Genomic DNA, 276,277 nt, shown 5'->3' on the forward strand with positions numbered 1-276,277 from the left:
ATAGGGAGACCCTGTCTCTACAAAAAATAATTTAAAATAAATTAGCTGGGCGTTGTGGCACACACCTGTAGTCCCAGCTACATGGGAGGCTGAGGTAGAAGGATTCCCTGAGCCCAGAAGGTTGAGGTTGCAGTGAGCCATGATGGCAGCACTATACTGTAGCCTGGGTGTCAGAGCACGACTCCGTTTCAGGGAAGAAAAAAAAAAGTGGGATGATATTTTTGACACTTTTCTTCTTGTTTTCTTAATTTCATACTTCTGGAAATTCCATTAAATTAGCTGGTACCACTCTAACTCATTGTGTTTCATGGCTGCATAGTAATATTGCATAATATAAATATACCATTCATTCATCAAAGTTAGCAGATATTGACTGTTAGGTGCCAGGCACTGCTCTAAGCGTTGAAGAAAAACACACAAAAACTTTTGCATTCTTAGAGTTTATTTTCCAATGGAGGGGGTGGAGGGAGGTAAGAATTTAGGAAATAAATTAATTACATATATAGCATAGGGTTTCACCAGTGAGTGCAGCTTGAATCGTTGGCGGCTTTCTTAGTAGTATAAATACAGTACTAAAGATGAAATTACTCTAAATGGTGTTACTTAAATTACTGTAATAGGTATTACTATTAGTCACTTTGCAGGTGAAAGTGGAAACACCATCGTAAAATGAAAAATAGGAAACAGCTGGTTAATGTGGCTCTGGAATTTTTCTAGGACATAAACTGATGAGCTAGAAAAGTAAATGTGTCAGTCCTTGGTAGCAAAGTTTGTACGTTTATAAATTTTATCCAAATCCTCTTAATCTAGTGATTAATAGACACTCTTCACAAAAGGATGAGTGAGGTATATGTGTATGTGTTGAAAGGTTCCGAAGGATGCAACTGAGAGTACTTTTTTTGTGTCATGGATCCTTTTGGCAGTCTGGTGAAACCTATAGACCCCGTCTGAGCATAACGTTTTAAAATGCATACGTGGCCGGGTGTGGTGGCTTACACCTGTAATCCCAGCACTTTGGGAGGCCAAGGTGGGTGGATCACCTGAGGTCAGGAGTTTGAGACCAGCCTGGCCAATTAGCTGGGCGTGATGGTGCGTGCCTGTAATCCCAGCTCCTTGGAAGGCTGAGGCAGGAAAATGCCTTGAACCTGGAGGTTGCCATGAGCCGAGATTGCACCACTGCACTGCGGACTGGGCCACAGAGCAAGACTCTGTCTCAAAAAAAAAAAAAAGAAAAGAAAAAAAAAAGCATACATAGGCCAGGTGTGGTGGCTCACTGCTAGCCTCCTAGCACTTTGGGAGGCAGAAGCAGGGAGATCACTTGAGCTCAGCAGTTCAAGACCAGCTAGGCAACATAGTGAGACCCCATCTCTATCTACAGTTTCCTGCAGAGATCAAAGTAAAGTTCAGTGTAGGTGGTGGTTGTTGGGGAAGACACTCAGGAAGAGGACATGGGCTGAGTGTTCAGAAATGGTCAGGATTTGGATGGGGAGGGCATTCTACTCCCAGTTAAGTCCTGATAATGCAAAGGCCTCAGCAGGCCTTTTACAGATTGGAGAAATGACTGTCAGTGGTTTTAAGGACCAGTTTAGGTGGGATGATGCTGGACACAGAAAATTGGTTTGAATGATAATGAGTTTGGGATTTCGGCTTAAAGTAAGTCCCCAGAGCCCAGGCCACTGCTGCTGAGCCCCAGCCTGGGAACTGGAGGAAGCAGTCCCAGTTGCTGACCTCTTGTGGTCCCTGGCTTCGGGTGTGCAGTGCATCCTTAGTTATGACTCCTTGATTAATATTTTTAGCTTCTGGCTGGGCATAGTGGCTCATGCCGATAATCCTAGCACTTTGGGAGGCTGAGGCAGGAGGATCACTTGAGCTCAGGAGTTTGAGACCAGCCTGGGCAATATAACGAGACCTCATCTTACTAAAAATCAAAAGCATTACCTGGGCATGGTGGTACACACCTGTAGTCTCAGCTGCTTCAGAAGTTGAGGTGGGAAGAACTGGTTGAGCCCAGAAGGTTGAGGCTACAGTGAGCTGTAATTGCACTACTGCACTCTAGCCTGGGTGGCCCCCATCTCACACACACACAAAAAGAGCGAGACCCCGTCTCAAAAAAAAAAAAAAAAAGGGGAGTTCCTCATTTGCCATGAGTGGACACCTGCTTCTTTACTGCTTCAAAGTGAACACAGCTATTCCTTGTAAAGGGTTGGTTTTACTGTAAGGAAATCTAGAACACCTGTGTGTGAATGCCCCCTGATTTTCAAAGAAATGAGTGGTTGCATCAAAATCAAGCTTATATTTGTGGAAAATCACATGTTGCCAAATTCTCTCATCAAGAACCCTTTATTAACTGACTAATTGTGGGCCATGGTGGCAGGCACTTAACAAAGACCATGGCAGCAGACCTCCCTCAACTGGAACCCTCAGTTAAGCGGGATTTTGTTTTTATTTTGGAACTCCACCTTCAGAAGGGCAAAAATCACAAGATGTGGTAGCAAGGGTTTATTCTAGAAATTAGCTTCCAAGCAGTCGTCAGCCCAGTCTGTATGTCTTCCGCATCTATAATTATAGTAGCAGAAGAGAATGGTGAGCCTGGGGCACTGCAAGATCCTAAATCAAAGATTAAGGCATATTAACTCTACCCTCGCTGGAAAGTGGTCAGTTGTATTTTAAAAAGCTTTACAATAGACTTTCTAATAATGAGAGTTGAAGCAAAGTTTCCACCTAACCCTGTAATTAAATTCACCAGAAGACCCCATTTCCCATTATCCAGACGACCAAGGCTTTGCCGAACACCACCGTCCCTGCCCTCTAGGAGAGGTCATCCAAGGCCAGCAATGAAACAGTCAATCAATTTGCAAATGGACGGGAGGACACTGACAGGATGTGTTCACTGGGGGTAGGTGTCTACTGGGGGAGAGAGGCCAGGCAAGTCTGTCCTTGTTTTCAGTCTAGCAGGAGTGAAGGGGAGGCCAGAGTAACTCCTGAGTGGTCAATCTAGAAAGGCCTTTTGGAAGGGCTGGAATTTTAGGCATTTTTCTTAAGTAAGAGGAGAGTGACGTCCTGTTGGAATTGTGGGGTAGGGGATATTCTGGGCACTTCTAAAGGGGTGGAGAAACCTGAACGTCCTGGGATGGGAACCCTAAGGGCGTAGATTTGTAAAAATTGCTGCAGTCACTTGCCATGAGGACTGGGTATCTGGGCTAGAGACAGGTGGGCGACATCAGAAAGCTGTGAGTGGATATCCTGGAAGACCACTGAGAGGAGGAGCCAGGAATGGCACCAGACATTTCTGAAGGTGGGGGGCCCAGAGGTCGAAGCAAAGCGGGGCCTGTTTCTGTACCAAAGCAAGAGCTTCTGTATATCCATCAAAACATAATCAGGCCAGGCGTGGTGGCTCATGCCTGTAATTCCAGCACTTTGGGGGGCTGAGGCGGGTGGATCGCTTGAGGTCAAGAGTTCAAGACCAGCCTGACCAACATGGTGAAACCCCATCTCTACTAAAAACACAAAGAAGCCAGACGTGGTAGTGGGTGCCTGTAATCCTAGCTACTTGGGAGGCTGAGGCAGGAGAATCTCTTGAACCTGGGAGGCGGAGTTTGCGGTGAGCCGAGATTGCACCACTGCACTCCAGCCAGGGCAACAAAAGCAAATAAAACAAAACAAAAAAAACTCCATCTCAAAAAAATAAATAAATAAAACCATAATCAGAGCAAAGACATTCTAACAAAACTGTGAACTCGGAGAAATTAGTGATGCCTGCTTCCCGTCAACTTTCAGGTGTCCAGGCCTTCTCTTTATTAAAACAGAAAAAAAAATCTGATACCAGTTGTGTGTTCTTTCTTTGATGTAGTGCAGTTTGCCCAGGCTTGCCTTAAGTTGGTGCTATTTTTGTGTATTTAATTCTGTTTCCGCATGTGACCCATTGTCTGATGCTTCAGAATGCAGTCTGCTGCCTCCTTTTTGATAGCAACTCTGAGAACACCGTCTCTGCTCTCGGCAGGGCACTGGGTACACCTGTGGCATCGCTGGTGCCATGGCATGAGGCAGGCTTCCCACTTCACTTCTCAAGGACCCATTTTATTAACTCTCCTTCCCCCAGGAGCTCCGTATTTTGAAATCTTTTGTTTCCCAGACAATTAGGGAGTAATTAAACCTTTTTTCCCACATGATAACAAGTATGATCGTTCACACTTGATATAGTCCAGTTCTAAAGCAAAATTAGTCTAGTGGTCTGGGTTGCGGATGACCAAAGCACACATATGTTCCATCCATTAGGTTGCTTAGCCCTGTGGTTAGGGAAGGCGGGGTTATTGTTAGGTGATTTTGAAATCTCCAAGGTCATCAGTTTCCCAACCCCATGTGCTGCTTTGGATAACCTGGGTGGTGTTTGCCCACTACTGCTTTGCATTGGTGACCTTGATTGACCATGCTAGGTGGCACTTTTCAGCAGGGTGAGGAAAGGAGATGCACAGTTGAGCAGCCGTCATTTCCTCCGGGTCCGATCACACCTACCCTATCCCAGCCAGATACAATCTATCCCTTTTTAAAAAGACTTTCGGAGAATGAAATTTTACAGTCTTTTTTGTATAATGCCCCCAAAAGGAAATCTTGATTTTCACTTAAGATTTGATTTGAAGTAAGTCATGATTTAGAACAGCAGATAAAATGCATTAGGGTAAAGTATTATGTAAAGGTAAGGTGAAGAGATACTGGTTTCTACTTCAGGAGGTAGCTTATATTTGTTTGCTTTAATTAATTAATTCATTCATTCATTTTTGAGATGGAGTCTCGCTCTGTTACCCAGGCTGGAGTGCAGTGGCACAATCTTGGCTCACTGCAACCTCCGCCTCCCGGGTTTAAGTGATTCTCCTGCCTTAGCCTCCCAAGTAGCTGGGATTACAGGTGCCCTCCACCACGCCCGGCTAATTTTTGTATTTTTAGTAGAGATGGGGTTTCACCATGTTGGCCAGTCAGGCTGCTCTCCAACTCCTGACCTCAGGTGATCTGCTGCTCCAGACTCCCAAAGTGCTGGGATTACAGGCGTGAGCCACCGTGCCTGGCCTAATTTTTGAATTTTAATTTTTTGATGGAGGTAACGGTGACTATAATTCTGTTACAAGAATGTAGAAAGTCACGCCTGTAATCCCAGCACTTTGGGAGGCTGAGGTGGGCAGATCACAAGGTCAGGAGATTGAGACCATCCTGGCTAACACAGTGAAACCCCAAATATAAAAAAATTAGCTGGGCGTGGTGGCGGGTGCCTGTAGTCCCAGCTACTCGGGAGGCTGAGGCAGGAGAATGGTGTGAACCCGGGAGGCGGAGCTTGCAGTGAGCCAAGATTGCGCCACTGCACTCCAGCCTGGGCAAGAGAGTGAGACTCCGTCAAAAAAAAAAAAAAAAGAATGTGGAAAGTAAAATGTGAAAGTTCCCCTCCTTGTCTATGCCCCTTATTGACTTTGATATAGATTCTTTATAGTTTGGTATATATTCTTCCAGACCCTTTTCTGTGTATATACTTACACAAATATATTTTTTCTGACATAAATGGAATCATGCAGAACATATTGTTCAACAACTTGATTTTAAAGGGATGATTTACTTCACTATTTTTTCAGGCTTAATTTTATGGCTATATCAGAACTGATTTGGTTATTTTATAGCTGGCTGAAGCTGTAATTTGTGAAATCATTGGGGAGTAGTGAGCCTCCTTCCATAACTATATAACAATAAATTTTGCTATATCAGGAGAGCAAGTCATAATAAAAATATTACCCTTAAATCTTAATGTATTTAGTGAGAATAATTGACTTGTTTATTCTGCATATTTTCTTCAAAAAACACATAAATTCATCAAATTAAGCACGTTCGTATTTTATTGACTATTTTGCTATAATTTTGAAATTATGTTAAATTAAAATGAAGCCTGTTTGAAACCTGTTAAGATGACAACCATAAATACTTAGTTTTGTGTCTAATTCAGTTAAGCGTTCTTGTTTGTTCATGGACCAGAAAAAAAGTTTTCCTGTGTTTTCAATTCCCAAGTGACTCCTCCAGATAGAATGAACTGGACCCGAGTAGTCTTTAAGGTTGCTGGCTACGGGCTCAGCATTTAAGACTTTAACCCAAAGGAAGAGAACTTTTTTTCTCAAGCCCTGCAGCAACAGTTATTGCTGTAAAAAGATTATCATTTCAAAGTGTTGGGTTACTTCTCACGTTCATGGGAATGACTTTCTTTAAAACCTCTGGGAGCAAGAGCAGTTTCTTGGATGGCTCATCTTTAGACCTGATTTTTAAAATAGTTGCTCTTTTTTTTGTTTTTTTTTTTGTTCAGACATTTATTGAGCACTTCTTAAGGGCCAGGCATGGTGTGAGGCACTGGGATGTAACAGTGATTATGACAAAGTCCCTCAAGGAGCTCACAGTCTAATGGTAAACTACAGAGTAAACTGAGGCACAGAGTGGTAAATGACTTACCCAATGAGGTAGAAATAGCTAGGTATGTGAAAATGTGGGAGCAGAGCTGGAGAGAGGGCAAGGTACAACTTGTCCTAAGTAAAACCCCTTGGACTGACTCAACAGCAAGGCTGCATACACAAACATTACAAAATCTACTTGCAAAAACCTGAAAGGAGTTTCCAATTATCACCATGACTGAATTCATGTTTCACAATGAATTCAGCTATTTCCTGATGACATTTCTATCCTTGCCCCCAAAGCCACTGGGCATGCCACCGATCTGCTGGGAGACAGCAATTAGGTAGACAGCTTAAAACCAAGAAGTATCTGACTCCAATTTTAGCACTGAAAACCATATTAAAATACTTTAATTAAATCCACAAACATAAATGTGTAGCACATTTATGATACTTCTACATGTAGAAGTTTGGAAAAAGTCTCTTCTAACCCTCATCCAGAGGATTCTAATAAGTTATAGATACCAAAGAGATTAGAGAATTTGTCTGTCACTTTCCATATATACATTATTTTGGCTGTACGAGAGTGAAAAGTGTCACTCAGACATATTTCGTAAGTAATCTCAACATTATACAGATATATACAAAGACATCACATTTAAATTCGTGTGTACATCTATGCAATGTACAACAGTAACTGCAAACATGAACCAGTGTAAGGCAATTTCTTTTGTGACATATGACATACTCCTTGAAGGGAAGGGTAGAGTCCACAAAGAACTGTCCTTTTCAGCCTGACTGTCTGTCTTCATGACACTCTGTGATGAAGCTACTTCAGGAGGCAAGATGTCTATTTCACTGACAAAAAGCAGTGAATAATTATAAAAGGAGTTGTTTTCAAATGTGGAAACCACAATTACTCAGTAATCTAAGTGGTGAACTCCTCAAAGACACTACTGGCCATGATGCCGCTACTGAGAACGAGAGCACTTCATGGATAATTTATTGCTCTGAGAATCAAATTTGATGCGTAATTCTCCAGGAAGATATTCCCAAAAAACTCAGTGATACATAAATTCTCAAATGCCATCAGTTGCTTACTTCAAGCAATTCTTCACTTTGCTGAGGATTTTCTTCTTCCTCAGGGCCTTCTGGATGAGTGCTCTCAGATGAAGAGGTCCTGACACCTTCAGACCTTTTGTTACTGGTCTGACCCTGCTCCACTTCTCACAAATAGACATCGATAGGTCCGTTGGTGCTCCTTATGTGCACTGTGATAGAGTCTTCTCTGGGAGCTGGAACATCCAATCTGGTTTCTGCTGGAGCTTTAACTGCAATGACGATCTGTTCATGGAAGGCCTGAATGCTATGAATGTCTTGATAGGTCACATATGCTAGTCTTTCATTTTCTTTGTCATCTGTTAACTCAAACAGCTGCTGAGCACAATCCTTAATTAACTCATCCAAAGCATCTTCCATTGCTGGTAAGTCAGCAAGTTCCTCCTGTAGCTTCTTTTGTTGGGGAACTGCTCCAAAATTGCTAAGATCAGATCCTATCCATCTAATATGGTTCTTGGATTTCTTTTCAACGAGGTCGATTCCATCTAAGACATCGGTGATGTCATACACTCTCCGCTTTCGGACTCCCAGTTTCGTTGCAACCTTGTTTAAGTCAAGAATACCCCCGGGAGCAGATTTCTCATGGACACATATTGTACATTATCTTCTAAATTAATCCTTATTTTTGATGGCAGCAGGCCCTCCACGTTGATGGGGTCTCCTCCGTCGGGTGCAGGAGGAGACTGGGTAATCTCCTCGCCGGCCGCTGCTGACTCATGCTGCCCGGCCGGGCGTCCTGCTCCCCTCGCACCCCACGAGCTCTCCCGCCCTCTCGCGCTCAGCTCGAGCACCGCCCCCCACGCGCCGATTTCCAAGGGCCCAGCACCTAAGGGGTCCGCGGCCTCCTCCGAGGCGTCGCCCGGCTAGGCCGTCCCTCCCGCCAGTAAACGCGGCACGGCCTCACGTGCCCGGGAGCTCCCGACGCAGACGGAAAAGGAGCAGGGAGACCCGCGGATCTCAAGTCGCCCGGCCCGCCATCTTCCCGCATGCGCAGTCAAAATAGTTGCTCTTCTGGAGAGATGGCTGTGGGATTCATGTGTCATAGTTATCCCTTCTTAAACATCAGTGTTTGACTTTCTATCCCTTGTCCTGAGACCTCTGAGGGTAGCCCCTGTTTTAGCAGAATCTACTTCTAATACTTTCCTAAGAAGGCTTTCCCAAGAAGTTCATTCAACAAATAACCGAGTGCCTTCTACAAGCACTCATTGTTCTGTTATCTCCGGTGCCACAGAATTCACAGTTAAAATCATGACTAACATTTTAAGTCGTCACCTGATATGTATTTTTAATCTTTAATAAATAGAAGCATTAATTAAATACACTGTGACATTCGGGAACTCTTTTTTATTCCTAAGGTACATCTTTTTTCTTGCCATTACTTAACCTCTTTTCTTCCTGTTTTGTTCTCAGCTCTCCTTTACAGCCATGAGTTACTAGTGCCCGGTGCCACCACGAAGAGGGGGTATCTGTAGGAGTAAGATGATGAATAGCAGTGGTAAGGGGAGAGCGAGGAGAAGGGAGGGGGCTCTGAGGAGGCTAAAGGGCAAACTTTTATTCTTGAAAATACACAAATATCCCAAGTCCTGGGTGTGTGGAACGTCCTTATTACTGCTGGGGATGTTGCTTGTCTGTGGGAATTGGGAATTTCACACCTAGCTCTGAATTTCTAGGAAGCCCGAACAAAAGAGAAATAGAAATAGAGAAATCACATACTTCCCACCAGAGAGGAGACACCATCCATACCAGAGGAGACTCGTATGGGGGGTGGTGAGGATAAGGCCGATCCATCTTCCCCACCTCATACTCTGCCTCCTGCAGTGTGGCCTCCCTGAGGGCGCCCTGGCAAGGGAGGGTGTGGGACCCTCATCAGTATGGCTCTTACAAATTCCCAGAAGCTGCTGTAGCAGCTCAAAGAGGGGCAGGCTCTTCCAGGTCTGTTCCTTGCCAGATGCCCTCTCCCAGCCTGGGGTTAACCCTAAGCAGGCATTGATCTGCACTTTGCTCAGAGTCACTGGTGACCTCCCGGGTAGCCAAGAGCTTCCCCCTTCTCCGTGAGCCCTCTGAGACTGCAGGTCCCAGACGGTTGTAAATTCTGCCTGGTGGAAATTGCCAAGGCTCCAAAGCAGGCACCTGCTGCCCTCAGGAGCCTCTGTGCAGGGCCATTCTTCTCCCTGCAAGCAGCACTTCTCGGAGACCTTTCTGGTTTTCCTCTTCAGCTTTGTTTGGCAGTGGTTTGGTGTTGGTTTGGAGATGGTGGTGTGTTGGGAATTATGCTTCACATAGATGGACATGTTTGTTAGCGGGAGGAATGATGGTGCAGATATTCATTCCGGGCTTACCCCAAACTAGGTAACCCTTTATGACATTGTTTAGAGATGATTTGCTGAACAGTTTCATAATGCCTTCTGATGTTTCAGTACAAAAAATAGCTTGCTGAACAATGTTACAATCTGTCTTCTGATATTTCATTACAAAGAAGCAAGAGCACATTCTGAGCACCCTGCCCAGTGCTTTCACCTTCTCTCTGTTGGAGCAGGTGATTGGTTCCAGCTCTGCGTTTTGGCACCTCTGTGGCTGGGCATCCCTCTGAACTGTGCACTTCTAGAAGGGAGCAACAAGATAGAGAACTAATATGCCTCTAGGCCTGAGTTCATTTTGGAAAAATCTTTGTAGATTTCTTGCCCAATCCTCTTATTTTAAAGGTGAATTGTCCTAGAGGGAAGAAAAAGACCATGGTGACCTGGGTGGGTAAAGGGTGGAAGTAGTACTGGAAAACGCCCCTAACAGGAGATGAGAAAGAGACTCTGGTGCACGTCATCTTTGTTTTAATTAAAACGTTATGCAATACAAACATTCGCCTTCCCACTCTTCCCCCTACCACAGAGGAGCTGTAATTTCCCATATTTGGAATTTGGGGAGAGCTGGGCCTCATTTGAAGATAAGGCCAGATTCAGTCTCTGATTTGGGGGGAAGTAAGTAATTGAGAGAGCCTTGAGGACTGTGGTATTTATGGTGAATATATCAGAACTATGTGTGTCTCCTTGTCATCATTTATTCAACACCTCTGATGTCCTAGAGCTGGTGCTATGCCCATCAGTATCTGACTCTTGTTTTCTTCTGCATATTTTCCCTTTTGCAAATGTATAGGCATTCAGCTTTAATCAGGTAGGCTTTTTACTCTGTGATCTGCAACGGGGATGACTGAAGTCATGTGGAGGATTTTAAGTAACTAATCTCTTAAGACATTCAGAGCATAATCTTCCCTAGCCCGTGATCATCCTGCCTGCATCCGAGAGATTTGTGAGGCTCTGCAAAGGAGGCTGGATGTGGACTTTGGCATCCTTTGGAGAGACTGGGTGTCTTCCTTGCTGGTGACAGGTTTTTGTTTGCTTTTGGCATGGGAACAGGACCTGCTGTTCATTTACCATGTCAAGAGAGTTCAAGATGCCCCATGAATGTGACCAGTGTGTTACTAAATCTCCGTACTGGTACAGAGAACAATGGCAGGCCAAACACACATGAAGACCCTGTCTAGGCTCATTGATGTTTATGCAGTTTGTGTCCAGGGCTGGTTCTCAGGGAGAAAAATAGATAAGATCTGCAAAATAGATAAGAGAGGACTGCTGGTCAGTGGTGTTCCCTGACATTTTTCCCTGAATGATACCAGGTTAATCAAAAGATAAGGATCTAAAATATTTTTGTGCTCTGCTTATAATTTGAATGTGACTTCATATGTGTGTCATCTGTTGGACTAAATTGGATTGCAGTTGCTCTTCAAATTGTCATTCCTTTATTTTCTATTTCTACCTACCTCCTGATGTTAGCTCAGGTTCCTGCTACCAAGGTGTCTTGCAAAAAAATTTGGTGACTATTACTCTAAGTGAAGCCTTTGATACTTTCTCTTAATACAATGGTTAAACCTCTAACAACGTAGACTAATGAGGAAGATTAGTTTGAATTAGTAAAATGTCTGAATTACCAAATATTTTTCAAGAACTTCACTGTTATTACTTTTAAGTAAATACTGTAACTCAAACTAGGCTAATAGAATGCCTAATAAAGATCCTTAGGGGATCCTGCTTTAGGAGAGAAATAAGAATGATTTGCAATTAGTGCACCAATTGTTTATGTAAATGGAATTTCTGAAATACTAGACTGAGCTTGAAAACCGTTTGTTCCCTTAAGTATTTTAAATAGTCCCTACGGAACCCCTGTGCATGCTGGTAGTTGTTTATATGCTGTATAGAGACCTGTTTCATGAAGACATAACTCAACCTTATATCATCAGTATCAGAAATTCCAAGTTAGTGATGGCCAGGATCCTCACCTTCCAAGATTAGATTAGATCTCTCTGCCAAACGCTTCCATAGCACATGCAATTGTCTGTTGTAACACTAATCAATACATTTAACAAATATATGATGTATTCTGCTATATGCTTTGCCAGTGTGTGAAATGGAGGAGACATAACCCTCATCTTTGTGTAGTTTATAGGCTAGCAAAGAAGTCAGGCAGTAAACAAATAAATGCATTTATAATTAATTACAATCCTGAAGTTAGATTGTACTTTTGTAAGTAATGGTTTAATCAACTAGATTTTAAGTTCCATTAAGATAGGGGTTACTTCTGTGTTGTTTGTCATGGTGTCCCAAATCCTTCCTTAGCCTACTGCCTGGCATAGAGTAAATATTAAGTTGAGCTTTATTGCCATTTTGATAGGTCAGAAGCAGTCGAATGTCAATAATGTCACATAGTTCAACCTAATAGTTGCTCAGTCAATATGTATTGAATGTTGAATGCATGTTGTAATCAGTGATCCTATGGTAGGCTGCATTTCACACAGTTTTCTCTAGCCAAAGAAATGCTAGCTATGGTTTTGAAAAGGAATTCTAAAACTTCAAACAGCTAAAACTGGTGATATAGACTGTGGGACTGGAGATCTGTGAGACTGGAGTGCCTTTTGTCCAGTATATTTTCTATGCAGTTCTTGGTACATTTCCCAGCCTCAGGTGGGAGCATGTGTATTTGGGTCTGGAGTGCTTGTCAGTAGCCCAAAGAACCTGGGAAGAGTATGCTGGAAAGCTAAGATGGAAGGCAGGGATAGGAGCTGTTTGGCCTGAAGAAGAAAGTGGCAGGAAAGATATTGGCATAGCCAAAGAAGCCTTCCCTTTAAGTCCTAGTGTAGGGAGACTTACTTTTCCAGACCAGAGCTCATGAGATCATGCACTCATTCCACAGATTTGTGTGAGTCTGTGATGCGCTCAGTTATGGCTAGGCATGGGCGTTCCTTATTGTGAGCTTCCTTTTTGTGCCTGGAACTTCTGTCTGAAGGGTTGTGGGCTGGACTGTAGACCACTGGTCCTCAGAGGCAAGGGTTGAACTGAGGAGAAAGCCCCAGCTGGATCCTGCTGGGAGAAGCCCAGCACTCTGGCCTGGGGCCTGCTCCCTATCTGTGGAACTGGGAGTAGGGCCCAGGCTAGGGCTTAGATCAGAGCTTCCCAAACCTTCTGTGTTAAGAACGTTTTTGCATCTGTTTGGATTTCATGGCTGTTTTTCCATTTTCCGTGCACACATGTCCAATTATACCACCCTATTATAATGCACACTCTTTTCTCACACCCACAGGATAATTTGTAGTTCCACAGCTATTTGTTGAGCATCCTCATCTGCCAGCACAGGATGGGGGTGGCAAGTGAGGGGAAACACAGATATGTGGTATTGGTCCCTGCCTGTGGTAGACGTGATTGGTTACCTACAGTGGCTCTTCTTTTCTCTTCCTGCTGGCAGGACCCAGTTGGGTTGGATGCCACACCTCTCCCACACGCCACTCAAGGAAAGGTGACCCTGCCTCCAGCTCTAGGGTATGTGCTGATTGAGCTGAGCCCATCCTGGAGGCCCGTAGTTTAGACATGGTTTTGGCCACTGAGGTATGAGAAGTCTGCTGGGAGATGCTGGGAAAGATGTTTTTCCTTGTAAAAGGAAATGCAGAAGGGACAGCTTCTTTCACTAGATTCTCGGACGTGAAGCAGCCATCTTGTTGCAATGAGGAAAGCAGGTTTGTTGAGGCCAGCAGACGGGAAGAGATGGGAAAAACCCTGAGGGCCAAGCCCCTGAAGACTGAACCGTCCAATCTCCATACATTTTGTCCTCACTGTTGAAGCCAGTTGAGTGGGAATTTTCTACTACTTATAGTCGAAGGCAACCTATATTAGACACTCCCTCAAAGGAGCATGAAATAGGATTTCTTCTTGTACCATTCAGATTATCATCAAAAAGCACATTATTCAGAGACAGAGCTTAGCTTTGTGGTAAGGCAGAAAGGAGAGGGGAAAGCAAGTTGGTAGGAAAGAGTTGAGTGAGGAGATTGTATTTTAAATGGGTCCTGAGGGAGGATTAGGATTTGTGTGGGAGGAGCAGAAGGGCGTTCTGGGGAAAGGAATGGTGGCATGAGCAAACCTGTGAAGACAGGTATGGATGTGGCACTGCCGAAAAACAGGGAGATTATGTCCTGACTAATTCCGTGGACAGATTCTAGAGCACCTCAAATTGTGAGTTTATATGGTGACACGTGACTTATGCAGCGGGAAAAGTACTGCAGGCTCATGAATGGGGGAGAAAGGAATGAAAGTGGGCCTTGGGAAGAAGGATAAGGATTAAGTAGCTGGGTACCAGGTTCTTTGGAAGGGGAAAAAAGTAAAAGGCCAGTGACAAGCTCAAGCTACTGAAATAACTCACATTTGAGTTGATAGCAGTGCGGGGAGGGAGTGAAGCTGTCAAAGGAAGATTGTAATAAATTAACTGGCAAAGAAGGGTAAGATGGATATCTAGGAGAGGAAGATGGAAGAGGAAGATTTTAGGAAGATGCTGTTTGCTTTTTGCCACTATGGCTTTGAGGTAATGAGGAAAGATCTAAGTAATGAGGCGTTGAATTCATTTGAAAATAGGGCTAGACTTTGGGAATGAGAGGCCAAGGGTTAAGAGGATGTGGTAGAGGCAACTCACTAGGCATGCACATACTCCAGATTTTCCAGCCTCCCTCACAGTTCAGTTGGGGCCATGTGACTAGTGTTAGTCAATGAAGTGGGAGAGGAAGGAACCAGGGAAGAGCCATGTATTCCTCCATTGATTCCTCCCATGCCACAGCAGCCTTGGGCTAGGGCCAGAAAGTGTGGCTGCCAAGACGGGGAGGGCTGTCCTTCCAGGACCAGACTTTGACGGTTGTTGCTCAGCTGGGAAATGCTGGTAGAAGCGAGATCTGAAGCTGTAATGGGTGGCAGTGCTGACAGCTATTTGTGTTGGGTCTGGGTGGTATGTGGTCTTCAGGGTACAGTTGTCCACCTTCTCCTGACTTGATTTGCTCAGGGGTCTGCATTCAATGGGCTGGAGCTTGCTGGCCAACTCATTCTACCTCTAGGACTCTCAGTGTTTCTGGGGGCAGGTTTACATCTTGGCTGTCCAGGGAAGGGGATCCTTGTTCATGAGCTGTGCTAGTGAGAAGGCTGCTCTCTCCACAGGCACCAGAATGCCAAGTGCCTTGCAGAGGAGAATGTTTGGGTGGCTGATGTCCAGTGGTGACCAGGTGGAGCGTCTCAATTATCTGGCTAAACATGGAGCTTCAGGAAGAAGTTCCAGATCTCCAGACTTGAATAAGAATAAGGTGCAAATCCCATCTTTCAAATCTTTCCCACTCTCAGAAGAGTCAAAATGTGCCTTTTCTGCAAGCAGTCCGGAGCTAGGCACTTTGCATACGCTTTGTTACGATGTTGCATCAATCTCGCCTGGCTGAATCACGGTGTTTTCCTAAGGGTAAAGGGCCCCGTGAGTGCTGGGAGGCCTTTGGCATCTGGTTTTCGTCAGGCAGCAGGTAAAAGTGCAGATGGCGGGTCTGATCGTGCTTTAAAAAAAGCAGAGTTAGAAACGTGGGAAAGGCATTTGAGAGGCACCTCTTACTCTGTGTGTGATCTCCCGTGCATCCTGTTTCTTCTCTAACCAAACACCTCAACTCCTAATACCCAGAGGAAAACCCTTCAGACTTGGGAGACAGCCGGCATTGCTGGCACTGGCCTCTCTGGAGCTTTTCTCGATAAGTTTGAAAATTTAAAGACAGTGGTGGCACTGTTTCTCTGTTGAATGGAGAGTTGACATTCTTATTTTTCCTTCCTCTTCTGCAAAACTGGGGTGTCATCAGATCAGTGTTTGCTGCTGCTGTTGCGTTCTTGGGTAGCCACTCTTTTTTTTTTTTTTTTTTTTTTTTTCAGAGGGAGTCTTGCTCTGTCGCCCAGGCTGGAGTGCAGTGGCCCAATCTCAGCTTATCGCAACCTCTGCCTCCCGGGTTCAAGCGATTCTCCTGCCTCAGCCTCCCGAGTAACTAGGATTACAGGCGTGTGCCATCACACCCGGCTAATTTTTGTATTTGTAGTAGAGAGACGGGGTTTCATCATGTTGGCCAGGCTGGTCTTGAACTCCTGACCTCAGGTGATCCTCCCGCCTTGGCCTCCCAAAGTGCTTGGATTACAGGCTTGAGCCACCGTGCCCAGTCAGCCACTCTTATTTTACACACTGCTTCTGGCTGATAGGCCTACAAGGTCTAAGCTTAATCCCAGGAAAAGTGCTACCCGAATGGTCTGTCAGTCAGCCTTTTGTTTGTTTGTCTCGTTCCGGTCATCCTTGCCTCTGTCCACCCAGACAACATTCAATCAACATTTGTTATGGAGCCAGCAGTATGATTTTGCAAGTTACTTTTCTAAACTCTCATTTCCTCATCTGTAAAATAATAGGAGATACTCATTAGGGTGATTCTAAGAGTTAAATGGAAACATCTGAGGAAAGCACTTAGCATCGGTCTGGCACATAGTAAGTGCTCAGTAAATGATGGTTGTCATTATTGTTGAGCAGAGCCAGGGGTTGCCACCCCAGTCAGCTGATTGGCTGTAGACATGGTGTGACCATATGGAGCTGGGATTTGGGCCACACTCAGCACATAGTTGTGATCCATAAATGCACAACCTTTGGACCCCATTGTCACCTCCCTTGGAATATCTTGGTGTTCTTGTTTCAGTCTGATAAGGCCATTGTAGCTGGGTTCTAGGTATCTCTGAGCATGGAGCACTCACGCCAGCCTCAGACATCGCTGTCAAGGGCATCAGCAGCAGTGAGGTGATTCCTCAGCCGGTCATTTGGGCATCGCTGCCTGGGTCTCTCCTGAGCTTCAGCTCATCTTTTTTGTCACCTGCCATACCTTTGCCTCTAAGTGTCCCCCAGTTTTTATTGCTGCCCTCTCCATCCGCACCAGTGCCTCTCTCTGCCAGTTCCACTGTTCTCTCGCCTGCTCTTTAGGATTTCCTTTGTTTTGCCTCCTTGCCTGGTGCTTTCAGCGAGCAGCGCTGACGTCATCTCAGGAACCGTGCTGCGTCTGAGGGAAGAACCTGCAATAACTTTAAATAACTTTAAACCTGCAAATGCTTCTTTGCAGGTTTAAAAGGATGACTATAAACTATGACGTCATGCCTAGATTCATTCTTGACCCAACCAACAAGCTCTTGACATTCTCTGAGTCCAGGTTGACTGTGATGAAAGGCAGCTAGTGTTCCCAAATGGCCCAGGGATCAGGTCTTCATCGCTCCACTCAGAGGGAAGCATCCTCTCTCTGCTTTTTAAATAGACTTTTGACTGGGGCTCCAGCAGCGCGGGGCGCGCAGACCTGGAGTTGCATGGAGGCCAGAGCCACGACACCCGCCTGGGGAACGGAGCAGCCCCAGGAGCTGATCCCCGTCCACCTGCCCCACGGAGCCCTCGCCGCCCGCTTGCCACTGCCTGCATGGCCCTCCTGTCCCCGGCCCCCCAGCCCTCCTTTCCCCAGCTCCCCCACCCTCCTGTCCCCGGCACCCCAGCTTCCCAGCCCCCGAAACCGCCCCCCCACCTCGACCCGGCCCATGCCGCAAGTCGCCCGCTGCGCGGACCCGGCCTCCGCCCGCCTCCTGCGTCCTGGGGGAGGCGGCTGCCGGGGGTGGTGGGGGAGGGGGAGGGGGAAGAGGCCGCCCTCCGCCCGGGTGCGGGGAGGGGGCGCAGGGGTGTCCGGCCAGGCCCCCCGCCTCCCCGCCTCCCCGCAGCAGCTGCCCCGCGCCCGGGCCGCCTAATACTTTTACATTTTAACTTTTATACTACAGTGAAAAGTGATTTACACACCACCACTGCAATATTACAGTGTTATGAATGTGACTATATACTTACCTTTCCCTGTGAACTTTTTTTTTTGGGACAGAGTCTCGCTCTGTCGCCCAGGCTGGAGGGCAGTGTCCATGATCTCGGCTCACTGCAAGCTCTGCCTCCCGGGTTCAAGTCATTCTCCTGCCTCCGCCTCCCGAGTAGCTGGGACTACAGGCACCCGCCACCACGCCTGGCTAATTTTTTGTATTTTTAGTAGAGACGGGGTTTCACCGTGTTAGCCAGCATGATCCCCCTCTTCTGACCTTGTGATCCACCCGCCTTGGCCTCCCAAAGTGCTGGGATTACAGGCGTGAGCCACTGCGCCCGGCCTACCTGTGAACTTAATATCTTAATGTTTTAATGTTGCTAATCAGAATCCTTTTATTTCAACTTGAAAAACTGCCTTATAAGGCAGGTGCAGTGGTGATGAACTCCCTTAGAATTTTTTTGGTGGGAGTCTGGGAAAGACCTTATCATCTCTTTTTCATTTCTGAAGGACAGCTTTACAAGTTGTGGCCTTCCTGATTGGCAGTTTTTTTCTTCCAATACATTGAATATAGCATCCTATTCTCTCCTGGCTTATAAGGTTTCTGCTGAGAAATCCACTGATAGCCTTATTGAAGTTTCCTTGTATGTGATGAATTCCTTTCTTCTTGCTGCTTTTGAAAGTCTCTGTCTTTGACTTTTGATATTTTAATTATAATACATCTTGGTATTATGGTCTTTGGGCTGGCCTTTTTTGGGGCCTCTGAACTTCATGTGTCTGGAAGCCCACTTGCCTCTAAGAATTTGGAAAGTTTTTACCCATTATGTCTTCAAATATACTTTCAGGCCTTTTCTATCTTTTTTACTTCTAGGAAGTCCATAATATGTTTGACCCACTTCATGGTGGTGTCCTATAAATCCCAAAGGTTTTTACTTTATAAACTTTTTTTTCTTTCTGGTCTTCTGACGGGATATTTCAAATGTCCTGTCTTTAATTTCACAGATTCTTTCTTCTGTTTGATCAAGTCTGCAATTGAAATTCTCTATTGCATTTTCATTTCATTCATTTATTTATTTTTATATATTTTTGAGACAGAGTCTGTGTCACCCAGGCTTGAATGCAGTGGTGCCATCTTGGCTCACTCCAACTTCCACCTCCCGGTTCAAGCGATTCTCCTGCCTCAGCCTCCCTAGTAGCTAGGATTACAGGCATATGCCACCATGCCTGGCTAATTTTTGTATTTTTAATACAGATGGGGTTTTGGCATGTTGGCCAGGCTGGTCTTGAACTCTTGACCTCAAGTGATCCGCCTGCCTCGGCCTCCCAAAGTGCTGGGATTACAGGCATCCGCCACGGCACCCAGCTTGCATTTTCATTTTATTCATTGTATTCTTCAGTTCTAGAATTTCTGTTTGGTTCTTATTATTTCTGTATCTTTATTGAACTTTTAGTTTTGTTCATCTACTATTTTCTTGATATTATTGAGTTGATATATACATTCTAGTAAATTTCACTGAGCTATCTTAATTATTTTGAATTGTCAGGCAATTTGTAGATCTCTATTTTTGGGGGGTTGATTACTGGAGATTTATGAGTTTATTTTGGTAGTGTCATATTTGCTGATTCTTCATGATCTACAGACTTTCATTAATGTCTATGAAGAAGCAAATACCTCTTCTTCTTTTTTTTTTTTTTTGAGACAGAGTCTTGCTCTGTCACCCAGCTGGAGTGCAGTGGCGTGATCTCAGCTCACTGTAACCTCCACCTCCCAGGTTCAAATGATTCTCCTGCCTCAGCCTCCCAAGCAGCTGGGATCACAGGCATGTGCCACCACGCCTGGCTAATTTTTTTGTATTTTTTGTAGAGACAGAGTTTCACCATGTTGTCCAGGCTGGTCTCAAACTCCTGGCCTCAAGTGGTTTGCCCGCCTTGGCCTCCCAAAGTGCTGGGATTACAGGTGTGAGCCACCATGCCCAATCTCTTTCTGTCTTTATAGATTGGTTTCAGCAGGTACAAACCTTTTCCTGCTGGATCCCTTGACTGGATCACAGTCAAGTGGGCCTGGAGCCATATCACATGGCTGCTGCCTGGTCTGCAGCTGAATCTCTGATTGGCAGGCCGCTATCAAGGCATAGGTTGGTGATGCAGTTTCTGCTGGATCCTCAGGAGAACTGGACTGCCTCTGATACCCTGATTGAACAGGACTGGAGCCAGGTCATGGGGCCACTTCTAGTTCTACAGTCAAGTCTTCAGATATCAGGCCTATTACCAAGGGCATGGACTGGTATAGCTCCCTGTGGGTCCCAGATTGAGCTCCTGCTGGCTTACTAGGTAGGTCCATGGGAAGACAGGACTGCCTCCAGACCACAGTAGAGCAGGGCTAGAGCCAAGTCACAGGACAGCTTTGGTGACCACATTTGGGTTCAAGATTGGTGGTCCTCTTATTAGGAGAATGGATGGTATGTCTTTCACCAGGTCCCAGGATGGGCTGGACTGTGCCCAGACTGTGGCAAAGCAAGACTGGAATGGAGTCACAGGGCTACTTTAGTGTCCATAGCTGAGACTGAGATCAGCAGGCCTGTTACCAAGGGCATGTAAAGGCATCACTGAATTCCTGGGCAGGCACGACTGACTGTGGTAGAGTGGGGCTGAAGCCAGGTCAGGGCTGCTTTAGTTTCTGCAGTCAGGACCATGGTTAGAAGGCCTGTTACTGGGGGCATAAATGGTCATGGTTCCTCCTAGGTGCTTAGTGGATGGGGCTAGTTGCAAGACCATGATCTAGTGGAGCTGGACCCAAGTCCATAGGAGGACAAAGCTGCTTTCAGTCTGCAACTGGGAACCTGTCACTGGTGTGTGGACCTGCCTTCTCAAAGCAGCTCTCCTTGGTTTTGGGCTTTGCTAGAGTTTTGCCACCTCCTGCCTGGATATTAAAACTCTTGCAAAGGCAGTTTTGTCCATGAATGGCTGCCAGATCATTGTTTGTGTGGGGAGAGGTGAGTGGAGGGCCTCCTGTTCTGCCATCTTGCTGATGTCACCCTAAGATGATTATTTGAATTCTTTGTCAGGCAATTTGTAGATCTTCATGTCTTTGGAGTCAGCCACTGGAGTTTCATTTTGTTTCTTTGGTGGTGTCATATTTTCTCATGCTTCCTGTTCTTTGAAGACTTAGATTGCTTTCTTCATGTTTGAAGAAGGAGTCATCTTTTCCACTCTTTACTAACTTCAGGAGAGAAAGACCATCAATTAGCTAAGCTATAGATTCTGGGGGTCTCTCAGTCCTTTTCTGTGGGTGGTCCTTCCCTTTTAAGGGGGATGTCTTAGGATTTTGTCCCTTGTCTTCATTTCACAAATGAATAAAACAACCAGACCAGACATAAGTAAGGAAATACAGCACTTGAACAACACCTGAAAAAACAACTAGACCTAACAGACATACACAGGATATTCTACCCAACAACATAATACACATACTTCTCAAGTATACATGGGACATTTTCAGGATAGACCACATAACACATCACAAATTAATTCTCAATAGGGGCTGGGTGCAGTGGCTCACATCTGTAATCCCAGAGTAATTTGGGAGGCTGAGGCGGGTGGATTGCTTGAAGCCAGGAGCTTGACATCAGCCTGGCCAACACGGTGAAACCCCATCTCTACTAAAAATACAAAAATTAGCTGGGCATGGTGGTGCGTGCCTGTGATCCCAGCTTCTTGGGAGGCTGAAGCGTGAGAATTGCTTAGGAGCCCAGGAGGTTGAAGCTGCAGTGAGCAGAGATTGTACCACTGTACTCCAGCCTGTACTTCATGACAAAGAAAATGTACCATTGTACCACTGACAGAACGAGACCCTGTCCCAAAAAAGGAAAAAAGCTCAGTAGATTTAAAACGATAGACATCATACAAAGTGTCTTCTCTGACCACAACAGGATAAAGTTAGAAATCAATAACAGAAGATTTTAAAAAGTTCACAAATTAGTAGAATTTAAACAACACACTCTCAAACAACCAATGGATCAAAGAAATCACAAAGAAATTATAAAATTCTTAAAGACAAATGAAAATGAAAGCACACTATATCCAAACTTATGGGCTGTGGCCAGTTGTGGTGGCTCACACCTGTAATCCCAGCACTTTGGGAGACTGAGGGAGGTGGATAGCTAGAGGTCAGGAGTTCAAGATCAGCCAGGCCAACATGGTGAAACCCTGTCTCTACCAAAAACACAAAAATTAGCTGGGAGTGGTGGTATGTGCCTGTAGTCCCAGCTACCCAGGAGGCTGAGGCATGAGAATTTCTTGAACCCAGGAGGCAGAGGTTGCACCACTGAGCTAACACCACTGCACTCCAGCCTGGGTGACAGAATGAGACTCTGTCTCAAAAAACAAAGAAACAACAAAAAAACACAACTTATGAGTTGTGGTGAAAGGAGTGCTAAGGAGGAAATTTATAGCTATAAACACATTAAAAAAAGAAACACCTCAATTCAACAACATAAGTTTACACATTAAGAAACTAGAAAAAGAAGAATAAAACTAAACCCAAAGTTAGCAGAAGGAAGGAAACAATAGAGATCAGGGCAGAGATAAATGGAAAAGAGAATAGAAAAACAATAAAAAACAAAACCAAAAGTTGGTTCTTCAAAAAGATTAATAAAACTGACAAGACTAAGGAAAAGGGAAACAATCTAAATTACTTAAAACAGAAATGTATTTGAGAATATCTTTATATATTTCTGTCTGTCTGTCTGTCTGTCTATCTGCCTGTCTATGTTTTAGAAACAAGTGTCTGTCTATGTCTTAGAGACAAGGTCTAGCTCCATTGCCCTGGCAACAATCAGATGCAACCACAATCAGTGGCACAATCGGCTCACTGCAGCCTTGAATTCCTGGGCTCGCCACTATGCCAGCTCTTTTTTTTTTTTTTTTTAAGAGACAGGATCTTGCCATGTTATCCAGGCTGATCTTGAACTCCTGGCCTCAAGGAATTTTCCCACCTCGGCCTCCCAAATTGTTGGATTACAGGCATGACCCACCATTCCCAGCCTAGAAAGGATTATAAAAGATTACTATAAATAATTGTGTGCTCATAAATTGGATAACCCAGATGAAATAGATGAATTCCTAGACACACAAAACCTACCAAGACTCAATTATAAAGAAACAGAAAGTCAGAATAGACCTAACCTAGTAAGGGAATTGAGTCAGTAATAAGACAATCTCATGACAAAGAAAAGTCCTGGACCTGATAGCTTTACTGGTGAGTTCTGCCAAACGTTTAAAGAAGAACTAACACTGATTCTTTTCAAGCATTTCCAAAGAGTGGAAGAGGAGTGAATACCTCTTAACTCTTTCTATGAGGCCAGCATTACCCTGATACCAAAGCCAAAAACACTGTAAGAAAATAAAACAACAGATCAATATGCCTCTGATCATTGATGCAAAAACTCTAAAAATGCTAGTATACTGGGTGGGGCACGGTGGCTCATGCCTGTAATCCCAGCACTTTGGGAGGCTGAGGTGGGTGGATCACCTGAGGTCAGGAGTTCAAGACCAGCCTGACCAACATAGAGAAACTCTGTCTCTACTAAAAATACAAAATTAGCCATGTGTGGTGGTGCATGCCTGTAACCTCAGCTACTCGGGAGGCTGAGACAAGAGAATCGCTTGAACCCGGGAGGTGGAGGTTGTGGTGAGCCGAGATCATGCCATTGTACTTCAGCCTAGGCAACAAGAGCAAAACTTTGTCTAAAAAAAAACTATCATACTGAATTCAGCATCATATTAAAAGGATTATACACCATGACCAAGTGGGATTTATTCCTGGAATGCAACGATGTTTCAATATATAAAAATTGATCCATATAAATTCAGATAATTAATTTTAACTGATGTATAGTTTTACATTATATGCACATACCACGATTCACTTTTCCATTTTCCTAGTAATGAGCTTTAAGATTATTTCCAATTTTTAGCTATTACCAATAATGTTTCAACAAACACCTTTGGACATCTCTTCTGCAAATGTGTGTGTATTCTCTTGGAGAAGGTTTACCTTGTGGAACTTCTAGTGTGTATGTGTATGTGTGTGGGTATATATATATACACATATGTATATATTTTCAACTTTACTATATATTTCCAAAAAACTCTTCAAAGTGGCAGATTTAAACTCCCCTTCACCGTATATAAATTCACGGTTCCTAAAGCCCTTGGCATAGTTTTGTGTTTTTATAGAAAAGGGCATAAAGTCTTATTGCTGTTGAATTGTACCTTGCTCTTTTCAATTGTCTTTTCACAATAATTCACTATTTATCATCTGTTGTGAATATTGTGTAGTAGTTCTTAATCATTTTTTCTACTATATTATTTATTTTATATCATTAATTTGTAGAAATCCTCTTTATATAATGGATATTATACTTTTCAATTATATATTTTGTAAATATTTTACCCAATTTTCTGGCTTGCATTTAACCTTTATTTAGGATGCCTAGGATTTTTCATTTTAATACAGTCTAATTTATTTTTCTTTTCTTTTCTTCTTCATGCATTCTGGCATTTGATTAATAAGCCATTTGTTGCCCAACGTCATTAGTTCTCTGTATATACTTTTAAATATCTTAAACATGTAATATTCATAAGTAATTTCACAAGTAGTTTAAGATTTGAGTCTTTAACCTAAATAGATACAGGATTTTGTGATATGCTGTAATATACAGATTTTTATTTCTATATGGATAAAAATTTATATGTTTTTTCTGACATCATTTATTGAATAGTATAATTTTTCTACTGACTTTTAGTATCATATCTTTTATTACAAGTCCAATGTATTCAGCATATCTATGGATCTATTTCTTGGTGCTTCCATTTTTTCCCATTGTTTAACGGTGTATCACTGAGCCAAAGCAAACCATTTTAATTATTATAATTAAAACACATTTAAATATTGATAGGCTATTATTGTTCAAAATAACTTTGGTTCTTTCTTTCCATTGATTATTTTAATATGACTTTTCCAATCAAGTTCTAAAAAAATACTGGTGGTATATTTATTGAAATAACTTTAATGAAATTAAATGAAAGATCATGTATTTGTTTTCTGAATTAATTCTTAGATACATTAATGTTTTATGTTACCATGAATGTGATATTATAATATAATATTTTTAATTGGTTGCTACTGTTTATAAGAATTTCATTTTCTGTTTACTTTGCCTTCATATCTGAAAACCTTGCTGATTTGATTAGTGCATCCACAAATTTTCTTGGATTTTCTATGGGTAATTACAAATCTCCACACAATGAGGTTGCAGTGAGCCAAGATCACACCACTGTACTCCAGCCTGGGCGACAGAGTGAGACACCATCTCACAAAAACACATAAACAAACAAACAGAAACTCCACACAATGACAACGTATGTGCTTTCTTTTTTTCTTCCTCTTTCTATAATATTTCTTTGTCCTATCTTAACTGAACTGGCCAGAAACCCCAGGACAATGATAAATACGAGCAGTGTCAACAGACATCTCATTCCCTTTCCTAGCTTTTATAAAAATAACGATTATGCTTCAACATTACATATGGTGGTGTCGATGGTTTTGTTATAGATAAGCTTATCAGGTTAAGAAATTTGTCTGCGTTTCCTAGTTTGGTATAAAGATTTTAATATAAATGAATGTTGTATTTTATCATCTTATTTTTTTCCTACATCTGCTAAGGTAATCCTGTGTTTTCCCCTTTTCAATCTCCTAATGTGGTGAATGACATTAAAATACCTTCTATTGTTAAAATATTCTTGCAACGCTGTATAGAACCAATGCCTTTATTCTGTATTGCTGATGGATTTTTGAAAAATATGTAGGTGGACTTAGTTTTCTAAGGGGAATAGAATTTCTAATATATTTAAAATATTTTGCATGTATGTTCTGAAGGACATTGGTGTGTCATTTCTATACCATCTGGCTACTAGAGGAGCCGACTGAAAGTCACACTGCCGGAGGAGGGGAGAGGTGCTCTTCCGTTTCTGGTGTCTGTAGCCATCTCCAGTGGTAGCTGCAGTGATAATAATGCTGCAGTGCCGACAGTTCTGGAAGGAGCAACAACAGTGATTTCAGCAGCAGCAGTATTGCGGGATCCCCACGATGGAGCAAGGGAAATAATTCTGGAAGCAATGACAATATCAGCTGTGGCTATAGCAGCTGAGATGTGAGTTCTCACGGTGGCAGCTTCAAGGACAGTAGTGATGGTCCAATGGCGCCCAGACCTAGAAATGCACATTTCCTCAGCACCGGCTCCAGATGCTGAGCTTGGACAGCTGACGCCTTGGATCATCTGCCACTGATCTCTGGTCAACATTTTTATCACCCAACACAAAAGAAGCAGAGATTTATCAAGTTACTTAAACAACCTGACCCTTTCATCTTTTGCTACACATACTCTTGTAATTGATCTCTCCATGAATTGTTTTCTGTTTAAAATATCTAGAATGTTTTCTGCTTCCTGACTTGATTCTAATATTGTATAGGTACTAGAAATGGTTCTAGAAATAGATCTTTATAGATGAGAATCTGGAAGTGGTTTGCTGACCTGTTTCAGTCTGAATGAATTCCTGACCTTGTTGTCGGGAGGAGACAGAAACCTGATCATCTGTAGTGTACGGTGGTATCATGATTACTTAAATCATCAAATGTGGTTATTGGGAATGATGTGTTTTTTAAAGTGGTACATGAGAGGTAAAATTGCTATTGTAGTTGACTGTTGCAGTTATAATTTTGTCAACATGGTCTGTAAGAGTGCAATGGAGTCGGCCCGGTGTGGTGGCTCACGCCTGTAATCCCAATACTTTGGGAGGCCAAGATGGGCCGATCACGAGGTCAGGAGATCGAGACCATCTTGGCTAACACAGTGAGACCCCATCTCTACTAAAAATACAAAAAATTAGCCATGTGTGGCGGCACACGCCTGTAGTCCCAGCTACTCGGGAGGCTGAGGCAGGAGAATGGCGTGAACCCGGGAGGCAGAGCTTGCAGTGAGCCGAGATCGCGCCACTGCACTCCAGCCTGGGCGACAGAGCAAGACTCCATCTCAAAAAAAAAAAAAAAAAAAAAGAGTGCAATGGAAAGCTGGTAGAAAATGGACATTGTTTAAAGACCAAAACAACCACACTACTTTGCTAATCCCTATCAGCTAAAGCCTAGAGAATATATGAGGCATAGATTTACATGGTGTTTGACTAAGGCATGCAGAATATAATCTTGACATAGGCTAAGTTTATCAACATAGATACCTAGAGATTCTGAAGTTAAAGTCTTAGCCCAAGAAGTTAGAAGTGGTGCTCAAGTTTGTTTGTCTGACAGAAACTGTGAATCCACACTGGCCTGCTTATTTTGAGGTTGTGTTGCCAGAGCTTTCCTAGCATAATAAAGAGAGGTGCATACAAAGGAATAGGAATAGTAGGAGGTGGGGGTAAAAATATCAGGTGTGATCCACATGCCAAGCCGACCCGCGCTGTGTCCCACAGGAAGCCCAGAAGATGTTTCTGTAAGAAATTAAGGATTCGTTTGTTGGGGAGGGCTGCTGGCATGCTTGAAAAGTACTGTGACGGCTGAATTTTGTGGGCTTGGGGAGATTGCAGATTCTCTGATTTCAAGGGGAATGATGTGATCCTAGAGTTGCAAAGAACAAGTGACAGTGGAGGCGCTTATGCTTTGTGACTGCACTAGAGACAAGGAAGACACAACTAGAATAATGGGGAGCAGGAATGGAGCGGCCAACAGAATATCTGACTGTTAGGGATCTTTGATGAAGGCTGATTCTCAGGGAGTGAACTACATCAGTGACCAACTATTTGTCTTTATATAACTGGGTAATGTGGATGGATTCTAATAAAGGGACTACTTACAGCACAGCAGGAAAGTCACAAAGAAACCAGACAGAAGAGTGTAAGTAGTAAGGGGCCAAGCAGTCACCTGACTAGAGACAGTGCCAGCTTGCCAAGAAGGCACCAGACAGAAGCTGTGATCTTCAGCAAAGGGACACAGTCTGCCTGTGCTGACCCTGCAGGGGCAGAGGTGGGGGATAAACACACTCTTCTCTCACCTATCTTCTGCCACCCCCTCCATTAGCTGAACCCCAATAAAAGCATGAGGGTAAGGGAGATCTCTGAAGTATCCAATTCAGGTGAGCCTCCTAAGGAACAAAGCAGAATGCAGAAAAATTAAGAGTGGGTCTAGGGAATAAAATAGAGATATGCACCAGAGTATGATGATGTGTCTGGGAAAGAATATACAAATACTTTTAAAATTACTAGACAATAAACCTGAGATGACACTAATACAGGTAAATCTCATTTAATGGTAATATATTCCAAGAAATGCATCATTAGGTGATTTTGTGGCTGTGCAGACACCAAAGAGTGTACTTTATACAAACCTAGACAGCGTAGCCTACTACATACCTAGGCTATATCGTACAGCCTATTGCTCCTGGGCTACACACCTGTGCAGCATGTCACTGTGCTGAATACAGTAGGCCAATGGTCCGCAACACCCAAGCCATGGACCAGCACCGGTTCGTGTCCTGTTAGGAACTGGGCACAAAGCAGGAGATGAGTGGCTGGCCAGCCGAGCATTACTGCCTGAGCTCCGCCTCCTGTCAGATCAGCAGCAGCATTAGACCTTCACAGGAGCACAAACCCTATTGTGAACTGCCCATACAAGGGATCTAGGTTATGTTCTCCTTATGAGAATCTAACTAGGCTGGGTGCTGTGGCTCACGCCTGTAATCCCAACACTCTGGGAGGTCGAGGCAGGTGGATCACAAGGTCAAGACAATCCTGGCCAACATGGAAACCCCGTCTCTACTAAAAATACAAAAATTAGCTGGGTGTGGTGGCGCATGCCTGTAGTCCCAGCTACTCGGGGGACTGAGACAGGAGAATCACTTGAACCCGGGAGGCAGAGGTTGCAGTGAGCCGAGATTGTGCCACTGCACTCCAGCCTGGCAACAGTGGGAGACTCAGTCTAAAAAAGAAAAAAAAAAGAAAAAAAAGAATCTAACTAATGCCTGATGATCTGAGGTGGAAGAGTTTCAGCCCAAAGCCATCCCCACTCCGTGGAAAAATTATCTTTCACAAAACCAGTCCCTGGTGTCAAAACTTTGGGGCCCACTGCTGTAGGCAGTTATATCACAGTAGTAATATCTAAACATGGAAAAGATACAGTAAAAACACAGTACATTGGGAGACCGAGGGGGGCGGATCACCTGAGGTCAGAAGTTCGAGACCAGCCTGACCAACATGGAGAAACTCCGTCTGTACTAAAAATACAAAATTAGCTGGGTGTGCTGGCGTGGGGCTGTAATCCCTGCTACTCGTGAGGCTGAGGCAGGAGAATCACTTGAACCCCGGAGGCAGAGGTTGCAGTGAGCCAAGATCGTATCATTGAACTCCAGCCTGGGCAACAAAATAAAACTCCTTCTCAAAAAAAACAAAGAAAAAAATATATATATATATTACAAAATTTAAAGAGAGTGGTACACCAGTAAAGGACATTTAGCATGAACAGAGGTTGCAGGACTGGCAGATGCTCTGATGAGTCAGTGAGTACTTGGTGAGTGAATGCGAAGGCCTAGGATATTACTGTACATAACTATAGACTTTATATGCACTGTACACTTAGGCTACACTAAATGTATTTAAATTTTTTCTTTCTTTAACAAGTTCATCTTAGCTTATCATAACTTTATAAACTTTTAATTTTTTTAATTTTTTGATTCTTTGATAATAACACATCTTAAAACAAAAACACATTGAACAGCTGTACAGAAATACTTTATATCCTTATTTGATAAGCTTCATTTATTTTGATTTTTTATGTTTTAAACATTTTTGTTAAAAACTAAGATACAAACACACACACTAGCTTAGCCCTGTAAGGGTCAGGATAATCAATATCACTGTCTTCCATCTCGAAATCTTGTCCAAGTGAAAGGTCTTCAGGGTCTTCAGTGGCAATAACATACATGCAGCTGTCATTCTCTATGATAACAAGGCTTTCTTCTGGAAGAACTCGTGGAAGACCTTCCTGAAGCTGTTTTATAGTTAATTTTTCTTAATGAGTAGCAGTACTACACTCTAAAATATGAATAAAATCTATAGTATTATACATACTGTTGATCCTTGAACAGTGCAAGGGTTAGGGGACCAGCTCCTATGCAGTTGAAAATCCATATATAATTCTGGGCTATCCCCAAACTTAACTTAATATACGATATATATCATATATAATATATATGATATATATCGTATATATTACATATGATATATATCGTATATAATATATACGATATATATCATATATAATATGTATGATATATATTATACACAATATGTATGATATATATTATACACAATATGTATGATATATATTATACACAGTATGTATGATATATATTATACACAATATGTATGATATATATTATACACAATATGTATGATATATATTATATACAATAAGTATGATGTATATTATATACAATATGTATGATATATATTATATACAATATATGATATATATTATATACTATATGATATAGATTTTATACAATATATATGATAGAGATTATATACAATATATATGATAGAGATTATATACAATATATATGATACAGATTATATACAATATATATGATACAGATTATAAACAATATATATGATACAGATTATATACAATATATATGATACATTAGATACAATATATATGCTAGATTATATACAATATATGATATAGATTATACACAATATATATGATATAGATTACATACAATATAAATGATATAGATTATATACTATATATGATATATACGGTATATCGTATATATGATATAGATGATATATCGTATATATGATATAGATGATATATCGTATATATGATATAGATGATATATCATACCTGATATAGACGATAAATCATACATGATATAGATGATATATATCATATATGATATAGATGATATATATCATATATGATATATCATATATTATATAATAAATGAAAAATATTATCTATAATAAAAGACATATATTACATAATAAATGATATATATTATGTAAAATATATGATATGTATTATATATTATATCTGATATATATTATATATTATATATTATATCTTTAATCTGATATATATTATATATTATATCTGATATCTGATATATTATATATTATATTATATATAATTATATTATATTATATTATATATAAAATTTATGATATATATAATATATTATATATAATTTATGATATATATTATATATTATATATAATTTATGATATATATTATATATTATATATAATTTATGATATATATTATATATTATATTTCATATATATTATGGTATATTATATATAATTATATTATATATTATATTATATATAATATACCATAATATATCATATATTATATAATATATAATATAATATAATATAATCATATATAATATATAATATATTTTATTATAAAATATATTATATTATGATATACTATATATTACATATTACATTATACAATATTTTATATAATATATAATATATATTATATATTATACTTTATTATATTACATATATAATTATACATTATTATATTTCATATATAATTATATATATTATATTATATATAATATTCTGTATAATAATATATATTATACATAATATTATATATTATGTTATATATAATATTATGTATAATATATATTATACAGAATATTATATATTATATTAAATATAATATTATATCTTATATTAAATAAAATATTATATATTATATTAAATAAAATATTATATATTATATTAAATATAATATTGTATATTATATTAAATAAAATATTATATATTATATTAAATATAATATTGTATATTATATTAAATATAATATTATATATAAGGGATGCAGGATGTAAAAGGAAATTATATATATGTTATATATTATATATATTATATTATATATAATTATATATATATATTTGGGGGTGCCCTATTTCCTATCTCATAACTTATTTTAAGAAGCACAGCATAATAATGTGTGGACTTGGGATTCAGTTTTTGAAACGAAACACTGAGCCTTCGATGACCTTCCTGTACATCTGAAAGCACACCTGTCTGCATGGCAGCAGTTGGACCTCACAGTGTGGATTGTGCCTTCACCCTGGAATGTTTATGCCCTATCACCATGGTGATGGGATTAGGGATCTGCTGCCCTTGGTCCTAAGTGCCACTATCTGTGCTGAGTTTTTCAAAGGTCAGAGCAGATTGAACCTTTGTGGTTTCATTTTCCCTGATTTTGATTTTTCTTATGGGGAACCTGTGTGGCTGCATTCAAGGTATGTTCATACTGGCCTGTCAAATGCGATCTTTTCAAATTACTAGTTAATGCTTTCAAAATATGTTATTTAAAAAATTAGCCTCTGTATTTTCCATATGCAGTTATAAATATGTTTCATGATTATGTTTTATTCCTCAATTTATATATTTGATTATTGTACCAAGCAGAGTATCTTTGAAATTTTTCTTCATTTAAAAAATATGTATCTTGACTCAGGCCTGTAATCCCAGCACTTTGGGAGGCCAAGGCAAGAGGATCACAAGGTGAGGAGATGAAGACCATCCTGGCCAATACAGTGAAACCCTGTCTCTACTACAAATACAAAAAATTAGCCAGGCATGGTGGCAGCTGTTGTAGTCCCAGTGTGAATTGGGATTCAGTTTATTCCCAAATTCCCAAATTATATATATATATATATATATATATATATATATATATATATATATATAAAATATATCTATAATATATTAAATATATTATATATATAATATATATTATATTATATATAATTTTATGTATATATATATTTGTGGGTTCCCTATTTCCCATCTCATAACTTATTTTAAGAAGCCAGCATAATAATGTGTAGGCTTGGGATTCAGTTTTTGAAACAAAACACTGAGCCTTTGATGACCTTCCTGTACTTGTAAAAGCCCACCTGTCTGCATGGCAGCAGTTGGACCTCACAGTGTGGATTGTGCCTTCACCCTGGAATGTTTATGCCCTATCACCATGGTGATGGGATTAGGGATCTCCTGCCCTTGGTCCTAAGTGCCACTATCTGTGCTGAGTTTTTCAAAGGTCAGAGCAGATTGAACCATTGTGGTTTCATTTTCCCTGATTTTGATTTTTCTTATGGGGAACCTGTGTGGCTGCATTCAAGGTATGTTCATACTGGCCTGTCAAATGCGATCTTTTCAAATTACTAGTTAATGCTTTCAAAATATGTTATTTAAAAAATTAGCCTCTGTATTTTCCATATGCAGTTATAAATATGTTTCATGATTATGTTTTATTCCTCAATTTATATATTTGATTATTGTACCAAGCAGAGTATCTTTGAAATTTTTCTTCATTTAAAAAATATGTATCTTGACTCAGGCCTGTAATCCCAGCACTTTGGGAGGCCAAGGCAAGAGGATCACAAGGTGAGGAGATCAAGACCATCCTGGCCAATACAGTGAAACCCTGTCTCTACTACAAATACAAAAATTTAGCCAGGCATGGTGGCAGCTGGTGTAGTCCCAGTGTGAATTGGGATTCAGTTTATTCCCAAATTCCCAAATTATATATATATATACATATAAAATACATATATAATATATTAAATATATTATATATATAATATATATTATATTATATATAATTATATATATATATATTTGTGGGTGCCCTATTTCCCGTCTCATAACTTATTTTAAGAAGCCAGCATAATAATGTGTGGGCTTGGGATTCAGTTTTTGAAACAAAACACTGAGCCTTTGATGACCTTCCTGTACTTGTAAAAGCCCACCTGTCTGCATGGCAGCAGTTGGACCTCACAGTGTGGATTGTGCCTTCACCCTGGAATGTTTATGCCCTATCGCCATGGTGATGGGATTAGGGATCTCCTGCCCTTGGTCCTAAGTGCCACTATCTGTGCTGAGTTTTTCAAAGGTCAGAGCAGATTGAACCATTGTGGTTTCATTTTCCCTGATTTTGATTTTTCTTATGGGGAACCTGTGTGGCTGCATTCAAGGTATGTTCATACTGGCCTGTCAAATGCGATCTTTTCAAATTACTAGTTAATGCTTTCAAAATATGTTATTTAAAAAATTAGCCTCTGTATTTTCCATATGCAGTTATAAATATGTTTCATGATTATGTTTTATTCCTCAATTTATATATTTGATTATTGTACCAAGCAGAGTATCTTTGAAATTTTTCTTCATTTAAAAAATATGTATCTTGACTCAGGCCTGTAATCCCAGCACTTTGGGAGGCCAAGGCAAGAGGATCACAAGGTGAGGAGATCAAGACCATCCTGGCCAATACAGTGAAACCCTGTCTCTACTACAAATACAAAAATTTAGCCAGGCATGGTGGCAGCTGGTGTAGTCCCAGTGTGAATTGGGATTCAGTTTATTCAGTTTATTCCCAAATTCCCAAATTATATATATATATATAATTTCCTTTTACATCCTGCATCCTTCAACGTTACATCCCCCACCCCACAGATTAAGTTATTCCCCAGGGGAGAATATGGCAAAGTCTATTTTAATGCAGTTTTTAACCCAATTAAGAACCTATGAAATCATTACTTTCCAAAACTTTGGAACAAAGCCACAGTAGTATGGATCCGTTGGAGGCTTTTCACACAATAAAATGTACCTCTCTTTGTTTTTAACATGTTTTTCCCTTCCTCTCTTCTTTTTTTGTGAAATGTGTATTTACTTTAATATATTTGTAGTAAGTCACTTCCATGCACATATTAATTTTTTAAAGTAATAAGTATGTGTATTGTCTACGTGTGAAAGAAAACACACATTTATTTTTATGCTTTGGAAGTTATCCAGAATCATGGAATTGTCAATCACAGTCAATCACCCAACCTACTCACCTTTCCAGTGTAATCTTAGTCAAATTTTTTTTTTGTTATCCAATGAGATGCAGTATTTCAACTCAGAAAGATAAATAGAGTGAATTTATAGAGACTATTAACTAAGAACATACAGTTTTATTTATACTCAGAAGCAAGTAGATTATGTACATATATATGAAGATAAAAATTAAAAGGATAATTGTGTAAATTTGCATGTAGAGGGCTTTGAAAACCTGTTTACTTGTTAATGCTGTTTTGATGTATTGTGTCTTTGTTCTCCCGACCCATCGTCCAGAGCTCTCTGCAGGAGCTAAGTGCTCATCAGTTCCATGACTTGGAAACTGTCTAAGTTTAGAGGCACTTGTATTTGTTAGTAAATAAGGCAAGATGATATTGTTTCACAGGTTTTAGTGCCGAAGACTGAATAGATAAGCTGCTCCACCCAGTACACTGGTGTTCATTTCATGGTCATCTCATCTGTTAACCATGGATATAAAACATTTATCTTCAATGATGGGGTTTTACCATGTTGGTCAGGCTGGTCTCGAACTCCTGACCTCAAATGATCCACCCACCTCCACCTTCCAAACTGCTGGGATTACAGGTGTGAGCCACTATGCCTGACTGATTATTTTCATAACCAAGAAAAGAAATAAATACAATTAATGCTGGTGCATGGTATTAAATCTAGTTTTTAAAAAATTCACACATAAACAAGGCAGAACCCTATACCCTCCATGATAAATGCAGTAGCAGTGTATGTGGGTCTGTGGAGGTTGAAAGGGACTTGGTAGATGTCAAGAAGCTAGTGGCAGTCCTGCTGGGCTTTTAAAGGGTCTGAAGAAGTGACAGGATGCTGTGGTTGAATCCTAGCATGTATTTTAGCATTTGTTCATTTGGAGTTGATTATTTCACGTTGCTTTCATTTGCCATTACCTGGAAAGCCAAGGGCTCTACTCTCATTTCCTTGCTGCTCTTTCTTTGCCTTCCTTGGTCCGTGAAGAAGATGGTCCAGGAGAAGCTCATTCCATGCTTGTTAACCAGGCACGCCCCTAAGTTCCAGTCCCTGAGTCATTCATGAGTAGCACTGCCAATGAACTGACAGCCATGCTGTGTCCCTCCACATCCCCTAGGTGACTCGAAGAAGCCTTCCAAAAAGCATGTGAAAAGGAAGCCCTACTCTACTACCAAGGTAAAGTAGCCTGTCTTTGCCTAAGATGTAAATGTTGTTTTCTTGGATCCTTTATTTTTCAGTTGATATCAGCTATGGGAAAATTCTCCACTACATTATAGGTGTTAGATAATATTTCCTTGGGGATGGAGGAGGTGTATTTTACCAACTGACACCTGATTCCAGAGGACGTGCAAAATTGGCAGTGTCAGATAGTACACTGGGTGTTAAGGGATGTTTTCTTCAGGAACAAGCTTTCCACTTTAGATAAGAATTCTGCAATTGCTACTCAAAAATTACCTAGACAGAAACATTCTTCAAGAAAAGCTCCTGTGCTTTCCTAAGGGAACTCTACTCTAGAGTTGGGGCTTTTGACTTGAACCTTATTTCCAGTCTTGGTTACCCAGAGTTTCCAAGTGAACAAAAGACCTGTGTGAGCCATCCATAGCATAGCCTGATTCTCAGAGTGTTTTCCTTCTCTAATTACAGGTGACTTCAGGGAGCACATTCAATGGTACGTATTCTGGAATCACTCACTGGTTGTTAGAAAAGGATTCTACAGGAAATCTGGAGCTTAACTGCTGGCTTTTGTCTGGAGAGCCTCCATGATCCAAGACATCTGGTGGGAATGAGGATGTAGGGTATAGTAAAAGAAACTGGTTTTCCTGGTGACATACTCTTTTTATCTATGTATAGTTTCTGGGAACATGTTCACATTAGGTTGTGTGTGGGTATGTGTGTATTAGGGCGGGGGTGGGGTGAGGTGGTCTGTGTGCAAGTCTGCATGATTTGCTTGTGAATGTGTGTCTATGTGTGTTTCCCCTAGGAAAAAAATGTTGTGTTTACCCAGCACAACTCTCAGTGCCATTTTTCTTAATTTAACAAATCAGACCACATACTTTACTTACATTAGTTCACACCTCATCATCATCATGCCCATATGTTGTGAGCTTGTTTATTGAGCCCACATGCCAGATGGAGAAACTCAGCCACATAAATAAATGTGCCCTGGTTCACTTGCTGCATAGTGAAGAGTCAAAATGTTTACTCATACGGTGCTAATGTTGAAGGCCTGAACTACAACCTCTATTTATCAGCCAGTGAAGAGATCACTATTCCCCATGCAAGGGAGTTCCAGCACCCTCTATGCCTGGAATTACCCACACCTGCAGAGATCCCAAACGCCATCCCTCACATAAGACAGCCTCATGATCTCATAATCCAGGTAGCTATGTAGACATCTTCCTGCAGGTGTCACATAGTCCTTAGTGTGAAACCAACATAGAAAGCCCATGTTTCTGATCAAATCACAGGTTCTGAAACACTAAGGGAGGCACTAAGTAGGACAACGTGGTGCCTGCGTGTCATAGCTGGGTCTCCTCAAGACATGGATCAAGTCCAGTAAGAATTGGGGAGATGCTTTAGAGTCTTGATGGAGTTATCACCACAAGCCCTCTGAGCTACACACTTTAGGGATCATGACCATTAAGTACTCAAATTACCATTTGGTTGCTATCCGGGTATCCGTCGTCCTTGTGGCAACCCTCTTGTGAAGCTGGTGTGGACAGCCTCAGTGCTGGAGCTGTGCCTGCCTTCTGAGTGGACCCTTTCTGTGTTAGCAGGTGGGTACAAGCGTGGGGGTCAGCACACTCAGTGGATTTACACACACAGCGTTGAAGAGTAAGGCTGGGCTTCATTATTTATACATTTTCAATAAATGATGATCTTCATAACATAAAATCAATGATGTAGTACACTAGAATACTGTCCCTAGTATTGAATCTTGTCTCTCAGCAAAGGGTTGCTTAAAGTCACGTGACAGATTCCATTCAACTGATGACACATGCTGTAGCAGCAGTTAAAGCAGTCATTTGAAAAGGCTTTTACTATAAACTTACGTGTGAGCCTGAAGTGGGGGATAAAAGAGGCGATTAGCTCCCCTGTGCCATGTTTCTATTATGTGCGTGGTGGAGGAAAATTACACAGGAAGGTGATGGAGAGAACAGAGCAAAGGATTGGACAGGTCCATTGAACCCATAAGACTATGGTGAGGTTAGTGAATGAGATTGGTCATTTTAGGTCAAATTTTACCCAGAGCTGGTGCAGCCACTGCCCATTCTTAGCCAGACCTTATTGCAGGCAGCTCTGATCAATAGTCAAGGAGGCAGTGGGGCTTGCAGACTTAATTCATTAAATCACCAAAGCACCAGCCCAAACGGCCACTTTTCCAGTTAATTGACAGTAGCTTGCATATTCAGGTTTGATCAGTGGAAGGGAAGTTACTCTTTGCAGACCCATCTTTTGACAATCATTTTGTGGTGTCGGAAGGTCTGAGCAGCCTCGGGAGGCAAGCAGTCCCTGGTCCCTCAGTGTAGTCACTGGAGGAGACAGTCACTGAGAGGCAGCTGGCAGGGTGAAGGGAAAGGGGAGGCAGGCCACAGAGATGACAGCCTTTAAGCTGTCATACTGGGAGGTCAAGGATCTGAAAGAGGAAGGAGAATTCTTTATCATTAAGGACCTGTCCTTATCTCAGGCATTTCCTCCAGAGCATCACCTTTGTCCACCCACACACCTTGGGCTAGGAGGACTGGAGAAAGACAGTGAGGGGTCTCTTGGGTCTCTGGCACAGGGCGTGATGAAGAGGTGGCAGTTTTTCAGGAATCTCTCTCTCTAGGGAACCAAATACATTTCCCATCTCAGGTCCTTCACTCAGCGGGGTTGAGGTTCTGCTCGTCACTTATCATCTCTGAATGTCAGCACCCTCAAGTGTAAAATCTCAGCCACAGCCCCTCCTCTGCACCCCCTGCAGGGCTGATGTTCTCCATAAACCATAAGGCGTCATGCCCACGGAAAAGCCGAACAGGAAAGCATGCTCCACTGCCCCGGAGTCATGCAAGTTCCCCCTCCATATTCCGCCACTGCTAAGTGTCCAGCTTATTCCTCCTGGCATGTAGTAAACACTTAGAGAACATTACTGAAGTACCAGTCCTCTCTAAGGTTTTCCTGTATTTAGTGATTTTTTAGCCCTGCACTGTGATACTAAGAAGTAGGGCTTAAATAGGGCCTAAAAAGTATTGCTAAAATTACATTATGACAGTGCAGAGAACTGAGGGCAGAGGGAGGACATGAGCTTGCCAGGTCCACATGGCTTAGTGGAATTTGAATCCGGGCCCCCACTCTGCACCAGCCCTGCACTCACAGTCATCCGGCTGTGTTCTCCTCTCCAGGAAGGCACTGCCCACGCAGTCTGTCTGATAGAGGTGTTGAGTGCTCACTGAACTCCGTGATCTTCCTGAAACCCAACTTTGATTCAGTGGGCTCTGCTTGGAAGCCTGTAAAGAAAAGGATCATAAGTTTAAACTTAGAACAGATTATCACTATTTTCCCTCTGGTCTTCTGTCAGCAAGATGTCAACAGCCCTATCTATTGTCAATGCATTAACCAGCATCTTCTCTGATAGAGAATACAAGAAGATATGCTGTGCACACCAACCAGTGTAGGAGACCTCATGGCTCCCGGGTAAAGAAGAAGAGGTACCCACAAGAAGGTACTGTGGAAGTTCATTAATTAAGTTGATTCAAGAATTGCAGTTGCGGGGAGTATTCAGTGTCCCATATGTAAGAGGAAACTATGAAGAGACTAAGCCATATTTTTTAATGTGTCAGGATTCTAATTTGCCTGGTCAGTAAATATTGCTACCACCACAAAAGTAAATATCTACTTAAAAGTCAATTTTGGTTCATGTTTAATGATAGACAATGTTTCAAGCTAATGTCTAGAACTTACCTGGTTGTTAAACATAAGCATAGATCTCCCTGAAAGAGTGGTGCTATATTATTATTTTTCAATTAATATATTTCTTTAGAGAGTTTTAAATTGACATAAAAACTGAGCATATGGCCGGGCGTGGTGGCTCACACTTATAATCCCAGCACTTTAGGAGGCCAAGGCAGGCGGATCATCTGAGGTCAGGAGTTGGAGACCAGCCTGGCCAACATGGTGAAACCCCATCTCTACTAAAAATCCAAAAAAATTAGCCGGGTGTGGTGGCAGGCGCCTGTAATCCCAGCTACTCAGGAGGCTGAGGCAGGAGAATCGCTTGAACCCAGGAGGCAGAGGTTGCAGTGAGCCAAGATCATGCCATTGCACTCCAGCCTGGGTGACAAGAGTGAAACTCCATCTCAAAATAAATAAATAAATAAATAAATAAAAATTGAGTATATAATACACGAAGTTCCCATATTATTCTGTCTCCTCACCCTCACTTCCTAATTTCACCTATTAGTAACATCTTACATTACTGTGGTACATTTGCTAGAATAATGAGAAAATATTGACACATTATTATCTGAAGTCTACATTTGCATAATGTTCATTCTTTCTGTTATACATATATATGAATTTTGAAATATTTAAAACATTATGTTCACCCTTATGGTCTCATAAAGAAAATGTTCACTTCCCTAAAAATCCTCTCTTCTCATTAATCTCTGTCCTCTTTCTCCAGAAACCTTGGCAACTATTAATATTTTTACTATCGCTTCAGCTTTGCCTTTTCCAGAATGTCATATAGTTGGAATCATATATTATGTAGTTTTTTCAGATGAATTTATTGCACTAAATTGATGTACGCTTTAGCTGCTTTCATGTCTTTTTTATGCCTTAATGGCAAAAAATGGCACATTAAATCACCAAATAATATTGCATTCAATGAATTTTTGTCTTTTTATTCACCTGTTGAAGAATTCGGTAGATTTCATGAGAGAAACCATCTGGGCCTGGTGCTTTCTTTTTCGGAATGCTCTTAATGTGAATTCAACTTATTTAATAGACATAAGTTTATTCAAATTAGGATCCTAGCATGACCTTGGGAAGATTGCCTTTCAAGGAATTGATACATTTCACTGAGGTTATCAAACTGCGGTCATAGAACTGTTCATGATATTCCTTTTAATGCCTAACAGTTCAGTAGAGATGGCTCCTCTTTTATTTCTGAAATTGGTCATTTGTGTTATCTTCTTTTTCTTGGTTAGCCTGCATATCAATTCATTCATTGTAATGAGCATATCAAAGAACCAGCTTTTGGTTTTATTGATTTTCTGATGATTTCAGTGTTTTAATTTTATTGATTTCTGTGATGTTGTTTATTACTTTTACTTGCTTTCCATTGCATTCCTCTATTTTCTATAGTTCCCTAATTGAAACATGATATTACTGATTTTAGGTCTTGTGATTTTTAGTATATTGCATCCAATGCTATAGATTTCCCTCTAAGGACTGCTTTTGCTACATCCAGAAATCTTGCCAAGTCACATTTTCTTTTAATGTAGTTAAAAGTATTTTTAATTTTCTATTGAGACTTCTTCTTTAACCCATGAGTTATTTAAAAGTGCATTGCTAATTTGCAAATATTTGGGGATTTTGTGGCTCTTTTACAGTTGTTGAATTTTTGTTGTCAGGTATGTGTTGCAAAAGCAGTCGTCTACCTCATCTTGCCACCACCCAAGATGGCCCAGGATGTGGGCTCTCCCTGAGTGAATCTTTGGCAATCTGCCAACCTGATGTGTTCGGCCTCCTTCTTTAGTCTGAGCTTGCCTTCTGCTTAGAAAGGGCCATTCTCAGTTCTGGCAGGGAGTTTTCCCAACATTGAGAAGGTGGCATTCTTACTCCCCACTGCAGCCTGCACCTCTGACCGGTGGTCAGCAGACAGGACAGAGGTCCTCATCAGACAGAGTTCAGCAGGGTCTCTGACCAAAGTGCATCTTCAGAGTCTGCACCTACCCACTGTGACCACGGGCAGGCTCTGAGTCCTAAAGCAGGAGGAACTGTGCGACCATCCTGATTGGAAATTTGTGAGGATCACCGTGTTACTCAAGTAAGGTCTTTGGAAAGTGTCGTATTACTACTGTTTGTGAACTGCTTGTTGGTGGCCTGGCTGAGCCACACACTTTATGAAAACCAGGACCCCTCAGCTGGTGTGGGTGTCTATGCAGCCTGAGACCCTCATGTGAACAGCCTCGTGGCAGCTGTCTTTGCCCCTTGCCACCATCAGTGCCTCCTTGTTCCTGGGCACTGCTTTCTCTGATGGTGCTCCATTGTTTTCCTGCACCTCAGTGTCTACAGCTGGATGTCTCTTCCGCAATCTAGGCGAGGGGGCATCAACGGCAGTTCTGCTGTGGCACTGCCCTCCTTCTTAGCTTGTCTTGCTCTGTCTTAGGCTCCCTCAAAGATCCCACCCTTCAGGTTCTTCCACAAGTTTCTTATTGAAATCCGAGCAGAAAACTATGACCAATATGACCAATCCTATACCCACTGAAGACATGAATGAAGAATTAAAACAATTCTCCATGGACTCTACCATATAGATCCCTAGAAGTAATTTCTAAAAAAAAAAAAAAAAAAATCAAGGAAGATGTAATAGTTTTCCATAAATTAGAATACCCTACATGTACAATTAAATGAAATGGCTAGTATAGTCTTGAAACCAAAACCAGATAAGGTAAATTAAATTCTGTGATATTTTAAAATACTGTAAATTCTGACTAATGTGAGTTAATCTCAATATATGAAATAGTAGATTAACATTGAAAATGCAATAAATAAAATTAGCTACCTCAAGAGTTTAATGGAAAAAAATGTGATTATTGCAATAGATTCAGGAAATTCATGAATAACATTCACCCTATATTTGTAGGACAGCTATCTAACTTTAAGTGACCTGTGACAACCATTTGAATTAATGCTGCTTTCACAGCATATCTCTTGGCTTGTTAAAAACCCGACAAGAATTTCCGTAACATTAATTTATTTTTAACACCTATATTGGGTGTGAACCCACCATAAAGTTTGCCCACTGAAAAGGTCTACAATTTGATGCTTTATTAAATTGATACTGTGTGCACCCATCACCACGATCTAATTTAAATATGTTTCCCTCACCCAAATTCTCTCTTGCGCACTGGCAGTTAATCCCCACTCCCATCTCCAGCCCTAAGCAATACTGCTGTGACATTCCATCTCCATAAATTTCCCATTTGCTTAATAGAAATGGACATATATATATATTTGGAATCTGACTTCCTTCATTTAGCATACTATGTTTGAAGTTAATTGACGTGTTAGCACGTGCTGGTCATGTGTTTTCCTTCATAGTCTGCTGTGTTTACTCATACAGATAGTGTTTATTCATTTATCAGTTAATGGACATTTAATTGTTTTGTTATTTTCTTTGATGAGTAATGTAGCTTTGAGCATTCATATACAGTCATGTAATGCATAATGACATTTTGGTCAAAAAAATTTTTTTTTTTCTGAGACCCAGGCTGGAGTGCAGTGGCACAATCTCGGCTCACTGGAACCTCCACCTCCCAGGTTTAAGCAATTCTCATGCCTCAACCTCCCGAGTAGCTGGGACAACTGGCACACGCCACCATGCCTGGATAATTTTTGTATTTTCAGTAGAGACAGGATTTTGCTGTGTTGGTCAGGCTAGTCTCAAACTCCCAGCCTCAGGTGATCCACCTATCTCTGCCTCCCAAAGTGCTGGGATTATAGGCATGAGCCACCACACCCAGCCTAATTTTTTTAAGAAACAAGGGAACTATTTTCTAAATTACTTTTGCCAATTTATATTTCTACCATGATGCATAGCACTAATTTCACCGTACAATGTATGGTAGGCCCCAATATGTAAGAAATGATGAAAATAACACATAAAGATTGGTATAAAACAAATAAGATTATCATTGTTGCTATCATCTTTGTCAAATTCTGAAAACAATCTGAGTATATTTTTATATAAATATGCTTGGCAACATAGCTGAAAAACGCATTATCAGTTACATTTATCAGTAACAAAGACATAAATTTGAAGGGGGAACAACACTTGTACTAACAACGCAATGTCAGAATTAACATAAAAATTCTGCTGGTCACTTTGGAATATTTAATTGCCTGGGGCAGTGTTTAGTAGACAAATGAGCATCTATGGAGCACTCAAAGTAGGGGAATCAACAGAACTTGGGTTTGAAAAGTTATCTGGGTTTAGAGCGTGAAACTTTGTTAGAGGACACGCACCTTGCATGAGCGAGGTGCCCTGGTGTGTGTGGACGTACCATTATGCTTGGAGGTACAGCATAATGGTGGCTTCCTCCAGAAAGGGACATTTGGGGTGGATTCATTCCATCTAGACAACACAGCCTGATGTGGCATGGACATGAATGGAGGTGAAATGGTCAGTAGTTGAGAGGATCAGTCCTGACAAGGGCCGAGGTGAAAAACCTGGGAACCCCTTCAGGTACAAAGTCTTCAGTTGAAAAAGGAGGTGGTCACAGGAAATACTGAGACAGGACAGCAAAGCATGGGAGACAGAGTTCTTGGCCCTGCAGGGTGAGTAGTGTGGATTCTCAAGTTTTCTCCTCTCTCCATTAATTTCTTTCCCAATGCAGATGACTTCCATCATACAGTCTTCAGCAACCTTGAAAGATTGGACAAGCTTCAGCCCACTCTTGAAGGTAAAGGAAGGCAGCTAACAAGACTGGCATCTGGGCTTGGCTGTGCGTGTTTTCTATCGTGGGGAAATATATATAACACAATATTTATCATTTGAACCTTTTAACCAAAGTGTGCACTCCATGGCATTCAATATATTCACAGGGTTGCATAACCAACACCACTATCTACACCCACAATTTTGATGATTTCTTACGAAACCTTGTCCACAATAAGCAATATAGCACCTTCCCCCTATTTCCAGCCCATGGTGATTCCTATCCCACTTTCTCTTGTATGAATTTGACTATTCTAGGCACTTCATGTAATTACAATTATACAATATATTCCTTTTGTGTCTGGCTTATTTCACTAAGCATAATGTTCTCAATGTCCACCCATGTTGTATCATCTTTCAAAATGATGTTCGTTTTTTACAGATGGATGATGTAGCATTGCATGCAGACCACCTTGCTTTTATTACATTCATTTGTTCACTGATGGTTGGATTATTTCCACCTTTTGGCTCCTGTGAAAAGTGATGCTACAAACATTAGTATACAAACATCTGTTTGATTTCCGTTCTCTATTCTTTGGGGTGCCTAAGAGTAGAGTTCCTGGGTCCAACAGGGGTTCTATATTTAACCTTCTGAGCCACTGCAGACTGTTTTTCACAGTGGCTGCAACTTTATCCATTTCTACCATCAATGTATCAGGGTTACAATTTCTTTACGTCCTTCTTCACACTTATTTTCCTTTAAATCATCCTAGTAGGTGTATATTGGTGGCTGCTTGTGTTTTTCATTTGCATTTCCCTAATGACTAATGATCCTGAGCAGCTTTTCCTGTGCTACTATCTGTGGCTGTATCTTCTTTAGGGAAATATATGTTGAAGTCTTTTGCCCATTTTTAAAGAGTTGTCTGATTTTTATTTAGTTAGTTTGTTGTTGTAGATTTTTGAATATATCTTAAATATATTTAAAATATATTCTAAATTTTAGTCTCTTACAAGAGAAATGATTTGCAAATATTTCCACCTTTGTGTAGAACTTTAGATTCACAAACTTCGTTAATTTGTATGAAATCCTCAGCAGTTGACCCCAAACAGATAAGACTGAAGCAGTATTTTAGGAATAGTTGAAAGTATGATCACCACAAAACATAAGCGTAATCAAATCCTGCAAGCTACATGTAAGGCACAATGACAAATAAGGCAGCAAAGGGCCATCTGGTGATTAGTTCACCACACTTGTTGCAACTGTTTGCGCTGCAGAGTTAAAACACACCAGCATTCAACCCGTGTCTCCTCTCTTGAAGTAAACTGTCGTATGTTGGCTGGCCTGAACAAGCGTAGATATTCTCCATCCTCAATTAATATGCATGCATGACAAAGAAAAGGAGGCCTGGATGAAAAAATATTGTGTGATTAATAATTATGCTTTAATTAATTTTAAAGGATATAATTTCAGTACTTCTAATTCTCCCATCAGCAGTTATAACAAAGGATTAGTGAATAAATACCATAGACTGTTTTGCCTAGAATTGAATCCAATCTATCTATTAAACTTTGCTTGTATTCAAGTGCAAAATGCTAAAACACATAACTGCAGTGACAGCCACTGTGGATCCTCAGAGGTAAAAGTAGTCTTGGGACATAAATCCTGCAAGCTAATATTGTTTTTACAGGTTTAGAAAACCATTTAGCTGGGTTTCAAACCTCACAGTGTGAGCAGTGGGACTCTCATCAAACTATAGCATGTGCTTCAGTACCATTTGTAGACTGACTCATTCCCATTTTCTTCAGTTGCCATCAGCAAAATGCCAGGGACTCTATTTCTTGCTCCTTAGCTCCTCGTTCTTGCCTGTCTTTCCACGAGGGAAGATTTTCTAGCAGGAGCTCAAGCTGTGCTTTTAATGAAACACATCCACACACACTGTCCTGTTGTCCACATTAAGCAGAGCTCCCTGAATAACTCATGAACAAAAGCATCTATGACTAACTGTTGCTCTGTGTCCTCCTAGCCTCTGAGGAGTCTCTAGTTCACAAGGACAGAGGAGATGGAGAGAGGCCAGTCAACGCGAGGGTAAGGTTGCCTTGCTTTCTCTGAAATAGAAATGTTCCTTTCTTGGTGTCTTTCTTTTTCAACTGACTTTACATGTGAAAAAATGACAATGTCCATGACAGGTATTAAATGCAGTTTTCTGAGGGGGAGGAAGAAGTGACTCTTAGCAACTGATATGTAATCCAAAATGGCATTTAGCTATGACGGCTTCAGGTTGTGGACTGTATCCTTGGGGTCCTTGTCCTTGGAAGCAATGTCTTCTCCTTGGATTCAGGATTTTGCACTTGCCAACCTACGTGGACCTGAGAGATCCACCATCCAGAAGCTGATGTCTTTTCCAGTGTGTATCCTACCCTTGTTTTGGAGGCCTTGAAGTTGACTACACTTTCTGATCAAGTTTTCAGTATTCATTGAGAGAAACAGAGCCTTGTGCAAACAATCCACAACATGAGATACCCCTGAAAAAGCTTTGTTTCTGTATTGCAGGTGGTGCAGGTGGCCCCTCTGAGGCTTGAATCTAGTAAGTATTCTGGAATCACTTGCCAAGAAAACAATCTGGATGCCAAGAAAGGTGTGGCATCCTTGCCTGGTTTCAATGTGAAGAGCCTCCCTGATCCTGGGATTGTGATAGGAATAAGTATAGGGGAAGTGTTTTTTTAAAACCTGAATTCCCCAGGGAAAAATTATGGCCAAATTTTGAGGAAGCAGCTGTGCTCCCTTTTGGGTGGTGCTGAGTTGGGTGCTTGAGGATTGGTGGTGTCTTGTGTGAGGCTGCATCGTGTGGTGTGAATGTGTGTGTTTCTGTACAGGTGAGGCTGTGTGTTTTCTCAGGAGAGATTTCCCACTTATACAACCCAATCACCAGTGTCCACTTCTAACAATAAAATCCACCCCCGCTCTACTCTCTCTGTACAGTGACTCCTCCACCCTCACCAGAGCCATCCCCGGGTCTGCCTTATTATCCCCACTGCTCAGGTGGAGAACCTGAAGGGCCAAGGGAGTGGCCCCAGCTCCCGAGTTCCTGAATGAAACAGTGAAAACACGAACCCAGGAGTGTGGACCAGTGCTGACGCTGACATGCACTTAGTCATGGGGTGTTCACCACCACACACGGAGTCCAGCATTCATGTATAAGCCCTAAAGCAACGAGCCCAAAAGGCCCCAGACACTGCCCATCATCATAAAGTGGCCTCCGTGGTCACACAACCCAGGGCAGTTATAGCCTCATCTCCCCACGGACCGACATAGTCATCAGTGTGTCAAAAGCACAAAGATCCCCAGGTGTTTGGCTCAGCTCACAGATCCCTTTTTTTATTTAACTTTTCAGTTCAGGGGTACATGTGCAGGATGTGCAGGTTTGCTACATATATAAATGTGTGTTATGAGAGTTTTTTGTACAGATTATTGCATCACCCATATATTGAGCCTAATATCAGTTATTTTTCCTGATCCACCCCCTCCTCCCACCTCCCACCCTCCAGTAGGCCCCACGCTCACAAATTCTAAGAGGAGTGGGGGACCACAAAGGCCAGTGTGGCCCACTTCAGTTGTGAAGTTAATTTGCTCAGCAACTGGCCAAAGTCTATAAGGATGGGTGATGTATTTTAGTAGATTTAGTAATACTATCTTCCCAAGCCCTAAAATGCTCAAATCCTGCCAGCCAAAAATGGTGAGGAGGGACAGATAGGAACTCTGTGTGGCACTTGGTTATTAGCCTGGCTTCCATCCCTTAGTGGCAACTCTCTTGTATATGTGGGTTAAAGACCCTCAGCCTCAAGCCAAGCCTCCTCCATGAGGAGCCATCTCACTATTGACCGGCTAGTGCCGGGTATGGCCACCAGCCCAACTGAAACAAAATGTTGCTTTAAAACAAGTGTAAATCTCATACATACAACAGGCAAATGCAGAAGCAGTGTGGTCTCGCAAGTTGTAAAGAGGACAGTCGCAATTTTGCTGGACTTCAACCTGGGTAGAAGACATGAGGGAACCTGTCACTAAATCACGGCAGAGTTCAAGGCCACTTGTAGACTATTTCATGTTACAGAAGGTGGCCTTTAGCTACTAAGCAAAGGCCTCTGTTTCTCATTTCTTTCCTGTTCATCTTCTTGGTCATCCTTCTTCCGCAAGGGAAACGAGCCCAAGCAAAAGGCAGTTTCAATATTAATTTGACCGAGGTTTTGTGCAGTTTATTATCATCCAGGTAATCAGGTGCAACCCAGTCTGCCTAGCCGCCCCCCTATCTCTGCTCTGTGTTTTCATTTAATAAACATTTTGGTCTACTTACTATGTGCTAGATTTTCTCGAGACCAAGTAAATGAGATAGAATCTTTATGCTGGCAGCTAAGTTAGATTTCACATAACTGACAAAAATTAAAATTTCTGATTTCTTGTAAAAATATTTTGTATGTGTGAATGCATACTGAATGTAAAGTGGATAAAAAACTCACACTTGCACTCATGGAAGGCTTTTCATGAATTTGTCAATTTTTATTTTTTATATTTCCCCACTTCACCAGATAATGCATACCTGAACCTGGAAACTGATTCCCACTGCAGAAAGTGTTCTGAGCCACATCCCTTAGCTTCACTAGTGCAGGTCCACCTGGGAGGATGTCCCAGCATCAGCTTGACCCATGCTGTGATCAGCCACCTCCATGCATCACACCAAGCAAGCCCCTGGGTGATTCACAGTCTCCACCACCAGGGCACTGACCTTAACTCTGTGTTTTTCTAGCTCCCCATGAGGACACCGTACACGACATCACTAACGAGGACGCCACACACGACATCGCTAACGAGGATACTGTACACGACATCGCTAACGAGGCCGCCGACAAGGGCATCGCCAACGAGGATGCCGCCCACGGCATCGCCAACGAGTACGCCGCCCACGGCATCGCCAGCGAGGACGCCGCCCACGGCATCGCCAGCGAGGACGCCGCCCAGGGCATCGCCAGCGAGGACGCCGCCCAGGGCATCGCCAACGAGGACACCATCCAGGGCATCGCCAAGGAGTACGCCGTCCACGGCATCGCCAACGAGGACGCCGCCCAGGGCATCGCCAACGAGGACGCCGCCCAGGGCATCGCCAACGAGGACGCCGCCCAGGGCATCGCCAAGGAGGACGCCGCCCAGGGCATCGCCAACGAGGGCGCCGCCCAGGGCATCGCCAAAGAGGACGCCGCCCAGGGCATCGCTAACGAGGCCGCCGACAAGGGCATCGCCAACGAGGATGCCGCCCACGGCATCGCCAACGAGGACGCCGCCCACGGCATCGCCAGCGAGGACGCCGCCCACGGCATCGCCAGCGAGGACGCCGCCCACGGCATCGCCAGCGAGGACGCCGCCCAGGGCATCGCCAACGAGGACGCCATCCAGGGCATCGCCAAGGAGTACGCCGTCCACGGCATCGCCAACGAGGACGCCGCCCAGGGCATCGCCAACGAGGACGCCGCCCAGGGCATCGCCAACGAGGACGCCGCCCAGGGCATCGCCAAGGAGGACGCCGCCCAGGGCATCGCCAAGGAGGACGCCGCCCAGGGCATCGCCAACGAGGGCGCCGCCCAGGGCATCGCCAAAGAGGACGCCGCCCACGGCATCGCCAACGAGGACGCCGCCCAGGGCATCGCCAACGAGGACGCCGCCCACGGAATCGCCAGTGAGGACGCCGCCCACGGCATCGCCAGCGAGGACGCCGTCCAGGGCATCGACAAGGAGGATGCCGCCCAGGGCATCGCCAACGAGGACGCCGCCCAGGGCATCGCCAACGAGGACGCCGCCCAGGGCATCGCCAAAGAGGACGCCGCCCACGGCATCGCCAACGAGCTGTATACGACATCGCTAACGAGGACACCCTACAAGCCGTCGCTAACAAGTACACTGTACACAACATCGCTAATGAGGGCACTGTACAAGACATCACCAATGAGGGCGCTTTATACGACATTGCTAATGGCACCGACAAGGCACGCTAACGTGGACGCTGTACACGACATTGCTAATGAGGACAGCGTATAAGACATCGCTAGTAACTATCGCAAGAACAAAAAACCAAACACCGCATATTCTCACTCATAGATGGGAATTGAACAATGAGATCACATGGACACAGGAAGGGGAATATCACACTCTGGGGACTGTTGTGGGGTTGGGGGGGGAGGGATAGCATCGGGAGATATACCTAATGCTAGATGATGAGTTAGTGGGTGCAGCGCACCAGCACGGCACATGTATACATATGTAACTAACCTGCACAATGTGCACATGTACCCTAAAACTTAAAGTATATATATAAAAAAAAAGACATCGCTAGTGAGCACGCTGTATACGACATCGCTAATGAGGACACCATACAAGGCATCGCTAACGATGACGCTGTACACAACATCACTAATGATGACACCGTATAAGACATCGCTAATTATGACGCTGTATACGACATCGCTAATGACACCGTACAAGGCACGCTAACGAGGATGCTGTACACGACATCACTAATGAGGACAGTGTACAAGCCATCACTAATGAGGACACTGTATATGGCATCGCTAACGAGGACACTGTACAAGCCATTGCTAACGAGGACGCTGTACACAACATCGCTAATGAGGACACCATATAAGACATCACCAATGAGGATGCTGTATATGACATCGCTAATGGCACCCACAAGGCATGCTAACGAGGACGCTGTAGACGACATTGCTTATAAGGACACCGTACAAGACATCGCTAACGAGGACGCTGTATACGACATCGCTAATGAGGACGTTGTATATGACATCGCTAATGAGGATGCTTTACAAGACATAGCTAATGAGGTTGCTGTATATGACATCGCTAATGAGGACATTGTATATGACATCGCTAATGAGGACGCTCTATACGACATCACTAATGAGGACGCTGTATACAACATCGCTAATGAGGACGCTGTATATGGCATCGCTAATGAGGATGCTGTATACGAATTCGCTAATAAGGACGCTGTATATGACATTGCTAATGAGGACACTGTACAAGACATCTGTAAAAAAGAAGATGCTGCCAATGTAAGACACTTTTCTTTGTCTTGAACAGAAATGTTACTTTCCTGGCTTCTTTCCAATCAGATGTAGACATGAACATCTGCCAGTGTGCATTATCGATGTCATCTGCAGTTTAATCAAATGTAGACATGAACATCTGCCAATGTGGACTATTTATGACATCTGCAATTCCCTTGGTGTGGTGCTATTGATTGGCAGCCTCTCACCAACCCATGCCAGGCACACTGGGGTGTGGTAGATGGCAGCATCCACGATCCACTGCAATGCAGAGGTGTTTCCCTCCACAGCAGTTTTCCCCCATGGATTAAGAGTTGTGAAACTGCCAATCTAGATACACTTTAAAGATAAATTCTGTGGGAAAAGGTCTTGTCTTTTCCACAGGTGTCTTCCGTGCCAGTTTTGGGGGACTTCGACCTTTGACTCAATCACTATACCCCTTCCTATTTTCTCTCTCAAGTTGTCGAGAGACTATCAGATCTGTGTGACGTGTATGGCATCATTTCACCCTCCTAATGTTTTCTTTTCTATAATTGCAGGAGCCATTGACACTGGAGAATGATACGTACCCTGAAATAACTCACTTCCTGAGGAAAAAGCGCCATCTCTAGGGTACAGAAACCTGATTCTGGGCTCCTTTTGGGAAGGAGGATTTGGGGTCTGGTGAGAGCAAATGATTTTGCAAGTATAAAACCATGTCCAGAGAGGCTGTAGGGATATCTGTGAGCCCAGAGGAAACACCAGGGGATCCTGTGCGAAGCACCATGGCTTCAGCTAGGGTGGGAGGAGTGGGTGGGCCTCTCTCTAATGACTTATCCTGGTGTTTGTGTTTCTAAAGATTTGATTGTGGAGAGCATATCTGATGATGGGGATTTGTAGGTAGGTAACTGCTTTCCACGTAAGATCCAATTGGAGAGAGTTCCCAGGGGCCTTCGGGGTATCCATGCTGCTTGGGAGGTTAAGGGAGGGGGCATGAAATCAAAACGAAACAGGAAATATGTGTCATATCGGATTTGGTCTTTTCCGGGTTTATTGGCATAATAGTTAGAACTGTCTCTCTGGGCTATGAGGGTGCTGTGTTATTTAAAGGTGGTCTTTCCCAGAACACCTGGCCTTTTCTTTTCTGCCTCTGCCAAACATCACAGCCTTTGGGTTGGATTAGTCAGCACCCCTTGGGATTGTGCAGAAGAGGTTTGGGGTTGCATTGAGTGTCACCTGTGGTGAACAGAATCTGAGGGACACAACTCTCTCACAGGCACTTCCTCCAACCTGGAGACAGAGTTCTCCTGGTGTGTGCCCAGGGGTGGAGGAGAAATTGACAGTCTGCCTCTGAACTTTCAGGACTTTAAAAAGCACTCATGTTTCCATCCTCACTGTTGACTCCTGGCTTAAAGGGATCTCCCGGGGTGAGTGAGGAGGCGGGATCGGACCCTGGCAGTCTGACGGCAGCACCTGTGTTCCTCTGCACTGGGCCGTGGATGACATTACATACCTTGGTGAGAATCAGGAATTGAGGCTAACCACATCTGAAATTGAGATGGGCCTTGAGTCATATAAATAGTTTGGAAAAGATGCATTTTACTACGCTATTGAAAGAAACCATTTATTTCTCACTCCAGCAGGATAAATGGTTTTCAGTATCCATTTAACTGCTCATTGACTCTTACTGTAGATGAGGAGGTGGCCAGCAGCCCCTGCCCTCCCCCAGTTGGTAGGCCCAAGGTAACCAGCAATTGACTGGATATAATGGAAGAGTGGTGCATTCGGGGGTATCTGTATTAATGGGACCCACATGATATGGATGAGAGCTATTAGGGTGAGAAAAAGCCTGGGAGCACAATGAAATATTTAAATATTAAACAAAACATTGTTGAAATCTCCATTGTACTTTAGTAGTTGAAGTCATTCTTGTGGTCATCACTGCCTTTCCCAAGCATAACAAGCTACTTAATATCACATGGACCCGTGCCATGAGGAATGATGATCAGTTTGTAAAATGCCAATAAAACAATTGCCTATATAAGCCACAATGTTTCATCCATATATTTCAATTTCCATGTGTAAGTATAGTTCAAATTTCAGAAATTTATTATTATCTAATAGAATATGCATGGTATATCAATGAGCAATTATCATACTGTTTCTATTAACAATTATTTGTATGATGAAAAAAGCAGACTCCCATTCTTGGATTTTTCTCAGTTTGCACACATTAGCATGACAGCCCCATTTCCACCTGACATGTGCCAGCAAGAGGCCAGGAACAGAGGCTTTTCTTATTAACTAAGATTTCTAAATGTATTACGTATTCACATTTAGAAACTCTAAATATCATAAAAGGTTAGCAAGGAAGTTTCCCTTCCACTCTGAACTTCCAAACACCAAGTCAACATTTTTGTTTGCATATCATCCCTGCAATCTATGTGCAAATAGAAGCATGCACCTGGAATGCAGGCTGATGTGTGATCATGTTTACACAAAGTCCTCTGCACCTCTGCATATATCACTGGGCAATGCACCTTAGTTATCATTCCACATTTCAAATGTAAATCCATTGTATTGTTTCAGAGCTATAAAGTACTGCACCCCATGACTATTCCCAAAATTACTTAAGCACCCCGCTATGGGTATCCATTTGTTCTGTTTCCAGTCTTGCTCTTATAACCAATGCTGTAGTGAACAGCACTGTGTTGAGAAGCGGTGAACGTGGGCATCTTTGTCTTGTTCCCTTCCTCAGGCGGAATGCTTTCAACTCTCCCCCATTCAGGAAAATGTTGGCTGTGGGTTTGTCATAGATAGCTTTTATTACCTTAAGGTATGTCCGTTCTACGCTGATTTTGATGAACGGTTTTAATCATAAAGAAATGCTGGATTTTGTCAAAGGCTTTTTCTGCATCTATTCAGATTATCATGTGATTTTTGTTTTTAGTTTTATTGATGTGATGTATCACATTTATTGACTTGCGTATGTTAAACCATCCCTGCATCCCTAGTATGAAACCCACTTGAATCATGGTGGATTATCTTTTTGATATGCTGTTGGATTCAGTTAGCTTGGTTGTAGCATTTCTTATTATTCCATCTGTGGAATGTATTGGTTGAAATAATGAAAACATGTTCTATCCTCACTGCTTAGCACTTTGTGTTTCTTTAATAGCCTTCCCAACAGGGCAACATAAAAGCAGGAGCCCTGCTAGTCTCCCCTTAACCCGGAATCCCCCCTTCTCCACAGCTCGCTCATTGGACAGGATAGACTGGGCGCCCAGGCTTCAAGGTAAGGACGTGCTCTGTCACCTAGAGGTGCAGTGCTTGGGAAGGCCAACCTTGGAGGGTTGCCTGCCAGCTTTACAGTGACAGAGGTGTTGAGAGGGACTGACCACCAGTGCATAAGGCTGTGCTTTGTTGGTGACATAAAGGATTGTTTCACAGATTGTTGGGGAGGGACAATCCCAAGGCCTCCCCTGGCCCTGGTGCTGGCTCTGCACAAAGGCAATAAGAGAGGGATGCTGGTAAGGGCTGACCTGTTGCTGTGCTGGGGAGGAAGGTGCTGGGCTGAAATTCAGGAGGCTGAGGATGCAGCAGTCCCATAGGAGGTACATGACCTTCAGGATACATTTTCTTCATTGATGATCAATGGAAATGAGAAATCACTGACTATTTTTTCTATCATTGGAATCTACTCTCCACTGCTCATGCTGTTCCTGTCTTTTGGGGAAGATGGAGGATCAATCAGTGTGCACTGCACTGAGTGGAAGGAAGGAGAACTGTGACAAAAATTAAGGAAGGATGAGAGACGGGAGGGCCCTTCATCCAGCTGCTTGCAGAGTCCTCCTGAGGAGGAAAGCCCCGTGGCTCCCTGGAGAAGGAGCATTGAGGGCTGCGTGACTCCCACAGTGAAGTGTGTGGTATGTCTGAGGACACCCAGGCTGGTGGTCCATGAGGAGCCAGTGGCAGAGTGAGAAGAAGAAAGGCCAGGAGGGTGGCTGGAGGCCAGGCTCTGAGTCATTCTCCATGTGATGGAAACAGCCGGAGCCCAGTGGGCTTGGAGGTACAGGATGCGGTGGCTGATGACAGAACAATGTGGAGAGAGGCGTCATTTGTCAAATCCTTACTTTGTTCTGGGCATTGTGCTAAAAATTCTGATGGCTCATCCCATTTAGGGGCTGAAAGTTGCAGAGGTTTAGGAAGCTCACCCACGATACTGGAGCCCCCATCTCCTGCCCTAGTGCTGTCCACCTTCTCACCCAGCCACCACCTGTTTCGGGGGAACACACAGAAGTGGTAACCTCTTATGGAGAGGCAAGTAAATTCTGCTGTTTTTGTTATTCACAGAAAAACACTGGCTCGTGTGGGTTGGGAAGGTGAAATACCAGAAGTATTTCATCTGGTTATTTCTACCCATGCGACTCCTATAGTATTGAAATGCATAGGTTAGCATTTTTGGCCAATTTACTCAGCATTCTGGGTTAAAGGCTTTTATTTATTTTATTTATTTATTTATTTATTTATTTTTGAGATGGAGTTTCACTCTTGTTGCCCAAGCTGGAGTGCAATGGTGCGATCCTGGTTCATTGCAACCTCCGCCTCCCAGGTTCAAACTATTCTCCTGTCTCAGCCTCCCAAGTAGCTGAGATTATAGGCACATGCCACCACACTGGGCTAATTTTTTTGTATTTTTAGTAGAAATGAGATTTCACCATGTTGGTCAGGCTGGTTTCGAACTCCTGACCTCAGGTGATCTGCCCCCCTCGGCCTCTTAAAGTGCTGGGATTACAGGCGTGAGCCACCACGCCTGCCCTAAAGTCTTTTAAAATTCACTTGTATAAGTTGACTTAGTTTTCTTTAACCTTGTAGAAAAATACAAAAATGGCAATCTCTTTTATCACACAAATAATGTCTTTTTAATGGAGTGATTTTTTTCTAATTGAGGTATTATGTACTTTTCATTTACTAATTATTGTTTACATTTGAAGTGTTTTATGAATTAATATTTAATTGCATAGATGAAGATTACTAGTTATAGGCATTTTACTAACCAATACTCATTAAGCATAGCGTGGATTCCTATGACATCAAGGAGCTATTTTATTTGGTAAAACGAAAAAGCACAAGAATGAACGAACGCAAGAACTGAAACAGTGGAGACACCTAGAATGACTTGTCTAAGATCTAAATCATTTTGTTGTCTTCCCAGCGTACTTATTATCCTGATCATTGTCATCAGCATTGTTTGGGTCCTTTTAGCACAGATTTCTCAAAATGGGTAACTCCATAACAGTTGGAAGCTTACGAATTCATATAATTTGTAAGAGGTCAATTTGGGAGTACCTATCTATTTTAAAATTCCAATAACCTGGGAATTTCATCCCATGTCTAGAGTCTTTTATGTAAAATATTTCCACAATTAGGAGAAATATGTGCATGGGGATTTTCTATGTAGCGGTGTTTTGATAGAATAGAAAATTGGGATAAACCAAATTTCCATCACGAAGGAAATAGTAATATGCTGAATAATAATACAGCGAATATTATGCAGGCTTTAAACATCAAAAAAGAGTTCAACTTCTGACTTCCGATGATGGTGTTGAAGCAGGTCACTGCTGGTTTACATTTGATTTTCATGTGGGAACTCTGGAAGTCCGCCTTAGTGATTTTACATGTGGCTAAATTGAGCTAATGACAAGCTGTTTGCAGTATGGCAAAATGGAACTTTAAAACAGTATCTTGTCAACAACCAAGAGGACCTGTTTCACATAAAGCCCACGCATTCATCTGCCTGTCCATCATTCTGTCTGTCCACACGGGCATCATTCGTTAGTGGAACTGAGTGCCCGCTGTCGAGCTGACAAGCCCATAACCTCCCTGTTCCTAGTCACACATTAATTCTTCAACAAGTCCCTTTTGATAGATTGTGATTAAGCTTAGCTACTATTTCCAATTGCTTCCCCAAACGTACTTCTCACTGTTCTCCCATCACACCCTTCAGCCCATCCATGCGGGGTTCCTTTGCTTTTCCCACCTTACACCAAACTCCCTATTTTTACTCCCACTTTTACCTCCTCTCCAAGACACAACAAACAAAACTAGCATTTTAAAACTTAGTTGTAATCTTTCTTCCTTCATGAAAATTTCTCCAACAGCCACTCCCACGGTCCTGTGTGTTCCGGATATTTTAAAATAATGGCTATAAGGTTGAGCACTTCAGGATACGCTGTTTTGCTGTGTGCAGATGGAGGCAGTGGCTGGAGTGAATGAACGGCAACACTTGCTGGCAACCGGCAGAAGCTGAGAGACAGGGAACAGGCTCTCCTCCAGAGCCTCCAGGAGCCAGGCCTTTGGACAACTTGAATGTGGGCTTCTGGGAGACCATGCGTTTCTGTTATAAGCAGCCCAGTCTCTGGCAGTTTTTACGGCTGCCCCGGAACACTCATCTATACCTGTCTGACAAGGTCAAGCTCCAAGGAAGGGACTCTCTACATATCTACATTGTTTGCAGATTTTACAATAATCATTTATTCTTGCATGGCTGATCATTGTTAACCAATACAAATAAAATAATAAAGAAATGACCCACATTTTATGTTGGGAGTTTGATCTGCCATTTATCAAGTATGGAATCTTGAACAAGGGGTTAAACATCTGAATGTCTCCATCACTTCATCTCTAAAGTGGGGGTGCTCACACCCACTGGGCTCCCCCGCCCAGGTTGGTGCCGGACTCTCCCTGGGCCCCCCTGTTCTCTCACCAGCCACATCCATTCTCCCCCCAGAGGCGCTAGTGACTGTGCGTGGCTTTCCATTCCCACCACGTTTGTCTCTAACCCCAGTGGCAGATCAGTGTAAGAACACAGCTGAGTGCTCCTCGCCTCCTTGCCCCTTCAAGGGCCCCTCACCACCCACCAGATCAGGTGCAAACTTCCAAGCCTTACTGGATCCCCTTCCACATTCTGAGCTCCGCCTGCCTTCCCATCGCTATCCTTCCCCACCTGCCTCCCTGGTAGAGAAAAGCGGAGTGTGTGATGCTGTCTGAATGCTGAGCACGGCCTTTTGCAGCCAGTCCACTGTGTACGCTGCCCCTATCGGAGACCTCCACCTTAACCCTTTCCAGCCTGGAGGCTCCTCCCAGGGCCCCACAACAGAAGTGACTTCCCTTGCCTTTGAATTTCTATAGCACAATCCCTACTGCCCCCCGTTAAAACTGCAAAGTCCTTTTGTGGAAAATAACTTTATTCATGACTGTGTTTATCACACTATCTTATGGAGAAGAGATGATCAATAAATATTTGCTGAATAAATGAATAGCAGTTACAAAACACTTGATTCATATGGAATTAATGTTGGTTCTCAAAGTGAAAAATTACAAACAGCACTGATATTCAGCCAGTATACAAGTCTGGTCACAGCAGTTGTATAATACTGAAATACCCCCTGCCACTGACCTTTGGCCCCCAGATGCCTCCCACTGCCACTGCTCTCCCCACTGGGAACCCCTGAAGTTCCCACAGGCTCATAACTAAAGGGCTAATGTCTTGCACAGCAGCGAGCACCCAGGACCGAGCAGCCACATGGCCGGGTCTGCTGGTGAAAGCATCCATTCTGACTGATCAGGACCTGAGGGGCCTCATGGTTACATATTTTGATAATATCCCTAATTATAAATAAGGCTCAGTTATATAGTTTGAAAACAGTGCTTCTCCTCATTGCAAAATCTCTTAGAAGACTCCGTAGATCCAGGAACGGAAATGGAAAATGACAGCGTGTCAATCTCTGAAGGTTTTGGGCATTTCCATTAGCACTCCATCTTCATGTAAACCAGAAGATATGCAGTTTCCTGCCTAGAGAGAAGAGAAGACACATCAGCACAGCGGCATGAAACCTTCATCAGAAAACAATGCTTCATTAATCCGTGACAGGACAAGCGTCAGCAAACTTCCAGGCGGCTGGATTAGGCCTTCATCTATCCATCACCTTGGAGAGGAACAAAATAGGTGGCCTGGGAAGATAAGCACTATGTTTCTATTAGTTAATATCTAAAGCGGAGGTTAACAAGCTATGGACACACAAGCCAAACCCAGCCCTCTTGGGGTTTTTTAAATCTACTTTCAACTTTTATTTTAGATTCAGCGGGCACATGTGCAGGTTTGTCACATGGATATGAGCATACTCCCCAACAGTTGGCCTTTCACCCCTCCCCTCCCTCCCCATCCAGCAGTTCCCAGTTGTTGCCATCTTTAAGTCAATGAGTCCCCATGTTTAGCTCCCATTTATAAGAGAGAACATGCATTATGTTTTGTTTGGTTTTTGCTGGTTTTTTTTTTTTTTTTTAATGGAGTCTTGCCCTGTAGCCCAGGCTAGAGTGCAGTGGCACAACCTTGGCTCACTGCAACCTCCGCCTCCCAGGTTCAAACGATTCTCCCTCCTCAGCCTCCCGAGTGGCTGGGACTACAGGCGCCCACCACCACGCCCGGCTAACTTTTTGTATTTTTAGTAGAGACAGGGTTTCACCGTGTTAGCCAGGATGGTCTCAATCTCCTGACCTCATGATCTGCCCACCTTAGTCTCCCAAAGTGCAGGGATTACAGGCGTGAGCCACCGTGCCCAGCCTTTTGTTTATTTTTTGATGAGACGGTTCTTGCTCTGTCACCAGGCTGGAGTGCACTGGCACAATAATAGCTCACCACAGCCTCGTGCTCCTGGGCTCAACTGACCCTCCTGCCTCAGTTTTAGCTTCCTGAGTAGCTAGGACTACGGGTGTGTACCACCATGCCTAGCTATAATAATTTTTATTTTTTTGTAGAGATGGAGTCTTGCTTTGTTGCCCAGGCTGGTCTTGAACTCCTGGCTTGAAGTGATCCTCCTGCCTCGGCCTCCCAAAGTGCCGGGATTAAAGGTGGGAGATCGCACCCAGTCTCCAACCCTCTTTTTGCAAGTAAATGTAACTGGACCCCAGCCATGCTCATCTGCCCATGTACTGTCTACGGCTGCTTTTGCTCTACAGGGCAGAGTTAAGTGGTTGCAACAGACACTGCACAGACCACAAAGTCTGAAGTACTTTCTCTCCAGCCCTTTACAGAGAAAGTCTGCCAACCTCTAATCTCAATAACAGGGAAATCAATGACAACCACAAAGTGACAAAGATTGGGTGTCTAAGATGGATGTTCAGAATAAACAAGAGAGAAAGATGAGAAGTAGAAGGAGGATTTCAAACGCAAGCTTCACCTAATCCGTTATTTTTCAAATGACCAGGCCTATCTCTGTAGCCGAAAATCACCTCAAATAGGATCTCTGATATACAGTCTCCAAAAGCTCAGCTAAGAAACTTACAAAGTCTCTCTGCCTTAACTTCATCCACCTTTTTTCTCTCCAGCTTCTCCTCGGTAGTTAATGATTATAAAAATATTTATTGGCTCATGCCTGTAATCCCAGCACTTTGAGAGGCCGAGGCGGGCAGATCACGGTCAGGAGATCGAGACCATCCTGGCTAACACGGTGAAATCCCGTCTCTACTAAAAATACAAAAAATTAGCCAGGCGTGGTGGCGGGCGCCTGTAATCCCAGCTACTCAGGAGGCTGAGGCAGGAGAATGGCGTGAACCCACAAGGCGGAGCTTGCAATGAGGTGAGATCCCACTACTGCACTCCAGCCTGGGCGACAGAGCAAGACTCCATCTCAAAACAAACAAACAAACAAACAAAAAAACAGTGTGATGGCCAGGCGCAGTGCTCATGCCTATAATCCAAGCACTTTGGGAGGCTGAAATGGATGGATGGCTTGAGCCCAGTAGTTTGAGACAAGCCTGGCAACATAGCGAGACCTCATCTCTACAAACATCTTTAAAATATGCCAGGCATGGTGGTGCATGCCTGTAGTCCCAGCTATTCAGGAGGCTGAGGTGGGAGGATCACCTGTGCCCGGGAGTTCAAGGCTGCAGTGAGCTATGATCACACCACAGTGCTCCAGCCTGGGCAACAAAGCAAGACTCCATCTCTAAAAATAAAATAAAATTTAAAAAAAAGATCTTCGCTGTAAAAGAGGTACGCTCAAATGCAATAAAAGCATATAAGAAGGCCGGGTGTGGTGGCTCATGCCTGTAATCCCAGCACTTTGGGAGGCCGAGACGGGCGGATCACGAGGTCAGGAGATTGAGACTATCCTGGCTAACGCGGTGAAACCCCATCTCCTCTAAAAGTACAAAAAAATTAGCTGGGCTAGGTGGCAGGCGCCTGTAGTCCCAGCTACTGAGGAGGCTGAGGCAGGAGAATGGCATAAACCAGGGAGGCAGAGCTTGCAGTGAGCCTAGATCACACCACTGCACTCCAGCCTGGGTGACAGAGCGAGACTCCGTCTCAAAAAAAAAAAAAAGAAAAGAAAAAGAAAAGAAAAGTTCTTCTGACATTTGTGTATGAAATCAGCCTTCACTACATGGATAGGACCAGCACGCTTCTGCGGCACGACTCTGCAATCTTACTACATTTTTTTTTACTTTGTATTTTATTTATTCCTTTTGAGACAGAGTCTCACTCTGTCACCCAGGCTGAAGTGCAGCCGAGATCTCGGCTCACTGCAACCTCCACCTCTTGGGTTCAAGCAATTCTCTTGTCTCAGCCTCCCAAGTAGCTGGGACTACAGGCACACGTCAAAACGCCCGGCTAATTTTTGTATTTTTAGTAGAGATGGAGTTTTGCCATATTGGTCAGGCTGGTCTCGAACTCCTGACCTCAGGTGATCGACCTGTCTTAGCCTCCCAAAGTGCTAGGATTACAGGTGTACATTTATTTATTTATTTGAGATGGAATCTTGCTCTGTATTTATTAATTTATTTATTTGAGATGGAGTCTTGCTCCATCGCCCAGGCTAGAGTGCAGCGGTGCAATCTCGGCTCATTGCAACCTCTGCCTTCCAGGTTCAAGCGATTCTCCTGCCTCAGTGTCCCAAGTAGCTGGGATTACAGGTGCCTGCCACCACAGCTGGCTAATTTTTGTATTTTTAGTAGAGACAGTGTTTCACCATCTTGGCCAGGCTGGTCTCGGGCTCCTGACCTCATGAACCACCTGCCTCAGCCTCCCAAAGTGTTGGGATTACAGGCCTAAGGCACCATGCTCGGCCATATTTATTTATTTAATTATTTAGAGACAAAGTCTTGCTCTGTCACCCAGGCTGGAGTGCAGTGGCGCCATCTCAGCTCACTGCAGCCTCCGCCTCCGAGGTTTAAGCAATTCTCATGCCTCAGCCTCCTGAGTAACTGGGACTACAGATACTTGCCACCACGCAGGGATTTTTTTTTCTATTTTTTTGTAGAGACACAGTTTCACCATGTTGGCCAGGCTGGTCTCGAACTCCTGACCTTAGGTGATCTGACAGCCTCGTCCTCTCAAAGCACTGGGATTACAGGCATGAGCCCCTTGCCCGGCCTCTCACTACATTTAAGTGACGCCATGGCTCATGCCTGTAATCCTAGCACTTTGGGAGGCCAAGGCAGGTGGATCACCTGAGGTCAGGAGTTCGACACGAGCCTGGCCAACATGGGGAAACCCCGTCTCTAGTAAAAATACAAAAATTAGTCAGGTGTGGTGGTACAAGCCTGTAGGCCCAGCTACTTGGAAGACTGAGGCAGGAGAATCACTTTAAGCGGGAGGCAGAGGTTGCAGTGAGCCAATATCATGCCACTGCACTCCAGCTTGGGTGACAGAGTGAGATACTGTCTCAAAAAAAAAGAAAAAAAGAGAGAAAAACATATGATGCCGGGGCATCTCGGCCTCAATACCTGGGTGAGCACAGTCATGTCCAGGCCAGGGCTGCTGGTCGAGGTCCGGCCCCATCTCTTCCAGCAGAAAGGGAGTAAGCTTGCAGGGCGGCTGGGGGACAAGATCCCAGGATCTCAGCCTCTGCTCATGGATCAGCTCTGAGACCCCGAGTGAGCTGGGGGTGCTCTGTGCGCATTGGTTTCCCCAGCTGTCAAGTAAAGGGATTGGATGAGGAAGTCTTGTCAAGGTGGAATGATCTCAGATTTGGGGCAGCAGTGAATGATCCCGCTCCCTGGGCCATGCCAGTGGCCCGGCCTCGGCTGAACACAGCCCCAACACTCTGGAATGGGGATGAGGGGGCAGTCAGCTCTTGCTCCTAGTAAGAGAGATGCAACAGGGCTCTGTGGCTGAGCTGGGTGCCTTGCCTCACACCTGTAATCCCAACCTTTGAGAGGCCGAGGCAGGAGGATTGCTCGAGGCCGGGAATTTTGAGAATAGCCTGGACAACATAGCCAGACCCCATGTCTACAAAATAATAAGAAAACACACAGCTATAGTCCAAGCTACTTGGCAGGCTGAGGCAGGAGGGTCCCTTGAGTCCAGGAATTGGAGGCTGCATTGAGCTATAATCGCACCACTGCACTCCAGCTTGGGTGACAAAGTGAGACCCTGTCTCTAAAAGAAAAAAAATTGGCCTGTGAGCATGGGCTTGATTTTCAAACAGGACCCGGAGGGTAGGGTAAACGTGTGGGTAAATCTAAATGAATGTTATTGGTATAAAATTACAGTAGTATAGAAAATGATATCTTGTGGGGTTTAAAATAAATAAAACATACTGAAATATGTATTGGTACAGTTATATATCTGGGATTTGCACTGAAATAATGTGGGGTAGAGGGAAGCAGGAAAGAGTATACATGAAATGAGCTTGGCCATAAGATTGTTGTTGAAATTGAATGGATACTCGGGGCTTCATTACACAATTCTCTTTACTCTTACATAGCTCTACACTCTCAACATAAATAAGAATAAAAACACAAAAAACACACAGATACATCTATGCACACACACATATTTAAAATACACAAAAATATTAGCATATAAGTCACTGGGGGTAAATTTAGTTCCTGTTCCAAGGTTCTTGTACTGACTAGGAAGAGGATAGAAGTACTAACTCATAGGCTGGGCGCGGTGGCTCACGCCTGTAATCCCAACACTTTAGGATGCCGAGGTAGGCAGATCTCTTAAGGTCCGGAGTTCAAGACCAGCCTGGCCAACATGGTGAAACCCTGTCTCTACTGAAAAAGAATACAAAAATTGGCCGGGCATAGTGGTGCACACCTGTGGTCCCAGCTACTCAGGTGACTGAGGCAGGAGAATTGCTTGAACCCAAGAAGTGGAGGTTGCAGTGAACCAAGATTGCTCCACTGCACTCCAGCCTGGGCAGCAGAGGAAGACTCTCTCTATCTCAACCACAACAAAAAGTACTAGCTCATGTTAGACTTTGATAAGGGAAGGATGCATGTTGTAAGCTCTAAAATAATCCAGTCATCTTTTAAAATAACTCTAAGACTGCACAGTTATGAAACTAATAGAGAAGGAGGAAATTAAATAATAAAAATAATAAATCCAAAACAAGATGTGAGAGGAGATAAGAAGAAATAGAATAGGCATGGAAAACAAATTGGTGGTGGGTTTCAACCCAAATAAATCATTAGTTACATTTAAAAGGACAATAAAAATTAAAATAATTGAAAATAAAGTAAAACCCAACTAATGCCTTTTATATAAGGGTACAGAGAGGTGGAAGATCATGAAAAATATGTCATGCATGTACTAACCAAGAAAGCTGTATAACTTTTTTTTTTTTTTTTTTTTTTTTTTTGGAGATAGAGCCTCACTCTGTCTCCCAGGCTGGAGTGCAGTGATGTGATCTTGGCTTACAGCAATCTCTCCCTTCTAGGCTCAAGCGATTCTCCCACCTCAGCATCCCAAGTAGCTGGGACTACAAGTGTGCCAACTTAGAATTATATTAGCCACACCCAGCTAATTTTTGTATTTTTTGTAGAGGCAGGGTCTCGCCATGTTGCCCAGGTTGGTCTTGAACTCCTGGGCTTCAGTGATCCACCCACCTCGACCTCCAGCAAAGTGCCAAGATTACAGCCATGAGCCACCATGCCCAGCATAACTATTTTTAATGAAGTAGACTTTAAGAAGAAAAGTATTATTAGAGGTAAGAGACACATCACAGAAAAGAAGAATTTACTAGGAGCCAGGCGCAATGGCTCGTGCCTGTAATTCCAGCACTTTGTGAGGCCAAGGCGGCGGATCACCTGAGGTTGGGAGTTCAAGACCAGCCTGACCAACATGGAGAAGCCCTGTCTCTACTAAAAATACAAAAATTAGCCAAGCATGGTGGCACATGCCTGTAATCCCAGCTACTCAGGAGGCTGAGGGAGGAGAATTGCTTGGACCCAGGAAGTGGAGGTTGCGGTGAGCTGAGATTGTGCCATTGCATTCCAGCCTGGGCAACAAGAGCAAAACTCTGTCTCAAAAAAAAAAAAAAAAAAAGAAGTTACTAGCTAGTTTCGGTAATTCTTAACAACCAGGAAACTGGATGTGAAAGTTTTTCAGAGAAACTAAACCAATAGATTATACATAGAGAGAGATTTATTTAGGAATTGGCTCACATGATTGTGGGGACTAGCAAGTTTTAAAATCTGTAGGGCAAGCCAGCAGGCTATAAATTCAGGTAAGAGTTGATCTCGAAGTCTGGAACCTAAAATCTGTAGAGCAGTCAGCAGGCCAGAAACTCAGGCAGGGTTTGTGTGTTACAGTCTTGAAGCAGAATTCCTGCTTCTCTGGGAAACCTCAGTTTTTGTTCTTAAGGCCTTCAACTGATTGGAGGTGGCCCACCCATATTATGGTGGGTAATCTGTTTTACTTAAAGTCAATTGACTGTCAGTGTTAATCACATCTATGAAATAACCTCCCAGCAAGATATTGACAAGTATTTGACCAAACAACAGGACACCATAGCTTAGCCAAGTTGACACATAAATTAACCATCAGGAGCAAGTAGAATATCCAAAAAACAACATACTAGGGGTATTATATCTTATATAGCTATTATAATTATATAAAACATATAATTATAGAATGACGATATTAAGATAACCATTAGAACAAAAATATAAACTTTTCTTTCTTTCTTTTTTTTTTTTTTGAGACCAAGTCTTGCTCTGTCACCCAGGCTGGAGTGCAGTGGTGCAATCTTGGCTTACTGAAACCTTTGCCTCCTGGGTTCAAGTGATTCTCCTGTCTCAGCCTCCCAAGTATCTGGGATTACAGGCACCTGCTACCATGCCCAGCTAATTTTTGTATTTTTAGTAGAGACATGGTTTCACCATGTTGCCCAGGCTGGTCTCCAACTCCTGACCTCAAGTGAGCCACCCCCCTCGGCCTCCCAAAGTGCTGGGATTACAGGTGTGAGCCACCACACCCAGCCAAAAATCACCTTTTTTACAAGGATCAAAACAGTCATTATGCTGGAGATGACAGACCTCACTGTCACCATGCTCCTTTTGTATGTCTACTAGGCACGGTGCTGGGTCCACACTCACAGAAACCTTAGGAACTCGCACCCAGGGGCTCCGGCTGTAGCAGAATCCCAAGAATAAAACCTGGTGCTGAAAGAGTAGGAGATGAGGCCAGGTGCCATGACTCACTCCTGTAATGCCAGCACTTTGGGTGGCCAAGGCGGGTGAATCAAGAGATAGAGACCATCCTGGCCAACACGGTGAAACCCCGTCTCTACTAAAAATACAGAAATTAGCGGGGCGTGGTGGCTGGCACCTGTAGTCCCAGCTACTCAGGAGGCTGAGGCAGGAGAATCATTTGAACCGAGGAAGCAGAGGTTGCAGTAAGCTGAGATCGCGCCACTGCACTCCAGCCTGGTGACAGAGTGAGACACCGTCACAAAAAAAAAAAAAAAAAGCAGGACACTGAACTCTGGGAGGGCCTCCTGGTGAGAGGTGAGCACAGAGGGGAGAGATGGAGGCAGGAGCATGGGCTTCTGGTGGCCCCAGCAGACCCTGTGGCAGCGTGGCCAGGGTCCTCTGCAGGGAGGAATCTTGGCCAGGATGACGCTGTAGCAGGCCTCTTCCTGAGGCCTCCAGCCAGCCCGGCCAGGGTCCCAGCGTCCAGTGACCCCTGTTTCACAGCAGCAGCTGGGGCCAGCCCCAGGCTCTCTTCCACTCCCAGCTTCTTAAAACTGGAAGTGGAGAGAGTTGTTTGATAAAACACTGGGGCAAACCACATCCTCTCTTCACCAAGGGAGAGTTGGAGGGGATGCCGGCAGAGGGAGCTTTAGAGTAGAGACCCCTACCCAACCAGTGACCGTCACGCACACAGCAGGGCATGCTATGGAGACCCCCAGACAGTCACTCGGGGAGACCCAGCAGGTCCAGACTCTTCAGAGATCTGTGGCAGCAGGTCCCCACTCCCAAAAGCCACGTGCCCACGGGTGGTCTCTGGTGCCTGAGACCCCAGTCTCATTTGCATCTTTGCAACTTCGAGTTTAAGTGGGTGTCGCATCTCTGTATGTCCTCCCGAGCAGAGGAGGGGCACAGCCTGGGGTGGCAGCTGGCGTCAAACCCTCAAATCCCCTGAGAGCCACTGGGGAGACTAAGCAGTCCCCAGCCCCTACTTGTCCCTGAGCTGCCATTCTCAGCCCTGTGGGAGGAGACAGAAAGCCCTGAAGAGAAACCAAAGGACCAGGTCAGGAGGGGCTGGGGGGGGGTGGCATGAGCAATCAGGGCAGGGAAGGATGCACAGATGGGGGAATGGAGGGAAGAAGGAATGAATGAAAAGGTGAATGAATGAACAAAGAGAGAGAACGGCCACTCCTCCCTTGCTTTAGTTTACAAAGTACTGGGATCCTCCCAACAGCCTGCAAGACAGAATTTCTGGGAAGCAGACCAGGTGGCTGGCAGGGAGGGGAGGCTTGCCCTGGCTTTTGTGGGCCCAATGGGAGGCAGGGGGCAAGAAGGGGCATCCTGTGTGTGTCCTCCCTGCAGCGGCAGCAGCACCTTCCTGGAAGAGGGTCAGGAAACACCCGCTGTGGCCCCTCTCCACCACGCCCTCATCCAGGACACCAAGTATCAGTCACTCAGCTCACGAGACCCAGGCCCTGACTCAGGGAGAGAGGATGTGAGGGGTGGGGCACCGGGCTCCTCAGGACTGAGAGACCTGAGATGTGGCCCCGGGCTGGGTGTAGGGGCAGACTGGCTATGGCAGCATTGTGTGTACCCCAGCAGGCCAGTACCCACGCAGGGAGCCTCCAAACCCCTTCACCCATGACCCTGGGAGAAGACCGCAGCCTTGGAGAATTGGCCTCACTGAAGGGGCCTGCGCCGGCCAGCAGGGTCAGGCGGGGCCAGACAGGTTCCCACCTGGGATATGCAAATGGGCCTCCTGAATCCTGGAGCCAGGTATGGACTCACACACCACCATTGTCCCCAAGTCCCCATCTGCCCCACGGGCACACCCTGCCGCCTGTTCTGTGCAAGGGCCCTGAGGCTGTCTCCTTGCGCTCAAGCCCTGCAGGTGCTGAAGCCCACACACACGGCTCCTGCTTCCTGGGCCAGTGCACGTGCACACACACACACGTGCACACACACACACACCCCCACAAATATACCCACACACAATCACACACATTCACACATACCCACCCCCCCATACTCACACTCACACATTTACACACACCCACACACCCACACTCACACACTCACAGTCACACACACCCTCACACAGCGAAACACAATCACACACATTCACACCCACCCACACCCCCACACACTCACACTCACATATACTCACACACACCCACACACACATACACAAACACAATCACACACATTCACACACACCCACACTCACACATACACACACCCAAACACGATCACACACATTCACACACACCCACACCCCACAAACACACTCACACATATACCCACACACACTCACACATAATCTCTCACACACACACATGCTCACACACACACGCCTTCTCCAGGAGGGGCTGGCTGCCAAAGGCCACCCAGCTTCCTCCCACGTCTCACTCACCGTACAATATTTGAGAAGACCTTGGAGTCAGCAGCAACAGCGGCGTGGGCAAAGGCCGGGGGTCAAATGGGGCCTGGTGTCGAGAGAGGACCACAGCCAGCACAATGACAGCCAGCGCCAGCCCCAGCCCCAGCCCCAGCAGGACCAGGTCACCCATGGCTCCGTAGTCCTGGGCCATGGCTCTGCGGCCCAGAAGGAGAGGGGAGGCCGGTGGGCAGATGGAGGGACAGATGGGTGGGCAGATGAATGGACAAGAAGATGCATAGATAGACTCACAGGTAATTGGACAGATGGACAAACAGGTGGGGGCTGAAGACAGACACGAAGATGGATCGACAGACAGGCCAGATAGCTAGACAAAGAGGACAGTAAGAGAAAGATGGTCAGATAGACAATGGGACAGAGATGGGCTTACAGATGGGCGGACAGACAGACAGGTCTGAACAGCGGGCTGCCAGATGGACAGATGGGTGAATGGACAGATGGCTGGCAGCTGTGGCGAGCTGCTGCCCTCACCAAGTGCACACTACGGAGTGGCCAAACTCATGCCTCAACTTCTAGTTTTCAGCTCCTGCTTGTTCCTGGCAGGAGGCCAGGCAGCAAAGCGTCTGAGGGGAGTTTTCTTTGCCTAGAGAAGTCAGCTGCTGTGTTAACTCCCTCACTGCTGGTAGGTCCAAAGGCCCCACCTACTGCCCGCCAGAGCCCATGGTCACACTGTCGCAATGTGCAGGAGAACTTGGTGCGTGCTGCACTGCGGTTGCCAGGTAGGGGCAGGGCTCCCTGGAACCTCCACACCATTCCCCAGGTTCTCAGCAGCTCTGGGAAAGCAGAGCTGGGGCCGCTTAACTCTGCCCTGGATCCGGCAAGGCTGCCCACCTCCCAGAGTGGAGCCCTGCTCCCCAGCTCCCATCTCTATCCCCTAACCCTCTCCGCATGGCCCAGCCTAGTCAGCATCAAGGTGGAGCTGAACAGAGGCAGAAGGAGGAGGACCCAAGGTGGTGTCACTCAGGACCCGGGTTCAAGTCCTTATGTTTCTGCAGCCTGGCCTGGGTCCCCCAACCCCCCCAGGGTGACCAAGGGCTTCCCAGTCTGCACAGAGGACAGGGGGTCTTGACAGCATCAAATGCTGGTGACTATGAGACACTTACATGGGAAATGCAGACAGACCATGCCTCTAGCCCTTGGCACCAGGCACCATCCATCCCTGGGACTTGCTGTCCTGGAAATGCAGCATGGACCTCCAGGGAGGGGGGCTGTGCCATGTGGGGGCCCCACCCCACCTGCAGCTCTTTCCCACCCTGGCTGCAGGTCTGCTTCTCTGAATCCAAATCCGCTACTACTGTGCTGGCAGCGCAGCCTCTCTGGGGACACTGGCCTGGCTCTGTTCTCCCCAGGCCTCAGGGTGCCTAAATGGGAGGCAACCAGGGGAGTGAGGACCCACTGAGGGGCTCCGTTGACCAGGCTCAGCAGGGGTGCAGGTGATGTGGGGTGGAATCCTTCCCACATGGCCCCCACAGTCCTCCCCGCTTCCTCCCCAACTGAACACTGCCTGCTCCAGATGTGTACACCTGGAGTCTGGGCCCCTCCATCTGGGCAGCAGAGAAACTGAGGCACAGAGACAGACTGTGTCCTTACAGGGCACACAGCCTGCCAGGCCCCTATGTCCGGCCAGAGCCCCTGGTCAGCCTGGGCTGCAGTGATTGTTTAGAGGTAGGCTGTTCCCACGGCTGCCTCTCACGGTAGGGGGGCCTGCGGACGCCTCCTCCCGCCCCCACCCGACTCCCAAGCCTCAGTGACATTGCTCAACCAGGAACTGAAGTGCATTCCTGGGCTCAGGCCAGCCCACCCACCCACCCGCTGCAGTCCTGGAAGCCCAGAGGCCTGGGCAGCAGGAACAGTGGAGACAGCAGTGTGGGGGACGTCCCCCCTCCTCTCCCCACCATCCTCGTCAGGCAGAGGCCAGGGTGCAGGGACCACCGGAGCAAAGGCCCAGGGAAATGAATGGGTGTCATTCTGGTCCTGACCCGAGGCACAGCCAGGAAGGTCCCTGTGGGGAAAAGAAAGAGATATCAGACTGTTACTGTGTCTATGTAGAAAGAAGTAGACGTAAGAGGCTCCATTTTGTTGTGTAGTAAGAAAAATTCTTTTGCCTTGAGATGCCGTTAATCTGTAACCCTAGCCCCAACCCTGTGCTCACAGAAACATGTACTGTGTCGACTCAAGGTTTAATGGATTCAGGGCTGTGCAGGATGTGCTTTGTTAAACAAATGCTTGAAGGCAGCATGCTTGTTAAGAGTCATCACCACTCCCTAATCTCAAGTAAGCAGGGACACAAAACACTGCAGAAGGCCGCAGGGACCTCTGCCTAGGAAAGCCAGGTATCGTCCAAGGTTTCTCCCCAGGTGACAGTCTGAAATATGGCCTCGTGGGAAGGGAAAGACCTGACCGTCCCCCAGCCCGACACCTGTAAAGGGTCTGTGCTGAGGAGGATTAGTAAAAGAGGAAGGCCTCTTTGCAGTTGAGATAAGAGGAAGGCATCTCTCTCCTGATCGTCCCTGGGCAAAGGAATGTCTCAGTGTTGATTGTATATTCCATCTGCTGAGATAGGAGAAAACTGCCTTAGGGCTGGAGATGGGACATGCTGGTGGCAATACTGCTCTTTAATGCATTGAGATGTTTATGTATATGCACATCAAAGCATAGCACCTTTTTCTTAACCTTGTTTATGACACAGAGACATTTGTTCACGTGTTTTCCTGCTGACCCTCTCCCCACTATTACCCTATTGTCCTGCCACATCCCCCTCTCTGAGATGGTAGAGATAATGATCAATAAATACTAGGGAACTCAGAGACTGGTGCCAGCGTGGGGCCTCCGTATGCTGAGCGCAGGTCCCCTGGGCCCACTTTTCTTTCTCTATACTTTGTCTCTGTGTCTCTTTCTTTTCTCAGTCTCTTGTCCCAGCTGATGGGAAACACCCACAGGTGTGGAGGGGCAGGCCACCCCTTCAGGTCCCTGAATGTCCTTCCTCAGGAAATGATGGGGGAAGGGGTGATGAGAATGAAGGAGACGATTTAAGTCCCTCACCCCCCGAGGTAGTCCTGGGCTGAGCCCCATGGGACCTAGAGAACCAGGGTGTACCCCACCAGCGTGTCGGGTCCAGGAAGCCTCGTGGCCAGCTCCCACTTCTCTTCCTGCTGTGCAACCCAGAGCAAGGCCTGCCCCTCCAGCTTCAGTCTTCTCCCCTGCAAATGGGGCCACGGCCTTTCCTCTCAGGCCAATATAAGGATTGAGGCCGGGTGCAGTGGCTACCCCTGTAATCCTAGCACTTTGGGAGACTGAGATGGGGGGACTGCTTGAAGTCAGGAGTTAAGACCAGCCTGGTCAACATAGTGAGACCCCATCTCTATTGGTTTAAATTTTTTTTAAAAAAATTAAATAAATAAAATAAGGATTGAAGAGTGACTTGTACACCAGTTGAGCCCACCTCCATCTCACCCTTGCAGAGCCCCAGAGACACAGCCCTCCAGAGCTCAGACCCAGTGGGACTTGACTCCACAGGCATAAAACCCTGTTTGTCTATGGGCCCTTTGGAATCACCAGGTTTTCGGGGCTCCTGAAGGATAGCCCCGACCTGGCCTCACCTGGCCCCTGGCCCCAGTGCCCCTGGTGATATCCAGGTGCTGGGCTGTGATCACCGCCTCCCACCAGCCCACCTCCACCAGCCCTTCCCAGAACCCTGCTCCAGGTGTTGGGCTGTGATCACCGCCTCCCACCAGCCCACCTCCACCAGCCCTTCCCAGAACCCTGCTCCAGGTGTTGGAACTGTGCACAGAGGAGGGAGCAGGCCCCGAGGGAGGCCTGGAGGGGCTGCCAATGGTGAAGGCTGCTGTGTCGAGCTGTTTCCTTCCGGACCCACTCCCTCTGGGCTGCGTCCCCGGCTGGTCCAAGCCCTGATCCCTGGGATCTGGGGACATCTTCCCGTTTGCTGTTCCCTGAGAACCAGGCCTCCCTCTGGAGAGGATCACAAGCTTGGGTTTCACTCTGGGCTTGCTCTTGGGAACCCCCCAGGGGCATGGCTCTGACCGAGATGTTTTCCTCCAGCCTGTTGCCCAGTCCCCATTCCTCGGACCCTCAGCTTCACCTCCAGTGTCATCGGCAGGGTGAGCTGGACGCCTACGGGTCTGAGAAGGCGCCCGGGTTCCCAGCATCGGCTGGCCACCCTCTGCCTAAGAAAGCGCCAGGGTCGTGACACCCCCTGGTGGCTGATCCTAGGTAGTGTCACTGCCCAGCCCCAGTAAGGGAGGGCCTGGCCCCAAAGTCTGAGGGATCAGGGTGGGAAGGGGCAGGGTTTGGTGTGAACCTTCCCCTGGCCCCCAGCCATGTGCCTTGCTCTCCCCATGCTGAAGATGCTGAGGCTAGTTCCAGTGTCCGCATTGTGAAGATCTCCGAATCCCACCTCTCTGTTCCTCCCCAGCCAGATGGCTCCATTTCACACACAATACACTGAGGCCCAGAGAGTGGGGAGACAGGCCAGGGAGGCCACCTGGAGCCTGGCACAGTGGCCTCATTTATTATGCTGCTCTGCTGCTCACAGGGGAAGCCCGTCCCCCAAAGTCCTCTTCCTCATCCTGGTGAGTATCTTGTCCCTGGATTGCTTGTCAGCCTTGTCTGCCTGGAGCAATCAGTAGCCAGCAGGTTCCCCGCCTTTCCTGGAGTCCGAGGCAGCTGCCCAGCCACCAGCCGTGCGGACGATGGCTTGCACCACAGCGATGAAGGTGGACGCGATCTGGGTGTGATGGTGCCGGGTCTCCAGGGCTGCAGTCACTGCCTGGGGGTGGGAGGAGAGGGGAAGCCTGAGCAGGGCTCCAGATGCCACCTGAACCACACCTGTGTGGTCACAGGCCTCAGCCCAGGTGGTGCCATTTCAGGCCAGGTCATCAGGAAGAGCAGGTTGGGGCCTGCTGGGTCTCACTGGAGCAGGGGGCTTGGCTCTCATGTCACAGGGGCTCCAGATGGCCCAGGCACTAGAGAGAGGACACCAACCATTGTCCACTCTGTGATGATCCAGGCCTCCAGCCCAGGATGCCCTGGGACCCCACACCGTGACTCAGTTTCTCCAACCCCTGGCCCACCTGGTCAATGTTTCTCTCCACTGTCGTGACGTTGGGCAGAAGCTTGTTGTGCAGCCGGGGCTCCTCCACGGCCCTCTTCACGTCATAGCCGAACCAGAGGTTGTAGATGATGGCCTGGGGCATGGGAGTGTGATCAGGGTGGCTTGGGGGCTGTGCAGAGTGGGCAGGGCCAGGGAGAAAAGGGGTGACACATACCAGTGCAGTGTCTGTGGTGATCTGCGTGCCCCCAGCAGCTCCCACCACCATCCGGACCTGGCCGTCCTGGCCCACCATGATCGTCAGGCACATGGACAAGAGCGGCTGCTTCCCTGCGGCCGATGGGAGAAGACAGGGATGCCCGTCAGCTGCCTGCCCAGGACACCCGCCCCTCTCCACCCCAGTCCCCCACCCCCCGGACCTCCACCCCATACCTGGCTGGATGAAATTGGCAGGTGAGGGGGGTGCCCCAAACTCATTGGTGAATGCTGGGAGAGCTGAAGTCGTCCATTCATTATTGAACAGGATCCCACTGACCGGGGAGCAGACCTTGGAGCCAAAGCTACCGCCCAGCCAGGTCAGACAGCACCCGACCTTGCCTGGCCCAGCCTGGTCCCTATCCACCCACTGAGGCTCAAACATACTCACTGAGAGGCCCAGGATAAGCTACCAAGGTTGGGCCTCAGTTTCCCACCAGGAAAAGAGGTGATGGAGCCACCTTACTGGATAAGTGGGCAGTCCCTGGGCCACCCGCCCCTGGCCCTTTCCCACCCAGGCGGCCCAGCAGCCCCTACTAGAGGTTGATGGTGCTGGTGGCGGACACAGCACTGCCGTCCTCTGCGACGACAGACAGGTGAGCAGTGCCCCCGTCATCCGGCGTGTAGAACTCGGGCTTGTAGTAGGAGATCGGGTGAGTGGTGTGGTCAGAGATCTGGGACCGGAGCTGGGCAGCGAAGAACTCAGAGGTCATGTTGCGGACCACCTGCTGAGACCCCAGAGCTGGCCTGAGGAGGTGGGGAGGGAGGGTGGGGAGGGGGCACAGGTCTCAGAAGGCCCTTGACTGTGACTCTGACCGCAACCCTCTGGCACCCACAACCTTCCGTGGCTCCCCAGGACCCAAGGGCAGGCCCAAGACCTTGCATGACCAGTCTGACTCCCTGTCTCTGTCGCGTTCCAGCAACTCTGAATGTCTGTCTGCCTGGTCCTCAGCCTCCAGACCCTTGCCGCATTCAATCACTCATTCCTTCATGCAAAAAATATTTCTAGAATTTGCACTGCATGCCTGGCACTGGGGAATCAACAGGGAACAGACACTTAAGTCCTGCCCTCATGCCAAGAAAAACAAACACACCCAGGGAAAGTGCTGAAACCACAGGCCAGGTAAGGGGAATCAAGAGGCATGAGGTATGGGCAGAGTGGTCAGGGAGGGCTTCTCAGAGGAGGCAACGTGTGAAAAGAGCCTGGAATGTGGCCTAAATGGTCAGTGCAAAGGCCCTGAGGCAGGTGGTATAGGCTGGTGAGCGATAGGCAGAGAGTGAATGGAGTAGGGTGGGGAGAAGAGGATGAAGATGCAGGCTGGGGCCCATCCCACAGGACCTCCTAGGTCCCATAACAACTGGCTTTTTCTCTGTGCCATGCAGGCTTAGGGCAGAGGAATGAGGAGGCTGGGGAGTGTTTTCACAGGGTCCCTCTGGCAGCTATGACGGGGATAAGGATAAAGCCCAAAGGGGAGGCTGTGGGTATCAACCAGGCAAGAGATGATGGCCTGGGTGGGAGAAAGAGAAGAATCAAGGATGGTGCCGACTAGCGAGGCCGGCAGAAGGGGCCGGTTTGGGGATGGTCAGGAGCTTGATTTTGGATACTTCATCAGACCCAAAGAGCATGGGTGCACGTATAAAAAAAATAAATAAATAAGCATGGGTTCACGGGCAAGGGCGGGCTGAGAGATGAACATGGAGGTATTGACATTGAGTGGCTGCTGGATGCCATGAGCCTGGCCAAGGTCCCCAAGGCAGTGGCGAGGAGGAGATGAGGAGGTCAAAGAGGAGACAGAGAGGATGGACCCGAAGGCCGAAGAAAATGCCTCAAGAGAGTTTCAACACCGGGCGCGGTGGCTCACGCCTGTAATCCCAGCACTTTGGGAGGCCGAGGCCTGTAATCCCAGCACTTTGGGAGGGCGGATCATGACGTCAGGAGATCGAGACCATCCTGGCTAACACAGTGAAACCCCGTCTCTACTAAAAATACAAAAAATTAGCTGGGCGCGGTGGTGGGCACCTGTAGTCCCAGCTACTTGGGGGGCTGAGGCAGGAGAATGGCGTGAACCTGGGAGGCGGAGCTTGCAGTGAGCGGAGATCCTGCCACTGCACTCCAGCCTGGGGGACAGCCTGGGGGACAGAGCGAGACTCCGTCTCAAAAATAAAATAAAATAAAATAAAATAAAGTTTCAGCAACACCCCACGGATTAGTTGACCAATCCCAGGGAAAGGTGTTCTGTCTGAATCTGCCCTCAAGGAAACAGAAAGGCAAATCCACGATGTGGGACATTTTCCAAGACTACTGCCCTGGGCTTTAAAAATCAACAAAACAGGCCAGGCACGGTGGTTCATGCCTGTAATCCCAGCACTTTGGGAGGCCGAGGCAGGCGGATCACGAGGTCAGGAGATCGCGATCACGGTGAAACCCCGTCTCTACTAAAAATACAAAAAATTAGCTGGGCGCAGTGTCGGGCGCCTGTAGTCCCAGCTACTCGGGAGGCTGAGGCAGGAGAATGGCGTGAACCCAGGAGGCGGAGCTTGCAGTGAGCCGAGATAGCGCCACTGCACTCCAGCCTGGGCAACAGAGCGAGACTCCGTCTCAAAGAAAAAACACACCTGTAATCCCAGCGCTTTGGGAGGCTGAGGTGGGAAGACAGTTTGATCCCAGGAGTTTGAGACCAGTCTGGGCAAGACCCTGTCTCTAAAAAAAATACAAAAATTATCCAGGTTTGGTGGCACGTGCCTCTGGTCCCAGCTGCTCAGGGGGCTGAAGTGGGAGGATTGCTTGAGCCCTGGAGGTTGAGGCTGCAGTGAGCCAAGATCACACCACTGCACTCCAACCTGGATGACAGAGACTCTGTGTACAAACAAAAACACAACAAAAACAAAACAGCCAAGGGAGCCTACTGTAGGTAAAGAGAAGGGACAGCAGGTTGTGTCACCCCGACATCCTGCTGTGCTATGTTCAAGTCTCACTTTTGAGACACACCCTGAGGTGCGACATCAGTAACCTACTGTGGAATCCCTCAGAAAAACACGAATCCCAATAGATGTGGGTGGAGACGGAGAGAGTTAGGAAATCCGGCAGAAATGTCCACACTGCAGAATCCAGGAAAAGGGAACATTGATGCTTGGGCAGTTTTGGGTTTTTTTTACATTTTTGTAGGTGCGAAAATTTGCAAAATGAAAACTCGAGGAGAGTGTGGTGAGCTGTGTGAGATGCTGCTGAGTGGGGCCTGATGGGGAAACTGAGGCTGGACATGGCGATCTGGTGGCATGGGGATAGAGCAGGGGAGGGGATACCCTGAAGGGAGAGAGGACATAGCCCAGCCATGTTTGCTCTAAGAGGAGCAAAGGACAGAAGGAGGCAGCAGATAGAAGTTTCTAGAGCAACAACAGCTGCCTTTCTTTCGGGAATAATCCGTGATAAAGAAATAAATCATCAGAGGCAGACAGGAGCATTGTAGGAACAGCACCCCGAGCCAGTGAGTAGATGAAGGAGCTGGCCTTAGCCAAAAAGGAGGGCAGAGGGACACGCTGCAGTGGCTCTGTCCCCTCAGAGAGACAAGACACCAGGTCACTGGCTGCAGCGGGAGTCAGAGGTGCAGAATGCTCACAGGGAAAGAGAAGACACCACCCGGGCAGCTGACGCCCCTCCTGGGAGGTCACTGGTCAGTGTGGGGGGGTCTGCAGATCCGCCCAGGAATGCCAAGGACCCAAGTAGGTAAGGAGGGATGTGAGGATCCTCAGTGGGAAGGGATATGACAGGGTCTTATAGGGACCCAGCATGGAGCTGGGGCAACTACTGGGTGAGTGGGTCAGGTGGTGCAGGGCTGAGGGTGGCATCTGGGAAGCATTAGTTTGGAGTGACAGGGAGTGGGTGGCCGAGGTCTCTGTTCACCTGGCCCTCTCCCTTTCACCCATCCATCTCACCATGCCCGAGGGCTGCAATGCCCCCATGCATTCCTCATCTCAGCACTGAGCACTCAAGAACCACAGCATGTGCAAAGGACCTGAGGTAGGAGGGTGGCCACTAATTCCCCGCACTGTCAGTTCTGTGGGGCAGAAGCCAAGACTGGGGGTCACCCACGAGTCCATCCGAGCACACAGTAGGCCCGCAATCGAATTCTGTGGCAGGAATGGATTCATAAAGCATATGTGAGGCTGTAGCCACCCTGGGGAGCCCACCTGATGCCTCTACGGCAGGCCCCACACCCACAGTGAGCCAGCCCCTGCCCCTTACCTCAGTCACATCCACAAACTTGGGGTCCCCAAGCAGGGTCCTCTTGGCGTAGGCAAACCGGAAAGCCTCTACGATGCGGTGGTACGTCAGGCCCTTCTGCTCGGGGGTCTCCACGCTCTCCCGGGAGAAGTTGTACCCTGGTTGATCAGAGCCAGGTGCATGTTGCTGAGCCCCAGAGGCTCTGAGGGGCTCAGAGGGTTAACACCTGCCTGAGCCACTTTGCCCACCTCAAGGAGCGTTTAATAACCAATAGCAGCAGCTGCTTCAGAAGGCTGTGGTGAGAGTGAAGTAAGGTGAGGGCTCCCGAGCCTGGACCTCACGTCACGCATCAGCTCTGGCCATTCAATGACCAAGTGGCAGGGTCACCCACTGGACCGGGGTACCCTCTGGACCGGCCCTGCAGCCCTGAGCTCCTGCACCTCTCTCCCTCCTGATGACTCCTGTTCCTCCTCCAACCCTTGAGCATTGCCCGCTTCAGCCCTGTTGCTCTGCACTGCCTCCTTCAGGACATGGTGAGCTGTGACGCAGGGACACACCTCAGGAGCTCAGTGATGGAAAGACGTGGCATGGGGGGCGAGCAGAGATGCAGGAGGGGTGGGGCGTGGGGAGAGAGAGGCAGTGTCATGGGTCCTACCACACGGCTGTGGTGCGACCACTCACCTTTGAGGATGTTGAGGATGAGGGCCAGCACGGGCCCGCTGAGCCGCGCACTGGGCATGTACAGCACCGCGTCTCCCAGGCTGATGTTCAGCGGGTGCTCGATCAGCTCAGCACGGTAGTTGTTCAGGTCCTCAGCTGTCACAATGCCCCCTGCAATGGGACAGCAGCTCGAATGGGTGCTGGGATGGGGCTGCACCACTGCGTGGAGGATGGAACTGCACCAGTGGTGTTGGGGGCAGGCATGGCTGCACCATGGTGGTGGGGAAAAGCCTGTACCTACCAGGGAGGACAGAGTGCACTACTGGAGGGGTGGGACTGTGCCCTGGGAGGGGGCCACAGGCAACCTCACCTCCTTGGGAACCTCACCAGCTCCGGCACTCCTGTCTCCCTGACACTGCTCACCACCCGACAGCTGGGCTGGGGCCACCTGCCCTCTGCCTGCTTGGCTTACTGGCTTCCTGTCTGCCTTCTCTCATCTGTGGCCAGAGAGTGTTTTCTTTTTTCTTTTTTTTTTTTAGAGATACGATCTTGCTCTGTTACCCAGGCTGGAGTGCAGTGGCTTAATCACAGCCTTGAACCCCTGGGCTCAAGTGATCCTCCAGCAGACCCTCCCCAGTAGCTGAGACTAAAGGCACAACTACACCCAGCAAATTTTAATTTTTTTGTTGTGTTTTGCTATATTTCTTTCTTTCTTTTTTTTTTTTTTTTTGTGAGACGGAGTCTCGCTCTATCGCCCAGGCTGGAGTGCAGTGGCGCGATATCGGCTCACTGCAAGCTCCGCCTCCCAGGTTCACGCCATTCTCCTGCCTCAGCCTCCCAAGTAGCTGGGACTGCAGGCACCCGCCACCACATGTGGCTAATTTTTCTGTATTTTTAGTAGAGACAGGTTTCACTGTGTTAGCCAGGATGGTCTCGATCTCCTGACCCCGTGATCCACACGCCTCGGCCTCTCAAAGTGCTGAGATTACAGGCGTGAGGCACCATGCCCGGCCGGGTTTTGCTATATTTCTTTTCACTATGCTTTGAATTTTTTGTTTTCTTGTTCCCCACCCCCACCCCCACTATATTTATGTAGATTCTCAATATTTTTTTTGTAGACTCACTATGTTGCCCAGGCTTGTCTTGGACCCCCTGACCTCAACTTCTACCTCAGCCTCCCAAAGTGTTGGGATTACAGGCATGAGACACCAAGCTTGGCCTCAGAGGGCCTTTTCTCTCTTTTTTTTTTTGAGATGGAGTCTCACTCTGTGGAGTGCAGTGGTGCAATCTCGGCTCACTGCAACCTCAGCCCCACAGGTTCTAGCGATTCTCCTGCCACAGCCTCCCAAGTAGCTGGGATTACAGGCACAACCCACCATGCCTGACTAATTTTGCATTTTTAGTAGAGACAGGGTTTCACCATGTTGGCCAGGCTGGTCTTGAACTCCTGACCTCAGGTGATCCACCCGCCTCGGCCTCCCAAAGTGCTGGGATTACAGACGTGAGCCACCGCACCTGGCTCAGAGGGCCTTTTCTAACTGGAGAATTCCTGCCGGTGTCCCTGCTGCTTGGCCTCTTCTCCTCACGATGAATGGATAGAGGGAGGGAGGGAGGCTCTTAATTCTCCTGGAGTCAGCTCCAGACAGGGTATTGGCATGCCAATTTCCAGCCTCAGTGGTAAAGGTCGACACGCTAATCACCCTCCTCCATGAAACAGTGACAAAAATTACCTGAAGAAAGCCACAGCCAAGCTCCAGGCCCCTGCCCCACAAATCCCCTTCCCCATGCCTCTCTCAAGGCGACCCTCATCCCTTGTAACCCTCTTGGTGAATCAAAGCGCCCTCTACTGGGCCTTAGCCCAGCTGTTCCTCTGCTAGGAATCCCTTCCTCTCTCTGCCTAACGAAGTTATCTGCAGCCCAGCCGCCACCTCCTCCAAGAAGTCCTCCTGGATCTTCAGGCTGTATTCTAGTGCTTCCCTAGCCCTGGCTCTTGCCTACACCTGCATTTACCCCAACAGGGACTTGCTCTCCTGGACTGTGTGGCCTCTCTTGGTTTTGATATAAGCAGGAGCTGTGGACCCACATGGCCAGTCACTGACCCTCCTCCACCAGGAACTTCCTGCAGGCTCAGGCAAGACAGGAGGACCCCATGGCTCTGGGCTACAGCTCAGGGTTTCCACTGCAGAGTTCCTCACCCAGGTCCTTGAGGTTACCCACTCACCAGCCGCCTGGATGTCCTTCACAATCTGGGCCATGAGGCTGCCGTTGTAGAAGGCCTGGGCACCCTCGATGGCCAGCATCTCATAGGTGTCAGCCAGCCGCGGCAGGGTCAGTCTCTCCCCCTCCCGAAGCACCTTTCTATCCCGGCAGAACACCTCACCGGGGCAGAGGGGGCTCATGTGAGGCAGCAGGTGGGGTGGACTCAGCTAGACCACCCCCCACACCTGCCCACACAGGAGACCAGCACAAAGCAGGGGCAGCACCTGTCACAGGTGGGTGGCCCTGTCACTCAGCGCTCATCCTCCTAGTGTCCCTTCCGGGAGCCTCCTAGTGTCCCTTGCCACTCAGGACACGTGGCCAGCCACAGTGGCCACTGGGACCCCATGCTCAGAATGTGTCCCCACACGTGGTGGGAAGGGTCTGTATCTCCTCATCCCATTATCAGCACAGGGTCCTGAAGGCAGAGGGCCGCTCCACTGCTGCTACGGCCTGCAAGGTCCTTGGGCTGTGCCTGCCCTGCCTGTGTCAGGGGGCCGCACCCACAGACATACCACAAGACAGGCTGCTGCTCGATGACAGTCCGCTTGTTTTCCAGGACTGCCGCCAAGCCCTTGCCCACAGGGAAGCCCTGGCGGGCCAGCTGGATGCTGGGCTGGAAGAGGCGAGCCCAGGGCAGCCGCCCATGCCGCTGGTGTGCCAGCTCATAGCCTCGGATCTCCCCAGGCACCGCCACCGACAGCCCTCCTGGGGAGAGAGAGCCACAGTTAGTGACCCTGAGTGGGGGACATCGGGATCTCTAGCAGGCAGCATCCCAGGCACAGTCCCTGACTCATTTTACAGATGGGGCAATGAGGCTTAGGAGGAAAGATTTTTTTTTCTTTTTTGAGTTGGGGTCTTGCCATCTTGCCCAGCCTGATCTCGAACTCCTGGATTCAAGCAATCCTCCCACCTCAGCCTCCTGAGTCGCTGAGATTACAGGCGTGAACAGCACACCTAGCAGAAGGGGATTTTTAATTTTTAAATTTATTTTTTAATTTTAATTTTTTTTTTTTAGGAGGGGATGTTTAATTTTTTTTTTTAGGAGGGGCTCAGCAGGTAGGAGTGTACATGGACCAGGGATGTCTGAGGAGGGCACAGCAGGGGAAGCAGTAGCATGCGGCTGGGTTTTGCTGTCCCAGGATGAGGTGTCTGTCTGTACAGGTGCCTGCATGTCTAAAATCCTGTGCCAGGCCAGACCCCCTCCCATCTCGCTGACCACAAGGCCTTATCCTGTAAGACTCATGGGCTCCACCAGAATGTGCCAAAACAAGAGCAGATCCCACCCTGACCCAGGTCAAGCACAGGCCACCTTCAAGACACAGCCAGCCCCAAGAAAGGGCTCCCTTCCTCTTTTCTACTGCCCCAGAGAGGCAAGACTGAGCCTTAACCTCCATCCTGTCCCCTCTCCCAGCCTCAGTTTCTCCAACCAACTATAAGGGTTTTTGTTTGTTTGTCTGTTTTGAGACAGGGTCTCACTCTGTTGTCCCAGCTGGAGTGCAGTGGTGCAATCATGGCTCACTGCAGCCTTGGCTTCCCAGGCTCAAGCGATCCTCCCACTTCAGCCTCTGAAGTACCTAAGACTACAGACATACCCCACTGCACGTGGCTTTTTTTTTTTTTTTTTTTTTGAGATGGAGTTTCACTCTTGTTGCCCAGGCTGGAGTGCAATGGCACAATCTTGGCTCACTCCAACCTCCACCTCCCGAGTTCAAGTAATTCTCCTGCCTCAGCCTCCCAAGTACCTGGGATTACAGGCATGTACCACCACGCCTTGCTAATTTTTGTATTTTTAGTAGAGACGGGGTTTCACCAGGTTGGTCAGGCTGGTCTTGAACTCCTAACATCAGGTGATCCATCCTCCTCAGCTTCTCAGAGTTCTGGGATTACAGGCGTGAGCCACCACTCCCAGCCTAATTTTTTATTTTTATTTTTTGTAGAGACAGGGGTCTTGCTACATTGCCAAGACTGGTCTCAAACTCTGGCCTCAAGCAATCCTCCCACCTCAGCCTCCCAACATGCTGGGATTACAGGTGCACTCAGCCTATAAGGGGTTTTGCCTTCCAGTTCTGACTTTTGAGGAGGTCATTGGAAACAGACCCCTGGGCCTGCTTCCCCCCTGAGCCCCACTGCCCATATGGACACTACAGACACTGACCCTTTGCCCAGAAAGGTACAACTATGGCCTCTGCCCCCAGGGACTCTCCTGCTCTTGCGAGAGATGATGGGGCCATTTGCCTTGGCTTGGCGGCTGTGGCTCTAGAACTGCCTCTCCCACCCTGAAGCCTGGCACAAGTTTCCAAGAGCTGGTGGTTTCAATTCCTAGAAGCTGCACATATATCCCGGAAGGTCTGACACCCAGCATATGATTCCTTCCACCTTGTAGTTAGACAGAAGTTCTTTTTTGTTTTGTTTTGTTTTTCTTTGTTTGTTTTTGAGATGGAGTCTTGCTCTGTCTCCCAGACTGCAGTGCAGTGGCATGATCTCAGCTCACTATAACCTCCGCCTCCCAGGTTCAAGCGATTCTCCTGCCTCAGCCTCCCGAGTAGCTGGGATTACAGGCACAGGCCAGCACGCCAGGCTAATTTTTGTATTTTTAGTACAGATGGGGTTTTGCCATGTTGGCCAGGCTGTTTTCAAACTCCTGACCTCAGGTCATCCACCCACCTCAGCCTTCCAAGGTGCTGGGATGACAGGCGTGAGCCACCGTGCCCAGCCAAGACAGGAGAAGTTCTAATCTTTGATAGCAGACCAGGGTGACGATGCTTAGCAACAGTATTTTGTATATTTCAAAGTAACGAAGAGAGGACTATGGTGCTAACACCCGGAAATGAAAAATATTCAAGGTGACGGAGACTCCAAATACCCTGCCTTGATCATTATACACTCTATGCATGGAACAAGCACTCACATGTACCCATAAATATAGAAAATATCATGTATCAATATCAGAAAAAAATCTCCTCCTGACCTCAGCCCAATCAGGCTCTCATGCCACCACACTTGCCAAGTTCTCTGGTGACCCCCACACTGCCAGACCCAGTGCCCCCTCTCAGCTTTACTGGGCTCATCACTCTCCCTGAGAGCCGCCCCTGCATCCCAGCACCTGGCTCCACCCGAGTCTCCCCCGCCTGCCATCCTAGCTCCTACTCTCCCCTCTGTCTTTGCTCTCTCTCCTGGTGGTCTGCTTGACATCTGAGCTTCAGCCTCCATTTATGCACTGACAACTCTCAAATTGACCTGCTGGCCTGGACTGCTCCTCCGATCACCAGACCTGAGGATCTACCTGCCTGCTCGAAGAAAGCATCTCAAACTTCAACGTGCCCAAAACCGAGCTCCTGAGTGTCTGCTCAACCTGCTTCCTGAGAACCCTGCCTGTCTCCATTAGGGTCACCCCATCCTTCCAGGTACAGACAAAAGATCAGGGGTCCCCGGGGACTCCCTACACAAGCGTCACACCCAACCCATCCTCAAATCCACAGGCTCCACTTCCAAGTGTGTCTGTGCAGCGTCAGCCACTTCCCAGCACCCTCTCCACGAATTACTGCAGTGACCTCCGGACAGGTCCCCACATGCTCCCTGCCCCTTACACAGCAATCCAAGGGGTCCATAGACCAGATCCATCCCCTTCCAGTCACACACTCCACGAGCCCCCACTTCCCTCAGACAGGAAGCAGAGGCTTCACCATAACCTAAGAGATCCCGCACAACCTGGGCCATTCCCCTTGGATCACTTGCTGCAGCCTCCCCAGCTCCCCACAGGGCTCTGTCCCTGCCATCACACCTGGATAGCAGACCAGGAGATAACTCCCCTGACCCCATCTCTGCCTCTGGGTCTTTGCTCAGATGTCCCCTTCCCTGACTAGGTCACCCTCCATAGAGTCCCAGATTTTGAGGCCCTCCAGGTCTGTTTTTCTACAGCCCGTAACACACCCGCACTTGCCTAGTTTCTCCTCCCACCTGGAGTGTCACAGATTTCATCTGCCGTCTTTGTTTTTCACCCCAGCTTCAGGAACAACAGCTGATTCTTTAAGACAATGCTCAATACATTCTAGTCAAATAAATGGTTTTAAGCGTCCACAAGGTGCCAAGCCTATGGTTCCCGCATTCTCTTACCCTCAGCAACTTCATGTCTACAGATGCTGAGTTTCTCAATGAGTATTAAAAACAAATGAAAGATTGGTCGGGCACAGTGGCTCACGCCTGTAATTCCAGCACTTTGGGAGGCTGAGGCAGGGGGATCACGAGGTCAGGAGATCGAGGGACCAGCCTGGGCAACATAGTGAAAACCCGTCTCTACTAAAAAATACAAAAAATTAGCCGGGCGCGGTGGCGGGCGCCTGTAGTCCCAGCTACTCGGGAGGCTGAGGCAGGAGAATGGCGCGAACTCAGGAGGCAGAGCTTGCAGTGAGCCGAGATCGCACCACTGCACTCCAACCTGGGCGACAGAGTGAGACTCTGTCTCAAAAAAAAAAAAAGAAAAAAAAAATCAAAGATTGAGTATGTTGCAGAAGACTCCAAAGGGCACCACCCAGGACCCCCACCTGAAGTCTAAGACCTGCTATGGTGAGTGTGTCCTGCCCCTCCATCCTCCAACTTTTTTTTTTTTTTTTTTTTTTTGAGACGGAGCTTCGTTCTTGTTGCCCAGGCTGGAGTGCAGTGGCATGATCTCGGCTCACTGCAATCTCTACCTCGTGGGTTCAAGCGATTCTCCTGCCTTAGCCTCCTGAGTAGCTGGGATATTACAGGCCTGTGCCACCACGCCCGACTAATTATTGTACTTTTAGTAGAGAAAGGGTTTCACTATGTTGGCCAGGCTGGTCTTGGACTCCTGACCTAGGTGATCCATCTGCCTCAGCCTCCCAAAGTGCTGGGATTACAGGCGTGAGCCTGTGAAAAAAAGGCCCAGCCTTTTTTTTTTTTTTTTTTGACAGGGTCTCACTTTGTTGCCCAAGCTAGAGTGTAGTGGTATAATCATGGCTGACTGCAGCCTCAACCTCCTGGGCTCAAGTGATCCTCCCACCTTAGCCTCCCGAGTAACTGGGACCATAAGCACACACCGCCATACCTGCTAATTTTTTTTTCCATTTTTTGTAGAGATGGAGTCTTGCTATGTTGTCCAGGCAGGTCTCCTGGGCTCATGCGCTCCTCCTGACTTGGCCTCCTAAAGTGCTAGGATTAGAGGCGTGAGTTGTTGAGACCCTCCCATCCTCCAACTTTTATCTCACAATCTATTGTGCCTCCTTTGGGGACAGACAGTGGCTTCCTGGATGGACAGTGGCTTCCCCTCAGGTACCTGGGGAATTTGGGGGCCTCCTCCCCACTTAAGACCAGATTAGAAAAGAGAGACTCCACCTCACATTCTAGAGCGCCATCCCCACAAATGAACAAATGAGTGAATGGGATGCCTGTTGAAAAGGCAGGATATAGACAGCCTGGGTTCAATTTTAGCTTCACCACCTCCCAGCTGTGTGACCTCAGCTGATTTGCATGACCTGTCTGAGCCTCAGCATCCCCACCCTGTAAAATGGGAATCCACACAGCATCCCCTAGCCCAAAGGAGCAGGGAGGGTTGTGAGAGGCTCGTGGGTGAAAAGCACAGAGCAGAGCATGGGCCCCAGTGAGCCCTGATCCATGAGGTCTGCTAGCATAATAATTATTCTTTCCATGTGCTGCACAGAGTGGCCCCGGAGGCCTTAGCAGAAATAACAGAAGCTCCCGGCCCTTTACCGTGGTGATGATGGTCCTGACCACTCATTGTGGGAGGGTGCTATGGGGCCAGGAAGGGATGGGGGGTGACAGAACTGCCCCTGAACCCTGACGGGAGCAGGCTTCTGTGGGCAAGGCCCCTTCCCGGTGGCTCAGCCAGCTCTGCACCCATGCCCCAAGTCTGCAGCATGGCTTACCCTTCTGGGACTGCTCCGAGCTGTTGAACATGCTGGCAAAGGCCAGCCTGGGGGCCACCTCGCGGGCATTGATGACCTCAGCTTTTCCTAGAAGAAGCAGGTAGGCAGGCCCACCCACCAAAACCCTTTATGCCACGTGAGCCTGGGGGCCACCCAGCTGTGCCTCGGCCCAACCCACACCCCCTGCCCCTCTCCCTCTCCTCTTCTGAGGCACTCATGAGTGGTGCTGTTGTAGATGGTGAGGAAGAGGCCAACCCCGATGCCCATGCTGTGGGCATTCATGAGCCCCACACACAACAGGGCTGCAATGGCTGCATCCACTGCAGAGCCACCGTCCCGCAGTGTGTCCCTGCCATGTGGCACATAAAGGCATGAGAACCTGCAGGCTTCCACCCTGGCCCCGCATACACACCCTGCTGCCCACCTGCCCAAAGGAGGATGGAAGAGAAGTCCATTCGAGTTTTGGGGTTTTTGTTTTTAGTTTCTTTCTCTTTTTTTTGAGATGGAGTCTTGCTCTATTGCCAGGCTGGAGTGCAGTGGCACGATCTCAGCTCACTGCAACCTCTGCCTCCCGGGTTCAAGCCATTCTCCTGCCTCAGCCTCCTGAGTAGCTGGGACTACAGGTGCATGCCACCACGCCCAGCTAATTTTTGTATTTTTAGTAGAGATGGGGTTTCACCATGTTGGCCAGGATGGTCTCTATCTCTTGACTTCATGATCCGCCTGCCTTGGCCTCTTTTTTTTTTTTTTTTTTTTTTTGGAGACAAAGTCTCTCTTTGTTGCTCAGGCTGGAGTGCAGTGGTGTGATCTTGGATCACTGCAGCCTCAGTCTCCTGGGCTCAATTGACCCTCCCATCTCAGCCTCCCAAGTAGCTGGGACTATGGGCACATGCCACCATGCCCAGCCAATTTTGTTTGTTTGTGTATTTTGTAGAGATGGGGTTTCATCATGTTGCCCAGGCTGGTCAAGAACTCCTGTGCTCAAGTAATCCACCCACCTTGGCCTCCCAAAGTGCTGGTATTACAGGCATGAGCCACTGTGCCCAGCCTTTGTTTTATGAGACAGGGTCTCACTTTGTCACCCAGGATGAAGTGCAGTGGCACAGTCTTGGCTCAATGCAGCTTTGACCTCCTGGGCTCAAGCAATCCTCCCACTTCAGTCTCCTGAGTAGCTGGGACTACAGGTAAGAACCACCACACCGGGCAATTTTTTGTCTTTTTTGTAGAGATAGGGTCTTTCTATGTTGCCCAGGCTGGTCTCAAACTCATGGTCTAAAGCAATCCTATCGCCTCAACCTCCCAAAGTGCTGGGATTACAGTTTCTTCTTTTTCTTTTCTTTTTTCTTTTTTTTTTTTTCTGAGACAGAGTTTCACTCAGTTGCCCAGGCTGGAGTGCAGTGGCATGATCTTAGCTCACTGCAACCTCTGCCTCCTGGGTTCAAGCGATTCTCCTGCCTCAGCCTCCTGAGTAGCTGGGATTACAGGCGCACACCACCATGCCCGGCTAACTTTTTATATTTTTAGTAGGGACAGAGTGCACCATGTTGGCCAGGCTGATCTCGAACTCCTGACCTCAGTGGTCTGCCCGCCTCAACCCCCCAAAGTGCTGGGATTACAGGTGTGGACCACCTTGCCCAGACAGTTTCCTCTTTATTAAGCAAACAAATGTACATGACTTTTATAATTGGGACAAAAAGGGAAATTGCTATACTTTATTAATAACATTTTTTTTTTCCCTGCTAGAGATGGTGGCTTACACCTGTAATCTCAGCACTTTGGGAGGCCAAGGTGGAGGATCACTTGAGGCCAGGAGTTCAAGACCAGCCTGGGCAATAGAGTGAGACCATCTCTACAAAACAGTCTTTTTTAATTAGTCAGGTATGATGCACGCCTGTAGTCCTAGCTACTCAGGGGGCTGAGGTGAGAGGATCGCTTAAGCCCAAGAGTTCAAGGCTGCAGTGAGCTATGATCATGCCACTGCACTCCAGCCTGGGTGACAGAACAAGACCCTGTCTCAAAATATGAAAAACATAATATTTTTTCTGTTTAAGTCTTTAGGAGGGAACTTATCTTTATATATAACATGAGATAAGAGTCTAAAATAGAATAACACAGTAGAAGCCAGGCACCATGGCTCACACCTGTAATCCCAGCACTTTAGGAAGCTGAGGCGGGAGGATCACTTAAACCCAAGAGTTTGAGGCTGCAGTGGGCTATGATCGCTCCCCTATACTCCAGCCTGGGTGACAGAGTAAGACTCCACCTTAAAAAAAGAATAAGCCCTTCATGTCCCTGTTTGGGCAACAGCGTTCCTTGGGGGGAGGGGGGAGGGGGGAGGGATGGCATTGGGAGATATACCTAATGCTAAATGACGAGTTGGTGGGTGCAGCACACCAACATGGCACATGTGTACATATGTAACAAACCTGCACATTGTGCACATGTACCCTAAAACTTAAAGTATAATAATAAAATAAAATAAAAAAAAGAAAGAAAGAAATTGTCTCCTAACCAAAAAAAAAAAAAAAAAAAAGAAAAGAAAAGAAAAGAATAAGCCGGGCGTGGTGGCTCATACCTGTAATCCCAACACTTTGGGAGGCCCAGGTGGGTGGATTACCTGAGGTCAGGAGTTCGAGACCAGCCTGACCAACATGGTGAAACCCCATCTCTACTAAAAACACCATAATTAGGCCAGGCGCAGTGGCTCACACCTGTAATCCCAGCACTTTGAGAGGCAGAGGTGGGAGGATCACAAGGTCAGGAGTTCAAGACCAGCCTGGCCAACATAGCAAAACCCTGTCTCTACTAAAAATACAAAAATTAGCTGGGCATGGTGGCACATGCCTGTAGTCTCAGCTACTGTGGAGGCTGAGGCAGGAGAATCACTTGAACCTGGGAGGTGGAGGCTGCAGTAAGCCAAGATTGCACCACTGCCCTCCAGCCTGGGTAACAGAGCGATACTCTGTCTCAGAAAACACACACACACACACACACACACACACACACACACACATATACACACACACAAATTTGTTGGGCGTGGTGGCGCACTCCTATAATCCCAGCTACTTGGGAGGCTTAGGCATGAGAATCGCTTGAACTTGGGAGGCGGAGGTTGCAGTTAACTGAGATTGCACCACTGCACTCCAGCCTGGCAACAGAGCAAAACTCCATCTCTAAATAGATATAGATAGATAGATAGATAGATAGATAGATAGATAGATAGATAGATGATAGATAGATAGATAGATAGATAGGAAGAAATAAGTAAAAATAACAACCAAACAACAAAACAGTGGAGTTTATCCAAAGAAACAGAGACTCTTAGAACTGAGAAAAGGGGCCCTGTTTGGCTCTAGAGACCCACACCCTGCTCTCGGAGTCACCGTCCCCTTCCCAAAGGCTACTGAGAGAGTCCAAGCGAAGCTTGCATGTGGGGAAACTGAGTCTCAGAGGGGTGAAGGTATTGCTCAGGTCCACTTGCCCAGTTTTCAGGGCCCATGTCCCATGCCCTGCCCCGCTCACCTCCCAATCTCCAAGCACTGCTTGGCATCCGCGGCCATGGCAGCCCTGGTGTACACATGGTTGTCAGGTTCCTTGGAGGCCGAGGGCAGCCAGAGACAGAGGCCGACAATGACCAGCACCAGGACCACGGCCAGCAGGCCCAGCACCACTAACTTCTTCTTCATGGCTCTGCTGCACCCACGGGGTAAGGAGCAGGGTCAGGCCCAGCCTCAGACATGCCCTGGCCCCTCCCCAACAGGGCACAGTCTAAAGTCGGGCCTCAGAAACACAAGGCCGGAGTCTCCTTCCCGCTTCCCAGAATACGTGCAGGCTGTCCGGCCCCCAGACCTTTGCGCAGGCCATGCCCTCTGCCAGAAGCTCTGGGCCTCATCTCTGCCCTCCCAAATCCTCCCTGCTTATCTTCAGAGCCCATCCTGGTAAGAACCCCATCTCCAGCAGCGGCCCTTCCTGGGAGCCCCCAGATTTCCACACCCCTCTTTCTGCAGGGCCTGGCCTACCTCCTCACAGTGGCTGAGCCTCCACTGCTTAGGGAGAAGCTCCAGCAGGGATGGGCCTGGCCTGGTTTCTCCTGCGTCCCCCACCCCAGCCTAGAGCCTGGCACTGTCCAGGAGTCCTCTGAAGACCCTCCACCCCACCTGGAGCATGGGGTTTAGCTTCCATAGTGCCCACAATCAGAGCGCCCCACAGATTCACTGCCACGGGGCCAGGACTTACCGTCCAGCAGCAGACGGGGGCCCCAAGCCTTGCCTGGGGTGTTGGCCACGAAAGACAGGAGGATTTGGTGGAAACAGCTGAGGAAATAACCGGGGTCTCCCTCACACTCTGCTGAAGCCTGTAGCCACAGAATCTTCTTCAGAGACTCTCTGATCAGGCAGCCTTCTCGTTCTCCTGAAGGTCAAGGGAGGTTACCTGAAGCACGCACAGCCCAGACCTTTCTGGGGGACTCCGTGTTACCTCCCTCTGCCTCTAGCTGGTTTCTCTGTCTCCAGTTGAACTCTGGAGGCAAAGAGGCTGTCAGTAACACATTTGTTTCCATGAATTCTCTCAGCATGTCTCCCAGGCACAGGGTTTTGCACGGAGCAGGGCAGGTAGGGGACAGGGCATTCCTGCACAAGCCCAGGATGTGCATGCGGTAAGCATGGCAAAGGGGGCTCAGGAGGCACCGCCAGCCTGCCCTGCTCTGACGCTGGACTTGCCACTCACCTGCTGTGGGGCCTCAGGCAAATCACTGAACTGTCCAGCCTGGATGACGGCAGCACCTCACTTGCCTTGCTGCTGGGAGTGTTGTGAATAGAGTAGGTTAGACTGTGGGCAGGGCTTGGTGAATGGTAGCTGTGATTATCATCATGGCTGCACTGGGGACACCCCCAGGAGGCCTGAGTGGCACAGGTCTCTTGCTCACTGTATGTCCCCTGTGGACTCCCTTCCAGGCTGTGCAGTGAGTGGCAGCAGTGACCCTTGGGAAGTCTCATGGCTACGGCAGCAGGTGACAGGTGTGACAACAGGGAAGAGGGATGTGGTGACAGAGGTTGGGGTTCCCCTCTCCCACAGTCAGTTTCCCACAAAGGGCGGTGTCTGCCAGCAAGCCCCTCCAATGAGCCCCAAGCTTGGTTTCCCTCCACTCCACGCTGTCCCAGTGCAGAGCATCTGACCTCAGAGGCAGACACACTGTCCCAGAGGTGGTCTACGAATGGAGTCCCCGTGCCCTCCCCACACACAGGGAACATCCAAATGCCATCGTGGAAGGGTGGCCACCTCCCCAGGCTTGGTGGGCCTGGGGCCGATAGTGTGATACATTTGACCCCCTCCCAGCCCTGGATGCAGACACCAAGAGCAGAGAGACCTGGCAGTAGCCATGCAGCAGCGCACCACCCCACATCCCCAGCACAATCCAAAGCAGCCCCTCATCCCCACCGTGACCACCACAGCCTGAATCCAGGCGCCACCTGTTTCTGACCTGAACTCCCTCACAGCCCCTGCCTGCACTCCCTCCCTCCAACATCACCTGCCCTTCAGTCTTCCAGAAAGCAGCTAGAGGGCTCTGTCTGTCCAACTGCAGAACAGGCCCTGCCTCCTCCCTGCCCTGTTGGACAGCTCACACCCTTCACCAGGCCTGACAGCGCTCTTGCCACTCCAACACCCCGGGTCCCAGCCGGGAGTCCGGGTCAGGGTTAAGGGTTCCTGGTAGAGACACCGATTCCTGGAGGTCCAAAGAGCCTCAGGAGCTGGGCCAGCAATATGCAGCATCTATTATGGACACAGAACATTCCCATCACATGGCCGGGTGCAGTGGCTCACGCCTTTAATCCCAGCACTTTGGGAGGCAGAGGCAGGTGGATCACCTGAGGTGAAGAGTTCGAGACCAGTCTGGCCAACATGGTGAAACCCCCATCTCCACTAAAAATACAAAAAATTAGCCAGGCATGGTGGCAGGTGCCTGTAATCCCAGCTACTCAGGAGCTGAGGCAGGAGAATTGCTTGAACCCGGGAGGTGGAGGTTGCAGTGAGGCAAGATTGCACCACTGCACTCCAGCCTGGGCCACAAGAGTGAAACTCCGTCACACACACACACACACACACACACAAAAAAAAAAAAAAAGAAAAAAAAGGTCTCCTGCTGGAACACAGACTAGTTAGAGAAAGGAAAAATAAACAAATGATAGTATGTGTATTAATAAAAGAACTAGCAACACCCACTGCTTAGTTGTGATAATAAAAACTGGACATTAATATAGGCAGAAAAACAGAACAGCCTTGATATGGTTAACCCTTTGACACTGGCAAACACTGTGACCAGTGCTGCCCACACTGGAAGCTCCTGCATCCCTCTTCCTCATGTTTCCTTCAGCATTAAGGAGCAACAAGGGAGACAGCCAGTTCATAGTTCCTTACGCATGGAGCCAAAGGACCTTCAATGTACAAGGTCTGAGCAAGGACCCGCAGCCACATGTGCTTCCTGCTTCAGCAGTGCCCCGTGGGTCTCAGAGCTACCCAAAGGCCTATCCTTCCGAGAGGTTTCTCCTCTCTCCCAACTGATGTCATACGTCTCATCTTCCTTGTCATTCAGATCATCAACCACAAACGTCCTTGCCTTATATTTTCATATCCCTTTTCACCAGTTACAGGGTTAGTTAACTTACGAAATTCTTAACATCTGCATTAGATCTTTTTAAAGTTTCACCCTCAACCACCTATTATTTAGAAGTGAACACAGAAATTTAGTTTCCTTGTGCTATCTGTTGACCCCTAAAATATGCTGGGAGTTTTGGGATTTTTTTTAAAGTCAAATGCATGGCATAAAGCAAAATTACACTACTAAAGAACTGAGTCAGGCCAGACGCTGGCAACGTGAAGACAGCTTCTCCTTACCCACTAGGTTCATCTTTGCACTGTTAACTCCCAAAGTATTGCTTCTCGGTGCTGGGTGTGTGGCATTCATATTCCCCGGCATCCCGGGCCTGAAGATCTGTGATGTGCAATAGGGTTGGGTTCCCCTGGACTCTTTCTATGAAGATCTTCCCTCCGCGGACGCGCTGGGTGTAGATGGCATAGGGGAAGGAAGAGTCCATGGTGCTGACGATCTGCACCTCTCGCTCTGGCGACGAAGGCAGGTAAATGGACCACTGGAAATTCTGTTCAGAAGGTCCCTGGTAGCCACTCACATTGCACCAGATAGTGATGTGGGAGCCCTCCGTGCGGTACAAGGGTCCTTCCTGAACGGTGACCTGCCGCTGTGCTGACACCACACCTACGAGGGAGAGAAACACACGCAACATGCTCACTTACTTCTCAGACCAAAATGCAAAGTAGGCAGCAATCTCCAAAGGGTTTGTTATTTGTGTGACATGATAATAATATAAACAGCTTACTGGCCCTTTCAAAGGCACTCTGTGATTTATAAATATTAATTAAAACACTCTGTGGTAAAGCACTGTCCCTAATTTGCATATATGGGAATTTGATCATGCCAAGATGTGCTTTTGTTACTTATTCAACAGCTGACCCTTGGGAATTTCATTTAGCCCCTCTGTTTGTCATGTATACGGCAGTTTTATATCTATTTATTAATGCTGTGTATAAAGTTTTTAATAAAATAAGCAGGAAAAGTTGAATCCTTGGCACAAATTCAGATGAAAACAAATAAAAGCAACCATCTAGGAATCTGGCTGAAATTAAATGCTTCTTCCTTGGTCCGAGTGCTGGTGGGAGGGAGTCCTGGGAGCACCTTTTTACTGGTGCTGCACCCTTCATTTTCCCATGTAGCTGCTCCCCAACACCACCCCAAGGAGCATTCCTTAGTTTCTCTTCCCTCCATAAATGGAGGCAGAGCTGAGCTCCTGCAGGCTGCTATCGTTTTAAGCTGAGCACACCCAAATACAAATGTGAAGGGCTGAAACAGATCCCTGATGCCCAGATTCCCACAAACTGACAAAGGGGGGAACTAACAGTGCCCAGCTAAACCTGTGACAAGGACAGTCAGGCTACCCTTGAGTTTCCCACTCAAGACTCCCCCGCTGACCTCCTGCCTTCTGGCTCAGATACTGTTCTCCAAGGTCACTTCTGCCTGCCTTCTCCATGTTCTTCTTAAAGTGGCATGGTGAGTTTAATTTCTCATTTCGTGCCAACTCAACATTGATTGTGCCTGAGCCACTCAGAAGGTGGGAGGGGGCACACCCCTGCCTCTTCATTTCGGCAGTGGTCACGTACTGCAGGTTGTGAAAAGCGCAGGTGAGTTATAGGCGCAGCTTTGCCACCAATTAGAGCTGGTTGTGTCATCTCAGACAACTTGCTTTTCTTCTCCAGACCTTGATCTTCTCATCTATCACATGATTTCTAAGAACGCTTTAGAGAGCACTAGCATGGGTTCCGATGCTGGCTTTGTCACTTATTAACTGTGATCTTGGATAAGCTGCTTAACCTCTCTAAGCCTCAGTTTTCTCATCGGTAAGATGGGGATAATAATGCCTGTCTCATAGGGTTATTGAGAAGATTTAGTAACATCTGTAAAGACCCTAGCACAGAGCCTAGCCCACAATCAGTCCTCAATAAAGAGCTGCTGGCTAAGACATATTTCTGCTGGAACATTCTGTGGCTCTGGATCCATAGAGGACAGGATTTGGCCAATGACTGCTTAAGGACATTTCAACGGCCCCTTGACAATGACACCATCACTGGGCTGCCCACCTCATCCCACAGCTGCAGCCCATTCTTGTGATAGCTTCCCTTTTCCCCCACAAATGGGAATGGCGGCTGCCCTGGCTATGCCTATCTGAAGTGGATCCAGCTGGTGAACAGCCGGGACAGCTCAAATACTAGTGGAGTGCAGCTCTCTGCCCAGCCCAGCAGGTGACTGTGCCTCAGTGTAAGCTAATCTAATCTGCAAGATGACAGACCTCAAAACGGCCCATACAATGAAATGCCCATGGCTTGCAAAACTTTAATTCATGCAGAACCTTTCCTCACAAACAAAATCTTACACAGCACCCCATCTTGGCTTCAGCAGAACCAGGAAAAATAAAAAATTGGCAGGGGAAGGAAATAAACAGAACAAGTGGTATCTGAATTTATTTGATATATTCTGGTTGATGGCATTAATTATGACATTTAAAGTCACCATGAGGACAACTCATTAGTAATATCAGTATGTTAAAATATGGTGCATAACATTTTTAATATATGTACAGTCATGCACTGAATAACATTTCAGTCAATGAGGAAACACATGTGCAACAGTGATCCTGTAAGATTATAATGGAGCATATATAGAGATCTAATATATGGCACTTAATGTTGGCATGGCAGATCAAGTAGGGGAAATGACTGATATTTAGTAACAGTGCTGGGACATTTGATTTTCCATAATAAAATATATAAATGAAAATATATATCCCATCTAGGTTTGTTGAAATACACCCTATGATGTTCACACAAGAATGAAATTGCCTAATGATGCATTTCTTAAAACATGTCCCCATCATTAAGTGACCCATGACTGTATACACACACACATATGGTGACACTTAAATCAAATGATTGCAGTATTCCTGAAACACAGAACATTTTGCAAACAATTTACCTACATTCATAACATTAGGCATCCTTAGAATTGCAGTGTTCTATGACAGAGCAACTACAACCAACCCCCATCCATCTCCTGCAAAGAAGGCTGGAGGCAGGTCAGGGTACACCAGCATCTTCAAGAACTGCTTCTCAATCCTGGACCTACACTGGAATCACCTGGGGAGCTTTAAAAAAAATAACAGTGCCTGGACCCCACCTGACATAACTGGTCTTAGGATTAATTAGGGTTTTTTTTGAAGCTCCACAGATGATTCAAATCAGGTGTAGCAAAGCACTGTTACTTTAAAGTGTCTCTACCTACATGGTGCCAGCCAAGTGCTCAAATGAAATATCTTAAGGCTCTCACTGGCTTTAAGTTTCTCTCTTTGGTAGAGACCCAATCACTGGTTCAAGGAAGTTTCATTCTCCTCCAGTCTTCCCCAGTGCAAAAGAAAACAGCTGAGACCCATCAGATACTGGCTTTTGTGATGCAATAATGAGTTTAACCAGAATGCATCCGATTTACAGACCTTACAAAGGCACTAGGCCAGCGGATCATGCACGTCCTCCCCACCCAAAGGTAAACAGTGTTAAGTGGCCTGAATGAGCCAGGACAGCAGGGTCAAATCAACTTGTCTAGGCTGGAAGCAGGTTATAAACAATCCGGACAAATAAATAACTACTGGATTGCACTTTAACCACACACATTCAGCTGCACCTGTTTATTAAATACCTCCTTAATTTCCCTCTGCCCCACAAAGGGCTTCTGACCCCTGAAAATAATGCTTCTCAACATAAAAAGAATTGTTTTCTTCTTGGCAGTTTAATTCCCCTTCCACACATCCCACCCCACCATTTCCCTATAATGGTAATACCCCGCTGTGCAGACCTCTGCTGCCTCCAGAGAGACACAGGCGCCCAACCCTGACCAGGGCATCCTCTGACCCACAGCCCCTCTATCTCCCCTCTCAGCCTACAATAGAAAGTTCCTCCCAGGCAAGGATCATTTTTTTTAAATAACTTTTTTAACTTTAGACATTCTGTACTCTTTGGATTACTCTGCAATAAGCAAATATGACTTCTGTAACATAAAAAGAAAGATCAAAATGTTATATATAACTGCATGAAAAGAACTAGAAAGAAAATACTAGGTGACAGGATGGCAAGTGATTTTTATTTTTTTCTTAATATTTTACTCCTTCCCCCAGTCCTCTGCAATGAGTATGTACCAGTTTTATAACTAGAAAAAAATTTTAGCCAAAAAGAAAAATAATGCATGTTTGCTATATAAAATTCACTACTGTAGTATATATATATACATACATACATATTTGGTCTTTGTCCCCAGTTCCTGGCACTGAGCTCCTAAACCCCTTGGAACTTCCTAAGCAATGGGAGTACCTTTTGTTATTTATAAGAAGCCCCTTTTGGCCATCCCAGAGTTTATGCTAACGAGGTGACTGAAGGTGAGCACGGAGGCAGTTTCAAGGAAGGAGCTGGCCACGCTTAGAATTGTGGAGTTTTCAGCCCCGCCCTTAGACCTCCAAGGACAAGAGGGGGACCGCAGATTGATCCAATCAGCATTGGTCAGTGATTTGATCAGTCATACCCACGTAATGAAATCCCATATGAAAACCCTAAATAATGGAGTTAGGAGAGCTTCTGGGTGCTGGAAGCGGCGTGCACCAGGAGAGGGCATGGGCAGTGAGCACTACTCCCCTCTCAGACCTTGCCCTATGCACTAAATAGGACTGACCTATGTGACCAATAGGAAATGCACAAATGGTGGAATGTGACTTCCAGGGCTAGGTCATAAAAAGACAAGCACGATGTTATGAGGACATCAAAGCAGCCATATGGGGAGGACCCCATGAGGCCTCCTGCCAGCAGCTAGCACTAACTTGGCTAGCATGTGACTGGAAGTAGATTCTCCAGCCTCAGTCAACTCAGTCAAGCCTTCAGATAATGTCAACCCCAGGCATCTTTTTGTTGTTGTTGAGACAGGGTCTCACTCTGTCACCCAGGCTGGAGTGCAGTGGTGCAATCATAGCTCACTGCAGCCTTGACCTCTGAGGCTCAAGTGACCCTCCCACATCAGCCTCCTGAGTATCTGGGACCACCAGCACACACCACCATGCCTGGCTAACTTTTTTATTTCTTATAGAGATGGGATGATATGGTTGGGGTCTGTGTACCCACCTAAATCTCACGTTCAATTATAATCCCCAATGTTAGAGGTGGGGCCTGGTGGGAGGTGACTGGATCACAGGAATGGATCTTTCATGAATGATTTAGCATCACCCTTTTGGTGCTGTGCTTGTTAGAGTTCTCCCAGTATCTAATTGTTTAAAAGTGTGTGGCACCTCCCCCCTCTCTCTCTTGCTCCTGCTTTGGCCATGTAAGGCGTGCCTGCTTCCCCTTCACCTTCCACCATGATTGAAAGTTTCCTGTGCTTGCCCCAGAAGCTGAGCAGATGCCAGCATTATGCTCCCTGAACAGCCTGTGGAACTGCGAGACAATTAAACCTCTTTTCTTTATAAATTCTCCAGTCTCATGTATTTATAGCAATGTGAGAACTGACTAATACATAGGGTCTCACTGTGTTTCCCAGGCTGGTCTCAAACTCCTGGGCTCAAGTAATCCTCCTGGCTTTGCTTCCCAGAGTGTAGAGATTACAGGCATGAGCCACTGAACCTGCCCCTTTCCCCCCAACAACATCTTGATTGCAACCTCCTAAGAGACTCCGAGTCAGAAGTATCCAGTTAAGATGTTACTGACTTTCTGAACTACAGAAACTGTGAGATAATAAACATCTATTGTTCCTTTAAGCCTTAAGTTTGGGGCTTTTTTTTTTTACACCAATATATAACTAATGTAGACACCTGCAGTCCCTAAGATTGAATGCAAAATTGTGTTACATACACATGAGTGTGTTCTTCTGGGAAAAGAGTCCATAAACTTCAAAAGATTCTCAAAGGAATCCAAGACCCAAAAAGATTAAGAAACATTGCATCAGACAATAAATTGTCAATGAGCAAGGTCCTGTCCTTTTAGATTGGGTTTTGAAATCACCCATCCCACAAATATATGATACCACTTAACTAGTTTTTCAAGATATTCCTTGTTCAAAGATGCTCCCACTTTTTCTTTGTGCTCAAGTCCTAGATAAACTTGGCTAGGGGCAGGAGGTATGATTCAGGAGTTAGTGAGCCGGGAGGGCTCACTGTGCCTGGGAAAGCCAGCTTCTCATGAATTTTTGGAATATGCCTTGGCTCAGAAACCTACCTCTCTAGGCACAGGATCCAACTTATACGTTCAAGATGCGTGACTGAGCATGTGAAAGTGTCAGAGGGATCGACCTCACCATTTTACATCTACTTTTCCAGTTGTGGCCCCTACAATCATCAAGGCTCATTCGGCACCATGCTCCTCCAAATTCTGCATGCGACTCAGCCACACTAATATCTTTCTTCATCTATAAGATGAAAGTAATACAACGCACCATGTAGCAAACTCACAGGAGACCCTAGAGATCAAATAACACTGTGAAAGCCACCAAATGAATATTTTAAAATTTTATCTCATTTCTGCCAAGGTGAGATATCAATCTAAAAACAGGATAAATCTTTGTAAGTACAAGAACATTAAAAAGAACATTAAGTTTGGGTTAAAAATGCAAAACTGCATATGCAGGAAAATTACGTTAAAAAAAAAAAAATCCTACACCTACAAAAACAACCAAACAAAACATTGATGATACTGGGCTGATTCACTGAATGGTGAGAATATGAGTGATTTTCTCCTCTCCTATTTTTCTCAATACCTTTTCTCTATTATCTCCTTTTTTAAATAAACAAGTATATATTGTTCTAAACCGAAGATAAATGATCATGAGCAGCACTTTCCCAGGCACTGTCCTAGTTGCTCTGCATACATCATCGCATTTAATCCTCACAACAGTGAATGGGGTCGATTTCATTACAGCCACATTTACCAGACAAGGAAATGGTTTTCAAGGTTAAGTAACCTTCTCATGACACAGAATGTGACTAAGAGTTTTCTTATTCCATGGCTCACACTAAATGTGCTCTGTGAATATCAGTGAGAAGTAATAAAGCACTGACTGGATTTTCTTGGTCACCGGGTCCTAAAAGAAATGTTGGGGAATCTATGCAGTCCCAAGTTAAAAATGGGAACTGAACTGAGCTGCCACAGCATGCTGAATAGGTGGAGTCCAGGCCAACTAAGTGCTTCATGGAACTTAAAGGCTCCAGAGGGAAAGCAATCGGGAAGGCACTTCCACAGGCACATCGGTGACAACTTCTGGGGATTCTTACCTGTCAGCCTTCAGCCAAGGAAGGACAGGAAGTGGCATGGGCTAAAAGATCCTTTGTTTGACCTCTTTCCAGATCAGGTGACAGGAAAACACAACACTTGAACCTTTCCAATAAGGACAGCCAGCACTTACTGAGCCCCAGCCAGGTAACTGACACTGTTCCAAGTACTCTGCTTGTATAACCAGCTTTAACCTTGCAACAGCCCTCTGAGGTAAATACTCCTAGTGACCTCACTTTACGGATGCAGAACCTGAGGCAAGGAGTTAGGGAGTAAATGAAGCTGGCTAAAGGCACTTGCACTGGCCAGGCACAGTGGCTCATGCCTGTAATCCCAGCACTTCCAGATGGATCACTTGAGGTTAGGGGTTCGAGACCAGCCTGGCCAACATGGTGAATCCCCAGCTCTACTAAAAATACAAAAATTAGCCGGGTGTGATGGCACAAGCCTGTAATCCCAGCACTTTGGGAGGCCAAGGCAGATGGGTCACTTGAGGTTAGGGGTTCGAGACCAGCCTGGCCAACATGGTGAATCCCCAGCTCTACTAAAAATACAAAAATTAGCCGGGTGTGATGGCACACGCCTGTAATCCCAGCTACTCAGGAGGCTGAGGCAGGAGAATTGCTTGAACCTGGGAGATGGAGGTTGCAGCAAGCCGAGATCGCACCACTGCACTCCAGCCCACTCGGTCAATGTCACTGCCATCAAGGGACAGTCTAACCAAGGTCCAGATGGCACAAGTGGAGCCATAAAACCAGGACAGCTTGAGGTTCAGCTTCCTAAGCCCACAGGTGCAAGGACCTTATCTGGATCCATACTTTCATCAAAAATGTCCCTTGAGGCCAGGCACAGTGGCTCATGCCTATAATCCCAGCACTTTGGGAGGGCGAGGCAGGTGGATCACCTGAGGTCAGGAGTTCGAGACCAGCCTGGCCAATATGGTGAAACCCTGTCCCTACTGAAAATACAAAAATTTAGCCCAGCATGGTGATGTGCGCCTGTAATCCCAGCTACTCCGGAGGCTGAGGCAGGAGAATCGCTTGAACCCAGCAGGTGGAGGTTGCAGTGAGCCGAGATCATGTCATTGCACTGTGGGCTGGGCAACAGAGCAACACTCTATGTAAAAAAAAAAAAAAAGGTCCCTTCAGGATTCCTCGAGCCTGGGAGGCCGAGGCTGCCATGAACAATGATTGTGCCACTGCACTCCAGCCTGGGTGACAGAGCGAGATCTTGTCTCAAAAAAAAAAAAAAAAAAAAAAATGGCTCTTGAAACAGCCATCAACTCCCATGTGATAAATGCACTGCCACAATCCAGCAGCAAACCTAAAGTTCGGAGTGAATTCCTAAGTCTTCGCCTTCACTGACTTCCCACAGCATGGGCAGTAGCTGTGAGACCTTGGGCTGGTTACTTAACCTCTCTGCACCTCAGTTTCCTCATCTGTAAAGTGGTATAATCGTCACAGTGTTATGGAAGGATTTAATGAGTTGCTACATTTAAAACTTAATTCCTGGCACACAATAAGTGCTCAATAAATGTTTAGCCGCTAGTTGCAGTAGTAGCAATAGTAGTGATATTAACTCTAGCTGTGGAACTAATTTCTCCCACACACCGTGGCAGGTTGTATTCTCCAGACACAGCAGTAACAATATCTCCTTCCCACACGCTCTTTTGCAATGTGACCATGCCACACACTCCCATCAAGAGGTGGAGTTTAGAATAATTCCCTCCTCTGTGGATCTGGGCAGGAAGTCACTGTGTGACTTCCAGTCCTAGGTCATGACAAGTGATGTAGCTTCCATTTCACTCAGGGTGCCCTGAACCACCACATAAGAAAGCCAACGGTCCTGAGGCCATGCTGTGAGGGGGCCCAAGGCACATGGAGAGGCCCAGGGCAGGTGCTCCAGTCCAGAGCTGGCTCCAGCCAGGTCCCCCTGCCACCATGTGAGTGAATGAGCCAATCACCACCCAGCTCCACCTGCCACCATGTGAGTGAACAAGCCTCCCCTGTGAGCTGCCCCCAGCCTTGGAACTTCCAGCCATGCCTGCCGTGCCTGTAAATTCTCAACCCCCAGATTCTGTGAGCATAACAAAATTGTTGTTTTAAGCCACTGAGGTTGGGAAACATTTGTTACATAGAAAGGTAACAAGAACATATGCTATGGCTTCAATCAACATTTTTTTCAGTACCTATTATGATGGACACTAGGACAGAAACTGTGAGGGAGAGATTAATAAGACATAGTTGACAAGTTGTCCTAAGCTGACAATCCTAAAATAAATACACATAACTAATCATTTTAATGGTATACGATAGCAGTGAGGTGCAAAGTGCAAGGTTAAGCCCTTTCAGAAAGTGAAAGCATTCAAAAAGCCTTCAAAAAAGTAGTGTCATCTGAATTGGATCCCAAAGCGCAAGGGAAATATATACCACATGAAAACACCGCAGTGCATTCCAGGATTAGCAAGAAGTTTGCGGAGGTCGTTTTGTCACATGACTGGAGGGCACATCAGTGCCAGGCGGAAAAGGGCACCGAAAGGCACATTAATAAAGTCAAACACCTCCTCTGGGACAGGGGAAGTTGAGAAAGAGCCTAACAGAGGTAAGGAAGAAGACGGATCAGATTTACACTTTCGAATTATCACTCTGGTGGCAGGTGAAGGACAGAGCAGAGGGCAGGACTGGAAGCAGACAGACCAAATTCACAGTCAAATGCGACAAGATGAGGGCCTGGCCTGGTTTTAAATCCAAGGACAAAAATATCATTCATTCACTCTTTCATTCTTTCTCTTATCTGAATCCCCAGTGGTACCTAAAATAGAGCTGGTCTAAAGATGATGATTAATGAATGTTAAATTATTGATACTACTTCTAAGAAGATGTAACTGCCAGCTACAGAACCAGCCAAAAGGACTGCAAACCCAGTAATTCATTTCATCCCAACCTGACTGATCTCTCTGATGTCTGCACTGCTGTGTCACTAGACTGCCCGATTGTCCTAGGTTGAGACATTTACCTACTGAGCCCCAGGGATGGGTGGCTGCTTCTAAGCTGCTGCCTAATTCCCTCATTACTAAATGTTGACGCTGCTTCCTTAGAGGACTGCTAAACCATAACTCAAAAATGTTTTAAACATGCTACTATTTACTTAGATTAGAATATTTACTTAAATGTTTTAAAAAATACAGTATTTTAAGTCTTTTATCTCTTCTGACTACTACCACTAACCCTGCTTCCCCTCATTTTTCCAGAGATTAGCACTACTGTGATTTAAGGATAGAGCTCTCCAGACTTAAAAAAAAACCAAAAAACTGCTTTTATATCCAGATATATGTAACCACTGAAAAATATACATTATTTTTCAGCATTTTTTACATAAACATTATCATCCCTTTCATTGAGTTATGTTCCTCAGTTTTCCTCCTCAAAGTTTTTGAGATCAAATATAGTTCCCATTTTTCTTCTTTATATAGCTGCACAGTATTCCATCATAGGATTACACCACATTTTATTTATTCCAATATTAATGAATATTTAGGTTATTTATACTTTTTTTTCTATAACCAACAAGCCCATGCCTTCTACTGCTTATCCTTTCCCCACCTGAATTTGTACAATCCCCAGCTTCTCTTATCCATGACCACTGAAACCCCAGGGAAGACCTTATCACTTTCAGGATGTCCATGGCTCTTTCACCCTATGCCATGCTTGGAACCAGGAAAGCCCAAAAGACCCCACTTCCTGCCCTTCTATTCTGCTCCTCCTCTCCTATCGCTCATTTCTTTGCCTCTATCCTCCACTCCTCCCAGCAAAGGTAGGGATAGCACCTGAGTCCTGCCACCCTCTCACCTGCATTCCCCCTCACTCTCATGCGAAGGACAGCACAGAAGCAGCATCAAAAAAGAAAGGCAGCGAGGGAGCCCTGCAGCCTGCCCTAGGCCAGCCATGCCCACAGCCACAGGAATAGACACTGTTTTCAGCCCCACCTAGATTCAAGGCAGCATCTAATAGAAATGCTTATAAGTAAATATAAGTGCCAGTATTTGCCTTCTATTTTCTAGAGGGGAAAAAAATTAAAAGGCAAGATCAGATTACTTGCCTGGAAATGTTCTCCCTGTAATTACTCTGACCGCTCTTTCTTTCCCTCCGGTTTTGGAGATAATGGAAATAGGCTGAGTGTTGGGCATTTTTTTTTTTAAAGAGGGCAGCTTCATGGCAACACTCCCTCTGAGAAGTCCAGAGGCTCAGTGAACCGCAGCTTAGAGTGAGTTCCAGTAAAAGGACCATCACTTGAACCAGTAAGTGCCTCATTCCTTCTCACAGCATACATTTCACAGCAATTACTGTTGCTATTATTTTACGCTTCATTTCTGGACCTAGGATACCTCAGTTTCTCCAGACTCTCAGTCTGGTCCCCAGGTTTTCAGTCTGGGAGAAAGGTGTCTGCTGGATTTCAAACAGTCCCTCTACTGGCCGCCACCACCACCCTCTCCTAAAGAGGACTGGAATAACTCTTCCACAGCTCCCGCCACACTCAGCACTGCCTGCACCTCCTCCTGGAGCTGGCAGGGCCCCAGCTGTGCACCCCTCAATGCTCTCACAGCTTCAGGAAGAGGACTGCTAAGCCCAGGGCCCTGCTGACAACATGCCGGGAGCGCATCTGCAGGCAGGGTCAGAATGTCAGCTACCAGGCAGCAGAGAGATGCGGGGCGCCAACAGCAAAAGCACTTGGGGGGCTTTTTCAAGTGGCATCAGAACTAGACCTGGATACAAAGGGGTGGCCCTGGCTTCAGGAAGCCCATGATAAGTCAGTCTGCTGTGTCCTTCAACACAGTGTCCCCACCTTCTGTCTCCCAACACTAGGCCATGGAGACACAAAACTAGAAAATGGGGCTGCCTAGCTACGAATGCCCAGGCTGTGAATTGGGGTCTCCAAAGGAACCTCAGTGCCGTGTCCTACTCAGAGCAGCTCCTTCAGCTCTTCACCCTGGAAAGCACTCCGGTACAAAACAGGAATATTCCTCTTCTCCTGACTCTGCCCAAGGCACTGCTGTGACCCTCTCAGCAGTGGAAGCACTAGCCAATGTGCCATCCTCCTGGACGATAGCTGGATAATCGCAATAAGCAGAGCCCCAACAACTAGCTCTAGTGTGTGGGGAGAAGTGGGGAGGATGGAGAAAGGATACAAAAAGACACTGTGGGATTTCAGGGCAACCCATGAGTGAGGATCACAGCAGAGCTATGCCTTGCAAGGACCAGAACTGGAAAACCTTTGTGACTTAGACCGCCCTCCTCAGGACAGCTCCCGCCACTCTTCAGGGACAAAGTTCCTTTACTCAGCCATAGTTTCTGTGCTCCAAATACTCAGCTTACACATGCCTGTTGCTGCTGCACTCACCACTGTGGTTCTCAGTGCAAATTCCCCAGAAAGCAGTCTGACTGGCTGGGAGACCTTTTTTCTTTTAACCAGGCCCCCAAAGTTGTAGATTTTGGGGTCATTTACAATATGCATTTCCCCAACACACTCAGATCTAGGTGGACTTGACCAGATGGGCATCTGTATTCCATTACCCAGCATATAACCACTTTGGGCAACAGGGAATGTGAAGGGCCCCAAACCGTTCCCCACCAAGAGTGTGGGTGGCAGGCACCCTGAAATATGTCTAGCACACTCATAAAGCATGAACATCTACACACAACTAAAAATAAATAGTGAGAGCCCTGACACTGCTTCTGGGGGTTTTCCCAAGCACCTGTTACGAATGGTAACAATGGATGGCCGCTCCTTCTCCCTCAGCTTTGACTTTCATTGCTGGTGGCTCAGGCTCCTGTGCTTGGCTGTCATCGGTGGGTAGCCCTGGATTGGACATTTTCCCTATTCAATTCAAGGACCATGTTCTTGAGCATAACTATGACCAGGCAGTAGGCAGTGGGCCCTGCTCTTTCTTTCCAGGGAGGCACAGATAAGCCAGCATCACAGATGCAAAAAACAGAACCGTGGAGGTAGAGACTAATTCTTCAGCAGCCCAGAGAAGAGAACTGGGAAACAGGGCCCTCGCAGATACACAAGACCAAGCTGGAGAGTTCAGGGACTTCCAAAAGAAGGTACAAGAATGAGCACTATACCATAGTGGGGTGGGTCACAAAAGCAGGAAAAGGTCCCCAAACAAAGAATCCATCAGTCAGTTACAGCACTCTCCACATGTGGTGAAACAGTATGCAACCATTTAAAAACTGCAGAGAACAATATTTATGAACACCTAAAAATGCTGAAAGCACACTACTAAGTAAAAGGGGAGAAAGGCTATAAAAGGATTTGAAAGTATTTTCGTAAAGATAAACACCCACACACACCCACACACCTCTATATATGTGTGGAAAAAGGACTGGGCTAGTATATTTAAAAAACGCTAAAGGGAGGTCGGGTAATAAGGGATTGTTTTTTCCTTGCACTTTGTGTTTTCTAAGTATTCTATAGTCTGAATGAATTAGATTCATAATTAGGACCAACAGTCATAAGCAATTTCTCAGACCACCTGCCTCATAAAACCCAAAAAAAGAAGTCAGAGAGGGGTGAATATTTTGGTACAGATGAATTCAGGTTGTGTAAGTGGAGAGGAGGGAGGTGGCCAAGGAGCCTGAAGTGGGGGAGGGGGGCTGATGGTGAAATAGGGAATGGGTGGAGAGAGAAAATGATTGCAAAATTGGCTGGAGCCAGCCTGGTCAGGTCAACTTTGCAGGTGTGTGAAGTGTCAAATGGTTAATCAGTTGCCCTCTGTTTGAGCTGCTTAATGCACAAGGGCCTGGTTGAACAGGTTTGACCTCATTTACTTTTTCTTAAAGCTGTTTAGCCACTTTCCTAAAAACTCCTATTTTCTGAGTTATTAAACTTTCCATTCCATGTTGATCCCTTCCGAGCCCTCTAACGCATCTCTTCTCTTGCTTCTTCCAACTGGATGCCTTCATGAGGCATTAACAGGTACTGTGAGCCCTGATGAAAATCATCCTTTCAGGGTACAAGGAAGGCACCTGAATGACAGATGGTTGGAGGAATCTTGAGAAAGCAGTTTAGGCATTAACATGCAGGCTGTCGCTGACTTACACAGAGCCAAGGACGTGACATACAGCATGGGGCCATTTCTAAATCCCCACTGAGGACAAGGGTCCTGGAGGGAATGGGATTTGGAACAAGATTTGGGCTTTGAACATTCGCTACAGGCTCTGACAAAGCAGTGATGGTTCAAAAGCCTCTGCCCCCTGGTGGCAAGCCCTGCCCAGATGCTGTTAAGGGGCTCTCCAGGCACGCCCTCCTAATTAGGGGCAAAATCAGAGAAGCCTCTTTGGAAGAAGACAAAAGGCACAATGAGATGCGGTCTCCTGAAGTAGAGGCTTTCTCTCTGGTTATCACCTGAAACAGGAAATAAGGACTGAGTACCTGCTCAATTCCAGGCACTAGCCAAATCTGCAGCAAACTAGCATTTCCAAAGGTGTCTTCTTACTTTAATCTCACAGCCACCCTGTGAGGGAAGTGTACATTCCCCATTTCGCTGATGAGATGAGCAAACTGAGGCTCGGAGAAATTGTCAGTGGGATACAGAGTTGGCATCCAAACCCACAATCTCTGACTCTAAGCTTCTGTTTCATTCATTCCACAAATATATATGGTGTCTCCTCTTTGCTGGACACTGTACTGGGCTGATGAGCTACAAGACCCAATCTTTACAGTCTAGGAGGCAGAGATAGATAAGTAAACAGAGGCGGCAAAGCGTGGCACTGTGAAAGATGCACTGAGGACACCGAGCTAGGTGTTCCACAGGCGTCAGGAAAGGCTTCACACAAGAGAGGTTGCTTGTGCCCAGTTCTAATTAGGATGAGTAGGTATTTCTGCTAGATCGTGGTGGGGTGGGGAGGACATCACATAGGACCTCAGCAGAGAGCAGCTCGAATCTATGCAGAGCTGCACGAGGAGCCGGAGGTCCAGAGTACTGCAGCAGTTTGACATTGATGGGTGGTAGGGTCCATGAAAGTAGAGGAAGACCAAGAGGAAGCAGCAGACAGGGGCCAGGCCAGGGCAGGGATAGGGTGCTCTACTAAAGAGCATGGGCTTTGAACTATGAGCAGTGGAGAGCCACTGGGGGTGTAAATAAGGAAACAGATATTCCAAATCCTGCCTTGGGAAGATTGTTCTGGCAGGAGTGATGGGAAAGGGGCCCTGGCAGAAGATTCCTTCATGCTCCTGCGGTGATCCAGGTGAGAGCTGCTGAGGACCCCAACCAAATCAGATCACTGGACCTCCACTGGGAGTGAAAGGGGGTGGTCTGGCCAGAGAGATAGTAAAGAGATGTAGTTAACAGGCAAGAGAATGTGGGGATATCCAGGGAGCTGTCCACAATTCGCAGGTCTTAGGCAACTGCTTGGGAGAAGTTGATGAGGTCATCACTGGACAGAGAATCTATTCCCTGGGCCCAACCAACTCTCTAGACCATCCTGCCATGTGCCTCTGAGAAGTGAGCTTCCCCAGCCAAGCCCACAGGAGGACATATGGAGCAAAGGTCAACAGTCACTCAGCTGATGGATGGCAAGCATTCAGATGGGAGGTGCCTCCACAGGCCATGATAACCCATGGATCCATTTGAGAAAGATGCCAAAAAACAGTTAATTCAAGGCCACTTTAAAATACCTGGCATTCAATCCTCCTCAATGTCTCCATCAACTGTAGACCCTATAACTACCAAATGAGCTCCACTCGCCACAAAGGTCAAGACACAGAAACGGTCAGAGAGCAGAGCCTATTCCTGAAAAGCAAAAGACTCCAAACTGCCACAACTCAACCAGTGAAGGGCTGGGGAAGACTGACAGGTTCACTAAGAAATGAGAGGAAGGACAAACAAGGTGTTCAAATTAGAAAATGATTCCATTAATGAGGGCTCTGATGATATAGTTGTGGAGGTTATCAGTTTGCCAGAGCTGCAGATTTAAAATACTTACATGGTCATCGAAACCAAAAAATGCTGACCATCCCCCAAAACCTCCCACCCCACCTAGTGCTGATAACAGGAGTTATCAGTTGCCTTTTGTGTACAGCTAGATGAGATATGGATCTGTGGGGGGAAGAAGGGGTGGGCGTGCTAGCATCTCTCAGCTAGACTGTCATCGGATGGTGACATTCCCCAGGACTCAAGCAGCATCTGAGAAGCCACTTTCAGTATGACTATGGAACAGCTAACCACACAACACAGCATACTGAATGAGGAGCCTCGCAGGCTGAGAAGAAAGCAAACCCGGAAGGCAACAAATGGATACGTGCATGCTGAAGGACTCGTGTTTAATTCTTCCCGGTAATCCTTTGTCAGGCATATATTTTTGTCTCCTCAAACTTAAGAAAGAAATCCATGCTCTGGAGGGGAGAAAGAGAGGCTGTACTCATTAACTCAGAGCTGACCTCGTCTGGCAGGATTAACTCGCCATACCTGTCCAGCCCACAGAACCTGGCCTGGAGCATGGAGGGAGAACCACAGCCAACTCCAGAAAAATAAAAGGCTGCAGCGAGAAACAAGTGGGGCCACAGAGAGAAAGGGGTTTTGAAAAAGTTCTAAATCCCCATGGCTAGGGACAGTGACATCAGTGTGTTTACCAAGTATTTGATTTACTTGCTCAGGCAAAATTCCAGAAGAGACACTGGGACCTGTGTGGAGAGTTTCTTCACTGCAGCTATCCTGCCAAGCTCATTGTAAAGTGACGAATTTTGTGGACACTTACAGAGAAAAAATAGCTTCAAATGCTATAGACCAATGCTGCACGCTGCAGAGACACAGTCTTTGGGTTCTGTGAGCTGTATTTGGGCATTACGCAGAGTTCAGCTGCCATCTGTCCCTTTGAAGGCCAGCTAAGAAGTTGGTCCCAGCCTGGGCATGGTACCACTGTCCTACATTCCAGCCATTTGGGATATCCTGGGTTCAAGCATTCCCTCCCATTGCTGGATCAAGCACTTCCCACCTCCTGCTCTGGGAAATCAGATCTCAGTAGGTCATCAACCATCCCAGAAAGTCCAGCAGAGTTGGTTTTGGTTTGGGGGTGTTTTTTGAGTTGGGTGGAAGAAGAGACCTTACATAATCTTTTAACTTTTTCTCTAAGGCTGAATTCCCTATAAGCAAAATTTTAAAATTTTTTTTAAAGAAGAAAAACACCCAGACAATCCTTAAAATCCCCTTTCAGCTCCAAGACTGTGTAATTCTGTGATACCAGTATTGAAAGCCCCTGCATTTCCCTAACTATATATTCCCCTATGCCAGGGAAAGGTGCATGTAAGTGAGAGAACAAAAAATTTCACAATCGTGGGGACCTCTTCTTTCGGCTTTGGAGCCCCCTTCCCTCTGTCTCTGTACGGGGCAGCTTTTTCCTTCTGTCTTCTCCCTTCCTTCTTGTCTACTAAACTCTCTGCGCCTTAGAACCAAAAATAAAAATTCAAAATCATGATCTTAGGGGTGAAAGAACACTGAGAAACCATAGAAAGCAAAAACGAAAAGCCAACATAGAAAAAGTCTGACTTGAATTAGAAGCAGCACTTAAAATTACAGGTTCAGAAAAAGCTTGAACAGAATCCAGGGCTGAGGTCAGCCCTGAGTCTGCAGGCTCTGCCCTCTCACAAAGGTGAGTAGATGGGTCTGGAGAGGGCTGTTCATGCTATGGAAGGGCCTCTATGCCATCGAGGCTAAAACCAAAGCAGGAGCAAATCAGCCCTGCTAGTGTGTACAGTCGGCATCAAAGAGGCAACAACGGTAGAGAATATTTTCTGAAAGACACACATGAAACCAGTAACGGCGATGGTCTCTGGAAGAATTAGGTCAGAAGCAGACTTAATTTGCACTGTGTACATTCTTTGGTATCCTTTTTAATTGAACGCATGTGAATGCATTACCTATTCAAAAATAAATGTGTAAAAACACATGCCACGACAAAGCAAAATGAGGAGACAGTATAAAAAAGACAAGGATAATTTTAAATTTCTCCTAATAAAACGCTGTTTAAAAATCTAAGAGGAAAAAAGGGTAGGCTCCAGCTAGTGGAGAGAACAACTGAAAAACAAGAGCCACGTGTTCCCATGGTCCTGGCCAACCCCACTTCTTTCCCATCCTCACTCGTTCACATCTGCCTTGGAGCACCCACAGCAAGCCTGGCTTCATGCCCAGAACATCACCTGGCTTTCCTCCTCTCTCCCTGCCCACATCTCCTCAGTCACTCGCTGCCTCCTCTCTTGCTTCTCTCCCAGTTCTCAGTTTGCCCATCAAATCTCAGGTGGTACTCTCCATTCTCTGCTATGAGGGAGTTCATTTGTTCATGCAATTTCCCCACCGGAGACAAAATGTATTTCCCAAAGTTGGCTTGCAATGACATCTCCCATGCCTGCTCTGCTTACCCATGACTTTGACACTCCTTCCATCGAGAGGGCAGAACCTGTGTTTCCTCTCTCTGAATCTAGGTGGGCTACAGCTCTGGTAGAAGTGACACTCTGTGACCTTAAGGCTAGGTCACAAAAAGGGAATGCAGCTTCTGCCAGCAATCCTGGGACACACACTTGGAGCCCGAGCTGCTGTGTAAGCCATCTGCCTGCTCTGAGCCCACCACACTATAAGGAAGCCCAAGCTAGCCCACAGGAGAGACGAGGTGAAGAGAATGAGATGCCAGTCTCCACTGCTCCAGCTCTCTAGTGTCCCAGCCCCAGCCACTATCTGACTGCAACCCCATGAAAGACTGAGCCAGAACCACGAGCCCAGCCCTTCCTGATGTTGACATACAGACTTCATGAAAGAGAATAAACTAATTTTTGCTTTAAGCCACTATGATTTGGGATGATTTGTTATGCAGCACTGGATAACTGCAACACCTGCTTCTAAACAGTAGAATCCCAAACGTCTAGGCCCCATCTCTAACTTACTTCATGTTCCTGTTCTCACTGATTTTTTGCCACTGAGCTTGACCAAGCCCTTGAGTCACCAATTCCAGATATTTGTTTAAACAAATTCACTGTGACTGTCTACACTATCCATTCCTCCAAAACAATCCCTGTTATAGTTGGCCTTCCCCAGTTCTCTTCCTGGCATAGAGTAGTCTGTGCCCTTCTCTCATTTCTTAATATGACCCTCACCCATGGAGTGTTCCTAGATTCTGCTCATTCATAATGCTTCTTCACCCACCCTAACCTCTCCCTCCTGTAGCCACAGATCATCCACTTTTCCAGGCCTCTGCACTGGAGGCTGCATCAGCCACCTCCCAGTACGTCATCCTTTCCAATGCCCTACAACACGGGGCAGAAAGGACTCTTTTTTGCTGCACATCCAGGCTGTTTAAGAAAAGGCTTAAGGCAGCTTAAGCACAAAGAATGTCATCTTCAAACATTGTAACGGCATCTTCTTTTTGGGGCACTGAAGTATTCCCATGATTCCAAGAATCAAATGAACAGCATCTGGTTATGGGGTCTCTGGTCTCTGCCAAGGCAAACTCATAAAGCATTTCAGAGCCCTTCATCTGGAAAGGCCTTTTCTCCACCCCACGCCCAGCCAATGCCCACTCATACTTTAAGGCCTAGCTCATCCGTCATCTCTGCTAGGGAACCTTCCTCAGTGCCTTATGCAGGCAACCATTCCTGCCTTGTGTTGTGTTGTGTTGTGTTGTGCCTTAAGTCAAATCCTTAACTCATCTTTGTGTGTCCCCTTGCATTTCAGACAGTAGGTGCCCAATAAATGTTTGTGGGATGAATCAACTGGTTATTCTCCTGGAACACCCTTTCCCAGTACACCTCCACTCGCCAGAACAACTGTCTTCCTCACAGGTGCCAGCCATCACCCCGACCACACCCTCTCAAAAGGCCTTTGCCAGTCATCAAACAAAGCCTCTTGTCTCCTGAGAGCCGCTCCACAATCACCTTCCCAAGAAGAATTCCCCATACCGAGTCCACCATTCCTTCCCTGATCAAAGTTGCTTTCACAGGCATCTTTTCAGCTATCCACTCTTCACGGCTTGGTTTTCATGCACTCTGAGTTGGCCCTATCTCCCCTTTTTGGCCTCAAGCACGTCAAGAGGAAGGCTGGTGACAGCCTTTCCCGAGCTCAGGACAGTTTTCATGCAAACTGGTTCTTCCAGGTTCTTATGCCTGGAAGAACTGCTGCTCTCCAATAGCATGAAGTAGACAATGATGTTCTTAGCATCCAGTCTTAAAACTAGAAAAAGTATTGGCACTGCTGGATCCCCAGCTCCTAGAATGGTGTGTGGCACCTAAACAGAGCTCAAAAAATATTAGTTGAATGGAGGAAAGAATGAACAGTCATCTGGCCCAGACTTGGAGAAGCTGTGATCTGTCTAGCCCTTCTACACCAGGAGCGAGGCCTGAAAAGCTGCATGACTCACCCAAGGTCACAAGCAAGCCAGTGAAGAGGGGCTGGAACCCTGTCTTTTGCCTCAAAGCACAGGGCCCTCCTTCTGTCCCACCCAGCTTTCTCACCACCCACCCCACCCCTTCCACACTCCAAAGACAGCATCTCCGTGAGAAGTGTTGGGCAGTGTCCAGGAGTGTTTTTCTTCCTGGCTTTAAAACAAATTGTGACAAATGGCTCCACAGATCTACCGGGCCATGGAGCTGAGCAGATGGGACTGCAATTCACGCTATTAACTCAAATTCTACTTGACTTTCTTTCAAATCAGGGCATTTTATCTAGAAATTATAAAAAATTGTTGGGGGAGTGCCTTTGTAAGGAAGTTTGCCAGCACATTCATTTACAAATCGACTTGCTCCTGGCCACCCTCACTGATCACGGACTTTTACTCACGCTCCCTTACTCTCTCCCATCAAAGAGTCCAGCGCATGGAGAGAGTGATGGAATCTTGAGGCCCACCGGTCTAACCACCCACCTAAGCTTGACTCCCCTGTGCCTGTGGACATCCTGCGTGCAGATGCACATTCCCACTAATGGCAGCCAGGGGAAAGCACTATTCGAAAGTTCTTCTTTACTTTGAACTCAAATTGGGCTCAGGGGTCCTGGATACAGGACAACCCCAATCTCTTATTTATTCAATGGACAACAGGTGAGCACATACTAGGCCTGGACACTGATGTAGGTAGGCACTAAAGCTTCAGAGAGATGCAAATGAACAATCTTTACCCTGAAGGAGCTCATGTTCTATGGGTTCATTTCCTTTCCCTGTGTCTTACAAACAGGTTCCAGTTTGTTTCCGTCCTTCAGAGTGTACTGCCTAGAACTGCATGCTATACTCCACAAGTGGCCTGACCAGCTTGTGGACAAGGATGAAGCAAGCAGACCACCTTCTTTCAGTGCAGACAAGATGGCTGTTTAGAGGCCACATCACGTGGCAGACACCTGCCAACTAAAACCCTCCATCCTTCCCACAGCCTCCCCCTCCTACACTTTGCAGCTGGATTCAAAACCTTGCATTCACCCTTGTTCCATCAACAGGGCCAGGCCATCAGTCTATCTCATCCGGACTGTTTTTTATCTTACTTGCCAACCTACACACTTGCTGTTCCTTCTTGCCTTAAAGTCATACAGATGACTTTAGGTGATTCAGATGAGTGTGACCTCTACTTTCACCAAACACAATAGTCAATTCAGAAAGGTCAAGGACAGAACCCTCCAGCATGCTAACGCAGCCAAAGAAGTCCGAAAACAATACTTGGCCACACTGTTTTCCTGCTTACGGATGTGGACTGCTCTTGTCCTGCCTGTAAATATATCGGATCGCTCTCCTTCTTGCTGGCATCCACAGTAACTATACTCAATAAACACACCAACTTTGATGCCAAATCCTAGGCCATCCCACACATCTTAAAAATAAAACAAAAATATGCTATTCCAGCTACCCTCACTCTTTTTGTGGTTTCCTGCAGTCCAACTAGCTACAAATCTCAAAGCCAAAGATTGTAGCTCCCTCTCTTTTGTTCTTTCATCAAGCCAGGGAGTCCTGCTCCTCTCTCTCTAGTCTCTCCTGTGTCAGTGCCACTTGTCAACTGCCTAATCCAGCCACGCTGCTCTTCAATATTAAAGGTCTTCAGCATATTTTAAAGTTAGTCTCCTACTGCCACTCTTTTCCCTACTCTTGCCAGTCCACTCAGTAAACTACTGCCATACAGGTCTCCCACAGCAGTTTCTCACCAGATAAACAATGGCCGGAGATTCCACTTTGCCAATCACATCAAGTCCAAACTCCGTGTCTTGGTATCCAAGGCTTCTAAAGTCTGGCCCCACTCCACCTACTCACTCTGACACCCACCACTCCCTCCAAACATCCCCGGTACGTCTTACTGGATTTTGCCATTTCCTCCAAGTTGACCAGGAGTCATTCACACCTAAAGGCTATGCTTACATCGTTTTCCATCTCTTGTGTTGGTGAGCTAAAAACAAGATGGAAAAGAAAAAAGAAGAGGAAGAGAGAAAAAGAGAAAAGGAAGAAATGGGGAAAACAGCAATAGGACCAGCTAACTCCTACAGCAGAGTCTTGCCAGGCCCTCCCCTAATTGCTTTATATGTGTTACAATGTTTAACCCTCACAACTACAACAGGAGTTGGGTACCATTCCATCCCCACCTGCAGATGAGTGTGGCACCCCAAGATTAAGTATCTGCCCAGGGTCACGTGAAAAGTCTGCATGCATGCTGAACCATTCCAGCTGCACCACTGCCCAGGAAAAAAGTCACAGGTAGGAAGACAAGCATAGAATTAAGAACAAAGCAACTAACTGTACCAGGTGCTACAGAAGGGTGGTCAGCCTGGAAAATCAGGAGGTGCATTCCTTGGGAGATTGCCGCAATCAGAGTCTGGGAGTATGCAGGAGACTGGCAGGCAGCCCAGGGACAGGTGAGGCACAGGCACTCATTCCCTTCCATGTGAGAAGTCAGGGCACGTGCAAAGCCAAGGCCAGAGGACAAAGGTGAGCTCGCCAATAGGGCCAATACTGGGTCTGGCTGGAAGGGGAGGGTGGACAGAGATGGGTACTAAGAAGTGAAGATGGACAGGCAGGACCAGGTCTTAAAGGGTTTGTGTCTTGCTAAAGATGGACCCTTAATTCCGTGACACATCTATTCAACCACTCCTCATTATCTACCTAAATTCTACTGTGCCTTTGCAAAGCCCAGCTCAAGTCCTTTTTCCTCTCAGGCCTGTCCTCCCTACTCCTGAGCAAACCACGGGTGTGGAGACAGGTCCCAACCACCTGCAGATGACAGAAGGAAGCTGCATCTAGGATCGGTCTACACAGAGGCAAGAAGGGATCCTCCTCCTCTGCCTTCTCCTTTCATGCTGTTCTTACTTTCTCTCAAAAAGAAAGAAAATACAGTGTCATTGCTTCTTCCCTAAGCTTGTTAAGTCAAAGCAAGTCAAAGCATCAGAGCTTCATTACTTGGCTTTTTCTAGCTATAAGCGTCTGGAAAATATCAGGAGTCACTGGCCTCTAGGAATCCATTAAGTTAAAGGAGCTCCATGATCTACTATCATAAGATGACAAAGAAAATATGCACTTTCTTTGGGAGGTCAAGTTGGGCGAATCACTTGAGGTCAGGAGTTCAAGACCAATCTGGCCAACATGGTGAAACCCCGTCTCTACTGAAAACACAAAAATTAGCTGGGCTTGGTGGCAGGCACCTGTAATCCCAGCTACTCAGGAGACTGAGGCAGGAGAATCGATTGAACCCTTACCCAGGAGACAGAGGTTGCAATGAGCCGAGATGGCACCACGGCACTCCAGCCTGAGCAACAGCGTGACTCCATCTCAAAAAAAAAAAAAAGAAAGAAAGAAAGGAAGGAAGGAAGAAAGAAGAAAATATGCATTTTCTCAGGATTAAATAACAAAAAATGCCAAGTTTCTTAGCTCCAGTCAAGAAAATGACATCATGTGACAACAGCAGCCATTGCAAGTTTATCAGAAGATGAACAATTACAGATTTTTCATTTCTGAATAAGGAACCATTTACACAGACACATGTATAACAAATGTCTGTGCACATCCAGGACTTGTCAAATCTTAACATTTTGCCACACCTGGTTTAGTTTTTTTATTTTTCCTTTCAAGAAAGAAAGCATTACAGGCTGTGCTTCAATCCCTATTTCACCCCCTTTCAAGCCCCACTATTCCACCCATCCCAGAAATGACAACATCCCGAATTTGGTATTTACCACTCTTGCACATTTATTTTTATGCTTTTACTACCTATGTATGTAGCCATAAACAATATACAGAGTTTTTGGATGCTATAAAACTGTTTAAAATGGCATCACACTGTATGCACCCTTTTGCATCTGTTTTAATTGACAAAACATTTTTGAGGGTAATCCTTGTTGACATATGTCACTCCAGGGCATTCCTTTCAACTGCTTTATACCATGGTCCACTGTCTGGATAATCATTATCTATAGCACAATGTATTCATTTTCCTACTGATAAATTTTTAAGTGGTTTCCAACTTTTCATTGCAATAAATATTCTTGTAAATCTTCGTCCAAGGTTATCTTCAACCACACTAGGCATTGCCCAAATTGCTCTGCAACATCAGTGCACCAATTTACATTGCCAAGATCAGTGTTTAAGTGTTTCTATTCTTTGATGTCTTTGTCAACCTTGGTACTATTTGACTACTACACTTTTCACCAATCAGATATAAGGATGAAATGGTGCCTTCTTGGTATTCTGAAAATTAATTTTAAATGGGAAAATAAATTACTAATAAGTGCAGCTTAATCAACAAGAGTTTTCATTAACATGTGGGAATACACCAGGTGTTCCTTGGATTTTCTTGAAAATTCTACAGGGAGGGTACGGGAGTGACGGTACAGATAAGATTGGACATGAGCTGATAATTGTTGGAACTAGGTGATGAGTGTATGAGGGTTAATTATTCTGCTCTCTCCACTTTGGTACATATTTGAAATTTTTCACAATAGAAATTAAAAGAAGAACGGGGCGTGGTGGCTCACGCCTGTAATTCCAGCACTTTGGAAGGCCATGGCAGAGGATCACTTGAGGTCAGGAATTAAAGACCAGCTGGTCAACATGGGGAAACCCCACCTCTACTAAAAATACAAAAATTAGCTGGGTATGGTGGTGTGTAATCCCAGCTATTGAGGAGGCTGAGGCACGAGAATCGCTTGGACCCAGGAGGCAGAGGTTGCAGTGAGCCAAGATCGTGCCACTGCACTCTAGCCTGGGCAACAGGGCAAGCCTCTGTCTCAAAAAAAAAAAAAAAAAAAAAAAGAAGAAGAAGAAGAAAGAAAACAAAGAAGAAAGAAAGAAAGAAAAAGAAAGAAAGAAAGAAAATTAAAAGAAGGAAATGCCATAAAGCATCTGGAGCAAAGAACATCCAAAGAAGAGCACTGATCACTGCAGCAGACAGCCATTCAGAATGGGCAGAGAGCAGAGCTGGCAGGAAGAGAGGACAAAAGGAAGACCAGGAAGGGAAGCCAGGAAAAGAGATTTTGCATTGTGTTATTATTTCAATCAGAAGACTTAGGAACATTATTTAATTATCAAATTTGTGTGTCTGATGATCCTTTACAACACTGCAGCATCAAATAAAGTGTTATCAGATTTCTTTCTTTTTTTTTTTTTTGAGACTGGGTCTGATTCTGTAGCCCAGGCTGGAGTGCAGGGGTATAATAATAGCTCACTGCAGCTTCAAACTCCTGAGTTTGTTTGTTTGTTTGTCTGTTTGTTTGTTTGTTTGGAGAGACAGCGTCTCGAACTCCTGGGCTCCAGTGATCCTCCCACCTCAGCCTCCCAAAGTGCTGGGATTACAAGCATGAGCCACTGTGCCCCAGCCCAACATCTGATTTCAAAAGTACTATTGATATTATAATCACCATTAAAAATCACTGAAGTTTTTGTCACCCAAAGTTTTACGTTGAAATATAGAACATTTCATTTTTTTCCCACACACCTCACATCTGCTTTTGATTTTTAACATGTGCATGAATTACCTCTTATTAGAAAAAAAAACACAAAATTTTTTGGTAAAAGAATTTTCCTTAAGTGGGTATTTTTTCCCTAAGTCTGAAATGACTTAGTAAGGATAAGAGGTCAAACCATATGCTTTGTAGTGAAACTGCAACTATGATGAATAACATTAGAATTCTGGATGCCTTCCAGCAGCTGGAACAGGGCAGACCTGAGGCGGGAGTCCTCATGCTTAGGGGAAGGGGCTCAGGCACTGGGAGTCGGTCAGGGCTCCCAGGATGTAAAAGATACACATGAAAGAAACAAACAGTGGGACTCGGGCCAGTGCAAAATTTGGCCTGGAACTGAGCTAAAAACTGTCATACTGGTGGGAAGAAGCAGATTGGTTCAACAGGGTAACCAAATGTGAAAAAGAAAAGCCTCACAAGAATTAAAATTGATGGTTGGAACTGGGCGCTCCGAGGCTGTGGGCCGGTGTCCTGCCCCGAAGGGTTTGGCTGCCAGCAGGTGCAGCGCTGCCCTGGGATACCAGCTCCTGGGATGCGCTGTAGTATCATCAATCACCGGTGCTGCTCGCTGGGCCTTGGAAGCACACAGTAGTAGCAGATGTCAGCAGGGGGCCACCAGGGCCACCTGCCAGTGAGCCCACTGCTTAGCTGAGTCATGGTCAAGTTTCTCTGCAGATTGTTGCCTGAAAATATTTCACCACCTGGAACCTCCCTGTCCCACCCATCTTCACTTGCAATACTCACTCCCCTCACCTCTGCCCCTAAAGCAATTATTCATTAACCACAGGGATCCACCATCCAGGAACAAAAGAGGCTTGAAAGCTCTATCTGTGCCTGCACTTCTTGGTCCAAAAGGCGCAGGGGGATGGGGGAGAGGCACCGGGGTCATGGTGCAGGCTCGGCTGTTGAGCCTCATTCCCCAAACACAATGTGACAGGTATCAATAGTTCTGGAGTTGATCATTTCACAGAAAGGAAACTGCTGTCAACCTGCCCAAGGCCACACAGCTAGTCCTGGATAAATTGACTTAAAGAACCCAGGTCTCTGATTCCCAAATCAGTGCTCTTACCCCTCCCACGCCACCTCTCTCTTCTAAAGATCCACCCAATGGAACTGCCCCAGGGCTGGTATCCCAGCTACTTCTCCATTCATGCCGCAGGTCAATGATTCAGGGCGGACACTCCTCAAGTGACCTTCAGAGGCCCTGACTCACTCCTCCGACAGTCCTTTGTGTCTGGACTCCCAGCCGCTCCTCAGCAGCTCTGTCCTCTTTTGTACATTTATTACTGTCAGCCTGAGGCTAGCAGGAGGTCTCAATGCCTGGTGATCTGAGGCCAGCCTGTCCCAGGCCCTCCCAGTCCCGTGAGGTCCTCCTGGGGATGCAGGCACAGCGACTGACAAGGATAAGGAGCAGAAGGGCAGGTGGCTTTCTGGGTGTGAGCTTGGCCTTCTGCCACACCCATGTTCAGAAAGGTGTCTACGGGCACATCTTGTGTTGTCACAGGTGTAGAAAGGGCTTTGACACGCGGCAGATCCTCCAATCCCTGTGAAAGAGGGATCATTCTTTCTATTATACAGTGAGGACGCTGAAGTCCAGAAAGGTCAGGTGACTGATGAAAGGTCATAAAATTAGCAGGAATCAGGGAAAGGGCAGGAAAGCAGAGCTTCCAGTTGCAAGGTCAGGACTCTTCAGCCCAGCAGGCGAGTTTGCCAGCCAGTCTGTGCCCTGGTCTCTGCCCTCCCCAAACACGTGCACCAATTTGGAGGGGCTGCTCCCAGCACGCATGCTGCAAGATAAACTTCAGTGCTCAGCCCTCTCACTGTGACAACAATCCCTTAGAAAGGGGTCCACGCTGTCCATCTGGGCCCCTACACCAAAGAACACCTAATTATCAGTGGTCCTCACTCAGGAAACATGCCCACAAATAAAGACAAAAGTAAACCCAACTACACATTCCTCAAAATCCTCCTCTCCATTTCACAGAAACACCACAACAGAGCAGAACTGCAACCTGATAGCATCCCTGTCTGGTTTTGGCTCTTTCAAAACATCAGGGACCTCACAGGAAAGCAATGCAGAAAACTGCAGTCATTTGGCCGCTTGTTAAGGAGAGCCCTGAGCAGCAAGCTCCAGACCGGAGATGCGCATATAACAGCAGCAGTTCCACACAGCCCTGCACAGCAGCAATTCAGCCTCTGGCAGCTGTGATGATGCTGAGGCAGTGTCCCCACTGCCCCAGTGGCTTCTGCATGCAGGTTCATTTGGGACAGGACACCTCTAACTCCATCTCTGGCCAGGAGCCAGCATAGTAGGTGCCGTGAAAGCCAGGAAGTGAACTGCACAGAATGGACTGTTCCAGTGTCCATGGGCTGCAAGTGGGTCCCACGTCACCCACAGGTGAATCTTAATTATGAACCAAGGTGACGGCAGAAAGGATGGGCAGCAAAGGAGGGTGTGTGTGGTGATCAGCCATCAGAGGAGACGGCCCTGTGTGATGAAAGGACCTCCTCAGGAAACCTCCCCACCAGCAACTGGCTCCAAATGGTCAGACTTTCCAAGAAATTCCTGTGAAAAGGACAGGCTCAGGGCATGTGAATGTGATAGTCAGCAATTCGCACCTCAGCAGCCAGTGACACTATGGTATAGGGAAAAGAACTTAGATTAGGCATCAAAAGTACCCGGTCCCCTTCATACATGGCTGGTGGGGAGGTAGGATGGTGCAGCCACTTTGGAAAACAGTCTGGTAGTTTCTTTCAAAGTTACCAAATGACCCAGCAATCCCACTCCTAAGTATTTACCCAAGAGAAATAAAACCTGTGTCCACACAAAGACTTGTACACATCCTAATAGCTGTATTCATAGTAGCCCCAAACTGGAAACAACCCAAATGCCCATCAGTTTGTGAAGAGATGGACAAAATGTGCTATATCCATAAAACGGAACCCTACTCAGCAATAAAAAGGTGTGAACTAGATACACACAAGAACATGGAGGGATCTCAAAAGCACTGTGCTGAGCGAGAGAAGCCAGATTCAAAGGGCTACACACTGTAGGATGCCATGTGCATCACATTCTGTACAGTGCAAAACTGTAGTGGCAGGATTCAGGTCCCCTGAGGCTGGGGTCCTGGAGGCAGGAGAGGGGCTGGTAGCAAGGAGGCACAAGGGAACTTTTTGGGGACAGAGGAGTGGTCCATATTTGATAGGTGGTGGTTGTGTGGCTGCTCATGTTTGTCAACAAAGAATTACATATTTTAAACTGGTGAGTTCCGTTGTATGCAAGCAAATTATACCACAATGAAGCAAATCTTTAAAACACTAGGTTCCTTTTCTTTATCTAGAGCTCAAAGTAGTGGCCCATGCTGGCTATGACTTGGAGAAATCACACAAGCTTACTGGGTCTCAACTGCTTCATTTGTACAGGTGGCTGCATAACACTCCCCGGGCAGGGGAACTGTAGGGATGAAATCAGCAAATGTGAGTGAACACACAGAGGAAGCAACACATAGGCCTTCCCCAAATACCCACTTCTGTTTTCTTTCCTCAGTGTGAGTAAGTGGCTCTAATGATCCACAAACCTTCCAACCAGCCAAGTCAAGGACCAGCAGGAGGACTCAGGAAAGTACTGAAATGCTGGGGAGAACCAGGACAGCGGCTGAGCACAGCCAGACAGGGAGGGCAGCCTGGTGGGGCCCTGGGAGCCATGGACGCGACTGCGCTGGGAGTGGGGATGGGAGATAGCAGGAGTTGGTGGGTGGGGCACAAAGTGGGAGCCAGGGCCAAATTGCTGCTGATTTGACCATTTTGCAAAAGGCCAGCCTGGCTGTGGCCTCAGGCCTCTCATTTCCTCTACCATAATGAGGGGTCACGGAAGTGCCTTCCCACAACTGCAGCATCTCCCTCCACATTTGGGCTCAAATACAGAGTGGGGCCGGAGACAGAAAAAGTCTCCGTGACACACTGTGATTTGTTTCTGCACTGTGTGAACCCTTGGCTCTGTGACACAGAACACAGGTTTCAGCAGTTCCTGTCACTTCCCACAGGCGAAACAGACAGAGCATTCTTTTGTCCGGCTTCTGGTGAAACGCCATTATCGTTATTTTTAGGAGGAAGATGGAGAATTGGGGTGGGTCCCCACAAAGAGGATGGATTCAGAAGACTTCCAGGAACCTTAAACGGCTTGGAAACTAATTGTGCCAGTTCTTTTTGATGTCTAATTTTATTCTAAAATTTCCTCTCAGCACAATATATTAATACTGATCAGCCAAGAGAAGGTTAGGTTTTGGCTCACAAATAGTCAAGGAGAGAATCTCCTTCATTCATTGAGAAGGCAGAAGATGGCGTTAAAGAGTATTCACAGGTAACTAAGATTGCCAGAGGGAGAATCGAGTGAGTTGTCAGTGGTGAAATACAGAGGAGGTAGAGAGAGCTACACTGAGACAACAAAGGCAGCTTAAGGGAACAAAGCCAGCTAAGGGAACAAAGCCGGGGTCCCTCAGGTCTGTGGCCACCGGCTCCAGCCAGGACAGCCTGGTAGCTGAAGAGCACATCCTTGCCCGTTACATGCCTGTGTTTCAAGTGATGCTAACTTGCTAATGCAGATATCTCCCCAAACCCTGCCCCTGGCTCACCACCCAGTGAGCAATCACTCACTTTCCCCAGGACACCTTCAGGGAGGTACTCTGCCAGCACCGCACACTTAAACAGCTACTGCAGGTTCTTCTCTCAGACGCAGCACGGTTCCTGAGATGACGTCAGCGCTGCTCGCTGAAAGCACCAGGCAAGGAGGCAAAACAAAGGAAATCCTAAAGAGCAGGCGAGAGAACAGTGGAACTGGCAGAGAGAGGCACTGGTGCGGATGGAGAGGGCAGCAATAAAAACTGGGGGACACTTAGAGGCAAAGGTATGGCAGGTGACAAAAAAGATGAGCTGAAGCTCAGGAGAGACCCAGGCAGCGATGCCCAAATGACCGGCTGAGGAATCACCTCACTGCTGCTGATGCCCTTGACAGCGATGTCTGAGGCTGGCGTGAGTGCTCCATGCTCAGAGATACCTAGAACCCAGCTACAATGGCCTTATCAGACTGAAACAAGAACACCAAGATATTCCAAGGGAGGTGACAATGGGGTCCAAAGGTTGTGCATTTATGGATCACAACTATGTGCTGAGTGTGGCCCAAATCCCAGCTCCATATGGTCACACCATGTCTACAGCCAATCAGCTGACCGGGGTGGCAACCCCTGGCTCTGCTCAACAATAATGACAACCATCATTTACTGAGCACTTACTATGTGCCAGACCGATGCTAAGTGCTTTCCTCAGATGTTTCCATTTAACTCTTAGAATCACCCTAATGAGTATCTCCTATTATTTTACAGATGAGGAAATGAGAGTTTAGAAAAGTAACTTGCAAAATCATACTGCTGGCTCCATAACAAATGTTGATTGAATGTTGTCTGGGTGGACAGAGGCAAGGATGACCGGAACGAGACAAACAAACAAAAGGCTGACTGACAGACCATTCGGGTAGCACTTTTCCTGGGATTAAGCTTAGACCTTGTAGGCCTATCAGCCAGAAGCAGTGTGTAAAATAAGAGTGGCTGACTGGGCACGGTGGCTCAAGCCTGTAATCCAAGCACTTTGGGAGGCCAAGGCGGGCGGATCACCTGAGGTCAGGAGTTCAAGACCAGCCTGGCCAACATGATGAAACCCCGTCTCTACTACAAATACAAAAATTAGCCGGGTGTGATGGCACACGCCTGTAATCCTAGTTACTCGGGAGGCTGAGGCACGAGAATCGCTTGAACCTGGGAGGCAGAGGTTGCGATAAGCTGAGATTGGGCCACTGCACTCCAGCCTGGGCGACAGAGCAAGACTCCCTCTGAAAAAAAAAAAAAAAAAGAGTGGCTACCCAAGAACGCAACAGCAGCAGCAAACACTGATCTGATGACACCCCAGTTTTGCAGAAGAGGAAGGAAAAATAAGAATGTCAACTCTCCATTCAACAGAGAAACAGTGCCACCACTGTCTTTAAATTTTCAAACTTATCGAGAAAAGCTCCAGAGAGGCCAGTGCCAGCAATGCCGGCTGTCTCCCAAGTCTGAAGGGTTTTCCTCTGGGTATTAGGAGTTGAGGTGTTTGGTTACAGAAGGAAACAGGATGCACGGGAGATCACACACAGAGTAAGAGGTGCCTCTCAAATGCCTTTCCCACGTTTCTAACTCTGCTTTTTTTAAAGCACGATCAGACCCGCCATCTGCACTTTTACCTGCTGCCTGACGAAAACCAGATGCCAAAGGCCTCCCAGCACTCACGGGGCCCTTTACCCTTAGGAAAACACCGTGATTCAGCCAGGCGAGATTGATGCAACATTGTAACAAAGCGTATGCAAAGTGCCTAGCTCCGGACTGCTTGCAGAAAAGGCACATTTTGACTCTTCTGAGAGTGGGAAAGATTTGAAAGATGGGATTTGCACCTTATTCTTATTCAAGTCTGGAGATCTGGAACTTCTTCCTGAAGCTCCATGTTTAGCCAGATAATTGAGACGCTCCACCTGGTCACCACTGGACACCAGCCACCCAAACATTCTCCTCTGCAAGGCACTTGGCATTCTGGTGCCTGTGGAGAGAGCAGCCTTCTCACTAGCACAGCTCATGAACAAGGATCCCCTTCCCTGGACAGCCAAGATGTAAACCTGCCCCCAGAAACACTGAGAGTCCTAGAGGTAGAATGAGTCGGCCAGCAAGCTCCAGCCCATTGAATGCAGACCCCTGAGCAAATCAAGTCAGGAGAAGGTGGACAACTGTACCCTGAAGACCACATACCACCCAGACCCAACACAAATAGCTGTCAGCACTGCCACCCATTACAGCTTCAGATCTCGCTTCTACCAGCATTTCCCAGCTGAGCAACAACCGTCAAAGTCTGGTCCTGGAAGGACAGCCCTCCCCGTCTTGGCAGCCACACTTTCTGGCCCTAGCCCAAGGCTGCTGTGGCATGGGAGGAATCAATGGAGGAATACATGGCTCTTCCCTGGTTCCTTCCTCTCCCACTTCATTGACTAACACTAGTCACATGGCCCCAACTGAACTGTGAGGGAGGCTGGAAAATCTGGAGTATGTGCATGCCTAGTGAGTTGCCTCTACCACATCCTCTTAACCCTTGGCCTCTCATTCCCAAAGTCTAGCCCTATTTTCAAATGAATTCAACGCCTCATTACTTAGATCTTTCCTCATTACCTCAAAGCCATAGTGGCAAAAAGCAAACAGCATCTTCCTAAAATCTTCCTCTTCCATCTTCCTCTCCTAGATATCCATCTTACCCTTCTTTGCCAGTTAATTTATTACAATCTTCCTTTGACAGCTTCACTCCCTCCCCGCACTGCTATCAACTCAAATGTGAGTTATTTCAGTAGCTTGAGCTTGTCACTGGCCTTTTACTTTTTTCCCCTTCCAAAGAACCTGGTACCCAGCTACTTAATCCTTATCCTTCTTCCCAAGGCCCACTTTCATTCCTTTCTCCCCCATTCATGAGCCTGCAATACTTTTCCCGCTGCATAAGTCACGTGTCACCATATAAACTCACAATTTGAGGTGCTCTAGAATCTGTCCACGGAATTAGTCAGGACATAATCTCCCTGTTTTTCGGCAGTGCCACATCCATACCTGTCTTCACAGGTTTGCTCATGCCACCATTCCTTTCCCCAGAACGCCCTTCTGCTCCTCCCACACAAATCCTAATCCTCCCTCAGGACCCATTTAAAATACAATCTCCTCACTCAACTCTTTCCTACCAACTTGCTTTCCCCTCTCCTTTCTGCCTTACCACAAAGCTAAGCTCTGTCTCTGAATAATGTGCTTTTTGATGATAATCTGAATGGTACAAGAAGAAATCCTATTTCATGCTCCTTTGAGGGAGTGTCTAATATAGGTTGCCTTCGACTATAAGTAGTAGAAAATTCCCACTCAACTGGCTTCAACAGTGAGGACAAAATGTATGGAGATTGGACGCTTCAGTCTTCAGGGGCTTGGCCCTCAGGGTTTTTCCCATCTCTTCCCGTCTGCTGGCCTCAACAAACCTGCTTTCCTCATTGCAACAAGATGGCTGCTTCACGTCCGAGAATCTAGTGAAAGAAGCTGTCCCTTCTGCATTTCCTTTTACAAGGAAAAACATCTTTCCCAGCATCTCCCAGCAGACTTCTCATACCTCAGTGGCCAAAACCATGTCTAAACTACGGGCCTCCAGGATGGGCTCAGCTCAATCAGCACATACCCTAGAGCTGGAGGCAGGGTCACCTTTCCTTGAGTGGCGTGTGGGAGAGGTGTGGCATCCAACCCAACTGGGTCCTGCCAGCAGGAAGAGAAAAGAAGAGCCACTGTAGGTAACCAATCACGTCTACCACAGGCAGGGACCAATACCACATATCTGTGTTTCCCCTCACTTGCCACCCCCATCCTGTGCTGGCAGATGAGGATGCTCAACAAATAGCTGTGGAACTACAAATTATCCTGTGGGTGTGAGAAAAGAGTGTGCATTATAATAGGGTGGTACAATTGGACATGTGTGCACGGAAAATGGAAAAACAGCCATGAAATCCAAACAGATGCAAAAACGTTCTTAACACAGAAGGTTTGGGAAGCTCTGATCTAAGCCCTAGCCTGGGCCCTACTCCCAGTTCCACAGATAGGGAGCAGGCCCCAGGCCAGAGTGCTGGGCTTCTCCCAGCAGGATCCAGCTGGGGCTTTCTCCTCAGTTCAACCCTTGCCTCTGAGGACCAGTGGTCTACAGTCCAGCCCACCACCCTTCAGACAGAAGTTCCAGGCACAAAAAGGAAGCTCACAATAAGGAACGCCCATGCCTAGCCATAACTGAGCGCATCACAGACTCACACAAATCTGTGGAATGAGTGCATGATCTCATGAGCTCTGGTCTGGAAAAGTAAGTCTCCCTACACTAGGACTTAAAGGGAAGGCTTCTTTGGCTATGCCAATATCTTTCCTGCCACTTTCTTCTTCAGGCCAAACAGCTCCTATCCCTGCCTTCCATCTTAGCTTTCCAGCATACTCTTCCCAGGTTCTTTGGGCTACTGACAAGCACTCCAGACCCAAATACACATGCTCCCACCTGAGGCTGGGAAATGTACCAAGAACTGCATAGAAAATATACTGGACAAAAGGCACTCCAGTCTCACAGATCTCCAGTCCCACAGTCTATATCACCAGTTTTAGCTGTTTGAAGTTTTAGAATTCCTTTTCAAAACCATAGCTAGCATTTCTTTGGCTAGAGAAAACTGTGTGAAATGCAGCCTACCATAGGATCACTGATTACAACATGCATTCAACATTCAATACATATTGACTGAGCAACTATTAGGTTGAACTATGTGACATTATTGACATTCGACTGCTTCTGACCTATCAAAATGGCAATAAAGCTCAACTTAATATTTACTCTATGCCAGGCAGTAGGCTAAGGAAGGATTTGGGACACCATGACAAACAACACAGAAGTAACCCCTATCTTAATGGAACTTAAAATCTAGTTGATTAAACCATTACTTACAAAAGTACAATCTAACTTCAGGATTGTAATTAATTATAAATGCATTTATTTGTTTACTGCCTGACTTCTTTGCTAGCCTATAAACTACACAAAGATGAGGGTTATGTCTCCTCCATTTCACACACTGGCAAAGCATATAGCAGAATACATCATATATTTGTTAAATGTATTGATTAGTGTTACAACAGACAATTGCATGTGCTATGGAAGCGTTTGGCAGAGAGATCTAATCTAATCTTGGAAGGTGAGGATCCTGGCCATCACTAACTTGGAATTTCTGATACTGATGATATAAGGTTGAGTTATGTCTTCGTGAAACAGGTCTCTATACAGCATATAAACAACTACCAGCATGCACAGGGGTTCCGTAGGGACTATTTAAAATACTTAAGGGAACAAACGGTTTTCAAGCTCAGTCTAGTATTTCAGAAATTCCATTTACATAAACAATTGGTGCACTAATTGCAAATCATTCTTATTTCTCTCCTAAAGCAGGATCCCCTAAGGATCTTTATTAGGCATTCTATTAGCCTAGTTTGAGTTACAGTATTTACTTAAAAGTAATAACAGTGAAGTTCTTGAAAAATATTTGGTAATTCAGACATTTTACTAATTCAAACTAATCTTCCTCATTAGTCTACGTTGTTAGAGGTTTAACCATTGTATTAAGAGAAAGTATCAAAGGCTTCACTTAGAGTAATAGTCACCAAATTTTTTTGCAAGACACCTTGGTAGCAGGAACCTGAGCTAACATCAGGAGGTAGGTAGAAATAGAAAATAAAGGAATGACAATTTGAAGAGCAACTGCAATCCAATTTAGTCCAACAGATGACACACATATGAAGTCACATTCAAATTATAAGCAGAGCACAAAAATATTTTAGATCCTTATCTTTTGATTAACCTGGTATCATTCAGGGAAAAATGTCAGGGAACACCACTGACCAGCAGTCCTCTCTTATCTATTTTGCAGATCTTATCTATTTTTCTCCCTGAGAACCAGCCCTGGACACAAACTGCATAAACATCAATGAGCCTAGACAGGGTCTTCATGTGTGTTTGGCCTGCCATTGTTCTCTGTACCAGTACGGAGATTTAGTAACACACTGGTCACATTCATGGGGCATCTTGAACTCTCTTGACATGGTAAATGAACAGCAGGTCCTGTTCCCATGCCAAAAGCAAACAAAAACCTGTCACCAGCAAGGAAGACACCCAGTCTCTCCAAAGGATGCCAAAGTCCACATCCAGCCTCCTTTGCAGAGCCTCACAAATCTCTCGGATGCAGGCAGGATGATCACGGGCTAGGGAAGATTATGCTCTGAATGTCTTAAGAGATTAGTTACTTAAAATCCTCCACATGACTTCAGTCATCCCCGTTGCAGATCACAGAGTAAAAAGCCTACCTGATTAAAGCTGAATGCCTATACATTTGCAAAAGGGAAAATATGCAGAAGAAAACGAGAGTCAGATACTGATGGGCATAGCACCAGCTCTAGGACATCAGAGGTGTTGAATAAATGATGACAAGGAGGCACACATAGTTCTGATATATTCACCATAAATACCACAGTCCTCAAGGCTCTCTCAATTACTTACTTCCCCCCAAATCAGAGACTGAATCTGGCCTTATCTTCAAATGAGGCCCAGCTCTCCCCAAATTCCAAATATGGGAAATTACAGCTCCTCTGTGGTAGGGGGAAGAGTGGGAAGGCGAATGTTTGTATTGCATAACGTTTTAATTAAAACAAAGATGACGTGCACCAGAGTCTCTTTCTCATCTCCTGTTAGGGGCGTTTTCCAGTACTACTTCCACCCTTTACCCACCCAGGTCACCATGGTCTTTTTCTTCCCTCTAGGACAATTCACCTTTAAAATAAGAGGATTGGGCAAGAAATCTACAAAGATTTTTCCAAAATGAACTCAGGCCTAGAGGCATATTAGTTCTCTATCTTGTTGCTCCCTTCTAGAAGTGCACAGTTCAGAGGGATGCCCAGCCACAGAGGTGCCAAAACGCAGAGCTGGAACCAATCACCTGCTCCAACAGAGACAAGGTGAAAGCACTGGGCAGGGTGCTCAGAATGTGCTCTTGCTTCTTTGTAATGAAATATCAGAAGACAGATTGTAACATTGTTCAGCAAGCTATTTTTTGTACTGAAACATCAGAAGGCATTATGAAACTGTTCAGCAAATCATCTCTAAACAATGTCATAAAGGGTTACCTAGTTTGGGGTAAGCCCGGAATGAATATCTGCACCATCATTCCTCCCGCTAACAAACATGTCCATCTATGTGAAGCATAATTCCCAACACACCACCATCTCCAAACCAACACCAAACCACTGCCAAACAAAGCTGAAGAGGAAAACCAGAAAGGTCTCCGAGAAGTGCTGCTTGCAGGGAGAAGAATGGCCCTGCACAGAGGCTCCTGAGGGCAGCAGGTGCCTGCTTTGGAGCCTTGGCAATTTCCACCAGGCAGAATTTACAACCGTCTGGGACCTGCAGTCTCAGAGGGCTCACGGAGAAGGGGGAAGCTCTTGGCTACCCGGGAGGTCACCAGTGACTCTGAGCAAAGTGCAGATCAATGCCTGCTTAGGGTTACCCCCAGGCTGGGAGAGGGCATCTGGCAAGGAACAGACCTGGAAGAGCCTGCCCCTCTTTGAGCTGCTACAGCAGCTTCTGGGAATTTGTAAGAGCCATACTGATGAGGGTCCCACACCCTCCCTTGCCAGGGCGCCCTCAGGGAGGCCACACTGCAGGAGGCAGAGTATGAGGTGGGGAAGATGGATCGGCCTTATCCTCACCACCCCCCATACGAGTCTCCTCTGGTATGGATGGTGTCTCCTCTCTGGTGGGAAGTATGTGATTTCTCTATTTCTATTTCTCTTTTGTTCGGGCTTCCTAGAAATTCAGAGCTAGGTGTGAAATTCCCAATTCCCACAGACAAGCAACATCCCCAGCAGTAATAAGGACGTTCCACACACCCAGGACTTGGGATATTTGTGTATTTTCAAGAATAAAAGTTTGCCCTTTAGCCTCCTCAGAGCCCCCTCCCTTCTCCTCGCTCTCCCCTTACCACTGCTATTCATCATCTTACTCCTACAGATACCCCCTCTTCGTGGTGGCACCGGGCACTAGTAACTCATGGCTGTAAAGAAGAGCTGAGAACAAAACAGGAAGAAAAGAGGTTAAGTAATGGCAAGAAAAAAGATGTACCTTAGGAATAAAAAAGAGTTCCCGAATGTCACAGTGTATTTAATTAATGCTTCTATTTATTAAAGATTAAAAATACATATCAGGTGACGACTTAAAATGTTAGTCATGATTTTAACTGTGAATTCTGTGGCACCGGAGATAACAGAACAATGAGTGCTTGTAGAAGGCACTCGGTTATTTGTTGAATGAACTTCTTGGGAAAGCCTTCTTAGGAAAGTATTAGAAGTAGATTCTGCTAAAACAGGGGCTACCCTCAGAGGTCTCAGGACAAGGGATAGAAAGTCAAACACTGATGTTTAAGAAGGGATGCCTATGACACATGAATCCCACAGCCATCTCTCCAGAAGAGCAACTATTTTGACTGCGCATGCGGGAAGATGGCGGGCCGGGCGACTTGAGATCCGCGGGTCTCCCTGCTCCTTTTCCGTCTGCGTCGGGAGCTCCCGGGCACGTGAGGCCGTGCCGCGTTTACTGGCGGGAGGGACGGCCTAGCCGGGCGACGCCTCGGAGGAGGCCGCGGACCCCTTAGGTGCTGGGCCCTTGGAAATCGGCGCGTGGGGGGCGGTGCTCGAGCTGAGCGCGAGAGGGCGGGAGAGCTCGTGGGGTGCGAGGGGAGCAGGACGCCCGGCCGGGCAGCATGAGTCAGCAGCGGCCGGCGAGGAGATTACCCAGTCTCCTCCTGCACCCGACGGAGGAGACCCCATCAACGTGGAGGGCCTGCTGCCATCAAAAATAAGGATTAATTTAGAAGATAATGTACAATATGTGTCCATGAGAAATCTGCTCCCGGGGGTATTCTTGACTTAAACAAGGTTGCAACGAAACTGGGAGTCCGAAAGCGGAGAGTGTATGACATCACCGATGTCTTAGATGGAATCGACCTCGTTGAAAAGAAATCCAAGAACCATATTAGATGGATAGGATCTGATCTTAGCAATTTTGGAGCAGTTCCCCAACAAAAGAAGCTACAGGAGGAACTTTCTGACTTACCAGCAATGGAAGATGCTTTGGATGAGTTAATTAAGGATTGTGCTCAGCAGCTGTTTGAGTTAACAGATGACAAAGAAAATGAAAGACTAGCATATGTGACCTATCAAGACATTCATAGCATTCAGGCCTTCCATGAACAGATCGTCATTGCAGTTAAAGCTCCAGCAGAAACCAGATTGGATGTTCCAGCTCCCAGAGAAGACTCTATCACAGTGCACATAAGGAGCACCAACGGACCTATCGATGTCTATTTGTGAGAAGTGGAGCAGGGTCAGACCAGTAACAAAAGGTCTGAAGGTGTCAGGACCTCTTCATCTGAGAGCACTCATCCAGAAGGCCCTGAGGAAGAAGAAAATCCTCAGCAAAGTGAAGAATTGCTTGAAGTAAGCAACTGATGGCATTTGAGAATTTATGTATCACTGAGTTTTTTGGGAATATCTTCCTGGAGAATTACGCATCAAATTTGATTCTCAGAGCAATAAATTATCCATGAAGTGCTCTCGTTCTCAGTAGCGGCATCATGGCCAGTAGTGTCTTTGAGGAGTTCACCACTTAGATTACTGAGTAATTGTGGTTTCCACATTTGAAAACAACTCCTTTTATAATTATTCACTGCTTTTTGTCAGTGAAATAGACATCTTGCCTCCTGAAGTAGCTTCATCACAGAGTGTCATGAAGACAGACAGTCAGGCTGAAAAGGACAGTTCTTTGTGGACTCTACCCTTCCCTTCAAGGAGTATGTCATATGTCACAAAAGAAATTGCCTTACACTGGTTCATGTTTGCAGTTACTGTTGTACATTGCATAGATGTACACACGAATTTAAATGTGATGTCTTTGTATATATCTGTATAATGTTGAGATTACTTACGAAATATGTCTGAGTGACACTTTTCACTCTCGTACAGCCAAAATAATGTATATATGGAAAGTGACAGACAAATTCTCTAATCTCTTTGGTATCTATAACTTATTAGAATCCTCTGGATGAGGGTTAGAAGAGACTTTTTCCAAACTTCTACATGTAGAAGTATCATAAATGTGCTACACATTTATGTTTGTGGATTTAATTAAAGTATTTTAATATGGTTTTCAGTGCTAAAATTGGAGTCAGATACTTCTTGGTTTTAAGCTGTCTACCTAATTGCTGTCTCCCAGCAGATCGGTGGCATGCCCAGTGGCTTTGGGGGCAAGGATAGAAATGTCATCAGGAAATAGCTGAATTCATTGTGAAACATGAATTCAGTCATGGTGATAATTGGAAACTCCTTTCAGGTTTTTGCAAGTAGATTTTGTAATGTTTGTGTATGCAGCCTTGCTGTTGAGTCAGTCCAAGGGGTTTTACTTAGGACAAGTTGTACCTTGCCCTCTCTCCAGCTCTGCTCCCACATTTTCACATACCTAGCTATTTCTACCTCATTGGGTAAGTCATTTACCACTCTGTGCCTCAGTTTACTCTGTAGTTTACCATTAGACTGTGAGCTCCCTGAGGGACTTTGTCATAATCACTGTTACATCCCAGTGCCTCACACCATGCCTGGCCCTTAAGAAGTGCTCAATAAATGTCTGAACAAAAAAAAAAAAAAAAAAAAAAAAAATCAGGTCTAAAGATGAGCCATCCAAGAAACTGCTCTTGCTCCCAGAGGTTTTAAAGAAAGTCATTCCCATGAACGTGAGAAGTAACCCAACACTTTGAAATGATAATCTTTTTACAGCAATAACTGTTGCTGCAGGGCTTGAGAAAAAAAGTTCTCTTCCTTTGGGTTAAAGTCTTAAATGCTGAGCCCGTAGCCAGCAACCTTAAAGACTACTCGGGTCCAGTTCATTCTATCTGGAGGAGTCACTTGGGAATTGAAAACACAGGAAAACTTTTTTTCTGGTCCATGAACAAACAAGAACGCTTAACTGAATTAGACACAAAACTAAGTATTTATGGTTGTCATCTTAACAGGTTTCAAACAGGCTTCATTTTAATTTAACATAATTTCAAAATTATAGCAAAATAGTCAATAAAATACGAACGTGCTTAATTTGATGAATTTATGTGTTTTTTGAAGAAAATATGCAGAATAAACAAGTCAATTATTCTCACTAAATACATTAAAATTTAAGGGTAATATTTTTATTATGACTTGCTCTCCTGATATAGCAAAATTTATTGTTATATAGTTATGGAAGGAGGCTCACTACTCCCCAATGATTTCACAAATTACAGCTTCAGCCAGCTATAAAATAACCAAATCAGTTCTGATATAGCCATAAAATTAAGCCTGAAAAAATAGTGAAGTAAATCATCCCTTTAAAATCAAGTTGTTGAACAATATGTTCTGCATGATTCCATTTATGTCAGAAAAAATATATTTGTGTAAGTATATACACAGAAAAGGGTCTGGGAGAATATATACCAAACTATAAAGAATCTATATCAAAGTCAATAAGGGGCATAGACAAGGAGGGGAACTTTCACATTTTACTTTCCACATTCTTTTTTTTTTTTTTTTGACGGAGTCTCACTCTGTTGCCCAGGCTGGAGTGCAGTGGCGCAATCTTGGCTCACTGCAAGCTCCGCCTCCCGGGTTCACACCATTCTCCTGCCTCAGCCTCCCGAGTAGCTGGGACTACAGGCACCCGCCACCACGCCCAGCTAATTTTTTTATATTTGGGGTTTCACTGCGTTAGCCAGGATGGTCTCAATCTCCTGACCTTGTGATCTGCCCACCTCACCCACCTCAGCCTCCCAAAGTGCTGGGATTACAGGCGTGACTTTCTACATTCTTGTAACAGAATTATAGTCACCGTTACCTCCATCAAAAAATTAAAATTCAAAAATTAGGCCAGGCACGGTGGCTCACGCCTGTAATCCCAGCACTTTGGGAGTCTGGAGCAGCAGATCACCTGAGGTCAGGAGTTGGAGAGCAGCCTGACTGGCCAACATGGTGAAACCCCATCTCTACTAAAAATACAAAAATTAGCCGGGCGTGGTGGAGGGCACCTGTAATCCCAGCTACTTGGGAGGCTAAGGCAGGAGAATCACTTAAACCCGGGAGGCGGAGGTTGCAGTGAGCCAAGATTGTGCCACTGCACTCCGGCCCGGGTAACAGAGCGAGACTCCATCTCAAAAATGAATGAATTAATTAATTAATTAAAGCAAACAAATATAAGCTACCTCCTGAAGTAGAAACCAGTATCTCTTCACCTTACCTTTACATAATACTTTACCCTAATGCATTTTATCTGCTGTTCTAAATCATGACTTACTTCAAATCAAATCTTAAGTGAAAATCAAGATTTCCTTTTGGGGGCATTATACAAAAAAGACTGTAAAATTTCATTCTCTGAAAGTCTTTTTAAAAAGGGATAGATTGTATCTGGCTGGGATAGGGTAGGTGTGATCGGACCCGGAGGAAATGACGGCTGCTCAACTGTGCATCTCCTTTCCTCACCCTGCTGAAAAGTGCCACCTAGCATGGTCAATCAAGGTCACCAATGCAAAGCAGTAGTGGGCAAACACCACCCAGGTTATCCAAAGCAGCACATGGGGTTGGGAAACTGATGACCTTGGAGATTTCAAAATCACCTAACAATAACCCCACCTTCCCTAACCACAGGGCTAAGCAACCTAATGGATGGAACATATGTGTGCTTTGGTCATCCGCAACCCAGACCACTAGACTAATTTTGCTTTAGAACTGGACTATATCAAGTGTGAACGATCATACTTGTTATCATGTGGGAAAAAAGGTTTAATTACTCCCTAATTGTCTGGGAAACAAAAGATTTCAAAATATGGAGCTCCTGGGGGAAGGAGAGTTAATAAAATGGGTCCTTGAGAAGTGAAGTGGGAAGCCTGCCTCATGCCATGGCACCAGCGATGCCACAGGTGTACCCAGTGCCCTGCCGAGAGCAGAGACGGTGTTCTCAGAGTTGCTATCAAAAAGGAGGCAGCAGACTGCATTCTGAAGCATCAGACAATGGGTCACATGCGGAAACAGAATTAAATACACAAAAATAGCACCAACTTAAGGCAAGCCTGGGCAAACTGCACTACATCAAAGAAAGAACACACAACTGGTATCAGATTTTTTTTTCTGTTTTAATAAAGAGAAGGCCTGGACACCTGAAAGTTGACGGGAAGCAGGCATCACTAATTTCTCCGAGTTCACAGTTTTGTTAGAATGTCTTTGCTCTGATTATGGTTTTATTTATTTATTTTTTTGAGATGGAGTTTTTTTTGTTTTGTTTTATTTGCTTTTGTTGCCCTGGCTGGAGTGCAGTGGTGCAATCTCGGCTCACCGCAAACTCCGCCTCCCAGGTTCAAGAGATTCTCCTGCCTCAGCCTCCCAAGTAGCTAGGATTACAGGCACCCACTACCACGTCTGGCTTCTTTGTGTTTTTAGTAGAGATGGGGTTTCACCATGTTGGTCAGGCTGGTCTTGAACTCTTGACCTCAAGCGATCCACCCGCCTCAGCCCCCCAAAGTGCTGGAATTACAGGCATGAGCCACCACGCCTGGCCTGATTATGTTTTGATGGATATACAGAAGCTCTTGCTTTGGTACAGAAACAGGCCCCGCTTTGCTTCGACCTCTGGGCCCCCCACCTTCAGAAATGTCTGGTGCCATTCCTGGCTCCTCCTCTCAGTGGTCTTCCAGGATATCCACTCACAGCTTTCTGATGTCACCCACCTGTCTCTAGCCCAGATACCCAGTCCTCATGGCAAGTGACTGCAGCAATTTTTACAAATCTACGCCCTTAGGGTTCCCATCCCAGGACGTTCAGGTTTCTCCACCCCTTTAGAAGTGCCCAGAATATCCCCTACCCCACGATTCCAACAGGACGTCACTCTCCTCTTACTTAAGAAAAATGCCTAAAATTCCAGCCCTTCCAAAAGGCCTTTCTAGATTGACCACTCAGGAGTTACTCTGGCCTCCCCTTCACTCCTGCTAGACTGAAAACAAGGACAGACTTGCCTGGCCTCTCTCCCCCAGTAGACACCTACCCCCAGTGAACACATCCTGTCAGTGTCCTCCCGTCCATTTGCAAATTGATTGACTGTTTCATTGCTGGCCTTGGATGACCTCTCCTAGAGGGCAGGGACGGTGGTGTTCGGCAAAGCCTTGGTCGTCTGGATAATGGGAAATGGGGTCTTCTGGTGAATTTAATTACAGGGTTAGGTGGAAACTTTGCTTCAACTCTCATTATTAGAAAGTCTATTGTAAAGCTTTTTAAAATACAACTGACCACTTTCCAGCGAGGGTAGAGTTAATATGCCTTAATCTTTGATTTAGGATCTTGCAGTGCCCCAGGCTCACCATTCTCTTCTGCTACTATAATTATAGATGCGGAAGACATACAGACTGGGCTGACAACTGCTTGGAAGCTAATTTCTAGAATAAACCCTTGCTACCACATCTTGTGATTTTTGCCCTTCTGAAGGTGGAGTTCCAAAATAAAAACAAAATCCCGCTTAACTGAGGGTTCCAGTTGAGGGAGGTCTGCTGCCATGGTCTTTGTTAAGTGCCTGCCACCATGGCCCACAATTAGTCAGTTAATAAAGGGTTCTTGATGAGAGAATTTGGCAACATGTGATTTTCCACAAATATAAGCTTGATTTTGATGCAACCACTCATTTCTTTGAAAATCAGGGGGCATTCACACACAGGTGTTCTAGATTTCCTTACAGTAAAACCAACCCTTTACAAGGAATAGCTGTGTTCACTTTGAAGCAGTAAAGAAGCAGGTGTCCACTCATGGCAAATGAGGAACTCCCTTTTTTTTTTTTTTTTTTTTTTTTTTTTTTTTGAGACGGGGTCTCGCTCTTTTTTTGTGTGTGTGAGATGGGGGCCACCCAGGCTAGAGTGCAGTAGTGCAATTACAGCTCACTGTAGCCTCAACCTTCTGGGCTCAACCAGTTCTTCCCACCTCAACTTCTGAAGCAGCTGAGACTACAGGTGTGTACCACCATGCCCAGGTAATGCTTTTGATTTTTAGTAAGATGAGGTCTCGTTATATTGCCCAGGCTGGTCTCAAACTCCTGAGCTCAAGTGATCCTCCTGCCTCAGCCTCCCAAAGTGCTAGGATTATCGGCATGAGCCACTATGCCCAGCCAGAAGCTAAAAATATTAATCAAGGAGTCACAACTAAGGATGCACTGCACACCCGAAGCCAGGGACCACAAGAGGTCAGCAACTGGGACTGCTTCCTCCAGTTCCCAGGCTGGGGCTCAGCAGCAGTGGCCTGGGCTCTGGGGACTTACTTTAAGCCGAAATCCCAAACTCATTATCATTCAAACCAATTTTCTGTGTCCAGCATCATCCCACCTAAACTGGTCCTTAAAACCACTGACAGTCATTTCTCCAATCTGTAAAAGGCCTGCTGAGGCCTTTGCATTATCAGGACTTAACTGGGAGTAGAATGCCCTCCCCATCCAAATCCTGACCATTTCTGAACACTCAGCCCATGTCCTCTTCCTGAGTGTCTTCCCCAACAACAACCACCTACACTGAACTTTACTTTGATCTCTGCAGGAAACTGTAGATAGAGATGGGGTCTCACTATGTTGCCTAGCTGGTCTTGAACTGCTGAGCTCAAGTGATCTCCCTGCTTCTGCCTCCCAAAGTGCTAGGATTACAGCAGTGAGCCACCACACCTGGCCTATGTATGCTTTTTTTTTTCTTTTCTTTTTTTTTTTTTTTTGAGACAGAGTCTTGCTCTGTGGCCCAGTCCGCAGTGCAGTGGTGCAATCTCGGCTCATGGCAACCTCCAGGTTCAAGGCATTTTCCTGCCTCAGCCTTCCAAGGAGCTGGGATTACAGGCACGCACCATCACGCCCAGCTAATTGGCCAGGCTGGTCTCAAACTCCTGACCTCAGGTGATCCACCCACCTTGGCCTCCCAAAGTGCTGGGATTACAGGTGTAAGCCACCACACCGGGCCACGTATGCATTTTAAAACGTTATGCTCAGACGGGGTCTATAGGTTTCACCAGACTGCCAAAAGGATCCATGACACAAAAAAAGTACTCTCAGTTGCATCCTTCGGAACCTTTCAACACATACACATATACCTCACTCATCCTTTTGTGAAGAGTGTCTATTAATCACTAGATTAAGAGGATTTGGATAAAATTTATAAATGTACAAACTTTGCTACCAAGGACTGACACATTTACTTTTCTAGCTCATCAGTTTATGTCCTAGAAAAATTCCAGAGCCACATTAACCAGCTGTTTCCTATTTTTCATTTTACGATGGTGTTTCCACTTTCACCTGCAAAGTGACTAATAGTAATACCTATTACAGTAATTTAAGTAACACCATTTAGAGTAATTTCATCTTTAGTACTGTATTTATACTACTAAGAAAGCCGCCAACGATTCAAGCTGCACTCACTGGTGAAACCCTATGCTATATATGTAATTAATTTATTTCCTAAATTCTTACCTCCCTCCACCCCCTCCATTGGAAAATAAACTCTAAGAATGCAAAAGTTTTTGTGTGTTTTTCTTCAACGCTTAGAGCAGTGCCTGGCACCTAACAGTCAATATCTGCTAACTTTGATGAATGAATGGTATATTTATATTATGCAATATTACTATGCAGCCATGAAACACAATGAGTTAGAGTGGTACCAGCTAATTTAATGGAATTTCCAGAAGTATGAAATTAAGAAAACAAGAAGAAAAGTGTCAAAAATATCATCCCACTTTTTTTTTTTCTTCCCTGAAACGGAGTCGTGCTCTGACACCCAGGCTACAGTATAGTGCTGCCATCATGGCTCACTGCAACCTCAACCTTCTGGGCTCAGGGAATCCTTCCACCTCAGCCTCCCATGTAGCTGGGACTACAGGTGTGTGCCACAACGCCCAGCTAATTTATTTTAAATTATTTTTTGTAGAGACAGGGTCTCCCTATGTTGCCCAGGCTGGTCTCAAACTACTAGGCTCAAGTGATCCTCCCACCTCAGCTTCCCAAAGTGTTGGGATTACAGGTGTGAGCCACTGTGCCCAGCCCAATCCCACTTTTTAAAAAGTATACCCCCAAATCCATACACTGGTGAGGAAGTGGAGAACGTGGAATCCTCACACACAGAATGTAAAATGGTACAGCTCTGGAGAACATTTTAGCAGTTTCTCAAAATGTTTAACGTAGCTACTACACGACCCAGCAATTCAACTCCCAGATATACACCTGAGAGAACTGAAAGGATATGTCCACACAAAAATTTGCAGAGGAACTTGTACACACTTGTTCACAGTAGCATTATTCATAATAGCCCAAAGTGGCAAAAACGCAAATGTTCATCAACTGATGGACAAATAAAGCATGAACAACTGATGGACAAATAAAGTATATCATTCAGCATATAAGAAATGAAGTGCTAATACATGCTACAACAGGAATAGACCTTAATAACATTTTGCTAAATGAAAAAAGCCAAACAAAAGGTCACATGTTGTATGATTCTATTTACATAAAAATACCTAGACTAGGCAAATCCATAGAGACACAAAGATCAGTGACTGCCCAGAGCCAGAGGGAGTGGTGAATGTGAAATGGCTGCTAATGAGTACAGACTTCTTTTTGAGGTATTGAACATGTTATGGAATCAGATGGTGGTGATCAATGCATAACTTTGTGAATATACCAAAAACCACATGAAAGGTACACTTTAAAAGCCTGAATTTTAAGGTATGTGAATTGTATCTCCATAAACCTGTGATTTTGTTAATATACGCTTATTTGCAAATGAATACATGGATAATGAGGAATAATATGAAAGGTTAATGACAACCTTGGTGATAGGGTACAGGAGACTGGGAGAGGAAGATAAGTGTTGAGGTAGAAGAAGACAAAAAATAAAAGGCTAAAACAATAATCCAGGGCCAGAGGCCATGAGTTGGGAGATGGAGCAAGACGAAGTGTACAAAGAAATGAGCATAAATCATAAAAATGAGGGAACTAGGGTTGAAAACTCCAGCAAGTAGTTTGTAATGGGGGAGATGAAGCAAACCTAAGTAACTGCAATGATTCAACGGAATTTGCAGAAAATGCAGAAGGGCGAGAAAAGCAATGAAAAAATGGATCAGAAGATTTAAAATTGGCTCTACCCCACCAAAGTTTTAAAAAGCAAGCAAGAAGAAAATTCAGTTGCTCCTGGGCAAGAATTCTTGGGCCCAGTGGGGTAGAACCAAACCATGATAAGGAGACACCAGTGTTTTGTAAGCAAGAGAATATATTAAGGAGAGAAAAGGGGCATTTATTGGGAGAAAAGGTCTCACTGTGATTGTTCTGGAATAAAGTAGCCCCATCGGACTGCCTCAGGAACTCATGGTGGAAGAGGTGCCACTGGAAAATGGCTAAGTCGGGATCTTCCCCAAGAACACTAGAAGAGACAGAGGAAGAATAGAAGAGCTTTAAATTTTAGCAGATATTTCTTTTTCTTGTTTAATTAAAATAAATCTTATTGACCTAATATTTTTGAGACTGGGCTCTTGCAATGCTCCCCAGACTGAACTCAAACTCCTAGGCTCAAGAGATTCTTCCACTTCAGCCTCCTGAAAAGCTGGCACTACAGGTGCACACCACTGGGCCCAGCATAATGGCTATTTCTTGACAAATCTTGACAATGCCACCAGTATGTTTTTCTTTAGAGACAGAGTCTCGCTTTGTAGCCCAGGCTGGAGAACAGTGGTGTGATCCTGGCTCACTGCAGCCTCAAACACCTGGACTCAGGAGATCCCCCTGCCTCAGCCTCTCAGGTAGCTGAGACTACAGGTGCGCACCACCACACTTGGCGAATTTTATTTTATTTTTTTTTATTATACTTTAAGTTCTAGGGTACATACACCTGGCTAATTATAAAATGTTTATCTGTACAGACAGGTTCTCGTTATGTTGCCCAGGCTGGTCTCGAACTCTCGGCCTCAAGCAATCCTCTCCTCCTCACCTTCCAAAGCCCCGAAATATGCCCACATCCAGCCTGCCACCAGTTTCTTTGCATACTTCTTTCCTAGGCTTGACCAAGACCTTTACTTTCTTCTGTGTACAGCTCAGCATTGAAAAAAAACAAAAAAGTTTAGGCTGGGCACAATGGGTCACGCCTGTAATCCCAACACTTAGGGTGGCCAAGGTGGGAGGTTTGCTTGAACCCAGGAGTTCCACACCAGCCTAGGCAAGATGGCAAGACCACATCTCTCCAAAACAATTTTTGTAAAATTAGCCAGGTGTGCTGGTGCGGGCCTGCAGTCTCAGCTAGTGAGAAGACTAAGGCAAGAGGAACCCTTGAACCCAGGAGTTCAAGGCTACGGTGAGCTGTGATCACCTCTCCAGCCTGGGTGATAGGGTGAGACCCAGTCTCTGAAAACAATTAAAAATAAAAAAAGTTGAATAATGAGTCTTCTTTTTAGAGGCAATGTATTTTTCCTCTTTTTGTTTTCCTTAGGCTATATGCACAATAGACAAAGTTGAAATTTAATCTTAATCTCGTAAACCCTTACTGTCCAAACACATCAAACTCAAAAAAAAAAAAAGACAAAAACAAAAAAGGTGAAAGGCGTACAAGAGAAAAAAGGGAAGTAATCTGTGCCAAATGTACATTCCTTCCACAATTTGGGACAAAAATGATGCCTACCTGGTCTCTGGGTGCCAAAATAAGACATTAGAGACACTCCCCTCCTTCAAGAAATAAAATTGGAATCAGACACTAAGATACAATTAAACAGACTTTGAAAGTTGGTATGCACTACTGGGAGGTGTCTCACAGCTGGCAGGGTCAACTGCAACTAGAAGAAAAGCTCCTAAGGGCAGAAACTAAGTGGCTCACTTCCTCTGTAACACTGCCGTGCCCAGCACTGTACCAGCACCCCAGCAGAGTCAACAACTTTCCGTCAAGCCACACACTTACGGTCTCATCGTCCAGTGGAGGCCGCAGATGAGACATAGTGTGCCAAATCCCAAATGCACAGGGTGCCAGACAAGTCTGCGGGAGGCAGGAGGACTAGGGAAGCCTTCCAGGCAAGGTGATGCCTGAGCTGAGTTGTTTTTCTTTTGAGTTTGGAACATTAATTTAATCGGAGGAAAACAAGGGACATGAAAAGGGCAAGGAAATAAGAAAATGAGCTGAGTTTTGAAGGCAATGATCAGATGAAGTGAGAGAAGAATATTCCAGCAGAGGGAGACAAGGAGACTGCAGAGATTTCAAGGGGCCAAGAGCTGTTCGGTGCAGCTCAGTGAAGCACCTAAACAGAGGTGGGGGAAGGAGAACAGGGGTCAAAGCCCAGTATTGAAGTGTTCTGGATACCAAGCTAAGGAGACCTTATTACGAAGGTACTGGGGCTGCTGAAGGGTTTAAATGGGAGAGTGATTGTGAACAGATTAATAGTTTGGAAAGATACAGGCAGAAGTAAACCTCTGGATTTAACCAAAAAATAAAGGACAGAACCACAATGAAGATGTTGGAAAAGATCAGGAAAAACACTGTTAAAAGATATTCACTCTCGGGGCCGGGCGCTGTGGCTCACGCCTTAAATCCCGGCACTTTGGTAGGCCGAGGCGGGCTGATCACGAGGTCAGGAGATCGAGACCATCCTGGCTAACACGGTCAAACCCCGTCTCTACTAAAAATACAAAAAATTAGCCGGGTGTGGTGGCGGGCGCCTGTAGTCCCAACTACTCCAGAGGCTGAGGCAGGAGAATGGCGTGAACCCGGTAGGCGGAGCTTGCGGTGAGCCGAGATCAGGCCACTGGAATCCAGCCTGGGCGACAGAGGGAGACTCCATCTCAAAAAAAAAAAAAAAAAAAAAGAGAGAGAGAGTCTGACTCTGTTGCCAAGACTGGAGTGCAGTGGCGCGATCTAGGCACATCACAATCCCTTCCCCGCCCCCGGGTTCAAGTGATTCTCCTGTCTCAGCCGCCGGAGTAGCTGGGACTACAGGCGCGTGCCACCATGTCTGATTAAATCTGTATTTTTACTAGAGACGGGGTTTCACTCTGTTGGCCAGGCTGGTCTCCAACTCCTGATCTCGTGATCCGCCCGCCCCGACCTCCCAAAGTGCTGGGATGCGTGAGCCTCCACGCCTGGCCACTAATTTTTCTTTCTTTCTTTCGTGTGTGTGTGTGTGTGTGTGTGTGTGTGTGTGTGTGTGTGTGTGTGTGACGAAGTTTCGCTCTTGTTGCCCAGGTTGGAGTGCAATGGTGTGATCTCAGCTCACTGCAATCCCCGCCTCAACAGGAGAGCAGGAATCTTCAGTGATCCACTGGCGGATCTGCAGCCATTGTGCGCGCCAGGTCTTCCCAAGTCTTTTGTGCGCGCGCCTCTCCTTCCAGTACCTATGCCGCCAGCGTCCCCTAGCCTCCCGCCATTGCCAGCAGGTGCTGAGATCGCGCCATTGCACTCCAGCCTGGGGGACAAGAGCGAAACTCCATGTCAAAAAAAAAAAAAGGATGAAAATTTTGGGAAAATATGGAAGAAACCAAATGGATTTCTAGCTCAACTAAATCGTAATTATTCAGTGTCTAGTTTTGGCAAGAAACCACATATTTCATGTCCACAATCAGGGACACAGTCCCAGCTCTCAAGTGTGGGTCTTTCCTAAGCAAATTGAAGAACACAGGCATAAAAGTACATTAAATCAATAAACCTTTTTCTCTCTGTCTCTCTCTCTCTTTTTTTTTTTTTTTTTGAGACGGAGGTTGGCACTGTCACCCAGGCTGGAGTGCTGTGGTGAGATCTCGGGTCACTGCAAGCTCCGCCTCCCGAGTTCACGCCATCCTCCTGCCTCAGCCTCCAGAGTAGCTGGGACTACAAGCGCCCGCCACGACGCCCGGCTAATTTTTTGTAGTTTTAGTAGAGACGGGGTTTCGCTATGTTGGCCAGGCTGGTCTCCAACTCGTGACATCGTGATCCGCCCGCCTCCGACTCCCAAAGTGCCACAGCCCAGGCCTTTTTTTTTTAAGACAGAGTCTCGGCCCGGCGCGGTGGCTCACGCCTTTAATCCCAGCACTTTGGGAGGCCGAGGCGGGCTGATCACGAGGTCAGGAGGTCGAGACCATCCTGGCTAACACGGTCAAACCCCGTCTCTACTAAAAATACAAAAAATTAGCCGGGTGTGGTGGCGGGCGCCTGTAGTCCGAGCTACTCCCGAGGCTGAGGCAGGAGAATGGCGTGAACCCGGTAGGCGGAGCTTGCGGTGAGCCGAGATCAGGCCACTGGAATCCAGCCTGGGCGACAGAGGGAGACTCCGTCTCAAAAAAAAAAAAAAAGAGTCTGGCTCTGTTGCCCAGGCTGGAGTGCAGTGGCGCGATCTCGGCGCATCGCAATCCCTTCCCCGCCCCCGGGTTCAAGTGATTCTCCAGTCTCAGCCGCCGGAGTAGCTGGGACTACAGGCGCGTGCCACCATGTCTGACTAAATTTGTATTTTTACTAGAGACGGGGTTTCACTATGTTGGCCAGGCTGGTCTCCAACTCCTGATCTCGTGATCCGTCTGCCCCGACCTCCCAAAGTGCTAGGATTATAGGCATAAGCCACCACGCCCGGCCTCTTTTTTTTCTTTTTCTTTTCTTTATCTGGAGACTGAGTTTTGCTCTTGTTGCCCAGGCTGGAGTGCAATGGTGCGATCTCAGCTCACTGCAATCTCCACCTCAGCAGGAGAGCAGGAATCTTCAGTGATCCACGGGCAGATCTGCCGCCATTGTGGGCACCTGTTTCTCCCGCAACCTTTGTGCCCGCCTCTCTCCTTCCCGTACCTATTGCATGACCCCCCACGTCCGCCTCCCGCCATTGCCAGCAAGTGCCTCGCGCGGGTACCTGGCTGCGCTTATTAATCCGTTAAGCTCGCTCTGTCACGGGCGCCGTGATGTGCTCACGCGCCCGCTCCCTCAGGTTTAAAAGGCGCGTTGCCCGGCAACAGAAGAAACTGCTGGCTTAGCCGTTGGCCGAGTTGGCGGCTGGACGAGGACGCTCAGAGCCCAGCTCTCGAGAGTTCAAGCAACCGACGGTTCCCCACTGCTCCCAGGAGCGGTTACCTGGGCACTCTGTGCCCCTCCTTCCTGTTCGGGCCCAGGCCGAGGACCTGCCAGTAGGGCTCAGTTGCCTGGAGCCCGTTCAGCCCATCCCCCAGTTCACTTTGCTTGTGGGATCTCCCCGTTGCTCCTGCCCGTGGACTGAGTGGCAGGCCATCCTACAAGCACCCGGACACTTGACATCAGTGGTGTCAAGACAACTCTAAGAAGGTTTTCCGTGATCCTGCAAGCCCTGCCTTCCTTCCTGGGATCCTGCCTTCAATTTGATTGCACAGGTACCACAGCAAGCCAGTGCTGCGTGCTCCGAGTTCCAGGGCGTCCTCCAGCTCAGCCACTGCACTGAGAACATGGACTCTCTGTGGGGCCCAGGAGCCGGGAGTCACCCCTTTGGGGTCCACAACAGCCGGCTGTCCCCAGACTTGTGTCCAGGGAAGATAGTGTTGAGGGCCCTCAAGGAGAGCGGGGCAGGGATGCCTGAGCAGGACAAGGACCCTAGAGTCCAAGAGAATCCTGGTGATCAGAGAAGGGTCCCCGAGGTCACCGGGGATGCACCGTCTGCATTTCGGCCCCTGCGGGACAATAGAGGCCTCTCTCCCTTTGTGCCCGGGCCCGGGCCTCTGCAGACAGACCTCCATGCCCAGAGGTCAGAAATCAGATATAACCAGACATCCCAGACCTCCTGGACGAGCTCCTGCACCAACCGAAATGCCATCTCCAGCTCCTACAGCTCCACGGGAGGCTTGCCGGGGCTAAAGCGGAGGAGGGGGCCAGCCTCATCCCACTGCCAGCTGACCCTCAGTTCCTCAAAGACAGTGAGTGAGGACAGGCCTCAGGCTGTCTCTTCAGGTCACACCCAGTGTGAAAAGGCAGCAGATATAGCACCAGGGTAGACACTCGCCCTCAGGAATGACTCCTCCACATCCGAGGCCTCTAGGCCCAGTACACACAAGTTTCCCCTGCTGCCACGCAGGCGAGGGGAGCCTTTGATGCTGCCACCTCCCTTAGAGCTGGGGTACCGGGTCACTGTTGAAGACCTGGACCGGGAGAAGGAGGCGGCATTCCAGCGCATCAACAGTGCACTGCAGGTTGAGGACAAGGCCATCTCGGACTGCAGACCCTCACGGCCTTCCCACACTTTGTCCTCACTTGCAACAGGGGCTTCTGGTCTGCCTGCCGTTTCTAAAGCACCCAGTATGGATGCACAGCAGGAGACACACAAGTCCCAAGACTGCCTGGGCCTACTGGCCCCCTTAGCATCTGCTGCAGGGGTCCCCTCTACAGCTCCCATGTCTGGGAAGAAGCACAGACCACCAGGCCCCCTGTTCTCCTCCTCAGATCCCCTTCCTGCCACCTCTTCCCATTCCCAGGACTCAGCCCAGGTCACCTCGCTGATTCCTGCCCCCTTCCCAGCTGCAAGCATGGATGCGGGCATGAGAAGAACAAGGTGTGGCACTTCTGCTCCTGCAGCTGCCGCAGCAGCCCCTCCCCCCTCCACATTGAACCCCACGTTGGGGTCACTACTGGAGTGGATGGAGGCCCTTCACATTTCTGGGCCTCAGCCACAGCTGCAGCAGGTGCCCAGAGGTCAGAACCAGAGATCCCAGACCTCCCGGACCAGCTCGTGCCCCAAACGAAATGCCATCTCGAGCCCCTACCGCTCTACGGGAGGCCTCCCGGAACGAAAGCGGAGAAGGGGGCCAGCCTCATCCCACTGCCAGCTGACCCTCAGTTCCTGAAACACAGTGAGTGAGGACGGACCTCAGGCTGTCTCTTCGGGTCACACCCAGTGTGAAAAGATGGCAGATACAGCACCAGGGCAGACACTCGCCCCCAGGGGTGGCTCCCCCAGATCCCAGGCCTCTAGGCCCTGTAGATGCAAGTTTCCCCTGCTGCCACGCAGGCGAGGGGAGCCTTTGATGCTGCCACCTCCCTTAGAGCTGGGGTACCGGGTCACTGCTGAAGACCTGGACCAGGAGAAGGAGGCGGCTTTCCAGCGCATCAGGAGTGCACTGCAGGTTGAGGACAAGGCCATTTAGTACTGCAGACCCTCACGGCCTTCCCACACTTTGTCCTCACTTGCAACAGGGGCTTCTGGTCTGCCTGCCATTTCTAAAGCACCCAGTATGGATGCACAGCAGGAGAGACACAAGTCCCAAGACTGCCTGGGCCTAGTGGCCCCCCAGCATCTGCTGCACAGGCCTGTAGTCCCAGCTACTCAGGAGGCTGAGGCAGGAGAAGGGCATAAACCCGGGAGGCAGAGCTTGCAGTGAGCTGAGATCGCGCCACTGCACTCCAGCCTGGGTGACAGAGCGAGACTCCGTCTCAAAAAAAAAGAAAAAGAAAAAAAGTTATTGTGACATTTCTGTATGAAATCAGCCTTCACTACATGGATAGGACCAGCAGGCTTCCGCGGCACGACTCTGCAATCATACTACATTTTTTTTTGTATTTTTTTTATTCCTTTTGAGACAGAGTCTCACTCTGTCACCCAGGCTGAAGTACAGCCGAGATCTCGGCTCACTGCAAACTCCACCTCCTGGGTTCAAGCAATTCTCCTGTCTCAGCCTCCCAAGTAGCTGGGACTACAGGCACACGTCAAAAGGCCTGGCTAATTTTTGTATTTTTAGTAGAGATGGAGTTTTGCCATATTGGTCAGGCTGGTCTCGAACTCCTGACCTCAGGTGATCTACCTGTCTTAGCCTCCCGAAGTGCTAGGATTACAGGTGTATGTTTATTTATTTATTTAAGATGGAATCTTGCTCTGTATTTATTAATTTATTTAGTTGAGATGGAGTCTTGCTCCATCACCCAGGCTAGGGTGCAGTGGTGCAATCTCGGCTCACTGCAACCTCTGACTTCCAGTTTCAAGCGATTCTCCTGCCTCAGTGTCCCAAGTAGCTGGGATTACAGGTGCCTGCCACCACAGCTGGCTAATTTTTGTATTTTTAGTAGAGACAGTGTTTCACCGTCTTGGCCAGGCTGGTCTCGGGCTCCTGACCTCATGAACCACCTGCCTCAGCCTCCCAAAGTGTTGGGATTACAGGCCTAAGGCACCATTCTCGGCCATATTTATTTAATTATTTAGAGACAAAGTCTTGCTCTGTCACCCAGGCTGGAGTGCAGTGGCGCCATCTCAGCTTACTGCAGCCTCCGTCTCTGAGGTTTAAGCGATTCTCATGCCTCAGCCTCCTGAGTAACTGGGACTACAGGTACTCACCACCATGCAGGGATATTTTTTTCTATTGTTTTATAGAGACACGGTTTCACCATATTGGCCAGGCTGGTCTCGAACTCCTGACCTTAGGTGATCTGACAGCCTCGTCCTCTCAAAGCACTGGGATTACAGGCATGAGCCGCCAAGCCCGGCCTCTCACTACATTTAAGTGACGCCATGGCTCATGCCTGTAATCCTAGCACTTTGGGAGGCCAAGGCAGGTGGATCACCTGATGTCAGGAGTTCGAAACGAGCCTGGCCAACATGGGGAAACCCCGTCTCTAGTAAAAATACAAAAATTAGTCAGGTGTGGTGGTACAAGCCTGTAGGCCCAGCTACTTGGAAGACTGAGGCAGGAGAATCACTTTAAGCGGGAGGCAGAGGTTGCAGTGAGCCAATCTCAAAAAAGAAAGAAAAAAAAAAAGAAAAACATATGATGCTGGAGCATCTCGGCCTCAATACCTGCATGAGCACAGTCATGTCCAGGCCAGGGCTGCTGGTCGAGGTCCGGCCCCATCTCTTCCAGCAGAAAGGGAGTAAGCTTGCAGGGAGGCTGGGGGACAAGATCCCAGGATCTCAGCCTCCGCTCATGGATCAGCTCTGAGACCCCGAGTGAGCTGGGGGTGCTCTGTGTGCACTGGTTTCCCCAGCTGTCAAGTAAAGGGATTGGATGAGGAAGTCTTGTCAAGGTGGAATGATCTCAGATTTGGGGCAGCAGTGAATGATCCCGCTCCCTGGGCCATGCCAGTGGCCTGGCCTCGGCTGAACACAGCCCCAACACTCTGGAATGGGGATGAGGGGGCAGTCAGCTCTTGCTCCTAGTAAGAGAGATGCAACAGGGCTCTGTGGCTGAGCTGGGTGCCTTGCCTCACACCTGTAATCCCAACCTTTGAGAGGCCAAGGCAGGAGGATTGCTCGAGGCCGGGAATTTTGAGAATAGCCTGGACAACATAGCCAGACTCCATGTCTACAAAATAATAAGAAAACACACAGCTATAGTCCAAGCTACTTGGCAGGCTGAGGCAGGAAGGTCCCTTGTGTCCGGGAATTGGAGGCTGCATTGAGCTATAATCGCACCACTGCACTCCAGCTTGGGTGACAAAGTGAGACCCTGTCTCTAAAAGAAAAAAAAATCGGCCTGTGAGCATGGGCTTGATTTTCAAACAGGACCCGGAGGGTAGGGACAGACAGTGCTGTCACCCTTAGGTGCTGAACACTCAGAAACGGGCCAGCGGCAGCCCTTCCCTCACCTGCAGACACCAGATTGGGCAGAACAGCACGTGGCACTTGCAGCTCTTGTAGTGAGGGCAGAACCCAGTGTCAACCCTTCTGCCTGTGGAAGGGGCTGCTGAGGCCTGCGGAGAGGCCAGGGTGGAGGCTCGTCCCCTTGTCCAGCCCTTGGCGTGGTCTCCACCAGGTCCCCAGCCCACCAGTGCAGGGTGCCCCTGAGCCTGCTGCTGCCACGGGCCCTGTCTCTACCCAGGACGTCCCCCCACCCTCGCAGTGTCAGGGAAATGATCATGGTGGCGGTGACACTCCGCAGGCAGGGCTGCTGAGAGAAGCTGAGAAGGGTCACACTGCAGGCAGGGGCCCGTGTGACAAGCCCCTCTCACCCCGAGAGAGCTGACCAGGCAGCTCACGAGCAGAGCCACATCCCGGGAGTCCGAGAAAGGTCCTGGCTGGGCTCAGCCACCTCATTGGCCACGGGCAGCCTTTGTCGTGTGAGCCTTGCTCTCCTGGGGAGGCTCAGGCTGACGGCTGATGTGGGCATTGCCGAAGGTAACCTGTGGCCCAGTGTATATGGCCGGGTCTCCTCAAGCTGCATTCATTCAAGTAGGACCCAGGGTGCGTGCCCATCTCCAGCCCAGGGCAGCTCCCCTGTAAGCTGGGTGAGCTACTGAAGCCAAGGCGGGAGGCAGCTGACAACACCCACAGCCCATGCGGAGGTGGTGGAAAGGCTGGACTCAGCAGCAACACCAAATCCTGGACCAGGCAGAAACCACCCAAGACTGAGGGGCTCATGCCAGAGCGGTGGCCACAGGTAAGAACCCGGGCCCAGGCTGTGTGGCAGGAATCCTCCATGTCCCAGGGCTTAGCATAGCAAAGGAAGACCAGCCGGGTCACCCTGGTGGCCATCTGTCCCTGTCCCACCTGCAGAGTCAGAACAGCCTCTCCCCAGTGGGGATCATCTCTCTCTGCCAAAATAACAGCGGTCCCTGCCCCAACCAGACTACCCCACTCAGTGGAGTTACGGATGCTGCTCCAGCATCCTAACACTGCCCAGCTGGTGCCTGCCTGTGCTCACCCACACCCCCCAGGCCGGCCTTCCCTGCAGCCTGGGCTTGGCCACCTTGGCCTGATTGAGCACTGAGGCCTCCTGGGCACCCAGCCCCATCACTGCACCTGCTGCTTCCAGCCCCACCCCACCGGCTCAGGGGTTCTTCCCAGCGGCGCTGATCATGAAGTCAACATGCACGCAAGTCGTCTCAGGAAACTTCTTAATGAAAGTGTCGGCCACGGTGGTGTGTAGGTGGCTGAGCTCAGATTGCAGCTGCTAAGACACCAGCCACTTACCAAGAGAAAGCCAGGCTGCTTCAAACCCAGGGCCCACGGCAAAAAAGCATCACTTCCGGCCGGGGAGTCTGGAAGCCACGCCTTGTGGGAGGTCACACTGGCATCTAGGCCTTCGCCTGCATTGCAGAAGGAGAGCCGGGTCCCCCTCCTGGAGAACGCTGCGTTCCCCAGCCCCACACCGGCTTTGCCACCACACAGGCTGTTGAGGCAGGAGGCGGGTAAGACGTAGCTGTAGACCCAAAGCAACCACCAGCCCTGGGACCCTGCGGGAGAGGAGCACTTTTAGAACATGGAAAAGTGTGGTCATCCCATCATTAGACAGCACACATCCTACATAAATAAAAAGTCGTATGGGGAAGGAGGTTGGGGAGGGAATAAAAAATTGGCACAGACATTGATAGACTGGTTTCCAGTTTCAAGGTAACAGATGCACATCATGAGACCAGAGGAGGCAGAGACAAGGCTGGATTTGGCTTTTCTAAGCAACATGTGTTCCTGCGCAGGGCTGAATGGTCGCTGAGACAGAGATGGAAGCCAGGACAAGGGAGCCCACCGGGCCCAGATAGGTACAGAGAGCAGAGGCTCCTGTTCTGTCCTCGCCACCCACGAGGGTGACACTGCTTGTAAATGGTGGCTGTGCTCTCCCAGCAAGAAAAAAGCACAACTAAATCCACACTGCACACAGACGCAGACAGAAAGCCTTCAAGTGGCTCTGTTTTCTGCTCCCTGCCTTGCCAGGTCCACAAGCAGAGAGGAGTGTCAGGCACATGGCCCCGCTGTCAGGCTCCCCAGTGAGCTGCGGGCTCAGCAGGAGCTGCCCACTGACACACAGGGGACACCCACTCCTGCCACCTTGGGAGCGGTTGCCAGACAGAGCCGCACTGGGTGCTGGTGTCATCCAGGGACTCCACACACTTCCTTAAATGTGATCCTGCTTCCCTCTGCGCAGCTGCATCCTCTCCTCCTGCAGGACTGTCTGGAAACTTGGCTCTCAGTTTGCTCTCCCTTCTCTCCTCTGCCTGCCCCAAGCCCCTCTTTCTAAAAAAGTGATGCCATGTTCATGGGGTTATTTCTTGAAAATACTTGGCGGCCTCCATGCTTCTGTTTTCTTTGAGCCAGGTGGTCAGGAGGGCTTACAAAGAATGCCTGGGCTCCCCCGCAGGTGCCGGCAGATGGGGTAGCGAATGGTCCTGTGCCTCCACCTGCTCCGGGAGGGAGTCTCCCGTCTCTAGGCCTGGCCCCTTCCTAACCCTCCACGTATCCTGTTCTCCAGAGACTTCAGAACCCACTCCTGAGAACAGCGGAGCCAGGCGCTTAGAGGAAGACCAAATGCTGCCAGGACACGGATTGTCCAGGGATTACATTCCAGCATCTTATTAGGTATCTGGATCTGTTGGGGAAAAAATTAGAAACTATGTATAAAACTTACAAATATTCAAGTATCAAAAGGTTATTTAGGATGAAAGTTTTAAAACAAGTCATCAGCAAGCTGCTGCCACCAAGTGGAGACTTATACAAAAGTTGAGCGAGTCCACTGAGCTGAGAGGACAGAAATGAAGTCACCTGTGCTGGGGCAGGGGCAGGGACACTGGGGGCAGGGAGTGTGTGGGCAGAGAAGCCAGAGAAGTCCAGGCCTGTGGAAGCCAAACAGGAGAGCGTGGGCCGGAAGGGCGGTCAGGATCGGGGGACGAGGTCGCTCTCCCTGGAGAACGAACCCTAAAGTGCGTATCCTGGGATTCCCTCCCTGGGGGTCCTGTCCCCCGACATTTCACGGGCCTTCTGAGCTGCCTTCCAAGGAGGACTAACACGGCAACAAAAGACCCATTTCTGCACAAAAATCCTTCTGGGAAGAAAAAGAAGAAAGCCAAGAATGGAGTCAAAACGCTACCCAGTGCTGACCAAGCCTCTCAAACCCTGTTCTAAGTGGACTGTGGTTTCTAAGTCAGGGAAATGGAAGAGGCCCCACCCACACAGGGACAGGGCCACGGCCCCCACAGGATGAAGCAGCAGCGTTTATTCAAGATACAACAGTGAGGGAATCCGGTCACGTTCCCTTCTCCCCAGAGAGGGCGCTTCTTGACAAGTGATCCAGTAGAAATCTTTTAGACTCTATAAGTTAAGTTCATAAAAACCACTGCTTTCACCCTGTCTCCCAGGGCCAGGCCTGGACTCCGAGATGAACTGGTTTGGGGCGCCCTCGGGTGGCCACATAAAAAACCCACAGTCTGAGGCCAGCCTGGGGCTTTCAGACCTGGGCGGGATCTGCCCAGGCCACCTGTCCTTCTGCTTTGGGCCGCTGTCTCTTGGCAGATGGCCTGACACCTGGGGGTGGCCCAAGGATGCCTCAGAAAATCTTGATTCCCACTCTACAGATGGCCTGATTAGCCAGAGGTTTCCAGGCCGTCTGTCCGCCTCCAGGAGATGGACTGGGACCTTTAGACATCGGTGGAGAACAGGATGCTCTGTCCCTTGCTGTCCAGGGCAGGGATGGCCTCCAGCCGCAAGAAGTACAGCAGCACCTCGACCTGCCCTCGCGGAGTGGGGAAGAGGAGAGTGGCTCGGAAGGGGGCGCACAGCTGCTGGTGGGAGGTCTTTGGGGCCCAAGATCCCAAGTCCACCTCAGGTGCTAGAAACCCCTGCTGGTGTCATGAACCCCTTACAGTGAGACGGGGGTGGGGTGGGGTCCTGACAAGGCATGACTTGTTGGGTGGGGGGTGGTTATTTATTTTAGAGATGCACAGGGCCTTGCTCTGTCCCCCAGGCTGGAGTACAGTGGCTCCATCATGGATCACTGCAGCCTCTAACTCCTGGGCTCAAGCAATCCTCCTGTGTCAGCCTCCCAGATACCTAGGATTACAGATATGTGCCCCAATGCCTGCCTAATTTTTCTTTGTATTTTTTCTGGAGATGGGGTTTGCTACATTGCCCAGACTGGTCTCAAACACCTGGGTTCAGTTGTCCTGCCTCGGCCTCCCAAAGTGCTGGGATTACAGGCATGAGCCACCACACTCGAACACTTGGGGTGGTTTTAAGCCCCCAGCAAGGTGCACCAGCAGGACCAGGAGGTGGCCTAGGCACCCCCTATCACTCCCATCCATGCAAACCTAGGCAAGTCCCTGTCTCTGAATCTCAGCCACCACCACATACAATGCAAGTCGGAAGATGGGCAGGACTGGGGGTGGGGCAGGCAGAGGCCACCTCTGTCAGGCTGGGGTTGCATGGGCTGGAGGCTGTCTTCCCATACCTGGGACATGACCTCCAAGGACCAGCTGTCAGTCATGGTGATGGGCTGGCTGGGGTTGGCAGGGAGCTTGCTCTCCTTCTCGGAGGGCCGGAGCAGCGTGGGGCCAAACACCGTGCCAAGGTTGTGCAGGGACATCTTATTGACTGCCTCCTTCTCTGCCATCCTGTAGAGGACCGAAGCAGAGGGTGCTGTTTCAACGCCACCACCAGGAGAGAGGCAGAGGGGCTGTGCCGTGCTAGAGTCCTCAGGGAGGGAGTGACCTCGACCCTGGCTGTGCTGCAAGCTGACTCCAGCCTTGGTACTTCTGGGTCTCAGTGGCCCAGGACAAGGGGCCAGCTCTGGGCTGATGGGGAGGTCTTCCTGATGTGCTTGGGAGGGAAGGGGGGGCGGTCCAAATGCACTGCTGGCCACGGCCAAAGCTCTGAGCTCTTTGTTAAGGCCACAGTGCAGAGGGAGGAGGGTGGCAAAGAGGAGAGGCAGGGGCGGGGGTGGCAGTGGTGCTAGTCCTTAGAAGCAGTGAGTTACTGCAGACAGGGGTCGGGGGAAAAGGTCCTTGGTGCTGGGGGTCTGGTGGGAGCAGAGGGGCACCCCACGGCCTGGAGACCTGGAGTCCTGGGCAGCCACAAGAGAGCTGGGCTACCTTTCCAGGTGGTCTAGAAGGAAAAGGAAGGTGAGCAGGTTGGCCTCCGGCAGGGACGACAGCAGGTTGAGCATGCAGCTCTTCTTTGCAACTGGGTCTGAAAGAGCTGCAGGAGGCAGTGGGTCACTCCCCTGGGTTACGACAAGCCGGAGACCTCTCCCGAGGTGGTCACATGGAGCGCCAGGGACACGAGTCCTTGCGCAGTTTAGGCTTGTCATCATCGTCACACCCACAGCGCTGGCCGCCAGTGAGGACCCTGTGAGGGGCACCTGTGTGGGGTGTGAACCACCTGAACGCCTTTTCTCTACCTCGCAGGGGTCAGCAGCACCCGGCGAACAGCAGCAGGAGGAGCCGCTAGAGCAGCTGCTCATGGGCAGAGCTGCCCTCGGGCAACTCCTGCCACCACCCCCTCCCCAGGGAGCCCAAGGCAGGGGAGGCTCAGCATGGAATGAAACAGGGGAGTGAGGGACACAAGGAGGTGGGAAGTGGGAGGGTCCCAGCCCCACCAAGTACGCAGAGACCCCCTCGACATCCTGGACACCACAGGGGCACCTGCAGGCTGGGAGACCAGGTCCTCTGTGCATGGGCCCGGGAGGCAGACCTGCCCTAAGGGTGATGCACAGGCTACAGGTGCTGCACGCTCCAGCGCCCACTCTAGACATCAGCCTCCAGGTTGACTAAGGGTCAGGTCATGTTTGAAACCATGCTTGGCTGGACCAGGACCCATGGCAAGAGCACCTGGGCACCAGTGTTTAGCCCTGGTCTGCAGGAAGGAGGACAGCAGACTTTAGGACCCCACAGCACGGCAGTGCTGACCATTTCACCCACTTGGCCTCCTTGAGAAATATGGATGGGGAGCCCTCTGGGGATGGGCAAGGCCTTCCAGGATAGGCTCAGTTTTGGTCCCCTGCTTTTTGAGGTTGGGTTAAAATTCCGACCATGGCAGAGGAAGCACAGCTCGGGTTCCCACACCTCACTTTTCACAGCCTCTGAGGGCAGCAGTGCACGTGGAGGAGACGTCTCCCATGAGGCCAAGGCCTCCAGTGCTCACCGATGCCCTCTGCGAAGTTGGGGTAGAACTCGTCAGTGAAGAGGGGCTCGGGCAGCTCACGGAAGTACAGCTTCAGCATGCCTGCGATGGCGTTCACGTCCATCTCGCTCATCATCACTGACACGTCCTTGTTATCTGGAAAGAGCACGGAAATGCAGCGGCCTCCTTGAAGATCCTGAGTGAGTCACCCACCATCCCTGCCTTGGCTAAAGCACCGTCCCTGCCATGCTGACCACTGTGTGGGTCCCTCCTGGGCTTTGAGCAGCTCATCTGACTCCTCCCAAGAGCTGTGCATGGTTCTGTGTCTGCAGAGTTGATAGGGGTGCGTGGGCATTCCCATTCCTCTCCCCTGCTTGGCCTGATGTGATGGCCAGGAGGAGGCCAGCATGGCAGGACACAGCGCCTGCGTGGGGATTGGGTGGCTCTGCCCTGTACATAGCAACCACCCCTGCACCAGTGTCTTCTGATAGCAGGAAGGCCGTGGGAGAATCTGATTGGTTTCAGTGTTTGAACCGGTGTCTTCCTTTGGACCCAATTGGCCATTGGTGCTTACATCCTCACCACAGGCCAGGTTCATTCTGGGCCCTCAGAGGGAGCTGAAACTACCACAGGGCCCTCCCAGGGATGCTGGGCATTCTAAGGGTCCTGGTCAGGGTGGGTGGTGTGTGCTGCAAAGAAGGGTCTGCAGGCACAAAATCCTGTTGCTTTGAAGATGCTGGGAAGGACCCTCTGGGGTCTCAGTGCCCTCCCCTGGCATTTGAGGCAGGTCCGGGTCCTTCAAAGCCTGTGAGGGTTGGTGAGATGGAGGCGGAGAGGCTGCAGCCCCGGCCTGCGCTGAATTTCATCAGTGCCCTCTGCCCACCACATCCTCATACAGGGCAGTGGACAGACCGCACTGAGTCCTGGGCTTCCACCTCCTGTCCAACCCCAAGGCAGGAAGGCCAAGGCCCCGCAGAAGCCCCTGGTCCACTGCACCAAGTGGCACGAGTGGGTACGATGGTGTAAAAACTGGCTTCTATAGAAGCTGTTTGTACAACTCTTGTTTTCTCTTTTTTAAAAATAATAAAACAGTAAATGAAGAAAAGACACAGAGAAGGATGTGACATGCCTGGGCCATGGAGCACTCTGAGATCTCATCGGGGACACCACTGCCCACACCTCCATCCCGTCCTGCGCAGGCCGACACTCACTGACGTTGAAGCCTGCCTTCAGTGCCTGGATGTCTGCGGCCACCCCAGACATGCGGTAGATGCCCACCTCCTCCATGCCTCGGCGCTCGATCTCCTCCATGCACTGGCGCACGATGTAGGGCACCTTGGACCTCTCTCTCCTGCGGGAGGAGGGAATGTTCTCAGTGTCCTAACAGCCCTGCTTGGGCCATAACACAGGAGACCTGCTCCCTATCTGCGCACCCGGAGGTGGGGTGAGGACGGTGACGAAGGTACCCAGGTCTGGGGCTGCACACAGAGCCTTCTGCATGCCTGTCCTCCCTCTGCAAGCTCTGTCCTCATTGCATGTACTTTCTCAGGAACCTTTCAAGCGGCCAGAACCCCTGCGAATCACACATGACCTTTGCGGGAAGGTCAGGAGGCCTGTCTAAGTCAAGTCAGCACGGGAAGGGCATCTGACAGATTCCAGGCCTGGGGTTAGCAGCCTGTGCCCCCGGCTGGGAGGTCAGACCCGGTGTTGGTCCTGCCACCCACGTGCTGTGTGAGAGGAGAAACCCTGACCCCTGCCCTGGGCCTTAACACACATCCGACGAATGAATGAAGGGTTGCCTCAGCACCGGTGCTCCAAGTCCTGCGATGCTAAGTGCTTTTCTCCTCTGAGTCTTAGCAATGGACAATTCCAATACCTCCACACAGGACACTAGAGTAAGAATCCTTCACAGTTAGAACGCAGTGCTGTGCGGAGGCCTTAACTTGAGTTCTGTTTTGCACCTGGATTTACCAGCACATCAAAGCTGCTTCGCAAGCCCCCTCATCAGCAGGGCTTATGTGGGGGAGCTGCTGATGGAGTCCTCGCTGCTCATGCCCACAGCCCTCCCAGAGTGCTATGCGAGTGGCTGCCGTGCAGTTGGGGGTGGGGCGTGTGTTTAGACACAGATAGGAGTCCAGGGTATGACTGATGGAGGCCCCGGCCCACGTGACCAGCAAGGTCAGAGGCCCAGCCAGATTCCATCCTGGGGAAGCAAATGAATTCTCAGAGGAAGTGGTCTGTGTCTGCATGAACTGCTCTCAAACCAACAAATAGGCTTCTCTTGGCAACTGACTCGTGACAAAGGGTTCAAGATTGTTTGAAAAAAAAAAAAGGGGGGGGGGAACAGGGAGGCAGTAGGTCCTGGAAAAGTAAATTCTTTATTTTACAATAAGAAAGTGATTACATATTTTATTTTTTTTACAATGGTGGAAAATTAGAAGTGATTGTGAAAATGATGTCTACCCGCCTTGCTGATGAGTAGGATGTGATTTGGCTCTTTAGGAAACTGAATTTGCAGAACTTAAGAATATTGATTTATAAAGGGCATGGCCATTGACCCAGTCCATCTTATGCAAATCTGGATGCCATAAATAATATTTAAAAATGAAAGTATTGGGGTGGAGGTTGCAGTGAGCGGAGATCGCCCCACTACACTCCAGCCTGGTCAACAGAGTGAGACTCTGTCTCAAAACAAAAAAAAAAAAAAAAAGAAGAAGAAGTCATTCCCAACATTGCTCATCAAATTATGACCATAAATTTCCAGGATCAGACTAACGGCTAAAGAGACTGATGCATCAACACCAGGCAGAGAATAAAGCAGATTTTTTTTGTTTTGTTTTGGAGAGCCTCTAGGAACTTGAAAAATACATATGGCACACTCTTAAGACCCGGTGGTTCTTAATCAGGGATGTTCATTAAAATGCTGGAAAACTGTAAAGACTTCCAGGTCCCATCCAAGGAGATTTTGCTTCTGATTGACTGGCTAGTGGCCTGGCCATTGGTATTTTGAAAAATCCCTCCAAGTGATTCTTTTACATCCCAGCTAGAAAACCCTAAATTAAAGGTGAAAAACCAGACACCAAGTGGCATTTAAATAAATGTCAACTTTAACTCCACAAAGCATCTGGTTGCACGTGGACAGAAAGAGAAGGAAAGAGGGCCCTATATCTGGATAACTTGGAAATGTGCTCCCCCTAGCAAGATATCTACCAAAATTAAAACCATATTTGAGGATGCTGGCACTGCGAGCAATATATAAATGATGCATGTAACATCATTTAATATGATCTTATTTTTAAAAATGAGTAGAGTGGTGTTTTCTAGCTGTTAGTGTTTCCAAATATCAATGTAGAAATTAGCCTTCTGCAGCTGCAGAGGCAATTCAGTTTGCAGCTTGCTTGCATGTGGCCTAGAGCCACCCAGCCTGATATGTACTAATTTTTTGTTTAACTTGCCAGAGTAGAAACTCAGTTTCTGGGCCAGGCATAGTGGCTCATGCCTGTAATCCCAGAACTTTGGGAGGCCAAGGCAAGCAGATCACAAGGTCGGGAGTTCAAGACCAGCCTGGCTGACATAGTGAAACCCTATCTTTGCTAAAAATACAAAAATTAGCCCGGCATGCTGGCAGGCACCTGTAGTCCCAGCTACTTGGGAGGCTGAGGCAGGAGAATCACTTGAACCTGGGAGGCAGAGGTTGTGGTGAACTGAGATCATGCCCCTGCACTCCAGCCTGGGCAACAGAGTGAGACTCCATCTCAAAAAAAAAAAAAAAAAGAAACTCAGTTTCTGGTTACATCTGATCTTTATTTTTTATATATCATCTAAGCTATAAAGTTATATTCCCTATTTGTGATCTTAAAAGAAGGACTCCAGGAAAGTGTTCAAATATTCATATATCTAAACTGGAACATATGTTTATATTTTTAAAAGTAGCCTGAGAGGTTGGCAACTAAAGTCATATGTTGAATGATCATTTCTCAAGAGTTTCATTTTATGGTCTTTCTCTTGTTCTGTAAAATGTGGGCATGGATAGATATAAAGTGCCTGGTGTCCATGCTTTTGTGAAATCCCTTCCTCTTCCATGTGAATGGGACCTGTGACTTTCTTCTAACCCAGAGAACACAGCAAAAATGATGTGATTTATCTGAGTCCATTGATGACATTGATTACGACTTCCCTTCACCACATTATTTAGGACTGCGTCGTAGGAGACTGGGACACATATCCACTTTGCTGGCTTGATGAAGTAAACTGCTAAGTTGAGGAAGCCCACATGGCAAGGAACTGTGGGCAGCCTTCAGCCAACAGGCAGCAAAAAGCTGAGCTCCTCGGAGCTACAGCCTCAAGGAAGTTACTTCTGCTAACAACCTGAAAAAGCTTGGAAGCTAGTTTCTCTCTAGTGGAATTTTTAGGGAAGAGCATGGCCCAGGCAAGATAAATAATGTAAGTGGAAAAACCTGTCAACAATAAAGGTTTTAAAGGAAAAAACAAAAAACATGTAATTTAGAAAGTAACTGCCAGGAAAAAAAAAAAAGAGACTGGGCCAGTGGCTTACTACACCTGTAATCCCAGCACTTGGGGAGGCTGAGGCGGGTGAATCACAAGGTCAGGAGATCGAGACCATCCTGGCTAACACGGTGAAACCCCGTCTCTACTAAAAATACAAAAAAAAAAAAAAATTAGCCGGGCGTGGTGGTGGGCGCCTGTGGTCCCAGCTACTGGGGAGGTTGAGACAGGAGAATGGCGTGAACCCCGGGACGTGGAGCTTGCAGTGAGCCGAGATCATGCCACTGCACTCCAGCCTGGGCAACAGAGCGAGACTCCATCTCAAAATAAATAAATAAATAAAATATAAGGTCTCAGGAACGTAAAGATTGACATTTACTCCCAAACTATTAATATATGTCCACCCACCTTTCTTGTAGCAAAATCTTAACTTGACGTTTGTTTCAATAGTTATTAAATTTAATTATAATGTCCTAGCCCAAAATACAGTAGAGGTAAACATCCAAGGTACTGGCTTGAGGCCACTGGCCCTGTATCTATAAAGGAGAGGGAGACCATCAGGGGAGGGAGGGTAAGAAAGGGAGGAAGAGGGCAAACAAGTTATCAAAAAACAACAGTAGGCAGGGCACTATGGCTCATGCTTGTAATCCTAGCATTTTGGGAAGCCAAGGTGGGCAAATTGCTTGCACTCAGGAGTTCAAGACCAGCCTGGACAACATGGCAAAACCCCATCTCTACAAAAAATCGGCCAGGCCTGGTGGTGTACGCTTGTAATTCCAGCTACTTGGGAGGCTGAGGTAGGAGGATCACTTGAGCCTGGAAGGCAGAGGTTGCAGTGAGCCGACATCATGCCACTGCACTTCAGCCTGAGTGACAGAGTAAGACCCTGTCTCAAAAACAAACACATCAGTTATTCATATTTCAGAGTAAGGACAAAACATTTTTAAGTAGCTGGCAAAGGACATCACTATATTTCAGAGTAAAACAAATAGGAAATGCTTATCATTTGACATATTTTTAAACATTGTATCTGAAAAGTGAACAAAGAAGTGAATGTGCTTATGATTAAATTGACTTTGTTACTTTGTAAACTTGTAGCTTTAGACCTGTCTCTTAGCATCACCAAGCCTTGATCTTTTCATCTATAAAATGGGCATGGTAATGCCAGCCTTGCTATGTTTATAGGTCACTTAGGAATGAGGTATGTATGGTGTTGACCATGGTTTCTGGCAAGTGGCATATATTCATTATACCATAGCTCTTTTCAGAAAGCTAAGTCACCACGTACATGTTAATGCAACCTGCTGAAAATAGGCATGGAAAAACTAGAAAATCTAGAAAAATTAGAAAATCACTGAAGAGGATTTTCTTTAAAAAAATACATACTTTAAACTCGGGAGGCTGAGGAGGGAGAATCGTTTGAACCTGGGAGGCGGAGGTTGCAGTGAGCCAAGATTGTGCCACTGCACTCTAGCCTGGGCTACAGGGCAAGACTCCATTAAAAAAAAAAAAAAAACCAGCAAAAACCAAACAAAACATAATGCATGTTCTCTCTTATAAATGGGAGCTAAACATGGGGACTCATTGACTTAAAGATGGCAACAACTGGGAACTGCTGGATGGGGAGGGAGGGGAGGGGTGAAAGGCCAACTGTTGGGGAGTATGCTCATATCCACGTGACAAACCTGCACATGTGCCCACTGAATCTAAAATAAAAGTTGAAAGTAGATTTAAAAAACCCCAAGAGGGCTGGGTTTGGCTTGTGTGTCCATAGCTTGTTAACCTCCGCTTTAGATATTAACTAATAGAAACATAGTGCTTATCTTCCCAGGCCACCTATTTTGTTCCTCTCCAAGGTGATGGATAGATGAAGGCCTAATCCAGCCGCCTGGAAGTTTGCTGACGCTTGTCCTGTCACGGATTAATGAAGCATTGTTTTCTGATGAAGGTTTCATGCCGCTGTGCTGATGTGTCTTCTCTTCTCTCTAGGCAGGAAACTGCATATCTTCTGGTTTACATGAAGATGGAGTGCTAATGGAAATGCCCAAAACCTTCAGAGATTGACACGCTGTCATTTTCCATTTCCGTTCCTGGATCTACGGAGTCTTCTAAGAGATTTTGCAATGAGGAGAAGCACTGTTTTCAAACTATATAACTGAGCCTTATTTATAATTAGGGATATTATCAAAATATGTAACCATGAGGCCCCTCAGGTCCTGATCAGTCAGAATGGATGCTTTCACCAGCAGACCCGGCCATGTGGCTGCTCGGTCCTGGGTGCTCGCTGCTGTGCGAGACATTAGCCCTTTAGTTATGAGCCTGTGGGAACTTCAGGGGTTCCCAGTGGGGAGAGCAGTGGCAGTGGGAGGCATCTGGGGGCCAAAGGTCAGTGGCAGGGGGTATTTCAGTATTATACAACTGCTGTGACCAGACTTGTATACTGGCTGAATATCAGTGCTTTTTGTAATTTTTCACTTTGAGAACCAACATTAATTCCATATGAATCAAGTGTTTTGTAACTGCTATTCATTTATTCAGCAAATATTTATTGATCATCTCTTCTCCATAAGATAGTGTGATAAACACAGTCATGAATAAAGTTATTTTCCACAAAAGGACTTTGCAGTTTTAACGGGGGGCAGTAGGGCTTGTGCTATAGAAATTCAAAGGCAAGGGAAGTCACTTCTGTTGTGGGGCCCTGGGAGGAGCCTCCAGGCTGGAAAGGCTTAAGGTGGAGGTCTCCGATAGGGGCAGCGTACACAGTGGACTGGCTGCAAAAGGCCATGCTCAGCATTCAGACAGCATCACACACTCCGCTTTTCTCTACCAGGGAGGCAGGTGGGGAAGGATAGCGATGGGAAGGCAGGCGGAGCTCAGAATGTGGAAGGGGATCCAGTAAGGCTTGGAAGTTTGCACCTGATCTGGTGGGTGGTGAGGAGCCCTTGAAGGGGCAAGGAGGCGAGGAGCACTCAGCTGTGTTCTTACACTGATCTGCCACTGGGGTTAGAGACAAACGTGGTGGGAATGGAAAGCCACGCACAGTCACTAGCGCCTCTGGGGGGAGAATGGATGTGGCTGGTGAGAGAACAGGGGGGCCCAGGGAGAGTCCGGCACCAACCTGGGCGGGGGAGCCCAGTGGGTGTGAGCACCCCCACTTTAGAGATGAAGTGATGGAGACATTCAGATGTTTAACCCCTTGTTCAAGATTCCATACTTGATAAATGGCAGATCAAACTCCCAACATAAAATGTGGGTCATTTCTTTATTATTTTATTTGTATTGGTTAACAATGATCAGCCATGCAAGAATAAATGATTATTGTAAAATCTGCAAACAATGTAGATATGTAGAGAGTCCCTTCCTTGGAGCTTGACCTTGTCAGACAGGTATAGATGAGTGTTCCGGGGCAGCCGTAAAAACTGCCAGAGACTGGGCTGCTTATAACAGAAACGCATGGTCTCCCAGAAGCCCACATTCAAGGTGGCCAAAGGCCTGGCTCCTGGAGGCTCTGGAGGAGAGCCTGTTCCCTGTCTCTCAGCTTCTGCCGGTTGCCAGCAAGTGTTGCCGTTCATTCACTCCAGCCACTGCCTCCATCTGCACACAGCAAAACAGCGTATCCTGAAGTGCTCAACCTTATAGCCATTATTTTAAAATATCCGGAACACACAGGACCGTGGGAGTGGCTGTTGGAGAAATTTTCATGAAGGAAGAAAGATTACAACTAAGTTTTAAAATGCTAGTTTTGTTTGTTTTGTCTGGGAGAGGAGGTAAAAGTGGGAGTAAAAATAGGGAGTTTGGTGTAAGGTGGGAAAAGCAAAGGAACCCCGCATGGATGGGCTGAAGGGTGTGATGGGAGAACAGTGAGAAGTACGTTTGGGGAAGCAATTGGAAATAGTAGCTAAGCTTAATCACAATCTATCAAAAGGGACTTGTTGAAGAATTAATGTGTGACTAGGAACAGGGAGGTTATGGGCTTGTCAGCTCGACAGCGGGCACTCAGTTCCACTAACGAATGATGCCCGTGTGGACAGACAGAATGATGGACAGGCAGATGAATGCGTGGGCTTTATGTGAAACAGGTCCTCTTGGTTGTTGACAAGATACTGTTTTAAAGTTCCATTTTGCCATACTGCGAACAGCTTGTCATTAGCTCAATTTAGCCACATGTAAAATCACTAAGGCGGACTTCCAGAGTTCCCACATGAAAATCAAATGTAAACCAGCAGTGACCTGCTTCAACACCATCATCGGAAGTCAGAAGTTGAACTCTTTTTTGATGTTTAAAGCCTGCATAATATTCGCTGTATTATTATTCAGCATATTACTATTTCCTTCGTGATGGAAATTTGGTTTATCCCAATTTTCTATTCCATCAAAACACCGCTACATAGAAAATCCCCATGCACATATTTCTCCTAATTGTGGAAATATTTTACATAAAAGACTCTAGACATGGGATGAAATTCCCAGGTTATTGGAATTTTAAAATAGATAGGTACTCCCAAATTGACCTCTTACAAATTATATGAATTCGTAAGCTTCCAACTGTTATGGAGTTACCCATTTTGAGAAATCTGTGCTAAAAGGACCCAAACAATGCTGATGACAATGATCAGGATAATAAGTACGCTGGGAAGACAACAAAATGATTTAGATCTTAGACAAGTCATTCTAGGTGTCTCCACTGTTTCAGTTCTTGCGTTCGTTCATTCTTGTGCTTTTTCGTTTTACCAAATAAAATAGCTCCTTGATGTCATAGGAATCCACGCTATGCTTAATGAGTATTGGTTAGTAAAATGCCTATAACTAGTAATCTTCATCTATGCAATTAAATATTAATTCATAAAACACTTCAAATGTAAACAATAATTAGTAAATGAAAAGTACATAATACCTCAATTAGAAAAAAATCACTCCATTAAAAAGACATTATTTGTGTGATAAAAGAGATTGCCATTTTTGTATTTTTCTACAAGGTTAAAGAAAACTAAGTCAACTTATACAAGTGAATTTTAAAAGACTTTAGGGCAGGCGTGGTGGCTCACGCCTGTAATCCCAGCACTTTAAGAGGCCGAGGAGGGCAGATCACCTGAGGTCAGGAGTTCGAAACCAGCCTGACCAACATGGTGAAATCTCATTTCTACTAAAAATACAAAAAAATTAGCCCAGTGTGGTGGCATGTGCCTATAATCTCAGCTACTTGGGAGGCTGAGACAGGAGAATAGTTTGAACCTGGGAGGCGGAGGTTGCAATGAACCAGGATCGCACCATTGCACTCCAGCTTGGGCAACAAGAGTGAAACTCCATCTCAAAAATAAATAAATAAATAAATAAATAAAATAAGTAAAAGCCTTTAACCCAGAATGCTGAGTAAATTGGCCAAAAATGCTAACCTATGCATTTCAATACTATAGGAGTCGCATGGGTAGAAATAACCAGATGAAATACTTCTGGTATTTCACCTTCCCAACCCACACGAGCCAGTGTTTTTCTGTGAATAACAAAAACAGCAGAATTTACTTGCCTCTCCATAAGAGGTTACCACTTCTGTGTGTTCCCCCGAAACAGGTGGTGGCTGGGTGAGAAGGTGGACAGCACTAGGGCAGGAGATGGGGGCTCCAGTATCGTGGGTGAGCTTCCTAAACCTCTGCAACTTTCAGCCCCTAAATGGGATGAGCCATCAGAATTTTTAGCACAATGCCCAGAACAAAGTAAGGATTTGACAAATGACGCCTCTCTCCACATTGTTCTGTCATCAGCCACCGCATCCTGTACCTCCAAGCCCACTGGGCTCCGGCTGTTTCCATCACATGGAGAATGACTCAGAGCCTGGCCTCCAGCCACCCTCCTGGCCTTTCTGCTTCTCACTCTGCCACTGGCTCCTCATGGACCACCAGCCTGGGTGTCCTCAGACATACCACACACTTCACTGTGGGAGTCACGCAGCCCTCAATGCTCCTTCTCCAGGGAGCCACGGGGCTTTCCTCCTCAGGAGGACTCTGCAAGCAGCTGGATGAAGGGCCCTCCCGTCTCTCATCCTTCCTTAATTTTTGTCACAGTTCTCCTTCCTTCCACTCAGTGCAGTGCACACTGATTGATCCTCCATCTTCCCCAAAAGACAGGAACAGCATGAGCAGTGGAGAGTAGATTCCAATGATAGAAAAAATAGTCAGTGATTTCTCATTTCCATTGATCATCAATGAAGAAAATGTATCCTGAAGGTCATGTACCTCCTATGGGACTGCTGCATCCTCAGCCTCCTGAATTTCAGCCCAGCACCTTCCTCCCCAGCACAGCAACAGGTCAGCCCTTACCAGCATCCCTCTCTTATTGCCTTTGTGCAGAGCCAGCACCAGGGCCAGGGGAGGCCTTGGGATTGTCCCTCCCCAACAATCTGTGAAACAATCCTTTATGTCACCAACAAAGCACAGCCTTATGCACTGGTGGTCAGTCCCTCTCAACACCTCTGTCACTGTAAAGCTGGCAGGCAACCCTCCAAGGTTGGCCTTCCCAAGCACTGCACCTCTAGGTGACAGAGCACGTCCTTACCTTGAAGCCTGGGCGCCCAGTCTATCCTGTCCAATGAGCGAGCTGTGGAGAAGGGGGGATTCCGGGTTAAGGGGAGACTAGCAGGGCTCCTGCTTTTATGTTGCCCTGTTGGGAAGGCTATTAAAGAAACACAAAGTGCTAAGCAGTGAGGATAGAACATGTTTTCATTATTTCAACCAATACATTCCACAGATGGAATAATAAGAAATGCTACAACCAAGCTAACTGAATCCAACAGCATATCAAAAAGATAATCCACCATGATTCAAGTGGGTTTCATACTAGGGATGCAGGGATGGTTTAACATACGCAAGTCAATAAATGTGATACATCACATCAATAAAACTAAAAACAAAAATCACATGATAATCTGAATAGATGCAGAAAAAGCCTTTGACAAAATCCAGCATTTCTTTATGATTAAAACCGTTCATCAAAATCAGCGTAGAACGGACATACCTTAAGGTAATAAAAGCTATCTATGACAAACCCACAGCCAACATTTTCCTGAATGGGGGAGAGTTGAAAGCATTCCCCCTGAGGAAGGGAACAAGACAAAGATGCCCACGTTCACCGCTTCTCAACACAGTGCTGTTCACTACAGCATTGGTTATAAGAGCAAGACTGGAAACAGAACAAATGGATACCCATAGCGGGGTGCTTAAGTAATTTTGGGAATAGTCATGGGGTGCAGTACTTTATAGCTCTGAAACAATACAATGGATTTACATTTGAAATGTGGAATGATAACTAAGGTGCATTGCCCAGTGATATATGCAGAGGTGCAGAGGACTTTGTGTAAACACGATCACACATCAGCCTGCATTCCAGGTGCATGCTTCTATTTGCACATAGATTGCAGGGATGATATGCAAACAAAAATGTTGACTTGGTGTTTGGAAGTTCAGAGTGGAAGGGAAACTTCCTTGCTAACCTTTTATGATATTTAGAGTTTCTAAATGTGAATACGTAATACATTTAGAAATCTTAGTTAATAAGAAAAGCCTCTGTTCCTGGCCTCTTGCTGGCACATGTCAGGTGGAAATGGGGCTGTCATGCTAATGTGTGCAAACTGAGAAAAATCCAAGAATGGGAGTCTGCTTTTTTCATCATACAAATAATTGTTAATAGAAACAGTATGATAATTGCTCATTGATATACCATGCATATTCTATTAGATAATAATAAATTTCTGAAATTTGAACTATACTTACACATGGAAATTGAAATATATGGATGAAACATTGTGGCTTATATAGGCAATTGTTTTATTGGCATTTTACAAACTGATCATCATTCCTCATGGCACGGGTCCATGTGATATTAAGTAGCTTGTTATGCTTGGGAAAGGCAGTGATGACCACAAGAATGACTTCAACTACTAAAGTACAATGGAGATTTCAACAATGTTTTGTTTAATATTTAAATATTTCATTGTGCTCCCAGGCTTTTTCTCACCCTAATAGCTCTCATCCATATCATGTGGGTCCCATTAATACAGATACCTCCGAATGCACCACTCTTCCATTATATCCAGTCAATTGCTGGTTACCTTGGGCCTACCAACTGGGGGAGGGCAGGGGCTGCTGGCCACCTCCTCATCTACAGTAAGAGTCAATGAGCAGTTAAATGGATACTGAAAACCATTTATCCTGCTGGAGTGAGAAATAAATGGTTTCTTTCAATAGCGTAGTAAAATGCATCTTTTCCAAACTATTTATATGACTCAAGGCCCATCTCAATTTCAGATGTGGTTAGCCTCAATTCCTGATTCTCACCAAGGTGTGTAATGTCATCCACGGCCCAGTGCAGAGGAACACAGGTGCTGCCGTCAGACTGCCAGGGTCCGATCCCGCCTCCTCACTCACCCCGGGAGATCCCTTTAAGCCAGGAGTCAACAGTGAGGATGGAAACATGAGTGCTTTTTAAAGTCCTGAAAGTTCAGAGGCAGACTGTCAATTTCTCCTCCACCCCTGGGCACACACCAGGAGAACTCTGTCTCCAGGTTGGAGGAAGTGCCTGTGAGAGAGTTGTGTCCCTCAGATTCTGTTCACCACAGGTGACACTCGATGCAACCCCAAACCTCTTCTGCACAATCCCAAGGGGTGCTGACTAATCCAACCCAAAGGCTGTGATGTTTGGCAGAGGCAGAAAAGAAAAGGCCAGGTGTTCTGGGAAAGACCACCTTTAAATAACACAGCACCCTCATAGCCCAGAGAGACAGTTCCAACTATTATGCCAATAAACCCGGAAAAGACCAAATCCAATATGACACATATTTCCTGTTTCGTTTTGATTTCATGCCCCCTCCCTTAACCTCCCAAGCAGCATGGATACCCCGAAGGCCCCTGGGAACTCTCTCCAATTGGATCTTACGTGGAAAGCAGTTACCTACCTACAAATCCCCATCATCAGATATGCTCTCCACAATCAAATCTTTAGAAACACAAACACCAGGATAAGTCATTAGAGAGAGGCCCACCCACTCCTCCCACCCTAGCTGAAGCCATGGTGCTTCGCACAGGATCCCCTGGTGTTTCCTCTGGGCTCACAGATATCCCTACAGCCTCTCTGGACATGGTTTTATACTTGCAAAATCATTTGCTCTCACCAGACCCCAAATCCTCCTTCCCAAAAGGAGCCCAGAATCAGGTTTCTGTACCCTAGAGATGGCGCTTTTTCCTCAGGAAGTGAGTTATTTCAGGGTACGTATCATTCTCCAGTGTCAATGGCTCCTGCAATTATAGAAAAGAAAACATTAGGAGGGTGAAATGATGCCATACACGTCACACAGATCTGATAGTCTCTCGACAACTTGAGAGAGAAAATAGGAAGGGGTATAGTGATTGAGTCAAAGGTCGAAGTCCCCCAAAACTGGCACGGAAGACACCTGTGGAAAAGACAAGACCTTTTCCCACAGAATTTATCTTTAAAGTGTATCTAGATTGGCAGTTTCACAACTCTTAATCCATGGGGGAAAACTGCTGTGGAGGGAAACACCTCTGCATTGCAGTGGATCGTGGATGCTGCCATCTACCACACCCCAGTGTGCCTGGCATGGGTTGGTGAGAGGCTGCCAATCAATAGCACCACACCAAGGGAATTGCAGATGTCATAAATAGTCCACATTGGCAGATGTTCATGTCTACATTTGATTAAACTGCAGATGACATCGATAATGCACACTGGCAGATGTTCATGCCTACATCTGATTGGAAAGAAGCCAGGAAAGTAACATTTCTGTTCAAGACAAAGAAAAGTGTCTTACATTGGCAGCATCTTCTTTTTTACAGATGTCTTGTACAGTGTCCTCATTAGCAATGTCATATACAGCGTCCTTATTAGCGAATTCGTATACAGCATCCTCATTAGCGATGCCATATACAGCGTCCTCATTAGCGATGTTGTATACAGCGTCCTCATTAGTGATGTCGTATAGAGCGTCCTCATTAGCGATGTCATATACAATGTCCTCATTAGCGATGTCATATACAGCAACCTCATTCGCTATGTCTTGTAAAGCATCCTCATTAGCGATGTCATATACAACGTCCTCATTAGCGATGTCGTATACAGCGTCCTCGTTAGCGATGTCTTGTACGGTGTCCTTATAAGCAATGTCGTCTACAGCGTCCTCGTTAGCATGCCTTGTGGGTGCCATTAGCGATGTCATATACAGCATCCTCATTGGTGATGTCTTATATGGTGTCCTCATTAGCGATGTTGTGTACAGCGTCCTCGTTAGCAATGCCTTGTACAGTGTCCTCGTTAGCGATGCCATATACAGTGTCCTCATTAGTGATGGCTTGTACACTGTCCTCATTAGTGATGTCGTGTACAGCATCCTCGTTAGCGTGCCTTGTACGGTGTCATTAGCGATGTCGTATACAGCGTCATAATTAGCGATGTCTTATACGGTGTCATCATTAGTGATGTTGTGTACAGCGTCATCGTTAGCGATGCCTTGTATGGTGTCCTCATTAGCGATGTCGTATACAGCGTGCTCACTAGCGATGTCTTTTTTTATATATATATACTTTAAGTTTTAGGGTACATGTGCACATTGTGCAGGTTAGTTACATATGTATACATGTGCCGTGCTGGTGCGCTGCACCCACTAACTCATCATCTAGCATTAGGTATATCTCCCGATGCTATCCCTCCCCCCCCAACCCCACAACAGTCCCCAGAGTGTGATATTCCCCTTCCTGTGTCCATGTGATCTCATTGTTCAATTCCCATCTATGAGTGAGAATATGCGGTGTTTGGTTTTTTGTTCTTGCGATAGTTACTAGCGATGTCTTATACGCTGTCCTCATTAGCAATGTCGTGTACAGCGTCCACGTTAGCGTGCCTTGTCGGTGCCATTAGCAATGTCGTATAAAGCGCCCTCATTGGTGATGTCTTGTACAGTGCCCTCATTAGCGATGTTGTGTACAGTGTACTTGTTAGCGACGGCTTGTAGGGTGTCCTCGTTAGCGATGTCGTATACAGCTCGTTGGCGATGCCGTGGGCGGCGTCCTCTTTGGCGATGCCCTGGGCGGCGTCCTCGTTGGCGATGCCCTGGGCGGCGTCCTCGTTGGCGATGCCCTGGGCGGCATCCTCCTTGGCGATGCCCTGGACGGCGTCCTCGCTGGCGATGCCGTGGGCGGCGTCCTCGCTGGCGATTCCGTGGGCGGCGTCCTCGTTGGCGATGCCCTGGGCGGCGTCCTCGTTGGCGATGCCATGGGCGGCGTCCTCTTTGGCGATGCCCTGGGCGGCGCCCTCGTTGGCGATGCCCTGGGCGGCGTCCTCCTTGGCGATGCCCTGGGCGGCGTCCTCTTTGGCGATGCCCTGGGCGGCGTCCTCGTTGGCGATGCCCTGGGCGGCGTCCTCCTTGGCGATGCCCTGGGCGGCGTCCTCGTTGGCGATGCCCTGGGCGGCGTCCTCGTTGGCGATGCCGTGGACGGCGTCCTCCTTGGCGATGCCCTGGGCGGCGTCCTCGTTGGCGATGCCCTGGGCGGCGTCCTCGCTGGCGATGCCGTGGGCGGCGTCCTCGCTGGCGATTCCGTGGGCGGCGTCCTCGCTGGCGATGCCGTGGGCGGCGTCCTCGTTGGCGATGCCGTGGGCGGCGTCCTCGTTGGCGATGCCCTTGTCGGCGGCCTCGTTAGCGATGTCGTGTACAGTATCCTCGTTAGCGATGTCGTGTGTGGCGTCCTCGTTAGTGATGTCGTGTACGGTGTCCTCATGGGGAGCTAGAAAAACACAGAGTTAAGGTCAGTGCCCTGGTGGTGGAGACTGTGAATCACCCAGGGGCTTGCTTGGTGTGATGTATGGAGGTGGCTGATCACAGCATGGGTCAAGCTGATGCTGGGACATCCTCCCAGGTGGACCTGCACTAGTGAAGCTAAGGGATGTGGCTCAGAACACTTTCTGCAGTGGGAATCAGTTTCCAGGTTCAGGTATGCATTATCTGGTGAAGTGGGGAAATATAAAAAATAAAAATTGACAAATTCATGAAAAGCCTTCCATGAGTGCAAGTGTGAGTTTTTTATCCACTTTACATTCAGTATGCATTCACACATACAAAATATTTTTACAAGAAATCAGAAATTTTAATTTTTGTCAGTTATGTGAAATCTAACTTAGCTGCCAGCATAAAGATTCTATCTCATTTACTTGGTCTCGAGAAAATCTAGCACATAGTAAGTAGACCAAAATGTTTATTAAATGAAAACACAGAGCAGAGATAGGGGGGCTGCTAGGCAGACTGGGTTGCACCTGATTACCCGGATGATAATAAACTGCACAAAACCTCGGTCAAATTAATATTGAAACTGCCTTTTGCTTGGGCTCGTTTCCCTTGCGGAAGAAGGATGACCAAGAAGATGAACAGGAAAGAAATGAGAAACAGAGGCCTTTGCTTAGTAGCTAAAGGCCACCTTCTGTAACATGAAATAGTCTACAAGTGGCCTTGAACTCTGCCGTGATTTAGTGACAGAGTTCCCTCATGTCTTCTACCCAGGTTGAAGTCCAGCAAAATTGCGACTGTCCTCTTTACAACTTGCGAGACCACACTGCTTCTGCATTTGCCTGTTGTATGTATGAGATTTACACGTGTTTTAAAGCAACATTTTGTTTCAGTTGGGCTGGTGGCCATACCCGGCACTAGCCGGTCAATAGTGAGATGGCTCCTCATGGAGGAGGCTTGGCTTGAGGCTGAGGGTCTTTAACCCACATATACAAGAGAGTTGCCACTAAGGGATGGAAGCCAGGCTAATAACCAAGTGCCACACAGAGTTCCTATCTGTCCCTCCTCACCATTTTTGGCTGGCAGGATTTGAGCATTTTAGGGCTTGGGAAGATAGTATTACTAAATCTACTAAAATACATCACCCATCCTTATAGACTTTGGCCAGTTGCTGAGCAAATTAACTTCACAACTGAAGTGGGCCACACTGGCCTTTGTGGTCCCCCACTCCTCTTAGAATTTGTGAGCGTGGGGCCTACTGGAGGGTGGGAGGTGGGAGGAGGGGGTGGATCAGGAAAAATAACTGATATTAGGCTCAATATATGGGTGATGCAATAATCTGTACAACAAACTCTCATAACACACATTTATATATGTAGCAAACCTGCACATCCTGCACATGTACCCCTGAACTGAAAAGTTAAATAAAAAAAGGGATCTGTGAGCTGAGCCAAACACCTGGGGATCTTTGTGCTTTTGACACACTGATGACTATGCCGGTCCGTGGGGAGATGAGCCTATAACTGCCCTGGGTTGTGTGACCACGGAGGCCACTTTATGATGATGGGCAGTGTCTGGGGCCTCTTGGGCTCGTTGCTTTAGGGCTTATACATGAATGCTGGACTCCGTGTGTGGTGGTGAACACCCCATGACTAAGTGCATGTCAGCGTCAGCACTGGTCCACACTCCTGGGTTCGTGTTTTCACTGTTTCATTCAGGAACTCGGGAGCTGGGGCCACTCCCTTGGCCCTTCACGTTCTCCACCTGAGCAGTGGGGATAATAAGGCAGACCCGGGGATGGCTCTGGTGAGGGTGGAGGAGTCACTGTACAGAGAGAGTAGAGCGGGGGTGGATTTTATTGTTAGAAGTGGACACTGGTGATTGGGTTGTATAAGTGGGAAATCTCTCCTGAGAAAACACACAGCCTCACCTGTACAGAAACACACACATTCACACCACACGATGCAGCCTCACACAAGACACCACCAATCCTCAAGCACCCAACTCAGCACCACCCAAAAGGGAGCACAGCTGCTTCCTCAAAATTTGGCCATAATTTTTCCCTGGGGAATTCAGGTTTTAAAAAAACACTTCCCCTATACTTATTCCTATCACAATCCCAGGATCAGGGAGGCTCTTCACATTGAAACCAGGCAAGGATGCCACACCTTTCTTGGCATCCAGATTGTTTTCTTGGCAAGTGATTCCAGAATACTTACTAGATTCAAGCCTCAGAGGGGCCACCTGCACCACCTGCAATACAGAAACAAAGCTTTTTCAGGGGTATGTCATGTTGTGGATTGTTTGCACAAGGCTCTGTTTCTCTCAATGAATACTGAAAACTTGATCAGAAAGTGTAGTCAACTTCAAGGCCTCCAAAACAAGGGTAGGATACACACTGGAAAAGACATCAGCTTCTGGATGGTGGATCTCTCAGGTCCACGTAGGTTGGCAAGTGCAAAATCCTGAATCCAAGGAGAAGACATTGCTTCCAAGGACAAGGACCCCAAGGATACAGTCTACAACCTGAAGCCGTCATAGCTAAATGCCATTTTGGATTACATATCAGTTGCTAAGAGTCACTTCTTCCTCCCCCTCAGAAAACTGCATTTAATACCTGTCATGGACATTGTCATTTTTTCACATGTAAAGTCAGTTGAAAAAGAAAGACACCAAGAAAGGAACATTTCTATTTCAGAGAAAGCAAGGCAACCTTACCCTCGCGTTGACTGGCCTCTCTCCATCTCCTCTGTCCTTGTGAACTAGAGACTCCTCAGAGGCTAGGAGGACACAGAGCAACAGTTAGTCATAGATGCTTTTGTTCATGAGTTATTCAGGGAGCTCTGCTTAATGTGGACAACAGGACAGTGTGTGTGGATGTGTTTCATTAAAAGCACAGCTTGAGCTCCTGCTAGAAAATCTTCCCTCGTGGAAAGACAGGCAAGAACGAGGAGCTAAGGAGCAAGAAATAGAGTCCCTGGCATTTTGCTGATGGCAACTTAAGAAAATGGGAATGAGTCAGTCTACAAATGGTACTGAAGCACATGCTATAGTTTGATGAGAGTCCCACTGCTCACACTGTGAGGTTTGAAACCCAGCTAAATGGTTTTCTAAACCTGTAAAAACAATATTAGCTTGCAGGATTTATGTCCCAAGACTACTTTTACCTCTGAGGATCCACAGTGGCTGTCACTGCAGTTATGTGTTTTAGCATTTTGCACTTGAATAAAAGCAAAGTTTAATAGATAGATTGGATTCAATTCTAGGCAAAACAGTCTATGGTATTTATTCACTAATCCTTTGTTATAACTGCTGATGGGAGAATTAGAAGTACTGAAATTATATCCTTTAAAATTAATTAAAGCATAATTATTAATCACACAATATTTTTTCATCCAGGCCTCCTTTTCTTTGTCATGCATGCATATTAATTGAGGATGGAGAATATCTACGCTTGTTCAGGCCAGCCAACATACGACAGTTTACTTCAAGAGAGGAGACACGGGTTGAATGCTGGTGTGTTTTAACTCTGCAGCGCAAACAGTTGCAACAAGTGTGGTGAACTAATCACCAGATGGCCCTTTGCTGCCTTATTTGTCATTGTGCCTTACATGTAGCTTGCAGGATTTGATTACGCTTATGTTTTGTGGTGATCATACTTTCAACTATTCCTAAAATACTGCTTCAGTCTTATCTGTTTGGGGTCAACTGCTGAGGATTTCATACAAATTAACGAAGTTTGTGAATCTAAAGTTCTACACAAAGGTGGAAATATTTGCAAATCATTTCTCTTGTAAGAGACTAAAATTTAGAATATATTTTAAATATATTTAAGATATATTCAAAAATCTACAACAACAAACTAACTAAATAAAAATCAGACAACTCTTTAAAAATGGGCAAAAGACTTCAACATATATTTCCCTAAAGAAGATACAGCCACAGATAGTAGCACAGGAAAAGCTGCTCAGGATCATTAGTCATTAGGGAAATGCAAATGAAAAACACAAGCAGCCACCAATATACACCTACTAGGATGATTTAAAGGAAAATAAGTGTGAAGAAGGACGTAAAGAAATTGTAACCCTGATACATTGATGGTAGAAATGGATAAAGTTGCAGCCACTGTGAAAAACAGTCTGCAGTGGCTCAGAAGGTTAAATATAGAACCCCTGTTGGACCCAGGAACTCTACTCTTAGGCACCCCAAAGAATAGAGAACAGAAATCAAACAGATGTTTGTATACTAATGTTTGTAGCATCACTTTTCACAGGAGCCAAAAGGTGGAAATAATCCAACCATCAGTGAACAAATGAATGTAATAAAAGCAAGGTGGTCTGCATGCAATGCTACATCATCCATCTGTAAAAAACGAACATCATTTTGATAGATGATACAACATGGGTGGACATTGAGAACATTATGCTTAGTGAAATAAGCCAGACACAAAAGGAATATATTGTATAATTGTAATTACATGAAGTGCCTAGAATAGTCAAATTCATACAAGAGAAAGTGGGATAGGAATCACCATGGGCTGGAAATAGGGGGAAGGTGCTATACTGCTTATTGTGGACAAGGTTTCGTAAGAAATCATCAAAATTGTGGGTGTAGATAGTGGTGTTGGTTATGCAACCCTGTGAATATATTGAATGCCATGGAGTGCACACTTTGGTTAAAAGGTTCAAATGATAAATATTGTGTTATATATATTTCCCCACGATAGAAAACACGCACAGCCAAGCCCACATGCCAGTCTTGTTAGCTGCCTTCCTTTACCTTCAAGAGTGGGCTGAAGCTTGTCCAATCTTTCAAGGTTGCTGAAGACTGTATGATGGAAGTCATCTGCATTGGGAAAGAAATTAATGGAGAGAGGAGAAAACTTGAGAATCCACACTACTCACCCTGCAGGGCCAAGAACTCTGTCTCCCATGCTTTGCTGTCCTGTCTCAGTATTTCCTGTGACCACCTCCTTTTTCAACTGAAGACTTTGTACCTGAAGGGGTTCCCAGGTTTTTCACCTCGGCCCTTGTCAGGACTGATCCTCTCAACTACTGACCATTTCACCTCCATTCATGTCCATGCCACATCAGGCTGTGTTGTCTAGATGGAATGAATCCATCCCAAATGTCCCTTTCTGGAGGAAGCCACCATTATGCTGTACCTCCAAGCATAATGGTACGTCCACACACACCAGGGCACCTCGCTCATGCAAGGTGCGTGTCCTCTAACAAAGTTTCACGCTCTAAACCCAGATAACTTTTCAAACCCAAGTTCTGTTGATTCCCCTACTTTGAGTGCTCCATAGATGCTCATTTGTCTACTAAACACTGCCCCAGGCAATTAAATATTCCAAAGTGACCAGCAGAATTTTTATGTTAATTCTGACATTGCGTTGTTAGTACAAGTGTTGTTCCCCCTTCAAATTTATGTCTTTGTTACTGATAAATGTAACTGATAATGCGTTTTTCAGCTATGTTGCCAAGCATATTTATATAAAAATATACTCAGATTGTTTTCAGAATTTGACAAAGATGATAGCAACAATGATAATCTTATTTGTTTTATACCAATCTTTATGTGTTATTTTCATCATTTCTTACATATTGGGGCCTACCATACATTGTACGGTGAAATTAGTGCTATGCATCATGGTAGAAATATAAATTGGCAAAAGTAATTTAGAAAATAGTTCCCTTGTTTCTTAAAAAAATTAGGCTGGGTGTGGTGGCTCATGCCTATAATCCCAGCACTTTGGGAGGCAGAGATGGGTGGATCACCTGAGGCTGGGAGTTTGAGACTAGCCTGACCAACACAGCAAAATCCTGTCTCTACTGAAAATACAAAAATTATCCAGGCATGGTGGCGTGTGCCAGTTGTCCCAGCTACTCGGGAGGTTGAGGCACGAGAATTGCTTAAACCTGGGAGGTGGAGGTTCCAGTGAGCCGAGTTTGTGCCACTGCACTCCAGCCTGGGTCTCAGAAAAAAAAAATTTTTTTTGACCGAAATGTCATTATGCATTACATGACTGTATATGAATGCTCAAAGCTACATTACTCATCAAAGAAAATAACAAAACAATTAAATGTCCATTAACTGATAAATGAATAAACACTATCTGTATGAGTAAACACAGCAGACTATGAAGGAAAACACATGACCAGCACGTGCTAACACGTCAATTAACTTCAAACATAGTATGCTAAATGAAGGAAGTCAGATTCCAAATATATATATATGTCCATTTCTATTAAGCAAATGGGAAATTTATGGAGATGGAATGTCACAGCAGTATTGCTTAGGGCTGGAGATGGGAGTGGGGATTAACTGCCAGTGCGCAAGAGAGAACTTGGGTGAGGGAAACATATTTAAATTAGATCGTGGTGATGGGTGCACACAGTATCAATTTAATAAAGCATCAAATTGTAGACCTTTTCAGTGGGCAAACTTTATGGTGGGTTCACACCCAATATAGGTGTTAAAAATAAATTAATGTTACGGAAATTCTTGTCGGGTTTTTAACAAGCCAAGAGATATGCTGTGAAAGCAGCATTAATTCAAATGGTTGTCACAGGTCACTTAAAGTTAGATAGTTGTCCTACAAATATAGGGTGAATGTTATTCATGAATTTCCTGAATCTATTGCAATAATCACATTTTTTTCCATTAAACTCTTGAGGTAGCTAATTTTATTTATTGCATTTTCAATGTTAATCTACTATTTCATATATTGAGATTAACTCACATTAGTCAGAATTTACAGTATTTTAAAATATCACAGAATTTAATTTACCTTATCTGGTTTTGGTTTCAAGACTATACTAGCCATTTCATTTAATTGTACATGTAGGGTATTCTAATTTATGGAAAACTATTACATCTTCCTTGATTTTTTTTTTTTTTTAGAAATTACTTCTAGGGATCTATATGGTAGAGTCCATGGAGAATTGTTTTAATTCTTCATTCATGTCTTCAGTGGGTATAGGATTGGTCATATTGGTCATAGTTTTCTGCTCGGATTTCAATAAGAAACTTGTGGAAGAACCTGAAGGGTGGGATCTTTGAGGGAGCCTAAGACAGAGCAAGACAAGCTAAGAAGGAGGGCAGTGCCACAGCAGAACTGCCGTTGATGCCCCCTCGCCTAGATTGCGGAAGAGACATCCAGCTGTAGACACTGAGGTGCAGGAAAACAATGGAGCACCATCAGAGAAAGCAGTGCCCAGGAACAAGGAGGCACTGATGGTGGCAAGGGGCAAAGACAGCTGCCACGAGGCTGTTCACATGAGGGTCTCAGGCTGCATAGACACCCACACCAGCTGAGGGGTCCTGGTTTTCATAAAGTGTGTGGCTCAGCCAGGCCACCAACAAGCAGTTCACAAACAGTAGTAATACGACACTTTCCAAAGACCTTACTTGAGTAACACGGTGATCCTCACAAATTTCCAATCAGGATGGTCGCACAGTTCCTCCTGCTTTAGGACTCAGAGCCTGCCCGTGGTCACAGTGGGTAGGTGCAGACTCTGAAGATGCACTTTGGTCAGAGACCCTGCTGAACTCTGTCTGATGAGGACCTCTGTCCTGTCTGCTGACCACCAGTCAGAGGTGCAGGCTGCAGTGGGGAGTAAGAATGCCACCTTCTCAATGTTGGGAAAACTCCCTGCCAGAACTGAGAATGGCCCTTTCTAAGCAGAAGGCAAGCTCAGACTAAAGAAGGAGGCCGAACACATCAGGTTGGCAGATTGCCAAAGATTCACTCAGGGAGAGCCCACATCCTGGGCCATCTTGGGTGGTGGCAAGATGAGGTAGACGACTGCTTTTGCAACACATACCTGACAACAAAAAATCAACAACTGTAAAAGAGCCACAAAATCCCCAAATATTTGCAAATTAGCAATGCACTTTTAAATAACTCATGGGTTAAAGAAGAAGTCTCAATAGAAAATTAAAAGTACTTTTAACTACATTAAAAGAAAATGTGACTTGGCAAGATTTCTGGATGTAGCAAAAGCAGTCCTTAGAGGGAAATCTATAGCATTGGATGCAATATACTAAAAATCACAAGACCTAAAATCAGTAATATCATGTTTCAATTAGGGAACTATAGAAAATAGAGGAATGCAATGGAAAGCAAGTAAAAGTAATAAACAACATCACAGAAATCAATAAAATTAAAACACTGAAATCATCAGAAAATCAATAAAACCAAAAGCTGGTTCTTTGATATGCTCATTACAATGAATGAATTGATATGCAGGCTAACCAAGAAAAAGAAGATAACACAAATGACCAATTTCAGAAATAAAAGAGGAGCCATCTCTACTGAACTGTTAGGCATTAAAAGGAATATCATGAACAGTTCTATGACCGCAGTTTGATAACCTCAGTGAAATGTATCAATTCCTTGAAAGGCAATCTTCCCAAGGTCATGCTAGGATCCTAATTTGAATAAACTTATGTCTATTAAATAAGTTGAATTCACATTAAGAGCATTCCGAAAAAGAAAGCACCAGGCCCAGATGGTTTCTCTCATGAAATCTACCGAATTCTTCAACAGGTGAATAAAAAGACAAAAATTCATTGAATGCAATATTATTTGGTGATTTAATGTGCCATTTTTTGCCATTAAGGCATAAAAAAGACATGAAAGCAGCTAAAGCGTACATCAATTTAGTGCAATAAATTCATCTGAAAAAACTACATAATATATGATTCCAACTATATGACATTCTGGAAAAGGCAAAGCTGAAGCGATAGTAAAAATATTAATAGTTGCCAAGGTTTCTGGAGAAAGAGGACAGAGATTAATGAGAAGAGAGGATTTTTAGGGAAGTGAACATTTTCTTTATGAGACCATAAGGGTGAACATAATGTTTTAAATATTTCAAAATTCATATATATGTATAACAGAAAGAATGAACATTATGCAAATGTAGACTTCAGATAATAATGTGTCAATATTTTCTCATTATTCTAGCAAATGTACCACAGTAATGTAAGATGTTACTAATAGGTGAAATTAGGAAGTGAGGGTGAGGAGACAGAATAATATGGGAACTTCGTGTATTATATACTCAATTTTTATTTATGTATTTATTTATTTATTTATTTATTTTGAGATGAAGTTTCACTCTTGTCACCCAGGCTGGAGTGCAATGGCATGATCTTGGCTCACTGCAACCTCTGCCTCCTGGGTTCAAGCGATTCTCCTGCCTCAGCCTCCTGAGTAGCTGGGATTACAGGCGCCTGCCACCACACCCGGCTAATTTTTTTGGATTTTTAGTAGAGATGGGGTTTCACCATGTTGGCCAGGCTGGTCTCCAACTCCTGACCTCAGATGATCCGCCTGCCTTGGCCTCCTAAAGTGCTGGGATTATAAGTGTGAGCCACCACGCCCGGCCATATGCTCAGTTTTTATGTCAATTTAAAACTCTCTAAAGAAATATATTAATTGAAAAATAATAATATAGCACCACTCTTTCAGGGAGATCTATGCTTATGTTTAACAACCAGGTAAGTTCTAGACATTAGCTTGAAACATTGTCTATCATTAAACATGAACCAAAATTGACTTTTAAGTAGATATTTACTTTTGTGGTGGTAGCAATATTTACTGACCAGGCAAATTAGAATCCTGACACATTAAAAAATATGGCTTAGTCTCTTCATAGTTTCCTCTTACATATGGGACACTGAATACTCCCCGCAACTGCAATTCTTGAATCAACTTAATTAATGAACTTCCACAGTACCTTCTTGTGGGTACCTCTTCTTCTTTACCCGGGAGCCATGAGGTCTCCTACACTGGTTGGTGTGCACAGCATATCTTCTTGTATTCTCTATCAGAGAAGATGCTGGTTAATGCATTGACAATAGATAGGGCTGTTGACATCTTGCTGACAGAAGACCAGAGGGAAAATAGTGATAATCTGTTCTAAGTTTAAACTTATGATCCTTTTCTTTACAGGCTTCCAAGCAGAGCCCACTGAATCAAAGTTGGGTTTCAGGAAGATCACGGAGTTCAGTGAGCACTCAACACCTCTATCAGACAGACTGCGTGGGCAGTGCCTTCCTGGAGAGGAGAACACAGCAGGATGACTGTGAGTGCAGGGCTGGTGCAGAGTGGGGGCCCGGATTCAAATTCCACTAAGCCATGTGGACCTGGCAAGCTCATGTCCTCCCTCTGCCCTCAGTTCTCTGCACTGTCATAATGTAATTTTAGCAATACTTTTTAGGCCCTATTTAAGCCCTACTTCTTAGTATCACAGTACAGGGCTAAAAAATCACTAAATACAGGAAAACCTTAGAGAGGACTGGTACTTCAGTAATGTTCTCTAAGTGTTTACTACATGCCAGGAGGAATAAGCTGGACACTTAGCAGTGGCGGAATATGGAGGGGGAACTTGCATGACTCCGGGGCAGTGGAGCATGCTTTCCTGTTCGGCTTTTCCGTGGGCATGACGCCTTATGGTTTATGGAGAACATCAGCCCTGCAGGGGGTGCAGAGGAGGGGCTGTGGCTGAGATTTTACACTTGAGGGTGCTGACATTCAGAGATGATAAGTGACGAGCAGAACCTCAACCCCGCTGAGTGAAGGACCTGAGATGGGAAATGTATTTGGTTCCCTAGAGAGAGAGATTCCTGAAAAACTGCCACCTCTTCATCACGCCCTGTGCCAGAGACCCAAGAGACCCCTCACTGTCTTTCTCCAGTCCTCCTAGCCCAAGGTGTGTGGGTGGACAAAGGTGATGCTCTGGAGGAAATGCCTGAGATAAGGACAGGTCCTTAATGATAAAGAATTCTCCTTCCTCTTTCAGATCCTTGACCTCCCAGTATGACAGCTTAAAGGCTGTCATCTCTGTGGCCTGCCTCCCCTTTCCCTTCACCCTGCCAGCTGCCTCTCAGTGACTGTCTCCTCCAGTGACTACACTGAGGGACCAGGGACTGCTTGCCTCCCGAGGCTGCTCAGACCTTCCGACACCACAAAATGATTGTCAAAAGATGGGTCTGCAAAGAGTAACTTCCCTTCCACTGATCAAACCTGAATATGCAAGCTACTGTCAATTAACTGGAAAAGTGGCCGTGTGGGCTGGTGCTTTGGTGATTTAATGAATTAAGTCTGCAAGCCCCACTGCCTCCTTGACTATTGATCAGAGCTGCCTGCAATAAGGTCTGGCTAAGAATGGGCAGTGGCTGCACCAGCTCTGGGTAAAATTTGACCTAAAATGACCAATCTCATTCACTAACCACACCATAGTCTTATGGGTTCAATGGACCTGTCCAATCCTTTGCTCTGTTCTCTCCATCACCTTCCTGTGTAATTTTCCTCCACCACGCACATAATAGAAACATGGCACAGGGGAGCTAATCGCCTCTTTTATCCCCCACTTCAGGCTCACACGTAAGTTTATAGTAAAAGCCTTTTCAAATGACTGCTTTAACTGCTGCTACAGCATGTGCCATCAGTTGAATGGAATCTGTCACGTGACTTTAAGCAACCCTTTGCTGAGAGACAAGATTCAATACTAGGGACAGTATTCTAGTGTACTACATCATTGATTTTATGTTATGAAGATCATCATTTATTGAAAATGTATAAATAACGAAGCCCAGCCTTACTCTTCAACGCTGTGTGTGTAAATCCACTGAGTGTGCTGACCCCCACGCTTGTACCCACCTGCTAACACAGAAAGGGTCCACTCAGAAGGCAGGCACAGCTCCAGCACTGAGGCTGTCCACACCAGCTTCACAAGAGGGTTGCCACAAGGACGACGGATACCCGGATAACAACCAAATGGTAATTTGAGTACTTAATGGTCATGATCCCTAAAGTGTGTAGCTCAGAGGGCTTGTGGTGATAACTCCATCAAGACTCTAAAGCATCTCCCCAATTCTTACTGGACTTGATCCATGTCTTGAGGAGACCCAGCTATGACACGCAGGCACCACATTGTCCTACTTAGTGCCTCCCTTAGTGTTTCAGAACCTGTGATTTGATCAGAAACATGGGCTTTCTATGTTGGTTTCACACTAAGGACTATGTGACACCTGCAGGAAGATGTCTACATAGCTACCTGGATTATGAGATCATGAGGCTGTCTTATGTGAGGGATGGCATTTGGGATCTCTGCAGGTGTGGGTAATTCCAGGCATAGAGGGTGCTGGAACTCCCTTGCATGGTGAATAGTGATCTCTTCACTGGCTGATAAATAGAGGTTGTAGTTCAGGCCTTCAACATTAGCACTGTATGAGGAAACATTTTGACTCTTCACTATGCAGCAAGTGAACCAGGGCACATTTATTTATGTGGCTTAGTTTCTCCATCTGGCATGTGGGCTCAATAAACAAGCTCACAACATATGGGCATGATGATGATGAGGTGTGAACTAATGTAAGTAAAGTATGTGGTCTGATTTGTTAAATTAAGAAAAATGGCACTGAGAGTTGTGCTGGGTAAACACAACATTTTTTTCCTAGGGGAAACACACATAGACACACATTCACAAGCAAATCATGCAGACTTGCACACAGACCACCTCACCCCACCCCCGCCCTAATACACACATACCCACACACAACCTAATGTGAACATGTTCCCAGAAACTATACATAGATAAAAAGAGTATGTCACCAGGAAAACCAGTTTCTTTTACTATACCCTACATCCTCATTCCCACCAGATGTCTTGGATCATGGAGGCTCTCCAGACAAAAGCCAGCAGTTAAGCTCCAGATTTCCTGTAGAATCCTTTTCTAACAACCAGTGAGTGATTCCAGAATACGTACCATTGAATGTGCTCCCTGAAGTCACCTGTAATTAGAGAAGGAAAACACTCTGAGAATCAGGCTATGCTATGGATGGCTCACACAGGTCTTTTGTTCACTTGGAAACTCTGGGTAACCAAGACTGGAAATAAGGTTCAAGTCAAAAGCCCCAACTGTAGAGTAGAGTTCCCTTAGGAAAGCACAGGAGCTTTTCTTGAAGAATGTTTCTGTCTAGGTAATTTTTGAGTAGCAATTGCAGAATTCTTATCTAAAGTGGAAAGCTTGTTCCTGAAGAAAACATCCCTTAACACCCAGTGTACTATCTGACACTGCCAATTTTGCACGTCCTCTGGAATCAGGTGTCAGTTGGTAAAATACACCTCCTCCATCCCCAAGGAAATATTATCTAACACCTATAATGTAGTGGAGAATTTTCCCATAGCTGATATCAACTGAAAAATAAAGGATCCAAGAAAACAACATTTACATCTTAGGCAAAGACAGGCTACTTTACCTTGGTAGTAGAGTAGGGCTTCCTTTTCACATGCTTTTTGGAAGGCTTCTTCGAGTCACCTAGGGGATGTGGAGGGACACAGCATGGCTGTCAGTTCATTGGCAGTGCTACTCATGAATGACTCAGGGACTGGAACTTAGGGGCGTGCCTGGTTAACAGGCATGGAATGAGCTTCTCCTGGACCATCTTCTTCACGGACCAAGGAAGGCAAAGAAAGAGCAGCAAGGAAATGAGAGTAGAGCCCTTGGCTTTCCAGGTAATGGCAAATGAAAGCAACGTGAAATAATCAACTCCAAATGAACAAATGCTAAAATACATGCTAGGATTCAACCACAGCATCCTGTCACTTCTTCAGACCCTTTAAAAGCCCAGCAGGACTGCCACTAGCTTCTTGACATCTACCAAGTCCCTTTCAACCTCCACAGACCCACATACACTGCTACTGCATTTATCATGGAGGGTATAGGGTTCTGCCTTGTTTATGTGTGAATTTTTTAAAAACTAGATTTAATACCATGCACCAGCATTAATTGTATTTATTTCTTTTCTTGGTTATGAAAATAATCAGTCAGGCATAGTGGCTCACACCTGTAATCCCAGCAGTTTGGAAGGTGGAGGTGGGTGGATCATTTGAGGTCAGGAGTTCGAGACCAGCCTGACCAACATGGTAAAACCCCATCATTGAAGATAAATGTTTTATATCCATGGTTAACAGATGAGATGACTATGAAATGAACACCAGTGTACTGGGTGGAGCAGCTTATCTATTCAGTCTTCGGCACTAAAACCTGTGAAACAATATCATCTTGCCTTATTTACTAACAAATACAAGTGCCTCTAAACTTAGACAGTTTCCAAGTCATGGAACTGATGAGCACTTAGCTCCTGCAGAGAGCTCTGGACGATGGGTCGGGAGAACAAAGACACAATACATCAAAACAGCATTCACAAGTAAACAGGTTTTCAAAGCCCTCTACATGCAAATTTACACAATTATCCTTTTAATTTTTATCTTCATATATATGTACATAATCTACTTGCTTCTGAGTATAAATAAAACTGTATGTTCTTAGTTAATAGTCTCTATAAATTCACTCTATTTATCTTTCTGAGTTGAAATACTGCATCTCATTGGATAACAAAAAAAAAATTTGACTAAGATTACACTGGAAAGGTGAGTAGGTTGGGTGATTGACTGTGATTGACAATTCCATGATTCTGGATAACTTCCAAAGCATAAAAATAAATGTGTGTTTTCTTTCACACGTAGACAATACACATACTTATTACTTTAAAAAATTAATATGTGCATGGAAGTGACTTACTACAAATATATTAAAGTAAATACACATTTCACAAAAAAAGAAGAGAGGAAGGGAAAAACATGTTAAAAACAAAGAGAGGTACATTTTATTGTGTGAAAAGCCTCCAACGGATCCATACTACTGTGGCTTTGTTCCAAAGTTTTGGAAAGTAATGATTTCATAGGTTCTTAATTGGGTTAAAAACTGCATTAAAATAGACTTTGCCATATTCTCCCCTGGGGAATAACTTAATCTGTGGGGTGGGGGATGGAACGTTGAAGGATGCAGGATGTAAAAGGAAATTATATATATATATATAATTTGGGAATTTGGGAATAAACTGAATAAACTGAATCCCAATTCACACTGGGACTACACCAGCTGCCACCATGCCTGGCTAAATTTTTGTATTTGTAGTAGAGACAGGGTTTCACTGTATTGGCCAGGATGGTCTTGATCTCCTCACCTTGTGATCCTCTTGCCTTGGCCTCCCAAAGTGCTGGGATTACAGGCCTGAGTCAAGATACATATTTTTTAAATGAAGAAAAATTTCAAAGATACTCTGCTTGGTACAATAATCAAATATATAAATTGAGGAATAAAACATAATCATGAAACATATTTATAACTGCATATGGAAAATACAGAGGCTAATTTTTTAAATAACATATTTTGAAAGCATTAACTAGTAATTTGAAAAGATCGCATTTGACAGGCCAGTATGAACATACCTTGAATGCAGCCACACAGGTTCCCCATAAGAAAAATCAAAATCAGGGAAAATGAAACCACAATGGTTCAATCTGCTCTGACCTTTGAAAAACTCAGCACAGATAGTGGCACTTAGGACCAAGGGCAGAAGATCCCTAATCCCATCACCATGGCGATAGGGCATAAACATTCCAGGGTGAAGGCACAATCCACACTGTGAGGTCCAACTGCTGCCATGCAGACAGGTGGGCTTTTACAAGTACAGGAAGGTCATCAAAGGCTCAGTGTTTTGTTTCAAAAACTGAATCCCAAGCCCACACATTATTATGCTGGCTTCTTAAAATAAGTTATGAGACAGGAAATAGGGCACCCACAAATATATATATATATAATTATATATAATATAATATATATTATATATATAATATATTTAATATATTATATATGTATTTTATATGTATATATATATAATTTGGGAATTTGGGAATAAACTGAATCCCAATTCACACTGGGACTACACCAGCTGCCACCATGCCTGGCTAATTTTTTGTATTTGTAGTAGAGACAGGGTTTCACTGTATTGGCCAGGATGGTCTTGATCTCCTCACCTTGTGATCCTCTTGCCTTGGCCTCCCAAAGTGCTGGGATTACAGGCCTGAGTCAAGATACATATTTTTTAAATGAAGAAAAATTTCAAAGATACTCTGCTTGGTACAATAATCAAATATATAAATTGAGGAATAAAACATAATCATGAAAAATATTTATAACTGCATATGGAAAATACAGAGGCTAATTTTTTAAATAACATATTTTGAAAGCATTAACTAGTAATTTGAAAAGATCGCATTTGACAGGCCAGTATGAACATACCTTGAATGCAGCCACACAGGTTCCCCATAAGAAAAATCAAAATCAGGGAAAATGAAACCACAATGGTTCAATCTGCTCTGACCTTTGAAAAACTCAGCACAGATAGTGGCACTTAGGACCAAGGGCAGGAGATCCCTAATCCCATCACCATGGTGATAGGGCATAAACATTCCAGGGTGAAGGCACAATCCACACTGTGAGGTCCAACTGCTGCCATGCAGACAGGTGGGCTTTTACAAGTACAGGAAGGTCATCAAAGGCTCAGTGTTTTGTTTCAAAAACTGAATCCCAAGCCTACACATTATTATGCTGGCTTCTTAAAATAAGTTATGAGATGGGAAATAGGGAACCCACAAATATATATATACATAAAATTATATATAATATAATATATATTATATATATAATATATTTAATATATTATATATATATTTTATATATATATAATTTGGGAATTTGGGAATAAACTGAATCCCAATTCACACTGGGACTACACCAGCTGCCACCATGCCTGGCTAATTTTTTGTATTTGTAGTAGAGACAGGGTTTCACTGTATTGGCCAGGATGGTCTTGATCTCCTCACCTTGTGATCCTCTTGCCTTGGCCTCCCAAAGTGCTGGGATTACAGGCCTGAGTCAAGATACATATTTTTTAAATGAAGAAAAATTTCAAAGATACTCTGCTTGGTACAATAATCAAATATATAAATTGAGGAATAAAACATAATCTTGAAACATATTTATAACTGCATATGGAAAATACAGAGGCTAATTTTTTAAATAACATATTTTGAAAGCATTAACTACTAATTTGAAAAGATCGCATTTGACAGGCCAGTATGAACATACCTTGAATGCAGCCACACAGGTTCCCCATAAGAAAAATCAAAATCAGGGAAAATGAAACCACAAAGGTTCAATCTGCTCTGACCTTTGAAAAACTCAGCACAGATAGTGGCACTTAGGACCAAGGGCAGCAGATCCCTAATCCCATCACCATGGCGATAGGGCATAAACATTCCAGGGTGAAGGCACAATCCACACTGTGAGGTCCAACTGCTGCCATGCAGACAGGTGTGCTTTCACAGGTACAGGAAGGTCATCGAAGGCTCAGTGTTTCGTTTCAAAAACTGAATCCCAAGTCCACAAATTATTATGCTGTGCTTCTTAAAATAAGTTATGAGATAGGAAATAGGGCACCCCCAAATATATATATATAATTACATATAATTATATATATATAATATATAACATATATATAATTTCCTTTTACATCCTGCATCCTTATATATAATATTATATTTAATATAATTATATAATATTATATTAAATATAATATATAATATTATATATAATATTATATATAATTATATAATTATATATGAAATGTAATAATGTATAATTATATATGTAATATAATAAAGTATAATATATAATATATATTATATATTATATAAAATATTGTATAATGTAATATGTAATATATAGTATATCATAGTATAATATATTTTATAATATAATATATTATATATTATATATGATTATATTATATTATATTATATATTATATAATACATGATATATTATGGTATATTATATATAATATATTTAATGTAATTATATATAATATACCATAATATATATGATATATGATATATAATATATAATATATATCATAAATTATATATAATACATAATATATATCATAAATTATATATAATATATAATATAATATAATTATATATAATATAATATATAATATATAATATATCAGATATAATATATAATATATATCAGATAAAATATATAATATACAATATATAATATATATCAGATATAATATATAATATATATCATATATTTTACATAATATATATCATTTATTATGTAATATATATCTTTTATTATATATAATATATATCATTTATTATATAATATATGATATATCATATATGATATATATCATCTATATCATATATGATATATATCATCTATACCATATATGATTTATCATCTATATCATATATGATTTATCATCTATATCAGCTATGATATATCATCTATATCATATATACGATATATCATCTATATCATATATACGATATACCGTATATGTCATATATACGATATACCGTATATATCATATATATGATATACCGTGTATATCATATATGATATATCGTGTATATCATATATACTATATAATCTATATCATTTATATTGTATATAATCTATATCATATATATTTTATATAATCTATATCATATATTGTATATAATCTATATCATATATATTGTATCTAATGTATCATATATATTGTATATAATCTGTATCATATATATTGTTTATAATCTGTATCATATGTATTGTATATAATCTGTATCATATATATTGTATATAATCTCTATCATATATATTTTATATAATCTCTATCATATATATTGTATAGAATCTATATCATATAGTATATAATATATATCATATATTGTATATAATATATATCATACATATTGTATATAATATACATCATACTTATTGTATATAATATATATCATACTTATTGTGTATAATATATATCATACATATTGTGTATAATATATATCATACATATTGTGTATAATATATATCATACATATTGTGTATAATATATATCATACATATTGTGTATAATATATATCATACATATTGTGTATAATATATATCATACATATTGTGTATAATATATATCATACATATTGTGTATAATATATATCGTATATATTATATACGATATATGTCTTAAGTAATATATACGAGATATATCATATATATTATATATGATATATATCATATATTAAGTTTGGGGATAGCCCAGAATTATATATGGATTTTCAACTGCACAGGAGCTGGTCCCCTAACCCTTGCACTGTTCAAGGATCAACAGTATGTATAATACTATAGATTTTTTTCATATTTTAGAGTGTAGTACTTCTACTCATTAAAAAAAATTAACTATAAAACAGCTTCAGGAAGGTCTTCCACGAGTTCTTCCAGAAGAAAGCCTTGTTATCATAGAGAATGACAGCTGCATGTATGTTATTGCCACTGAAGACCCTGAAGTCCTTTCACTTGGACAAGATTTCGAGATGGAAGACAGTGATATTGATTATCCTGACCCTTACAGGGCTAAGCTAGTGTGTGTGTTTGTATCTTAGTTTTTAACAAAAATGTTTAAAACATAAAAAATCAAAATAAATGAAGCTTATCAAATAAGGATATAAAGTATTTCTGTACAGCTGTTCAATGTGTTTTTGTTTTAAGATGTGTTATTATCAAAGAATCAAAAAATTAAAAAAATTAAAAGTTTATAAAGTTATGATAAGCTAAGATGAACTTGTTAAAGAAAAAATTTAAATACATTTAGTGTAGCCTAAGTGTACAGTGCATATAAAGTCTATAGTTATGTACAGTAATATCCTAGGCCTTCGCATTCACTCACCAAGTACTCACTGACTCATCAGAGCAACTGCCAGTCCTGCAACCTCTGTTCATGCTAAATGTCCTTTACTGGTGTACCACTCTCTTTAAATTTTGTAATATATATATATTTTTTTCTTTGTTTTTTTTGAGAAGGAGTTTTATTTTGTTGCCCAGGCTGGAGTTCGATGATACGATCTTGGCTCACTGCAACCTCTGCCTCCGGGGTTCAAGTGATTCTCCTGCCTCAGCCTCACGAGTAGCAGGGATTACAGCCCCACGCCAGCACGCCCAGCTAATTTTGTATTTTTAGTACAGACGGAGTTTCTCCATGTTGGTCAGGCTGGTCTCGAACTTCTGACCTCAGGTGATCCGCCCCCCTCGGTCTCCCAATGTACTGTGTTTTTACTGTATCTTTTCCATGTTTAGATATTACTACTGTGATATAACTGCCTACAGCAGTGGGCCCCAAAGTTTTGACACCAGGGACTGGTTTTGTGAAAGATAATTTTTCCACGGAGTGGGGATGGCTTTGGGCTGAAACTCTTCCACCTCAGATCATCAGGCATTAGTTAGATTCTTTTTTTTCTTTTTTTTTCTTTTTTAGACTGAGTCTCCCACTGTTGCCAGGCTGGAGTGCAGTGGCACAATCTCGGCTCACTGCAACCTCTGCCTCCCGGGTTCAAGTGATTCTCCTGTCTCAGTCCCCCGAGTAGCTGGGACTACAGGCATGCGCCACCACACCCAGCTAATTTTTGTATTTTTAGTAGAGACGGGGTTTCCATGTTGGCCAGGATTGTCTTGACCTTGTGATCCACCTGCCTCGACCTCCCAGAGTGTTGGGATTACAGGCATGAGCCACAGCACCCAGCCTAGTTAGATTCTCATAAGGAGAACATAACCTAGATCCCTTGTATGGGCAGTTCACAATAGGGTTTGTGCTCCTGTGAAGGTCTAATGCTGCTGCTGATCTGACAGGAGGCGGAGCTCAGGCAGTAATGCTCGGCTGGCCAGCCACTCATCTCCTGCTTTGTGCCCAGTTCCTAACAGGACACGAACCGGTGCTGGTCCATGGCTTGGGTGTTGGGGACCATTGGCCTACTGTATTCAGCACAGTGACATGCTGCACAGGTGTGTAGCCCAGGAGCAATAGGCTGTACGATATAGCCTAGGTATGTAGTAGGCTACGCTGTCTAGGTTTGTATAAAGTACACTCTTTGGTGTCTGCACAGCCACAAAATCACCTAATGATGCATTTCTTGGAATATATTACCATTAAATGAGATTTACCTGTATTAGTGTCATCTCAGGTTTATTGTCTAGTAATTTTAAAAGTATTTGTATATTCTTTCCCAGACACATCATCATACTCTGGTGCATATCTCTATTTTATTCCCTAGACCCACTCTTAATTTTTCTGCATTCTGCTTTGTTCCTTAGGAGGCTCACCTGAATTGGATACTTCAGAGATCTCCCTTACCCTCATGCTTTTATTGGGGTTCAGCTAATGGAGGGGGTGGCAGAAGATAGGTGAGAGAAGAGTGTGTTTATCCCCCACCTCTGCCCCTGCAGGGTCAGCACAGGCAGACTGTGTCCCTTTGCTGAAGATCACAGCTTCTGTCTGGTGCCTTCTTTGGCAAGCTGGCACTGTCTCTAGTCAGATGACTGCTTGGCCCCTTACTACTTACACTCTTCTGTCTGGTTTCTTTGTGACTTTCCTGCTGTGCTGTAAGTAGTCCCTTTATTAGAATCCATCCACATTACCCAGTTATATAAAGACAAATAGTTGGTCACTGATGTAGTTCACTCCCTGAGAATCAGCCTTCATCAAAGATTCCTAACAGTCAGATATTCTGTTGGCCGCTCCATTCCTGCTCCCCATTATTCTAGTTGTGTCTTCCTTGTCTCTAGTGCAGTCACAAAGCATAAGCGCCTCCACTGTCACTTGTTCTTTGCAACTCTAGGATCACATCATTCCCCTTGAAATCAGAGAATCTGCAATCTCCCCAAGCCCACAAAATTCAGCCGTCACAGTACTTTTCAAGCATGCCAGCAGCCCTCCCCAACAAACGAATCCTTAATTTCTTACAGAAACATCTTCTGGGCTTCCTGTGGGACACAGTGCGGGTCGGCTTGGCATGTGGATCACACCTGATATTTTTACCCCCACCTCCTACTATTCCTATTCCTTTGTATGCACCTCTCTTTATTATGCTAGGAAAGCTCTGGCAACACAACCTCAAAATAAGCAGGCCAGTGTGGATTCACAGTTTCTGTCAGACAAACAAACTTGAGCACCACTTCTAACTTCTTGGGCTAAGACTTTAACTTCAGAATCTCTATGTATCTATGTTGATAAACTCAGCCTATGTCAAGATTATATTCTGCATGCCTTAGTCAAACACCATGTAAATCTATGCCTCATATATTCTCTAGGCTTTAGCTGATAGGGATTAGCAAAGTAGTGTGGTTGTTTTGGTCTTTAAACAATGTCCATTTTCTACCAGCTTTCCATTGCACTCTTTTTTTTTTTTTTTTTTTTCTGAGATGGAGTCTTGCTCTGTCGCCCAGGCTGGAGTGCAGTGGCGCGATCTCGGCTCACTGCAAGCTCTGCCTCCCGGGTTCACGCCATTCTCCTGCCTCAGCCTCCCGAGTAGCTGGGACTACAGGCGTGTGCCGCCACACATGGCTAATTTTTTGTATTTTTAGTAGAGATGGGGTCTCACTGTGTTAGCCAAGATGGTCTCGATCTCCTGACCTCGTGATCGGCCCACCTTGGCCTCCCAAAGTATTGGGATTACAGGCGTGAGCCACCACACCGGGCCGAATCCATTGCACTCTTACAGACCATGTTGACAAAATTATAACTGCAACAGTCAACTACAATAGCAATTTTACCTCTCATGTACCACTTTAAAAAACACATCATTCCCAATAACCACATTTGATGATTTAAGTAATCATGATACCACCGTACACTACAGATGATCAGGTTTCTGTCTCCTCCCGACAAGAAGGTCAGGAATTCATTCAGACTGAAACAGGTCAGCAAACCACTTCCAGATTCTCATCTATAAAGATCTATTTCTAGAACCATTTCTAGTACCTATACAATATTAGAATCAAGTCAGGAAGCAGAAAACATTCTAGATATTTTAAACAGAAAACAATTCATGGAGAGATCAATTACAAGAGTATGTGTAGCAAAAGATGAAAGGGTCAGGTTGTTTAAGTAACTTGATAAATCTCTGCTTCTTTTGTGTTGGGTGATAAAAATGTTGACCAGAGATCAGTGGCAGATGATCCAAGGCGTCAGCTGTCCAAGCTCAGCATCTGGAGCCGGTGCTGAGGAAATGTGCATTTCTAGGTCTGGGCGCCATTGGACCATCACTACTGTCCTTGAAGCTGCCACCGTGAGAACTCACATCTCAGCTGCTATAGCCACAGCTGATATTGTCATTGCTTCCAGAATTATTTCCCTTGCTCCATCGTGGGGATCCCGCAATACTGCTGCTGCTGAAATCACTGTTGTTGCTCCTTCCAGAACTGTCGGCACCGCAGCATTATTATCACTGCAGCTACCACTGGAGATGGCTACAGACACCAGAAACGGAAGAGCACCTCTCCCCTCCTCCGGCAGTGTGACTTTCAGTCGGCTCCTCTCGTAGCCAGATGGTATAGAAATGACACACCAATGTCCTTCAGAACATACATGCAAAATATTTTAAATATATTAGAAATTCTATTCCCCTTAGAAAACTAAGTCCACCTACATATTTTTCAAAAATCCATCAGCAATACAGAATAAAGGCATTGGTTCTATACAGCGTTGCAAGAATATTTTAACAATAGAAGGTATTTTAATGTCATTCACCACATTAGGAGATTGAAAAAGGGAAAACACAGGATTACCTTAGCAGATGTAGGAAAAAAATAAGATGGTAAAATACAACATTCATTTATATTAAAATCTTTATACCAAACTAGGAAAAGCAGACAAATTTCTTAACCTGATAAGCTTATCTATAACAAAACCATCGACACCACCATATGTAATGTTGAAGCATAATCGTTATTTTTTATAAAAGCTAGGAAAGGGAATGAGATGTCTGTTGACACTGCTCGTATTTATCATTGTCCTGGGGTTTCTGGCCAGTTCAGTTAAGATAGGACAAAGAAATATTATAGAAAGAGGAAGAAAAAAAGAAAGCACATACGTTGTCATTGTGTGGAGTTTCTGTTTGTTTGTTTATGTGTTTTTGTGAGATGGTGTCTCACTCTGTCGCCCAGGCTGGAGTACAGTGGTGTGATCTTGGCTCACTGCAACCTCATTGTGTGGAGATTTGTAATTACCCATAGAAAATCCAAGAAAATTTGTGGATGCACTAATCAAATCAGCAAGGTTTTCAGATATGAAGGCAAAGTAAAGAGAAAATGAAATTCTTATAAACAGTAGCAACCAATTAAAAATATTATATTATAATATCACATTCATGGTAACATAAAACATTAATGTATCTAAGAATTAATTCAGAAAACAAATACATGATCTTTCATTTAATTTTATTAAAGTTATTTCAATAAATATACCACCAGTATTTTTTTAGAACTTGATTGGAAAAGTCATATTAAAATAATCAATGGAAAGGAAGAACCAAAGTTATTCTGAACAATAATAGCCTATCAATATTTAAATGTGTTTTAATTATAATAATTAAAATGGTTTGCTTTGGCTCAGTGATACACCGTTAAACAATGGGAAAAAATGGAAGCACCAAGAAATAGATCCATAGATATGCTGAATACATTGGACTTGTAATAAAAGATATGATACTAAAAGTCAGTAGAAAAATTATACTATTCAATAAATGATGTCAGAAAAAACATATAAATTTTTATCCATATAGAAATAAAAATCTGTATATTACAGCATATCACAAAATCCTGTATCTATTTAGGTTAAAGACTCAAATCTTAAACTACTTGTGAAATTACTTATGAATATTACATGTTTAAGATATTTAAAAGTATATACAGAGAACTAATGACGTTGGGCAACAAATGGCTTATTAATCAAATGCCAGAATGCATGAAGAAGAAAAGAAAAGAAAAATAAATTAGACTGTATTAAAATGAAAAATCCTAGGCATCCTAAATAAAGGTTAAATGCAAGCCAGAAAATTGGGTAAAATATTTACAAAATATATAATTGAAAAGTATAATATCCATTATATAAAGAGGATTTCTACAAATTAATGATATAAAATAAATAATATAGTAGAAAAAATGATTAAGAACTACTACACAATATTCACAACAGATGATAAATAGTGAATTATTGTGAAAAGACAACTGAAAAGAGCAAGGTACAATTCAACAGCAATAAGACTTTATGCCCTTTTCTATAAAAACACAAAACTATGCCAAGGGCTTTAGGAACCGTGAATTTATATACGGCGAAGGGGAGTTTAAATCTGCCACTTTGAAGAGTTTTTTGGAAATATATAGTAAAGTTGAAAATATATACATATGTGTATATATATATACCCACACACATACACATACACACTAGAAATTCCACAAGGTAAACCTTCTCCAGGAGAATACACACACATTTGCAGAAGAGATGTCCAAAGGTGTTTGTTGAAACATTATTGGTAATAGCTAAAAATTGGAAATAATCTTAAAGCTCATTACTAGGAAAATGGAAAAGTGAATCGTGGTATGTGCATATAATGTAAAACTATACATCAGTTAAAATTAATTGTCTGAATTTATATGGATCAATTTTTATATATTGAAACATCGTTGCATTCCAGGAATAAATCCCACTTGGTCATGGTGTATAATCCTTTTAATATGATGCTGAATTCAGTATGATAGTTTTTTTTTAGACAAAGTTTTGCTCTTGTTGCCTAGGCTGAAGTACAATGGCATGATCTCGGCTCACCACAACCTCCACCTCCCGGGTTCAAGCGATTCTCTTGTCTCAGCCTCCCGAGTAGCTGAGGTTACAGGCATGCACCACCACACATGGCTAATTTTGTATTTTTAGTAGAGACAGAGTTTCTCTATGTTGGTCAGGCTGGTCTTGAACTCCTGACCTCAGGTGATCCACCCACCTCAGCCTCCCAAAGTGCTGGGATTACAGGCATGAGCCACCGTGCCCCACCCAGTATACTAGCATTTTTAGAGTTTTTGCATCAATGATCAGAGGCATATTGATCTGTTGTTTTATTTTCTTACAGTGTTTTTGGCTTTGGTATCAGGGTAATGCTGGCCTCATAGAAAGAGTTAAGAGGTATTCACTCCTCTTCCACTCTTTGGAAATGCTTGAAAAGAATCAGTGTTAGTTCTTCTTTAAACGTTTGGCAGAACTCACCAGTAAAGCTATCAGGTCCAGGACTTTTCTTTGTCATGAGATTGTCTTATTACTGACTCAATTCCCTTACTAGATTAGGTCTATTCTGACTTTCTGTTTCTTTATAATTGAGTCTTGGTAGGTTTTGTGTGTCTAGGAATTCATCTATTTCATCTGGGTTATCCAATTTATGAGCACACAATTATTTATAGTAATCTTTTATAATCCTTTCTAGGCTGGGAATGGTGGGTCATGCCTGTAATCCAACAATTTGGGAGGCCGAGGTGGGAAAATTCCTTGAGGCCAGGAGTTCAAGATCAGCCTGGATAACATGGCAAGATCCTGTCTCTTAAAAAAAAAAAAAAAAAAAGAGCTGGCATAGTGGCGAGCCCAGGAATTCAAGGCTGCAGTGAGCCGATTGTGCCACTGATTGTGGTTGCATCTGATTGTTGCCAGGGCAATAGAGCTAGACCTTGTCTCTAAAACATAGACAGGCAGATAGACAGACAGACAGACAGAAATATATAAAGATATTCTCAAATACATTTCTGTTTTAAGTAATTTAGATTGTTTCCCTTTTCCTTAGTCTTGTCAGTTTTATTAATCTTTTTGAAGAACCAACTTTTGGTTTTGTTTTTTATTGTTTTTCTATTCTCTTTTCCATTTATCTCTGCCCTGATCTCTATTGTTTCCTTCCTTCTGCTAACTTTGGGTTTAGTTTTATTCTTCTTTTTCTAGTTTCTTAATGTGTAAACTTATGTTGTTGAATTGAGGTGTTTCTTTTTTTAATGTGTTTATAGCTATAAATTTCCTCCTTAGCACTCCTTTCACCACAACTCATAAGTTGTGTTTTTTTGTTGTTTCTTTGTTTTTTGAGACAGAGTCTCATTCTGTCACCCAGGCTGGAGTGCAGTGGTGTTAGCTCAGTGGTGCAACCTCTGCCTCCTAGGTTCAAGAAATTCTCATGCCTCAGCCTCCTGGGTAGCTGGGACTACAGGCACGTACCACCACTCCCAGCTAATTTTTGTGTTTTTAGTAGAGACAGGGTTTCACCATGTTGGCCTGGCTGATCTTGAACTCCTGACCTCTAGCTATCCACCTCCCTCAGTCTCCCAAAGTGCTGGGATTACAGGTGTGAGCCACCACAACTGGCCACAGCCCATAAGTTTGGATATAGTGTGCTTTCATTTTCATTTGTCTTTAAGAATTTTATAATTTCTTTGTGATTTCTTTGATCCATTGGTTGTTTGAGAGTGTGTTGTTTAAATTCTACTAATTTGTGAACTTTTTAAAATCTTCTGTTATTGATTTCTAACTTTATCCTGTTGTGGTCAGAGAAGACACTTTGTATGATGTCTATCGTTTTAAATCTACTGAGCTTTTTTCCTTTTTTGGGACAGGGTCTCGTTCTGTCAGTGGTACAATGGTACATTTTCTTTGTCATGAAGTACAGGCTGGAGTACAGTGGTACAATCTCTGCTCATTGCAGCTTCAACCTCCTGGGCTCCTAAGCAATTCTCACGCTTCAGCCTCCCAAGAAGCTGGGATCACAGGCACACACCACCACGCCCAGCTAATTTTTGTATTTTTAGTAGAGATGGGGTTTCACCATGTTGGCCAGGCTGATGTCAAGCTCCTGGCTTCAAGCAATCCACCCGCCTCAGCCTCCCAAATTACTCTGGGATTACAGATGTGAGCCACTGCACCCAGCCCCTATTGAGAATTAATTTGTGATGTGTTATATGGTCTATCCTGAAAATGTCCCATGTATACTTGAGAAGTATGTGTATTATGTTGTTGGGTAGAATATCCTGTGTATGTCTGTTAGGTCTAGTTGTTTTTTCAGGTGTTGTTCAAGTGCTGTATTTCCTTACTTATGTCTGGTCTGGTTGTTTTATTCATTTGTGAAATGAAGACAAGGGACAAAATCCTAAGACATCCCCCTTAAAACGGAAGGACCACCCACAGAAAAGGACTGAGAGACCCCCAGAATCTATAGCTTAGCTAATTGATGGTCTTTCTCTCCTGAAGTTAGTAAAGAGTGGAAAAGATGACTCCTTCTTCAAACATGAAGAAAGCAATCTAAGTCTTCAAAGAACAGGAAGCATGAGAAAATATGACACCACCAAAGAAACAAAATGAAACTCCAGTGGCTGACTCCAAAGACATGAAGATCTACAAATTGCCTGACAAAGAATTCAAATAATCATCTTAGGGTGACATCAGCAAGATGGCAGAACAGGAGGCCCTCCACTCACCTCTCCCCACACAAACAATGATCTGGCGGCCATTCATGGACAAAACTGCCTTTGCAAGAGTTTTAATATCCAGGCAGGAGGTGGCAAAACTCTAGCAAAGCCCAAAACCAAGGAGAGCTGCTTTGAGAAGGCAGGTCCACACACCAGTGACAGGTTCCCAGTTGCAGACTGAAAGCAGCTTTGTCCTCCTATGGACTTGGGTCCAGCTCCACTAGATCATGGTCTTGCAACTAGCCCCATCCACTAAGCACCTAGGAGGAACCATGACCATTTATGCCCCCAGTAACAGGCCTTCTAACCATGGTCCTGACTGCAGAAACTAAAGCAGCCCTGACCTGGCTTCAGCCCCACTCTACCACAGTCAGTCGTGCCTGCCCAGGAATTCAGTGATGCCTTTACATACCCTTGGTAACAGGCCTGCTGATCTCAGTCTCAGCTATGGACAGTAAAGTAGCCCTGTGACTCCATTCCAGTCTTGCTTTGCCACAGTCTGGGCACAGTCCAGCCCATCCTGGGACCTGGTGAAAGACATACCATCCATTCTCCTAATAAGAGGACCACCAATCTTGAACCCAAATGTGGTCACCAAAGCTGTCCTGTGACTTGGCTCTAGCCCTGCTCTACTGTGGTCTGGAGGCAGTCCTGTCTTCCCATGGACCTACCTAGTAAACCAGCAGGAGCTCAATCTGGGACCCACAGGGAGCTATACCAGTCCATGCCCTTGGTAATAGGCCTGATATCTGAAGACTTGACTGTAGAACTAGAAGTGGCCCCATGACCTGGCTCCAGTCCTGTTCAATCAGGGTATCAGAGGCAGTCCAGTTCTCCTGAGGATCCAGCAGAAACTGCATCACCAACCTATGCCTTGATAGCGGCCTGCCAATCAGAGATTCAGCTGCAGACCAGGCAGCAGCCATGTGATATGGCTCCAGGCCCACTTGACTGTGATCCAGTCAAGGGATCCAGCAGGAAAAGGTTTGTACCTGCTGAAACCAATCTATAAAGACAGAAAGAGATTGGGCATGGTGGCTCACACCTGTAATCCCAGCACTTTGGGAGGCCAAGGCGGGCAGACCACTTGAGGCCAGGAGTTTGAGACCAGCCTGGACAACACGGTGAAACTCTGTCTCTACAAAAAATACAAAAAAATTAGCCAGGCGTGGTGGCACATGCCTGTGATCCCAGCTGCTTGGGAGGCTGAGGCAGGAGAATCATTTGAACCTGGGAGGTGGAGGTTACAGTGAGCTGAGATCACGCCACTGCACTCCAGCTGGGTGACAGAGCAAGACTCTGTCTCAAAAAAAAAAAAAAAAAAAAGAAGAGGTATTTGCTTCTTCATAGACATTAATGAAAGTCTGTAGATCATGAAGAATCAGCAAATATGACACTACCAAAATAAACTCATAAATCTCCAGTAATCAACCCCCCAAAAATAGAGATCTACAAATTGCCTGACAATTCAAAATAATTAAGATAGCTCAGTGAAATTTACTAGAATGTATATATCAACTCAATAATATCAAGAAAATAGTAGATGAACAAAGCTAAAAGTTCAATAAAGATACAGAAATAATAAGAACCAAACAGAAATTCTAGAACTGAAGAATACAATGAATAAAATGAAAATGCAAGCTGGGTGCCATGGCGGACGCCTGTAATCCCAGCACTTTGGGAGGCCGAGGCAGGCGGATCACTTGAGGTCAAGAGTTCAAGACCAGCCTGGCCAACATGCCAAAACCCCATCTGTATTAAAAATACAAAAATTAGCCAGGCATGGTGGCATATGCCTGTAATCCTAGCTACTAGGGAGGCTGAGGCAGGAGAATCGCTTGAACCGGGAGGTGGAAGTTGGAGTGAGCCAAGATGGCACCACTGCATTCAAGCCTGGGTGACACAGACTCTGTCTCAAAAATATATAAAAATAAATAAATGAATGAAATGAAAATGCAATAGAGAATTTCAATTGCAGACTTGATCAAACAGAAGAAAGAATCTGTGAAATTAAAGACAGGACATTTGAAATATCCCGTCAGAAGACCAGAAAGAAAAAAAAGTTTATAAGTAAAAACCTTTGGGATTTATAGGACACCACCATGAAGTGGGTCAAACATATTATGGACTTCCTAGAAGTAAAAAAGATAGAAAAGGCCTGAAAGTATATTTGAAGACATAATGGGTAAAAACTTTCCAAATTCTTAGAGGCAAGTGGGCTTCCAGACACATGAAGTTCAGAGGCCCCAAAAAAGGCCAGCCCAAAGACCATAATACCAAGATGTATTATAATTAAAATATCAAAAGTCAAAGACAGAGACTTTCAAAAGCAGCAAGAAGAAAGGAATTCATCACATACAAGGAAACTTCAATAAGGCTATCAGTGGATTTCTCAGCAGAAACCTTATAAGCCAGGAGAGAATAGGATGCTATATTCAATGTATTGGAAGAAAAAAACTGCCAATCAGGAAGACCACAACTTGTAAAGCTGTCCTTCAGAAATGAAAAAGAGATGATAAGGTCTTTCCCAGACTCCCACCAAAAAAATTCTAAGGGAGTTCATCACCACTGCACCTGCCTTATAAGGCAGTTTTTCAAGTTGAAATAAAAGGATTCTGATTAGCAACATTAAAACATTAAGATATTAAGTTCACAGGTAGGCCGGGCGCAGTGGCTCACACCTGTAATCCCAGCACTTTGGGAGGCCAAGGCGGGTGGATCACAAGGTCAGAAGAGGGGGATCATGCTGGCTAACACGGTGAAACCCCGTCTCTACTAAAAATACAAAAAATTAGCCAGGCGTGGTGGCGGGTGCCTGTAGTCCCAGCTACTCGGGAGGCCGAGGCAGGAGAATGACTTGAACCCGGGAGGCAGAGCTTGCAGTGAGCCGAGATCATGGACACTGCCCTCCAGCCTGGGCGACAGAGCGAGACTCTGTCTCAAAAAAAAAAGTTCACAGGGAAAGGTAAGTATATAGTCACATTCATAACACTGTAATATTGCAGTGGTGGTGTGTAAATCACTTTTCACTGTAGTATAAAAGTTAAAATGTAAAAGTATTAGGCGGCCCGGGCGCGGGGCAGCTGCTGCGGGGAGGCGGGGAGGCGGGGGGCCTGGCCGGACACCCCTGCGCCCCCTCCCCGCACCCGGGCGGAGGGCGGCCTCTTCCCCCTCCCCCTCCCCCACCACCCCCGGCAGCCGCCTCCCCCAGGACGCAGGAGGCGGGCGGAGGCCGGGTCCGCGCAGCGGGCGACTTGCCGCATGGGCCGGGTCGAGGTGGGGGGGCGGTTTCGGGGGCTGGGAAGCTGGGGTGCCGGGGACAGGAGGGTGGGGGAGCTGGGGAAAGGAGGGCTGGGGGGCCGGGGACAGGAGGGCCATGCAGGCAGTGGCAAGCGGGCGGCGAGGGCTCCGTGGGGCAGGTGGACGGGGATCAGCGCCTGGGGCTGCTCCGTTCCCCAGGCGGGTGTCGTGGCTCTGGCCTCCATGCAACTCCAGGTCTGCGCGCCCCGCGCTGCTGGAGCCCCAGTCAAAAGTCTATTTAAAAAGCAGAGAGAGGATGCTTCCCTCTGAGTGGAGCGATGAAGACCTGATCCCTGGGCCATTTGGGAACACTAGCTGCCTTTCATCACAGTCAACCTGGACTCAGAGAATGTCAAGAGCTTGTTGGTTGGGTCAAGAATGAATCTAGGCATGACGTCATAGTTTATAGTCATCCTTTTAAACCTGCAAAGAAGCATTTGCAGGTTTAAAGTTATTTCACGGGTACTGCTTGCCAATCTTTGGAGGATGTGAAGCCTGCAGAGAAATAAAGTGTCGCCCCTCTGCGCGTCGCTCCCCATCTGCTAGAATGTTTCTCATGAATGCTCCTCCAGTGGTTGCTCTCCAGCCCAAATGGGAGGCCTCTGTCCCACCAGGGAGCTTTAGGTTCCCCGGGTGCTTCTCGGAGGCTGACAAGGGCGTGGAGAGCATGTCGGTGAGCACCCGGGTGCAGATGCTCATCAGCACGCTGCAGAGCGACAGGGCTGCTAGGGGCACCAGCGATGAGCGCACTGCGCAGAGGGGGCAGAGGGATGCCACGACGCCAGGCCTGCTGCCAAGCCCACCATGCACAAGGAGCTGCCTGCGTTGGCTGCCTGTGGTCTTGTTGCTGACTTTGACCCCGTGGGGGAGGAGGAAACTGCAGACTTTGGCCCATTGGTGCTAGATTCAGACAGTGACGATTCCGTGGACCGGGACATTGAGGAGGCCATCCAGGAGTACCTGAAGGTAAAGAGTGGAGCCGCACAGCCCGGGGCCAGCGGGGCCCAGCCATGCACAGCCTTCCAGGGCTGCAGGCGGAGGCAGTAGATGTAAGCGGGAACTGGCTCACAGCAGTGCCCAACTGCCCTGTGTTCCCCAAAACTTGTACCTGGCTCAGGTGGTGTGGCCCTGGCAGCCAGGTGGGATCCAGCAAGGACCAGGGCTCTGCCTCCCCAGTCAGCATGAGCAGAGCAGACTCCTTTGAGCAGAGCATCAGGGCAGAAATAGAACAGTTTCTGAATGAGAAAAGACAGCATGAGACCCAAAAATGTGATGGGTCAGTGGAGAAGAAACCAGACACACATGAAAATTCGGCGAAGTCACTCTCGAAATCCCACCAAGAGCCGGCTACAAAGGTGGTGCACCGGCAGGGCCTGATGGGCGTCCAGAAGGAGTTCGCCTTCTGCAGACCTCCCCCGGTTAGCAAAGACAAACGTGCAGCCCAGAAGCCTCAGGTCCAAGGTCACGACCACGACCACGCAGGAGAAGGAGGGCAGCACAAAGCCAGCAACCCCCACCGCCCTTCAGAAGCAGTACAGAATAAAAGTGGGATTAAAAGGAACGCCAGCACCGCAAGGAGGGGAAAGCGAGTCACGAGCGCCGTACAGGCGCCCGAGGCGTCCGACTCCAGCAGCGACGACGGCATTGAGGAGGCCATCCAGCTGTACCAGGTGCAGAAAACACACAAGGAGGCCGACGGGGACCCGCCCCAGAGGGTCCAGCTCCAAGAGGAAAGAGCACCTGCCCCTCCCGCACACAGCACAAGCAGCGCCACAAAAAGTGCCTTGCCAGAGACCCACAGGAAAACACCCAGCAAGAAGAAGCCAGTGCCCACCAAGACCACGGACCCTGGTCCAGGGGATCTGGACGCTGACCATTCCCCCAAGATCCCAAAGGAAACCAAAGCTCCACCTCCAACGAGCCCGGCTTCCAGGAGCAAGTTTGTGGAATGGTCCTCTTGCCAGGCAGACACCTCCGCTGAGCTGATGTGTGTAGAAGCAGTCCTGGACATTTTCAAGACGATCCTGCCGGCCCTATGGAGGGCAGCGATGGGTCCCTGTCCGCAAGCCCACTCTTCTACTCCCCCAACGTGCCTTCCCGCTCTGATGGTGACAGTAGCTCCGTGGACAGCGACGACAGCATTGAGCAGGAAATCTGGACGTTTTTGGCCCTCAAGGTGCAGTCTAGAAGTTTGCTGGCCAGAGGTGAGAGCTGCCCTCAGGCTGCCCAGGGCCCACTTTCACCACCTGGCCTCAGCAGCCAGACCGGCAGCCCCAAGGCCCCTCTCTCTAAAACACTGGACCCACTCCTGGCTGCAAAAGGAAGCATAGAGGCGGCTGCCAAGTGAGGCCATCCACTCCCAAGAACATGCGGGTGGTGGGGAAAGAGGGTTGGCCAGGATGCCGACCGCAGCCAGGGGAGAGCCGGGCCCGGCCATGAGGGGCGGGACCTTTCCATCCAGGGCACAGCCAGCGAGGCCCCGGGATGGGAGGGCGCCGCTAGGGTGGGACCTTTCCATCCAGGGCACAGCCAGCGAGGCCCCGGGAGGAGAGGGCGCCGCTAGGGTGCCCGGTGACACTCGCACGTCACAGGGCCAGGGTAAGACAGACGAGGCAAGGCACCTAGACAAGAAGAAGAGCTCCGAAGACAAAAGCAGTTCCCTGGACAGTGACAAGGACCTGGACACAGCCATCAAGGACTTGTTAAGGTCCAAGTGAAAGCTCAAGAAGAGGTCCAGGGAGCCCAGGGCTGTGTGCAGGAAGAAGGTCAGGTTCAGCACCTCCCAGACGCACTTCCAGGAGCAGCTGGGCAGGCTCCTGAGAGAGTGGAAAAACAGGCACCTGCAGGTGCTGAAGAGCTGCCTAAGTCCAAGAGAGACAGCTGCGAGGGCTCCAGGAAGAAACCCCCCAGTGTCTTTGGCAGCAGGGCCGAGAGGACGAAGCCCCGGCCTTCCTGGTGAGGAGACCCGCTTCTGCCTCCGCCTCCGAAGAGAATCTATTCCCCAGAGAGTCCCAGGGCCCAGCTCCCAGCCTTGGCTCCTTGTCTGACAACAGCAGTTCAGTGGACAGCGACGATAGCATCGAACTGGAGATTAGGAAGTTTTTGGTGGAAAAGGCCAAGGAGTCGGTGAGCAGTTCAGAAGTTCAGGCAGAGGGCCCCACCGCTCTCGGGACAGGGGGCCCAGCCAGGCCAGAGGTACCTTGCAGGAAGGAGCCGGCCCCACTGCCTGGCATGTGCACACGGAGCCAGAGGGCCGGGGGGTCCCACATTTGGCTAAAGGGCATCGAGGCGCAGGGAGCGCAGGAGCACAGGGCGCAGCGTGCCTGCTCAGCCAGGGTGGGAAGGGGCTCCCCACTGATCCGGCGGAGGGGATCATGCGCCACCCAGGAGGACCAGCGGCAGTGTCTCCGCCAAGGTCTCTCAGTGAGCAAGAGAAATGTTTACGTTTACAAAGACCAGAGCCCACGAGGGGCTGAGCCTGCTGCCAAAAGTGCTTTTGGTCAGCGGCCCAGCTGTGCCACAGCGGGCACCGAGGCAGGAGGAGCCAGGGGGACCTTTCACGTGGACTGCAGGAACCGGAGCTTCCTGACCCCCAGCCCGGGAGCTGAGAGGGATGCTGGAGCCCAGGCCAACCGCGCCCCGCCCTGGAGTGACTTTGCCCACCACAGTCAGCTGCCCAGCCCATGGGCACTGCGCTCCAAAGGTAGAGATGCGGCGTGGAGGGGGCGGCATTGGGAGAGAGAGACAAGGGGTCCGAGGGCCCCACCCGGGGCCTGCCCAGCCTGCCCCTTGCGGGCTTCTCCCCGCTGCTGTCCACCCAGCTCTTCCACTTTGGAAAGGGTGTCTCCTGGGGGGGCAGGGAGACCGGCCTCTTCAGCCCCTACCTGGGGCTGCCTCTGCAGGGCCTGTCCTTCTCGGCCTTCAGGGAGTCCCAGGCCAGGCCCAGCCCTGTCTTTGGAAGCCCACACTTGCTGGCGAAGAAGGACTGCGGTCACCGGCCAAGCAGGAAGGTACAGACGGGGCTGAGTTTGCACAACAGGAAGAGCTCTGGCTCGGAGGAAAGGATTTTAGACCTGAGGTATCCACGAAGGGTCAATCAGTAGAGTTGACCAGGACCAGGACACCTTGGGCAGGGACACCAGTGATTTCAGCAACACCTCCGCAGAGGTGTTGCTGCTGCAGTGGCGGCAGCTCAGTAGTGAAGGTATAAGACCTCGAGCTGTGGGTTCGCGTCCTGGGTTCCATGCATTCGTGGAAAGCGGCATAGCCGACGTGTATCTGTGCCTGTGTGTGATGGTTCTGTGGTTGCAGGGAGGGGAAACAGTCTGTTATACATAGTCTTGTATATATGTATACCAACACGAAACAATGCTTTTATTTAACAGATGTGTCCTGGTAAATATGATTTTTGTAGATTTTGTACATTATTTAAAGTGATGAAAAATGTTTTTGGAAAATACTGTTGGTCAATTTTGTAGGGTGTTCCTTAACTGCAGTTTTCTGTGTTCTGCATACAAGTCTTAGATTAGAAAACATTTGGTTTTTATCATCACAACCAGGTTTACAGGGACTCTGATGTTTTTTGGTTGGTTGCTGGTGAGAATGGCCAGCGCTGGCTGCAGGGGTAGCCTTAGGAAGGCCGAGGTGCCCTCCCCAGGAATCGCTCACATGCCCCAAAGTGTCCGTCAGGAAGTTCCTGGGACAGCACTTTTTATACAGAGGACACCCCCCCACCACCGCCTGGCTTCATGGTCCTTGGAGGCCAGAGCACATCTGAAAACTACAGGAATGGAAAACCAAACTCCGCATGTTCTCACTCATAAGTGGGAGTTGAACAATAAGAACACTTGGACACAGGGCAGGGAATATCACACACTGAGGCCTGTTGGGGGATGGGGGCAAGGGGAGAGATAGTATTAGGAGAAGTACCTAATGTAAATGATGGGTTGATGGGTGCAGCAAACCACCATGGCACATGTATACCTAAGTAATAAACCTGCACTTTCTGCACGGCTACCCCAGAACTTAAAGTATAATTAAAAAAAAAAAAAAACAGAAAAAATAAGTAGAGATTAAACCAGTAATGAAAAATCTCCCAACAAAGAAAATCCCAGGACCAAATGGTTTTACTGGTCAATTTCAACAAACATTTAAAGAATTAATAACAATCCTTCTCAAACTCTTCCAAAAAAATTGAAGAAAAGGGAACACGTTGAAACTCATTCTAAGAGGCCAGCATTATCCTGATATCAATGCCAGATAAGAACACTACAAAATAAGAAAACTATAGGTCAATATCCCTGGTTAACATAGATGCAAAAATCCTCAATGAAATACTAGTAAACCAAATTCAACAGTGCATTAAAAGAATTATTCACCATGAATCCAGTCTCTACCAAAAATCCAAAAAAAAAAAAAAAAAAAAATTAGCTGAGCATGCTGGCGGGTGCCTGTGGTCCCAGCTACTAGGGAGGCTGAGGCAGGAGAATGGCGTGAACTTGGGAGGCGGAGCTTGTAGTGAGCCGAGATCGCGCCACTGCACTCAGGCCTGGATGACAGAGCGAGACTCCATCTCAAAAAAATAAATAAATAATAAATAAATAAAAAACAAAAAAAGAATTATTCACCAGGATCAAGTGGGATTTATCTCTGGCATGCAAGGATGCTTTAACATACAAGAGTCACTAAATGTGATACACCACATCAACACAATAAACGATAAAAATCCTTTATTTTTATTATTAAAAAGCACTTGATAAAATTCAACATCCTTTCATGATTAAAAAAAACAACAAACTGAGCAAATTAGGTGCAGAAGGAATGTACCTCAACATAATGAAGACCACATGTAACATACTCAACAGTGAAAGACTGAACGTTTTTCCTCAAAGATGAAGAACAAGACAAGAATTCCTACTCTCACCATTTCTCCTCAAAATAGGACTGGAAGTCCTAGCCAGAACAATTAAGCAAGTAAAGAAATAAGAATGGAAGTAAAATGGTCTCCATAGATGACATATTTTTATGTATAGAAAACTGTAAAGACTTCACTAAAAGACTGTTAGAAGTAATAAATTCAATAAAGTAGCAAGATACAGAGTCAACATCCAAAAATCAGTTGCATTTCTATGCATAGATGGACTGGAGGGCATTATGTTAAGTAAAATAAGCCAGACACAGAAAGTGAAATATTGTACAATCTCACTTATGTGTGGAACCTAAAGACGTCAAACTCAGAAGAAGAGAACAGAATGGTGGTTGCTGGGAGCTGGGGAAGAGAAGGAAATGGGAAGTTGATGGTTAAAGTGTACAAATTTCAGTTATGCAAGATAAGTAAGTTCTGGAGAGCTATACAGCATAGTACCCACAGAAAATGATACTATATTCTTAAATTGTTTAATTAAAAACTTTTATTATTATTATTTTTTTTTAGACAGAGTTTCACTCTTGTTGCTCAGGCTGGAGTGCAATGGTGCTGTCTCGGCTCACTGCAACCTCCGCCTCCCAGGTTCAAGAGATTCTCCCACCTCAGCCTCCCAGTACTTTGCTCAGATTATAGGTACCCGCCACCACGCCCAGCTAATTTTTGTATTTATAGTAGAGATGGGGTTTTGCCATCTTAGCCAGGCTGCTCTCCAACTCCTGATCTCAGGTGATCTGCCTGCCTCAGCCTCCCAAAGTGCTGGGATTACAGGCGTGAGCCACCGCACCTGGCCATTAAAAACATTTTTTTATACAATAATAATAATAAAGAGGCAGAAGGAAATTTTAAAAGGTGATGGATATGTTTATAGGCTTGATGATAATGGTTTTATGGTGTAAATTTATCAAGATGTGTACGTTAAATATGTACAGTTTTTATGTAAATCATTCCTCAACAAAATGGTTTAAAAAGTAATAAAGTAATTACTGATAAGGGGGGACTTACTTCTGGCATTTTGCTATACATTTTCTATATGCCTTACAGCATTTTTGTCCATTTCCTGCATGATCTCATTTGTATTTAGTTGATTTTTTGTAGCGAAGTGTTTTAATTCCCTTCTCATTTACTTTTTTATGTTATATAATGTTTTATTTGTGGTTACCATAGGGATTACACTTAACATTCTAAAGTTATAGCACTCTAACTTGAATTCATACCAGCTATATTTCAATAATATGCAAAAACTCTCCTCACAGTTTTGCCACTCCTCTTTCAGTTATCAATGTCACAAAATTACATTTTTGTACATTGTGTGTCCATAAACATAAACTAATAATTGTTTTTAATGCATTTGTCTATTAAATTATGTAGAAAGCAAAACATGGAGTTTTAAACCAAAGTTACGATAATACTAGATTTAATATTTTCCCATATATTTACTTTTACTGGCATCTTTATTTCTTCATATGGCTTTGAGTTACTATCTAGTGTTCTTTCTTTTCAACCTGCATGATTCTCTTTAAGATTTCTTGCAGGGCAGGTCTAATGGTAGCAAACTTCTCAACTTTGGTTTATTTGGGGATTTCCCAATTTCTTCCTCACTTTTGAAGGACAGTTTTGCTGGATATAGGATTCTTGGTTGAGAGGTAGTGGTTGTTTTTCTTTTAGCCCTTTACATATGTCATCCCATTGTCTTCTGTTCTCCAAAGTGTCTGATGAGAAATCTACTTATAATCCTATTATATATTCCTAGCATGTGACTAGTTGCTTCTCTCTTGGTGCTTTCAAGAGGCCCTACTGGCTAATTATAATGTCTCAGTATGAGTCTTTTTTTTTTTTTCATCCTACTTGGAGTCCATTGAGTTTTCTGGATATTTATTTTCATGTCTTTCATCAAATTTGGGAAGTGTTCAGCTTTTTTTTTTCTTTTTTGAGACAGAGTCTCGCTCTGTTGCCCAGGCTAGAGTACAGTGGTGTGATCTTGGCTCACTGCAACCTCTGCCTCCTGGATTCAAGTGATTCTTCTGCCTCAGCCTCCTGAGTAGCTGGGACTACAGGTACGTGCCACCACGCCCAGCTAATTTTTTTTTTTTTAAACGGAGTTTCACTCTTGTTGCCCAGGCTGGAGGGCAATGGCACAATCTCGGCTCACTGCAACATCTGCCTCCTGGGTTCAAGCGATTCTCTTGCCTCATCCTCCCAAGTAGCTGGGATTACAGGCATGCACCACCACACCTGGCTAATTTTGTGTTTTTAGTAGAGACGGGGTTTCACCATATTGGCCAGGCTGGTCTCGAACTCCTAACCTTGTGATCCACCCACCTTGGCCTCCCAAAGTGCTGGGATTACAGGTGTGAGTCACCGTGTTCAGCCTCAGCCATTATTTCTTCAAATGATCTCTCTGCCCCTTTCCCTCTCTTCTTTTGGGACTTCCACAATGTCTGCTTGCTATTCAACAATCGTCTTTATTTCTGTTCCTCTGACTTGATCATTTCAAGTGTCCCATCTTCAAATTCACTGAATCTTTCTTCTGTTGCTCAAATCTGCTTTTGAATCCCTCTGGTGAACTTTTATTTCAATCACTACACTTTTAGTTCCAGAATTTATTTATTTTTTTTCTTTTTAGGTTTTCTATCTCTTTATTGATATTCCCATTTTGTTTACACATAATTTTACTGACTTTCTCCACATCTTCCTTCAGTTCTTTGACCATCTTTAAGAAAGTTGTTTTAAAGTATTTGTGTAGTAGGTTACCATCTGGTCTTTCTCTGGAACAGTTTCTGTTGTTGTTTTTCCTTTGAAATACCATATGTTCTTGTTTTTTGTATGCCTTGTGTTTTGTATTGAAAACTGGACACTTGAATATAATAATGCAGTAACTCTGGAGATGAGACTCTCCTCTTCCTCAGGGTTTGCTGTTTTGGGGTTTTGTTATGTTTTACATTGTTGTAGGTTGTCTCCATGCTGAGGATCAACCTGAGTTGTAAGCTTGAGGTCTTCTCAGGTCTGAAGCTGCTCCTTTCCCTGGGCACACACTCCTCTCTCCAAGGATGTGTGGTAACTTTAATTTCCTCTGTGTATGCCATTGCTTTTGAGTGTCCTAGTCTTTAATGTTTGGCTCCCAAAAAAGGAAAAGAGAACAATGAAGGGGAAGGGAAATGGGGTTCTGGCCTTTTCTATCTCCTAGAAGTTGCTTCAGTCTGGTAAGGGCTTGCAGCAGTGGAGTGGGGAGTTGTGAGCAATAATGGCTGCCGGCCTCTGTGTTTGCCCTTCCATAATCAAAAGTAGCAATCAACAACCAGAACGCAGATGCTAACACTTGGAGGACAGAGTGCTTATCGCCCATGATTGTTCCCACAAGCTTGGTACAAGCTGCTTCAGGAACACATGCAAAGCTTCTTGCCGTGAAGCTGGGGCATGGGGATTGGGTAGCCACTGCTGAGCTAAGAGCTGAAATTGACCAAAATTAAGTAAAAATTATAGTTTAAGCCTTCATTTGGAGGTTACAAGCCTCCTTTGATAGAGTCTAGAGTTCCAAAATAGTTATATCAGGCAGATTCTGCCAGTGTGATTATTTTCTAGGTGGGGAGATGAATTCCCAGTGCTTCCTACTCCACTTTCTTCCCAGAACCCTCTCTTGTAATAGTTTTTTACTTAAAATCTATTTTGTCTATACTTTTTTTCCATATATTTACTTTTTATTGAATTTGTTAACGTTACAGAGTTCTTGCACTGCCAAACCATGCCTGAGAATTCAAACAAATGGTACAATGGACAGCCTCATCCACCCATCATACAGTATATTAAAACTTGATTCATCTATATTTTGATATTTTCACAATCTTTTAAAAAGTTATAATAAGAGCTGGAATTTAAATCTGCTGCAGGTCTTCAGATTTTGAGTACAGTATGCCTTTACATAACACCTCCACTTACTCATCTCTGTTCATTCTTCAGTAACATAAACCCCAACAACTTGTACAGCCATAACTTGTACAGCCATTCCTGATCTGTTTTGGTTACTTTTTGCACGGAATATTCTCCATTCTCTCATTTTTCAACCCATTTGTATTGGATTTCAAATGAGTCTCTTGTAGACAGCATATATAGTTGAATCCCGTTTTTTTAAATCCAATCAGCCGATTTATGTCTTTTTATTGGGAGTTTAACCTATGTACATTTAATGAAATTATTGATTAGGAAGGACTTACTACCACCATTTTGGTCATTGTTTTCTGTATGTTTAGAGCCTTTTTGTCCTTCTTTCCTCCCTTATTGTCTTCCTTTGTGTTATAGTTGATTTTTTGTAGTGCTATGCTCTGATTTCCTTCTCATTTCCTTTTGCATATATTCTGTAGGTATTTTCTTTGTGGTTACTATGGGAATTACATGGAACATCTTACAGTTATCTTATTATTTTAAACAGATAACTTCAATCACATACAAAACCTCTACTCTTTACATCTTTGCCCCACTATTAAGTTACTGATGTCACAAATTAAACTTTATATACTTTGTATCCATTAACATAGATTTATAATTATTATGCTTTTGTCCTTTAAATTCCATTAAAGTATTAAAAATTGAGTTATTAGCAAAAATTACAATAATACAGGTTTTAATCTTTATGTATTTACCTTTATATTTTCATCAGGCTGAGCAACTGTCTAGTATCCCTTCATATCAACTTGAAGGACTCCCTTTATTGTTTCTTTTTTTTTTTTGAGATGAAGTCTCGCTCCGTTGCCCAGACTGGAGTGCAGTGGTGTGATCTCAGCTCACTGCAACCTCTACCTCCCGGGTACAAGTGATTCTCCTGCCTCAGCCTCCTGAGTAGCTAGGATTACAGGTGCGTGCCACCACACCCAGCTAATTTTTGTATTTTTATTAGAGATGGGGTTTCGCCATGTTGGTCAAGCTGGTCTTGAACACCTGACCTCAGGTGATCCACCTGCCTCGGCTCCCGAAAGTGCTGGGATTACAGACGTGAGCCACTGTGCCCGGCCCCTTTATTATTTCTTATTGGTCAGGTCTAGTGGTAATAAACTCCTTCAGCTTTTATTTATCTGGGAATGTCTTAATTTCTCCTTCACTTTTGAAGGACAGTTTTGTCAAATATAGTATTCTCAGTTGGCAGGCTTTACTCTTTCAGTACTTTCAATGTATCATCCCACCACCTTCTGGCCTGCAGGGTTTCTGCTGAAATATCCACTGATAATCTTCTAGAGGCTCCCTTGCACATGAGAAGTCACTTTTCTCTTGCTGCTTTTAAGATTCTCTCTATACTTACTACCACTAAATTCTACACTTAAAAATGGTATAATCTGTTATGTATATTTTGCCACAATAAAAACATTGGAAAGAGGTACCATAGAAGAGTATATTACATGCACCATAGGCTGGAAAACATTTTCAGAGATTAGGCTATTCTCAGTAACTCACATATCTAGTTCTGGTAAACACTGATTGATTTAAACAAATATCAATGAACAAAGTATTACATGCACCGCGTGCAGCTAAACAGTGTTTCGCTGACATAACACTAGTACCTAGATCTGATAAACTATCTAAACAGGCATCACTGAAACTATACTACAGAAAACACAGAATGCTAACCACAGTATTTCCAAGAGTCAACGCTACACCTGGGCAATCTTGCACCTATCTCTGTTAAACACAGGGTTTGAACTTGGAACAACAAAGAATGTAGTACCTGCACCACACACTTCTTAAAACAGGGTTTTGGCCGGGTGTGGTGGCTCACGCCTGTAATTCCAGCACTTTGGGAGGCTGAGGCAGGAGGATCACCTGAGGTCAGGAGCTCGAGACCAGCCTGGCCAACATGGTGAAACCCCGTCTCTACTAAAAATACAAAAATTAGCTGGGTGTGGTGGCAGACGCCCGTAATCCCAGCTACTCAGGAGGCTGAGGCAGGAGAATCGCTTGAACCTGGGAGGCAGAGGTTGCAGTGATCCGAGACCACACCATTGCACTCCAGCCTGGGTTGCAAGAGCAAAACTCCATCTCAAAATAAATAAATAAATAAATAAACAGGGTTTCATAGGGAAAACACTATGCTAAGTCATTCACAAACCTATTTCTAATAAACACAGATAGTGAACATGCATTAAAGAAGGCTATCTTAGATGAGCCACACCCTGCTAAACACATCGATTCTCAAAGATAATGCAAGGCTCATTCACTCATGGTAGACCTAACTGTTAAACTTAACATTTAAATATGTATCACAGAAGATGGTAGTACCTGAACCTCATGCTTCTAAATGGAATGCTTCACCAAGGTAGCATTATTCTCAATCACTCATGCATCTGCCTCACTTCAGTACGGAGCAAATATGTATCAGTGAACAATGTGCCACGTGCGCTATACACGGCCAAACACAGTGGCTCATACAGTTAACACAAGGTGTGGTCAATCACTGACAGAATGGGAATGAGGAATGTGTCCCACTCTCTCAGCTGTTGTATTATATCATACAAGGTGCAGTGACTAAGTTCATTCATGAACCCAGCTCTCTTAAACACAGAAATTAAACACATATATGGGATACAGCACACAGTGTGATTTGTGTCTGCATCTCCCTCGTGCATGTTGTATATTTCATATAATGTAGGTACAAAATGTAACTTTGGTCTTCACCCGCATCAGCTATCATCTATCACAGGTTACATAGCGACATAATACAACTCAGTTCTGCATCCCCCTCTGCTATCATATGGTATCATGTGTGACAATGTGACCCGAGGTGAGTAATGACTATCCCCTCTCACCTGCTGTATGGTGTCATAAGTGACATTTGTGACTCACATACACTGTGAATCAGGCCTGCAACCCTTCTGTCAGTTGTTGCATGATACTGTATGTGCCATAGTGACATAATGCAACTGAGGTCTGGGCTCCTTGATGTCATATAATATCATAAGTGACATGGTGTGAACAAGGCTGCCTCCCCCTCTTGGGTTATCATTGGCTATCATATAGGACATAGTGATACAAAGTGACAAGTGTGTGTCCCCCTCAAGTGTTATATATCACATGTGACATAGAGTAAGGTGAGCCTGAGTCCTTCTCTTGGTTGTCCTAGATTATTTTATTTTATTTTTTTGAGATACAGTCTCACTCTGTCCCCAAGGCTGGAGTGCAGTGGTGCAATCTCAGCTCACTGCAACCTCTGCCTCCTGGGTTCAAGCAATTCTCCTGCCTCAGGTGCCTGAGCAGTGGGGACCACAGGCGTGCACCACCTCACCCAGCTAATTTTGTATTTTTAGTTACACAGTAACAAATGTGACTGAGGTCTACCTGCGCTCTCAGCTGATGCTGGCACCTTTATTGCCTAGGTGTTTAATGCTTCTCAGGTCTGCATCCTATCTCCCGTCACACACTCTCATATGCTATGTAGGATGAGGACACAGCTGACACACTTAGTCACTGCACCTTGTATGATATAATACAACAGCTGAGAGAGTGGGACACATTCTTCATTCCCATTCTGTCAGTGTAACATAGCATATAGCAGCTGAGAACGGGGTACATCCCTGACTCACATGATGTCACAATGTCACATATGATATCATAAGTCATCCAGTGGGCTAGGCACGGTGGCTGACACCTATAATCCCCACACTTTGAGCCTGCCAAAGTGCCTTTTTTTGTGCCTTTCACATAAAGACTATGACACAGCTAAGCTATTCATGTACTAATAAATACCTGCCCTGAGCTGTGTGACCACGGACACCACCCTATAATGTGGCCAGTGTGTAGGAACTCTGCAGGCTCAGATCATTCCAGACATACATGCAGATGTTGGAACTCCCTTGCACAGTGACTCATGATCCCAAGGCTGAGTGCTGAGGGCAGGTCAGTAGTTCAGAGCCTCAGCATTGGGGCCGTATGCTTGGGTTCCCATCTTGGCTCCCACACTTTGGGAGCCCGAGGTGGGTAGATCGCTTGAGCTCAGGCATTCGAGACCAGCCTGGGCAACATGGTGAAACCCTGTTTCTACTAAAAATACAAAAATTTGCCAGGCGTGGTGGTGTGTGTCTGCATTCCCAGCTACTCAGGAGGCTGAGGTGGGAGGATGGCTTGAGCTGAGGAAGCAGAGGCTGCAGTGAACTGCCCTGCTGAGAGTGGAGCTCCTGCTCAGCTCCTAGGAAGGCAAGAGCCAGCAAGGCCACTGCCCAGGCCCCCGAGGGTTCTAGGGGGTCCCATCCCTGGGAAGGTGGAATCTGGGAGGTGAGGGGGACCTAGGACCCCATTGTGTGCACAGCTTGGGCTAAGGCATGAGATAAGACCAGGGTGACATTACAGGAGTATCCAAGAACTGACTTCACCTAACTTCTGCATTTGACTTCCCATCCCCAATGTGGGTAGGGCCCTGCCCTCTGGCGATTGGAAAGAGGCGCAGGGTGCAAAGAAGTCCCCTCCTCTGACCTCCTGCAGGGCTCCGTCTTGGCCTGGATCCGCAGGGGGGCCTGGGCAGGAGGGAGGCTGTGGTCTTGGGATGGGGTGGCAGTTCCAGGCCCACAGCGGGGCAAGAGACATCCTACACCTTCCTCCCATCCTTGCCCCGAAAGTCATGGGCGCTGGGGTTCAAGGTGCCCTCACTATTTGACCTTTCTTGCTGGTGGCTTTGGTGTGTCATTCTGGTCCCCAGCCTCTGTTTCCTGGACTGTAAGTGGGGATAATAATAGGTCACCCCTCCCCTGCAGGATTAACCTCAGCGATTGTTGCTGGCATCAGTGCAGCCCTGGGACCAGAGCACACCTGGGTGAGTTTGGAGCGCTCGCGCTCTTCCTGGTGGCCCTGCCTGGGCACTGACCCCTCCCATCCTCTCCTCAATAGCCACGCCCCTAGCCCAGCTAGCTAATGAATAAATATGTAGTAGCCAGGCCAGCATCCTGGCTCCGCGGTCTAGCCACTTTCTAGTCCTTCCTAGCTGCGGCTGCCACTGAGCCACGCACGCCCCTGGCATCATGCTCGCCTTGCGGTGCAGCTGGTGTGGTGCAGACTCTGAGAGTGAGCACCAGGACTCTTCCCGTCTGGTCTCCAATCTACCCTCTTGCCATGCTCCACCACCCCTTAGGTCTTGCCACTGGGAGTGGGGAGGGACTGGGGAGAGAAAATACTGGGGTAGGGGTGACAGGAGAGAAGGTTCTTCACTGGCCTCCCCTGGCCTAAGCCCCTGGCCTACTTCATTCTTGGACCCCAGCTGATGGGATGGGGCTTGGAGAGGGCCCAGATGACTGGCCTCTCAGCTCAGCCTCCTGCCCACTGTCTCTATAGGTGCCTGGTGCTACGACTCCCAGGACCCCAAGTGTGGTGAGGACAGAGTGTCATGTGAGGCTGAGTGAGATCAGTCTGTGTCCTGGGACCACCAGAGCATGTGCCAGTGGTGCAAGAGTGGCCAAGAGACAGTCTGCACCCTGCACTCTGTGGCCTTTGCAGGTTTCTGTCTGTAGTCGTCTGCCCCAGTAGACTGACTGGGCATCAGGTGCAAGTGTGTGACTGTCCCCCTGTGTGTGAGTCTGGGCCTGCTGTGATCGCCGGTCCCGAGTCAGTCAAGGCTGGTGTGCCTGTTACTGTGGCCAGCCCAAGTGTGTGCAGGTGATAGAGGTCCCAGTGTGGGTGTGCAACTGTGTGCCAGAGACTCTTTTGCCTTCATCTCACCATGGGGCAGCCAACCGGGAGACTAGATGGATAGGCCAGATGCAGGGTACAAGAGAAGGGGGATGCTGTGACCTGTTCAGGTGTGGGGGAAGCAGGGAGCTGGGTTTCCTGAGGCTGGGCTATCCTCTGGGTGTATGGGGGCCACTCTCTGCTGCACCCCCAGGCTGCCTCCCTGACCCCACCCCCACCCCAAAGGCCCCAGTCCTTGTTCCAGCAGTCCCCACCCACTGGAAGAAGCTGGCCCCTGCCTGTGGGGGCCCAGGCCAGTCCCTCATCGACATTGACTTTCACAGGGTCCGGCGGAACTCTACCCTAGGGCCCTTCATCTTCCGAGGCTATGACTCAGCACCTCCAGGCCCTTGGACCCTGGAGAATGACAGCCACACAGGTCAGCACCCTGTGGTCAGGACCCCTCCTAGGCAGGAGCAGGAGCCCCACACAGGGCATGAGAGCTCCTGAGTGTACACAGGGACCAGGACCCCCTACACACGGGAGCTGAGACACCCTACAGGGCCAAAAACCCTCCACAGGGGCTAGCTTCACAGGAAAGGAGCATCCTCACACAGCAGTCCAGATGCGCCCTCTGTGTAGGTGCCAGGTCCCACCCTACAAATCACAACCAGCCATGGCCCCTGAGGACCAGGAGTCAGGGTCTCTGGCAGGGCCAGGATCCCTGACCACACACAGCTGGGCTCAGAGCCCCACCCCAGGAGGGCTGCCCTCTGCCTTCTTCCATGCCATGCTGGGTGTGTGGGGGAGGGTTTCCCCTGCAGTCTGTGGAACTCTGCTCTGCTGACCAGCAGGAGCCATGGACACCATGGGTTCCATTCCATGGAGGCAATGGGGCCCCACTGGGGAGCAGCCTGGCCTGAGGAAGGGCCTCTGCTCGTACCCTGTGCCCTAATGGCACAAGGTGGGCAGGTGGTGAGGTAGAGAGGGTGTCGTGTGCCTCCTCCCCTTCATTGCTACTCTGAATGGACACTGATCCTCAGAACCACCTGGAGATTTGGGAGGCTGGGCTGCTGTTGCCTGTCTACCGCGCACTGCGGCTGCACATCAGCTGGGGGCGGGGGGGGCCCGAGGCGAGCAGACTCGGAGCACAGCCTGGACAGGCAGCGCCAGGCTATGGAGGTAGACTTGGGCACAAGGTGGGGTGGCCGGAGTGCTCCCACGGAGATGAGAGAGAGCAAGGTGGGGGCAGCTGGGTATCTCCCACATCTGTGCCTACCCCCAGATGCATGTGGTCCACAGTAACACAAAGTACCAGAGCATGGAGGAGGCACCACGCCACGGTGATGGGCTCGAGTGCAGGCCCTGCTGCTGGAGTTGCTGCTGGCGGTGAAGGCAGGGCTGTGATTCTATGTATGTTTCCAAAAAAGGGGTTCATGGGGATCCTGGAAGTGGACAGGCTAGGCCTGTGGAGTCCATGGGGGGATCTCTAGGGTCTATAGGATCTGTAGGAGGATAGGGCGGTGGGAATGCCTGAATCGGCAGGGCCAGTGGCGGCGAGAACCCTCCACCCCATTTCCCAGATGCCAGATGCCTCCTGCCACTGGGAACCTCCTGCTTAGAGTACCCCAGCTGAGTTCCCTCTTCAGAGACTCCCCCACTCAGAACCCCTTGCACTTGGAGCCCCTCCCAGGAGCAGGACTGTAGCAACACCAACTTCTGCGCCATAGTGTCGGGCTTGAGGAAAGTGCCTGAGCCAGGTGAGGAGCCACCGGGTCGTTTTCCGGCTCAGGGGCGGGGGGTTTGCTGGGGATGGCACCAGCAGGGCACGGGGAGGCTGGTTCCAATCCCCCTCCCTCTGCCGCCCAGGGCTCTCAGTGAATCTGAGGTCCACCTTCCTGCTGGCGTCGATGCGGCCCAACACCTCGAGCTACTGTCGCTTCGCTGGGTCACTGACCCCGCCTGACTGCGAGCCCACGGTGCTCTGGACCGTCTTCGAGGACCCCATACCCATCCGGTGGGTGCAGGTGGAGCCACCGTTCCCCCTCGCCCCCCACACCCCTCCCCGGGCCTTGCCTGGCTCCTCCCGCAGGCGCTGCCCCTCTCCCACCCCGTTTTGATCTCTTTGCCCTGCACCCTCAGATGACCCTGTTCCACAGCGTGCCCCAGGCTGGACCCTCCCACTTTCACCCCATACCGCTCACGGGTAACTTCCGCCCACAGCAGCCTCTTTTTTTTTTTGAGACGGGGTCTTGCTGTGTCGCCCAGGCTGGAGTGCAGTGTTGGAATCTCAGCTCACTGCAAGCTCCGCCTCCCGGGTTCATGCCATTCTCCTGCCTCAGCCTCCTGAGTAGCTGGGACTACAGGCGCCCGCCATCACGCCCGGCTAATTTTTTGTATTTTTAGTAGAAACGGGGTTTCACCGTGTTAGCCAGGATGGTCTCGATCTCCTGACCTCGTGATCCGCCCGCCTCGGCCTCCCAAAGTGCTGGGATTACAGGCGTGAGCCACCGCGCCTGGCCCACAGCAGCCTCTTAAGGGGCACGCAGTCTTGGCCTCCCCCAGAGCCTCGGTCCCCGCAGCAGCCCCCCGCTCTTCCCCCACCCTAGCAGGTGTGCACTGCGCTCTGATGCGCCTGGGGCTCAGCTTGTGGTTCTGTCAACCGTGGGCGACCCTCCATGTGAAATAATGAAATAATGCACAGAGTGACCTTAGCCTAATGTGGCCTGGAGGGGGTGGGTGCGTGACCCGGCGCGGTCCCCCACTGCAAGAGGGGCATTTCCTGCCCTAATCCCACTGAGGCCTCAGTGTGCCTGTCTGTTCCGTGGGAGCCCTCTGAGTGACCCTCTCCTACCTCAGCAGAACCCGGGCCTCTCCAGGTTCCTCTCAGAGGGAGAAGGGCCCCCACCCTCATCCTATACATTGTGTCTGAATCCCCTGGTCAGATGGAAGGAGAACATCTAGCAGTCAGAAATTCCACCATTAGGCCAAGATTACATTATTTTATTTTAAAACTAAGCTGGGTGGCCAACCCAGGGACACCGTGCTCTGCTAAATGATGACTCCAGCTACATTTCCCGAGGCCAAGAGATGAGAAGCTGCTGGCTCCAGGCTCCGCTGCAGGCTGCCCTGGCTGAGCGGGTGCTGGGCACCGCGGAGGGCTGCCTGGTGCTCTGAAGCCATGCCCCAGTGCCTCCCTGGGAGTTCTGCTGTGGAGTCTGTGTGGAGGGTGACTCTGGAGAGATGTTTGTGTCCCGGTGGCTGCCTGTGGTCTGGCTAAGTAAAGGGGTGAGTATTCTTGGTGTCACTGTCCAAAGCAAAGTTGTGTCCACGGGACACAGACTAGGTGAGGCTCTGTGTCCAGGTGATGCTGTCCAGTGAGAGGGGGTTGCAGTCAGAGTGAGGCTGACCGGAGGCCGCTGTCCAATTGGTGCCGTGTGGAATGTGATTACATACTGGTTGACACCGTCCTGAGGGCCATCACCAGCTGCGTGTCTCAGCCGCCCTGTGTCCCTGGGTTCTGTGCCCTTGTGTGTGGTTTGACACTATTCCAGTGCGTGGAGACCCTGCCTCGTCACTGAGACCTTGAAAGAAAAAGAACCTGCAGTCACCCCAAGGAAGAGGAGTCTCGGCTGTTCCCCTGGAGGCTGACCCAGCCCTGGCCCAAAGGCTGACCCAGACCCAAGGCCCAAAGGCCCAGCTCTAAGGTCCAAAGGGGCTCCACCCTGTTCTCTAGCCGGACTCAGTCTCTCGCAAGGACCCCGGCTCCCAGCCGCACTCCCCAGACGCACGTGGCCCACCCTCCGCCCGTCCCGCGCCCACCCCCTCCCTCCAGTACCGGAGCCCTAACTGGCGGCACCCGGGCACCCTTCTGACTCAGAGCCACGCTACACGAGGGGGACCGATCTGCTCACTTGCCCCGTCCTGGGGGTACCAGAGTAGCCAGCGCGACGCCTTCCGCACCTCGCCTAGGCTGCCCTTGTGCGGCCGCCCTCAGTCCCCGCCACCTTGCGGGGCCCCAGGCGGCACTGGCATCTTCTTGTGGTTCTTCCTGACCGGGGCTCGGTGCGCTCCGCATTCTGCTGGGCCGTCCGGGGCGTCGTCTGCGGGCCTGGAGGCGGCGACCAGGGCGCTCACGGTGCCGAGCGTCCGCAGCAGGGTCGGGCCGCGGGGCGTGGCGCGGGGGACGGCGCGGGGCTCGCGGCGGGCAGGCGGGGACGGCGGCGGCGGCGGCAGCAGCGCGCGCAGAGCGTCCAGCTCCGCTCGAAGCTCCGCGCGCAGCGCCTCAATCTCGGCGCCCAGCTCCTCGCGCACTGCCGCGAGTCCCTCCTGCAGCCGCCGCTCGCTGACCTCCAGGACCCCCGCCGGGTAGGTGGCCCTGCCGCGGGGCTCCCCGCATACTGAGCACACGGAGCCGCGGCTGTGCGCGCCGGTCCTCTCGCCCGCGCCCGCCGCCCCGGCCCCCGCACGCTCCACCAGCTTCAGCAGCCGCGGCACCTCGGACCGCGAAGCCGCTTCGGCCCGGAGCTGGCCGAGCAGGCGAGCCAGCCGGCCCGGGGCTCGGGCGTCTTCCTGGCCCGGCCCATTGGATTGCGGCCCCGGGTCCCGCCGGCGGCCCGTGACGCGCCGCAGCACCTCGCTGGCTCTGTACGCACTACGCGCCTGGGCCCACGGGCGGCCGGGCGTCGCCATCCGCCCTGCTGCCTCCACCGCCGCCAGCGCCCGGGATGGCCGGGAGCCCCAGGCTGCAGCCTAGCCATCGCTGGGGCCCAGGCGACGCACCGTGGAGGGGGCCCGCGGGACGGCTTTGGGAACGACCAAAGCCCTGGGGGTTCCGGCCTGGGGCGCAGGGAACCCTGGCAGGGCTGGGTCCCGGGCAGCCCGGTTCCCCGGGGACCCTGCGGGAACAACGACGTTGTGGGCAGGTCCTCACAAAGGGCATGGCCCAGTTTCTGGGCATAGGTGACATGGAGCATCGCCAGCCAAAGACCAGGCACCACCCGCTAGACACGAGTCAGGAACTGAGCTCACATTTTACACTAGAAGCTACTGTCTCCATCATAGTCAAGGGAAGGCCAGGAGTGGTCATGGACCCCACAGCCCTTTTCAATGGCTCAGGGCGACGTCCTTCCATGTAGTCCAGGCCATTATCTCCTCACCCTGTCCCCTAGTCCACACAGCTGGAGGAATCCATCCAGGTGGCATCTCCAGCCCCAAGCTGCTGGTCCTTCCATGCGAGCTCTTCAGGGTCTCCCTTACTCTCCAAGGTGGCCCGCCTAGGGCCTCTGGAAATCCCTGGCCATCTCAAGCTGGGTTTTTTGTTTTGTTTTGTTTTTATAAACAGGATCTTGCTGTGTTGCCCAGGCTGGAGTGCAGTGGTGCAATCATAGCTCACTGCAGCCTCCATCTCCTGGGCTCAAGCGATCCTCCCACCTCAGTCTGCTGAGTAGATGGGACTACAAGCGTGCACCACCATGCCCGGCTTTTTTTATTTTTATTTTTATTTATTTTATTTTATTTATTTATTTTTTTTGTAGTGATAGGGTCTCACTGTGTTTCCCAGGTTGGTCTTGAACTCCTGGCCTCAAGTGATCCTCCTGTCTTGGCCTCCCAAAGTGCTGGGATTACAGGCATGAGCCACCATGTCCAAGCCTGTCTGTGTCTTTAACCTCCTCTAATCCAACAGTCTTCTTCATCCTTCTGGGTCTTTGCACAGTTCCTCTCCCCCCAACCCCTGCCATTTTCCTGGTGGCTCTCACTTTTCCCACTTAGATAGGGAAATGTTCCATGACCACCCCATCCCACACTGGGGACCTCGAGCCCCTCCTCCACAGCACCCTTCACAGTTGTATTTAAATGACTCTGTTTTCCATCCACCCACTGTGGGGTCTCTGAGCCCAGGGCTGGGTCATTTCTCCTGGGCCGAGTGTGGCACTAAGCATGCTGAGTGCTAGCCTGCACAGAGGCCAGGCCCGGGTGGGCCCCAGGACACAGCTGTCAGTGGCTGTCTTGCCATGGAGTGAGTGGATGAATCAGCAGGGCTGGGATCCTCTCCCATTTTACAGTAGGAGGCTGGGGAGAGGAGCTGGCCAGCCCGTCCACCTCTGCAGCCTGGCATCTGAGGCCCTCATGGCATCCCTGCTGGTCTGCCTTCCCCTGCAGCCCTTCCACCCTCTGTGGAGCCCTCACTACTGCACCCTACTCCTTCTCACCCCAGTGCCTCTGCATAAGCAGTGCTGCCTGTGGCCGCCACAGGGCCCTAGGTATGGGCAGAGTAGTATCCCCCACACAGCATGCTGTTCTCCCTGTACCCCCAGGGGCTAGTTAGCACTCTGGGTGCCCTGGACCCTGGGGCCTCCCTCAGCAAATTGTGGAGGTTGGCCTGGCATGAATCCAGGCAGGTCTGGGAAGGGACATGGCAAGACAGCCCCTGGAAGCTGTGTCCCCGGGTCCACTGGGGTCTGGCCCCTGCAGATCAGTGCATGTGTGCATGTGTTGGGGGGGGGGATTGAGGGGACCGCTAATACTGTCCTCAAGCAGCTGCTGAGGAGAAGACTGGGTCCCTCTAGTCATGTTCATCCACTCAATCACTCCCTGCAGCTCGTCTCTCTGGAAGGTGCAGGAGGAGGTGAGAATTGGGCACTCTGTCAACCCCTCAGACTCCCCCATTCCTGCTGAGTCACCCGTCCTCTGGGACCTCCAGCAGCTGGCTCTGCTGATCCCTAGAGCCTCATTAGCCATTCTCTCCCTCCCCCCAGTCATTAAAACACTGCCAACAAGAGCGCCCTGGGTTCTTTTCCCCAGCCCTACTGGAGACGGGCTGTGTGACCCAGGGGCTCTGCCCTCTCTGAGCCAAGTCTTCACCTGTGAAATGAAGAGATCTCTGAGGTCCCCAGGAGGAGTGACAGGGAGGCCTGGATGGTGGAGAAGGTGTAGGAGAGAGTCCAGATTTGCAGAAAGAGCTGTTAGTTTTGTGATCTCTGCCTGGAGGTCTATGGACAGGCTGGAAGAGAACCTGAGCCATTGCAATGAGTCCAGATTAGGGCTTGTTCCTGCAGAGGCTACAGATGTGGGGGCTGGTACTTATGGCAGAGGGTCCCAAAGTCATGGGCATAGAGAAGACAGGTTGGCAGGAGCAAGGGCAGAATGGGAGCGGGGTCCTGGGGACCCTGTTGGGCCCTGAAGAGGACTGCAGAGGTGTTGGTGAGGGGTGGACAGGCAGGTGTGTCAGCACAACCCTGAGCCCCTGAGCTCAAGTGCAGGGATGGCCGTGAAGCAGGTGATGGGGACCCTGGCTTGAGCTTCATCGGTAGCGGGGCTGGGGTGGACACCGGGGACTGGCGGAGAGGAGATGGGGTGGGGGCTGGTCAAAGCAGTGTGTCCCTCAGGGAGCGTGGCAGAGCGGGGCGCGCACACAGGTCTGCTCTCCAGTTCCTCCGGGAAGTTCCTCAAATTCAGCCAGCTCCAGCTGCCCCTGGCACAGAGGAGCTGACTGAGGCTCCAGTGCAGGGCCTGCTCCTTCCCCTCCTGTTCCCCTCAGTGTGCCCTGGGCCGGGGGCCAGGCATGGTGGGGGTGGGGAGGCTGGCTGTGCCTGTGGGAAGCCACCGGCTCCCGGGGCTGTCCCTGGGCCCAGGCTGTAGCTCTGTGCATGCAGACGTGCAGGCTGGGTGGGCAACTGGCCACCTTGCCCGTCAGTAATGCATTCACAGTGGGGGGTCAGAGGAAACCCCAGGGCTCCTCTGCTTAGCTTGGCCAGGGGTCCCGATGGGGCAGTCTCTCCGTGTGACTTAATTGTCATCCCTTTTGTGCTCTATGGCTATTAAATAAAACTTGGCAGCCACCTTGGCTGGAGGTTTTATGTCCCAGAGCCCAAGGGCGGTTGGGAGCCAGGGGAGCGCTCAGACGGCAGGGCCAGGCGAGCTCTGTGTGTGGGAGGGGGTATGGGGGCCTCTGAGAGCTGCTGCAGGGACCCGGCAGGGCGGGGGTGGAGGCGGAGAGTGTGACTGTAGCTTCACAGTCATCAGAGTGGACGTGGAGATGCAGGCAGAGTCCTCGAAGCTGGCTCAGGGGTCTGTGTGGGGAGGGGGCACACCCAGCAGGGGCCTGAGGGTAAGCAAGGGAGGCAGCAGGGTCTTGGAGCTGCCTCCCAAAGGTGGTGGGGAGCCCCAGGAAGAGCAAGGAACAGGAGCAGCCGGCAGGTGCGGCTGATCCACCCTGAGGTCCCGGACACACTGGTGGGGACAGGAAGGCTCATCTTGGAGCTGCTCCTGGAGGGGCCATGTGGGTCACGGCCCCTGGCCCTCTGCTCAGACCACAGAGCACAGGACACTTGTCCAGCCTTTGCTGCGACTGTGCTGCTTGCTCTGGGAGCAGCTGCTGCTGGGCCTTTGGAGGAGGAGGAAGGGTGGCCTGGCTGGGACCCAGCCCCTGTGCCCAGCCTCTTAGAAGGGGAGGTGATGGTCCTTTTAGGCCCCAGGAGTGCAGGCTGCATAGTGGGGCCTCTGTACACATAAGCTGGCAGGTCTGGCTTGGGCTTTGCTCAGGACACTGGGTACTGGGTTCTGGGTTCAGAGGCCTCATGAAAACACCTAGCCTCAGTTTCCTCATCTGTCAGGACCAGCGGCTGGCTGGGAGGGTGTGTGTTAGCATGGCAGCGGCCAGCTTAGTCTACTCTAGGAGACCTTGCCTCCCCGACCCCTGAGCTGACCTCTTCTTTGAGAGCTTAGAGAGGAGAATGACTTGTTCCAGGTCTTACTGCAGGGTCTGGGGCTTCCTGTGGGGACTCAGGTGCACCTTGTCCCTGAATACCCCTGCCTTGCCCACTAGGCCCTGGAACTGTGCCCCGGCCTCCTGTGGCACTGGCTAGCCAGATCTCTGGGAACCGTCCCAGGGCAGGTGGCTCTGCAGGAGGCCAAATGATTACCCAGCAATGGCCTTGCCTGATGTGGGTAACGAGCTCATTACCTGGTGATGACCTTGTTTGTCTGCTCCTGGCATCAACAGCCTCAGCTCTCCCTGCAAGGAATGTCTAGCCTGGGGTGGGTCTGACCAGTCTGTGCCACAGGCACCAGCATCCCAGTCTGCACTGCATGGGGTGTCGGGCCTGACAGCATCTACCTATATGTGCCCTGAGGGCCCAGACTCAGCCCCCAGTGGGAAGACTCCAGGCTCCTGACGGACCCCTCCCAGTTGTACAACCTGAGCAGGTAAGCCCTGACCCACTCTGGGCCTCACTCTCACCAAGCTGGTGACAAAGATTCTCTGCTTGGTCAAGCTTTATTTAGGCTCCTGAGCCTTCTCCTAGGCACATCTGAGCACTTCCTTATAAACTCTAGTTTTAGCAAGAATTCTGCAAAGTCAGTTTAGCAAGAAGCCCCCCGTCCTTGACATCTGATCGGGTTCCCCCTCTGTCCCCCAGGTGCGGTCTGGCCATCCTGGCCGGCCTTCAGCAAGAATTCTGTTAGGGGAGTTAAGCCAGAATCCCTGGCTGCTGATGCTTCCTCTTAGTCACTTTCCATGCGCTGCCCCCCACCCTGCTCCTTGACTGTCCGATCGCACTTGCCCATGCTGTCTTCGAGGCTGAGCCCAGTCTCTTACCCACTGCAGAATCTCATCGCCATGGTCCCTTATGCCTAGTGACACGGTCCTGGATAGTCTTCCCCCTGCTCCTTGACGGTCCGATCCCACTTGCCCATGCTGTCTTCGAGGCTGAGCCCAGTCTCTTACCCACTGCAGAATCTCATCGCCGTGGTCCCTTATGCCTAGTGACACGGTCCTGGACAGTCTTCCCTACAGCGCTTTGGCAAGTGTCATTTTTCTTTTTTTCTTTTCTTTTCTTTTTTTTTTTTTTTTCTGAGACGGAGTCTCACTCTGTCACCAGGCTGGAATGCAGTGGCGCCATCTCGGCTCACTGCAACCTCCGACTCCCTGGTTCAAGCGATTCTCCCGTCTCAGCCTCCCGAGTAGCTGGGATTATAGGCACCTACCACCATGCCCAGCTAGTGTCAATTTTCACTGAATTATTTTTTTAACAGTGGGGACTAAAGAGGGTCCGCAAGCAGGGCTGCTGCTGGGCACCATGGAGGGCCACCTGGCGGGACATGCCCCAACCTACAGGGGTCCTTGAGGGCTCCCCTTCCCCTGCCAGCTGGGCTGGGGTCTCTGTGTCAGGAGTGTCCTCACCACCACCTGGGGATGGACCTCCACTGTCATCCTAGGGAAGGGGCCAGGGAGGGGAGTCTACATGCTGAGCGGGCCTGTCCGAGGCCTCTGCTATCCCAATGCAGCCCCCAGTATTTAGACCTGCCCCCAGTGACCTGCTCCCTCTTGCCCATCATTCCAGGAACTTCCTGTTCCACGCCTGCGCACATCCTGTCCCTAGGCCGGCTCCCCCTGCTCAGCCTCAGGACGCAGCCACCCACCCTCCCAGGAGCGCCTTCCCTGCCCCTGTGGCTTCCTGCTGGCACTCTCTGCACTGGGTTCTTCCTCCTGGTGTGTGGGGCCCTAGTCTCTGTCTCCTGTCGGGTTTGACTTCTACCAGAGCAGGGACCTCCCTGAGTCCTCATGGCCCAGAAAAGTGCCCAGCATGCAGTAGGCGCATCATAAATACCTGTCTACTATCATGTGGTGAACTGAGTGAAGACATCTCATTAAAGATGACATTAAAGAATAGGGCATAGGGCTTGGCATTCAGTAGGCACACAGTACATGATGGCTTTGTTATTTCCAGTCTGGGGTTGTGTTCATGCCTCAGTTTCCCACCTGGCCTGATAGGAGGGGCTCAGCTGCTGGGCTGGCTGTGTCTCTGTGCCCCTTGCCTGGAAATGCCTGACGAGGGGCAGGGTCCTCATCCCAGCCACATCCCAGGGGTTCCCAGCCCTCTGAACTTGAGGAGCTGTGGGAGGCGAAGGCTGCAGCCACCCTGTAGCACTGCAAACACAGGCTGGGGCGGGAAGGGGGGTACAGAGGGTGTGCACAAGGGGCAGGGGGAGGGAGAGGGTGGGCACAAGGGGCAGGGGGCAGGGACATGTCCCCATGCCCAGCTAATTTTTGTATTTTTAGTAGAGACGGAGTTTCACCATGTTAGCCAGGCTGGTCTTGAACTCCTGACCTCAAGTGATCCGCCCACCTAGGCCTCCCAAAGTGCTGGGATTACAGGCCTGAGCCACCGTGCCTGACCAAAAATGATTAAGTATTTTAAGGCAGCCACCACAGAGCATTAAACAAGCCCCTAGAGCTGGCCCCGCCCCCGAAGGCTCCAGGCCCATCTGTCTTGGGGATGCACAGGTTCCAGGGACCCAAACCCACCCTTCACAACTCTCTTCCCCTCCCAGCACCACAGGGGCCCTCCTGGCCCCTGGGACCTCCCATGGAGCAGGCTCTCTGTCCAGGATGGAGATGGGGACCCTCCTCACTGCCCTGTGCCCCTCATGGGCTGGACACACCCACCACCCAAGAAGAAAGGCCTAAAGGGCTGGGCACTGCCCTTTTGGAACCAGAGGCTTGGCGGCCCCATATGGGTCTGGCTGAACCCACCTTTGGGGGGCTGAGATGAGCCAGCCTCAGTTACTCAGCTGACGGCAGGGCCTGTGGTATGGAGCTTCCCAGACTGCACACCTAGCCCCTACCGGACTTCCATCGTCTCCAGACACGCGCAGCAAGGGTTCCCAGGCCAGAAACAGGAAGCAGCAGCTCTCCCTCCTCCAGTTCCTGGGAACTGTCTCAGACGAACCACCCGGAGCCTCACCTACAGGAGGATGGACACCTGCACCCAGTGCTGTAGGGAGCAACCTCAGCCCTGGGCCTGGGATGAATGCCCTCGCCAGCCTGGGGCCAGGAGACAGGCTCTCCGTGGCTCAGCGCCTGAGCATCCACTTACAGGACACTCACCTGCAGAGGTGCCCTGAGCACCGTTGTGGGTTAAGGGACTTTCTCCCCTCTGGAAACAGTCCTGAGAAGCTGAAGGTCTTGGGGGCCTCTCACCAAATGTCTTTGGGAGGTGGGAAGACATCAAATGCGGGTGTGGCTTCCCTGGAACAGCTCTGTGTGGGGACTCAGGAGCCAAGTCCCCCAGCACATGCCTCTAACACTTTCAGTAGGGGCCCACCTCTCTGGAGCCATGGGTGGCTGCCAACACCCTGTGGTTCCCAGCAGGCACCACCCAGGCAAGAGAGAGAACAGGCTGGGGAACAATGGGCTGGCCTGGCCGCAAGCGCTGGGGCAGATCACAGACCAGATGGCCTAAGCTCATGCCCTGGGGCCAGCTCTGACTCCCTGCAAGTGTGGCAAGGGTCCCTTTTGGACACCTTGAGAAGCTGCAGCTGGGAGAGGACCACCCGCCTGTCTGGACGTCCAGCCCAGGTGGCAGGGCCCAAGTGACCAGTCCCAGGCCACAGCCCTTACCACCCGCCCTGGCTGCAGGGGCTCCCAGAAGCCACCAAGGGCCTGGCTCGGCCTTGCCTGTCCGCATCTGAGCTTCAGTTTCCTCATCTGCTCAAGAAGGGAGGTGAACACTGATTAAATTATGCAAACTCTGAGCGGCAGGATTAGGTGTGGCTGGGACAGCCAAGGCTTCCCTGGGTGGTGGCATCTCTGGAGCCCGGGGATGGGACCTGTCTCCCTTCCGGGCCCCCAGCTGGGCACGCACCTGCCCCAGTCCCTCCCTGCAACTCTTCCTCCATGCCAGTCCCTGGAAATGTGGCCCTGCCGTGGGTCTCATGGCCCATAGGAGATGCTTTGGGCCCAGCACCCACAGCCCCTCGCAGTGTGCACCCCCACTTCCCTTTCCCCACTGCTGGGACACCTGCTTGAAATGTCCCTCCTCCCCCCAGAAAGGAGGGGAGCAGCCCTGGCCTTCTGCCCTGAGGGCGGAGCTCTCTTTGGGGTCTCAATTGCAGCCCCTGGGAGAGTGAGAAGGGTCAAGTTCAGACCCTGCACCATTCCCTACCAGGCCTCGAATGGGACTCTTGGCAGCTGTATCCCCCACCCCAGTCCAGGCAAGCAAAAGGGGTTCTTCTGCAGTCTTCAGGGCCCCCAGAAGGCGCACTGTTCACAGACACCCTGGGGAGCCAAGAGAGGTCGAGGGCTCCAGCTACCGTGGCCCTCTGAGGACCCCCGCCTGTGGGATAGAGGACTTGGTGGCTGAAGGGCAGTCATGCCCAGGGGGCTTCTCCTGACCCTGCAGGGCTGAGCGGGTGCAGCCTTTTGCCTCTTCTCGCTGCATTCTAGCCCATCAGTCAGGGCAACAGCCAGATGGTCTATGCTAAGATTCATCCCATCCCCACGGGCCCTGTGACTTTCTACCATATCAACGTGGTGGCCTGTGCAGTTCCCGGCCAGCATTTTCCTGGGGATGCTGCTGTCTAATGGGCTGTGGGAGAAACAGAGACAGGCCCTGCACATGGGGCAGCCAGTCCAGCACCCGCCAGGCCAGGCCCTCAGCATCCTCTCCTCCAGATGCCCAAGAGAGCTGCTCCATGCGCTGTGGCGCCCTGGACGGGCCATGTTCCTGCCACCCGACGTGCTCCGGCCTTGGTACCTGCTGCTTGGATTTCCAGGACTTCTGCCTGGAGATATTGCCCTACTCAGGATCCATGATGGGCGGCAAGGACTTTGTGGTGCGGCACTTCAAGATGTCCAGCCCCACAGACGCCAGTGTGATCTGCAGGTTGGGAGGCCCAGGAGGCCGGGCACTGGGGCCCCACGCCCCCATCCCTGTGCATGCTGAGGGCTCAGACCCACTGGCAGGCTGAATGGAGCCCCTCAGACCCAGGACAGGCAGGAGGGCACAGGACAGCTGGTTGGATGGGTTCCCCAGGGAGGTTGGGGGCCCAGACTGTCGAGATGCTCAGCCTGCAGTGGCCCAGCACCTCCTACCACCACCAGGCCCACAGGTTTGCATGCCACAGGAGAGCATCCAGACCCTCGGCCATGTGGACTCCTCCGGGCAAGTGCACTTCGTGTCGCCCCTGCTCTATGAGAGCGGCCACGTCCCCTTCACCATCTCACTGGACGATGGCCACTCCTTCCCTCGTGCGGGCACTTGGCTGGCTGGTGAGCCCTCCTCCCTGCCCACAGCCTGCCCCCACGGGGACTTTCCCCAGCGCTAATCTATGCACACCGAGACTTGGCCCGTCCGTGTCCTGCCTCTCTGGCTGAACCAATCCCTTGGGAGGCCTGCCCGCCTGCGAGAGTTCCTTCAGCTCCTTTCCACTCCCTGGCATCCAGACCACGGTCCCAGCCCAGAGTGAGTGGGAGCTGCAGGGGTCCCTAGAGAGGTGGGCCAGTGCCTATCCACTGAGCTCCGCCACACCAGGGCAGGGGAGAAGCCAGGTGGAGGCTAGAGGCGTGGGCAGTGGAGGGAGGGCAGGCCCCTGCCTCTCCGGCCTCAGCGTCCTTTTCTGCCATGAGGGCCGGAGAGACCATCACCCAGCTGCTGCCATGCATTGGCCCTGGAGGCTCCCACAGCCCTTGAAGCCTCAGGGCCTCCTCCCTGCTTCCCTGGGCCCAGCCCTCACTCACCCCTCACCTCCCCTGCCCAGTGCACCCCAACAAAGTGTTGATGAAGGAGAAGAGTGAGTTGATGAACGAGATGCATTGGCAATACTACGGCACCGCCAACACCTCAGGCAACCTCAGCCTGACCTGGCACGTTGAGGCGCTGCCCACACAGACACCATCAAGCTGTGGGGCTATGAGGAGACAGGTGAGGCCAGCTGAGGGCTAGGGTGGCATCCAGAGCTTTGGGCCCCCAGAGGTGGGAGAAAGGGAGTCCCAGCTGTGTGGGAGGAGGAGGAGAGTTTCCAGGTGGGGTTGAGGAGGGAAGGGAATTCCAGGCGGAGATTGAGGATTCGGATGGAGGGAAGTGCAGGCCAGGGGGGTCAGGCAGGTGGGAGGGGGCAGCTGCATGGGGCCTGGGTCCCGGGGAGGAGGCTCATGAGGAACCCCTCACGGCTGGCATGGCCCTGGGCCCGGCTTCCAGCAGGGACAGGGATCCTGGAGTGTGGCAGGAGGTGGTGGTCACCCAAGCCAGGGTCCCTGCTAGAACAGCCCCTCCTAAGGGGACCGCCTGGCAGTCCATCCACACATGTGTCAGGCTGCTCTAGGTATCAAGGCCTGGGGCCAGGCCTCGAAGGAGCCCCAGGGCTAACCAGGCCTTCTCTCCCTCAGGAATGCCCTACTCACAGGAGTGGACTGCAAAGTGGTCGCACCTGTACCCCCCAGCCACACACATCCCCAACTCCGGCTCTTTCACCTTCACCCAAAAACCTGCTCCTCCCAGCTACCAGAGATGGTGAGTGGGTGCACTTTGGATCATCAACAACAAAAATTACGCAGGGCAGGCTGGTTACGGTGGCTCACGCCTGTAATCCCAGCACTTTGGGAGGCCAAGGCGGGCGGATCACGATGATGTCAGGAGATCAAGACCATCCTGGCCAATGTGGTGAAACCCAGTCTCTACTAAAAATACAAAAAATTAGCCGGGCGTGGTGGCGGGAGCCTGTAGTCTCAGCTGCTCAGGAGGCTGAGGCAGGAGAATGGCGTGAACCCAGGAGGCAGAGGTTGCAGTGAGCCAAGATCGTGCCACCGCACTCCAGCCTGGGCGACAGAGCGAGTTTCAATCTCAAAAAAATGATAAAGAAAAAAAGAAAGGGCACATCCACTCTATGGAGTTCTCCCTCAAATCCTGTAACCCTAGTCTTATCATGGGCAAGCATCAGACAAACCTAAATTAGGGGACATTCAACAAAATAACTGTTCTTCAAAAGTGTCAAAGTCACAAAAGACATTGACAGACTGGGGAGTCACCACATATTGGAAGGGAGTAGGAGACACAGAGATTAAATGCCACCTGGTGTCCTGGGTTGGATGCTGGAACAGAAGCGGGGCATGTGTGGGAGACCTGGGAAATCCAGACGAAGTCTGAAGTTTAGGTAATAGGATTATATCAATATCTGACTCAGTTTTGACACATCAGCCTGGTTACTGCAGATGTTAAAATCCAGGGAAGCTAGGTGAAGGGTATATGGGAGCTCTGTGCTGTCTTTGCCACTCTCTGTAAGTCTAAAACCATTTCAAAAGAAAATGATTGAAAGTTGCTAGGATTCTCTCTCTGTTGCTGCACCTTATCCGTGGAAACCTCGTTTCAGGGATGATGCAGTGTGTGATTGCAGTCGCGGACAAAATATTCGATGCCTTCCTGAACATGATGGCGGTCCAGAAAAACAGATACACAGGGCCAGGCGCGGTGGCTCACGCCTGTAATCCCAGCACCTTGGGAGGCCGAGGCAGGTGGATCGCGAGGTCAGGAGATCAAGACCACAGGGAAAGCCCATCTCTACTAAAAATACAAAAAAAAAAAAGGCCAGGCGTGGTGGCTCACGCCTGTAATCCTAGCACTTTGGGAGGCCGAGGCAGGCAGATCATGAGGTCAGGAGATCGAGACCATCCTGGCTAACACGGTGAAACCTCGTCTCTACTAAAAACACAAAAAATTAGCTGGGCGTGGTGGCGGGTGCTTGTGGTCCCAGCTACTCGGGAGGCTGAGGCAGGAGAATGGCGTGAACCCGGGAGGCGGAGTTTGCAGTGAGCGGAGATTGTGCCACTGCACTCCAGCCTGGGAGACAGAGCGAGACTCCTTCTCAAAAAAAAAAAAAATAAAAAAAGAAAAAATTAGCCGGGCGCAGTGGCGGGCCCCTGTAGTACCAGCTACTCAGGAGACTGAGGCAGGAGAATGGCGTGAACCCGGGAGGTGTAGCTTGCAGTGAGCCGAGATCGCGCCACTGCATTCCAGCCTGGGCGACAGAGCGAGACTCCGTCTCAAAAAAAAAAAAAAAAAAAAAAAATAGAGGTACACAGGCACCACCTGCCCCCAAGGAGCTCACAGCATCTTGAAGAGGCACCAAGGAAAACACCAGACGGTGTTGAGGGTTTGATGAGGTGTGGGGGCTCAGAGGAGGGGCCTCGCAGAAGCTGGGGGAGGAACCAGGGATGGAAGGAGTTCCCCAGTAGGCAAGAGGACAAGGAAAAGAAAGTGCCTCTGCTGGGGCAGGAAATGGGCACTGGACACTTATACCCTTCATTGGCACCATAGAGCAGTGCTAACATGTTCCATTTGATAGGAGAGAAAACTGTGGCCCTGGGAGAAGTGGCCCATTACTAGGCTAGGAGCTGGGTACCAGGAATTGGACCTCATCTAGAGCATGCAGGTGAGGCTTTGCCTCAACCTCGCTCTGACTACCTGAAGCCTCATCTCCCACATCCCTCGCTTCCCACAATCAGTGCTGTGCCACATCACACCCCCCACTGTGCCCAGGCTGTTCCCTCTGCCTGTGGTGCCTTTGCCATTCCCTCCCACTACACTCCCCATGTCCATCGTGGCAGGGACTCAATTTATCATGCTCCCTTAGGTAAGCTGACAGGAAGATGCATGCTGGACCCCTTTGATTTTTTTTTTTTTTTTTTTTTTTGAGATAGGGTCTGGCTCTGTCACCCAGGCTGGAGTATAGTGGTGTGATCATGGCTCAGTGCAGCCTCAACCTCCTGTACTCAAGTTATCCTCCCACTTCAGACTCTCAAGCAGCTAGAACTACAGGTGCACACCTCCATGCCTGGCTAATCTTTGGGAAAAAAATTTATAGAGACAGTTTGTCTCTATATTACCCAGGCTGGTCTGTAACTCATGGACTCAAGAAATTCTCCCACCTCAGCCTCCCAAAGTACTGGGATTACAGGTGTTAGCCACCACACCTAGCCTGGACCCTTTTGAGTGCAAAGGCAGCACCCAGCATCTCTGTGACTCCCCCAACAGCCCGCTGGGTCAGAACTGCTATCAACCCCATTTACAGAGGAAAAAACTGAGGCTCAAGCTGTTCCTCAGCTTCTCAGTCATCTGGCTGGTCAGAGGCTCAAGCCCAAGTCTGTTCTTGGACTGTGAGGGCCAGACCAAGTCCTGAGGGGGCTTAGATAACCTAAAGGACTCCCTCTTTCTTTCCTTTCTCCCTCCCACCTTCCTTCCTTTCTATCCTCCTTCTTCTCTCTTTTCCTTCCTTCTCCTTTCCACCTTCCTTCTACTCCATTCTCTGTGCTTAGTGAATGAAGAAATTAACACATTACTTGGCCCTTGTCCTCCCCTGTCTAGATTGCATGCTTAACAAACATTTGATGAAGGACTGTCCTCTGACCTAGAGCTATGGCCAAATGACAGAACAAATGGTCATTGCTACTCGTGCCTTTGGGAAGTGGGCAAAGCCTCAAGTTTCAGGCTGCAGAGGAAGGAGGGTGATTGAAATAGATCCAGCCCGGGAGCGGTGGCTCATGCCTGTAATCTCAGCACTTTGGGAGGCTGAGGTGGGCAGATCACCTGAGGTCAGGAGTTTGAGACCAGCCTGGCCAACGTGGTGAAACCTCGTCTCTGCTAAAAATACAAAAACTAGCCAGGCGTGGTGGCATGCGCCTGTAATCCCAGCTACTTGGGAGGCTGAGGCAGAAGAATCGCTTGAATCCAGGAGACAGAAGTTACAGTGAGCCAAGATTGCGCCACTGCACTCCAGCCTGGATGATAGAACGAGACTCCATCTCAAAAAAAAAAAAAATAGATCTAAAGGGAAGAGAAATGGAGATGCTACAAGACAGAAGATACGTCTGTCCTGGCAGCAGTGTGGAGCTGGGAAACAGAGACGCTGACAGCAGCAATGGGGATCTCAGGAAGCAGTGCCTGCTTGTTCAAAGGCTCAGGGATTACAGTAACACTCAGGCTGCCAGAGCCAGAGGGCAAGACCCTGCAAGCACCAGTTCAGAGCCCAGACTCAGGTCACACAGACCTGCCCATAAGTCCCTGTGTGACCCTGGACAGTTTCCTTCTCTGGAGAGGAGAGTGCCAGGCTCCCTGGCTATGGGGAGGATTCAGCGATGAGGCTTGTAAAGTGCAGATGGGAAGGGGCTGACCACTCGCTGCAGAGGCACATGAGCTAGGGAGCTGGGCCAGGGCCACCAGGGCAGGAAGCCAGCCCAGTAGGCCAGGGGGCCCCAGCCAGAGAGCTAGAAGCTCGCACCATACTGCCCTCCTGGCCCAGGAAGATGTGGACCAGCCAGGCAGGCTGCAGGGCCCAGGAAGAGCAGCACGGTCCCTCTCCAGGTATCCAGCCCCATCCAGTGCTGGGGGATGGAAGGAACTCCACTGGAACTCAGCGGGTTAGGGTCTGGCCAGGTAACCCTCCCTCTCTGAGCTCCAGTCCTCCCTGCACCCTCAAACGAGGGTCATGATAGGACGGGAAAATATCAGTGCAAGAAGGGATGTGAGTGCCCTGAGGGTGGTGGGCATGGGTGAGGGCTGGTACAGATAGCCAGACTGCAGGAGGCTGGGGGTTTGCAGCTCCAGTTCCCACTGCCTGAAATCGCCTCCCAGCTCCTCTGGCAGCCCTCACTCCCTCTCCTTCAGCTCTCAGCTCTTGTGTTTCCTCCTTGCCTCATGCAGGAAGCCTGCTCTGATGCGGCTCTTCTCCCCATGAGCACCACATTCCTCACCCAGAGCACTCGCCCAAGCGCCAATGTTACTACATTCCATTGTTGTTTGTATTTAACCTTTGCATTCTCCCCCAAACTGAGCCCTGAGGAACCCAGTTTGAAAACCATTCATGTAATCCATCACTTTCATTTATTGTTTGTTTGTTTGTTTGTTTGTTTATTTTGAGACAGAGTCTTGCTCTGTCACCCAGGCTGGAGTGCAGTGGCACAACCTCAGCTCACTGTAACCTCCACTTCCTAGGTTAAAGCAATTCTCCTGCCTCAGCCTCCCGAGTAGCTGGGATTACAGGCAACTGCCACCACGCCCGGCTAATTTTTGTGTTTTTTAGTAGAGATGGGGTTTCACCATGTTAGCCAGGCTGGTCTCAATCTCCTGATCTCAAGTGATCCACCCACCTTGGCCTCCCAAACTGCTGAGATTAGAGGCGTGGGCCACCATGTCCAGCTTCACTTTTATTTCATAGGTGAGAAAGCTGGACCGGGAGAGGGTAGGAGCTTGGTGAGCCCATGCTGGGACACCTGCCTCCCAGTCTGCAGCTCATTCTCATAGGTCATGGACTGTCAATTCCCTAAGGACAGCAGCCACATCTGGCCTGTCTGCCTCTGTCTTCTTCAGTCCTGTATTTACTGAGCACCTATCATGTGCCAGGCACTGTTCTAGACATGGAGGAGACAGCAAAGAACAGACAGAAAACACATAGAAACAAAAATAAAAAATATGTGGCTGGGTATGGTGGCTCATGCCTGTAATCCCATCCCTCTGGGAGGCTGAGGTGGGAGGATCACTCGAGATTAAGAGTTTGAGACCAGCCCAGGCAACATAGGGAGACCCTGTCTCTACAAAAAAAAAAAATTAAGTGTTTTTTGTTTGTTTTTTTTTTTGAGACAGAGTCTCACTTTGTCGCCAGGCTGGAGTGCAGTGGTGCTATCTTGGCTCACTGCAAGCTCTGCCTCCCGGGTTCACGCCATTCTCCTCCCTCAGCCTCCCAAGTAGCTGGGACTACAGGCGCCCGCCACCACGCCTGGCTATTTTTTGTATTTTTAGTAGAGACGGGGTTTCACCGTGTTAGCCAGGATGGTCTCGATCTCCTGACCTCGTGATCCGCCTGCCTCGGCCTCCCAAAGTGCTGGGATTACAGGCGTGAGCCACCGCGCCCGGCCAAAAATTAAGTTTTTAATAAATAAAAATAAAGGATATGGAATGAAAAGCTGGGGGAGCTACTGTAGCAATGGGGGATGGGAGGCTTAAACCCTCCTGCAGGCTCTCAGGATGGAGCCCATTCCCCTCCTCAAGGCCAGGCAGGCTCTACAAAGCTTGGGGCTTTGGTAGCCGAACAGAAATGGAGCCAGGCCATGCCGGCAGGAGAAGGATGTGAACCAGGTTGCCCAGGAACCCAGACTCCATGGCCCAAAAGTCATAGACTGGGGTTGTAGAGAGAGGGAAAGTGGAATACAGAGCTGGCGATGTGGAGCCAACTGAGATGTAAGGGGGACATATCGCCTTCTCTCCGGGTCAGGGAAGTCATTACGTACTGGGATGGGGTATGTGTGTGTCGTGTGTGTGTGAGCACACAATGGGCAAGAGGTCCTCTAACCCAGGGGTTCTCAAACTTGTTTCAAGGAGCATAATGCTTTATTAAACCAAAACCCTTCTTCGAATCTGATAAGTGACACTTAAGAGTAGATCTGCCGGCCGGGTGCTGTGGCTCACACCTGTAATCCCAGCACTTTGGAAGGCCGAAGAGGGTGGATCACGAGGTCAGGAGATCGAGACCATCTTGGCTGGCATGGTGAAACCCCATCTCTACTAAAAATACAAAAATTAGCCGGGCTCGGTGGCGGGCGCCTGTAGTCCCAGCTACTCGGGAGGCTGAGGCAGGAGAATGGCATAAACCCGTGAGGCGGAGGTTGCAGTGAGCCAAGATTGCACCACTGCACTCCAGCCTGGGTGACAGAGCGAGACTCCGTCTCAAAAAAAAAAAGAGTAGATCTGCCCATTGAAGCAAGTAGGGGCACTGTCTCTCCCCATCCGCTTCCTGCATACCTCCTCCCAAAAGGCCTATGGTATTTCTGTTTTATTTATTTTTATTATTATTATTGTTTTTATTTTGGGGGGTTGGGTTTTTGTTTTTTTGGTTGTTTGAAACAGGGTCTGGCTCTTTCGTCCAGGTGGAAGTGGAGTGGCACAATCTCAGTCCACTGTAACCTCTGCCTCCCAGGCTCAAGGTATCCTTCCATCTCAGCCTCCCAAATAGCTGGGACTACAGGCGTGCACCACCATGCCAGGCTAAATTTTGTAATTTTTTTATAGAGATGCAGCCTTGCCGTGTTGTCTAGGCTGGTCTTGAACTCCTGAGCTCAAGTGATCTGCCCGTCTCAGCCTCCCATAGTGGTGGGATTACAGGCATGAGCCGTCACATCTGGCCTGTTGTTAATTTTTTTTCTTTTTTTTTTGACTCAGACTCTCACTCTGTTGCCCAGGCTGGAGTACAATGGCGTGATCTCAGCTCACTGCAACCTCCACCTCCTGGGTTCAAGCAATTCTCCTGCCTCGGCCTCCCGAGTAGCTGGGATTACAGGCACTTGCCACCATGCCCAGCTAATTTTTGTATTTTTAGTAGAGACAGGGTTTCACCATGTTGGCCAGGCTGGTCTTGAACTCCTGATCTCAAGTGATCCACCCACCTTGGCCTCCTAAAGTGCTGGGATTACAGGCATGAGTCACGGCGCCCAGCCTACAAAAAAAAAAATTTTTTTTTTTTTTGAGATGGAGTCTTGCACTGTCACCCAGGCTAGAGTGCAATGGCATGATCTTGGCTCACTGCAACCTCTGCCTCGCGGGTTCAAGCGATTCTCCTGCCTCAGCCTCCCGAGAAGCTGAGTCTACAGGCGCCTGCCACCACACCCAGCTAATTTTTTGTATTTTTAGTAGAGATGGGGTTTCACTATATTGGTCAGGCTGGTCTTGAACTGCCCAAAGTGCTGGGATTACAGGCGTGAGCCACTGCGCCCAGCCAGCACAGGAGTTTTGACCTGCTCCTTTTCGTTTTCCTTTTTCTTTCTTTCTTTTTTTTTTTTTTTTGAGATGGAATCTCACTCTATCGCCCAGGCTGGAGTGCAGTGGTGCAATCTCAGCTTGCTGCAACCTCCACCTCCCAGATTCAAGCAATTCTCCTGCCTCAGCCTGCCGCGTAGCTGGGATTAGGCGTGCATGCGCCACAATGCCTAGCTAATTTTTGCATTTTTAGTAGAGACGGGTTTTCACCATGTTAGCCAGGCGGGTCCCGAACTCCTGACCTCAGGTGACCTGCCCACCTTGGCCTCCCAAAGTGCTGGGATTACAGGCATGAGCCACCGAGCCCGGCCAACCTGCTCCTTTTCTAACCTGGGCCAGTTCACCTCTCCTTAGACAAGCTGGTGGTTTCCTGCTCCCAGGAAGTCACCAATTTATGCCAAATTTAGTGCAGACACCCCATCAGTATAGTACATTACAATCCAGAAGTCCTGGATCCAAGCAAGCCTCCTGCCTCAGCCTCCCAAGTAGCTGGGAGTATAGGTGTGTGCCCAGCAGTTCTATATTTCCAAGGAACCCTGGAGCCCTAAAGAACCCAGTTTGAAACCACCACTTTCAGGCTGGGCATGGTGGCTCATGCCTGTAATCCCAGCACTTTGGGAGGCTGAGGCCTGTGGATCACTTGAGGTCAGGAGTTCAAGACCAGCCTGGCCAACATGGCGAAACCTCGTCTCTACTAAAACTATGAAAATCAGCTAGGCATGGTGGCAGGTGTTTGTAATCCCAGCTATTTGAGAGGCTGAGGCAGGAGAATCACGTGAACCCAGGAGGTGAAGATTGCAGTGAGCCGAGATCATGCCACTGCACTCCAGCGTGGGTGACAGAGTGAGACTCCATCTCAAAGAAAAAAAAAAGAAACCATCTCTTTCATTTAATAGGTGAGAAAGTTGAACCTGGAGAAGGCAGCAGCATGGTGAGCTCATGCAGGGACTCCTGCCTCCCTGCAACTCATTCTCATATGTCCTGGGCACCAGTGATGTGCTAAGTCACATGCAGGGATGCAATAGGGACAAGGGAAAACATGGCTTCTGCTCTCCCCAAGATCAGAGTTGATGGGGGTGACAGGCAGGTCACTGGACAATCACTGCACAACATGATGAGAACAGGGATGGCAGAAACCCAGCCCTGGGGAAGCCTGGCTTTGCTCATCCACTCAACCAACATTCCCGAATGCTTTTGACATACTTTGGGGCAGCTGCTGGATGGTAACTGTGGGGTTCCCAGAGACCCATCCACCCCAGTGTCCTTTTTCTTGGTGACAGCCTACTCTCTTTTTTTAATTTTAATTTTAATTTTTATTTTTGAGATGGAGTCTCGCTCTGTCGCCCAGGCTGGAGTGCAGTGGCGGGATCTCGGCCCACTGCAAGCTCCACCTCCTGAGTTCATGTCATTCTCCTGCCTCGGCCTCCCAAATAAGTGAGACTACAGGTGCCCGCCACCATGCCTGGCTAATGGCTAATTTTTTGTATTTTTAGTAGAGACGGGGTTTCACCATGTTAGCCAGGATGGACTCTACCTCCTGACCTCGTGATACGCCTGCCTTGGCCTCCCAAAATGCTGGGATTACAGGAGTGAGCCACCGCACCAGGCTTTTTTTTTTTTTTTTTTTTTTTTTGAGACAGTCTTGCTCTGTTGCCCAGGCTGGAGTGCAGTGGTGCCATCACAGCTCATTGCGACTTTGACCTCACCTTGCAGGCTCAAGCAATCATTTCATCTCAGCTGGAAATGCAGACTGGGTCTCGCTCACTCTGTTGCCCAGGCTAGTCTCAAACTCCCGGGCTTAAGTGACCCTCCCATCTCAGCCTCCTGGGTAGCTGGCACTACAGGCATGCACCAGCACGCCCAGCTAAAATTTTTTTTGTAGAGACAGGGTCTCTCTATGATGCTCAGGCAGGTCTTGAGTTCCTGGGCTCAAGTGATCCTCCCACCCTGGTCACCCAAAGGGCTGGGATTACAGGTCTGTGCCACCATGCCCGGCCCAGCCTGCCCTCCTGACCTGACAGTTGAGGCCCTACTGGAGACTGCAGCAGGGCATCCAGGCTGTGAAACCCCACCCACCAGCTCTGCCTCAGTTGCCCATGTGCCCTGGCAAGCCAGTGGCTCTCACTGAGCCTCAGGTTCTCTTCCGTAAAACAAGGCTGTGATGAAGATTCTCTCAAGATAGTCCTCCCTGTGGCTACCATGTCCAGGAGCCCAGCACCAGTTCAAGGCTAAGGCCATCCCTGCATCTCACCTCCCCTTCCTCTCACATACACACTACATCTGCCTCACCTCTCATAAAGAACATCTGGGCTGGGCACGGTGGCTCACGCCTGTAATCCCACCATTTTGGGAGGCCAAAGTGGGCGGATCACAAGGTCAGGAGATCGAAATCATCCTGGCCAACATGATGAAACCCTGTCTCTATTAAAAATACAAAAATTAGCTGGGCGTGGTGGCGCATGCCTGTAATCCCAGCTACTCAGGAGGCTGAGGCAGGAGAATCACTTGAACGAGGGAGTCGGAGGTTGCAGTGAGCCGAAATCGTGCCACTGCATGCCAGCCTGGTGACAGAGCAAAACTCTGTCTCAAAAATAAAATAAAATAAAATAAAATAAAATAAAATAAAATAAAGGGCCATGCGCGGTGGCTCACGCCTGTAATCCCAGCACTTTGTGAGGCCGAGGCGGGCAGATCACAGGGTCAGGAGATCAAGACCATCCTGGTTAACATGGTGAAACCCCATCTCTACTGAAAAATACAAAAAAAATTAGCCAGGCGTGGTGGCGGGCACCTGTAGTCCCAGCTACTTGAGAGGCTGAGGCAGGAGAATGGCGTGAACTCAGGAGGCGGAGCTTGCAGTGAGCAGAGATTGCGCCACTGCATTCCAGCCTGGGCGACAGAGCGAGACTCCATCTCAAAAAAAAAAAAAAAAAAAAAGAACATCTGGAGCCATAATTCCCGATGTTCTTGTTACTTGACACTGCCTAAAGGCATGTTCTGTGGGTTCCGGGGAAACTGATTTGAAAAACTTGAGTGTTGTAAAGGAGGGCCATAAGCTGAGTGAACACAGCAGTTGTGAGAGGTCCCAGGTGCTTCCTGGGGACAGGGAGACACGACAGACCAAGAAGCAAAGGGGCCTCTGATGTGACTTCAATATCAAGGTCTTGTCGGGCACAGTGGCTCATGCCTGTAATCGCAGCACTTTAAGAGGCCGAGGCGGGTGGATCACTTGAGGTCAGAAGTTCAAGACCATCCTGGCCAACATACTGAAACCCTGTCTCTACTAAAAAGTACAAAAAATTAGCTGGGCATGGTGGCTCAAGCCTGTAATCCCAGCTACTTGGGAGGCTGAGGCAGGAGAATCTCTTGAACGTGGAAGGTAGAGGTTGCAATGAGCCAAGATTGCGCCACTGCACTCCAGCCTGGCGACAGAGTGAGGCCCCATCTCAAAAAACAAAATCAATGTCTCAATGCAGACTGCCAGGTATCAGGTGTCCATCCATGTCTCCAAAAAGCCACTTGGCACCAGGAGCAGACAGGAAGGGCAAAGAGGAGCCAGACTGAAGCAGGGCTTCTTAGCTCCCAAGCCACACAGGTGGCCACCAGTCAGAGAGGCAGTGTGTGTGTGTGTGTGTGTGTGTGTGTGTGTGTGTGTATTTCTTCAGTTCAGTGTGTGTATGTATGTTTCTTCTGCAGCTCAGTGTATGTGTGTATTCCTTCAGCTCAGTATGTGTGTGTGTGTATGTTTCTTCTGCAGCTGTGTGTGTGTGTGTGTGTGTGTTTCTTCTGCAGCTCAGGATGCCTCCAACATTTCTGCTGAAGCCTCACCCTCACTCCTGGCCCATCCTGAGGCCTCTACCTAAGATGCCAATGAGTAGCCCAGACACTGGGGCTCCAGTGTTTGTCACCAGGTGGTACCTGGATGTGGGAGGTAGACAGGCCAGATGGCCAGTTTGGGCAGTGCCCCCATGCCTATCTGGCCCTGGGTCCCTATGCCACCTTGCTGGGGAGGGTCTTTTCGCTTACACCTCCTCTGAGCCGACTCTGCGCAGTAACACAAATGTGTATCAGGCACATCCTTTCCTCAAAAGGTGGATGACCAGTTGGGTGATCAGGGCTGTTAGGGGGCTGAAGGGTCCTGGGGAGTCCAGGTCTAGCCAAGTTGAGGCCTATCCTGCTGCATTTTCCAGCCACCTGACCCAAATACACCACCTGAACCCACGACCAGGTATGCCCACACCCCATGGGTGGCCTTAACACACACACCCTGCCCCTTTCTCCAAGTACAGGAGCAGCAGCCCAGACTTCCCTCGGGGCACCGCGGCCTGCTTGGGACTGCACAGTGCCTGGGAGGGTGCCTGGGGAGGGTCACAAGGGACTTGGTGCTAGTAGCAGGAAAAGTGTAGGGACCGGAAAAGCCCCCGTGCATCCTGGAAGGGACATGGGCCAGTTTGAGCAGGGGTGTGGGAGTCCAGCCCTGGCCTTGCCAGGTGGAGAGGCGCCTGGGCCAGACATCCGCGGCAGGAGGCGGGGGAACATGCCAAGAGGCGGAAGGGGCACGCGGAGACCCCCAGGGGGCGCCGGAAGGGGCGCGCCGGGCGGTCGGCGGCGGCCGTTGGCGAGCTGAGGCCTGCCAGGCGAAGTCTGGAGACCAGCCGGGCCGCGGCCGCAATGGCCAAGGACTCGCCCAGCCCCTTGGGCGCGTCGCCCAAGAAGCCGGGCTGCTCCAGCCCGGCGGCGGCAGTGCTGGAGAACCAGAGGCGGGAGCTGGAGAAGCTACGGGCGGAGCTGGAGGCGGAGCGGGCAGGCTGGCGGGCGGAACGGCGGCGCTTCGCTGCCCGGGAGCGCCAGCTGCGTGAGGAGGCCGAGCGGGAGCGGCGGCAGCTGGCTGACCGTCTGCGCTCCAAGTGGGAGGCACAGCGCAGCCGGGAGTTGCGGCAGCTGCAAGAGGAGATGCAGCGGGAACGCGAGGCCGAGATCCGGCAGCTGCTGCGCTGGAAGGAGGCCGAGCAGCGGCAGCTGCAGCAGCTGCTGCACCGGGAGCGCGATGGCGTGGTGCGCCAAGCCCGGGAGCTGCAGCGCCAGCTGGCCGAGGAGCTGGTGAACCGCGGCCACTGTAGCCGCCCGGGGGCGTCCGAGGTTTCCGCGGCGCAGTGCCGCTGTCGCCTGCAGGAAGTGTTGGCGCAGCTTCGCTGGCAGACTGACGGCGAGCAGGCGGCGCGCATCCGCTATCTGCAGGCGGCGCTGGAGGTGGAGCGCCAGCTCTTCCTCAAGTACATCCTGGCGCACTTCCGCGGGCACCCGGCTTTGTCGGGATCACCGGACCCCCAAGCTGTGCATTCCTTGGAAGAACCGCTGCCCCAGACCTCCAGCGGCTCTTGCCACGCCCCCAAACCCGCCTGCCAACTCGGATCTCTAGACAGCCTGAGTGCTGAAGTCGGTGTGCGCTCCCGCTCGCTAGGCCTGGTGTCCTCTGCGTGCTCCAGCTCCCCAGACGGCCTGCTCTCCACGCACGCCAGCTCCCTTGATTGCTTCGCACCTGCGTGTTCCCGCTCGCTTGACAGCACCCGGAGCCTCCCCAAGGCCTCCAAATCCGAGGAGCGGCCCTCCTCACCAGACACCTCCACCCCTGGCTCCCGGAGGCTCTCGCCGCCACCATCGCCACTCCCGCCGCCACCACCACCGTCAGCCCACAGGAAACTCAGCAACCCGCGGGGAGGAGAAGGCTCTGAGAGCCAGCCCTGCGAAGTCCTGACTCCCTCACCCCCGGGCCTGGGCCACCACGAGCTGATAAAGCTGAACTGGCTGCTGGCCAAGGCGTTGTGGGTGCTGGCGCGCCGCTGTTATACCCTGCAAGAGGAGAACAAGCAGCTGCGGCGTGCAGGCTGCCCCTACCAGGCAGACGAGAAGGTGAAGCGGCTCAAGGTAAAGCGCGCGGAGCTGACCGGGCTCGCGCGGCGCCTAGCTGACCGCGCCCGCGAGCTGCAGGAGACCAACCTCCGGGCCGTGAGCGCGCCTATACCCGGCGAGAGTTGCGCCGGCCTGGAGCTGTGCCAAGTCTTTGCCCGCCAGCGCGCTCGGGACCTGTCGGAGCAGGCGAGCGCGCCGCTGGCCAAGGACAAGCAGATCGAAGAGCTGCGGCAGGAGTGCCACCTCCTGCAGGCGCGTGTCGCCTCGGGTCCCTGCAGCGACCTGCATACTGGAAGGGGCGGCCCCTGCACCCAGTGGCTCAACGTCAGAGACTTAGACCGCCTGCAGCGCGAGTCCCAGCGGGAAGTGCTGCGCCTGCAGAGGCAGTTGATGCTTCAGCAGGGCAACGGTGGCGCTTGGCCCGAGGCGGGCGGCCAGAGCGCAACCTGCGAGGAGGTGCGACGGCAGATGCTGGCGCTGGAGCGCGAGCTGGACCAGCGGCGGCGCGAGTGCCAGGAGCTGGGCACGCAGGCGGCCCCGGCGCGGCGACGTGGCGAGGAGGCCGAGACACAGCTGCAGGCGGCGCTGCTCAAAAACGCCTGGCTGGCGGAGGAGAATGGGCGGCTGCAGGCCAAGACCGACTGGGTGCGGAAGGTGGAGGCTGAGAATAGCGAAGTGCGCGGCCACCTGGGCCGCGCGTGTCAAGAGCGCGATGCCTCCGGCTTGATCGCCGAACAGCTGCTGCAGCAGGCGGCGCGCGGGCAGGACAGGCAGCAGCAGCTGCAACGCGACCCGCAGAAGGCCCTGTGTGACCTCCATCCTTCCTGGAAGGAGATACAGGCGCTCCAGTGTCGGCCTGGTCACCCTCCTGAACAGCCCTGGGAGACCAGTCAAATGCCGGAGTCCCAAGTTAAAGGTAGCAGAAGGCCCAAGTTCCACGCACGGCCTGAAGACTACGCAGTGTCACAGCCCAACAGAGACATACAGGAGAAAAGGGAAGCCTCCCTCGAGGAGAGCCCAGTTGCCCTTGGGGAGTCAGCCAGTGTCCCCCAAGTTTCAGAGACAGTCCCTGCCAGCCAACCTCTGTCCAAGAAAACCAGCTCCCAGTCAAACTCCTCCTCTGAGGGGTCGATGTGGGCCACCGTGCCGTCCTCCCCTACTCTGGACAGGGACACAGCCAGTGAGGTGGATGACCTGGAGCCTGACAGCGTGTCCCTGGCCCTGGAAATGGGGGGCTCGGCGGCTCCTGCTGCCCCCAAGCTCAAGATCTTCATGGCTCAGTATAACTACAACCCATTTGAGGGGCCCAATGATCACCCTGAGGGTGAGCTGCCCCTCACAGCTGGGGACTACATATATATCTTCGGGGACATGGATGAGGATGGCTTCTATGAGGGGGAGCTTGACGATGGCCGGCGGGGGCTGGTGCCCTCCAACTTCGTGGAGCAGATTCCGGACAGCTACATCCCAGGCTGCCTGCCTGCCAAATCCCCTGATCTTGGCCCCAGTCAACTCCCAGCGGGGCAGGATGAAGCTCTGGAGGAAGACAGCTTATTATCTGGGAAAGCCCAGGGAATGGTGGACAGAGGGCTGTGCCAGATGGTCAGGGTGGGCTCCAAGACAGAAGTAGCAACAGAGATCCTGGATACCAAGACGGAAGCCTGCCAGCTGGGCTTGCTGCAGAGCATGGGGAAGCAGGGCCTCTCCAGACCCCTTCTGGGGACCAAAGGGGTGCTCCGTATGGCTCCCATGCAGCTACACCTGCAGAATGTCACAGCCACATCAGCCAACATCACCTGGGTCTACAGCAGCCACCGCCACCCCCATGTGGTATATCTTGATGACCGAGAGCATGCCCTGACCCCAGCGGGCGTGAGCTGCTACACCTTCCAGGGCCTGTGCCCCGGCACGCACTACCGGGTGCGGGTGGAGGTGCGGCTGCCATGGGACTTGCTGCAGGTGTATTGGGGAACTATGTCCTCCACCGTCACCTTCGACACACTCTTGGCAGGACCTCCCTACCCACCGCTGGAGGTGCTGGTGGAGCGCCATGCCTCGCCAGGTGTCCTGGTGGTCAGCTGGCTCCCTGTGACCATTGACTCAGCTGGGTCCTCCAATGGAGTCCAGGTCACCGGTTATGCTGTGTATGCAGATGGGCTTAAGGTTTGTGAGGTCGCCGATGCCACTGCTGGGAGCACCGTATTGGAATTCTCCCAGCTACAGGTGCCCCTCACGTGGCAGAAGGTCTCAGTGAGAACCATGTCACTCTGTGGTGAGTCCCTGGATTCAGTGCCTGCTCAGATCCCCGAGGACTTCTTCATGTGTCACCGATGGCCAGAGACTCCACCCTTTAGCTACACTTGTGGCGACCCATCCACCTACAGAGTCACCTTCCCCGTCTGCCCCCAGAAGCTGTCACTGGCTCCTCCGAGTGCCAAGGCCAGCCCCCACAACCCTGGAAGCTGCGGGGAGCCCCAGGCCAAGTTCCTAGAAGCATTCTTTGAAGAACCCCCAAGGAGGCAATCCCCAGTGTCCAACCTGGGCTCAGAAGGAGAATGTCCGAGTTCAGGGGCTGGCAGCCAAGCCCAGGAGCTTGCAGAGGCCTGGGAGGGCTGTAGAAAGGACCTGCTCTTTCAGAAGAGTCCCCAGAACCACAGGCCACCTTCAGTCAGTGACCAGCCTGGGGAGAAGGAAAATTGCTACCAGCACATGGGCACCAGCAAAAGCCCTGCTCCAGGATTCATCCATCTACGCACCGAGTGTGGGCCCAGGAAAGAACCGTGTCAGGAAAAGGCTGCCCTTGAGAGGGTACTTCGGCAAAAGCAAGATGCCCAAGGGTTCACACCTCCCCAGCTGGGCGCCAGCCAACAGTATGCATCTGACTTCCATAACGTTTTGAAGGAGGAGCAGGAGGCACTGTGCTTGGATCTGCGGGGCACAGAGAGGCGAGAGGAGAGGAGGGAGCCTGAGCCCCACAGCAGGCAAGGACAAGCTCTGGGGGTGAAGAGAGGGTGCCAGCTCCATGAGCCCAGCTCGGCACTGTGTCCAGCTCCATCCGCCAAAGTCATCAAGATGCCCAGGGGTGGCCCCCAACAGCTGGGGACGGGGGCCAACACTCCAGCCAGGGTCTTTGTGGCCCTCTCTGATTACAACCCCCTGGTGATGTCTGCCAACCTCAAGGCTGCAGAGGAGGAGCTGGTCTTCCAGAAAAGGCAGTTGCTAAGAGTGTGGGGCTCTCAGGACACCCATGATTTCTACCTCAGCGAGTGCAACAGGCAAGTGGGCAATATCCCCGGGCGCCTAGTGGCTGAGATGGAGGTGGGGACAGAGCAGACTGATAGGAGGTGGCGTTCTCCGGCCCAAGGGCACCTGCCTTCTGTGGCCCACCTCGAGGACTTTCAGGGGCTCACCATCCCCCAGGGTTCCTCCCTGGTGCTCCAGGGGAACTCCAAGAGACTCCCACTGTGGACTCCAAAGATCATGATAGCAGCTCTGGACTATGATCCTGGGGATGGGCAAATGGGGGGCCAGGGGAAGGGCAGGCTGGCGCTGAGGGCAGGAGACGTGGTCATGGTTTACGGGCCCATGGATGACCAAGGATTCTATTATGGAGAGTTGGGCGGCCACAGGGGCCTGGTTCCTGCCCACCTGCTGGATCACATGTCCCTCCATGGACACTGAGCAAGCATCCTTGCCCAGGTAGTGGCCTCTGGCTGCTCACACCCTGCCAGAGGAGAAGCAAGCGTTCAGACCCTCACACCAGCACCCCTCCTCACCACCATAAGTAGCATGTGCTCCAAGTGCCACTGTGTTAAACTGATGGTAGTCCTTAAGCGTCCCCTAGGCTCTGAAAGTAGCAGGACTTAAGCCTGAGTTATTTGCAAAAGCAAACACAACAAGCCAACCCCTGAGAGTCTGAGAAGCCATTTCAAAGTTGCTGATAACTATGGCAGGTATACGGAGAAGCGCCTTTTTCTGTGGCCAATGTGTGTTTTCTCTGGGAGGTTAAGGTTATCTGTCCATTGCCTTGTACGAAAGTCTCAAGAAAAGTCTACATCTTAAAAAAGAAAAAGCAATCTGAGTGTTATTTTTGGGATGTGAGGGTGATCTGGCTGCGACATGTGTCACCCCATTGATCATCAGGGTTGATTCGGCTGATCTGGCTGACTAGGCGGGTATCCCCTTCCTCCCTCACCACTCCATGTGCGTCCCTCCAGAAGCTGTGTGCTCAATGGAAGAGGATGACCATCCCCGATAGAGGACGATCGGTCTTCAGTCAAGAGTATAAGAGTAGCTGCGCTCCCCTGCTAGAACCTCCAAACGAGCTCTCAGAATGTTATTTTTCTGTCTTATGTCCAACCCCTCATTAAAATGTTCATAGAAAAAACATATTTTAGAAGTTGAAGCACAACCAAGGAAACATGAGCCTGGCTTTCCTCCCTCTCACTTCTGCGCACTGGGTCCGCAAGGGCTACAGAAATGTTTTCCTGGCTGAGGAAGGGAGGGTGCACCCTTCTGCTTTTTTTTTCCTGGCTGCAGTCTATTCCCAGAACACATTCCATCACATGGTTCCCAGAACTCAGATTGTGCGGTGGCCACGTCATCATTGGCTGGGGCTCACAGTCACAGCAGCAGAGGCCTCCCTAAACCTCCCTCTCCTCTAGCCCCACCCGCTGTCCCCTGCTCCTCATGCCCCCATGCTGTGTCCCCTGGCCTCACTTCCGTTGCCATGTTTTCATAATCCTCTCAGGCTCTGGGCAGCAGCGCTGCCCACAGTAGGACCAGATCATGTAAGGAAAATACTGCAGGCTCATCTTGGGGCTGCACTGGGGACCTGAGAACACCTTATCCTACTGTACGTGCGGCACCTCATCTGACACCAGCTTCTCTGCTTTGCCCAAGGTCCCTAGGCCCTGAATGCTTACTTTTTAAGGTCAGCCTGGCTCAGGATATGCTAGTTTGGCTGCAGAGGGTCCTACTAAGAGCCAGGACTGAGGAGCAAGGCCCAAAAAACTCCTCTGGGCCACATCTTCCCCGAGGGCATCCCCGCAGGGAGGCCGTGTGCTGCTGAGCCCTTTGCTAGGAGTGGGTAGTCAGTGTCTCCCACATGACGATCTTGCTTCATTCAGATAGCTTTCGTAGCTCACTGCTTTTCTGAGTCACTTCCTGTGAGGGATCACCTTGGGATGGCATTTCTTTTCCTTTTTTTTTTTTCTTTGGAGACAGAGTCTCGCACTGTCACCCAGGCTGGAGTGCAATGGCACAATCTCGGCTCACCACAACCTCCGTCTCCCGGGTTCACACAATTATCCTGCCTTAGCCTCCCGAGTAGCTGGGATTACAGGTGCACACCACTACACCTGGCTAATTTTTTGTATTTTTAGTAGAGACAGTGTTTCACTATGTTGGCCAGACTAGTCTCAAACTCCTGACCTCGTGATCCGCCCGCCTCAGCCTCCCAAAGTGCTGGGATTACAGGCGTGAGCCACTGCGTCCGGCCTTCTTTTCCGTTTTTTTTTTTTTTTTTTTTTTGAGATGGAGTCTTGCTCTGTTGCCCAGGCTGGAGTGCAGTGGTGCAATCTCAGTTCACTGCAAGCTCTGCCTCCCGGGTTCACGCCATTCTCCTGCCTCAGCCTCCTGAGTAGCTGGGACTACAGGCGCCCGCCACCACGCCTGGCTAATTTTTTGTATTTTTACTAGAGACGGGGTTTCACTGTGTTAGCTAGGATGGTCTCAATCTCCTGACCTCATGATCCGCCCACCTCAGCCTCCCAAAGTGCTGGGATTACAAGCATGAGCCACCGCGCCCGGACCTTTCCTTTTTTTGAGACAGAGTCTTGGTCTGTTGCCCAGGCTGGAGGGCAGTGGCACAATCACAGCTCACTGTAGTCTTGAGCTTCAGGGCTCAAATGATTCTCTCACCTCAGCCTCCCAAGTAGCTGGGACTACAGATGTGCACCACCACACCTGGCTAATTTGGTGTGTGTGTAGAAGCAGGGGTCTCACTGTGTTGCCCAGGCTGGTCTCAAACTCCTGGGCCCAAGCAATCTGCCTGCCTCAACCTCCCAAAGTGCTGGGATTACAGGCCTGAGCCACCACACCTGATGCCTGGCTAATTTTTAAATTTTTTGGTAGAGATGGGGTCCCACTATGTTGCCCAGGCTGGTCTGGAACTCCTGCGCTCAAGTGATTCTCCTGCCTTGGCCTCCCGAAGTGCTGGGATTACAGGCCTGAGCCACTGCACACAGAGGGCATTTCTTTATTTGCCCCATTTTGCAGAAGAGCTTCCTGAGGCTCAGAGAGGCCCCTCATCTAAGGTCACATCATGGCTCAAAGTCACCTCCTCCATAGACTCCCCAGGCTGCCCCTCTGGGAGGGCGGGAATGAGGGGTGGTCTTTATCCTTCTCTCCCTCTCTTTGATACCCTTTTGTTTCCCCACGTCCAACAACACTGTCAGAGGAAAGACACTTCCAGAATACCCAGGTAAAAAAAAAAAAAGAGACAATAAGGAAAGGACACTGCCTTCTCCGGTGTCATCAGAAATGATTGAAAGAGGCCGGGCGCGGTGGCTCACGCCTGTAATCCCAGCACTTTGGGAGGCCAAGGTGGGCAGATCACGAGGTCAGGAGATCGAGACCATCCTGGCTAACACGGTGAAACCCCATCTCTACTAAAAATACAAAAAAATTAGCTGGGCGTGGTGGCGGGCGCCTGTAGTCCCAGCTACTCGGGAGGCTGAGGCAGGAGAATGGCATGAACCCGGGAGGTGGAGCTTGCAGTGAGCCGAGACTGCACCACTGCACTCCAGCCTGGGTGACAGAGCGAGACTCCGTCTCAAAAAAAATTAAAAAATAAATAAATAAATAGGCCGGGTGCCATGGCTCACACCTGTAATCCCAGCACTTTGGGAGGCTGAGGCAGGTGGATCACAAGGTCAGGAGTTCAAGACCAGCCTGACCAATACAGTGAAACACTGTCTCTACTAAAAATACAAAAAAATTAGCTGGACGTGGTGACATGCACCTGTAGCCCCAGCTACTTGGGAGGCTAAGCAGAAGAATCACTTGAACCCGGGAGGCAGAGGTTGCAGTGAGCCAAGATAGCGCCACTGCACCCCAGCCTGGGCGACAGAGAAAGACTCCATCTAAAAAATAAATAAATAAATAAATCACATTAAAAATAAACTTAATTTTTTTTAAAATTTAAGTTTAAAAAAGTAGGCCAGGTGCGGTGGCTCACGCCTGTAATCCCAGAACTTTGGGAGGCCGAGGTTGGTGGATCACGAGGTCAGGAGTTCAAGACCAGCCTGACCAACATGGTGAAACCCCATCCCTACTAAAAATACAAAAATTAGCTGGGTGTGGTGGTGGGTGCCTGTAATCCCAGCTACTCGGGAGGCTGAAACAGAGAATTGCTTGAACCCTGGAGGTGGAGGTTGCAGTGAGCCAAGAATGCGCCACTGCACTCCAGGCTGGTGACAGAGTGAGACTCCGTCTCAAAAAAAATAAAAATAAAAAATCACTGGGCATGGTGGCCCGCGCCTATAGTCCCAGCTACTCCGGAGGCTGAGGCAGGAGAAATGCTTGAACCCAGGAGGTGGAGCTTGCAGTGAGCCGAGATCGTGCCACTGCACTCCAGCCTGGGCGACAGAGCGAGACTCCATCTCAAAAAAAGAAAAGGAAGGAAGGAAGGAAGGAAGGAAGGAAGGAAGGAAGGAAGGAAGGAAGGAAGGAAGGAAGGAAAGAAGGAAGGAAGGAAGATTAAATGTCAATGGCTCATACTTGTAATCTCAGCACTTTGGGAGGCGAGGCAAGTGGATCGCTTGAGCACAGGAATTCAAGACCAGCCTGGGCAACATGTTGAAACCCCGTATCTACTAAAAATACAAAAATTGGCCTGATATGGTGGTTCACACCTATGGTCCCAACTACTCGAGAAGGTGAGGTGGGAGAATCGCTTGAGCCTGGGAAGCAGTGGTTTCAGTGAGCCAAGATTGAGCTACTGCACTCCAGCCTGGGTGACAGAGTGAGACCCTGTCTCAAAAGAAAAATAAAATAAAATAAATGACAATGTAAAGGCAAATTTTGTCTATAACAACATCATAATAGGACATTGAATTATTACAGTGCAGTTGTTATAATTAAGTTTACAATAGAATATTCATGGCTGAAACCCAGACAAACTAAAATCACCAACTGCTTACAAACCAACTGCTTACTAGTGAAAACCCAAATAGGTAAGGCTTTTTTTTAGCAGTGAGTCTCTGCTCAGTGAGGACCTGGGCACCCTCATTTTTTTGAGTCTTGGTATTTCTTTCCATCTGAAAGGATGGAGCGGATGTGTGGATCCCCAACGTTTTCAGTTCTTCCACCTGGTCCTCATTCTGTCATGGCGTGATCATGGCTCACTGCAGCCTCAACCTCCAGGGCTCAAACCATCCTTCCCGCTCAGCCTCCTGAGTATCTGGAGGCATGCGCCACCACACCCAGCTAATTAATGTGTGTGTGTGTGTGTGTGTGTGTGTGTGTGTGTGTGTAGAGATGAGGAATTCTCGCTATGTTGCCTAGCTTGGCTCCAACTCCTGGCCTGAAGCCATCCTCCTGCCTCTGCCTCCCATGGAATAGTTGATTGTTGTTGTTGTTGTTGTTTTGAGATGGAGTCTCACTCTGTCACTCAGGCTGTGGTGCAGTGGTTCGATCTTGGCTCACTGCAGCCTCCTGGGTTCAAGCGATTCTCCTGCCTCAGCCTCCTGAGTAGCTGGGCCTGCAGGTGCATGCCACCATGCCCAGCTAATTTTTTTTTTCTTTTTTTTTGAGACAGAGTCTCACTCTGTCACCCAAGCTGGAGTACAGTAGTGTGATCTCGGCTCATTGCAACCTCCGCCTCCTGGTGCAAGTGATTCTCATGTCTCAGCCTCCCAAGTAGCTGGGATTACAGGCATGCACCACCATACCCAGCTAATTTTTTGTATTTTAGAAGAGACGGTGTTTCGCTATGTTGGCCAGACTGGTCTCGAACTCCTGACCTCAGATGATCTACCCGCCTTGCTCCAAAACTGCTGGGATTTCAGGTAGGAGCCACTGCACCCGGCCTATGGAATAGTTTTCAATGCCTTGTCTAGCTAGGGATCATTGAACATGTTGTATGCGGGGTAGACTGCAGCTGCAGGATCTGTACCAGGGTGTTGGTGAAGACGCAATGGGGTTGCCCCAGCGTCCTTGAGAAAGACTACCACCTTGTGGCCGGGCGCGGTGGCTCATGCCTGTAATCCCAGCACTTTGGGAGGCTGAAACAGGTGGATCACGAGGTCAGGAGTTCGAGACCAGCCTGGCCAAGATGGTAAAACCCCGTCTCTTCCAAAAATATTTTAAAAATTATCTGGGTGTGGTGGCTCGCGCCTGTAATCCAAGCTACTCAGGAGGCTGAGGCAGAGAATTGCTTGAACCCGGGAGGCAGAGGTTGCAATGAGTCGAGATCATGCCACTGCACTCCAGCCTAGGAGACAGAGTGAGACTCTGTCTCAGAAAAAAAAAAAAAAGCAAAAACCTACCACCTTGCACTTCGTTCAACAGAGTGTCCAGTTGCTCCACAGAGCCTGCACTCCACAGTCTGCCGCCACCCGTGCCACACTCACAGCAAAGCAGAGTTCCCACTGCTCAGCCCAGGGACCTGCTCAATCCTGCTCGCTCACTGGAGCCCTTGACGGACTGGGACCTCGGCTGGCAGGTCTTTGGCTTCCTTCCCTTAGCATAATGTCCTTGAGCTTCATCCATGTTGCAGCATGTGTCAGAATTTCCTTCCTTTCATGAATAATTGTTTAAGGCCAGGGTGGTGGCACAAGCCTGTAGTTCCAGCACTTTGGAAGGCCAAGGTGGATGGATCGCTTGAGCCAAGGAGTTGGAGACCAGCATGGGTAACATGGCAAAACCTCATCTCTATTATTATTATTTTTATTTTTATTTTATTTTATTTTATTATTATTTTTTGAGGTGGAGTTTCGCTCTGTCGCCCAGGCTGGAGTGCAATGGCACGATCTTGGCTCACTGCAAGCTCCGCCTACCGGGTTCACGCCATTGTCCTGCCTCAGCCTCCCAAGTAGCTGGGACTACAGGCGCCCACCAGCACACCCGGCTAATTTTTTGTATTTTTAGTAGAGACAGGGTTTCACCATGTTAGCCAGTATGGTCTCGATCTCCTGACCTTGTGATCTGCCCGCCTCGGCCTCCCAAAGTGCTGGGATTACAGGTGTGAGCCACCGTGCCCGGCCTATTATTATTATTTTGAGACAGAGTCTTGCTCTGTCACCCAGGCTGGAGTGCAGTAGTATCATCTTGGCTCACTGCAACCTCCGCCTCCCAGGTTCAAGTGATTCTCCTGCCTCAGCCTCCCAAGTAGCCAGGATTATTGGCCGCCCGCCACAATGCCTGGCTACTTTTTTTGTATTTTTAGTACAGACAGGGTTTCACCATGTTGGCCAGGATGCTCTCTAACTCCTGAACTCAGGTGATCTGCCTGCCTTGGCCTCCCAAAGTGTTGGGATTACAGGCGTGAGCCACTGCACCTGGCCTTCATCTATTTTATTTATTTTATTTTATTTTATTTTATTTTATTTTTTTTTTATTTTATTTTATTTTATTTTATTTTATTTTATTTTATTTTATTTATTTTATTTTATTTTTTGAGACAGGGTCTTGCTCTGTCTCCCAGGCTGGAGTGCAGTGGCGCTATCTTGGCTCACTGCAGTCTCCGCCTCCCGGGTTCAAGCGATTCTCTTGCTTCAGCCTCTCGAGTAGCTGGAACTAGAGGCATGCGTCACCATGCCCAGCTCAGGTTTGTATTTTTAGTAGAGGCAGGGTTTCACCATGTTGCCCAGACTGGTCTCGAACTCCTCACCTCAAGTGATCCACCCACCTTGGCCTCCCAAAGTGCTGAGATTACAGGTGTGAGCCACCACACCCGGCCTCATCTCTATTATTTTAAAAAACATATTTTTTGGCCGGGTGCAGCGGCTCACACCTATAGTTCCAGCACTTTGGGAGGCCGAGGCGGGTGGATCACAAGGTTAGGAGTTCCAGACCAGCTTGGCCAATACGGTGAAACCCTGTCTCTACTAAAAATACAAAAATTAGCTGGGCGTGGTGGCGCGTGCCTGTAGTCCCAGCTACTTGGGAGGCTGAGGCAGAAGAATCACTTGAACCCAGGAGGCGGAGGTTGCAGTGAGCTGACATCATGCCACTGCACTCCAGCCTGGGCGACAGAGTGAGACTCTGTCTCAAAAAAAATCCCATATTTTTTAATTGTTTAAAATTATTATTAATATTTATTTATTTTATTTATTTATTTTTTTTGATGGAGTCTCGCACTGTCACCCGGGCTGGAGTGCAATGGCGTAATCTCGGCTCACTGCAACCTCCGCCTCATGGGTTCAAGTGATTCTCCTGCCTCAGCCTCCCAAGTAGCTGGGATTACAGGTGCCCGCCACCACGCCTGGCTAATTTTTTTCTATTTTTAGTAGCGACGAGGTCTCACTATGTTGGCCAGGCTGGTCTTGAACTCCTGACATCATGATCCGCCCACCTCGGCCTCTCAAAGTGCTGGGATTACAGGCATGAGCCACTGCACCTGGCCTATTATTTTTTTCTTGTTTTTTTATTTCCATATTTTTTTTTCTTCTTCTTCTTACTTTTTAAAAGTTTTATTTATTTATTTATTTATTTTTTGAGACAGTTTCACTCTGTCACCCAGGCTGGAGTACAGTGGGGTGATCTTGGCTCACTGCAACCTCCGCCTCCCAGGTTCAAGCCATTCTCCTGCCTCAGCCTCTCGAGTAGCTGGGATTACAGGTGCCCACCACCATGCTCGGCTAATTTTTTGTGTTTTTAGTGGAGATTGGGTTTCACCATGTTGGCCAGGCTGGTCTCGAACTTCTGACCTCAAGTGATCCACCCCGCCCCCACCTTGGCCTCCCAAAGTGCTAGGATTACAGGCGTGAGCCACTGCACCCGGCCTATTTCTTTTTTATTTTTATTTTTATTTTTATTTTTATTTTTTGGAGATGGAGTTTCACTCTTGTTGCCTGGGCTGGAGTGCAACGGCACAATCTCAGCTTACTGCAACCTCACCTTGCGGGTTCAAGCGATTCTCCTGCCTTAGCCTCCCGAGTAGCTGGGATTACAGGCACACACCACCGCGCCCAGCTAATTTTGTATTTTTAGCAGACATGGGGTTTCTCCATGTTGGCCAGACTGGTATCGAACTCCCGACCTCAGGTGATCCGCCCGCCTTGGCCTCCCAAAGTGCTGGGATTATAGGCGTGAGCCATCGCGCCTAGCCAATTATTATTTTTTAAGAGACTGGGGTCTCACTATATTTACCAGGATGGTCTCAAACTCCTGGCCTCAAGAGATCCTTCCGCCTCAGCCTCCCAAAGTGCTGGGATTACAAGCATGAGCCATTACGCCAGGTCTTTATCTAGGTTTTTCTATTGTCTGTATTTCATCATCCAACCATCCCCTACCAGAGTGTGCCTGGCCAATTTTCTTCCCTTCTTCCACCACACGTTTCTTTTTGTTTGTTTGTTTGTTTGAGACAGTGTCTCACTCTGTCACCCGGGCTGGAGTGCAGTGGCATGATCTTGGCTCACTGCAACCTCCACCTCCTAGGTTCAAGCGATTCTCATGCCTTGGCCTCCAGAGTAGCTGGGATTATAGGCATGTGCCACCACACCTGGCTAACTTTTGTATTTTCAGTAGAGAGGGGGTTTCCCCATGCTGTCTGTGCTGGTTTCCAACTCCTGGCTTCAAGTGATTCGCCTGCCTCAGTCTCCCAAAGCGCTGGGATTATAGGTGTGAGCCACCACACCTGGCCTCCTTCCTTTTTAAGGCTGAATAATAGTCCATTGTGTGTATGTAATGCATTTTGTTTATCCATTCATCTGTCAATGGATACTTTGGTCGTTTCTACCTTTTAGCTATTGTGAATAATACTGCTGCTCTCCTTTACACTTTTTCAAAGCACTAGATCCCTGATGAGCCCACAGCCTAGAAATGGAGTCTGAGCACAGCAAGCCACAAGACAGCTGCTTCTGCCGAGAGGACAGCCTGGGACCTTTTGGGTCAGGGGCAAGAGACTTGGAGGTTGGCAGGCTGCTCTCTGACTGAGAAGTGGGGACAAGTATGGTTCCCACACACTAGGGAAGCAATGACAGACTAGCAAGAGAATAGAAACTTTAATTCATGCACTCTCAGGCCAGGCATGGTGGTGCAGACCTGTAATCCCAGCACTTTGGAAGGCCAAAGTGAGCCACTGTGCCCTGTTGTGTTTTGATTTTTGAGACAGAATCTGGCTGTCACCCAGGCTGGAATGCAGTAGCACGATCATAGCCTCAACTTCCTGGGCTCAAGTGATCCTCTCACCTCAGCCTCCTGAGTAACTGGGACTACAGGTGCATGTCACCACACCTAGCTAATTTTTCTTTTTTTTGAAACATAGTCTTGCTCTGTCACACAGGCTGGAGTGCAGTAGCACGATCTAGGCTCACTGCAACCTCTGTCTCCCAGGCTCAAGCAATTCTCTTGCTTCAGCCTCCCGAGTAGCTGGGATTACAGGCATGCGCCACCACGCCCAGCTAATTTTTGTATTTTTAGTAGAGACGAGGTTTCACCATGTTGGCCAGGGTGGTCTCAAACTCCTGACCTCGGGTAATCTGCCCACTTTGGCCTCCCTAAGTGTTAGGATTACAGGCATGAGCCACCATGCCTGGCAATTTTTTTGTACAGATGGAATTTTGCCATGTTGCCCAAGCTGGTCTCAAATTCCTGGGCTCAAGCAATTCACCTACCTTGGCCTCCCTACAGGCATGAGCCACTGAGCCTAGCCTCCAGCTAATTTTTACATTTTTTGTAAAGACAGGGTCTTGCTATGTTGCCCAGGCTGATCTCAAACACCTGGCCTCAAGAGATCCTCCTGCTTGGCCTTTCAAAGCACTTGGATTATTGGTGTGAGCCACCACTTCCCACCTAGCCTGTTCCATCACTTTTTACTTAATTTCACAACTTTCCCTGACCATTGCCTCAAATCAGCTTTTTTTCTGACAGCTGCGTTGTAGTCTTTGTCAGAGTTATGAGGGGCACCCCCACTCTTCACTCCAGCCCCCACCTGTTTTATTTTCCTCCATAACCCTCATCACCCCCCAGCATGTTACCTAGGTTTTTATCTTTTTTTTTTTTTTTTTTAATTAAGACAAGGTCTCGGCCAGGCTCAGTGGCTCACGCCTGTAATCCTAGCACTTTGGGAAGCCGAGGCGGGTGGATCACGAGGTCAGCAGATCGAGACCATCCTGGCTAACACAGTGAAACCCCGTCTCTACTAAAAATACAAAAAAATTAGCCAGGCGTGGTAGCGGGCGCCTGTAGTCCCAGCACTCAGGAGGCTGAGGGGCGCCTATAGTCCCAGCTACTCGGGAGGCTGAGGCAGGAGAATAGCATGAATCCGGGAGGCGGAGCTTGCAGTGAGCCGATCGCGCCACTGCACTCCAGCCTGGATGACACAGTGAGACTCCGTCTCAAAAAAAAAAAAAAAAAAAGACAAGGTCTCACTCTGTCACCCAGGCTACAGTATGGAGTACAGTGGCGCAACCACAGCTCACTGCTCACTGCGGCCTTGACTTCCTGGGCTGTCGATCCTCCCACCTAAACCTCCCAAGTAGCTGGGACTGTAGGCATGAGCCAACATGCCTGGCTAATTTTTGTATTTTCCGTAGAGACAGGGTTTCGTTCAAGCCACTGCACCTGATCGTGTGTTTTGGGCAACTCTGGGAGCAGTGGCACAGGAAAGAAGAAAGGGACTGGGGACAGGTGCCAACCCATCAGCTGGTGTGGACCTCCTCCCCCTGGGAGGGTTACAAGTCCAGGGAGGAGGACCTCATGCTGCCGCCAGGGGGCAGCCTAGGTGCACTTAAGGGTCATTCTCCAGGGGCTGCACACCTGGCAGAGCTGCCTGGGCCACACCTGCCTGCCCAGTGTAAGGGGGAATAGGAAATACTGTATCTTTTTGACCAAGCAGGCCTGGAATCCACACCCCACCCGACCAGCCCCATTCTCTCCCTCCCTTCTCCCCAGAGCACCCTAGGCAGCCCACCCCCCACATAACCGAGAGGGGCTGTCCTTCCAGGGGAGCAGGGACCAGTGTCAGGCCCGGTCATTCTGACACCCACCCACAGAAAGATCTCCTTCTTCACCCCTCTGGCAGCCCTGCTCCCCTAAATCCTCAACTTCAGAGGCCATGGGCAGTTTTAAAGAAGCATAAGGCTGGAGAGGCAGGGCCACAGAGCCACTGGGCTCCAGAACCCAGTCACTGGATCCAAATGCCAGCCTGCTCACAGACAGCTGCAAGGCCTCTCTGAGCCTCATGTTCCCAGACTGTGGCAGAACTGGTTTTGTTTTGAGCAGGTCAGGTGTGCAGAACACTTGGCCTGGTGTCAGGACCCCGAGAAAGACCCAGACAGCTGATGAGAAGGGGGGCGTCATGGCTTGTGCCTGCAATCCCAGCTACGGCGGAGGCAGAGAGGGGAGGATCACTTGCGACCAGGAGTTCGAGACAAGCCTAGGCAACATGGTGAGACTCTGTCTCTACAAAAAAAATTTAAAACAGGCCGGGCGCGGTGGCTCACGCCTGTAATCCCGGCACTTTGGGAGGCCGAGGCGGGTGGATCACCAAGTCAGGAGATGGAGACCATCCTGGCCAACACGGTGAAACCCCGTCTCTACTAAAAATACAAAAAATTAGCGGGGTGTGGTGGCACGCACCTATACTCCCAGCTACTCAGGAGGCTGAGGCAGGAGAATTGCTTGAACCCGGGAAGCAGAGGTTGCAGTGAGCTGAGATCGCACCACTGCACTCCAGCCTGGGCGACAGAGCGAGACTGTGTCTCAAAAAAAAAAAGAAAAAAGAAAAAAAAAGAAAGCTGATGAGGGCACAGGTCGGGGGTGGGGGCAAGGGAGCACAGTTCTAAGCCCCAGCTTGGCTCCCCGTGCAGAGCCCTGAGAATCTGGAGACTTTCAGCAGAAGGGAAGGCCGCACAGGTCTAGCAAGTTGGCAGGCTGCTGGGGGGTAGGGGTGGGCTGGGAAGGAGGTGGATGCCTGGCTGTGGCCTGCACCAGGCCCCTTCCCTGACTGACTGCACGACCTGGAGGCCCAAAACCTGTCCAGTCCAGACCTGCCCAGGAGGGGAACGAGCGGGGATGGGCAGCCCAGCCGGCCCGAAGGCAGAGGAGCCTAACGAGTGGGCGAAGGGGCGGTGTCCGGAGAGTTCTGGTGCAAGGGTCACTAAGCCTGTCCAGGCCCCATCCACCCCTGCCCAGGCGCCTCTGGCCCATCTGCCCCCTCCACCTCTAGCTGACCTGCCCCCTCTCGCTCACTGCGGCTATGGATTTTGAAAGCATGAGGCTAACTGATCAATTTCAGAGTCATTGTAAAAAATCTGGAGAAGATTTCACAAGAACACGATATGAAAGATACGACTTTTTAAAAGCTCAGAGATATCTCTGCAGCCTATTTTAAGCTCATTCCACCTTCTGGTCACACCCTACTCTCCCTGTCTCACTACTGGGGTGGTTGAATTTGGAGGCTGGGTGGGGTGTGCAGGAGGTCAGGTGTTCCATCTGAGGCGGAACAAGATGGGCCAACTCTAGTCTTGTGAAACAAAGCACATTGCCAGGTGGAGCTGGCTCCAGGAACCTAGGCACAGAGGGTTCCACACACGGTGGCATTGCTGACACCGCAGCCGGCCGCACAGGTCCTGCCGGCCTCCAGGCTCAGCCCCACCTGTCCCTGTCTTCGGTGCTGGGTGGGGTCTATAATGGGTTGTTCCCCCAGGCTGGAATGCTCTGTTTGGAAGATCTCCTAAACATCCCCCGCCCACAGGGCCCATCCACCCTCCCCATAAAGCCCTAGCCCTCACTATCTATATCTGATATCCACAGGCTTCTGTGCCGTCTTTTTGCCCTTTCACGGGGTCCCTAGAAGCCCCAGTAAATCCTCCTGTCACTGACGGCCTGGCTGGTTGTACCTACCTTGGTGGAACTCCAGGACCTGGGCCTCAGTCTTAGGGTTGCCACGGTGCACAGCCTCTTGGTCAGGGTGCTTTGGGTCGAAGGTGCCCTCCTGAGGGCAAAGTACCTTCCTGCCCGGCCTGAGAATGGAGTGGGGGCTGAATGTGAACCCTGGCCCACTCACTTCTCAGTTGAGAGACCTCAGGCAGTTCCTTTGTTTTTTGACTTTCAGCCTCAATTTCCTCTTCCCTAAAATTGGCCTTCCAGCTGCCCTGTGCCTACAGCCAGCTCACTCCCAGGTATCCTTTGAAAGCACCCTCCACCACCTCTTGCAGGCAGCCTTCCCCATTCTCCCCTCCCTTACAGGATTTAGCTACCCCTCCCACGTGCTCGGACAGCCCTTAGGCATAATCCCAAAACGCACCCAGGAATTACTCATTCATCCTGCTACCTCTCCCTTCAGACTGTCTTACTCCACCCTGCACCCTGAATGCAGGTACCTGGACCTGGCATGGACCAGGCAACGGGATTTGTGGACTAACCCATTTCCAACTTAGGAAAGGCACCAACCAGCTCGTGAATGAGAAGCACTAGACTGAGGCTCTCAGCGGCCATACTTCCCCTGGAAAACTGACCTTTCCTGAGCTCACATATTGCTCAGCACAGCATACCCAGCTAGTTTAATTATTTCCCCCTTTTACATAGGGAATAACTCAGATTTGGAGAGGGGTGTGGTCATTTAGCAGGTTGGGGGCAGAGCTGGGGGCCCGAACCCAGGTGTGTCCCTTTGACCAATGCCCTTATCTATAGGATTCCTTCCCCCACCCTGGGGCAGGGCCTGGGTCTAGGGAGGAGGCCAGAGGGAGAGATAGGAATTCAAATTGGTGGTGCTGGTGGTGGGGGAAGGCGAGGCCCTGGGAGTGGCCAGCACTCAGGGCTTGGGCAACAGGGTGCTCTGCAGAGCCACTGGGTGGGGGGAACAGCAGGGGCAGGCACAGACCTGCTGAGTCAGAGACGCCGCAGGGACTCCAGGGGGAGGTGTTTGGCAGATGGCTGTGGGCTGGGGCCCGGCAAAAGCACCACAGGGTGGTGGGTCAAGGAGTAGAATTGGGTGCTGAGGCCCTAGCCAGGACCAGGGGATGTAAGAAGGAGGAGGCCTTGGAGAGGGCAGGGGGCAACGTTTTCCAGAAGGAGGGAGTGGTCAGTCTCCACAAGGTCAGGCGAGATAAGCGCTACTGCACCCAGCCTCCCTCATGACTGTGACCAGAGGCTGTTGCCCCAGCTCAGGGGCTTCCTAGCATCTTGGCCATGAGGGATATGTGTAGCCCCCGCCCCACCCCCCGCCATCTGAGGCCCTGCTGGGCCCTGGTGATGGAGGAAGGCTCCCCAGAGAAAAGTAGGAAGATAGAGTTTGCAAATTCCATGCCATTAGGCCTTGGTCCACTCCCACCCTCTTTTTATTATTATTATTATTATTATTATTATTATTATTTTATTATTTGTTTTTTTTTTTTGAGACGGAGTTTCGCTCTTGTTGCCCAGGCTGCAGTGCAATGATGTGATCTCAGCTCACTGCAACCTCTGCCTCCCAGGTTCGAGAGATTCTCCCAGGTCAGCCTCCCAAGCAGCTGGGATTACAGGCGCCTGCCACCACGCCCGACTAATTTTTGTACTTCTGTAGAGACAGAGTTTCACCATGTTGGCCAGGCTGGTCTCGAACTCCTGACCTCGAGTGATCTGCCTGCCTCGGCCTCCTAAAGTGCTGGGATTACAGGCGTGAGCCACCACGCCAGGCCCTCTTTTTATTTTAGACACAGGGTTTCACTCTGTTGCCCAGGTTGGAGTACAGTGGTGCTATCATAGCTCACTTCAGCCTCAACCTCTCCAGGCTCAAGCAATCCTCCCACCTCAGCCTCCCAAGTAGCTGGGACTACAGGTGCCACCACCACGCCTGGCTAATTTTTTAAAAAGTTTTTTGTAGAAACAAGGTCTTGCTATGTTGCCTAGGCTGTTCTGGACCTCCTGACTCTGTCTCCCAAAGTGTTGGGATTACAGGTGTGAGTTCATTGCACACAGCCCATCCCTTTCACTACAGGAGGCAAGCCAGAGCCCCAAAGAGGTTCTTGGTGCCTCAAGAACCCTGTTCCTCAGCCCAGATTGAGGAGGGGATGTGTTTTCTCCACTCCTGCCCCACCTCCAAACTGCTAGAGAGGAACCTCAGCAGGGAAATGAAGCATTGCTTCACCTTGCCTCTACCTCTGGCCCTGGGGTACCCTCTCTGTCCACTTGACCCCCACTCCTCCAACCACTGAGGCTGTGCTGACCTTCTGCCTGCTCCATCCTGTAACTACCTCACATTCACACAACCCAATGAAGTAGATATGGCTCTGAGTTCCATTTCACAGGTATGAAAACTGAGGTCCATAGAAGTCAGTTCTAGGGCGTCTGGCCTAGTGGCACAGCCAGGACTTTTTTTTTTTTTTGAGACCAAGTCTCGCTCTGTCACCACACTGGAGTGTAGTGGCACGATCTCAGCGCACTGCAACCTCTGCCTCCCGGGTTCAAGTGATTCTTCTGCCTCAGCCTCCGGAGTAGCTGGGATTACAGGTACGCGCCACCGTGCCCGCCTCGGCCTCTGAAAGTGGTAGGATCATAGGCGTGAGCCACTGAGTTCGGCATTTTTTTTTTTTTTAATTTTTGGACTTTTTTTTTTGGAGACTGAGTCTCTGTCACCCAGGCTGGAGTGCAATGGTGCGATCTTGGCTCACCGCAACCTCTGCCTCCCAGTTTCAAGTGATTCTCTTGCCTCAGCCTCCCGAGTAGCTGGGATTACAGGCATGTGCCACCACGCCAGGCTAATTTTGTATATATATGTATATTTTTTTTTTAGTAGAGATGGGGTTTCACCATATTGGTCAGGCTGGTCTCCAACTCCCGAACTCAGGTGATCCGCCCACCTCGGCCTCCTAAAGTGCTGGGATTACAGGCGTGAGCCACCGCGCCCGGCCGGATTTGGTTCCTGGTTCGACTATCTCCCCATGGGTTTCACCGAGAAACAGCCCTGCTGGCCCTTGTCTCCACCTATCACAGAAGAACAACTGGGTCCCCTCCTTTACCCATCCTGGGGCCACTGTATCCTACACACAGACCCCAGAAGACAGACCCTGCCAGTCTAATGGTGGAGACAACTCTGAGATCAAATGGCACGTGGCAGATTGATCAGGAGCAGGAGACCCAGGACCTGGGAGAGACAGAGCACTGAATTCACAAACTACCCCAAGCAGAGGGCAAGCAAAGCTCCCTAAGAAAGTGGAGCCAGGCCAGACACGGTGGCTCACGTCTATAACCCCAACACTTTGGGAGGCCGAGGCCGGTGGATCATGAGGTCAAGAGTTCAGGACCGGCCTGGCCAAGATGGTGAAACCGTGTCTCTACTGAAAATACAAAAATTAGGCCGAGCACGGTGGCTCACGCCTGTAATCTCAGCACTTTGGGAGGCCGAGGCCAGCGGATCACGAGGTCAGGAGATTGAGACCATCCTGGCTGACACGGTGAAACCCCGTCTCTACTAAAAATACAAAAAATTAGCCGGGCATGGTGGCGGACACCTGTAGTCCCAGCTACTCGGGAGGCTGAGGCAGGAGAATGGCGTGAACCTGAGAGGTGGAGCTTGCAGTGAGCCGAGATTGCGCCACTGCACTCCAGCCTGGGTGACAGAGCAAGACTCCATCTCAAAAAAAAAAAAAACACAAAAATTAGCTTGGCATGGTGGTAGGTACCTGTAATCCAGCTACTGAGGAGGTTGAGGCAGAGAATCACTTGAACCCAGGAGGCAGAGGTTGCAGTGAGCCGAGATGGCACCACTGCACTCCAGCCTGGTCGACAGAGCGAGACTCTGTCTCAAAAAAAAAAAAAAAATAGCTGGGCATAGTGGTGCACACCTGTAGTCCCAGCTGCTTGGGAGACTGAGGCAGGAGGATCCCTTGAGCCCATGAGTTTGAGGCTGCAGTGAGTTATGATTACACCACTGCACTCCAGCCTGGATGACAGAGTGAGACCCTGTCTCTAAGAAACAGATAAAAATACAAATAAAAAAGAAAGAGCATGGCCAGGTGCGGTGGCTCAAGCCTGTAATCCCAGCGCTTTGGGAGGCCGAGGCTGGTAGATCACGAAGTCAGGAGTTTAAGACCAGTCTGGCCAAGATGGTGAAACCCTGTCTCTACTAAAAACACAAAAATGAGCCGGGTGTGGTGGTGGGCGCCTGTAATCTCAGCTACTCGGGAGGCTTGAGGCAGAGAATTGCTTGAACCCAGGAGGCCGAGGTTGCAATGAGCCAAGATTGCGCCATTGCACTCCAGCCTGGGGGCGACAGAGTGAGAATCTGTCTCAACAAAAAAGAAAAAGAGGCCAGGCGTGGTGGCTCAAGCCTGTAATCCCAGCACTTTGGAAGGCCGAGGCAGGCGGATCACAAGGTCAGGAGATCAAGACCATCCTGGCTAACAGGGTGAAACCCCGTCTCTACTAAAAATACAAAAAATTAGCCAGGCGTGGTGGCGGGCGCCTGTAGTCCCAGCTACTCGGGAGGCTGAGGTGGGAGAATGGCGTGAACCCGGGAGGCGGAGCTGGCAGTGAGCCGAAATCGCGCCACTGCACTCCAGCCTGGGGGACAGAGCGAGACTCCAAAAAAAAAGTGGCCGGGCGCGGTGGCTCACTCCTGTAATCCCAGCACTTTGGGAGGCCAAGGGGAGTTGATCCGGAGGTCAAGAGATTGAGACCATCCTGGCCAACCAATATGGTGAAACCCCGTCTCTACTAAAAATACACAAATTAGCTGGGCGTAGTGGTGCACACCTGTAGTCCCAGCTACTCAGGAGGCTGAGACAGGAGAATTACTTGAACTCAGGAGGCGGAGGTTGCTGTGAGCCAAGATGGTGCCACTGCACTCCAGCCTGGGTGACAAAGCGAGACTCTGTCTCAAAAAAAAAAAAAAAACAAAACAAAAGAGCAGCCAGAGAAAACCACACTAGGAGTGACCTTAGAGCAGGCACTGAAGAACAGCAAGGCATGGCAGGCAGAGGGCATGGCAAGGGCACGGCCCCTTCCTTGGCTCCTCAGACCAGGGAAGTCAGTTCCCCTCTTATGACCAGACAAAGCAGCCTGCACCTTTTTGCCCAGCCCCAGCACCCTTGTGAGTATTCTGTCATCTTCTCCTTAGTCTGTGGGCTTCTGAGGCCAGGGAACACATCTGTGCTGTTCACTAGCCCAGTGCCCACCTCATCATTGCTGTCAGCATCTGTTGGTTGAATGACAGTTCCATGAGTGGCCTCCCTTGGGCTCAAGGTGCCTGGCTCTGCTAGGGGTGAAGGAGTGGTGACTTGACAGGGAGGTGTGTGGTGAGGAGCGGGGCACCCATCACAGGCCTGGCCTTTGCTATAGGGAATAGGCTTGCTGGGGATGCATTCTTCAGATGGTGTTCCTAAGAGGGTGAACTGAGCTCATGTCAGTCTGAGGGGCTGGAGTCTGAGGTTAGCTACGGACCTTGGGCAGGTGACTTAACCTCTCTAACCTTGGTTTTCTACTGGGTCTTGCCCTGTCATCATGGCTAGGCTGCAGTGATGCAATCTCAGCTCACTGCAGCCTTGACCTCCTGAGCTCAAGCTATTCTCCCACCTCACCCTCCTGAGTAGCTGGGACTTCAAGCACTCACCACCATGGGCCTGGCTTTTTTCTTTTTTGTATTTGTAGAGACAGGGTTTCGCCATGTTGCCCAGGCTGGTCTGTAACTCCAGGGCTCAGCTGACCCACCCACCTCAGCCTTCCAAAGTGCTAGGATTACAGGCATGAGCCACCACCCCTGGCCTCATTCATTTGACTTTCATTTTCGTTTTTATTATTATTTGTTTTAGACTCAGGGTCTCACTCAGTCTCCCAGGCGGGAGTGCAGTGGTGTGACCTTGGCTTACTGCAGCGTCAAATTCCTGGGCTCAAATGATCCTCCTGTCTTAGCTTCTGAGTAGCTGGGACTATAGGTACATGCCACCAAGCCCGGCTAATTTTTTTTTTTTTTGAGGCCGCGTCTGGCTGTTGCCCAGCTATAGTACAATGGCGCAAGTATAGCTCACTGCAACCTCGAATTCTTGGGCTCAAGCAATCCTCCCACCTCAGCCTCCCAAGTAGCTAGTACTATAGACGAGTGCCACCATGCCCGGCTAATTTTAAAAATTTTTTGTAGAGATGAGATGTCACTGTTTTGCCCAGGCTGGTATCAAACTCCTGGACTCAAGCAATCCTCCCGCCTTGGCTTCCCAGAGTGCTGGGATTATAGGCGCCAGCTACCATGAGTGGTCTCATTTGACTTTTTTTTTTTTTTTTTTTGAGACAGAGTCTTGCTCTGTAGCCCAGGCTGGAGTGCAGTTGCATGATCTCACCTCACTGTTACCTCTGTGTCCCGGGTTCAAGCAATTCTCCTGCCTCGGCTTCCCAAATAGCTGGGATTACAGGCGTGCATTACCACACCCAGCTATTTTTTTTTTTTTTTTTTTTTGTATTTTTAGTGGAGACAGGATTTCATATGCTGGCCAGGCTGGTCTCGAACTCCTGACCTCAGGTGATCCTCCTGCGTCAGTCTCCCAAAGTGCTGGGATTACAGGCGCGAACCACTGTGCCCGACTTCATTTGACTTTTTTTGTTTTTTGAGATGGAGTCTTGCTCTGTTGCCCAGGCTGGAGTGCAATGGCGCAATCTTGGCTCACTGCAACCTCTCCCTCCCGGGTTCAAGTGATTCTCCTGCCTCAGCTTCCCGAGTAGCTGGAATTACAGGTGCCTGCCACCACGTCTGGCTAATTTTTGTAGTTTTAGTAGAGATGGGGTTTCACCATGCTGGCCAGGCTGGTCTCGAACTCCCAACCTCAGGTGATCTACCCGCCTTGGCCTCCTAAAGTGCTGGGATTACAGGCGTGAGCCACTGCACCTGGCCCCTCATTTGACTTTTAATTGAGAACCTACTTTGTGCCATGTATAAGCTGGATACAAGAGTGAACAAGACCAAGCCTTCCTGCCCTCATGCCAACTGCTCAGCAGTATTTCAGGACTGTATCAGGGTGATTAGCCTGGGATCACAGGAGACTTCCTACAAGAGATGATGTCTGAACTGAGTTGTTCACCAGGCACAGGTGGGAGAAGGGAGAAGGCTGGCCTGGACAGGAGGAGCCCTGGTGTGAATGCCCAGAGATGGCAGGAGAAATCATGGCGTATATAAGGTGTCTTGAGCTTGGGATATGGGAAGGTGAGAAGTGATATTGTATGGGACATACTTTTTTTTTTTTTTTTGAGACGGAGTCTCGCTGTCACCCAGGCTGGAGTGCAGTGGCACGATCTCAGCTCACTGCAGGCTCCGCCTCCTGGGGTTCACGCCATTCTCCTGCCTCAGCCTCCCGAGTAGCTGGGACTACAGGCGCCCGCCACCGCGCCCGGCTAATTTTTTGTATTTTTAGTAGAGACGGGGTTTCACCGTGTTAGCCAGGATGGTCTTGATCTCCTGACCTCGTGATCCGCCCGCCTCGGCCTCCCAAAGGGCTGGGATTACAGGCGTGAGCCACCGCGCCCGGCCGGGACATACTTATATTAAGCATTATTGGTTGTTTATCCGAAATTCAAATTTGGGCATACTGTTAAATGCTAAATCTAGCTGTCATAGTAAGAAGCTGAAATTTACTGTTTGGGGGTATTTTGTATATTTGTTTTCTTTCTGTTTTTTATTGAAAACAGATAATGGTAAAATAACAGACCCTTCCTACATGACACAACAATCATAGTCACTGTACCAGGGCTCACCAGAGCCTGAGTTCCGTGCTCTGCCTGCTCAACCTCCTGTCATTCAAGCCTCCCAAGGGGGTGGTGCCCTGATTCCCAAATGGATGAGGAAAGCAGATCATAGTGGTTAGATCTTGGACTAGACACACAGAGAATCCGGAGGGAGTGAGGACACAAAATGAACCCATTTCTGGCGGGTCTTCCCATCCCTGCTAATCTGTAGTTTTTATATTTCCATATTACCTTCCGCCCAGATCTAGCTTTACTGGGTTGCTGCCAGGGAGAACAAATTTTTGAAATCTGCTATTTTATTTATATTAATTAATTAATTAATTAATTACTTTAAGACGAGGTCTCGCTCTGTTGTCCAGCCTGGGGTGCAGTGGCATGATCTCAACTCACTGCAACGTCTGCCTCCCTAGTTCAAGTGATTCTCC

At 47.8% G+C, this 276,277-nt stretch overlaps 2 protein-coding genes, 4 long non-coding RNA genes, 2 other non-coding genes and 9 pseudogenes across 12 annotated transcripts, besides 15 other annotated features; 9 read left to right on the forward strand and 8 right to left on the reverse strand.

Annotated features, from left to right (window-relative positions):
* On the reverse strand, positions 6,320 to 8,527 carry E2F6P2 (E2F transcription factor 6 pseudogene 2; annotated as a pseudogene).
* Positions 10,396 to 10,896: an enhancer, noted in NCBI's record as "NANOG-H3K4me1 hESC enhancer chr22:21498806-21499306 (GRCh37/hg19 assembly coordinates)". NCBI's record gives its function as "activates a minimal SCP1, AML or CMV promoter by ChIP-STARR-seq in naive H9 embryonic stem cells {active_cell/tissue: H9 hESC(naive)}" and the evidence as "EXISTENCE:reporter gene assay evidence [ECO:0000049][PMID:30033119]".
* Positions 19,335 to 19,521: a silencer, noted in NCBI's record as "fragment chr22:21507745-21507931 (GRCh37/hg19 assembly coordinates)". NCBI's record gives its function as "represses an EF-1alpha promoter that drives an FKBP-Casp9 reporter gene in an ReSE screen in K562 erythroleukemia cells {active_cell/tissue: K562}" and the evidence as "EXISTENCE:reporter gene assay evidence [ECO:0000049][PMID:32094911]".
* Positions 25,665 to 25,865: a silencer, noted in NCBI's record as "peak4462 fragment used in MPRA reporter construct". NCBI's record gives its function as "represses an SCP1 promoter by STARR-seq MPRAs in K562 erythroleukemia cells {active_cell/tissue: K562}" and the evidence as "EXISTENCE:reporter gene assay evidence [ECO:0000049][PMID:32103011]".
* Positions 33,744 to 58,040, forward strand: FAM230B (family with sequence similarity 230 member B). The gene is made up of 12 exons (NR_165621.1): positions 33,744 to 33,848; positions 35,825 to 35,883; positions 36,352 to 36,376; positions 39,323 to 39,409; positions 44,310 to 44,375; positions 46,375 to 46,436; positions 46,902 to 46,935; positions 49,150 to 51,466; positions 52,000 to 52,072; positions 52,299 to 52,339; positions 52,802 to 52,956; positions 57,601 to 58,040. It is a non-coding gene; the product is annotated as a family with sequence similarity 230 member B (long non-coding RNA).
* Positions 41,165 to 41,365: a silencer, noted in NCBI's record as "peak4464 fragment used in MPRA reporter construct". NCBI's record gives its function as "represses an SCP1 promoter by STARR-seq MPRAs in K562 erythroleukemia cells {active_cell/tissue: K562}" and the evidence as "EXISTENCE:reporter gene assay evidence [ECO:0000049][PMID:32103011]".
* Positions 58,041 to 58,668: 628 nt separating the features above from the next.
* On the reverse strand, positions 58,669 to 69,867 carry FAM247A (family with sequence similarity 247 member A). Its single transcript, NR_185501.1, has 2 exons — positions 69,333 to 69,867; positions 58,669 to 59,294 (listed from the first exon to the last, which is right to left on the reverse strand). It is a non-coding gene; the product is annotated as a family with sequence similarity 247 member A (long non-coding RNA).
* Positions 66,839 to 67,521: an enhancer, noted in NCBI's record as "H3K4me1 hESC enhancer chr22:21555249-21555931 (GRCh37/hg19 assembly coordinates)". NCBI's record gives its function as "activates a minimal SCP1, AML or CMV promoter by ChIP-STARR-seq in primed H9 embryonic stem cells {active_cell/tissue: H9 hESC(primed)}" and the evidence as "EXISTENCE:reporter gene assay evidence [ECO:0000049][PMID:30033119]".
* Positions 67,522 to 68,203: an enhancer, noted in NCBI's record as "H3K4me1 hESC enhancer chr22:21555932-21556613 (GRCh37/hg19 assembly coordinates)". NCBI's record gives its function as "activates a minimal SCP1, AML or CMV promoter by ChIP-STARR-seq in primed H9 embryonic stem cells {active_cell/tissue: H9 hESC(primed)}" and the evidence as "EXISTENCE:reporter gene assay evidence [ECO:0000049][PMID:30033119]".
* Positions 69,868 to 73,854: 3,987 nt separating the features above from the next.
* GGT2P (gamma-glutamyltransferase 2, pseudogene) lies at positions 73,855 to 125,563 on the reverse strand (annotated as a pseudogene). Its single transcript, NR_172944.1, has 15 exons — positions 125,279 to 125,563; positions 94,639 to 95,017; positions 92,473 to 92,541; positions 91,984 to 92,157; positions 91,270 to 91,440; positions 87,745 to 87,831; positions 86,907 to 87,010; positions 82,354 to 82,546; positions 79,604 to 79,753; positions 78,944 to 79,080; positions 75,238 to 75,447; positions 74,878 to 75,005; positions 74,663 to 74,775; positions 74,468 to 74,581; positions 73,855 to 74,163 (listed from the first exon to the last, which is right to left on the reverse strand). The product of NR_172944.1 is annotated as a gamma-glutamyltransferase 2, pseudogene (transcript).
* Positions 81,388 to 81,888: an enhancer, noted in NCBI's record as "H3K4me1 hESC enhancer chr22:21569798-21570298 (GRCh37/hg19 assembly coordinates)". NCBI's record gives its function as "activates a minimal SCP1, AML or CMV promoter by ChIP-STARR-seq in naive H9 embryonic stem cells {active_cell/tissue: H9 hESC(naive)}" and the evidence as "EXISTENCE:reporter gene assay evidence [ECO:0000049][PMID:30033119]".
* Positions 81,889 to 82,389: an enhancer, noted in NCBI's record as "H3K4me1 hESC enhancer chr22:21570299-21570799 (GRCh37/hg19 assembly coordinates)". NCBI's record gives its function as "activates a minimal SCP1, AML or CMV promoter by ChIP-STARR-seq in naive H9 embryonic stem cells {active_cell/tissue: H9 hESC(naive)}" and the evidence as "EXISTENCE:reporter gene assay evidence [ECO:0000049][PMID:30033119]".
* Positions 97,558 to 98,116: an enhancer, noted in NCBI's record as "OCT4-NANOG hESC enhancer chr22:21585968-21586526 (GRCh37/hg19 assembly coordinates)". NCBI's record gives its function as "activates a minimal SCP1, AML or CMV promoter by ChIP-STARR-seq in naive H9 embryonic stem cells {active_cell/tissue: H9 hESC(naive)}" and the evidence as "EXISTENCE:reporter gene assay evidence [ECO:0000049][PMID:30033119]".
* Positions 120,601 to 121,298: an enhancer, noted in NCBI's record as "NANOG-H3K4me1 hESC enhancer chr22:21609011-21609708 (GRCh37/hg19 assembly coordinates)". NCBI's record gives its function as "activates a minimal SCP1, AML or CMV promoter by ChIP-STARR-seq in primed H9 embryonic stem cells {active_cell/tissue: H9 hESC(primed)}" and the evidence as "EXISTENCE:reporter gene assay evidence [ECO:0000049][PMID:30033119]".
* Positions 121,299 to 121,994: an enhancer, noted in NCBI's record as "NANOG-H3K27ac-H3K4me1 hESC enhancer chr22:21609709-21610404 (GRCh37/hg19 assembly coordinates)". NCBI's record gives its function as "activates a minimal SCP1, AML or CMV promoter by ChIP-STARR-seq in naive and primed H9 embryonic stem cells {active_cell/tissue: H9 hESC(naive and primed)}" and the evidence as "EXISTENCE:reporter gene assay evidence [ECO:0000049][PMID:30033119]".
* Positions 121,995 to 122,692: an enhancer, noted in NCBI's record as "OCT4-H3K27ac-H3K4me1 hESC enhancer chr22:21610405-21611102 (GRCh37/hg19 assembly coordinates)". NCBI's record gives its function as "activates a minimal SCP1, AML or CMV promoter by ChIP-STARR-seq in primed H9 embryonic stem cells {active_cell/tissue: H9 hESC(primed)}" and the evidence as "EXISTENCE:reporter gene assay evidence [ECO:0000049][PMID:30033119]".
* Positions 124,853 to 125,355: an enhancer, noted in NCBI's record as "NANOG-H3K27ac-H3K4me1 hESC enhancer chr22:21613263-21613765 (GRCh37/hg19 assembly coordinates)". NCBI's record gives its function as "activates a minimal SCP1, AML or CMV promoter by ChIP-STARR-seq in primed H9 embryonic stem cells {active_cell/tissue: H9 hESC(primed)}" and the evidence as "EXISTENCE:reporter gene assay evidence [ECO:0000049][PMID:30033119]".
* On the forward strand, positions 133,763 to 135,970 carry E2F6P3 (E2F transcription factor 6 pseudogene 3; annotated as a pseudogene).
* Positions 145,881 to 146,826: an enhancer, noted in NCBI's record as "H3K27ac-H3K4me1 hESC enhancer chr22:21634291-21635236 (GRCh37/hg19 assembly coordinates)". NCBI's record gives its function as "activates a minimal SCP1, AML or CMV promoter by ChIP-STARR-seq in naive H9 embryonic stem cells {active_cell/tissue: H9 hESC(naive)}" and the evidence as "EXISTENCE:reporter gene assay evidence [ECO:0000049][PMID:30033119]".
* On the forward strand, positions 148,304 to 163,609 carry POM121L8P (POM121 transmembrane nucleoporin like 8, pseudogene; annotated as a pseudogene). Its single transcript, NR_024583.1, has 7 exons — positions 148,304 to 150,154; positions 153,461 to 153,667; positions 154,704 to 154,766; positions 155,474 to 155,580; positions 156,573 to 157,742; positions 158,400 to 159,314; positions 160,207 to 163,609. The product of NR_024583.1 is annotated as a POM121 transmembrane nucleoporin like 8, pseudogene (transcript).
* On the reverse strand, positions 154,108 to 160,468 carry BCRP6 (BCR pseudogene 6; annotated as a pseudogene).
* A 3,260-nt stretch (positions 163,610 to 166,869) lies between the features above and the next one.
* On the reverse strand, positions 166,870 to 192,515 carry FAM230H (family with sequence similarity 230 member H). Its single transcript, NR_136559.2, has 12 exons — positions 192,412 to 192,515; positions 188,675 to 188,733; positions 188,182 to 188,206; positions 185,149 to 185,235; positions 180,179 to 180,244; positions 178,118 to 178,179; positions 177,619 to 177,652; positions 173,438 to 175,403; positions 172,832 to 172,904; positions 172,565 to 172,605; positions 171,948 to 172,102; positions 166,870 to 167,303 (listed from the first exon to the last, which is right to left on the reverse strand). It is a non-coding gene; the product is annotated as a family with sequence similarity 230 member H (long non-coding RNA).
* PPP1R26P5 (protein phosphatase 1 regulatory subunit 26 pseudogene 5) lies at positions 207,280 to 209,646 on the forward strand (annotated as a pseudogene).
* A 10,845-nt stretch (positions 209,647 to 220,491) lies between these two features.
* LINC01651 (long intergenic non-protein coding RNA 1651) lies at positions 220,492 to 223,946 on the forward strand. Its single transcript, NR_170329.1, has 4 exons — positions 220,492 to 220,728; positions 221,580 to 221,638; positions 222,831 to 222,925; positions 223,772 to 223,946. It is a non-coding gene; the product is annotated as a long intergenic non-protein coding RNA 1651 (long non-coding RNA).
* CA15P3 (CA15 pseudogene 3) lies at positions 221,796 to 225,175 on the forward strand (annotated as a pseudogene).
* On the reverse strand, positions 225,475 to 227,178 carry FAM246A (family with sequence similarity 246 member A). 3 transcript variants are annotated; one of them, XR_007067957.1, is made up of 2 exons: positions 226,401 to 227,178; positions 225,475 to 226,070 (listed from the first exon to the last, which is right to left on the reverse strand). XR_007067957.1 is itself a non-coding variant. In XM_047441116.1 (2 exons), exon 1 carries the CDS (start codon positions 227,176 to 227,178, stop codon positions 226,480 to 226,482), a length of 699 nt encoding a protein of 232 aa, XP_047297072.1. In that variant the 3' UTR covers positions 225,475 to 226,070; positions 226,450 to 226,479. The 3 variants fall into 3 exon arrangements, 2 of the variants coding, with proteins under 2 accessions (XP_047297072.1, NP_001382954.1); XM_047441116.1 differs by having other exon boundaries at positions 226,450 to 227,178; NM_001396025.1 differs by lacking the exon at positions 225,475 to 226,070 and having other exon boundaries at positions 226,480 to 227,178.
* SUSD2P1 (sushi domain containing 2 pseudogene 1) lies at positions 235,940 to 237,828 on the forward strand (annotated as a pseudogene).
* RIMBP3B (RIMS binding protein 3B) lies at positions 249,630 to 255,357 on the forward strand. The gene has a single exon (NM_001128635.2). The coding sequence runs from the start codon at positions 249,738 to 249,740 to the stop codon at positions 254,655 to 254,657; it is 4,920 nt and encodes a 1,639-aa protein (NP_001122107.1). The 5' UTR covers positions 249,630 to 249,737; the 3' UTR covers positions 254,658 to 255,357.
* On the forward strand, positions 255,070 to 255,307 carry RN7SKP63 (RN7SK pseudogene 63; annotated as a pseudogene).
* On the reverse strand, positions 255,507 to 255,589 carry LOC124900483 (small Cajal body-specific RNA 18). The gene has a single exon (XR_007068173.1).
* An 85-nt stretch (positions 255,590 to 255,674) lies between these two features.
* LOC124905172 (small Cajal body-specific RNA 17) lies at positions 255,675 to 255,817 on the reverse strand. The gene has a single exon (XR_007068176.1).
* Positions 268,575 to 269,077: an enhancer, noted in NCBI's record as "H3K4me1 hESC enhancer chr22:21756985-21757487 (GRCh37/hg19 assembly coordinates)". NCBI's record gives its function as "activates a minimal SCP1, AML or CMV promoter by ChIP-STARR-seq in primed H9 embryonic stem cells {active_cell/tissue: H9 hESC(primed)}" and the evidence as "EXISTENCE:reporter gene assay evidence [ECO:0000049][PMID:30033119]".

This window comes from Homo sapiens, chromosome 22 (genome assembly GCF_000001405.40).
Source record: "Homo sapiens chromosome 22, GRCh38.p14 Primary Assembly".
NCBI classification, from domain to species: Eukaryota; Metazoa; Chordata; class Mammalia; order Primates; family Hominidae; genus Homo; species Homo sapiens.

What these genes read in the sequence shown, in the direction of transcription:
- FAM246A (XM_047441116.1), bottom strand. Translation starts at nt 227,178, where the DNA reads ATGGCGACGCCCGGCCGCCCGTGGGCCCAGGCGCGTAGTGCGTACAGA.
- RIMBP3B (NM_001128635.2), top strand. Translation starts at nt 249,738, where the DNA reads ATGGCCAAGGACTCGCCCAGCCCCTTGGGCGCGTCGCCCAAGAAGCCG.